Source organism: Cricetulus griseus, chromosome 2 (assembly GCF_003668045.3).
Source record: "Cricetulus griseus strain 17A/GY chromosome 2, alternate assembly CriGri-PICRH-1.0, whole genome shotgun sequence".
Lineage (NCBI taxonomy): Eukaryota > Metazoa > Chordata > Mammalia > Rodentia > Cricetidae > Cricetulus > Cricetulus griseus.
The window spans coordinates 299,348,313-299,636,670 of record NC_048595.1 but is presented as its reverse complement, the minus strand read 5'-3'; the positions used below and the strand labels follow the sequence as shown (position 1 = coordinate 299,636,670).

Here is a 288,358-nt window from a genome sequence, read left to right as displayed (position 1 = left end):
AAGACAGACTTCCTGACTTACAATACCAACACTCACCAGTATTTTTCCTAGCTTTATGATATTTGTGCCTCAGTATACTCATCTGTCAATAGAAATATTAGTGATACCCGTCTACTAGTGCTATTGTGAGAATTAAGAGTTATAAGTACAGTGAAGCCTTAATATTTAAATTTATTAAAATGTTGTTTAGTATTACTGTTACCTAAAACCCAGTACAAAAGTGTGTTGGCTGGTTGCCTGTGTTACTTAGAAAAGTAATGAAGTCATCTTCTGTGTATTATAGGCTCTCAAAGTGTTGAACTGAATATATTAATAGAGATATTTGCATTGTAATTATTGGTTTTGCAGAGGAAATTAGCCTCCTATTTGAGCAATTTTTTTCCTTTGTTAGATAACGTTTCCCCAAGGAAGTTAGCTATGCAGTCCTGGTTAAGAAATATGCAAGAGGAAAAATTATTCTTACTTTATAAAGGGCAATCCTCCTACTCTTCTTGGTGCCCTGTAAATAAAAGCAGCTAAATAAAAGCAGCTGCTGGACATATGAGTAACCAAATTGATATGTCTCAGGTCTGGAATACAATTGCTAATCATTTATTACTAGTTAAGCCTCACAAAAGATATATTCTCTCTGTGTGTCTCTCTGTGTGTCTCTCTGTCTCTGTCTCTGTCTCTGTCTCTGTGTCTCTGTCTCTGTCTCTCTCTCTGTCTCTCTCTCTCTCTCTCTGTGTGTGTGTGTGTGTGTGTGTGTGTGTGTGTGTGTGTGTGTGTGTGTGTGTGTATTTGTGTTATAGTCTGAAAGAACAGTGACATGTTGCTCGTGTTGTTAGAGATTTGGCCACTATACCTAAAGTTAACATGCTTGAGATTAAAAATGTTAGTAGTGATGACAAAAAAAAAATGAGTCCACAGATTTACATTTTAATTGTAACTCAAAAGGGGAAAATCTCAACAGATCTTGCAAGAATGGCAATTGAAGATTCTACTCTTCCAGATATTTGTTAGTATAGGGTGAAAAATATGATGGAAGAATCCCACATACTGAGTAGTCAATGATTAACAAAAGTTCAGGAGGCTTAGTCCATGCAAAATGGGGAGGTTTGTACTGTCCGAGAGTGGCTCTATATGCTGAATTCTTTATTCATTACTGACTAACACATTTTCAATATTAATCTGTTTGGGTTTTTGAACAAAGTCATCTATGAATCAATCAACAGTACCAAGGGCAGAAGACAAAAACAAAAGTGTTCATTTACTACTGCAAGAGCTTTCAAAAGTACCAATTAATCAATAATGATCATTGTTCTAGTGAACTTCCATGACTTCAGGGATTTGCTTTACCACACTTCTCTGGAACCATTTTTGTGATGCAGCATCTCTTTGGATTGTCAGTCACCTCATTAATTGCTGCCCTGTGCTCCCTGTCAACTTTTAGTTCCTTTTAGTAATAGAAAATACTTCATAAAGGGAAGATTTAATTAACTGAATTTCCAAAAAGCTATTTACAGTGAACTGGGAACATTAGCTTTGATTTTTTATTGTCCAAGAATGAGGATACTCTTTTCATGACAGAGTCAATGCAACAAAACAACATTTTAGCAACACTGAAGTATGAGGAGCCACAGGAAGAAGTGAGTTCTGCTGCCAAGAGGACAGAGCCTATGGTAGTGGAATGAGAGGATGCTTATTGCCTTAATCCCCTTGTCCTTTCTCTGATTTTCATTGAGTCACCCTACACAGGTTTTAAAACCTGGTGACAGAGAGGTGGACCACTACTAGGAACAAAGCATTAGAACACCGTAAAATGGAGTCTTTTATTTTTTTCTCTATCCCTCCAAAGCAGAATTTTAAAGAAGTTTTTTTTTAACACTGCTAAAATTTTTTTCTAGGTGTATCATTGGACAGTGTTAATGAGAGGAGAAATAAAAATTAATGTGGCCTTGACGGAAGAGAAAGGGCTGGAGGTAAGTGATATGTCAATGTGGGGGAGGAGGACCTCATACCCTGTAAGAGAGATTCGTTATTTTACACACAATATGATTGGTTATTATGTACCTGGCAATCCAATAGGGCAACCTGTGCTCCACCACAATTGTGCATTTACAAAAAGGTCTTTGGAGTCCATGTATTCTCATTGAAACTGTGTCTTGAACCCTTTATGGAAATTAGCTGCTATTGCAGACTAGCAATTTTTCAAAGTGAATATATTCCACAATTGTACCTTTCCTCTCACTTAGTAAATTAAATTAGAGCATATTATAGACTAATACCTTATGAATTGCATTTATTAGATCACAGCCCATCTGAATTATGCACCCAGAAGCACCGACTGCCCTGCGCAAAGGAGAGCAGGGCTTAAAGGTTTACAACACTGAGTAGTTTCCCATCCATAAAAGACCTGGGTTCCATTTTTGTTTTTTTTTTTTTTTTTCAGACCTTGGAAAACTGACATTCATGGCTATCCCATGACTCAGATCCTCATTGTGGTCTGCTAGAGATGAAAAAGCTGAACAAAGAAAGGCAGTCATGTTTAGCAAATTTCTATAAAAGTAGGATTCATGATCTGTTTCTAGCTCCATTACATGCAGATTAGCGGGAGAAAGCTAATTTTTTAAGACTTCACATTTATTTTTTGATAAAAGCAAAATTATTTTTATCTGTATAATGCCAAAAAACATGCCAATAGATTGACAATGTAAATTCACACGAACCGAGTTTCCAGAACAAACCAAATCACTAATCTGTTGGGGGGGAGTATCTTAGAAGGGATAGCTTTTATTGCCATCTGCACTCTGAAGCAACTCATTTGCGAGTTGACTTGTGAAGAAGTGAAATGCATCACCAAATAATTCATTCCTGATGCTTATTCTGCCTTTGCCATGAATCAAAGTTTGAGAGTGCTTCATTTGGTGCATTTGTATGGTTTAAATACATCTGGAAACACTAACCCTGTCACATTCAGAGGTCGAGTGTGGGAATGAATCTCTAGACACAGAGGGTAAAATACTTCAAGTGGTATCCCCAAGAGATTTTAACTGGACAATCAGAATTTACTTTCCAAGAGCAGGGTGTCCCTGTGCATGTGAGCCCTTGGTGTGTTTGAAAGTCTCCTTAACCTGTCTCTGCACATTGCATAAATCACAGCAATAAAGTCGTCCTATTCAGCATGTCGGGGCTTGGGGCAGCTGACCAGCTGCTGACCTTTGATTCTGGGCCCCTGCTGACCCTAACTTCGAAGTTCAGGCGGTCAATTGCAGGTCACTGAGGGCGGTCTCCCAGTTTTTTCAATTCCCCTTGGACTACAAGGTTAAATGAATGCATAACAGGTATTTTCTTAAGTTTCCTGAATGTGTAGTTCATAGAATCCATACCTATGTGACCACAAAAGACAAGATCACAAAGAAGGAATGAAAGAAGGGGTGAGGAAACATTAACAATTAATTTTACATGGTACCCTCCTAACCAGGTCTGCTTTGGCATCCACCAGGTTGGTCGTTTATCAGTATAATGGATCTACAGTCAGCCTCAAACAATTGTCAAACATTCTTTTAAAAGCCATTAGTTTTTCAACTAATATATATCTGGTTTGTGCATTTGTTGAACCCTTCACTTGTCACTGAGAACTGGCCTGTTAAACTAAGCAGAGGCCTGATCAGTTTTCAGTGAGCGTTGAGCCTCAGGGTTCACCTGGGTCATCGAAAGATTTATGAGGCCTGGTGCCAGTATCTGATTGGGACTGCTAGTGCTAAGGAAAGCTGACACTTCCTCCCTTTCCCTCCTCAAGCCTGACATACAAAGTCCACTGACTTAACTTGTACATTCCCACTAGCTGCCTAAGAGGCAGCAAAATTGATGACCTGTACAGACACCAAAGTGGACATCAATAAAAAAAAGATGGATGTGAACAAGTGGAGTGGCATGCCTCACTGCTGAGGGGATTGAGAGAGAGAGACAGAGAGAGAGAGAGAGAGAGAGAGAGAGAGAGAGAGAGAGAGAGTAGAGAAAAGGTTAAAAAAACACTGGAAAGTTATTTATATAAGCTTCAAGGACAAGGATTTTGTCACCACTTGCCTAAGGATTTGCACTTATGCCATTCTTTCTTGTGTTTTCTATCCTTCTCTGGTTGACAAAAAAATCTGGGAAATGTTTGTCAATTTCCATTATTTTTACTTGTTAGTTTAATGTAGAAATTAAATTTTTGTTAATCTTTTGTCACAAGCAAACGATACCCTGAGATGAACTGAAAACTGTTATAGATTTATAATCTATAAATATAGATTATATTTATTATATTTATAATCTATAAATATAGATTCAAGAAAGGGACAGGACTCTGTAAATAGGACCCAGACATCCTTAGTAACTAATACAGATGGATAAATCTTGAACAGTTGATGTTTTACACAGTGGGCACAAATGCTCTGGAATATGCTGATCATAGGGTACTTCCCATGGAACTGCATTTGTATACTAGGAATTATTATTCTCATGAGGGTTGGCTGGTACATGGAGTAGTCACCTGGTGACATTAAAGTCACTCTCCATTTTATACCAAATGTGGACCCATTCCAAAGAGCTTGTGAGAAAAGCTACTTGATAGTTTAGCTAGCAGAACAAATTATATGGCAAAAACACAGAATGAAAAATGGAAGTTTTTTTTTCTATTTCATTCTTAATGTGTTTATTCACCTTCTGAGAAGATTTTTCTGTGCTTATACATTATATAAATAAAACCAAAAATAAAAATGTGATCAGGGCGGTTGGAGGTGATTTATACATGGTGATGTCAGAAGAAATGGCAGAATCCCCAGATGTTAGTGTTTTCAAGTATTCTTTCACACTTCACTCTGCCTTGATTTTTATGTTACATTTAGAAAATATTAAATTGTTATCTATTTTCAGATGGCACAAAACACTTTGAAAGATAAGAAAGTTGTTTTCAATAATTTCATGTGCCTCAGGTAATAAGCATCTACTACATAGATACAACTCCTTTTTAGGATTAAAATCAAAGAAACAACAATGCTGTCACAGTGTTCTAATTGTGTATAGAGACTGAACTTGGTATCTTCTTGAGCTGAAGATTTAAGGTCTGTACTTTGTCAACAATATTAAAATGAAAGCAGTCTAAGTTCTAGTCTATAGTCTGTCATTGTTCTAACCACAACAACTAGTTGTCAGTAGACTAGACTTTGTCCTTGTGCTACCACAGAACCTGCAACAAGTAGAAGCAATGTTCTTAGCTCTGTCACTTCTTACTGGCTTGTGATAAGAAGGCTACCAAAAGGCCCAGTGATGTATTTACAAAGTCCATGTTTTTTATCTTAGAATGTGAAAAGGTGTGATGTTTCATGCTGTCAAGGAGATTCTTCCAGCCCTGATAATTTGTCTAGCACAATTCAGAAAGACTAAACCAAATTTTCCCATTTTCACACATGAGACTTCAAATCTTTGATTTGAGGATTCTCTAAAGGTCTAACATTCTACTGGCACTTCTTCAGGAGCAGGAAGTTACCCCACCTTACTACCAAGTGAGCCAGGTCTTCAGAAAAGATGATCTTTTTTATGGTATCAGCAAGAATGACTTACATATGGAAATTCAACCTTAGAGCAAGACCAAAGTAACTGCCAACAGGAAGGTAATAGAAATGTATAGAACTTAATCTAACAGTATGTTGAAGAGGGTTTTATAGCTACAGGTGTAATTTGTCTTTTAACACGATACATGAATTTTTCACTAGAATAACTATTAAACTACACTTTCTTTCCACCTTAGTTGTTTTTATTTTTCTTCATTTTGTGGAGTTGTGAGGGTTACCTAGCATAGTGTTCGGCATCACATGGGTATTTAATTCATTTAGATGTACTTAACACAGCTCTATTGTACCTCTTTTGTAACAGGGCATCATGACTCTGGAACATGGACTTAAAAGGAACTTTAGCTAAAGTACACATGACTTAGTATTTTTATTGCAATTTAGGAAGTTAATAAAGAATACTCAAGTAATAGCCATCATTTTCTCCAGAATATATGAGTACCTCTGAAGTATTCCTTTGTGACCTTAATTCTGTTCATTTTCATTTAAATGTTAATATATTATTGAGGAGTTTGTAAAAACATCATTCAAAAATTGTGTTTCCATTTTTTCCTTCTATTGAAAAAAAGCCTTTGTTTCTCACATAATATATCTTGATTATAGTTTCCTTGTTGTTGGTCAGTTTTACTCTTTACTTTTTGGGAGGCCTGCCACCCAGCTCCCAAATAAATCACAGGGAGTCTCATCCTTTCGTATGAATATCCAGTCTTTGCTTGGCTTGTTTATAGCCAGCTTTTCTTAACTTGAATTATTCCATCTATATTTTGCCTCTGGGCTTTTATCTTTCTCTGTTCTATATCCATTTCTTTACTTCTTGCTCTGTGGCAGGGTGTGTACCTGGATGGCTGGCCCCTGGAGTCCTCTCTCCTCTTTTTTGCTCCTTGATCTCTCTTTTACTCCTCCTATTTATTCTCTGTCTGACAGTGCTGCCTATCCTTTCTTCTGCCTTGCTATTGGCCATTCAGCACTTTATTAGACCAATCAGTGTTTTAGATAGGCAAAGTAACACATCTTCACAGAATTAAACAAATAGGACATAAAAGAATGCAACACATCTTTGCATTTTTGAACAAATGTTCTATAACATTTTCCCTTCCTCTATTCCTTGCAGTTTCTCCCCACACTCCATACCATCCTTATCCACGCCCTTTCTGTCTCTCATTATAAAACAAATAGGTTTTCAAGGAATAATAATATATAATATAATGTGATAAGATAAAATAATCGCTGTTTGCATTCTTTAAGCATTTCACTATCCATGAGACTGTTTGAGATCTGCCAATGACACTTCCAGCAAATGGTTCTCTGACTTTCAAGAGATAGTTAGAGGTCCTTCCTGCTTCAACACTTCTGGTGGTTTTCTTTGTTTGTTTATTGTGGCAAACTGACAACCTGGACAACAATTTAGCCTAAGGCAGCCCACATTCGTCAAGCTTCCACAACCTGTTCAACCTCAAGGCCTGAGTGTTCTTTTCTAGATGCTGGACACATTTCATCTCTCCTGAGCTAATTGGGAGCATGGCGGGGGGGGGGAGCTAGAAGAAAGAGAGGGGGAAGAGAAGAAGAGATCAGGGCATGAGAGAGCAAGAAGATTTAGTAAGGGGAAGAACTGAGGAGAGCAAGAAATGAGATACCTCAATAGAGGGAGCCATTATAGGTTTAAAAAGAATTCTGGCACTAGGGAAATGTCCAGAGATCTACAAGTTTGACCCCAACTAAAAATCTGAGCTGTGACTGAGAGGCTACCTTAAATACCCTTCTCCAAAAATGAGATTGATGACTACCTTATACGCCATCCTAGAGCCTTCATCCAGTAGCTTATGGAAGCAGAGACAGACACCCACAGCTAAACACTGAGCTTAACTCTAGAATGCAGTTGCAGAGAGGGAGGAGTGACAAACAAAGGGATCAGAACCAAACAGGAGAAACCCACAGGGACAGCTGACCTGAACAAGGGGTTGCTCATGGACCCCAGACTGATAGCTGGGAAACCAGCATAGGACTGACCTAGACCACCTGAAGGGGGATTTCAGTTTAGGGGCCTAGGCAAACTATGGGGCCTCTGGAAGTGGATCAGTATTTCTCCCTAATATACGAATGGACTTTGGGAGCCCACTCCACATAGAGGGATACTCTCTCAGACTAGACACACAGGGGAGGGTGTAGGCCCTGCTCCAAATGATATGACAGTCTTGGAAGATACCCCATGGAAGGCCTCGCCCTCCCTGGGTAGCAGAAAGGAGTTGGAATCGGGGCTGGGGAGGAAGGGAGGATGGGAGAGAGGGGTAACTGGAATTGAAATGTAAAAGAAGCTTGTTTCATATATTATTCTTAAAAATAATGGAATTTTCCAAAGAAGGAATGTCCTTAGAAAACATAAATAATTTGGAACAATGTACAGGTAAACACAGAAAGGTTGTCCACTATCAGATTGTTCTCACTGGTAGTTTTATCAGGAAGAAAATAGTAAATAAATTGAATTACATTTCTTTCTCTCTTGTTTATATTTAATGCTATTTTAGTTAAAAATAAAATATAATAATAAAGTATATCAAATAAATGTCTAAAAATTTAGCAAAAAGTAGAGACCAACTGATAATTTTAGCTCAGTGCAATCATGTCAAGTGAGCTATCTTGACCTTGATGTTAGTGGATACATTTCAGTTGAAAGGTTAAGTTAAAATATTTATAGCTTAATGCAGGACTCTATAGTACAGGAAAATATGACCACATACTAATAGTTTCCTTTCCAATGCAAATTGACCAACATCAATAGCAACATAGTGCCAGATTTCTATCTACCCATCTCATCACAGGAACAAGGGGTTTCAGAAGTCTTCACCATTTAACACATGGAATATGTCATATAAGTTGCCTCTGAATTAAAATATCATAAGCCATGCATTCAAACATTTATTTTAGAAAATAGGTATATATTTTTCATGTTACTGACAAAAAGATAATTAATGGATTAGAAAAATATTATTTTAGTATTTGTTACTCCTTTCTGAAGTACATGTCTGCTTGGTTTCTACTAATGGACATTCCTAGCATGTAAGAGCTTGCCACAGGGATTGTAGTCAGTTGTTAGCAACCACAAACTATTTATTGTGCTTTCACAGCAAAACACTCTTTGGCTAAAATGATCAAAATCTTTATTTCTACTGAAAGCATGTCTTGATAAAACAAATATTTGCTTTCCAAATTCCTTCTTAAGTTATTTGAAATCTACCAAGTAAAATATTTATGATGGTAATGACTATTTTATGTGTAAAATATGATTCAAAGTAGATGCAGCTAAAGATACAGTGCTTATTTTTCAGTGGAATTATTCCAGATACCTAAAATTATTTATTATCACTTCATTGTTGTTATCATTATTACAATCATAGAAATGAGAAAGGAAAAAAGGAGGAAGGAAGAGCGAGGGACTATTGTGTTGTCTTTATTGTCACTATCTCTTCAGGGTACTACAAAAACTCATTAGACTGGGCCTTGGGGAACATATGCAATCAGTTCTGGAGGTGGAAGCTCAAGTATAGGCAGACATCTTGACCAAGTTCTGGTAAAGCTCTGGTGTGGATTCCTTGCTGGATATAGGTTGTCAAGTCTGTTTTGAAGACTTACATGATAGGAAGGGCCAGATAACACCAGCCACACCCTCATCACCCCAAAGAGATCTTTCATGAAAACTACCACACTCTGGACTAGATTCCCCATGTGGACTTAAGTATATAGACTGTTTGATCTTTAAAGGGAAAAACAGGAACGATTGCCTGTTTGCTAGAAAGTCATTGCAATTTGTATTTGGACTCTCTCTAATTCTCTAGCTAGTCCATTTTAAATTATTCATCAATAATTCTGGACAAACAGAACAAAATGAAATATGAAAGGGGTTATCATAATTAACATACTAGTTCAATCCAGAAAAGTGATGTAAACAAATTTACTGGAATAATAGAGTGTCCCACTGTGTTCACATAATTTATGCAGCTGTCTTCCTGACTCCTGTAGATCATAGCTCCTAAAGTTGATGCCCAGCCACTTATGCTCATCAAGAACTCTGATGGTTACAGTATTCTTCTTTACCATGCTGGTATCCAGTTTCTGTTTTCCCTCCAGACATAGTAGACATTCAAGAGCACAGGAATCTCTCTTTTTTTAAAATATTACTTTCTACTACTTATTCTATTCTGCTGCAATAAAAAATCTATATTGCAAACTGTGGATAATGCTTTGCTTCCTCAATTCCCATGACAACTTTTAAAATTATGCTGTGGTTCCCGGTTGTGTTGATGCTCATTTAACAAATAAAACTTACACCTCAATAAACAGCAAGTCTGCATTTTAGATGAGAAAAAGATATGCAGTAAAAAAACACAGTTTATACCAAATGAAAAAGAGGGAAAAATCTGCCTGCAGTACAAATTGGGAAATGGGATTTTGCCCCATTCTAAAGGGTTACTTCTGTCACTAAGTTGTTTCTGGTATCCATGAATTGTTTTTTCAATTAAGATCTGCTGGGAAAATAAAAGCATAGTACAGATTAAAGCTTGCTGAAGATCATAGATGGCTCATCTTTAATAACATAAAAGAAAAGAGATAGCTCAGGCTTTAATTTCTGTAACACAAGAGGAAATTCTAAGCAATGTTCTGTTTAACCTAATCTGAACATTTTGGTATTTTTAACATTTTATTATGATGGTTACTGCTGACACAATTTTAAGGGATATTCCTTGAAAAAAAATAAGTTCAAAGTTAAGTTATTTTCTCCACTTCAAACCATTTTTAAAGATGAATGTCCTCAAACCAAGTCTTCTTATCATTAAAAGGGAAAATTAACTAAACAGATCAAGTTAAAAACAATAAATAAGGGAGTCACTTCAGTCCATAGAAATTCCCAGTAAAAGTAAATTATCTAAGTCAATTAATTTATGGCACATTTCTTATGAAAATTAACCAGGAATAAGTAATTTTGTGCAGTACTATATGAATATCAGTTTTCATATTTTGTCATCCAAAAATCACTTGAAAAAAACTATATTAATTGGTAATTAATAAGCTGGTGGACATTCATATACATAGAAGTATTTATACAAATGAATGTGAATGAAGTATAATATATGAAGTGTTATACAAGTGTCATGACCACCCTTGACCAGCAAGAACGACTCAACATCGAGGAATCTTCTTCTCACAGTTTATTCAGGAACCTTGATTTACAGGGAGTGGCCCCGGGTCCAGGAAGACGGGGCCTGATATAGCCTACAACTACCAATCACCTAACCCCACGTGGCGCACCAGGAGAGGTTGTCTCCAAGCAGAATTAAGAGGATACGTGGCCTTTACCAAATTAGGAGTTGTTTACCACAGAGAGCACTCGCCATCGGGCTGGCGGAAGGCGGAAACTGGCGCCATCTTTTAGGCACGGTACTCTGCAGCTCCCAACAGCTCCCCCTTTTTGTTTTAATATTATAGGAGTAGCAGTATCTGTCTGTTGTCAGATTTCAGTCATCTCTGTCTTAGGTTCAACCCCAGTGTCCCTATCTTACCTGTCAAAGAGTCACTGTGTCGCCCTCACAGGCTCATGTCTTAGGTCGAAGGGAACACAGGTATGCTTATTTACTCAGCAAAAGGGTAGGTGCCCGTCATTGAGCATGACTGATTCAGATACGCATCACTCACTCAGCAAGGGCGAGACAGACACCTATTTGTCTGTCAGCATGGATAACCATGCTTGAGGGGATTGTCCTGCTTTCACAGCAGCAAAGGCCTGTACTAATATGGCAGTTTGGGATTTTTTGCAACTTCCTGATCCTGCATAGACACCACAGGCAAACAAAAATGGCTAACAACATCATGGAAAGCATAACCCCCACCCCAGCCCATTCCTTAACCAAACTAAAGGCTTGCTTAAGAGTAGTTAAGAGGGTATTAACAGTGGGCAGGTAGAGGTGTCCAGTATTCACGGCAACAATCTGTTGTGTTAAGGTGTCTGTCAGGTTCTCAAACTGTTGACTCCAATTTCCCTGAAGGTAGGCACTCAGCTGCCACCTCAGGTTGCTGTTCTCCGTGAAATTGTTGGCTATCCTGGAGGTGATACATAAAGAAGAAAAGGAATGAATGCATCCTATGGAAGTTAGGGTTACCAAATCATCTACTTGCTCCTGTAATAGATCCACTCTTTGGTTCACAGTTAGAATGCCAGCTTTTAAGTGGCCATCAATAGATCTTAAGGTAGTTAATGTTGTGGCCGTTTTTTCTACAATGTCATTGACGGTCTCAGCTGTTTGGACCTGAGCAGCCATGGCAATGGCAGCAGTCGTAGCCGCTGCTGCAGAAAGGGTTATGGCAGTAACCAATGCTGCAGTTATGCCAAAATCCCATTTGGTTCTGATGATTTCCGTAATGGGAAATGTTCCTGTAGCCACTTTAACCAGAATAGGAACATACATAGGAATCCTCATCACTACTGCCGTATTAGCAGAACCATTCCAACATTGACTAGCAATACAGGAGACGTTAGTGGAATTACTCGAGAGCACTTCTTTGGTAGCATTAGTAGCATTAGAGAGCAGAAAGAAAAAGGGAGCTTTTAAACATACTGGGCTAGCTGGAACAGTGAAATTATCCAAAGTTTTATGTACTGATAGATTCTTAAGAGAAGGTCCCTTCTCATCCCTAGTACCGGAAACATTAAGAAGTCTTATTGTGAGATTCTGGAGAACCGCAAAAGGTTCAAGGGAAGTAAATGCTCCATGGAGAGAAATATTAGTGGCTGAATACTGGGCAGTGTCATGATCCAAATTCACACAGGGCAGACCCAAATCACAACGAATAGAGAAGAAGGCAGGTAAGACTTTAGACGTATAATGAACAGGTAAAGGAATTGGCCATGCTTTAGCTATGGCCCACAGGGTTTGTGGCCTGGCTTGGATCAGCAGCAGAGACATCAGACTCATCAGCAGGATCAATATTGGAGGCTTCATCTTGTTTGTTGCACCGTCTCCTCAGTCTTTCTGGAATCCACACCGGGTCTTGCTGATCCTGGGGAAAAAACACAAACAGAACCTCTTGCCCATGCTAAAACTGGGTCCGGTCCATGCCATAGACCCATAATTACATGTTTCCATTTGATGTATCCCTTCCAGGCGGGGCCTGATTCTGATGCCTGTCTGCAGCAGACAGATCCTGAGAATCCAAATTTTAAAAATTTAAGGTGAAGAGAGCTAAGGATAATAGTTCCCTTGGTGTTCTACCATAGCATATTCCCCCTTTTTGTTTTAATAAACACTCTTTCAATGTGCGATGAGCTCTTTCAACTATTCCTTGTCCTTGGGGATTATAAGGTAGGCCATGGTTTAATTGGACCTCCATCTGCTTACAGAAGGAGGTAAAAGATTGAGCTGTATAAGCAGGGCGATTGTCAGTCTTTAATTGCTGAGGTTTTCCCCAGGCAGCCCACGCCTCAAGGCAATGTCCAATGACATTGCGAGCCTTTTCCCTACTCATAGGGGTGGCATGGATGATGCCTGATCAGGTATCCACAGACATGTGGATATATTTGAGAGTTCCAAATCCTGAAAAATGGGTTACGTCCATGCCAAATTTTCAAGAGCAGTAGCCCTCTGGGGTTGACCCCCATGCTAGGGGGGTGCAAAAAGGTTATACACTGTTGACAATTCAATACTATCTGTCTAGCCTCCGCTTGGGATAGCTGAAACTTTTGCTGCAAAGTTTTTGCAGATACGTGGAATTGTTTGTGAAATTGCTGTGCCTGCGCCACAGGGGAAGCAAAAAATACATATTCCCCTCTAGTATAGTGATCTACGATCTCATTGCCTTTTGATAGAGGTCCAGGCAAGTTGGTATGAGCCCTAATATGTTGTATAAAAAATTTCTGATCTCGATGCCAGATCAACTTTTGCAACTCCTGTGAGCGTATGCAAACTGTACTATTAGGTTTGATAGGTCCTGCAACCTCCAGGGCCCTGACAGCATTCACAACATATGCCGAATCAGAAATTAGATTAAAGGGGAATGGGCAATTTCTAAACATTTCAAGGACAATTTTACATTCAATAATCTGGGGGAAGCCAGGCTGATATTGAAAGCACATTGGGTCCTGATGCTCTATCATATAGGCTCCACAGCCCGTCTTGGATCCATCAGTGAAAATGTTTGGGGCTCCAGCAATAGGAGCAGCTGCAGTCATTTTAGGAAAAATGACCGCATGTTCTTTTTAAAAAATGACATTAGAGTGTGTTTTGGATAATGATTATCTATTTCTCCTGAAAACCCTCAGCTCAGAATGGCCCAATCATCCACAGTTCCACAAAGGATCTTAACTTGTTACAGAAGCGATTGAGTGCTTCTACCTGGGCAACTGTAAAAGCTGCCATCACCCCATAGGTGCGTACTGACTCTGCCAGAGCCTTGACAATTTTAAAGTCAAGTGGCTCATGATATCTCTGTTGTTTACCATCCGTGAAAACTGGATAAACCAGTAGTCGGGCAATCCGAAACTCAGTGCGAACAGTATGCCACACTTCCGGACAGAAGGTGGAGCAACCAGGAACTCTTACTTCCTCTTGTGAGCAGTAGGGAGGAGGAGCAGTACGGCGGTGCCCTTGCTTTACAGCCGCCATTTTAGGGTGCTGTTTTTCTGGTACTTTTAAGGAATGTTTTTCCATGAGCTCAATAATCTCCCCCTCCTCATCCTCCGCGAGGTCCTCATCCTCATATATATCCTCCTCTGATTCTGAATCCTCTCCTGGTTCTTTTAACTCCTTCCTCAACTCTCTCAGAGAAGGATAGACTCGCTTCATATTCCCTTTCCGTTTTTCCTTTCCAGCCTCACTTTCTGACTGTTCTGATCTTTCTTCTTGAAGCATTTCAAGGGCAGCTTGTCCATTCGCTATAGCTTTCTTATTTCCCTCTTGGTCCTCTAGACAGCTGTGTATTAGTCGCCATACCGGCCGAACACACAGCTTCAATGTTCCTTGTTCCCAGGCAAAATCCAGGTCTTTCTCTAACTTACCCAACTAGCCACCGGAGGATTGCCTGTAATCGAGAACCAGGGTACAATGGCATCGCATTCATTCAGGAACCTCTGCAACGTGGCTTTAGTTAACTTTAATTTTCTAGAATGAAGCAGCTCTTGAAGAGCCAGAAAAATTGGATGTGACTGTGATGATCCCATTGTGCTTTTGTTAATTCTACTCTTTTAGTTTGTGTGCTCCAGAGGTGTGCAAGTTGGATAACACCACCAAAAAACAAAAGCCCACACTGCAATGTTAAAGAGCAGCCAAATCACCACTATAATAGCAGGGTCCATTCACTTTACTCTCACTCTGCAAGTTAAAGCAGGAACGAGGCCTTTTACTTTCAGTTCACTTCGGCTGCGAACATTCTTGCTCCTATCCGGAGACCTTATTGCCTCTTTACCGAGGTCCTTATTGCTCCTTACCAGAGACCTTACTGCCGCATTCACCGCAGACCTACTTGTCCCACTTGGGAACTTACCGGTGCTGCCCCGACTGTGAGAAGTTCTGATTCCCCGTACTGGCCACCACTTGTTGCAACCACCCTTGACCAGCAAGAACGACGCAACACCGAGGAATCTTCTTCTCACAGTTTATTCAGGAACCTTGATTTACAGGGAGTGGCCCCGGGTCCAGAAAGACGGGGCCTGATATAGCCTACAACTACCAATCACCTAACCCCACGTGGCGCGCCAGGATAGGTTGCCTCCAAGCAGAATTAAGAGGATATGTGGCCTTTACCAAATTAGGAGTTGTTTACCAGAGAGAACACTCGCCGTCGGGCTGGCAGAAGGCGGAAACCAGTGCCATCTTTTAGGCGCAGTACTCTGCAGCTCCCAACATACAAGTTCAATAATATGTCAAGTTCTATGCAGATGACTGAAATCTGCCCCATTATACAGAAGCTCAGAGGGTGTATTTTATACATAGTAATTTCATACATCATCTCATAGGTGAAATGTTTTAATTGTTTCTAGTTTAACACTATCGATGATGCTGCAAAGAATAGTTTTGTCTTTCCTGTTTTGATCCCATTTTGAGACATTTTGATTATATATATCCAAGCATTTTGTGCCAAGCTACCAGTCTCAGATGCCAGAGGCCAAATTCTTTTTATATATTTTCTATATTTCATAATTTCTCACTTACTTAAAAACATGACAGACTAAGCCATTCACCAGGGAAGCATAATCTGCACTTCCATTTGTATAAAATTGATACTTGTGGAACATATCAAAACTTATTTGTTTTTAGGTGTTTTACATATTGTGGTATCCATTAATTCCTATATAACTTGAAAATGTCACATATAGTAATATAAATGCCCGATTTATTTGTTTGTCACATATAAAATGATTTTTTTTGCATATTACAGGTTTCAAAATTAGTTACAATGAATTTACATTAGGTCATTTTATGTTAAGCAGTCAGATTTTCCTTTGCAGAATCTTTTTTTTTTCTTTTCAATATTTTTATTGTAATTAAAATATTATAGTTTTCTGCTCTCCCCTTTCCTTCCTCCAACTCCACTTGTGTCCTCTACCTCCCTCCAACACCACACAGACCCTTCTTCTTACTCCCCAAATTCCTGACTTCTTTTTATTTTATTTTTATTGTTACACACATACATATCTATGCATTAATATAGATATATAAATAAACCTGCTGAGTACATTTAAAGTTGTTTATTGGTATATGATTTTAAGACTGATCACTTGGCACCGGTAATTGATCAGGGGATTCATCCCTGGGGAGACTAACTCTCCCTCTGTTAGGAGACATCAGTTGCCTGTGGTCCTTTGTCTAGGATGGGTGTTATTGTTTTGTTTAAAAAGAAGAAAAGAGAAATTACTGAAACATATATATTGACTATAAGTTTATTATAAGGACCGACAGAATGGGGAGACTAAGAGGAGGAACAGGGTAATGGCTGACCGCCATGGCCGGTCGCCATAGAGAGACAGAGTGGGAGACGGGAGAGCACACACAGAGAGAGAGAGACAGGGGGAGAGGGAGATGGAGAGGAGAGAGAGAGAGAGAGAGAGAGAGAGAGAGAGAGAGAGAGAGAGAGAGAGGGAGAGAGAGCGTAAAGGTGCAGGGGCCTATCTTTTAAAGGGGTCCTCTGCACTTGCGTGCAGACTTCTTTCCCATGGAACCTTGGGCTGACCAGGGTATTGCCTGAGTGGATTCCACCAGGTAACAAGGGCAGGCCAGCATAATGCCTGAACCTTTCAATGGGGCCCCTTGACAGTTCCCCTTTTCATGTCAGCGTGTCAACTGGTGTTCAGGCCATGTTTAAGACATACTATAGAAAGATCATTGATATAGCATACCTGCCATTTTTAGGAGACTTTTTGTAGAATCTTAAACAAATGACATATAACAAATGTTCCCATATGCATTCTTCTAAACTTTTATACCTTTTTGTTTGACATTAGAATCCTTATGCTGTTTCCAGGAGGCTTCCTTCTCATGGAAAATGCATCTAATATACATTTTATCAGCTTGGAAAGTAGATAGTAAATTCCAAAATAAGATAGGATTTAAAATTATTGTTTCCCAATTGAATGTATTTTTTAAAGACTTCTAATCAAAATGTTATAACAAAATGTATTTTTACCCTGATTTTTAAAATCCCTGGGATTTTGATATTAGGCTTTTAAACGCATCAGACAACTCAAATAACAAAGTAGTCAAATTTTGCTTAAAATACAGAAGAAATTACAGATAGTATTTCCAGGTATGCTTCTATATATTGGTCATTTTTCTGAGTAATCAAAGAAATTAACTATTTTTGTCATGTATACATATATGTATATGTGTGTATGTATGTATCATTTTTATACTAATACATTTTAAGAACATATGATAATAAAATGATTTAAAATGCATATCTTATTTGTACAAATGTTAAAGAACTTGCAAATAAGTAAAAATGTCACATAGCATTGTATAGACCCCTAATCTATTCAATGTGATGACCTGCACAGTTTGAATAGGCAATCTGAACAGAAACTTCCAACTAAATTTTACAGTTTCAGGACTGAATTTATTTCATGTTAAGTATCATCAAATGCAAAATACCTGTGGCAGAATTAGAATTAGAAAAAGAGATAACTTTATTAAAGCCTCTTTTATACTTTGTGCCTATTGTCGACATGTCCTTTCTCATCTCCTATATTCAGCTTTGGTTGCTCTCTTTTCTTCGTTATACTGTACCTTCATGTACACTTGTTTACATTATTATCTGGATTACACAGGTGTGAGAAAACATGGTTTATTTCTTCCTGTCATTCTGTGACATCAATATTATACATTTTAGTATATCCATTTTCCTAAAAATTTTCAAACTTCATTTTAAGAGCTAAATAGTATTCCATTTCATTATACAAATAATATTCATTATTCACTTATATATTGATGAACAGATAGGTTGATTCCAACTCTTTGCTGTAGTTAACATGACAGAAATAAATATAAAGGTGCAAATATCTCTGTGGTTGGCATGAAGTTCTCAGGGTGTATTCCCAAGAGTATTTATAGGATTCACAAAAAAATCAAAAGATTGTGGAGTCAGGCAAACCATTTCATGAAGTTTCCATATCATATTTTTCACATATATATTTTTAGGGTCACTTCTTTTACTTGTATGTGTATGATCATTTTATCTGCATTTATGTAAGTCCACCACATGTATGCAATGCCCAAGGAGCCAAAATAAAATAGAATAAAAGTAAAAGAAATAGAGTAATAAAAAGCCATGTAAAAATGAAAAAATACACAGATTCTGGATACTGTATGCTATTGTGTTGTTTTTGAATTGTTTGATTGCTGATGAAGGACTAATGGCTGCTAAAACTCTTTTGATTATAAATGCTGCAGCTATATATTTTAAAAATGATTTGACTTCAAAATTTAAAAATAAGGACATTACTCTGGAAAAGCGGTTCTGGTTTTATTTCCACAGACAATGAAAAGCTGTGGATTCCTCCCAGACAAATATGGTTTCATCAAACAAGACCCCCTGAAGCAATGGCCCATGTGATCCAACATCCAAAAAAGAGCTAAACCAATGCATTCTTAGACCATTACAGCCAGGATTTGGCCAGGTTTCTGGGTATTCTCCAGTTTCCCTTGAGATGGACATAACCCCCAAACATCGGGAAGCAGTTTGAAGAGAGCTACACACACATTCACAAATATTGTTTTAAATGTTTGTTTTCATTTAAATGGGGTTGGTTATAAATGGTTAATGACCACAGTCAATATCTTTCAAAGACCTTCAAAATACAGCATGTAAAATGTTTTTTGGGGTTATTCATAACACAAGAGACACAACTGCTCATGACAACACCAACTACTTCAGAGAAGAAGATGGGAATTCAAATAACTCATTATGCAGTTTGCCTGCGACATGGCAAGACTACCCATTTGGGCAAGAAACTGCTCTTGCCTGGACTGTTTGACTGTATGCTGTATAAACAGGACATGCAGGACCTATAGGAAAGTGACTGCTGAACTTGCAAAACAAGGTGTACAGTCTTTCAGGGTTTATGCTTCATGGAAGAGTATGCCAGACATTCTGCAGGATCCAGAGAAAACTGACTGACAAACTGCCAATGCAGATAGACAGTTTCAAATTTCCTGCTTCGATGAGAAGTCTGCCAGACATTCTAGGCCAATGGGCTGAAAATGGATGCCCCACCATTACAGACGAAATTTGGATGACTGTCCAGGCAGCAAGATGTCTCTGTCAATTCAAGAGTTTATATATTATCCATTCTGAGGTCTTTGATGGAGTTATGTTCATGGTTTTTCTTAGTTATGATAAAAGATAAGTTACATATAAAACTTTAGACTCACAAAGATAGGATAGATGATAGAATATTTTCTTTTAACTTTTCCAAATGTTAGTGGCCTAAATATTGTTAACTATAGTTCTTGTTTGACAACTATTTTGTTATATATAATTTTGCTATGCTAAAGTTAAAACCTTTCCTTTTATTTAGACAAAAGACAGGAGATGATTGTTGATGTCCTTCTACATACTGTGAATATATCTTTCTCTTATTGGTTGGTGAATGAATGCTGATTGGCCAGTAGCCTGGCAGGAAGTATAAGCAGGGATACCAGACTAGGAGAATTTAGGGAAAAGGAAGGGCAGTCCCTAGAGAGAGACACCATGTAGCTGCTAAGAAGCAAGTGGGCATGGCATCAACAGTAGCCAAGACAAAGTGGAGATACACAGATCAATAGAAATGGGTTAATAATTCAGACAGAGCTAGCCAATAAGAAAAACATATATTTGTAACATACAGCATTGCCTATCCCTGGGTATAGAGTTACAACAGGTTGTGAGCAACTATGTAAGTGCTGGAAATGGAACTGAGGTCCTCTGCATGAGCAGCAAGTGATATTAACAATTGTGGGCAACCTCTCTAGCTCCTCCATATCATATTTTAACATTAAAGATTAAATAGCTCCAAATTCATTTTCTTATCCTATCAGACTGCTAAGCTTATACATCACTTGAAACATTCCATGTCATATTTTTTAATTTTTCTAACTTTGTGTTGTCTGTTTTATGAGACAAAGACCAGGGACTTTCTTTTCCTGTGCCTTTAATATAGTACATAACTTCTATTTAGGGGTCTAGTGACAACTGTAATGGACAATTTACAACCTACAAGCTTCTGGATTGAATAACAGGACTCTGTAAACCAACAGGCTTCTTCCTGACTTTGGTGAAAGCACAAGTGATTTGTTTATTGCCCTTTACCAGTCCCGCAATTACAATTGATCTCTACTTAGAGTGCTGCTAATTGTTGGGGAAGAAAGAAATAACTTAATCCTCATAGTGTCTCTTAACCTGTGATTTCTTCTTATAATTTAAAGCCATAATCTCACCTAGGCACAGATAAATAGAATCCACACAGCTAATCATAACAAGTACTTTTAGATTTAATTTACAAACAATCAAAGTTGAATAAGCTGTATGGGGAACAGCAAAACATAATGACTGATTGTATCTGATATTGAACCAATGACAGACAAACATGAGCATTTGATTAGAGCACTTGTCATGCTGGATCACTACTCCACTTTTAAGAGTTTATCAGCACTTAATCTCCTTATCATGTTCTGGGTGTTGATCAACTTAAAGTACTTAACATGATACAGAATCCCTACTGGCATTTCCACTTAAAGCCGTAGGCATAGTAGTCCATTCTCTTCTTATCATATTTTTACCCTTAAAAGTGTGAAAAGAAACAGCTGTCATCATCAACTAAACAGTTCCTAATTTAGTCTTTTAAACTTTTGAATTGTCTGTTTTAGAAAAGTTTGAGTTGCTTAAGTTATACTTTCAACTTCTTGACCATTTTTAAAAATACACTTATATTCATATTTATAGTGTTCTGTAACTTACCATTAAACTTTAGAATTATTATTTTAGAAAGGTAATATTTAGTGTAAGCCTTTAGTCTTGATTCAACAGGTCAGAAAATGCAACTATACATACACATGTAAAAGTGCTTGTTCAGCACATAGTTTAAATTCTGGCTTCCAGTTTTAATACAGTCAATAGAGTACCCCATCAGATAAGAGCTTAACACAAGGAACAAGATCCTTCGAAGCTTTGTTATGTCACAGATAAACACAACTTCAACCATATCTTGACTTAGGGGGCATTCCACATTTTATGTTAAAGTTTTCTCCTTAGTTGCTACAGCAGCCTAATGTAGGAGAGCAAACACAATTCCTACACAATGTTGTGAGTTAAAGCTACCTATACACTATGCCTTACTAAACTACAGTCATCTTTTTTTTTTCTAGTCCCCTGTTCACATTTCTAGAACAGACTGAGGTTATTTGTTGTTTTAAAGAAATAAAATTGATGACTATGATGACAAAAGTCATGTAAAATAGACATTTTGAATACAGAAAGAACAATCATTTCTTTTATATTTTGAGTTTAACCTATTAGTACTTTTAATTGTATTTCAGTTCTTTCCAATCTTTGGACAGTTTGGAAGCAGCATGAACCCAAAACACAATGCATCATTTTTCTATTACAAGGTATGTAGAAGACACCACTCAGGTGAGAAAAGATAGTTTACTATCTCTGCAAATGCCTCTAAACATTATAGTGCTTCATGTGTTTCAGACAGACATGTTGTTAGCTGTTTCTTTAGTGTCAAATTCATTAAACCTGAGAAAATGAAGTATATTGTAAATAAAAGTTGCCCTTCTGAAATTACTAGACATATTATAAAAGGTATTTTAGGAGTCTGTTTTAATGATGTAAGCAGATACATGAGGAAACACTTGATTTATTTGGGTGATATTCTACCAATCTTGGAATTACTGATAGGATTCATTACTTTGAAATGGAACAACCATGCATCTCAAACAGTCAGTGATATTGAGCTAAGTAACACTGTTGGCTAAATCGCACTGAGGCATACATAGGAGAAAATAAGATAAAAGTCTATTATTTCTTGACTATGAATGCTTCCTAAAGTAATTCTGATGCTTCCATTTTAGTTGAATATTGTTTTTTGTTTCCTCTATTAAGTAGTGTTTAAAAATCACAACTTCAGTCAATCGGTAAACAAGATCATTATTTCTTAAGTGTTTCAGATTTTAAATCAAGGGTTTCATTTAATTTTCCTAGCAGAATAATGCATATAAATGAGGATGTCAAATTGCAAATAACCTGTATTAGAATAGCGTTTACAGTGCTTATGGTAAGTAATCAACATTATTGACTTAGCTCAGGGATTTAAAATGCTGAAAAACACTAACAGAATAAATTGATTGGAAGAATAGAGAAGTATATCACTGTGTTAAAGATTTGAAATGAAAGTGAAATGCATTATATGATTTTATAGTCTAAAAGGACATGTACATACAGAGCATGTATATAGATAGATATGCACATAGATGGATAATGTGGACATTATTGATTTAAATTCCCTATTGGGATTAAAGAGAGAATGCCTGGTTTCACTTCAATGGTAATGTTGGGATTCATTATCAATATGATGAAATACAAATTGATGCTCAGTAATACAGATTTAATGCCCCATGCTGAACTTTTTTCCATTAGTAACTAATGGCAACTTCTGTTTACCTTCTATGACTACAAATGATGATGCCATCTTTTCTCTGGGATCATCACAGTTACATAGGAAATGGTTTTCTGAAAATGAAAATAGTCTACCTACTTTAGAAAATGATAGAGCTTGCATCTATAAACATGATTTTAATCTATGTCTTCTATGATGTGTCAGCATTCTCAAAGAGAATTTTATCCTAAGTTTATAAATAGAAGTGAAAATTTCCATAAATTTGGATAGTAAGAAAAAAAGCTTGTTACATTGACTTAAGTGAATCATCTTATCTCTCAACATAGCTGATAGTTTTATCATACATAAATAAGGTAAATATTTCATTCCATTATTAAAAAACATTTAATTATGATAAACCCTTGAATTGTCTTTCCTTTTTATGTAGCAGTGCCTTATTTTTAGAATAGCTTTCAACTACTAAGTTGGATTTATCTTAAAGAAAGAGGAATACAAAATCTCTTATTAATTTATTTTAATTAAACCCATTGCAATAATCCCTGGGGAGAAAACAATTAAACACTGAATAAGAGACAATAAAAAATCAACTTCATTTCCTCTCTGCCTTTGAGTTCCCTTAGTCATCTCTTTTTCTCAATCTAAGCCTTTAAGTTTTGTAGATTTTTAAGTGGAATAGCACAATTTCAAATGAGGTTATAATACTAATACTCTATATCATCACATATCCGATTCATATCATATGCTATTCTAGGCAGTTAATGTGCTTGCTTAATTCTCCAAAAGAAGCTTATGAGGTACAAGTTCATTGTTATTCTCATTTTTGTACTAAGTAAGCTCCAAAGAATTAAATGAAAGACAAGCCATTCAATATAACATATTTGCAGATCACACATAAATAAAAATTAAAAACTATAGTGAATTATAACTTCACAATTACAATTATGGCTAAAATAAATGAATAAATAAAATAAATGAATACAACCAAAACCAAGTTGTAAGAAAAACCAGAATGTGATACTTAGCAAGCAAAAAAATAAATAAATAAAAACTAAACACTGAACTGAACTCCTGGAATCCAGTTGAAGAGTTGGTGGAGTGATAAACAGAGGGGTGAACACCGGCTGGAGAAACCAAAAGTAACAACTGAACTGGAGGAGGTGGAGCTCATGGACCCCAGAATGATAGCTGGGAAACAAGCATAGAACTGATCCAGACCCCTGGAATGTGGCTGTCAGTGAGGAGGTCTTGGCAATCTATGGGGACTCTGGTAATAGATCAGTATTTATCCCTAGCACATGAATGGACTTTGGGAGCCCATTCCACATAGAGGGATACTCTCTCAGCCTAGACACATAGGGGAGGGCCTAGGCCCTGCTCCAAATGATATGACAGGCTTTGAAGATCCTCCTTGTAAGGCCTCACCCTCCCTGTTGGGGAGAAAGGAGATGGGATAAGGGGTTAGTAGGGAGCGGGTAGGAGGGGAGGGAGAGGAAACTGGGATTTATATGTAAAGCAAGTTTGTTTCTAATTTAAATTAAAAAATAGAAAAAAGAAGCTACATGCTGAAAAAGAAGGGTTATAAAAAGTATGGAGAAGCCGGGCTTTGGTGGCACACGCCTTTAATCCCAGCACTCGGGAGGCAGAAGCAGGTGGATCTCTGTGAGTTCAAGGCCAGCCTGTTCTCCAGAGCGAGTGCCAGGATAGGCTCCAAAGCTACACAGAGAGACCCTGTCTCAAAAAAAACAAAATAAATAAATAAACAATAAATAAATAAATATGGAGAACATGAGGGAGCAGGAAGGTTGTGTCAGGGGAAAAAGAGAGAAAGCAAGAAAAGAGATACCATAATAGAGGGAGCCATTATAGGTTTACAGAGAAATCAGGCACAAGGGAAATGTCTGGAGATCTACAAGGATGACACCAACTAACAATTTAAGCAACAGAGGAGAGGCTACCTTAAATGCCCTCCCCTAATAATGAGATTGATGACTACCTTATATGCCAACATAGAGCCTTTATCCAGCAGCTGATGGAAGTAGAAGCAGACACCCACAGCTAAACACTGAACTGAACTGGAATCCAGTTGCAGAGAAGGAGGAGTGATGAACAAAGGAGTCAAGACCAGGCTTGTGAAACCCACAGAAACAGCTGACCTGAACAAGGGGGAGCTCTTGGTCCCAGACTGATAGCCGAGAAACCAGAATGGGACTGATCCAGATTCCATGAATGTGGGTGTCAGTGAGGAGGCCTCCGAAATCTATGGGGCCTCTTGTAGTACATCAGTACTTATCCCTAGCATAGTTATGGACTTTGGAAGCCCATTCCATAGAGGTATACTCCCTGAGCCTAGACCCATGGGGAAGTGCCTAGGCCCTATCCCAAAGGATGTGACAGACTCTGAGACCACCCCCCCAGGGAAGGCCTCAGCCCCCTAGGAAGTAGAAAGGGTATGGGATAGTTAGAGTGTTAATGGGGGGCAGGGGAGGAGGAAAGGGAGAGGGAACTGGGATCGATGTGTAAAACAATCTTGTTTCTATTTTAAGTAAGAAAAAATGGAGAAAAAAGTATGAAGAAAAATATCACTGTGTGTAGAGCAAACCCTATTGACAGAGGTATGGGTTAGCCAGCCTCCATGCTGTAAGCATGGGAGAGCTGTCCCCATTACTCATCTGTTGTGTAGCCTCATGGGCAGGGGAGAAGTGCCCTACACACCCTCCAAAACACACACACACACACACACACACACACACATCAGTGACCAAGGCAGGTGGGAAAACTGGTCCTGAGGTCACAAGAGTGGGAAAGCTGTCCCTACCCCCAACCACCTGAAACATTTGACAAACATTAGGCCCTGCACTTCATCTGGGCAGCAAATAGAGCCACCCTGGTGATAAGGACAGGGGAAAACTGGCATGCTGACCAACCCTACAGCTGCCCACACCAAGACCAGATTGTGATTTTGGAGCAGCTAAACCGACCTGACCTGCAGACCCAAAGCTTCAGGATATTCAAAACACAAGGCAACAACAGGCTATCTAAGATGAGTTCAAGTTAGGGCTCAGCTTAGATAGTGTAGTAGAAACAAGAGGCCTTGAACTCAGACCAATGACTTTTTGCAATGAATACTTTCAAGTGAAGATATATGGAAAAGGGGAATTGCTCATGACTCACTGTGTCATGTTGAAGCTTCCATGATGAGATTTTTTTAACTTTTCCTCTTTTACTTGTTTGTTTTTCTTTTTTCTCCTTAAATTTGTTTTGTTTGTGGGGGTGCAGGGACAGAGAGACAAAGGGATGAGGAAATGAATGGGATCAAGATACATGATGTAAAAGACACACAGAATAAATAAAAGGAAAGTAAAAAAGAAAAAGAAAGTACCCTGTGAGTGGATAAAGCCTTTCCTAGGAGCCATAAGTTGTTAAAAATGGAAATACTAGTGTCAGGGTTGTTACCCTGTAAGTTGCTAGCCAGGGAAACCCTAAGTTATCTTCTCAAAAAAAAAAATCAGGCAAATGTCACAGCTTTTGGTTGACCACAAGAACTAGTTGATATCCCTGAAGATGTCACAAGTATCTAGATGTAGAGAAATAAGGCTGGAAACTTCCTCCCTACTGGCTAGCTCTGGCAGTTCTAGAATAGTATTTCTCAACCTATGGGTCCAACCCCTTTGGGGGTCAAAGTATACATTCACCGGGGTAACCTAAGACCAATGGAAATTTCAGAAATTTACATTACAATTCACAAAAGTAGCAAAACTAAAGATAGGAAGTAGCAATAAAAATAATTTTATGGTTGGGGGTCACCATAACAAGAACTGTATTAAAAGGTCACAGCATTAAGAAGCTTTAGAACCACTGTCTAGAGGATTGTTCAGGCTTCTGGAGAATTTTCATAAACACTCTTACACAACTGTACATTCTGTGTGCAACTGCATCAAGCCCCCCCACAAGATCAACGTACTGGTGTAATATGGTCAAAAATATTGGGGTTAAACAACTGTTTCCTTATTGGGTTTGATTTCCATTTCACAGGGAGAAAATTCAGATGTGGTATTATAAACCTGATCAAAACCATATGGCTGTGTAGATCATAGACCTTAGTGGGGACAGTGTTGTTGCTGCTTATTTTAGACATGATGTGCCTGCAAGAGTACCTTCTCATAGTTATTTGCACACATAGAATATGGCTACTCTCAAATTGGGTAAAGAGATTTCATTGATGACTGCATCAATGCATAAATGGCTCAAGGAAGAAATGACTGTTGAATGCTCACTCATAAATGGAGCATCAATAACAACTCCTCCAACATGCAGCAAAAATCACACAGGAAGAGCAAGAGAACACAGAACAGGTGCCATGTTGATATATGAATAGGATGTAGCTACTGTATTCATGATGCCACAACAGCTGAGATTACCTCCTATACAAGGTCTCCAAAGGAATGTGCTTCCTGTAATCCCACCCATCCCTGAGTATTTTACACATAGATAATGGTTGATGAGGGAGGGAGAGTTATTTTCTTCATTGATAACCAATTTCATTACTTAGACATGTGTTTTAGAAACCATCTTCCAATCTAGCGCCAAATGAAAATCCTCAAAGTGGATATAAATGAGAAATTCAGCATAGGTAGGGAAGGGGGTCGTGCAATACATACCCTCACTAGAGAAGCCACAGTTAAGTGGTGTTAGTAGAAGGAGAGTTGGTTTTCTGCAGGGATGTAGGACTATATTCCAGTAGATGTTCCATGCACATACAGGCAGCATATATAGACTTCACAGGGCTTTGGAGAGTGAGAGAGACTAGGAAGAGAGAGAAAGGAAGGGAGAGTGGGAGGGATACAAAGAAGGAGAGAGGGCACATAGGAAGTTGGGAAGGACAAGTGGTGTGGGAGATAAGAGAGAAAGTAGAAGGGAAGGAATAAATTAGGTTTTATAAAAACACATATTTATAAAATTTTCAAACAATAAATACTTTAGAAAAATACAAAAACAAATGAAAGTTTAAAAAATTGAAAGCTGCATGTAACAATGATGAATTAAGCTGTCTCAAGACACTAGCATCATTAATTTTGACCATTTTGTTCTGCTATACTTACAGCAGTGCCTTGCTCAGCCATTATAAGAGAAACTTCCTCCTATAGTCTATGGGAACAAATACAGACTCACAGCCAGACAATTTTCAGAGAAGAAGAGATCTTGGAGCACCCAGTCCTACATGGGATATCTCCATAAAATCCCTCCCACTAGGACTCCGGCAACTCTGTAGAAGAGGAGAAATATTGTAAGATCAAGTGATGAGGGAAGACCCCAAGGAAAAAAGACCTTCTAGACACAAGAGGACTGAGACCCACATGAAATCACAGACTGTGGAAGCACGCCCAGTGTCTGCATCGGTGTAAGTCAAACAGGGTCCCATCAGTGAGAATGGGCAAGCATAAGCCCCCACCCCTAACCCAGAAGCTATTTCTAATTGATAAGTGCTTGCAAAAAAAACTTAGTTTTCTTCAATGGAGTCTTAACTGGGTATACAGCAAGCTCCATGCCCAGTAGTACATGGCCAACACAAAACAAAAGTAAAATAAAATAAAAAATATAAAGAAAAAAATTTCAATAAATCAAGAAATTTGTAAAGCACAGGACACATTCACTTGGTCCTATAAAATAGATCCATCTCTATCAATACCTAGAATTTACATTTTTGTTGCCATCACTTTCTACACCATTGAGAATGCTGAAATGGGAGACACTAAATCTTTATGTCTCTGTAAATGTGTGCAACTCTTCTGAATGAGACCTTACTAGTTCCCCAGCTCTCCTCTGCCTTGAATGACATGATTCTTCCCAACATGGCACTTTGTCAAACACCCAACCCCTCCTCTGGACACTCTTCCCCCAAATCAGAGATTCTGGAGTCAATTATGAATTCTACCTTATAATTGGTTTTGCTCTGCCTCAATTTCAAAGGTAATTAGCTAAAGTCAACATTAACCATGCTATAGCATATATACTAATTATATGTGACTGATCATATATTTTATTGACTTGGAGTTGTTCTTACAGACTTGAAGTTGTTCTCTAAGGTTTACTTTTTAACTCTTTTAAGATGATTATATACTTCCTTTAAGGCAACCTCTAAACTTCATTGATTTGTCATTTAAGCTTTACTACAAAACTTATATATGTATCCTGAAAATGCATTCAGGACCCAAGGCACATGAACAGGAACAAACCTATTTTACCTTTTGTCTGTTTTTGTATCTGCCATGTGCTGATACCTCTAAAGCTGTCTCTCCTGGTCTCTTCTAGTTCCTAATTTGTCACCAGGTTGCTGATCCTCTGCTTGCAGTGCTTGATAACAGCAATTTTTGATAAAAAGTCCTATTGAACTAAATTGAGATGTCCCTATGTTATAAATAATTTATTTTAATAAATTAATGGCAGTTATATTATTATTCTTTTCCATTGAGAAATGCAATGCATCTGTTTGCAAATTAATAATGATGGTAAAGATTTTACACACTTACTAACCATTATCCATAAATCTTGGGTTCAGGACAATGATTCTTTTCTTTAAATGTTAAGGTATCTGGATTGTAACAGCATTTACTTTATGAGAAATTGAATGTTTGAGGAGGGTGCTTTCATGACAAAGCATGCATTTGTTCATGTGGAGATCACAAAACAGCCTCACTTGTCAGTCCTCACCCTCCATCCTGTTTAAGACAGGCTTTCTTGCTCACTACTGTGTATACCAGGCTTGCCGGCTAAAGTTTCCAGGGATTCTCTAGGTTTGCAATAAGATGTATATGTGCTACAGGGTCCTGCTTTTCCTGAGATCTGGAGATTGACACTAAGGTTCTCCTGTTTGCACCACAAGTATTTTACCCACTGAGCAATCTCTCCAGCCTCAGACAGTTACATGCATTATTATTTTTTTAAAGTTTTATTTATTAGTTGGGAATTCGTTACAGTATATTTTATTATATTTTGAGTAAAATTCAGAAATCTAATACACCTATTCTGTATATCTCTAAGGGAAATAGAGCCTTTTCCCTACTTGATCCTTCTTCTCTTTATCTCTAAGAACATTAGGATTTCCATTTATTTCTTTAGAGATGGAAAGAATTCTCCTGTAGCAGACTGGACAGGGATGGAATGAGATCTGTGAGGCAACAACTCTGTCTAAATCTCTTCACATTCATTGTTGCTATTACAGAAATTCAGATGAACCGTATGTTGGGTATCTTTTGCTTGTAATTATAGGGATTATTACCCAAGGCTAAAGAGATTCACTTTCTGCATATCATGTTGAGTTCTCTGGTATACAAATTCACGTGACTACTGGACTAGGCTTCCTTCTAATCATGACAGCTTCATCCACTGTGCCAAGGGGTGGGACTCGCCACATAAGTCCTGCTCAGACATGCCACATGCTAGTTTAGTTTTCTATTCATTTTAATGTTTTGCTTAACATCTTTAAATATCATAATTCTAATCTTACAAGCTTGTCTATTACATAGAATTATATTTGATTAAGCACATACCCACACACAACACACACACACACACACACACACACACACACACACACACACACACATTTCTTAAGATACATCTGTTACAGCAATTATATGTATAACAAGAAAGATTATACGTTACTTTCTCAAAAGTAAGTTAAGGGGGAAAAGAGGTTTTATATAGATCTTTTTGCCTCCAGGACGTTTTTAATTGCTTTACTGAAGTAGAAAGTAAAAACATATAAAAATGCATTATAGTTTCATCCCTTGAATCTTTGCACCAGACTATATTAGACATGAATTTTATCAGTTCTCTACAAGATCACATTACTCGGTCCACAATTCTAACAACCAAAGAGATTTGAAAACTAAAAATTTTCAAAAAGTCAACATCAAATTCACTAAATGGCAAAAACTGACTCAAATTAATATGACATCACTTACTTACCTAGTGTCACTGTTCACATATTTTATTTCATAAATAATTTATGAGATTTCAGGCCCTGTGGCTACTGGTGAGATATAATACATGTCATAAGTACACTACAGTATATTCCATGTTGCTAAAAAGTCTAAATTTTGAAAATGCATCTGGCCAAATAATCATCAATAGAGATACTTGCTTCTGAATGTTAATGCTAACTCAGGAGCTATTCACAAAATACAATAATCAATCCCACACAATTCAGATAAGACAAAATTCAAAAGAAAAACTAAGAAAGCATTAAATGTCAGGCTGTATTCATTACTGTAGTGTTTAGAATAAAACTGAAAGCATCATGAATAAGCAAACTGTGACACTGGATATGTTTAGGTACTCCTATGAAAGAGAAGTAGATAATCACTCAAATGCTACTACTATAAATCAGTGACAGAAAAGTATTTACAGTTCATTGATCACAGAAATGAAGGTCATTAACTTGAATATGATGAAATTTACATAAACTTAAATGTAAATAAGTTAATATGTACAAATATACAATAAATGAATGGCTATTTCCTTGTAATGATCTTCTCCATGGCCTTTTAGCACTTTGATTTTCCTTTAGGTCTTTAATTTTTTGTATGTGCATGCACATATTTGTGTTTGTTTCCAGGAAAATGTATCTGTTTGCATTTGTAGACCAGAGGTCACAATCAGGTGTCACTCCTAAGTTGCCACTTAGCTCTCATTTTGGAAACAGTCTCTCACTAGCCTGGAGCTCAGTAGCCTGGGCTGGCTGGCTAGTGAAACTCAAAGATCCACCTGTCTCTGCCTTCCTAGAAGTAGGACTAAAAACAGACACTGTCATGCCTTGGTTTCTTTAAGTAAGTGTTAAGGATCAAGCACAGGTTCTTATGCTTAGAAGCCAAGTGAGTTATGAACTGAGCTGTTTCCTTTGTTCCACTTCTGTGTGTTTTAGGCACTTGTTTTATTTGCTACAAAAGCCTACAGAAACATTAAAAAACAACTGAGGAGATCCTTAGAAGCAAAATGAACAGTAACTGATCTTCCAATGCTGGCTTAGCAATGCTCTTCGGCTGTGAAAAACAAGATGCTGTGCAGCATTCGCTCCAAAGAGCAGAGCTCATTTTATGAAAAGAGAATTGCATGGACAAATTTTAGCATTTATGAGCTATACTTTGTATACAAATTAGATGTTATGGACTTTGAAATTGAAGGAATTTCAGTATTTCTTCATGGCTACAATTACCAAATCAGGGAAGTGAAAGAGCAACTATGGTTTCCATCCACATGACAGTTTAAAACAAATTGCTGTGGCTTGTGTGTTAGGTTGGTTCCTATTGAATGCAATGAACTAATAATTAACAGTCCTAAATCCATATAAGTTCCAAATATGTGCTCTTTAAATAAGCAGATTTTAAACAAAGGAGGCACATATCTTCCTATACACACTATATATGACACCATTTTGCCACTATTTATTTTAATAAATATAGTTATATTTGATTGAAGTTTTACATAAAAATTATATTTGCACAATGAGGATAAACATCTACCTTGGAGTTCTAGATATTCATGTAATCAAAATATGCATGCAATATGAATATTAATCTAAATGGCCATAACAATCCCCAGGTTTCAAAGTCGGTTGATTAAATATAATTCCTTTTAAACTTAAGCTCCATGGTAAATGGTGGTAAGTATTATGCTAATTTATTACCAAATATGTATTAAATACATAGTTTCTCTTACTTTTTTACCAAGTACTTACAAAACTTTCAATCTACCTGAAAAAAAATAGATGGGAGTTGAATAATACACAAAATTTCAAAATAAAGAATATAAAGAGATGTGATTATATGGCACACAATTAAATGCCAACTATCTTCAAATATTTTAAATGAGAGTACTGTGTTTTCTGGGGTCTAGATATGCACTTCATAGGTTTGTGAGACAACAAGGCTGAGTAGTAGCCAGTGTTTCACACATGTCTGAAAGCAGAATGGTATGAGGCATAATTAATACAAAACAAGAATAAGAGAATTATAAGCAGCACTAAGATTGCTTTTTGAGGATCAACATGTGTCACATACTCTATGCCACAAAACCCTTATATAATAGTTATAAATATAAACTTGTTTATGACTACCCTGGTTTATGTCATTTTACAGTTCCTATTCTCTGTGTTTCTGTCACACTGGTCTGATTATTTGTTTCATTACCCCAAATTATATTTTTATTAATGTACTTAATTCATTACTATAAGCCCTAAGAAAGTCAGTACAAATTCATGTATAATGTTCATGGTATCTGTACATGTTTGTAAATAATAACTCACAGTTGTACTATTGAATGACTGAGTGTGGTGACTAACTAAGACTACCAAACTAAGATGCCACATAATATGGACTTCAGGACTCTCTTTATTCCAGGATAACATGTTACACTGCTGGGAGCAAAGCACAAAGGTCCTCGTGCCCACAACTCTCCAGAGAAACCAGGAATGTTAGGCATACATGATTGTCCTAATGGAAAATATGAAAAACCTGTTCTTCCATCCAGAAAGCTGAAAATTGGAAGGGATTAACAGCCTGTTGATCTGTGTTATCTGTCTGACCAGGCCATATGAAGCTCCTACAACCAGGACTGGAGGTTACTAGTAATCTAAATGACCCTTGCAGCCTGTGGCTCCCCCAACCAGGACCAGAGGTGGCTAACAGTTACTAGTAATCTAAATGACCCTTGCAGCCTGTGGCTCCCTGAACCAGGACCAGAGGTGGCTAATAGTGTTAGTATTTAAGCATTTTTACTGATCTGGAGTTTGGAGTTCTGATAGGATACTCCCTCAACTGCAGCCACTAAGAGCACCACCCGTGCCTATTCACTATGTTCCCTTTTAAAGGGGCCCTGTCCACCTCCCCCCACTCTGTCTGTATGTCTATTTCTGTCTCTCTTTCTTCTTTTCTCCCTCTCTCTATCTGTTTCTCCCTCTTTCTGCCTTTCCTCTCTCTCTCACTGCTCCTGTCCCCAGAGGCCAATCTCCAACCTCTCCTTTCTCTTTTTTATGATCCCTTTCCCCTAATAAAATACCCCTCCTTTTGAACTTTGTCACATGGCATCTTTCTCTATCAAAAAGCTATTTAAGATTGCAACAAATAATCTTATGATGACTTCTATGTTATCTGCATGACTGAGACAGCAGACCCTTAGGCCCTTAAGCTAGTACAGGTAGAAACTATGTTCTTGGAAGAAATGACATGTATCTGAATTGAGTTACAATGTGATTATGCTTCCAGAGATTGTAATACAATGTTACTGGAATTGTATTACACAAGGAAACTTTTTGTCAATGTTTTTTTCCAAATTAGACTGGACTTAAATATATTGGGAATAAATTGCCTGTTATTACACTCCCTGAAGTCTGGCCACGTTGACAAAGTCAGTCTGTGCAGGTTTTCATTCTTACCTCTTACCAGTTCCAGTATGAAACCTTCAGGGACCCCCTATTTCACTCCCCACAAACTCAATAGAAAACAATTATCTACCATCCAAAGAGCATATGCATCTGACTAGAGTTTTGCTTTACTTATTTTTTAGTGCATAATAATAATAGGAGATAAGATTACCATGAAATGTTAATATCAAACTACAAAGCCACTACTTTTCAGATGAATATTTCATAATTTTATTGTGATAAGATATACTAACATGTAAATAGGATTCCAAAAACTAACATGATCTATTACCATGCTGTAGAGTTTGAAACAAGAGAGTCTATGCTTAAAACAGATTCTTAGACAAAGAGATACCTGAAAAAGAACAACTGTAAACTTATATATTAATCGGATGATTTAAAAGGGAGTCAAATTTCAATGCACAGATGGAAGTATAAAGTAGTATAGTGAAAGGCCTGATGATTAAGACTGAAGATATAGCACTTGCCCTTCCCATCCCACAAAGGCTCAAGGGACAAAGAAGAGACAAGGATAAAAAGAATGTAAACCCCAGAGGATGGTGGTAGTTGTTATAAAAAATGGTGTCTTCTTCATATGACATGGCAGTCACACATATGGAATAACAGAAGCTGTGGTCACCTGAACAAGACCTAAAAAAGAAGCAGTCGTTAAAAGTCCAGCATGAGTACAGGAGGGCTTACCGTAGACCCACCCTAGCTAAGGAGCTAGTGGCAGTTGATGGCTGTTGGGGGAGGAGGACTCACTTTTCTTTATGGATGTGGTTATCACTAACTAGACTCAGGGGTTTACATACACACTAGAGAGACAGAGAGAGACTTGTGGAGTATTAGTTGAAGATATGTTACATTTGTTTATGCTGTGGAATATTTGTTTTATGATGCAAAGATATGTTGCATTGTTTTATGTTGCAACTCTGTGAAGCTGTGCTACTTTGCCTGACTAAAACATCTGATTGGTCTAATAAAGAGTTGAATGGCTAATAGCTAGGCAGGAGAGGGATAGGCAGGGTTGGCAGTCAGGCAGAATAAATAGGAGGAGAAGAACAGAGAAAAGGGAGGAGCAGGAGGAGAGGAGGTTGTTAGTGGACAGCCACATAGCCAGGAATGGAGCAGAAGTAAAGAAAGACATATAGAATGAAAAACTTTAAAAGCCCAAAGACAAAAAGTGAATGCAATAATTTAAGTTAAGAAAAACTGTCTAGAAACAATGTCTAAGGCCAGGCATTCAAAAGTAATAATAAGTCTCTCTGTATTTATTTGGGAGGTGGGACCTGAAAGATTAAAAAGTAAAATCAAACAAACAAAAAACAAATACATAGACAGGCAAATGGACATGATATTCATAGATGTTTTACAAGTCTGGAAAGAGTCAGTCAGGAGTGGAGGTTGGATATGACCAAGATACACTGCATATAAATATGAAATTTGAAATAATAAATTTAAGATTATAAGTAAGTGGAAGAAAGATACACACACACCTGCCCCAGGCCACTTGTCCCAGGTGACTGTAAGGAGAAAACACTAGCCCACCCACCAGTTTTTGGTGCTGGGCAGTCAGGCACTGTTATGATGAGCAAATCCATGTGGGGCATGGTAGAGAGGATGGTTCGTGTCCTGCAGAGAGAGGGCAGGGGCCAGATCTGAAGAGGTGAGGATTGGGCTGAGGTGGATGGCTTGCTTGTTACCTAAAGCCACGGTGAGGTTTGGGCCTGGGCTGCTGCCAAGGCCTTTGCCTATATCAGGGCCCTGCTTCACCTTGGTCTGCGTTGGTCCTTGATCTGACTTGGTTCATGCCTCCCATCAGAGAACAGGGCTGCACAGAGTTGGCCTGGCCCTTCACTGACTGCAACACTAGGGAGAACTGGTCTAGCCCCTCACAGGGTGAGAGGATCCTACTACACCTTGCCTGGGCAGCAAAGTAGAGCTGACCCATTTGACAGGAGCTTGGGTGAGCTGGCCCTGAGAATATGAGCGATGACACTCTGGGCTCCTTACTACCAGGGGCAGGTGGAAGAGTGAGCCCTGCGGTCATGAGAATAGGAGAGATCTGCCACTCACCAGCTGAAGCACTTGGGAGAGTGGCCCCTACACCTTGCCTGGCAACAAAGTAGTGTGTGTCCTGGTGGTGTAGGTGTGGGTGAGCCAGCCCTGATGGCATGAAAGCAAGAGAATTTGTCCACCTGTTTCTCCTTGCTTCACAGCTGGGTCAATGCTGGAGAAATCCTCCTGGTGAGGACAAGGGAGAACTGGCAGGCTGACCAACCCTGCAGCTATCCAGGTCCATAACAAAGGCTGTAAGTTGGTCCACCCCAATATCCCCCATCTATGTTCTGATGGAGCATATGAAGGGACTGGTCCTGCAAATCCAAAGCTGCAGGATCTCCATGACACAGAGCAACAACAAGATATCTGAAAGGGGTTCCAGTGAGGGCTCAGTATTGATAGTGTGGCAGAAACCAGAGGCCAAACACCAGAGCAATTCGTTACTTTGCTACGAATACTTGCAAGTAAATATGTATGGACTAAAGGGTGTACTGTGTGATTCACTTGTAACACAAATTCTAATCGGAATTAATACAAAAAAATACCAGAGTCAGATATTTGGATTGGGGAAGCTGAAAGATCAAAGAAGCAAAGCAACCAGCCACTAGTCCTTACCTCCCCTGAATCCTCAGACCAAAGGGGTAATTCTGTCTCTAGGAATCCTCAGACTGAATGCATCCTCAGAATGACTGCTTAGACTGCATTGATCTCTCAGAATCCTTAGACAAGGCTGTGAGGTCCTGTCTCCTCCCACCTTACATTCCTCTCTCTGCCCAGTCATTTCCCTTTCTGTCTCCACCTCCTTAGTGCTGCGATTAAAGGTCTGTCACTCCAAGTGCTGGAATCACCTTTGTGTGAGCTCTGTTCCTCTTTTAGACTGGATCAATTTTTTGTATCCCAGGGTGTCCTTGAACTAACAGAGAGTTCTGGAATTAAACTTGTGTGTCACCTCTGCCTGACCTCTGTGGCTAACTAGTGTGGCTGGCTTTGCAAGCTGATCTTGGGGGCAAGCTTTGTTTGCTAGATCATAAACAAAATATCACCACACTCACTATGTAAACAGCTTCTAAAGAGATTTTTCTCTTCTTTTGTTTTTCACTTTTTTCCCTTTTCTCTTAAATCTTATTTTACTTTGGAGGGGAGTTACAAGGACAGAGGATGGATACAAAGAGACAAGGTGACGAATGGCATAGAGATGCATGATGTGTAATACACAAACAATAAATAAAAAGTTAATTAATAAAAATTAAAATATTATGTAAAAACCATTGAAGATATAGGATTCAAGAATTATGTACATAGAAAGGAAAGTTAAAGATATGAGAGTAGCTATAACACCTAAACTCATAACATCTATAACAAGAAACCACAGAACAAACAGTTCAGTCCTGGAATAGGTGCACAGAGTAATAATGTACACGAAGATGTAAAACAGCATTGCTATTAGGACATCACCTGTTTACAGAGTTTGTAGAGAATAAACTGATTAAATAAAAATTGTGCATGCTCCAGTAATTTCTCTTTATTGTCATTAACCATACACATTAATTTTAAGTTATTTCAATAAATGTTAGAGTCAACAGACTACAATTCCCCAGAAAGGCATAATATAGGTATTAAAACTATTTCTAAACTGTCATCTCAGATGATGTATAAAGCATTTCACGAAATAGCAGATTAAGTGTCATAAAGTATTCGTCAAGTACTAAAATAATCACTAATATTCCACTTTAACAAAAGGCAATTTCACAGCCTCATTTACCAACTAGAATACCCCAAGCCTACTTAATAATTATTCTTTTTATTCATCTCTATAAATACCATTTATTGCTTTTTTATAATTTCTTAACATTAGTACCCTGGATATTATAAACTGAATTAACAGAATTATATATAATATATTACTTGTGTGTATTTAACTGTAGGTGATTTCACCTGTATTGTGGCAACCAATTTTTAATATCCTATTATTTTTAGAATTTATATTATTGCAGCTAATTTTAACCTCAATATTTTGGACATCTCTTTATGATGTTAGTTTTATAAATACAAAAATACGGAGAGTGGAGATATGTGGTCAGTTCTAGCTCTCCTCACACTGTTTTGGCCAGAGGCAGGCCTGAGGAAAAAAATCACTTCATGTGAGTTAGAACCCAGATAAAGAACTATAAAAGTCTTGTTACGGTATCTCCTTATTAAAATATATATTTACAACTCTTTGCAATGTGATACAATGTCAAAATAAATCCATTAGGCATATCTTGGAGAAAGTACATTTGGATGAAAAGTATAATAATCTTTCTATATGAAACATTTTAAATTTAAGGATAACCCATCTACTTACTGAGCCTAAAATTTTGTCTAAATTAACAGCTGTGTGGTTGAACTTTTGGAATTACAATATTGGAAAATCTTAAAGAGTCACACAGTCCTTTTTCCTTCCCTTATACAATTACATTGAACTAAAATGAAATGGAAGGATGAAGGGGGATACAGATTTATTTCATACAAACATGGGTACAAAGTTAGATAAGTCAAGGCCCCTATTTCAAAGAATTCATGAACTTACTTGGATTGTAGGCATATAAACAAATAAATGAAATAGCAAATATGGTTTTTTACACAGTTGTTAGAACAAAAGTAATTGGAAAATAATTCCTGTTTTAGGTCTTACTAAAATGTTCACCATGTGCAAGAAGTCATGAAGCTAATTCACAGTAGTCAAAAGAAAACAGGCTTATATTTTCATCTACCAGATTTTAAATCTGTATCTACTCTTTCCTTAAAATCATTATTGCCATATGCTTTCTAATATTTTGGCTACATTTGAAGCAATGTATGAAAGGCAAGCTTTATTTAGGTATTATTTCTCAATTTTGATTCCTTCCACACGTGGGCTATATGTCTTGGAAGACTTGGTGAATGCATCCTGAGCTGGTTAATAAGTAGATTACAGAAAAACACAACCCAGGTTTCTTCCAAGGAAAACTTTCTCACCTCCTAGTAATTTCTCACCTGTGTTGTTTGGTATATTTTCTAGAGGTAAACATTTAGCATATAAAAATCCTTAAATGATTTTGGTTGATATAACCTGAATGGCATAATGAAAGTTACAGGGGTACAGAGAATATAAAATGTAAACAAACCTGCTCCATTGCAAAGTCTTTTGTCTCACAAACAGAGAAGTTGTTTAAATGTCTTTATATTTTATGACTACTATTATAGTTTAAATGAAATGATTATAACTCTTTCTGTATCTATCCCTTTCAGTAGTAATGCTCACTTCTCCCTATGAATAATAAAGAATTTAATCTAATTATACTCACTCGTCTGCCTTGTCTGCATCTTAATTTGTATGTGTAGACATGTATCTAAGTCTTCTAATCTGTTCCATTGATCTCTGTGTCCTGGATATTATTGTGCTCATTTTCTTACTATTGTTTTGCAGTCTAACTTGGAATCCAGTGTTGTGATCACTCCAGGAAACTGGTATGTAAAGAAGCAATTAAAATTAAGTGATGCCCTTTTTGAGCTGGTGCACAACAGAGGGACTACTGTCATAAGAAAATCAAGAGACACTGAACAGCGTATAATACAAAAGAGTGTTTGAGGACATGGTGAGACAATCAGCATTTATAAGCCAAGGAGAGAGAACCCCAAGAGAGGTCCATCCTCTGGACACCTCTACTTCAACACCTAACTCCCAAGACTAGAAGGAAATAGATTTATGTTGCTAAACTACAAAATCTGAAGTTGTTATATTAGCATTAGAAAATATGTATGTTTATCTAAGATTTGGCTTAGTTGCCTTTTAATTGGGTACTTGTATAGGGCTAGTTACTAATATTACATATACCACATGCACACACACACAAACACAAGCACACACTCATACACACATTCCAAATTTTCCTTCAGTTTCCAAGTTTGGGAATGACTTTAGTAAGATTGAATTACCTGATCTCTGTAATCTGAGATCTCTCTTGGGAGTGTTGTTTTGTAATAACTTCTTGATAACCTTATTTCTGCTTAGAAAATCATATCTTATTTGTATGACAGTTTCCTTTGCTCTTAAGTTTGTCTTCATGAAGTTGTACAAAGTTTTATCTGATGATTTAAAAACCACTCTGCTTGTATGGTTATTTCCTCTGCTTCCTCATCTTGACTTAAGATTTTCTATGGTTGATGAATCTATTTCCGTTAGTGTATCTTCAATGTCTGAGATTCTCTCTTCCATCTCTTGTATTCTGTTGCTTATGCTTGCATCTGTAGATCCTGATCATTTGCCCATCTTTTCTAATTCCACCATTCCCTCAGACTGTTTTGTTTTTTCTCTATCTCAGCTTTCAAACATTGCACTGTTTGAATTGATTCTTGCAATTTTTGCTTTGTGTTTTCTTTCATTTCTTTGAAGGATTTTCTCATTTCCTCTCTTAAGTTCTCTATCACCTGCATGAAGTTGTTTTTAAGGTTGTTCTCTTCTGCTTCAACTGTGTTGGGATATCTGGTCTTGCTGACGTAGATTCCCTAGACTCTGGTGGCTTCATATTGGTTTTTCTGTTGTTGAGTGTGTTCTTATATTGTCATCTGCCCATCTCTTCTTCCAGGGGGTTCAGGTGGTGTCTCTTCCTTTCCTGGTGTGTTTCGGTCCAAGTTTCTCTTCCAGTGGGTGCAAGAGAGTCCCATACTCTGATGGGTCTCAAGGTGGGTATAGGTGAGTCTAAGGTACTCCCTCTCAAGGTAGGTGGGAGAAGGACCAGCACAGCGATATCATCAGACTTGAGGTTATTTGGTCCTCAGGGCCTGAGTCCATCTTCCTGGAGACCCCAGAACAGGGTTCCCAGAGTGGGCAGGCAGATGTTGGGCCTAAGGCAGGGGCCAAAGCAGCTCACCTCTGCCCTGAGTGGGGGTGGGCATAGCCCAGTGATCAGTGATCTCAGCAGATTCAGGGTTGTTTGGTCCTCAGGAGCAGAGGAGTTCCCAGAGTGGGCACTTCTTTTCTTCACAGGATTTCATAGACTGGTTTTATAGATAGAATGAGAACTAACTTATTCTATACTGTTTTTTTCTTTTACAAAGAACCTACTTTATTAGGCTTATTTTTATATCATTGTAATACTTAGTTTAATTTTAAAATTATTTTTCTATTTGTGTTTGTCATTTTTAATTATTTTCCTACTTTCTAATTAGCAATTTTACTTCTTGTATCATTCTCATTGATACAAGCAGTGAAGCAGGGTGACTTCTGTGCACAAATTTCACTGTGTCTTGCAGACAGTTCTCAGAAGCAGTTCTCAGTTCATTTTCTTTATAAATTTTTATCAGAAAATAAGAAACATTCTAATTTTATATATCAATCCCAGTTCCTTCTCCCTCCCATGCTCCCATGCTCCCTACCGATCGCCCCACCCTCCAGTCACTCCCCAGGCAGGGTGAAGCCTTCCATGGGGAAATCATCAAAGTCTGTCACAAAATATGGGGCAGAGCCTAGATCCTCCCCCATGTATTTAGGCTGAGACAGTATCCCTCCATAGGGAATGGACTCCCAAAGTCCATTTCTACTCTAGGGATAAATACAGGTTCCACTGCCAGAGGCCCCATAGACTACCCAGGCCTCCTAACTGACACCCATGTTCAGGGAGCCTTGTTGGGTCCTATGCTGGATCCAAAGCTGTCAGACTGGAGTCAGTGAGCTCCCACTTTCTCAGGTCAGATGTTTCTGTGGATTTCCCCAGCATGGTCTTGACCCCTTTGCTCATCACTCATCCCTCTCTAAAAGTGGATTCTCAGTGCTTAGCTGTGGATCTCTGATTCTTCTTCCATAAGCTACTGACTGAAGGCTCTAGGATGGCATTTAAGGTAGTCATCAATCTCATTATAGGGGAAGGGCATTTCAGTTACCCTCTCCACTATTGCTTAGATTCTTAGTTGGAGTCATCCCTGTGGATCGCTGGACATTTTTCTAGTGCTAGATATCTCTTTAAACCTACAATGACTCCCTTTATTAAGGCATCTCTTTGCTTGTTCTCCTCTATTCTTCCCTTGACTCAATCTTCCTGACCTCTCATGTTCTCCTCCCCCTCCTCTTTTTCCCAACTTCATATTCCTACCTCCCTCCACCTCCCCCCATGTTCCCAATTTGTTCAGGAGCTCTTGCCACTTTCATCTTCTCCAGGGAACCATGTATGTCGCTCTTAGGGTCATCTTTGTTTCCTAGCTTCTCTGGAAGTGTGGATTGTAGGATGATAATCTTTTCTCTATGTCTAATATCCATATGCGAGTAAATACATACCATGTTTGTCTTTCTGTGTCTGTATTACCTCACTCAGGTTGGGTTCTTCTAGTTCCATCCATTTGCCTGTGAATTTCAAGATTTCACTTTTTTCTGCTGCATAGTACTCCATTGTGTAAATATACCACATTTTCTTTATACATTCTTCAGGTGAGGGGCATCCAGATTGCTTCCAGTTTCTGGCTGTTACAATAAATGCTGCTATAAACATAGTTGAACAGATCCTTACATGAATGTGCATTCTTTGGGTATGTGCCTAAGAGTGGAATTGCTGGTTCTTGAGATAGACTGATTCCCAACTTCCTGAGGAATCTCTATACTATTTCCAAAGTGGCTATACAAGTTTACATTCCTACCAGCAGTGGAGGAGTGTTCCCCTTTCTCCACATTCTCTCCAGCATAAACTGTCATTGGTGCTTTCTATTTCAGCCATCATGACAGGTACAAGATGGTAGCTCAGAGTTGTTTTGATTGGCATTTCTCTGATGGCTAAGGATGTTTAGCACTTTCTTAGGGTGTTTCAACCAGCTTAGATTCCCCTTTTGAGAATTCTAGATTTAGTCCTGTAACCCCACTTTTTAATTGGATTATTTGGTGTTTTGGTTACTATCTTCTTCAGTTCTTTGTATATTTCAGAGATCAGCCCTCTGTCAGATGTTGGGGTGGTGAAGATCTTTTCCCATTCTGTGGGCTGTCATTTTGTTTTGCTGGCTGTGTCCTTTGCCTTACAGAAGCTTCTCAGTTTCAGGAGGTCCCATTTATTAATTTTCAATCTCAGTGTCTGTGCTACTAATGTCATGTTAAAGAAGAGGTCTCCTGTACCAATTCATTCATAGGTACTACTCACTTTATTTTCTAAGAGGTGCAGTGTGGCTGGATTTATGTTGAAGTCTTTGATCCATCTGGACTTAAGTTTTTTGTATGGGGATAGATATGGATCTATCTGCAATCTTCCACATGTCAGCATCTAGTAATTTCAGCACCATTTGCTGAAGATGTTTCCTATTTTCAATTGTATAATTTTAGCTTCTTTGTCAAAAATCAGGTGTTTATAAGTTTATGGATTGATATCAGTGTTTTCAATTTAATGACATTGGTCCACCTGTCTATTTTTGTGCCAATACCAAGCTGTTTTCATTACTACAAATATACAGTAGAGTTTGAAGTCAGGGATGGTGATGCCTCCGGAAGTTCTTTATTCTACAGGGTTGGTTTTTTGTTTTTGTTTTTGTTTTGTTTTTTTTTGATATCCTGGGTCTTTTGTTTTTCCATATAAAGTTGAGAATTGTTCTTTCAAGGTCTGTGAAGAATTGTGCTGGGATTTGATGAGGATTTCATTGAATATGTAGATTGCTTTTGGTAAGATTGCTATTTTTACTATATTGGTCCTATCTATCCAATAGCATGGGAGATCTTTCCATTTTCTGGTATCATACAAGTGTTTCACTTGTTTGGTTGCTGTTACCCCAAGACATTTTATATTGTTTGTGGCTATTATAAAGGGTGATGTTTCTATGATTTCTTCTCAGCCCATTTATCATCTATATATAGGAGGGCTACTGATTTTTTTTTTGAGTTAATCTGGTGTCCTGCCACTTTGCTGAAGGTGTTTATTAGCTATAGGATGTCCCTGGTAGAATTTTTCTGGTCACTTATGTAAACTATCATATCATCTGCAAATAGTTTGATCTCTTCCTCTCCAATTTGTATCTCCTTGATCTCCTTTTGTTGACCTATTGCTCTAGCTAGAAATTCAAGTACACTCTTGAAGAGATATGGAGAGAGTGGACAGCCATGCCTTGTTCCTGATTTTGGAGGAATCACATTGAGTTTCTTTCCATTTAGTTTGATGTTGGCTGTTGGCTGTTGGCTTGCTGTATATTGCCTTTATCATGTTTAGGTATGTTCCTATCATCCCTGATCTCTCCAAGACCTTTATCATGAAGTGGTGTTAGAGTTTGTCAAAGGCTTTTTCAGCATCAAGTGAGATTATCACCTGGTTTTGCTTTTTCAGTTTGTTTATATGGTGGATTACATTGATGGATTTTCATATTTTGAACCATCCCTGCATCTCTGGGATAAAGCCTACTTGATCATGTTGGGTGATTTTTCTGATGTTTTCTGGATTCAATTTGCCAATATTTTATTTAGTATTTTTGCATCTATGTTCATTAGGAAGATTGGTTTGTAGTTCTATTTCTTAGTTGTGTCTGTGTGATTTTTGTACCAAGGTAATTGCATCCTCTTAAAAAGAGTTTTGCATTTACCCTTCTGCTTCTATTGTGTGGAACAATTTGAGGATTATTGGTATTTACTCTTCTTTGAATTTCTGGTAGAATTCTGCACTGAAACCATCTGGCCCAGGGCTTTTTGTTTTGGTTGGGAGACTTGATGACTGCTTCTGTTTCATTAGGGGTTACAGGTTTTTTTAATTGCTTATATTTTCTTGACTTAATTTGATAGGTGATATCTATCCAGAAAATTGTCCATTTCCTTTAAATTTTGCATTTTGTGTAGTACAAGTTTTCAAAGTATGACCTGATGATTCTCTGGATTTCCTCAGTGTCTGTTGTTATGTTCCCCTTTTCTGATTTTGTTAATTTGCATGCTCTCTCTTTGCCTTTTGGTTAGATTGGATAAATGTTTGTCTATGTTGCTGATTTTCTCGAAGAACCAACTCATGGTTACCTTGATACTTTGTATTGTTTTCCTAGTTTCTACTTTATTGATTTCAGCCCTCATTTTGATTATTTCCCTGTGTCTTAATCCTCCTTGTTGAGTTTGCTTGTTTTGATCTAGAGCTTTCAAGCAGCTGTGTTGTTAATTCTCTAGTATGGGTATTCTCCAGTTTCTTCATGTGGGCACTTAGTGCTATGAACCATCCTCTTAGAAGTGCTTTCAAAGTATCCCATAAGTTTGTGTATGCTGTGCCTTCATTTACATTGGATTCTAGGAAGACTTAATTTCTTCCTTTGTTTCTTCCTTGATCCAGGAGTGACACAACTAACCATTTTTCAATTTCCATGATTTTGTAGAGTTTCTGCAATTTGTGTTGTTGTTGAATTCTAACTTTAAACCATGGTAGATCAGATAAGATACGGGGGTTATTCAAAGTTTTTGTTTGTTTGTTTGTTTGTTTTTGTTTTTATCTGTTGAGGTTTGCATTGTTGCCAAGTATGTGGTTGATATTAGAGAAGGTTCCATGTGATGCTGAGAAGAAGGTATAGTCTTTTGTGTTTGTATGGAATGTTCTGTAGATGTCTGTTAAACCCAATTGGGTCCTAACTTTTGTTAGTTCTTTTGTTTCTTTTTTAGTTTCTGTCTGGTGGTCCTATCTAGTGGTGAGAGTGGGTTGTTGAAGTCTTCCACTAGAAGTGTGTGAGGTTTTATGTGTGATCTGAGTTTTAGTAATGTTTCTTTTACGAATGTAGGTACCTTTGTATTTGGGGCATAGATGTTCAGAATTGAGACTTGATGGATTTTTCCTGTAATGGATATGAAATGACCTTCTTCATATCTTTTGATTAATTTTAGTTTGAATTCTAACTTGTTAGATATTGGGATGGCTACACCAGCTTGTTTTTTAGGTCCATTTGATTGGAAAATATTTTCCCAACCTTTACTCTGGGGTAAAGTCTGTCTTTGAAGTTGAGGTGTATTTCTTGTATGCAGTATAAGGATGTATTTTTACATTCTTATCCAGTCTTATACCCACTGTCTTTTTATAGAGGAGTTAAGACCATTGATATTGAGGAATATTAATGACCATTGATTATTAATTCTTCTTGTTTGGATTTGTTTCTGGTGGTTGTATTATCTGTGGTTTCCTTTTTTTTTTTCTTTTGGTAATGTGGGATTATCTATTGCCTATGTTTTTGTGACTGGAGTTAGCTTTTTGAGTAGGAGTTTTCCTTCTAGTACTTTCTATAGGGCTGGATTTGTGAATATGTATTGTTTAAATCTCATCTTATCATGGAATATCTTGGTTTCTCCATCTATAGTGATTGAAAGCTTTGTTTGGTATAGTAGTCTGGACTGGCATCTGTGGTCTCTTATTGTGTGTAAAACCAGAGTTCTCCAGTACCAGATTTTCCATTGAGAAGTCAGATATAATTCTGCCTTTTTCCTTCACTGCTCTTAATATTCTTTCTTTATTCTGTAGGTTTGCTATTTTGATTATTATATGGCAAGGGGACATTTTTCTTGGTCCAGTCTATTTGGTGTTCTGTAAGCTTCATGTACTTTCATAGGCATATCCTTCTTTAGTTTAGGAAAGATTTTTTGACCGATTTTTTTGTTTTGCTTTTTATTAAATCAGTCAAAGTGACATATTTTTATGCAGTATGAACAAATATTTTGTGACAATTCCCCCCTTTTGTCTAAATAAAAAAGAAAGATTTGAACTCTAACATATTAAACCTATACACAATAAGAACAATTATCAGATAAGAATTACATTCATAATGTCCAGTCCAGTTGTATTTGGCAAATTTAAAGAAAATACTCTATTATTTATCTTATCTTGGTCAGTACAAAGTTTTGTATCTATTTTTTTTATGCATCAATAGCAGCAACAGCTTTTCCAGGTTCTGCAGTCATTTGAACAAAATTGTAGAGGCATCCAGCACACTCCATTTAAAAACAAAAAACAAAAAACAAAAAACAAAAACAAAAACAGACAACAACAACCACAATAAAAAAGTAAAAAACAAAACCCCAGAAAACATCACAGTTCTGTTACTCTTGTGGTACTTGGCACCATTTTTTTTAAGTTAGCTTCTCAATCATCATCTGGGAGGAAACCATTCTGAGCAACATCATTAAAAACAGCTCTGATAAAGCATGGTCACTACTATGTATCATAAAGCAGGTCTACATATGAGTGAGTACATATCACATTTGTCTTTTTGTGATTGGGTTACCTTGTTCAGAATGGTTTCTTCCAGTTCCATCAATTTTCCTGCAAATTTCAAGATTCCATTGTTTTTTTCTGCTGAGTAGTACTCCATTGTGTAAATGTACCACAATTTCTCTATCCATTCTTCGGTTGAGGGGCATCTAGGCTGCTTCCAGTTTCTGGCTATTACAAACAATGCTGCTGTGAACATTATTGAACATATGTCCTTGTTATATGAATGTGCTTCTTTTGGGTATATGCCTAGGAGTGGAATTGCTGGATCTTGTGGTAGACTCATTCCCATTTTCTTGAGGAGTCGCCATACTGATCTGATTTCCACAGTGTCTGTACAAGTTGGCCCTCCCACCAGCATTGGAGGAGTGTTCCTCTTTCTCCGCATCCTCTCCAGCATTAACTGTCATTGGTATTTTTGATTTTAGCCATTCTGACAGGAGTAAGATGGTATTTCAGAGTTGTTTTGATTTGCATTTCCCTGATGACTAAGGATGTTGAACACTTTCTCATATGTCTTTCAGCCATTTTAGATTCCTCTATTGAGAATTGTCTATTTAGTTCTGTACCCCATTTTTAATTGGATTGTTTGGTGTTTTCGAGAATAGCTTCTTGAGTTCTTTGTATATTTTGGAGATCAGCCCTCTGTCAGATGTGGGGTTGGTGAATATCTTTTCTCTGTCTGTGGGCTGATGTTTTGTCTTGCTGACTATGTCCTTTGCCTTACAGAAGCTTCTCAGTTTCAGGAGGTCCCATTTATTAATTGTTGATCTCAGTATCTGTGCTACTGGTGTTATGTTCAGGAATTGGTCTCCTGTACAGATTAATTCAAGGGTATTTCCCACTTTATCTTCTAGTAGGTTCAGTGTAGCTGGGTTTATATTGAGGTCTTTGATCCATTTTGACTTAAGTTTTGTGCAGGACAAAGGCTTGGGTCTATCTGTAGTTTTCTACATGTTTGCAGCCCGTTATGCCAGCACTATTTGTTGAAGATGTTCTCTTTGTTCCAGCGTATAAATTTGGATTGTTTGTCAAAAATCAGGTGTTCAGAGGTGTGTGGGTTAATATCAGGGTTTTCAATTCTATTCCATTGGTCTACCTGTCTATTTTTGTGGCAATACCAAGCTGTTTTCAGGACTATAGCTCTGTAATAGAGCTTAAAGTTAGGGATGGTGATGCCTCCAGAAGTTACTCTATTGTACAGGGTTGTTTTTGCTATCCTGGGTCTTTTGTTTCTCCATATAAAGTTGAGAATTGTTCTTTCAAGGTCAGTGAAGAATAGTGTTGGGATTTGGATGGGAATTGCATTGAATCTGTAGATTGCTTTTGGTAAGATTGCCATTTTTACCATGTTGATCCTGCCTATCCAAGATCATGGAAGATCTTTCCATTTTCGGGTATCTTCTTTAATTTCTTTCTTTAGAGACTCAAAATTCTTACGGTATAGGTCTTTCACTTTTTTGGTTACTGTTACTCCAAGGTATTTTATGTTGTTTGTGGCAATTGTAAAGGGTGATGCTTCTCTGATTTCTTTCTCCACCCAAGTGTCATCTGTATACAGTAGGGCTACAGATTTTTTTAAGTTAATCTTGTATCCTGCCACTTTGCTGAAGGTGTTTATCAGCTGTAGGAGTTCCCTGGTTGAGTTTATCAGGTGACTTATGTAGACTATCATATCATCTGCAAATAATGAGAGTTTGACTTCTTCCTTTCAGATTTGTATTCCCTTAATCTCTTTTTGTTGTCTTATTGTTCTAGCTAGAACTTCAACGACAATATTGAAGAGGTATTAAGAGAGTGGACAGCCTTGCCTTGTTCCGGATTTTAGAGGAATTGCATTGAGTTTCTCACCATTTAATTTGATGTTGGCTGTTGGAGATGGGCTTCTTCGTCTTCTTCTATACCTATTGTTCTTAGGTTTATTTTTTTTTACATTAATGCATCCAATGCCATCGTAACATGACCGTCCATAAGTAACAAATAAACCAGTAAATTGCTTGTCTATAACCCATAAAATTCTTATGAAAAAACAAACACGGAACACATGCAGTTCCTCCCAGGTCTTCACAGTGAACTACTTTGCCTCTGTAGTCTTCTATACCAAAGTGACCACTGAACATGCCAAGAGTTAAGCAGAGAAATGAGTTTCAGGAATACTAATAGCTCAGCATTTATTATCATTGTTGGCTTAGTTCAATTATGATAGGAGTTTGCCTGCGCCACCAGAATTTGCTTTCCCTTATTGTCTTGATTATGAGGTTATAACTTGATTAACTCAGTAGTTGTAATAATAATATACAATGTTTATATATTTTCAAAGCAGGAATTTTAAGCTTAGTTTCATACTTAAAGAAATGAGTACTCAGAAATAAAATGCTGAGATATTAATAATTCTAAAATGTATTGCCTTGGCCATTAAAATCAAAGTAATTTTTCAGTATATTAAAATGTAGTGAAATTTAATCCAATGTTAGATAAAATATAGATCTTGAACTTTCAACAGAAAGTGGAAAAAATGCAGGAGAAAATAGCAGATATTCCACTTTGGGTGGAATTCAGTAGTTCAAAGATTGGTTTTGCTTTCATAGATGTTCACTTCATATACTGTCACGATATTCAAGTGGGGGTGGGAATGCAACATCAGGATATAGAACACTGACTCAAGGAATGTTGTTCACAGTAGGATTAGAGGTCATTGTGTGAGAATGATGATGCAAACTATAAGAACCAACTAAATTATTACTTTGAAAGGAAATCAGTGGTAGGGTATATGGGAAGGCAAAAGAACCTGAAGAAATCTTCATAATAGGAAAATGAAGAGAAATTTTCATTAAAACAGCAGAAACTGCTACAGTGCCAGAAAAGATAAGAGTGCTCTTGGAAAGCAAATGAACACATAAATTGTAGAAGGACCTAACTGTAAAATACTTTTGATTTTAACATAAAGATAGTGGTGTTATTTTAACAACTATGAAAGAAAATATATATCTACATCAATTTGTTTAAAGGCCAGGTACTTACTGTCATAGAGCCTGACAGGGCAACTCCACAAAACATCAAAAAATGTATTAACTTGCAATTGTCAACACTGAGAAAAAAATGAAAACATGTTTTTATTCACAAAAATGTTGTTGAAATTCATAAGAATACTAATTTCCTTTACTCTAAAACATATCTAATAATTTAAAGAGATAAATCAATATTTCCTTTAAAATATTGAAACAAGGGCCTCTATCTGTAGCTCCAAGATAGCTTCCAACTTCCAATCCTCCTGTCCCACCTTTCTGAGTGCTGGAATTACAGGCAATGTTCCTATGCTCAGCTAACGTATCATTGTGTGGCATGTGACACAGATACTTGTCTATGAAATTGAAGCTTTTATACACCTGTAACTATATGTATTTTCTAGGTTTCTATGTGTGAATGATTTTTCTATGGTGAATTTTAGGTAGAGGAACTTCACCCCATGCCTATCAAAGATCTTTTCAGTAAATGAATACTGAAAACTTCTTCCTTAAAAAATAGTCCAATTCACACAAACCTATACATCTCATCACCTCAGTCACTGAACTTACCCAAGTCTTAGAAAATCTAACACACACAACAATAAATCAGATGGTAAAAATAATACTTCCCAAGTGTGAAAGAATGTACCAAAGAAAAAATTGAAATATTAATTATACATTAAAAGTAAAATATTTTGTTGAGTATTTTAGCATCGATGTTCATGAGGGATATCGGTCTGTAGTTCTCTTTCTTAGTCATATCTTTGTGAGGCTTGGGTATCAAAGTGATTGTAGCCTCATAGAAAGAGTTTGGCAATATCCCATCTGCTTCTATTGTGTGGAACAGTTTGAGGAGTACTGGAATTAGCTCTTGTTTGAATTTCTGGTAGAATTCTGCAGTGAAGCCATCTGGCCCTGGGCTTTTTTTGGTTGGGAGGCTTTTGATTACTGCTTCTATCTCATTAGGGGTTATAGTTCGATTTAAACTGTCTATCTGATCTTGATTTAATTTTGGTAAGTGATATTTATCCAGAAAGTTGTCCATTTCCTTTAGGTTTTCCAATTTTGTGGAATACAGGTTTTCAAAGTATGACCTAAAGATTCTCTGGATTTCCTCAGTGTCCGTTGTTATGTCTCCCTTTTCATTTCTGATTTTGTTAATTAGCATGCTCTCTCTCTGCCTTTTGGTTAGTTTGGCTAGAGGCTTGTCTATCTTGTTGATCTTCTCAAAGAACCAACTCTTTGTTTCATTGATTCTTTGTACTGTTTTCCTAGTTTCTACTTTGTTGATTTCGGCTCTCAGGTTGATTATTTCCTGGCGTCTACTCCTCCTTGGTGAGTTTGCTTCCTCTTGCTCTAAAGCTTTCAGTTGTTCTGTCAATTCTCTAATGTGACTTTCCTCCAGTTTCTTCATGTGAGCACTTAGTGCTATGAACTTCCCTCTTAGCACTGCTTTCAGGGTGTCCCATAAGTTCGGGTATGTTGTGTCTACATTCTCATTAAATTCTAGAAAGTCTTTGATTTCTTTTTTTATTTCTTCCTCAACCAAGGAATGGTGCAATTGGGAGTTATTCATTTTCCACGTAAATGTAGGTTTTCTGCAATTCGTATTGCTGTTGAATTCTAGCTTTAATGCATGGTGGTCTGATAAGATACAGGGGGTTATTTCAATACTTTTGTACCTGTGGAGGTTTACTTTGCTGCCAACTATGTGGTCAATTTTTGAGAAGGTTCCATGTGGCGCTGAGAAGAAGGTATATTCTTTTGTGTTTGGATGGAATGTTCTATAGATATCTGTTAAACCCAGTTGTGTCATAACTTCTTTCAGATCCTTTGTTTCTTTGTTAAGTTTCTGTCTAGTAGTTCTGTCCAGTGGTATAAGGGGGGTGTTGAAGTCTCCTACTATAAGTGTGTGCAAAAAGACAAGCAAGAGCCCTCACCCAGTGGCTGATGGAAACAGAGACAGACATCCACAGATATACAATGAGCCGAAATCGGGAATTTAGTTGAAGAGAGGGAGGAATGAAGAACGAAGGGGTCTGTACTAGGATGGAGAAACCCACAGGAACTGTTGGCCTGAACAAGGGAGAGCACATCGACCCCAGATGCTGTCCAGGAGGCCTGTACAAGACTGATCCAGACCCCAGAACATAGATGTCAATAAGGAGGCCTCTGCACTCCAGGGAGCCTCTGGTAGTGGATTAGTATTTTTCCCTGGTGCAAAAAGGGACTTTGAGAGCCCATCCCATATGAAGGGTTACACTCTGGCCCTGGACACATGGGGAAGGGCCCAGGATCAGCATAGGAAGACTTGGTGGACTTTGCTGAGCTCCCGTTGAGGGCCCTACCCTGCCTGGGGAGTAGTGGGTGGATGGGGTTGGGGGGATGGGCTGGGGGTGGGGGAGAAAGTTTGGGGGTGAGGGGAGGGAGAGGGAGAAGGGACTTGAAATAAGCTTGTTCCCTATCTAGAACTAATAAAATAAAATAAAATTAAAAAAAAAAAAGTAAAATATACTTGATACTTTGATTAAGATTTTGCTCTTTGTGAAAACAGAAATTGTTCTCATAAAAGAGGCCCAGTGTTATTTCTCCTGGTTAACATCCCTAACCTCTCATCTTTTTCTGTCTCTATTTTTCTGCATTGGCTACTTTGAATTTATACATCAGTTGTTTTCTGCTGCTAAAAATAGCAGTACACCTCCAGGAGAGTTTCTTCTTAACCTGCTTCACCCAAGGCAGTCTTAGGTAAAGCGCAGATTAGAATTCTGTGCCAATCTATGTGAATTCTTTCTCATCTCACCCTTAGGCCTCCGTGGCATGGAATTCATGTATTGTTCTAATATTCAGCGATAAAGCACTAGAGATTAGATGAATTCTGAACTGTATTTGTGTTCTCTTTTTTTGTTGCCTAGGAGAATGAAGAAATATTTAGAAAAATAAAAGAAAAATAACTTGTGAATTGATATGTAGTGCATTTTTCCTTTTTTTTTTCTTATAAAGGTGACAGTGTTGTACGATGTAGAGATGAGATGAGTTTTCTCAGGCAAGTACCTTTGTTGACAGCAGATAATTTCCTTTGGCAAACTTGAAAATAACTTGTTGTTGTATAAGTTACTGCTCTTCTGGGGTGTAGTAATTTATTTCTGCCTTTTTTTCTGAGCCCATTTATTTCATTCCATACATTTCAGAATCACTTTTTCCTCTTTCTCATCATTCTTCTTTGGAGTTGTGCATCTTCTAACATACAATGAAGAAGGTGCTTTAACATACGCAGGAGGATAGAGGCATGGTATACTCCTGGAAACAAATGGCCTTTGCAAAAGAAATTATATTCTATGATATTTCTTTTTTAACATGCTAAAACATAATTTACTTTCTACTACTCTTGTCCTAGTACAATTATTTTTGTGGAACAATAACCTGAATAAAAAGTTCTCATCTAACACAGTATTTTATTTCTGTCCTCCATTGTGTAGACAGATATCATAGAACAGCTGTAGGTTGAAGTAAAACAGGAAGGATTCAGGTTAGAGAAATTTCCTCAACCTTTAAAATCATTCCAGGTTATAGATCTTGTTGAATGTCTGTAAGATGAATACTAGCTGGGAGTTTTACTTCATTCTCCATTTTGTTGATAAAAAGGGAAAAGATCAGAAAAAATTTGTTTCCCATGAAATCCAGGACAGTACCATGTGAACTTCAGACAAGAAGCTTAACTGTGAATCTTGGTTTCTCCTACTGAGGCATTGCTCACCACCTCACAGTGAGCTTGCTAGTGATAGGAAACAAATAGGAAGAAAATTTGATTTTCTAATATTTTCTCTTGTCTAGCTAAGTCGACAAGAATCTATCCCCTTTACTTATTTTGAAAGTCCAATACATGATTTAAAAGAAATGCATAATTTATTTTTCTCTGTTTTTTTCTAGAGAAGGAAAAATTTTAGCTTACATAGTACAAATGCCAAAAACTGAGTTTGTGTCTATATTATTGATTCAATATGCTTCTAAAAAGACACACACACACACACACACACACACACACACACACACACACACACACCTATACTTTATTTTCATAAAACACTAAGTATGCGTTTTGCTCATAGCTTGAGGATTATTAATAAAACAAAACTACATCAGCAGGGATAAAAACATTTGGCTTTCTTAAAAAACAAAAGAAAACATTGCTTTGGAAAAGTTACTTCCTTGTCTTTTCCCAAAGAAAGTTTTTGTTCAAGAGGAAAAACAGGATGTCAAAGTACAATCTTTCTGTTGAGAAAGAAAACTTTACAAACAAGAAAAGTCCAAAGCTCATGTTATTTAACAGCTCTGGGCTGTTATCTTGGAGGATTTATCAGGACAAGTAGCTTGAATTTGGCTATGCTAGTTTATGTTTTTAAATTAAAATAGAAGTATACCACTTGCCTTTTCTACTCACCTCTCCCAGTTACCCAACTTAAGTCCCTCCCAACCCCCACAAGTTGATCACCTCTTCACTGTTGATTGTATTTGTTACATATATATGTATGTGTTGGTACAAATATAGACAGATAGAACCTTCTGAATCTGTTTTTTATTGGTAGTGTGTATATGGCTTCAAGGATGACCATTCTGAGGCCATCACAGAAAGCCACAACTGTACACAATACAAACATCAACAGATGGTGTCCCAATGCCAGTGGAAACATCATGGCTCTTGAATCTCTATCTCAGAGAACATATTGCAAAAGAGGAGGCTGAAAGGTTGTAGTGGTTACAACACCATGAAGTCTACTGTGAAATTCTTTCACCCATGTTAATTTATAAAGTCAACTCAGCATGTATTCAAACCAGTAATCTCATTGTCACATGAGTCTAGGTGCTAAATTATTAACATTTGAACACAAGGGTAGAAAAAATTTCCAAGTGTTTTGTTTTCTGGTTGCTTCTATTAAATAATTAAGTAGAAATTATGTTTTGTTTGCAATAAACTTGTTTCCATGCCTAAGATATACCCAAATCTATATTGGATGTGTACTGAATCAAGAATGCAGAGTATTTTTAACACTATAGAAGTAGGGAATCTGCAAACTTCCTCACCTTTACAAAGTCATTTAATGCTTATATGTATAATAAACAGGTGCTCTGCCTGCTTATGCCATAACATCAAACCTCTAATAATAAAAAGCAGAGAATACTTTTATACATAGCTATATTTGTGATTTGTTTGTTTAATAAACTAATGTTGACTCAGACCATTTGACTTATGTAACTTTGTCGTCCCAATTTCAATGAGTGTAAATAATTTAAATTTTAATATAAACATACTTTTTTATTATTCTAGTGACATTAAAAAGTAATGAAATTAGTGACAATCATTTGATTTGATTCTGATGGTATGATGTCAAACATGTTGTGGATTAAAAGCTCCACATAAGCCTCCTGTTACTGAAAGTGGCTAAAAGACATAACACAGAAACTGCAGGGAACTAACATTTCAGAGGTTTACATTGTGGATTCATGACCAAATTAAGTTAACAATAGCAAATTTAATCAGGCACAGGCAAAAATAGAACTTCTTCATAGTGAATTAAGAGAAAAGCTGATGGGTAAAAAGATAAAAAGCCACAGGTGCTGGCGACTTTATAAGGAAGACATTGCCATATCTAGTTTACTTAAAAAATGATAATATGAATATCATCAAGTCACCTCTGTAAGAATGTTTCCTTTAACTTAGGGATCTTCTATGATATCATTACTATGAGCAGTTTGTCGAGTGAAGACTGATTTCTCTAGTGTCTGTTGAATCATTTTGAATTCAAACCAATTATCCAGGCTACAGCAATCATTAACGAGTGGAATGTGATACACAGGCACACACAATTGGTTGCTATTCAGTCATAAAGAAGAATGAAATTATGACTTTTGCAGGAAAATCAATAAAAATATAGATTGTCATGTTAAATAGCCATACCCAAACAACTATCTCAAGTTTTATATGCAGAATCCATATTTATTTATCTGTATATGTGTGCCTATGCCTATATGTGTAATTACATAGTATTGAATATATATCACACAGTATGTATAATGTATACCACTTGTAATGGCATGTTATATAAGACATATAATAAGTGTGTGTGTGTGTGTGTGTGTACATAACAGCAAGAATACAGGGAGAGTCAGAGGAGAGAGAGATTAGAAGAGCAGCTATTTAGAAAAAGGAAAGGGACCAGAAGTATGTGGGGGGAGAGGGTTGATAAATAATGACTAGATATTATCTAAGTGCCATATGAGAATGCTGTAATGAAGCCCACCACTTTGTAAAATGAATGTATGCTACTAAAAATTTAAGAGACAAATGCAGACTGCTGTGGAAGAAAATCTCTAGAGCCTTATCCAGTGCTATACCAGTTTAGCACATTGCTATATTGACCGGCTAGCAAGATGTGTCCACTGGAGCAACAGTGGCATGGTGGTTATGGAGGTGACAAATAACACTCTAATTGGGTATGGGGCCTGCTCCACAAGAAGCTTTTCATGACTGGTACTGTAAACATGGCCCAAACCCCATGACTGGCGAGATTATAGGCACTAATGGGAACCAACATTGTTCCTTTGATAAATGTTCATGCAGTTCAAACTGTATCCTAAATAATATTCCTGCCCATAGATTTTGCTGCTGTCAAATTTGATTAGAGAAGCTTCCTTTTGTGGTGGGTGGTGATTAACACAGAGACTCACAACTGAAAAACGTGCCTAGTGTAAGTGATTCTGAGTCCTCACTGTGGATTGTCATCTATAATAACCTCCCATCATCCAAGGCTCAAAGAATCTCCCAGAAAAGGAGACAGAAAGAATGGAAGAGCTGGCAGGTTTGGAGGATAGCTGGGAAATGCTGAGTTCTAGTCACGGAATGGCTGTTGCATGCTTTAGCTCACAAAAGCTCTAGTCACCTATACAAGATCAAACCAGTCAAAGTTCCAGAATTGATGAGGGAGGGGCCCTTGAGGTCCCAATATCTTGGAAGAGCTATTGACAGTTGATAGCTATGGAGAGAAAAGAATGGCTCTTCCATTCTTTTCTCTGGTGACATTCTTTTCTCTGGTGACATGGCTACAGGTAGGTTGCTCATGCCCCAGAGAAAGGCCAAACACCTATGAATGTTTGGGAAGCCCTAACTGGTCGAAGTGGGCTATTAATAACAATTAAGATGAAAAGAAGACGTGAAGATGAGAAGAGATGGCATGGAAAGAGAGGAAGTGGGAGGGAGATAGTAGTAGATGAGTATGATCAATATACATTGTACAAATGTATAAAGCTTCCAAAAAATGAAAAATGTCATTTTTATAAAGGTAAATACTCGAATAATACAATGTTCAATGAGATACTTTGTTACACAATTTTATACTTAGCATATCAACCTTCTTATGGGAATATCTATCCACAAAGTTTAAAGTGATATAAACTGGATAGATGTCAGTTAAACTCCATGCACGTATCAACTTTAAAGATGCTTCTATGTGGCATAATGGTGGAATTTCTAATATTGGTTGCATAACTCTGACATTACATACTACTGGCAACACCATGATTTGTTGAATCGCTTGGAACTGGGACAAAAAAAAACCTCATGATTTGATTACATTTCTTCAGTCAAAATATAAGGTGCAGCAGCAGTGGAGGAGGGGTTGGCCTGGGCCAGGAATCTTCTGAATGAGAGTTGGGGTAGGAAACACTGCCTACAACCACTGATGTTTGTGCTGTTTCCTTCCCATTGTCTTTTGATGCTGCTGCTGGTGGGAACAGGAATTAGCATCAGGAAAAGAAATGCCTTCTACTTAGTAATGAAAGGAATTACGGGACTGTCTTTATTGGAATCCCAGGGCCATTCTTCACCAGCTGCTGGCTGACTTTGGGCAATTTATGGAAAATCTAGGCTTTATTGCCTCCTTCATGGGAAAAAATGAAAAAGGAGGTTTTAGAAAAAATGTTTTCCACTTCTACAAAGACAGATAACCTCTGTCTTTGAAGAAAAATGAAGTATTACACATAAAGCTCTTCAGTAGAGTTTTAGCACACATAAAAAAGTCTAGAACAACAGAGCAAAGTAAGCAATGTTGACAACAGTAATCTCCCATTTTCAGAGAATATGTAACATTTTAGTGGAAAGCAAGTTGTTATGTTTCAATTCATTTTTAGGTTAGCATAGTATATGATGTGTTTCACATGGCATCTGCTTATGTATATATGTGTCATTATATGTTCTTATGGGAAGGACATTGATGAAGAAATGGATAAGAAGGAATGTATGAAGGCTCCATCTTTGAAGAAGGTGATGTTGTGTGGTATAAACTGCCTTTATAAACTGGATTTCCACCAATCCTGGTCCTTCCTTGCTGTATGGCCTCCAGAAAGTTTACTTTGCACCTCCTTGCTTTCATTTAGAATCTAAGGAATTTTCATTTTATTTCAGGCACTCTTAAAACTCTGAGTGCTTATTTGACTCTGGTCTGGAGGACAGAACACCTTAAAAATGTTTGTAGACTTAAAAAAAAGTTTTAAAGTGTTTTAAAGGACACTTTAAAAGCTGTAGAAAGAGATGACCCTGTGCTGTTCCTTTCTGTTGTTTTTATTTTTTTTAAAGAATTCAGACAAGCAACCAGAAGCTTGTGAAAGATGCTACTTTCAAATAAAATAGAATTATTACATCAAATGAAAATTCATTTGATACCCATATTCTTCAATCTGCATGTGTGTTCACATGTTCACTGTACTTCAAATTCCACATACAAAAGAGGAACTTTCCATGCCCTGGTAGAATAAATTCCTACCATTCCTACCACAGAGTAGATTTTTAAATTGAGACATTTCCCTTTCATTATAATGTGTAAATTGTTACTTTATACTCCACTGCCCAGAGGTAAATTGAAGATGTGTATACAAAGTGAAACTATTCCCCTAATAAAACCACTGACATGTTAAGAGGCTCCCATTTCAGTTATTTATGCTGTTTTCTTTCATTTTAAAGATGACAATACCCTTTATTACATATTCCAAATGTGTACATTATATTTATACAACATATTTTCCTACCATGACCCATTAAAGTAGCATAATGCTTTCTGTAGTCATGCATCTTGTAGCAACCAACCTATGCCTTTAAATATTTTTTACATTCTTTCTCAGCAGGGGAAAAATGGCTTTGTAGTGAAGAAAAATCTTAGCCAATTATGACATTTTTATCCCATTTTCAGTTTCAACCTAGCATTATCTTAGGCTTAGTAGCAACAAATGATAAAATGACAAAATCTGGCATTCCTTTCCTAATCTGCATTCTTGGCCATCTTCATTTTACCAGTCTCTTAAGAAACTTAAAAAAAAAAAGATAGAAAAGAAAACCTCAAATATGACTGCCAATCTAACCCATTCCATTCTGTGTGTCATGCTGCCGAAGCAGCACTTGGAACCTAAGTCCCAAGTGCCACAACTGTGACTCATGGCACCAGATGACAAGAAAGCCTCTGTCCTTCGTCAGCACCAAAAACAGTGGAGGATCCGTGTGGGCGTTTATGGCTTATGAATAGATCTGGGGAGGCAGGAGTCCAAGCCTCAGCTTCCTGTATATACGACCATCCTGACAGATGGCATATTCTTGGCCAGAGTCCAAGGACCTTGGTCACCCAGTGAACTTTCCCTGACTCCATGCTGTCGATATCCCAGATGTCCAGGGACACAAGACTTACTGATGAATCATTTGGAAGCTGTTTCTGTGTATGTTCTGAATGAATGTTCATAAAGGTATTGTTCTTAAACCAAGTTATAATGTTTAGCACTTTGCCACACAATTACCATTTCTATCAACACAGAACGTATGTTTTATAATTTAATTCTAATTAATTTTTGACTCATAAATCAATAAACCTTTTTAGAGACTGAATAATAATATTTGCTTCTGAAAACATGTTTGATATCCACAAGGTCACAGTTTACTGTCGTTTTTAATAAGGAGGAAAATAACATACTCAAGGGGTATTTAACATATTTTGACAAGGTGACCCGCAATTATCCATTAACATTGTATTTATCTAAGCTTTGCTACATTGATATGCAGAGACTATGTAATAGTTCATTGATGTCCCTCTTGGGCGTGGAGAATAAGGCAAGTGGGACCTTTCCAAGGACTTTCATGGCCAGAATGCATCTTGCTATTGCTGTATTGATTAAACATTTGGATAGTTAATCAACACAGCTCAGCCCTTTTAACCTGCCAAATGCAAGATACAAAAGAAGGAAAGAAATGCCTGATACAGAAGCCATGAAGATATATTTTCTTATATTGAAATTTGATATAAAGTATATCATCCCAGAAAATTGTGACTATCATAAGATACTGCAAAATCTTCAATGTGGCATTAAATAAATGACATGTAAGCTTTTCTGGAATGTTTTTATGTAACTTCATTTATCAACATAAGTGGATTATAATATCATACTCTTTGGAAGATTCAAGCTGTATATTTTTCCACCCATATAAACCAGGTCCATGTTGGTTTTCCTCTTCACATGTCCTATTCCTCAAATTCAAAATGGAAGCTTCCCATTTTGGGCTCACTGGTTTATATCTACCTCCATATTTTCACTGTGTAACACAGGACTCTTGAATAATAATTCTTACCTCATGTTTAATTTCAAATAGGTTTCATTTCCCCATATGTAAATAAAGATGTCAGAAACTATTCTCAACTTTGCATATCCTCTAATAAAATCTTGTCCTCAAATGTTTTTCAAGGTTAAGTGAACAGTTGCAATCCACTGTTGGTGATTTCTCCCATCACTGCCCTTCTACTATTCAGCATTTGCCAACTTGTAGAAAGAGCAGCTAGCACCTAACTGCTCCCACTCTGTAAATCTGATCTGCACTCTCATAGTCCCAATTCTGTGTATAACCACAACTGTACATCAAGATTCATCAAGACACTTAAATCACCCTTTTTAAATGTTTAATCACGGAATTCACCAACTCTCATCAAATATACTTAGTCAAAGTATCCAAGGATAAGACCAAATCATGCAGTTTAATACACACCTGAAGGAATTCTTAGCATCAAGAAAGTCAAGGGTTCTATGACTTAGTTAATTCTTTATTCATTTATTCTCTGAGGCTATGTGTACAAGAACTAATTCTTCAAAATGCTTTTGCAATGAGATTTTGACTTGATGGAATATGGTTGTTGAACGTGGCCCATATGTCTAATTTAAACATATAATTTTATTTGCATTCCTGGTAAGTTCATCCCTTCTTTTTCTTAAGTTGAGATATGTGTGTTCATATATTTGTGATTGTATTATACAGATGTAATATCTGTTTTAAGGAATGATTCTTTTTCCTTTTCTAGTTTTAATAAAGAAAAGTCCATGTTGTTAGTTATACTGTGAGGAGGACATTATTAACATTAGGATGCTTTGCTTATAATTCTCTCAGTTTCATCAAAGATCTCCAGGTATATTTCAAATTGAGATGACAAATAGATACATATTTTTGGGGGGGTATCGAGACAGGGTTTCTCTGCATTGCTTTGGAGCCTGTCCTGGAACTCACTCTGTACACCAGGCTGGCCTCAAACTCACAGAGATCTGCCTGCCTCTGCCTCAGGAGTGCTGGGATAAAAGGTGTGTGCCACCAACTCCTGGCTAGATACACATTTTTAAAAAAACACTGGGAGCAGGAAATCTTCAGGTAGCAACCCAAGCATAAAATAAAATCACTGACACACAAGGAAACAAAGTTTCATCATTCCTATGGTACCTTTATCAGCCACATCTGAGGTGGAGGGCACTGGAATGGAAGAGAAGACATGAAAATCAAGCAACGCAGCAAAACATAGGACCACAATGGACAGGTTACTCAGTTTGCTGAAAATAGAAATCTCGTTGTGTAGTAATTATTTCCCTAAAGGCATGTAACAGGATGAGAATCTTGCTCAAAAATAGGTCACTATTAACTGGAAAATATGATTCTAGTCTTAAAAATAAGACTAGAAAATTAGTGGTGGGCATTAATTCCTTATTTATGAAAGCACTTTCAGAACAGACTCCCTTGAGTCTTTTTCCCTTTTAGGGAAGCAGACACCATTATTCAATTTTGTACTATCTTTTTATTAATAGGCGTAAAACATCTCCAGGGAGTACCAAAGCCTCAGCAGGAGCCAGGAGTAATGGAATAGATCTAAACCTAGGAGTTGGCTTACCTAGGAGCACCAACCCCACTACCCCTGTCTCCTGAAGAAGGATTCCAAGCAAAACTTCAGGGCTGACTCTGACTTCTGAAAGAATACTATCTTGGACAAATAGACATTTCACATTACCTCATTTTCTTCTTTGCGATGTTTTTTCTTATACTGAGTTAAGAATATCTGTTCAAGATACTTCTTTTAATGAAGTATTAAATAGAATTTTTATATTTAAATAAATTTTAAACACTTAACTTGAAAGCTGAAAGTAGTAGCAAAAAGGTAGTGGTTCACTGGGTGACAGAAAGTTAAAATAATAAAAGGTGAGGAAAGATACAAAAATTATAAGGAAAAGAAATCTGTCTACCTTCACTCTAGTTAAAGAGAAAATTGAAGATCTTATTCACATTCATGAGTAAGATTCTGTGGAGATCAATCTTTTGAAGGAACTGGATTCTTTAAGTTTGTTTTATAAACAGTTTCATGGCGATTTAAGGTCTATTGTCAGCATATATTTTTGAGGATGTCTCATATATTACCTTAAGTTGTTTAATCAAAATATTTTAACTGAAACAAATTATTCCAACATAGCTGTGATATTAGTTGAAAGTATCTTGGAATTTGTGTCAGATAAACTGATCTAATCAATTACATATTGTATTCTTCTTCCTGTAATGATGAATTCAAGCAAGATGCAGGCAGGCACTAATCTAGGTTACTGAGCATGAGCAAATCATTTTACTAAATCACCAAAGTCCATTCGAGATGATAACAAGCTAGACTTTGTCACTAGAGAATACTATAAAATTTGTAGACATCAGTCATCCCTCTTCTTTTAAAAGCAAAGGAAACTAATATAAATGGAAGGATGACAGTAACAAGGAAGGAGAGGGTGGAAAGAAAGTAATCTAGAAGAAACAAGTTTTCCAAAGATAAAAATTTAATGAACAGTTATTGTATAAATTGTACTGAATAAAGCATTGCTCATTTTTCAGAGAATTAATACCTAGCTTTATATTTGAATCAAAGAAGTTGTAGTCACCTTGTAATGGTTAAATGGCAAAAAGTAACATTGGGCTGGAGCCAAGGGCCACCACAAAGTCACAGAGATCACATGGGAAGTTTATTGGGGGAAGAGGATATAGAGAAAATGGGGCAAAAGGGGTTGCTTTTTATAAGGGCATATAGTGCATAAGCATAAGGAGAGTGGCTCTTCTCAGTTGTGGCAGTAGTCACATCTTGGCTGCCACTGCTGAAGTGTCCTGCTAGGTCCTCAAGGGTAGGCCAGTGTAAATGCCTGAATGCTAACACTACTAATGTGTCATGAACCTCATAGCAACTTTCTATTGAAAAAAACACAGTGGTAGTTGGGACACATGGTACAATCAGAAGGAAGAGGCTTTTTATAAATCCCACAACAATTATTTATCCAGTGATTTCAGTTTAAGTGATTTTTAAAGGAGAGCTGTTAAAAAATGTCTCGTGAAATCCAGTAAAATGAACTGTACAGACTTGGCTTTAGGATTTATTTAATATACCTGTGAGCACTGAAAAAGCAAACACACAAGATAGAGTACTGGTTTTGATAATGAGGAGGTAAAAACCATGGTCTATATTATATTAACTGTTATATTCCATTGTGGTTCTACACAGAGAATCTTCCTAAGCCATAACCTATCCCTATTGATGGTTAAAATATGACCACATGGTAACTAAGGGTGCTTGATTCCTCATCTCAACTGGTTCTGTGCTGTCCTCTCATTTCACAGAAAAACCAAGGTAGAATACAACCCATGGAGAACAATGCAAAAATATCTGAGAGCTGAGTAAAAGTAGGAAAGGTTATCTCTGTCAGAGACAGCAAAGTGTAGTATCACACCCAGTTGACAGTGGGCATCAAATGTGGAAAGTAAAGTGATAAAAGGTGAAAGATTTATATGCTTTAAAGACAAATCTGACAGTTGTGTAGCTTGGTCTTTTTGTGGAATTCCTAATTGTGGGAGCAGAGTTTTTCTAACTCTTTTGCAGGCTTTTAGGACACTATTCCTCATGTTGCCTTGCCTTGCCCAGTCTTAATACAAAGTAAAATGCCTAGTCTTACTTCAACTTGATAAGCCCTATTTTGTTGATATCCATGCAAGCCCTGCCCTTTTATGAATAGAAATGGAAGAAGAGTGGATGGGGGAGGAGCAGAGGAGGAGAAGAGGGAGGGGAAACTGCATTGGAGATGTAAAGTAAGTAAGTAAGTAAGTAAGTAAGTAAATAGTGACTGAAAGAAGTTAAGTGGAAGACAGAGACATAGTAAGAAAACAGGATCACTATGAGCAAACAGAAATGTGAGTTATGAGGAACTAATAATTCCAGCCCTACTTTTCAATCCTTATTCCCTGGTACACTCCAGACCCTGTAATTTGGGACCTTAGGGTCTCTTGAAATTGAAGCATAGGCAGCAGGATTTTTAAAAGCTGATGAGATGATTCTAACATACAGTCAACTACTGGGAGCATGGCACATCGATGTTGATTTTTTTATTGGGAATAAAAAGCAACAATGAAAATCTAATATCTTTCTGTTACTATTTGAATTCACACTTCAGGAGTTCTCAGTATCTAGAGTCTTTGGTTCTTCTGCCATTGTGTTTAGTCACTACCGGAAAGTGAGAATGTTTATCCCTTAAAATGCATGCAGCTCTGTTTCCTGTTATCTGTGTTCAAATTCTCACTCTTTCATTCTTACACATTTTCTGTATGTAAGTAAACATTTTCTGTAAGTAAACAAAGTATGTGGAACTGGAAGTACAAGGCAATGATTTAGAAGAGGAAGAGGACAGTGGAAGGAGAGGAGACAAAGGGACAAGAGGGTGATATGGGATGAATACAAAATACATGATACATTTGAAGGATGATGCCAGGAAACCCAACACATTTTAAAACTATATGAGCTAATAAGTTAAAAAAAATAATAGTATGTGGCAACCAGTGTTCTGATCAAAAGGAATTACCCAGTTGAATGTTACCAAGGAAATATTTCATACAGCTCTGGCATGGCTACAATGTTACTTTTCATCAGTGATTATTCAGACCCTGGCAGCAGCCAATCAGAATAGGGTTAAGTCCTTCAAATGACTATACATGAATTCAACAACAAAACTAAGATCAGTGAGTTGTAAGTGGCATGAACTATATTCGTAACTTGTAAATAAAAGGAAAATAGAAGAATAATCAAAAGAAAAACAATCAGGGGATCAGAAACTAAAGAAAATTTTGTATCTATCTTTAATGAAAGATACAAGCAATTAATTGCATATCGGTTGCCATTTGGTCTCAATTTCTCATGAAGCATTGGCATTCCACTTTTCTTTTCATAGCTCTTTAGTTTTTGCCTTTATTTGTTGTATTTATTTTAAATTAAGCAAAGCACTGAACACTTCATAAGCCTCTATATAATATGAAATTCCAGGTTCATATGCATTTCTTCCCAGAATAACTGGTATTTATAAAGTCAATTGTGTTTACTACATTTCATCTTTGTATACTCAAATCTGTTGTATCATTAATTAGTCATTTAAACCTTGCTTTTTAGGCTACAAAGTGGCCATAATCCTGTTCTTTAATGATTCTGTCTCTGACTTTTCAAGGTCATCTTAAATTATAAGTAGATTCTCTAGGATTCTTGTTATCTCTCTCAACTTAAGAGGTCTTCCATGAAACTTTATGAGCATGTTCTATATTTTATCATCCAAGTCACTGATAAAATGTTAAATATCACCACCCTAGATAGACCCCTGTAGAACCACATTTGACGTGTCCTTTAGGTTGCCTGTGAAGCATTAATAACTTCTCACTGAATATGATCCTTGAACCAGTCTGCACCAAAGTAAGAGCCAGAACTAAATTTCCCTAGATTGATAGTGCTATTTTAAATCTATGTGCTACAGCTCAGAGTGAGAAATTCTGTATTCTTTTAGCCTCTCAACAAAGATAGATTTTAATTTTATCAGCTCAAAGCTGACTGGTCAACATATGCCAAACAATAACCCAGGATAATTTAACACTGCCCATAAATGTGATATTTTCAAAAAAAACCATAAAAAAGAACTCACCATTAATAACTCTGACTGTAAAGGTTCATCACAGAGTACCATTCTCACCTCTTTGAACTTAATGACAACTTAAGTCAGTGCTCCCCTTTTTTCCTTTGTTGCAGCTGCTACAAGGGTGGGAAAGATTGTTGTTGGAAAAAACTGTTGTCCAGGCTCCAAGAAGTCCAGACAAGGTCTCCAGAGACACTCTATTTTTCCTCCAGATCCTTTTACTGACATTAATGATGAAGCAGCTTTGTCTGTGTCTCTGCCTGGGTTAGCAATGCCTCAGTGACAGGGCAGCTCCAGATGCATTGGATCAGCAGCTGATGCCATCATGTGAATGTCTAACACTTACTTTAGGTAGGTGACACTTCTTAATATTCAGTTCTGTCTTCACAATGTCGACTTGCCCCACCATGCAGTATGCTTTTTTGTCACTATTATTGGGATTGTTAATATTTTCCTTGTGATTTCTCTAAAGGATACTTTAAAAATAACTATTTGTAACCTTTAATGCCAGGAGGGCAGTATAGTATGCCTGAAGAATAAGCATCACACAGTCCTTGTTTAGAAATGGTAATTAATTTTACAGTCAACAGTAGTGTGACACACTGTGTCTGAGTAGACGTCCACTGTGGCTTCCTGCCAGTCGTTTGGAAGAATATTAATTGACGTCCAGCACTCAGCAGCCTTTTTCCTGGGATTTTGAATGAAACAACAAGCTTCACATTAAACAAATACATTCTACACTTGCATATTCAACATCAGGTCCTGAGTCTTGACAGCACCAAATTCCAGCTAGCTCCTATCTTTATTTTCCTCCTTTCTGTTTCCTTTTTGTTCTTTCATGGTCCTGAGACTTACAAAGCTCTTATTATTTCCCTTAATTTTTTTTTTTACCTCACTGCTTCTCGTACAACATTTTGCAAATCTGCTTGTAGAATATTTGCAGCCACAAACACCAGTCCTGAAAAATCCATACCTAGGTTATTTCTGTTTCCAAGGTGTGCTAGAGTAACAATATTTAACAATGTTTATACTAATATGGATGATGTACTCCCTTACTCTCCAAGAATGCCAGATTAAGTAGGATGGACAGTCATTTGTTTAAAGATTAAAATTCAAACTGACCTTGGAAGGCCAGAAAATTGAACACATAAATGGAATTTAAGTTAACAGAAGAAAGTAGCATATCATTTACACTGAGAGGAGAAAAAACAACATAAATGGAAGATAACAAGTAATGGTTAGCTCCCAAGGGTGTCCAGCAGGGAGAAAGCCTCTATACAGCCATTGTTGGGGAAGTCAATTGGTTATGAAGAAGTCAGAATTCCAGTGTTTAGAAATTAAAACATCACATGCTATGTATAGGTTGTTGGTTTAAAAGAATAGAAAGTCAAAGCTTGCATAAGGGAGTGGAAAATTCAGAGAAAATATATTTCAAATAAAGATTTACTACACAGGCATACTGCCCTTGTTCCACAAAACTTCAGATTGGGAAGATGTTTTTGTCCTATTCCTGTTTTAAAGCAAAGATAAGAGTCATCTGAAAGGACATACAATATCATTAAGAGAGAATTCATATGGATCAAACTATTATTATAACACCCAACAACAGTATTTACACAATAAATGTAATTAGAAGATAGAAAGTATCTGTGTTTATATCTTTCTTTAAAGTTCATACTATCCCTGTATTCAAAGGACAGATTCTGGTATTGGTCTGGCACCCATTAATTACAGACCGTCTTCCCTCATGAGAGGGAACTTGAGGCCAAGAATAAAGACAAACTTCCCAAGTGTCAGAAATTGCTACTGTCTGTGAGGAGTCTACAACTGAGATCCCTGGCCCAGTTACACTCCTTATACTGTACTTCAGAAAAAGAAGGCCTATGATGGTGCATTCTTGTTTGCTGCAGATTTGTTTTACTCCCATTTTTCCCTTTATAGTCTTTTAACTTTCTTTTCTTGTGTTCTCTCACTTATTTCCCAAAAGCCGTTTGTTATGTAACAGATGCATATGTGTTCCTGTTTATAAATATTCTAAAGTAACTGAATAAAATATGTGGAAATGTGGTGAGGGAGTGTTTCTAAAGACCCTAAAACCATACATTTGGAAATCGTGGGAGTCTGCTCATGTCTCCTGAGCAAAGGACTCCAAGGAAAAGACAGGGATACAGAATCTGGTCTTGGATGGTTGGATCCCATCCCATCTGTTCTACTCTCCATTTTTACTCTTTCCAAAATTGGAATGTTTGGTGTGATTGAGAATTACCTGGGGAAAATCAGTAGGGCACTGTGTGTAACTTTGTGATGCTATTACAGTAAACAAGAAGCTTAAAATCAAATTCATTACCAGGGAATTGAGTCCAGGGAACAAGGATTCATTAAAAAGTATGACTTTATAAATAACTGCACATAAACAGACTGTTTTGCCTTAGAGACTAATATATTTCAAAATTATTATCTACTTAAAATATTTTACCTAAAAGAATTCATAATTAGCTTTCAATATTTAAACAGTACATTAGAAATGAATGTGTATAAATATCAGGAATAAAAGCCACTTCATTACAGGATGAGCATTTGCTAACAAACCACATACTGGCTTTTGAATTTAATACTAATATGATTCACTATATCTGTTTTTTATAAAACTGAAATAAGGGTTTAGATAATAGCTACTATAAATATATGAAATGTCAAATTTATAAAGTAGTCTTTAAACATTTGTCTTTGGAGGAGTCTTGTTAAACTTAACTTTTATTAACTCAGGGAATCAACAAGAAATACAGTGATGCTGGTGAACCTTTGAGAATCCTTTATTTTATCACTTTTAATGCGTGTTTAATATTTAACATTCATCTTATTACAGACAGGAATTGTGAAATGCTTGTGCTGTTTCTAAACAGTTTTAAAGTTCAATGCACAGTCACAATTCAGAGGGGAGATTTCACACATTTATGGAAAATAAGTCATTTTTGCAGTAAAGTTGCAAAGTGTGAAAGAATTCTTGTTTTATCTGCCTTACTTATCATGTTTATGAGTTATTTTGCCTGGAAGTAAATTGACAAGTTGTCAATGAACAATAGACAGTGCCCTAGCTAGGCTTTTCACAGGTTCAGATGCCTTTGGGCAAAAGGGCTAAATCCGTAGTTGCAACCTAACATATGGAGCACAGAAAAAAGTGGCAACAGGGTGAGAGACATTCCCTGCAAAATGCATGTGGTTGCTGCTATCTAACCAATCTGCTTGGACCACTGTATATTATAAATTCATGTACCATTGCCTTGACATCCAGGAAAAGGTCTACTTGCCCTACCTAATAAGTTCATTCTCTTTCATCTCAGTGTACTTTGACCAATTTTGACAATTTAATATTTTTATTCCTATAAAGAACTACTATCAAATACTTCCCTTTGGTAATTAACATAAAAATAACACTTCATTCAAGGTGATTCTTTGTTTGAAGCTACTGAAGGACTTCCAAAGAAAGGAAAACAATCTTAATAAGATTGTCTGTGATTCAAGGGGGTTGGCCTAGGCCCTATCCCAAAGAATATGACAGACTTTGAAGACCCCCCAGGGAAGGCCTCACCCTCCCTAGGGTATGGGATAGGTAGGGTGTTAGTTGGGGAAAAAGGGGAGGAGGGGAGGGAGAGGGAACTGGGATTGATATGTAAAATAATTTTCTTTCTAATTAAAATAAAAGAATAAAAAAAGGAAAAAAAAGATTGTCTGTGATCAGCATTCATCCTTGGTTTCCACCTTTGCTCACCATATGTTAGAATTTGCTCACTATGATATCTCATGTCTTTTTCTCCCGAACCTATTTCATGACGATTCTATATTAAAATCAAATAATGAGGAGCAAGGTGACTTTTCAGTAGATGGCACTCTTTATTCTCAATCAGTGCTCTGAAGTTTTGCCCCTTCATTCACAGACAGGTGTTCTTTGAGGCTCCATCTCTTCCTCTGTCTCATTCATCAAAACAGTTAGAGGGGGTGTTTGGGGTAGAATCTATAGAATTCTAACTCAGAAAAATAAGAGGTCATTACACCTATGGCAAGCCTCTATTTTCAAAAATATTTACATTATGATTCATAACAGTAGCAAAATTGCAGTTACAAAATGGCAATGAAGATAATTTTATGGTTGCGGATCACCACACCACAAGGAACTGTAGTGAAGGATCACACCATTCGGAAGGCTGTGAATGCCTATTCTAGATCTGTCCCAGGTCCTGATCTCTATTCCACAATGACTCTAGTTTCCTCACAGACTCAGAGAAACTTTCTCTACTCTGTCCTCAGTATTATCATTTACCACTCATGCTATTGTTTGTCTCAAACTGCATTCTTAAAACAAGAAAATTATCCAATACTTCAATCCCTGTATATTTAGTTCCCAAATCCATTTTGCCTGTCTGAGTCTCGATGCTAACAATTTTAATGACAGTGCCATAATTTACTTCCTCTCATAATGTACTCCTTTGCTTATGATGAGGTTATAGACGGATAAATCCATTATAAATTGAAAATGGTGTTTGAAAACACATTTATTGCACCTAGTTTCTAAACATTGTAGCCTCCCAACTATAAGACATTGTAGAATATTAGTTGTTGACACCCATGGTTACGTGTCTGATTGTAAGTTGTGATTCACTGCCACTTCGAAGTACCTCCAGAAGATATTGTACCAAATTCTTATTGACCCAGAGAAAAAGATCAAAGGTCAAATCATAGGTAGTTATGGAGAGACAATGGTGTGAGGGGGAGACTGGAACAGAATGATTAAACTGAAGAAAGGCATAAATGGGGAGTAAAGGAGAGAAAATGGTGAGAGTCAACTAAAAATAAGGACAATCTTAGGAGTCATATAGAAACCTACTAGAATAGAAGCTTCTAATTGAGTTAAAAGAAATCAAAATGGAATCACCAAATAATGGGGAGACAAAGCCCAATTAAAAATCTCCTACCACCAATTGAAAATTGAAGTGCTAGAAATGGGTTACATTTAATTGAGTTGTTAGCCAAAAAAGCCCCATAGAAACCCTTAAATAACCCAGGTCATGTCAAGGCTATTGATTCCACTCCACAAAGGGATGGTAAGGCTCTATTACTGAAGGCAAAACTTACATATCTCATTGAACATATGGAAGTCAAGCTGGTGCCTATCTAGAGCCTTCACCATATTAAATAGTGTTCATGTGTTCATGGTACTAGAAGGTACACAGCACACTAGCAGAGGAGAAACATAAGCATTAATCCAGCTCCCAATTCTGCCATCTAAAACAATTACCTGACTGCATAATATGTTCATGTGATGGAGGCACAATTGTTATGGTAGTAACCAACCACTATTTGATTAGATTTTAAGCCCACTGGAACCCATGACTGACACTGCTCAGTTTGCCAAGAATCTGAAACTGTTTAAGCCTTGAACATTAGCAGACAACTAAAAGTGATTATTCTCCCAAAGGAGAATACAGCAATAAAATGATATACCCAAAGATTAGTGTCTTGTGCAATCACCATCAGAAAAGTTACCTCTTAATATGGAAACTAACACAGAAAACCCTAGCTGGACAATCTGTGGCAACTGAGAAACTTTGACTAATACTCAGTCATAAATGGGATTTATTCATTAAACCTCTCCCCAGAATGCAAAGAACTTTGCAGAAGAGGTATAGGAAAGATTATAAAAAGCTAGCAGAAACAGAAGACACCAAGGAATCAGTGCCTTCCAGAAACAATGGGATTGACACACATAAGAACTTATAGATAGTAGAAGCATGTACGATGTCTTCAGAGGTCAAAGCTAGATAGGGTCCCAGCACTGAGTGGAGGAAGTGGACATGAGCTTCTTAACCAAGAAACTATTTTAAATAGATAACCACTCTCAAAGGAAAAATTAGTTTTCTCCAATGGAGTCTCACTGTGTATCCAAACTACACTCAAGGACAGGCCAACTTAAAATTAATTCAGTGGTATTTGGGGGTAGGGGTTCAAATTTCATAATGCAACAGGCCACTCCTGACAGAAAACCAAGTAGGCTGCCTCCTCCTCTCTCTGTTCCTCCAATCACTAAAGAAACACCAGCTGCAACCTTCCATCACCCTTGCCCATATCCCCTGTAGATCCTACAGGACAACCCCTCCTAATCTCCCTGCCCCCACTTGTTGCCTTGTCCCAGACTCCTAATTCCAGCAGACTCTGCTAACCCAAGGTCTGAATTTCCCAGGGTAATGCACAGGCTGAAGACAGACCCATAGCTCTCCTAATGCACTTGAGATCCAACCACCTTATCTCATTCTCAGTTCTGAAGCTGGAAAACTACTGAGGTCTCTGTTTCCTCTCTGACAAAATCCTTCTCAAATTCTCCTTCTCTGACTCATCACAGTCACCCAGCTGACAACATCAGAAGGCATTCCCTGTAAACACACAGCTCAAGAGGCCAGTAAAACAGGCAATGCAAAGCTATCATAATATCCAAGAGACACACAAAGACTCCCAGGGAAAATGCTGCTGCATAGGATGAATCTGCAGAGCTTGCAGTGTCTTTGAAACAACTAAATAAAGGCAAGTCTTATAGGGTAAAAGCTCTTTAAAATGGTCTCATGATATTGGGAAAAGGATTGCAGAGCAGAGTTGTTCAAGCTACTTCATGGTGGGAATGGGCATATCAATGCTGAGTAGGGCCTGTCCTTGGTCTGCCCCATACTTGGCCTAGCTGGCCAAGTGGAAGCATTGAGCTGTTCTATTAGGAGAGAGGAGAGCTCAGGCCCAATGCAGAGAATGTATCTGGTGATCAGATCATTATAGAGCTGTGCCATGGCCAGAAGCTCTCTGCTGACCCTGACCCCAGGCACCCTGCCTATCTGTAAAAACACCCTGACTCTGGGAAGCAATAGGATATCTCAGAGAAATCTTAGCGATAGCTCAGTATTTATAGTGCTTCAGAAGCCAGAAACCTTAAACAAGATCAATGATTCCTTGCAATAAGTATTTGGGATATCTATCTATGTATCTATGTATCTATGTATCTATGTATCTATGTATCTATCTCTATAGTGTGTGTGTGTGTGTGTGTGTGTGTGTGTGTGTACCTATACATACATATATAGGTACACACACACACACACTGTGTGACACAAAACAGTTGGAAAGACTGCTTTGGTGAATAAATGTGGAATGAAGAGGTGGGAAAGATTACAGAACTAGAGACTCAGAGGCTAGAGCTACAGGCATGGGAAAGCAACTGGTGTTGGGGCAGGGTGTCACTGCCAGAAGGGTGGTGTATGGTAGCCTGGAGTTCTCCCAGGCTCTGCCCCTGAATTCACTACCCACCTATATGATTATCCTGGCTCAGAACAACAGCAGGATATCAGAGCAGGAGAAAGATTCATTTTCTGGTTTGGTCCTCTTCAAAAGGAGATAACGTGGGTGCCCATAGCTCATGCTGCTACCAGGGGTCAAGTTGGTGTTCATGGTTCCTGTTGTCTCCAGAGGAGACTATTTTGATATCTGTTATCCCGACTGTGGCAGGGCCCTTGTTGATGTCCTTGGTTCTTGCTACTCCAAGAAACCACCTGGAAGTTGATGAACTATGCTGTCATTGGCTGTTATGAGAAAAGAAATTTCTTTTTCTTTGGTATCTATAACTGGAACCTCATATTTAAGAATGAGAGACATTAAAGGCTTCTATGACAACATCATGCCTCCAGCCTCCCCTCCCCCAAATGCTCCCTATGGGCCAAACATTCAAACTAATGAGTCCACAATGGTTATACCTATTCAAAGTACCACAAAATTTTTGAAGAAATAAGATATCAGAGTATGGAAAGATCTTCCATGCTCATGGATTGGTAGAATTAATATAGTGAAAATGGCCATCCTGCAAACAAGTTAAAGAGAAATACAAAAGCATCCATAAATCCTATGGCCTACAGTCTGCCCTGCCTGAAAAATATATTAGGGCAATGCTGGCACAGAATTTGTGGGAGAAGCTAACCAATGTCTGATTTGACCTAAGGTGCACTCTAAGAGAAGGAACTCATACCCAACAGGGCTTGTGTTTCCAAGAAGCATATAAACATGTCTGAGAGAGAGAGAGTGTGTGTGTGTGAGTGTGTGTGTGTGTATGTGTGTGTGTGTGTGTGTGTAGTGGGTAAAAACAAACATCACTGGTCAAAATGTCAATGAAATGATTCCTAAGTGTATTCTGCTATACTTGTGCAACAGTCATCCAATCATCTAGCACTTATCCATTCATCATCAGAGAGGCTTCTACTGGCAGCAGATGGGAACAGAGCCCCACAGCCAGACATTAAATTGCAGGTCTCCATCAAATCCCTCCCATCACAGATTAGGGAATTGCATAGAAAATGAGGTGAAAAGATTGTAGGAGTCTGAGGGAATGGAGGACACCATGAGAACAAGAACCTCTAGATCAACAAAGCAAGGTGCATATGAGCTCACAGATACTAAAGCATCATCACAGGGCCTTCACGTGGTCTAAACCAAGTCCTGTATGTATGTATTTTACTATAGTATACCCTGATACTGAAACTCTTTAATGCAGTTCCTTAAGTTGTGGTGACCCCACAACCATAAAATTATTTAATTGCTACTTCATGACTGTAAATTTACTACTGTTATGAATCATAATGTAAATGTATGATATTTACCCAAAGGGGTTGCGACTCACAGGTTAAAAAACAGTCTATTATAGCTATAATGCTTTCTCTGGGCATTGTTTTATGTTAGTTATTTTTCTTATACATTATGGTTTCCAATAGTATGTTTTTATAGGTTTTCTATGTGTGCATGTGTCTTTGCCTATGTATGTGCTTCTTGTACTTTTCCTTGGTCTTTTTTTATTTGTTTGTTTTGTTCTATTCTTGTTTGCTTTTTCTGCTTCTTTTCAAAAGAAAGAGAGAAAAAGATCATGAAGTTGAATGTGTTGGAAGGTAGGAAGAATTTGGGAAGACATGAGAGAAGGAAACCATAATCAGAATATACTATAGAAAAAATCTATTTTCAATAAAAATAAAATAAATATTACAAAATTTAAAGGACAATTTCTACTGAATGCCTCATGGTTACATATCATGGCAAAGGAAAAAGACATAAATCAAATCACCATGAACTAAAGACCCTGGATATATAGAAAAACATTGTTCCTTGGAACCTGAGAAGAGCTTAAATTACTGGCCTTAGCTATTTTGGAAAGACTCTTGTGCCAAGCTTTGTTCATCTCTAAATTAAGTTCCATATCTAACACAAACTATGTTTATTAAGAATTTGCTATGTTATAACGGGATGGTGAAGAAAAATTCTCTCTAGATTAGTTTCTTCTGCCTCTTTATTAGTCTTCTGTTATAATGGTTTGAATAATGTCTGACCAAGTGTCAGTCCTTCCATCTATTTGCATCTGTCCCTGTTCCTAAGCTACTGTAGGAATTCAGGAAAATTCTCATTCTTGTGCTGTTAATCTTACAAGTTTAGAAACTCCTACTGTACCTATACCAAACAATCCCTTTACCTTACCTTGACTTCTTTTGATAATCTTCACAGCCACTTTTCAACCCACTCCCATTCCTTCAAGCCTCCTTCTGCTGAGTTCCAATGACATCATGGTTATTTTCCCTTTGTTTCCAAAGAATATAGAATCTGTGGAGTCAATGTCTCAATGCCTTACCCTGAGAGTCTCAATTTTTCTTTTTCAAACAATGGTGTCCTACTCATTTCCAAGGCTAACTTCTTCACCTTCTGTACTTTATGCCATTCTTAATCTACCCAGAATTGCTATGAAGAGCTCATAAATATTTGAAGATATCCTCATTGCTATGTGGATCCAATTTTAATGCACAAAGTAAGGAAAAGCCTTATCGTCTCGAGTTTGCAACTTAAACTTTACTTGGCCTTTCCTTTCAACCTCTACCCTTTGCCAGATTTTGCAACAGTTTATAGAAATGAAGTGATTTATATTTTATTTCTTATCCTTATCTTCTCACTGGAGGTCAGTGCTAATAAGTGAGGAAATGACAAGGAGGAAGGAAGATGCCAAGCAAGGGAGAAAAGAGTTTGTCAGGAAAAACCTATAAAATGAAATATGTTAGCTAGATAAGCAATTGCTGAATGATAATCTCTTTGCAAACAGATATACTCTAAGATAGTGTCAAAATTAATTAAGACATAGAAAGCAAGTAGGATTACAAAAATGTGCTTATTGTTCAAATCCTCATTCCCTACTAAAATGAATTATCCAAGGTACATAGTTTAATAAAGTTATACAAAGGTTAAGTCATAAAAAATAAACACCATATTTTTATTTGAGGTTTGAAAGCCATCACAAGCCCCATGTAAAGGCCCAAAATTCACAATGAAGGAATAACATTGCCAAAGAGATAAGAGTTGTATAGTTAAGCATAAATACCTTTCTGGAAATATAAGTGGAGGAAAGGTATTTACTCAAATGTGTTATTATAATTATATTATAGTATAATACTTCCTAGGTAATTTTATATTTGTCTTCTCTTTTCTCTCTATCTGTTCTCCTTCTTTCCCTTAGTCTATTTTTGCTATTATCATTTTGTCTGACTTTACTTTTCCCACCCTTTCATTCCTTCTTATTTCAACACCACTTACCCATTTGTTTCTAGAGATCACAAGAAATAGAGTAAATTAGCATATGCCTGCTGTTCTCATTTTACAAATGAGGAAACTGAGAACTTAAGGGTCACACTCCACATTTCATGGTAGCTGGAAACAGATCCTTAAACCTAAGTTTCAAGCCTCCTAAAATTATTCCAGTATTATTTCCATTATACCTATAACTAGTTCCATATCAGTCCTTCAAGGTCCAACTTGCCAGCAGGGAAGCATTTCAAGGATCATGAGAATAAGTCAATCAATGCACTCCAATAGTCAAAGGATGTATTCAGTACGTTCTATGACTCTGCCTTATGCCTAATCTTTCCCATCATGAAAGGATATTAGCCCTTAACCCAAGTACAGTTTCTCAGGTTCCCTTTCTATCACTACACCACAATCCTCATTACTCTACCCTGTCATCCCTTCTGAACATCCTCATCATTAGCACAAACTACCATGCCCATCCATAGGCTATGGATTCTACTTTTACTCTCCATAACATGTACTCCCTTACAGTAGTCCATATAAGATATATTTATTATATTACTGTTTGTACTATTTATTGTATTATTCTTCCTGTAAGACTAACATCTCCCTGAGAATAAGGAATTTTTTTCTTTATTTCATCTGTGTATTCTAGGCAGCTAAAAAACAAAGTATGGGTACATTGTAGATAGTCCATATTTGAAATGGTAGTTAACTGAGTGAATAAGACAAACTGACTGTCACACATAATGCTTTTCCCTTATGATTCCTAAAGACCCATGGGTATGATCACACTCAACATAAACTTAATATGAAAAAGAGTTCAGTTGCCCAAATTATTTGCTTTGCTTCTGTGGTGAGGATGACAGGGAGAAATGACAAGGGAGTGGAGATATTAGTAGAGGGATTAAGGTATGAGAAAGAAGAGGTGAAAAGAGGATATGTAGAGAAAGAGAGAGACAGAGAGAGACAGAGAGAGAGAGAGAGAGAGAGAGAGAGAGAGAGAGAGAGAGAAAGAGAGAGGTGAGAGCTAGTGTCAACAAAATACTTAACATGTATATTTTCCAGTTTTAAATCATGAAAGTGAATTTTTAGGTGCAACAATTTTTAGACCTCCTTCTTAGGGTTTCTGATACCAATCACAGATCCCTCTCCAAAAGCAAATGAGTTTTCATAAGTAGAAATTGAAAGATCATACTTGCTTTGTTTTTACTGTTGGGAAAATGTGTTGGAAATCAGTCAAAAACTAAACCAGAAACAAGGTTACTATTCCTTTCCCCATGTCAACATTTCCTACCTAGTCATGGGATGAGCAGCTGGGCAAGGACTGACCTATTGTTCAGTATGGTTCCCACTGGGCTTGCTCTGCAATGCAGCAGAGCTCTGCCAGCTACTAGAAGGAAAGGCCTGAGGAGGACTGCAGAGCCAGGAGGTACAGGGGCTCATGCTTAGTCATCTGTTCCTCCAGCTCTGTGGGAGAGGGCTGCTAGAAACTTCCTGCCAAAAACTTCCAAGAGGGCAAAAGTTCCTATTTAATGGGCCATAAATTCCTGAGGTTTCTTATGACATTTCACCGGGTCACAGCTTCTTTAAAAAATAAATAAATAAATAATAGTCTACAGTCATGAGGTGCCAAGATTGCTTCAACAGTTGACCTTAGGCCTTGTCTATGCTGACCTCTTGAACCTATCATCCCCTTCAATGCTGGAAACAGGAGCCAGGAAGCATCCCTTTACAGAAAAATAAAACTAACCCACTCAGGAAAGGGCCAGTCAATCAGTCATGCACTGAGAAGGAAAGTTAATATTCCCTTTCATAAATTACAGAAAATAGAGGTAAAAATACACTCATGACATTGCACCTAAGAGACAAACAACTTTGACTAACAGCAGGTGCAGAATCTGTGTGTTAAAACAAAACTGAAACATGAAACCAGAATCTTTTATAAAAGAAAAATAGACAATATCATCCATCCAACTGTCTTTATTCCCTCCAATAATATCTCCTTAAAATGCTACCACATTTCTTGAACTCAGCTTTAGGGTAACCTTGTAAGAGAAATTGTAATGTTAGTTTCGAGGGCAAGGACTCTGGCCTACATAGGCCTCCAGATGCCCTTGAAGACTGGATTCAGTTCCAGGACCCAGGGCTTCCAGGAAATTACTCTGTAGTATGAAGTCACAGGAACATCAATATTCCTTGATATTCAGAGATTCTAAACAGGATCAGTGTTTGCAAGGGGAAATAGGATAAAAGAAAAAATGATGACTTGCTAACATTTTAAACAGTCAATGGCTTTTTAATGTTAAAAAAGTAATTTGAACGATAACAATAAAAGATGCTCATACCCCATCTCTGGAAGCTGTGAACATGTCTCACAACATGTGAAAGGAATCTTTAATTGAGATTAAGCTTAATCTATCTTGAAATGGAGAAATTGTCCTCCATTATTTAGTTTAATTCACATAGTCACAAGTGTTCTTCCCATAGGAAGGTGAGAGGACAGAGTAGGAAAAAAAATGAAATGACTGGAGAATCAGAGATCAAAGTGATGATGCTGTAAGACAAGGTATGCCAACCGCGAGACTCTAGAGGTGAGCAGAAACAGAAATGAATTCTCTTCTGGAACTATGATCTAGCTATTACTTCTAAATTTAAATATTTTTTTCTGTAATGATAAGGGAATTTGCTAAGACCCAGGAAGCTCATGGGTCCCTCCTCAAATTTCATAAGCATTGTACAAATGCTGGAGGAGACTGGGGCACAATTGCTCACAAATTGTTCAGGGGAATTCAGTGATGTCACTTTTGTGAGTTATCACTCACATCGAGGTGGTTTTCTGGTGGTGCAGTTGCTTCTGGACAGCGTGTGTTCCTCTGCAAAACCTCATAGAACTCATTGGCTCTCATGGTGGAATCATTTCATTAGTATAGGGTTGGTTGGCTCTTTGGGGTAAGACTTCTTCCTGTGTTTCAGAAAAATTCACAAAAAAGTCTCCAGAGGAGTTGTCCCTGTGGCTATCTCTCTATATACTTCCCACATCAGCTACAGGTGGATAAATATGTGGGTTTTAAAATATTTATATTTCCTATTTACTGGCGGTATATTTCTTATTTATTGGTGGTATGCATGTGCCGGGCATGTGAGTGGGGGTCAGAGTCTAATTTGTAGGAGCCAGTTTTCTTCCAGGATATGGGTCCTGAGTATTAAACTCAGGTCCTTAGGTTTGGAAGCAAGTATCTTTATATTGAATATCTCAAGCTCCTTATGTGAGGTTTTTTTTTTTTTTATGGTTTTAAAGACAGGGTTTCTCAGTGTAGAAAAGTCCGACTGTCCTAACTCACCAGGCTGGCCTCAAACTCACTGAGATTCAACTGCTTCTGCCTAGCAAATGCTGGTATTAAAGGCATGTGCCATGTGCCATCACCAAACTGCTTTTTTAAGTCACTGAGTTTGAGGAATTTTATTACAACAGGAAAATAAACCTTGATATCAAGATTGTATCAGAGGAAATTATTTCATAATTCATTTGGTGTCAAGGAACACATGAATTTAGGTATTAAATAAAGCCCTGAAGTTCATTATTTATTTAACAAATAAACACTGTGTACTTTTGAAATAAATAACAACAAATGAAGATATTCTTAGAACTTTATAACTTCACTTTACTGATTGTATCACTAACAACCTGTGTCTGTCTGTTGCCTTAAAGCCAGTTTTGTAGGACATACTCTGAAACATCTACTCTATAGAATATCCCACTAATTAAACAGATATCTAGAGATTTATACTTAAGCTGAATTTAAGGATTCATCATTTGTTGAGTTTCCTTATTGGGTTATACAACACCAGCTTTTCAGCCCTGAACTCATGTACATACCAGCAACACTAAATGGCTTCAGAAAGTTGTATTTATATACCTGCTTCTGCCTCCCACATGCTGCAATTAAAGGCATGTATTTTATAACACACATTATATATGTGTGTTAACAATAATAATAAAAAAAGGATTGATAAGGATTATGGAAGAAATGTAATAATTATATTTTAATTGAATGTTTTGAAAATGAGGAGAAAATAAAGAGAACCTTCCAATGTGATGGCCACTAACATTGAGCCACACCTTAGTCCTGGCTGTCTTCAGATTTCCTGAAGATGCTCAGTTTAGTTTGCACCTATGTCCATAGTTGCTACTCTTAAAATACAAAGTATTAACATCTAAGTCACCTTAATAACCAATATCTAAATTAAAATATCACCACATGTCCCCTTATTAAACCAAATTACATGGGTTTTATTTCTTAGACTTCCAACATTTCTGTATGTTGGTTTGTTTTTTATGTTATGTCTTTATATCTCTTCTGCCTCAACAGTGAAATTTTCTTTCCTTTCTAGATTCCTCTAATAGTCAATTCACAGACAAGCCCACTTATCTTTTTCTCTAAGGCTCTTGCATGTATGTTTTCTCTCACTTTCTCAATAGCCACAAATAGCTGCCAGGACCACCATTCTGTTTTATCAAAAATACGTGTACCACCTCTTCAACATCCTTCTTTCTGCCTTGCCAACTTAGGATTATTTCTCTACATTCAGTTAGAAAATGTTTGCAAAATGAAAACTTGACCATACCGATGTTACCTTGCATAAAACCCTCCTAACTCCCATAGCCCTCATCTCTCTCAGGGTAAAATTGAAAACTGTTTTATATAGCATTAAAACACCTCTTGATCTCATTTCTTCTCATTTATAGCTTCACACCTCAAATTCCAGTCTACCACAGTTTGTTTGTTTGTTTGTTTTTAAAGTTTTACCAGAGGTTGTAGAACATGCCTTTAATTGCAGCATTTGGGAGGCAGAAGCAGGTAGATTGTTATAAGTTCCTGACCAACCAGTGCTACATAGTGAGACCCTATCTTAAAAAACAAAGGCTTTTCAAAACACTGTGTCTTTTACCTAACTTTATTTATTTATTTTATCTATAAACATTTTCTTCACTGGCAAGTTTTATTCCTGCCTAACTCATACTCATCTATCAAGACAAAGCTTGTATGTCTATTTCCTCTGTAAACTGCTGTGTGATCTGGTCCACACTGTAACTTTATAGCAACTGGAAGGTCATTGCCTCTTTATAGCCTCATTTCTGATGTTCGCCAATTCTTTAAATCAAATAAACACTTCTATTTTAATACTAGGTGGGCTGCTGTCTGTTAGATTCATCTAGTGATTTCTAACTACTTTCCCAACTGTAGAAGTAGACTTTTACTTTTACAATTCTGAGCACTCATGTCCAATTAGGACATACTCAACATATCCTTTCTGCACCTTGGCCTATGCTTGCAGACCCTGTAATCCCCAGTGCATAACTCAGATTCTCTCACTTCCAGGCCTTCTGTTATGCGTTATGTGTCTGCAATGTATTCCCTACATTCTTGCCCATAAACACTCCCTTTTTTCTAGTACTTCATGAGTTTTCTTTTTCCACTGAGCCATCCTATGAAAACACAATCACTTTAGCTCTGATAACAATGCAACAAAATGATTGAGTGGGTGGAAATCTCTTCTTTTCCCCTTTAGTTTGTAGTTTTCCTCCTTCATAACTCTAAAAAAATGGTATCTTGCCTATTCTATATTTTATGCTGTAAAATTCATATGCTAAAATATCTGAGTGGTATTGATAATATTTAATGTTCTACCTCGGTTGTTGTGGTTGAAACTCTGCTATAAAAAAGTAATATGATATATATCGGTACAGCTGAGGATATTATCATCTTAATATTATTTGCTGTTTTGTTATCTGCAATCTTAAGACCATGTGTCTTAAGAAATATTCGTGCAAACATGAATTTGGGAAATATTATAATCATTGGCCATAAAGTTGATAACAAAGAACAAATGATATGTGGAAAAATGCAAATTAGACTTGTCAGTTATATGTAGAAGACAATTGTAATGTTTCTTGATGTCAGTGTCTTCTATTTGACAAGGGTAAAATAGCTAAACTGGTTGATATTATCCTAGTAAAAGTGAATGGGGGTGGTACAGGGAAAGAGAATCAGCAAGCAAGAGGAATTATGTAATGCTATTAATAGATTTATAGAAAATAATGAACACAGTATATTTTAATGTCTTATAAACTGCCAAGTTATTAATGATCTGGAGAGAATATTTTCAATTTCTCAATTATAATTTCTTCCAACTTTAATTAAATATCCTCATGCAACAATGAAACACTTTTTCTACTGCTCTTGGTGAATATAGATTAGTGAAGGAAGGACCCAGAGACAGTGAAATCCCCTTTCACAGGAGTACCTAACATGAATCAAATGTGAACTAAGCATGGCAGCTGGCTCAGGCTCCAGCAGGGTTAGGAATGCTAGAAAGAAGAAAGAAGCTCTGGCAACGCCTCCCTGGCTAGTGGTTATCTAAATTTGCTCAGAGAAGTACCTCACAATAAAAGCCAATAAAGTTTAGAATGTCTTATTTTCTTGCAATTACCATTGGCCATGTGTAAGTACTTAGAGTTGGTAGCAATATTGACCCAGATTTTTTTATGTTTTGTGTTATTTTCCAAAAACCTATATTAGTCATTACAGAAAATGTAAAACTCAGAGTGCTGGCAGATTTTTAGACAATGCTTTAAAAATATATTTCCTTTATGATTCTTCCAGAAAGTAGTAAGTACTCTTGGATATCACTCTTCTAAGAAGTATAATAGTATTAAAACTTACTTCCTGAGAGTGTAAATTATAGATATTTTTAAAGGAAGACACTTAGTAATTTGATTAAGCTACATTTCTAAAATTAATTTAAATCTAGCAAAAAATGAAACATTTTGCCATAGCAATTATGTGGAATTGTATGCATGCCTTGACAAGTTTTTAAATTGAACAGAAATATCTGCCTTGTTAGAGGTTTTTAAATGTCCTGGCTAAGTTTTCCTTAATTATTTCTCTCCTTCTGTCAGCTGTGTTATTGCCCTACTGGCTTAAAGGTTAAACAAAGTACTAGATCTGTCAAAGTGAAAGAAACCAACTGGTGAAGAACTATCAGAAGGTAATCAGTGCTAATAGGTACATAATGGCTAACAGGGTTCTGTTTGCACTCAGATACATCACCACAGGCAGAACATACTTTTCACTGATGTCCTAGTTAAAGAAAACAGAGACCAAGCCAGGAGTTCTGAGGCTAAAAGTAAGTATGTAGATAGTTCTCATACCCAACACCCACTGTAGGATAGAAAGCTGATAAAACTCAAATTCTTGAAAATGACAGAGAGAATGAACTTGGTATTTGTGTGATAAAACCATTATTTTAGACTATAAATTACCAATATTTCCCTTACCTGTGTTCATTTTTAAATTAACAGGATCCCCATAAGAGACAAAGTTTTCTTTCATGAACATGAAAGATCGAGTGTCTCTCATAGGCACTATTCAAGCAGCAGTCACTTCAGAACATGACTTAAGCAAGATAAATCACTTAAAGTAAGACAGACATGAAACTAATCACAAAGATAAGCAGCGCTCATAGGGTACTTGGGCTCTAAAATAATTCTTCCAGGGATTTTCTTTCTTTTAGTGTTTATGAGACATCTCCCTAACTGATTGCTTTCCCTAACCTATTAACAAACTGAACATGAGCTCCAAGTCTTGCTCTCTGTCCTGAGCACATCCACACTGTAACTGTTGGTGGTGTGGAGGTTTATTGCAACATCATTTTGACAATTTTCTGTTGTGGCTTCAGTGCTTACAAAGCTTAGTGTAAAAAATAACGCAAAATAGCAAAGCATCCATTTACTGAGTGGTGAAACTATTTCTTCTTAGAAGCTCTTGTAATAGCTGACAGGAAATAAAATCTAAGATCCATGCAAAAAAATAAAAATAAAAAAACATTGGGCTACTAAACAATAATAGTTACATCTTCTGGAGTCCAGTGAAAAACCACAAAATAAAGGTTGAATTTTCTATTATATGTATCCATAGGGCTTGGAGTATAACATCACCTCTGTGAACCACAACAACACAATACGTGTCTTTGATTTCAATCAAGTAATATTCATACAGACTATAATTGGAATGTTCTTTGGGCAGCCAATCAGCTCCCAAATAAAGACATGGAAACTTATTATTATCTATGAATGTTTGGCCTTAACTTAGGCTTGTCCCACTAGCTTTTTTAACTTAATTTTGACCAGTTTCTATTCATCTATGTTTTGCCTCGGGACTTTTTACCTTTCTATCATCTATATGTCTTACATTCCTGCTTCTTTGGTGTCTGTCTGGCTGGCCCCTGGTATCTTCCTGTCATCTCCTTTTCTTTCTTCTCAAAGCCTAACTTCATCCTCCTACTTTCCCTGCCCACAAGTTCTGCCTATAACACTTCCCTTGCTATTGGCCACTCAGCTTTTTATTAAATCAATCAAGTGCCTTAGACAGGAAAGGTAAAAGAGCAACACATCTTTACAGAGATAAACTAATATTCCTGGACATATAGACTGTTTTAAAACTGTGTTCAGTGTAGGAAGAATTTGAGGTTGCAGACACTACATGATGCTGCTCAGCATATACAGTCCTGTGATATAGTCTTTTATTTTTTAGTTTTTAATTGTTCTATTAGGCATAAATACTGTGGAACTGTATTCAAAGCAAGTGATCTCTCTAAACTAGAAACAAAAATATCATAAAAGAAGAAATATATAATAGTACAAGCCTTTTCCTGTTCAATCCTTCCACATGTGGAGAATACAAAACACAAAAACAAAAATATGTTCATTACGCTCCAATAGAACAGGTGCTTAACTTTAGATCACTCTCCAAGTGGATGGTTATTTGGGAGTAATACTTTCATGGACATTGAGCTAACATTTTATAATATTAAACAGAAAGTGCATCAAAAAACAGCCACTGTATCATGAAAGAGGCTACTTACATGCATGAACTATGACATATGCATTATAAGGCTATGGTATTCATTTTTGAGAGCTAAGAATAACATGTAAGTATTCATTCCCCCATAGAATTAATCATCATTTTCACCTATGCATAGAAGAGATTTTGTTCTACATTTCTGGAAAATAAATTGATACGTATTGTTTGTTCTCTCTTTTGCTCTTAACATCTATCAATCTAAGTACAAGCAAAGATTAATGAGACAATAACCCTATGAACATTTTTATTTTCATGATAAATTCATTTTCATGACTGCTATTTCCAAATATGTTTCTTATTATTCCAGTGAATATATATATATATATATATATATATATATGAAAATAGTAATTACATTATATGGGACAATCTATTTCTCTCCTTTAAAGCAAGTGAGTTTATCAATGGACACTTAATTTTTTATTAAAAATGAAAAATTTACATTGGAAACAAAACAAATTCAACAAATGCTGTAGGCCAAACTAGATGGTTCACTTAGAAGATTCCAGGTAGATCCATACTTATCACCCTGAACAATCAATTCCAAATGCATCAAGGACCTCAATATAAGACCAAATACCCTGAATCTGATAGAAGGCAAAGTTGGGAATAATATTGAAGTCATTCACACAGTAGTAGACTTCCTGAACAGAATACCAATAACACAGACACTAAGAAAAATTAACAAGTGGGACCTCATGAAATTGAAAAGCTTCTGTAAGACAAAGGACACTGACATTTGAACAAAGCAGCAACCTACAGGATAGGAAAGATTTTTTACCAACTAAACATTTGATAGAGGGTTAATATCTAAAATATATAACCAGAAAGAACTAAATATCCAGAAAACAAATAACCCAATTAAAAATTATGTGCGTCACTGCCAGAGAAGCTAGTAAACAAGAAGGACCCTAAGAGAGACATACATGGTCCCCTGGAGATGGGGAAAGGGTCAAGATCCCCTGAGAAAATTGAGAACACAGGAAGAGGGTTGGGGGGGAGGGGACTACAAGAATGAGAAGGGAAGAGGTCATCAGGGAGCAGAAAGGTTGAGTCAGGGGAAGAATAGCAAAAAGGATATGTGATAGGTAGGGTTTTAGTAGGGGGATAGGAGGAGGGGATGGGAGGGAGAAGGGAATTGGGATTGTCATGTAAAACAATCTTGCTTCTAATTCACATTAAAAAATGATTTAAAAATTAGGTGGCCCACACTCATAAAGACAAACATAGTATGTATTCATTCATAAGTGGATATTAGGTGTAAAGTAAATGATAACCAGACTACAATCCACAGCTTCAAAGAAGCTAGGTAACAAAGAGGACCCTAAAAGGGACACATGGGTTGCCATGAGAATGGAAATTAGATGAGATCTACAGGGTAAACTGAGGTGGGTAGTAAGAGAGAGGGAGATGAATACAGGAGGGAATGAGGTGGCTGAGGTGGACAGAGATGCAATGGAAGAGCAACAAACAGAGAATTCTAAACAGGAAATACAAATGGTTGAAAAACACTTAAGGAAATGGTCATTGTCCTTCCTCTTCATGGAAATATATATCAAAACTATTTTGATATTTCATCTTAACTCCTGTAAGAATGGCTAAGATCAATAAAACAAATAACAGCTCATACTAGCAAGTATAAAGGAAAGGGGGAACACTTATTCATTGCTAGTGGGAATGCAACCCAGTGCAACTACTATGGAAATCAATGTGGTAGTTCCTTGGGAATCTTGGAATACAACTCCCTCAAGATCTAGCTATACCACTCTTGGGCATATACTCAAAGGACTCTACATCCAACTACGCAGACACTTGGTCAGCCATGTTCATTGCTACTTTATTCATAATATCCAATTATGGATATTATGAATAAATGTCCATCAACTGATGAATAACTAATAAAATATAATACATTTACACAATAGAATATTATTCAGCTGTTTAAAAAATAAAATTTGGGCCAGGCATTGGTGGAGCATGCCTTTAATCCCAGCACTCGGGAGGCAAAGGCAAGTGGATCTCTGTGAGTTCGAGGCCAGCCTGGTCTCCAGAGCGAGTGCCAGGATAGGCTCCAAAGCTACACAGAGAAACCCTGTCTTGAAAAACCAAAATGAAATAAAATAAAATTTGCATGTAAATGGATGTATATATGGAGAAAAAGAAATCATCCTGAGTGAATTAATCTAGACCCCAAAAGACAAATATTCTGTTTTCACTTTTATGTGAATATTAGCATGTAAGCCTCCAATAGACGTCCTATGATCTGTATAACCATAGAGGTTAGATATCAAGTAAGTGACTGGGAATTAAGGAATAGTATCCTTTGAAATAGAGTATATAGTTATGGAGAAAGAGAAGGAGACTAGAGTGGGAGGATTAAATGGGGATACGGATAGAAGAAAGGAGTAAGGTAGGGAATATGGGAAAGAAAAGAACCCTAAAGGTCATTTGAGGGGTTATACCAAAACCAAAAATAATGGGGGAGAGAATGCCCCAAGAGACATCTTTTACCACCATTTGACACATCTAGTAACAAGAATTGGTTGAGTTGTTGGCCAAAGAGGCCCTTAGAAATCCCAAACATCTCAGGTTTTTGGTTGCACTCCACAAACTGATGGTAAGTTTCTATTGTTGGAGGCAACACTTACACGTCTCATTAAACATGGAGACATTTAGCTACTGTTTAGCTGGAGCCTTTACCTCTACTGACCAGTGTTCACAGTACTGGAACATTCTCTGCATGCTACCAGGGGAGAAAGGCAAGTATCAACACATTTACAAATCCTGCCATCTACAAAATGACTTCCTGCATGATATACTGATGCAAAGTAGCACATATGTTATGGAAGTAACCAGCCACTCTCTGGCTGGATTAAAATCCACTCCACAAGATGAAACTCATGCCAGATACTGCTCAGTTGGCCCAAAACCTGAGATTGGATAGGCCATGGGCCTAGAAGAAAACCAGATACCATTGTTCTGCAAAGGAACTTAACAATAAAATGAATCCTAAGAATATATGCTATACCCATAGATACTGTTCTACTCAGCCATTAAAAGAAGTTTCCTTTGTAGCAAGTGGGAATTACTACTGAGAACCACAAGTGGACAAAATGTGCAGACTGAGAAATTTTAGAACACTCCGTCTTCAATGTGATGTCTCCTTGAAACCCATCCACTCATGGCTTAGGGATCTGTGGGAAAGAAAAGCCAGAAAGATTTTTAGAGACAGAGAACATAAATTACTACAGGAAAAAGTGTCTTTCAGACACATGAAACTGATGTACCTGTGAACTCACAGTCTTTGCTAGCATGCACCCTGCCTGCACAGGTTAAATCCAGATGGGTTCCCAGTGCAAAGAGAGGGGAGTGGACCTGGGCTCCATCTCTTAACCAAAGAGCCATCTACAATAGTACCTACTTTTAAAGCAAAAATTTCTCCCCCCAGTAGAGTTTCTCTGAGTATATTAACTACACTAACGATAGGCCTGAGGACCAGTAGCAGATGACCAACACAAAGAGAACTCAATGGTATTTTTGTGTATGTTTTGTCTCATATTCCCTTGTTTGTTTAGGCTTTTTGTTATTACTGGTCTGATTTTGTGATTTTATTTGTGTGTGTGTGTGTCTGTCTGTTTCTTGTGTTTTGTTATTATTGTTGTTGGCTTTAAAGTTTTATGTTTGCCTTTGATTTTTATTTTGTTTTGTTTGGAATGGAACAAATTCTTTATTGGTAGTTCACATCCTAGAAAACATCAGTGAATTCATAGAGGAGGAAAAACCATACAAATGTAATGAATGTGACAAACCCTCCACCAAGAAATGCAATCCTAAAACTCATCAGAGAGTTCATAAAGGAAAGAAAACCTACGAATGTAATGGATGTGACATATCCCCTACCTATAAAGTCAATCCTGGAACTTATCAGAGAATTCATACTGGAGACAATACCCAAATATGCCTTTGTTTTCTAAAGAGAGAGAGAAAGGAAGCGCATAGAGTTGGAAGGATAGACCTGTGGGAAGAATATGAAAGGAGTTCATAGTAGGGAACTGTCATAGGAATATATTGTATGAAAAATTTCATTAAAAAGAAGGAAAATTAATATGAGTTTATTTCTTGCTCTTCCATAGAGAGAAATAAGTTGCAAAGTCAAAGTTACCAACTCTTATTGACATAGGTAAGTATTTTATAAAAGAAATTAAGTCAGTGATATGAAGAGGCTTAATAAGTAAAATTCAGGAAAGGACTATGTGATGGTAATATTTTTCTTAAAACACATGTAATTCATATATTTACTTAGAAATAGTACATGGTCTATTAGAAAAAGACAGATATTGGATCATGCTGTGGGTTTATTAAGATGCTAAAGCTAATCATGACAGATCAACTTTCATAACTATTTACCTTAAAATATGTAATGACACTTTGAAGCTATAATCTTCTCAGTCTTTCACTATCTCTTTAAAAGATTTTGGCTTGAAAAAATCATCTTCTACAATTAAGGATGAGTACTGGAGAGATGGTTCACTGGTGAAAGCCACAAACTACTTTTACAAAGACCTGAGTACAGCCCCTGCATCAGGTGACTCATACCCTCCTGAACTTTAGTTCCAAGAGATCTGACCCCTCTTCTGTTCTCCACTGGCATCTGTGCACATATGCACACTTAAAATTAATTGAAATCTCAAGGATAATGAGGAATATGGTACACATGTCTAAGAAAAGATATCAAGTAGTGTCAACTGTGTAATAGAACTTTCCTTTGGGTTGCCAGCCCCAAATAATGACACAGAGACTTAGTATTAATTATGAAAGTTTGGGATTAGCTTAGGCATGTTCCAATAGCTCCTTTAGCTTAAATTAACCCATTGTTTATCAATCTATGCTCTACAATGTAACTTTTACCTCTCTCCCATTTTGTGTGTCTGACTTCTTTTGCTTCTCATTGGTGTCTCCCACTTCCCCTCTCTCTCTGCCCATAAGTCCTGCCTAGCTATTGGTCATTTAGCTTTTTATTAAAGCAATCATAGCAATATATCTTCACACAGTGTTCAAATATCCAACAACACAACTGCAAAGGGTCTGAGTATTAAACTTGATATCATGATTTAACCCCATCTACTTCCTTTATTCCATACTGTTCTGCAAAAGTAGAAACCCCATCAAACCTACTGGCAATATAATGCTTGTTTGTTTGATGGTTTGTTTTTCCACCAAACTAAGACCAGTTGACATCATTAAGAGGTTAACTCTTCTTTTGATCTTAAGATTTGAAAGGAATACACCTCTTCACTTTGGGAGTTAGAAGTATAATTGTCCTGGAGGCAACCACACTAATAGATGGCCTTACTGAAATCTGACACACATGGTTTGTTACATAGCATATAACAGAAAAGCGACTGTATGGATGGCTCCCTATGACATATTAACGCATGGAGAACAACTGCATCCTGACTTCCTATAATAAACAAAATGGCAATGTTAGAGAAATTACTTGGGAGGTGAAGGCTTGGTAAAGAATGTTATTTTTCATTAATAGCCTTTGATTAAGTTTGCATTATCTTTTCACATACCTGTATTCTCCCCCTTTACTAACCAATACTAGTAGAGCACCTTTGGTAGAGTGCCTTTGGGAGTTTCTTTTTAAAATATTTTTGAGATTATACTATAATTGCATCATTTCCTTCTTCTCTTTCCTCCTTTCAAATCCCCTCCTTTATGCTCCTCCTTGCTCTTTTTCAAATTCATTGATTTCTTAGTCATTAATTATTACACTCATATATGCATATGCATACATACATGCAATATACTTATATATACCTATCTACATATATACACATAAATACAACATGCTCAGCCTGAATAATGTGAACTTTATGAATGTTCCCATGTTACCTTTTGGTACTGGGTAACAAATTTGCATACTCTTCCCTGTGGGACCATTTTCCCCATTTTCAGCATTCCTTATTTGCCTACAGTTTGTTGACTTATGTTGAGGCCTCTTGGGCTTTCTTTTGCCTCTTCATACTACCATATCTATTGTTGCTGCCCTAGTTCCAGCTTATGTTTAGGCAGTCAGGCTTGTGAGATTGTATGGGTTATTTGCTATGCTGGTTATTGTTAAGTTACATAAGTATCACTTCTGGGAAGAAATGTTTTTTGCTCCCCATCTGTGTAAGCTTGTGTGGGTTCTTTGGTACCATTAAAGCTTCTGGTGTTTATAGAGACACAACCTCATAGCAAACTCTCTAATCATCTGACTCTTATAATCGTCCTGATCCACTTCCTTAATTGATCTTTGAGCCTTTGATGCAGGAATTGTTTTGAAGATATATCCATTAAGACTGGACTCCATTACTCTGCATTTTGACTGGTCATTGTTTTTCTGTAATAGTTTTCATTCATTTGTAAAGATAAATTTCCTTGATGATAGTATCAAGATGACAATATTTCTGTTGAGTATAAGGATAAATATGTAGAATATATTTAGGGATTATATTGGTTTAACAAAGTGGAAGTTGTGGGTTCTCCTTCAAGGTACAAGATTTCACCAGTCCAGGGTAGTAAGGTACTAGCCATGATTTTCCACTTGTTGAGATGGTCTTAAATTCAATTAGAGGTCTGTTGGTTACTACCACCATATGTTTGCCGTTAGTGCACTCTTGGGGTTGTTGTGCTATGCTCGTTATTGTTGAGGTACATAGGTGTTACAGCTGAGAAGGATGGACGGTTTCTTTCCTCTTTTGGAAGCTTGTATAACTCCCTTTGGTACCATGAAAGGTAATGCTCAGAAGGGATGATTACAGGTCAGTTCTGCTTCAGTGAACCCTGGGCCTTGCATCTGAATGAATTACATGGTGCCTTCAGCAGTAGGGACTTATCTTCCTCCCCTAGGAAGCAACCAAAAGCAACAGCAATAGCATATAATGTTTCAGAAATCTCTTGGACATCTCTGACCAAAAACTTAAAAGAAGTCTTCTCCTGCCTGGTGTTAAAAATGTTGAGAGGTGACCTTCGCCTCATTGAGAAAGCACTATCAGCAACATGAAAGAATACCATTCACAATAGAAATGTATCTATATACATAGACTTCTATGTGCTATAGGGTTTTTTTAAAGTTAGATAGTTAATTCCTTCCTTGTGACTTTTTTAGACATCCTTACTATTATTTTATCCTTGTTTCTTTCTTCTGTATTTTTCACCTTCCTCACCACTACATGATTTTAACAGCTATTGGAAGCCACATCATATCTTGTAAAATCCATTGAGAGTAACTAGAATTCATATTTGCTTTCCATTGAGCCAAAGTTCTAGGAAGGAAGAAGAAGTAAATAGGTGTTTCAACTATAAGATCAGCCCAGTATACTACACAGAAAATTAGCTCCAGCTAAAGAACAGTACATGATCTAAGCCTGAGTACAGAAACCCTAGTACAAAACAGCTTAAATAATAAATGAAACTACTCCAATATTTCAAGTATAATTGGGGAAAGCCTTTCATGAACAAAGAAAAATGTAGAGTTTTATTTACTTGTTTCAAATGGCCTCTTTCCTATGATGTTCTCAGTGGCATTGCCCATTGATAGACTTGAGAAAATGCTATCATTGCAGGGGGAAAATGAAAAGAATTGCCACCTGTAAGTCATTAGGCCTGGGATGAAAGTCAAGTTAAAAAGCTGCCTGTGGCTCTTCATTTAATTTTTAAAAAGCAGAAAAAATTGGACACAGAGAGTAACTCTATGTGTGCAAGACCCAAAAGAAAACATTCTTGACTACAAGCATTTAATCAGGAACCCCAGTTGCTTGAACCTGTAACTGCAGAATGGTTCACTTTGTCATTCACTCTCTTAGGGAATAAATGAGCCTTTTGGAAGTAAAGCTTCAGAGATTAGAAGTAGAGTGCCATAGTAAAACTAATATTTCATTCACAAAAGTATAACTGTATCATCCCTTTTCAGAATAAAAATAATCTTATATTTAGTAAAACCATTTGCCAACTCTAATCGCTCTAATAAAACTTTGGGAGTCAGAAGGTTCCACTTTTACTAAGCTGAATAATATGGCAGGGGGAGATATTGTCTAATGGATTTTGATAGCTTTTCAAATACTCAGTTTCTATGTGTGATAACTGCCCTCTTACCAAATATAATTGCTCATGAAAAACAATAAAAAAGATTATTGTATAAAACATCTATATGAAGATTAAGACTAGTCACAGAAATTTTGTAACTTCTCTCATATCAACCACTTCTAAAGTTTTATTTGCACATTAGCTCTACCTCTATTCCACTTGGAAATTATGAAATCTGTTTTCAGCCATTCGCATTGCCTAACATGGGGTCTCATAGGTGTCTCAACAAAATGACTAGAGAGCCTGCTGAGCACATTGATGGAAATTGATTTGAATTAAATGCTCCTACTCTACCATGACCAATGTTTTTGTTGTATGTCTCTTAAATGTGTGAATGAAGATTTTAGGAATACTCATAAATATCCCACTACTATATTTTTCCATTTATTTGTTTATCTAGGGGAGCAAATGCACCGCATGGTGTGTGCAAAAGTGAGCAGATGGTTCCTTAATTCCTGGGAGTCAGTTTTCATATGGGTTCAGATTTTCAGTCTTGGTGGCAATTGTCTTTACCCACTGAGACATCTTGTTCATCCCTACCTCTGTTCTTTTTGCTTCATGTACAGACAAATATTTGTAATATTTGTCTCATGTTGACAACACAAAATGCACTTAGAATCACTAATGCTGTCTTTTAAAGTAAAATATCCAACACATAGTAAAAGTGGAGTTTCTTACAAGAGCTGGTAACTAAAATCAGTATGATTCTTACCCTTATTTCAAAATCCTTTTTCAAATAAACTCTGTGGTCTTTATTTCTCTTATTGTCCCCTATGAAACCATAATTATTATATATACATTTACCATCTATATACATTTATCTTCTATTCCACTAGCTCTTTATCTGTAAATTGTAGTGTTTTCTCTCTTTAAAAGGAAAGAACTACCCCCATGGAATGCTTTACCCTCCCTGGGGAGCAGAAAGGGGATGGGAAAGGGGGTTAGTAGGGCCAGGGGGGAGGGCAGGGAGTGGGAAATGGGATTGACTTGTAACACAAGCTTGTTTATAATTTAAATAAAAAATAGAAAAAAATAAAAGGAAAGAACTAAAGGTGAGTATTCAAAGAAACACTTGTGCACAATATTGCTTTTGTAGCTATATGATTCTCAATAACCAAAATATGAATGCAAATTAAAGGTCCATCAACTGGTGAATGACAAATAAATTGTGGTAAAAATGCATAATGCAACATGTATCCATCCTAATGATAAAATAATGATATATGCTAAGCATAGGTAATCATGAAAATATAAGTGAAGGAAAAGTAGTTAGACCCCATTTTGGTACTCAGAGTAGATAAAGAAAGCAAATCTGAGGGTTCCATTGCTTGGGAAAGTAAGGAGTAGGAAAACAGAGAGCAGACACTGGTGGAGTTAACAATTACATTATATTTACTTATACCTAAAGACATTTAGTTTACTGTCTCGTAAGTCCTTCTGAGAAGAAAACATTTTGCTTTTGTTCCTCTTTTTGAGATTAAATAAAATCACATCATTTTTCCTTCTTTTTCCTCCCCCAAAATCCCTCTTAATATCCTGCCTTGCTCTTCTTCAAACCCATAACCTCTTTTTTCATTAATTGCTGTTACATGCATATATTCCTAAATACAGCCCTGTAAATCTATATAACATTACTCATATGTGTGCCATCAGGACTGACCATTTAGTATTGGATGACCAATCCATGTTCTCTTCCCTGGGGAAGACTATTTCTCCCCTTCTCAGCTTTTCTTAGTTACCTATAGGCTTTTGTTTTTGTTTGTTCATTTGTTGTTGTTGGTGGTGGTGTATCTCCCTCTTTCCCCCACCCTCTGCCTCGCTTCTGTGTGTGTGTATAATTGAGTCCTCATAATCTTTCCCTTGTCCAAGTTGCTGTTGTCCTTGATCAGCTCAGGTTTGGGAAGTCATTTGGTGAGACTTTGTGGGTATGGCTTTTGACTTTTCTAGGGAACACAATCTGACAGCAAATTCCTTAACCTGTGGCTCTTACAATCTTTCCATACCCTTTTCCATAATGTTCACTGCGCTTTAGGAGCAGGATTGTGTGCAGATGTATCCATTAGACATGGACTCCACAACCTCGAATTTCAATTGATTGTGGTTTTTCTGTACATCTGTGGTAGTTTAAATGTAATTGGTCCCCATAATTTCATAGAGAGTGGCACTATTAGGAGTAGTGGCCTTGTTGGAAGAAGTGTGTCATTGCTAGGGCAGGCTTTGAGGTTTCCTGTGGTCGGTATACTGCCCAGTGTGTCTCAGTTGACCTGTTACCTGCAAGATGTAGGACTGACAACCATGTCTGCCTGTACACCACTATGCTCCCCATCATGATGATAATAGGCTGAACCTTTGAAACCATAAGAAAGCCACCCCAATTAAATTTTCTTTATAAGAATTGCCTTTGTTATGGTGTCCCTTCATAGCAATAGAAACCATAAGACAATATCCTGATATTCCATTTTCTGCTTTATTCATTCTAGTTGGGTTATTTAGTTTGAATCTTAACCTTCAATTCAGTTTTAATTCCCTTCTATGTTTCTTTCTCCTTATCAAATTTCACTCTCAAGTACTGAATCCTCTTGCTCATTTCCATCTGCCTTATATTTGTGTTTTCTTGGGCACCATTCAGGCATTTATGCTTCTTAAGCTCTTTCTCCTTAATTTCATTGAGCTGTTTCCTTGTGTCTTCCTTAAATTCCTTCTGTTTTTTTTTTAATTAGAAGGGTTTGGATGCAGCACAGAGAGACCTATGGGTGCTTGCAGAAGGACAAGAACATTCTTGTTCAATCATTCATTATCTAAGATCTAAAACAGTTTCTAGGGAAAAGGTTCTTAATTACTGGTAATTTAAGTAGCAGTAATTATTGAAGCTCAGAAGAACTTTTTTTCTAGCTTTTGTTCCCTGTAGATTTTGTCATTAATAAGCATCCTTCTTCCTTTTGATTACTAATGCTAGAGTATACCTGGCCAAAATTATTTTTCCCAATACTTAGTTATCCTTCTGGTTCTCTGTCCAAGTTTATTGTACCTTAAGCTTTATTCCCCTGATGTTCCACCCTCTCTGTGTGCTTCACTTGCTTTGCTTCATTGTGCCACACAGCATTACTTCTCCATTTCCTCACTTTATCTAGTTTTGATCGGATGTATTGACATTTGATGTCCTGTTTGTTTTTTCACTTTAAGGAATGTTACTTATCTTTTAATTCTCATCATAATTACAGTTTCCTCAGGAAAGTCAGCTCTGAGGTTTATCTTATCAGCCTTAAAAGATGAGCTATTAATTTTCCTCACTTTATATCACTACCATATACTGACTCTTTTCAGAGTTTTACAGAATCAAATGGTGTTTTATACTTGCCATTCTCTCCTCACAAGGAATATCATTTCTTTATTGTTCTATCTGCAATGCTAAAACACATGAAAAGACCATTTAAAAACTTAACTTTAGCTCCAAGCTTTCTATTAGGCATTTATCTAGTCGTTAAATCTCTCATTTGATCTCCTCTGGACTATTTGCAGATACTATAATATGAATTTATTATCTCCATGAACACACATGTCAAACACTCTGATTTCTCACCACAATCATGTAAACATCCACCATGTTAACTAATTAGACATTTAAGATATATACAGAGAGTGTCTTCTTGTAGTCGAATACACAAAATCAGCGTCTTATAGCTTGATCTTTCTATTAAGCCATCCTTTATTTCAAACTGTTTTACATCCAGTTAGTTCTGATTCTCATCTATCATTTTCCCTTGTAATAGAAAAAGGTCTTAAAGATTTTCACCCTCTTATATTTAACCTTTGAAACTTCTTCACTGCTACTAGACTTTTAAAAAGCAGATCACATGATATATCTAAAAGTTTTCCTTGTCTACCCATCACCTACAGAATGAAGCATGGGCATTCTCATATAAATAGAACATTCTCAAAACATTAGCTCTCATGCCTTGCTAGCTGCACCTAGTGTTCTTTCCAATCAAATCATCTGACCCTCAAGCCCATACTTAATTAGTATTTGTTTTTAAAATGTTCTCACAAAATCTCACTTGTTTTCAAGTCTCTACACTTTTCTGAGGATTTCTGCAATGTTTCCAGAAAGAGTATCTCCTTTCATGTTCAACACTTCCAGAACTCCATCACAAAGCAAAACATTCTAATTATCACTTTGAACTGATCACTTTAAAATTATTTGTTCCTCAAGCTTTCTCCCCACCCTCTTTGAAAGCCAGCTTATTTTGTTTAAATCTTCCTGGCTTCCTTGCAATTCTGGATATAAGCAAGACACTCAATGAATGTTTGATGAATGAAGGGATGCATGTGTGTATACATACATGTATTTATTTACATATATACATATATATAATACATTGAATATGAAAGTAAATTTGATTATATTTGACTTAATGTATATTTGTAATTTAATACATCTGTGAATTTCCAAGTAAATGTTACACATTTTATGTAGTTATTAAAGAATTCACACTATGGACAGATGGTAAAGAATAACTGAGAATCCTGAAGGATACATATGCGCTCACACATTCTCCTCTGTGCCTCACTTATGCCTTCCTGGCCCCACCAAGCCTGTCATTTTTCATCTTCCCACCCTGCCAATTCCCATGATCAGAGAATGCAAACTGAAAAGGGTGCCATTGGAGAGGGTAATGGGTGCAGAAGGGCATATAGTTGTAAAAGCTTTGAAATGATTCCACTCTGTGTAATTTTCTAAAAGCAAGTACTACAAAAACATCCTTGTTACTCAATTATTATGGATAATAAGTTTCCCAGTGCTCAATCATGGTATCAGATCATAGATGGGGATCAGACACAAACTGAATGTTTTCCACAGGTTTCAAATCTAGTATATGTCTCCCTTGATGTGGAAATATTTGTTTAGATTTCAAAGTACTGGTTTGTGAAAGAGTGATTGGTTTTGTTTGTTTTCTTACCTGCAACATTTTGTTACTCTCAAAACAACTGGAGCCCTGGTTGGGGGCCCTACCCTACCTGGGGAGTGGCGGGTGGATGGGGTGGGGGGTAGGTTGGAGGTGGGGGAGAAGGAATGGGGGTGGGGGAGGGAGAGGGAGAGGGAAAGTACATGTGAAAATATTAATAATTTAATAAAAAAAATATCCAGGAAAAAAAAAACAAAAAAAACAAAATGAAAACAAAAAAAAATGTAAAAAAAAAAAAAAAAAGGTTAAGGCTTTGATAATGCTGCACCCTAAATCTGTAATTGAAAGGACTCCTCTTTTCCATCAAATAATAACTGTAATGATGGTCATTATAGATGCAAAAAACAAATTAATACTCTAAGAAAAAGGCTTAGAACAACATCGAACACACAACAAAACAAAACTCCCACTTAGAGAATTGTGATCGATAGATTTAAATCTATAACTGAAAAATCAAAAAAATAAAAAATGTCTAGACTTTAAAACTGAACCTTTTGGAAGATGAAAAACTAATATAAACACTCAAATTGTTAGATGTTTACTAAATATTTGTTTGCCAAATCAATGCATTTGTGAGTAGAATATTTCTAGAGAAAGTGGTACAAATTTGATTATATTAATCAGAGAAAAGCTGATATTTAGAATAAAACATGAATATGCAAGTTAACATCTATGGAAGTAATTTGGAAAGGTAATCCACAGTTACTTCAATTGTTAAGTTTTCAATTTATCATTAATTAATCAATAGAAACTAATAACCATCTTCTTGTTTGTCTTCATATTTGAATGCAGTGACATCAAGATTCAGAGCAGCAGCAAACTCACACAGAATCACTGCACCTTGCCCCACATCTTCCCTTGCTCTGGCATAGCAGAGTGATACCTGTAGGACACCTGTGCACAACACTGTAGATCAAAATGACATGACTGCTAAATAAGTTCCACAAATGAGGCTATAGAAACAATAATAAAAGAAATATAACTAGATTTATTTCTTCATGTAGATAATGTAAAACAGAAAAGAGATCTTAACTGAATTTCAGATAAACTCTGATCTTCTTTACACCCTTATGTCCTAAACTTCTATTAATGTGAACACACTCATTCTTTAAATTGCAGTCACACCATTCCTTCAAGATTAACATATAAGAGAGTAAAGATTACTGCTAGGCTAGGATTCTGTGTGCTAAGTTTCAGCCAGGAGCACATTTTTATAAGCAGAGTTATAAACCTAACCTTGAAAATAGATGTTTACAATGGAAATGTTGAGACCCCTAACTGTTGTGGCACAAATATTACTGTCATCATTTATCTAGAAAAGGTACATAACCAGCAAGAATATTGAAGTTATTGAAGCTTACACTCTGAATATTAAGCCTGGAAGTACCCAAGTCATATTTTAACACAAGTCTATCTTCCTTTGGAAAAAGAAATATAAGAGTGAAGGAAGTAGACACTGGAGGGAGAGTTTGTCAAGCCATTTGCATTTTGTTCTTTACATGATATGTATGGTAAATTTTTATGACACCTAAACAAACCAACTGAAACTAACGGCAGCAAATAATGACTGTATTCAGTCCATTGTAAAGATTTTTATGTTGTGCCTCACAATACTCTTCAGTAAAGACTTTAAATAAGGTATTATGCCCTCATATATAGTACAGTTTGATCCAGAACACATTGTGTCCATTTACACATAGATAAAAAAACTAGAGAAAAAAATCCTTCCATATTTATAATTACCTAAATGAAATAAGGAAACACTTGGAATCCTGGGAGGTGGTCTTTCTATCTCTGCTTTTCTTTTGGAAATAAATTTTCAAGCCCCAAGAACTAGGAGCATCTCAGTGAACTCTTTCTGGTACGAATGCTGTCTTACGATATTAAGGCTATGTTTTTATATAATCTGAAGCCTCTAGATAACAGATGCTCCTTGATATCAACTTACTTCTTCTCTGCAGTTTCCAAAGATCCTGAGAAAGCACAGCTCTCCACTGGCATAATTCTGGGAAGATAATATACTCCAAATGTGATAAATCTATCAAGAATAGCAAAGAAAAATGGCTCTCGGTGTAAGAGTAGCATTTGATAAAATAATCAGCAATTAAAAGTAATAAAAACTCAATGAATAAATCATGCCTTTTTACAGCAGTATGAAAAATCGCAGGAGGTTAATAGGGAAGGGTGAAGGAGGCTAAGGAGGAAAATCCACCTATAGTTATAAACAGATTGTTTTTAGTAAATTAAATATACAAAAAGGTAAGGTATACCAACATTACCGTTCAAATGGCTTAGCTGAAGAGAAGTGCTTAGGGTATAGTAGATGTTACTGATACATAATAACAAGATAATGAACTCAGAAAGTGACAAAATATATGAATCCCCTGATTCAGTTCAAAAATTCCTTTGTGAACTCCCATAAAATAATGTAATAGACATTCCAACTATATGATTTCTGGAAACTATCAAGACCAAGATTTTATGCCATACTTTCTCAAATTACAGGGGTAGTAAACAATATGTTTTTAAGATATTGGTACTAATCTTTTTAGACTGTATTCAATACAGGCAAAACCCATGACTTTTGTTTGAAAACAAAACCAATTATGCATATGTAGACATCATATATATTGAAAATACATTGATTTTTTTTCTAATACTAGATTTCCAAGGAACCAAAAAAGTAAATTTAAAGCTTCCATTTCCTGGCATCATAAATAAAATATTTGGATAAGGTTTGGCTTTGGTTCTCATGTCTTTTTATTTTTATGCCTTTCATAGTCATTATACAAAGTGGAACTATAAAATTCAATATAATTAAATGATTGTTTATTGCATGTATTTACATGTTAATATATATTTCCAGTGAAGAATTCTCTGTGATGCAGATACCTAAACTTCCTAGAGAGAGAAAAAGAAAGGAAGAGAGAGAGAGAGAATGTATGCTCACTGTTCTCTTCCCAGGATTACCACATTTCAATACTATCTTTATTGTCAAATGGAGATGCTGAACTCAAACTTGGAAGGTTAAAAAACATCACCAAGCTGTTCTCCTCTAAAATAGACTTTCTTTGCCATTTCTGAGATTCCATATTTATCTTCTCCAGGTGTTTCAAATTGTTAAAGACAAACAAGCAAAGAATTTTAAAGAACTGTCTAAATTTCTCAAAAAAAAAATCAAAGAGTGAATTTTTTAAATAATAAAAAAACATGGCTAAAAGATGTTTGGGGATCAGAAAATGATTCAACAAATATATTTCTAGCTCTAAATATTAAATAATGTTATTGCAGAAATTCACTCGTAATTAGAAAATGTGCCATTTGTCCTAGAGCACAGCTATGGGTCTGAGGTTGGTGCCAGGAGCATTCTGTAGGTCATGTGTGAAGGCCACATTGTGAGTAGTTGTTATAAATAAGGGCTCTGGGGTCAGATCAGTCTGTTCTTTGAAGAGGTTTGGAGGTTTCACCCTGAAAGCAACACCAGCCCTCAGTCTGGAAACTAGGTCCCCAAGGAGACACTGGGCAAGCACTTTCAAATAGCAAAAAGTGAGAGAGTAGGCACAGCAAATGTCAACTTACATAAACTCATATGAGAAGAGATGAGAAAATAGTGTCCTTTTTGCAAGGGCAGAAGTATAACTTACTTGGGAAAAAATGCAAAAATGGGAGCATCTGAGAAAATGTAAAGAAATCAGAAAAGCTAGTAAATAATTCCAGGCATTGACCTGAATTACAGTTGAACAATGAATTTAGATTAAATAACCTACAAGAAATAAGGAGGACACTGGACAGGCTTTTCCTATTAGTCAAGGTTGGAGGGAGGAGTAAAGGCTTTGAACTTCTTATACGATAAGGTCAAGAAGAATAATCATTCTTATTAAATAAGGTATACTGAATAAGCAGATTTGCTATAAAGACTTCCTCCAATGTCACTGATATTTTAAAAATATGCACCATAGAAGATGCATAATTCCATAGCCCACAGGATTATGAAATGTAAATTTCCTCAAAGGTTAACCTTTTGATGACCACCCAACAAATCCTTTCTTGAATTCTGGCGACCAGAATGTTATTTCTAGGACCCTTTTCTAGAACCTGTCCATCATTCCCTATTCATTGATATCATAACATCATTGTCTCTTTTACAAATTCCCTTACATGTCAAAGTCATGACTTATTCATATTGCACATTTTAACTTTCTGTCCCTTTTCCCAGAATCTTGAACCCAAAGCTCAGTAAGAGAAGGGTACAGCCAAGGCCTGAACACAATCTCTTAGCTTGTCCCCATCTTGCCTTTTGCTATCATAATTAAACAATACATATAAGAAAATACATCTAAATGGTTTATCTACCCCCAAAGATTGATTTTGTTTTACTATTCAAAATATATTTTATAAATGTTATTATGTGTGTATACACTCAATAAAACATTGCTTTCTGTTTTAAAATTGAATTAATCAGAATGTCATCTACTTATAGCTTAAATATAACATATGATTCATTGAAATGTTAAGAAAGTTTTAAAATACATGTATTTAAACAAGTTGGAAAAACTCTGCTCAGTAACATCATTTCTTAGAAATGTGAGCTGCCAGGTAGAACTGCCTTAGCTTGGTCAATATACAGAAACTATCTGCATTGGGTCAGACTATAGTCAGAACTCTGGTGCATGTGATTATCCCTAGTAGAAATGCCTATCATAGAGACTGTAGCAAGTTATTATTAGTATGTTCTGCCATTTCAGTAGTCCCTATTTTTCCCACTGGGTGTTATATTATTAGATGGATCCTTCTTCACAGATGTCAAAAGTTACCTGATGTAAGTTTTAACTCCTCCTGACTCCTTTATGAAAGAATATCAAAGAGTCAGCAGTAAGTAGATGTTTCCTGTCCCTACCATCCTGTCCCAAATAACCACTCTGAGGCTTAATATTACTTATAACTTCTCAGCCAAATGCTCAGGCTTATTACTAACTTGCTCTTACATTTTTAAGTTAACTTATACTCCTTATTTATGTTCTGCTACATGGTGGCACCTCTATTAGCACAGAACATTTATCTCTTACTCCCTCTGCATATTGCTGGTGACTCCTCACTCAGCCCTTCTCCTTCCCATCATCCTCAGTTTTAATTGCCTGCCTATACTTCCCACCTGGCTACTGGCAAACCAATCTTTTATTAAACCAATTTGAGTGACAAATCATGACAGTGTGCAAGAGGATTATTCAAAAGAAGTCAGTTTTTAGGTGAAAGTTAGTGATGCTGAGAGAATCATACATCATACCAGACACAGGAAATATCTCCTCCCTCAGTAGCTCCCAGATTGCTATGTGAGCCATTCTTGTCTAGCGAGCTTCGACAAATAATCCTTTAATAGGAGACAGAATTTAATATAAAGAGTAAAAGTAGACCTAAAGAAATAGTTCAGGGATCCATAACTTGAACTTAAACTCACTTTAGGGAATACTTCCTCATGCTAAATGAAGTAATGCTAAGAAAGGAGTTCCCTCACTCCAGGAGTTCCACACTTCCTTTCAGGTTAGGACAAGAGGCAGATACACTACAGATAGGTCACAAGCTTATGGTTTGACAGCTTTTGTTCCAACATTGCAATCCCCTGAGGGTTCTTAGAAGCAAGATTATCATTAAGTCCTCCAAGAATGGTCCTGGATTGCATCTCTCACTCCCTTTCATGTTAGCTTGGAGGATAAACCATTTATTTATTGGAATGATAAAATATTGCTAAGCATTAAACTCTATAGAATAACACACTATTTACAACTTAATCCATATTTTCTTGACTATTAGGAGTTTCCTGAGAATCTCTCAAAAATGCATATTTCACCCAAATCCCATAGTGAAATAGAAGTTTCACTCCCACTCCAGGGCCAATTATTAATGTTAACCAACCTACCACCAACTAAATATTTACTACTAGTTATCCCACTGCCTGTTTAGAAAAACAAAGCCAAAACAAATTACGCCTTTGTTTGGGGTATATGTATGAAAACCAAGGGAAATTTCTATGAAAAAAAAAGACAATACAACTGCCGGAAACATCATTTTCTAAATTTCAAAATATTTAATGAAATTTGACTTCAGGTTCAAATTGTCCTGATCTTTAGGCTTGTATTCAAATTTAGAAATTAAAGATTCATTTTATTATAAAGAAGTTTATTTTTATTGATGCAAACCCTATTAAAATTCTTATTAGTCCCATGTGCCCAAAGATATCTATGACTAACTCTTTGGTGTGTCAACTACCTTTTAATACAAAGCTTCATACTTAGTATTTTACCATGACCATGTTTCCACTTCAGTAGATACACATTGACACATTGAATATAAAAGCTATATAATACTATGCTCTGTATACCAAATTTGAGCTATCTGGTAAATATTTTTGTTTATAATCCAATAGTTTTCAACTTTGTGTTATTAAAAATAGCACTCATATGAATATTGTTGAAATATTTAATCATTTAAATTGTACTCAAAAATAAACTTTTTAAAGAATTAATCCTTTAAAATAAATAGTATATGTATTGTTTTCAGCAAGTGACATAAATCTGCACTTTAGTAAATAAAGGTTGTGCCATGTTTGTAACATAAGTCAAATCATATTTTGAATATATTGGAGTACTCATTTGCTGCCACTGTTGATAGCATATTTTTAAGACATGTATGCATACATATTAATAAGCACTATGTATTACAGTTTCCTTTCCATCTTCTGGGGTTTGAATTATTTCCTATACTTCTATGGTTGTGAGGTCCTTGCTGAAATAACCAAGTCATTAAGGGAAAATTTCTGAACTTTCATGTGGGATTTGTTTAAGTAGCTTCGGATTAAATTTGACCTTTTAAGATGAAGCTTGAACCACAAACCTAAGCAAATCCTAAATTTTGTTACTTATTAAAAGTTTTCATACTAGATTTTTTAACATAGTTAGTCTTAGGTCACATTCCTTTTTCTATTCTAAGGTCAGACACCAGACTAGATCAAATTTTATTAAATCTTTAGAAACAATAGTTCGACCAATGGTGACAGGCAAATAAAAGTGTGGATACTTAGCCAAAACTACAAAACAGCAGCAACCCATAAATTCTTTTTATAAGCCAACTTAAAAAACACATAACTATGTTTAAGTTAATAAAATATGTTTATCTTTTATATTCACAGTTAAGTTTCCCTTAAAGTCCAACTCACCTCATCTATTAAATAGCACATTATTTTATTGTTATTTTGCCTATTTAAGCCATGAAAATTTGACATAGTACTTCAAAAGAAAAAAAAACTGTTGACTTTCTTTCAACATGAATATTCAAAGATTTCTGACATATTTGGTAGTTTTTCAAGGACGTAAGCCCTGTGAGTGAAAAGATTTAACTGGAAGATGTCTAGAGATTAAAGAGCTATTGTGTATTCTTACTAGATATTATTTCTGTAGGCTTTGAAGAATTAAAATACTTCTCATGTCACATAATACAAGATATTCTATAATCCTGCCTCTAAGGGAGCATATACTTTGTATAGGAAAAAAAACCCAAAATGTTAAGAAACAAGGCTCAAATTTGAGTTTATATTTTAATTGTGCATGTGTCAAGTACTTCTTCACCCTTCTTGTTTGGAGACAGAATTTCTAGGCCACTTGTGTGGACTAGAATGTTATTAGTATTATATGAAAATGTTATTCTTACTTAATTTAAGGATATTTAGGAGTTAACTCTTGCAGTGTATGAAATTATTCATGCTGCAGAAATATTCCTTTATGTTACTTGTTGTACATAAACCTAGTGGGAATCTTCAAATGAAGAAGAAAAAAAAAACTGGCTAATGATCCTAACTCTTTTTCTTTGAAGGAAAAGTCAATGTTTTGTTTATATAAAGGAACATTGCAGAGTTTGATAAGATAGGTCTATTCTTTTAAAACCAAGTAATATATATAGTAGGCCAAATTAGCAAATCTCTGTATGACCCACCCCCCATCTGGCTTCCCAAAAGGAAAATGAATGTTATTCTCTCCTTGGATCCTCCCTGTATCAACTTGCTTTCTGTTGTTGTGATGCATGACAAAAGCCACTTGTGTATGGAAGGAATGATTTGGCTAGCACCTCCACATCACAGTCCATCATTGAGAAAAGTCAGTGCAAGACCCAAGCAGAAACTTTAACTAAGCAGAAATTGGAGCAGAAAACCTGGAGGAATGTTGCTTACTGGCTTGTTCCCCATGATTTTCTTAGCTTGCTTTTCTTTGTTAAACCCTGGACCATGCTCAAGGATGGCACCTCTCACAAAGGGCTGGGTCCTCTCACATCAATCATTGGGTAACTTACCTACAGGCAAGTAAGATGAAGACAACTCCTCATTTGAGGTTCTCTCTTCCCAGATGACTCTAGTTTGTTTCATGTTGACAAAGACTAACCAACCTACTCACATTAAATAGGAAATTGCATCAATGCATATCAAAATGAATAGACTGCTCAGGCTTCAGGTCTCATTTATGTTAGATTTATTAAGAATGGGTTATATATTCCTTTTTCTACTTTTCATGGGTACTATATTAACTACTTTCTTACTTTTGGTATATCAAAGAAATTTAGATAAGAAGTAAAAATATTATAGTATATTAGGCAAGCTTTAAACACAAAAGTAAAACAATTCATGACAGATAACTCTATTCATAAATAGCTAGTAAAATGTCTTTGAATGCCTCAAGTCCTTAAGCAAATATCACTCATCCAAACCAGCTTATCTAAATGTGTCTCTACTCTCTTAAAAGCTTGTGTTAACATAGAAAAAAAAGACTTCCAATTTACCGGGAATATTAAAATTACAAAATGCTTTCTATACTAGAATAAATTCTCTGAAAAGTTTCCCCCAAATACTGGGAATAAAATTAAATTAAAAAAATCAATGGCTTTACACATGCTGGGTGGGCACATAGCTACAGGTACAGATCCTGATTCCAATACTCCCAAAATTGTTCAGTAATGTATTATTTCTTTCTATTCCTATGTTATCTTCATAAAATGAGTCAATTAACACATCCACAGGGATATTCGGTACCCTAATGCCATTAAAAGGTTTGCTTCATATCAAAGGAGAGCAAATGTGGAATGCCGGGGTCCAGCCAAGGTCCAAATATATTCTGTTTCATTGGTCAGGGTGAGAAAGCTACAGTACAGCCCAAAGTGTCATAAAATGATCTGAATACAGGGGCAAACTAGCCAAAGGATAGACACCAACAGCAGCAACTAGTCCAGAAGCATTGGTTTTATATTACTGTGAGTTTGTGCACCTCATATAATACTAATGAACCTATGCTTTCCTGAGTATGAAATGTGACCAATAATTCTACCATTTCTTGGATTTGCTTTGAAAATTGAGTGAGATACCCATTGACAAGCTATGAGATACTAAGAAGAAATATTTGCATCTCTTCATCTCTTTCTCCAAAACAAACTTTAACTATGTTTGGGGACTGAGTCAGAATATTTGCCATCTCCTTCTTTATCATGGAGGATCCAAGCATGATCACAGCAATATTCTTCACAATTTCACAAAATACACATGACTGAGAGAAAAATGCAAAAGAATTTGATTGCTAAACGTCTTTTCCTGCCTTACATATCAAATGTTGAACTCATATTTCGAAAATGCAATTTAGATTGAAGACATTTGTTTTCAGTCCACCTAGTCAGCTTCCTACAAATTCTGATGGATAAACAGAGAGAAATTTTCTGGAGCTTTGTGCTAAGTGATTGATGTTTCAGCATTCAGTTAAATAATTTACTAATAAAGTCAGCATTGGGAATTATTATCACATAAAACCTCTATGGCTTTCATAGGGTGGTTTAATTTTGTTATTGTTCTCTCAGTTGTATTAATAATGAGTACTTAATGTGATGGTTTATATTCATCAGTAAACTCAGAATTCAGAATCTTTAGGAAAGGAGGCACTGACTAGAAAGTGAAGACATGAGAAGCAGACTACAAGTGGCATGGTCTATGAACAGGCTGGCCTGTTGTAGCACAGTTATCTTCCATCATTAACAAAGCTCACACCCAGATCACATGAGTGGCATGAAAGAGTTAATGAACTTCTGCCAAAGTGAGTGTTGTGGTCTTTTCTCACTGATAAGATCAAGACTAATACATTCTCTAAGTACTACTGAGTAGCAGTGAACTTCATCATCCTTATGAACTGGGCTTGACAGATGTCAGACTTTCACTCCTCAGGTATCATTGTCATTCACTCTGCATTAACCCTGCTAGGAGCAGCTGCTGGATTTAGCCTTCAAAGTCTCCTCATTATTTGGCAAGTTAGAAAAGATAGTGGAACTACTAGTAATTGGGGAACTACAACTCCATCCCAGCAAGTGACCTTGTCCCCAAACTAAGCTCTGACTGGCCCCAGGTAGAAAACCTTAATTGGCAGAGAAGTTATTATTTCAGCTCTTCACCAGGTGAATTCCAGGGAAGGAGTGGGCAAGAAGAGTTTCAGCATCCGACAGTAAAGAAGAAATGCTGATAACTCCATCTGAGGCTGGCGCATCATGTACAAGTGTCACCAGCCCTAGCTTTGTCTCTGTCACTTATTTTCCATCTCTAAGAAGAATTTGATTTAGAGCTTCAAAAATATCAGTGCAGATAAGTGAGAAATGAACTATACAAACAAAATTTAAGGTCAGAATTCCTTCTACACTTCTGTTTTAAAACTCATATTCCCCAGCAAGGAGTCAAAATGACATTAAGTGGATATTCAAATAACCTTGGGATAAACTTTTAATTAGTTTTTACATTGTTTTAGACCTCTATGCTCCCAAGTACCATCTAAAATCCATACACAACAGCTAATGCAGAGGCTATTTCTGGATTCCTAATAGTTTGTTTTCATGATCAAGTGGATTAAACATTTTAGATCTCAGTAGAAAGCTATGAAAACCAAAAGGTTTGAATACTAATGAGGCAATTTTCAAAAATACCTTACCCTTGAGATGCTTGAGACAGTTAGAACTAAACCAACAAGCAGAAGTTATCTGAGCTCTTGAATGGAACACCTCTTCAGCAACTTATGTATGATATATTCAAATTCTGTGGGAAAATTTGAAATATGGCTGCAAATTTGTTAGATTTCCTAAAACTGGTGCTTGCTTACATTACTTCTTTTTCAATCACTTTTTAAAGATTATATTATAATTGCATCATTTTGTCCTTCCCTTTTCTGCCTCCAATCCTTCCAGGTACCCATCTTGCTCTTAAATTTGTCACCCCTTATTCATATATATATCGACATCTAATAAAATGATGGAATGAAAGGTGAAGGTGGATTTATCTTTAAGCAAAAAGATAAGATTATTAAATAAAGATATAAATAGAAATTATCCAAATCAAGTTAACAATTTTGGCTTCTTTGTTTTTCCATTACTAAACAAAACCTGAAGATTTTATTAAGAATAAATATTCATGAATACTGAAGTTCTCTGACCATGCTACATCTTCTTACAGATGTTACATATTTAAGATATAGCATGTGTGTGTTACACTATGTAACATCTATGATTGTTTTTTGTGTATGAGAAGTGCCACTAAATTTATGTTTGTTTTCTTACTTACTTTATAATATTACTGTAAATCCTGGGCTCTCTGTGACACACAAGGTAAAAGTAGCTTTTTTATTTTTTTTAAACACACCTATAAACGCTTCAACTTCTGAGATAGTAGCTTTAATATTTAAAAACTACAATTAGCATAAACAATCAGGATTGACCAGCAACTCCAATTTTCTCAATAGTAAGATTCTGAGGGAAAATATTTGTGAGTGATTAGTGTAAAGCCAGGAACATCCGGAGGAAACCTTGGCCATCTTAAGAAAGAGAAGACCTTGGGCAACTTCTAGAGATGTGTCCATGAGTCTGTCCTCAGCAAACATGTGAACTGCTCCAAATGGTTTCTCTGCTGTTTAGGAAAGTGAAGGAAATAATGAGGAAATGTTTCATAGCTTTGGTTTTAAGAATACAAAAACAAATAATCTGAGAAATATTATGTTCTGGTGAGTGGCCCTTTGTAAGTGTTTTTAAAACATCTTGACATCCTGGACATAAATGTTGCAAAGCCTTTACTAAAAATACAAGCATGCTGCTGAGATTCTTACTGGAGCTGTAGTTTACTAGATGTGGTAGAAAATTCAATATAGTTGTACTAGCTCCGTACTCAATGGTTAGTTATATAGTTTGTCTCTAAACTCTTAAAATTCCAGAGTATTGTTTGTTTGTTTGTTTGTTTGTTTGTTTGTTTTTCTCTTCTAGCTGTAAGCTGGGGATTTCACTGGAAAAATTTCACATGATGGTGTGGCCTGGACTCTTAGAATAATGTTGCAGTACCAAGTAATAGTTAAAAGACTAGTAAGAGTTTGGGCAGAGCATGAAACAGTATCTTCTTGGTAGTCTTTTTGAAGTACTCGAGATCCTCTGCTATCACCCCTGCTAAATGAAACATTTCAACCATCTTACTAGCGCCAGAGCACACAGGTAGAAGTAAGAAGTAGTAATGAGTTTTGGGCCATTGAACACTGAATTTTCCCAGTGTACTGCAATTATAGAAACATCTGTGCTAAATAGGTTCCTCCTGAAAGCTAAGAGAGCTTAACAATCCTCACAGTTTCTCATTATCAGCCCTAATAGAAGAGAGAGTAAACTTTGCAAAAGTTTACCATTTTCAAAGAAAATCTCTGGGAATGTGATCATTTCCACTACTACACATTTCCCTGGATGATAAAAACACGAGAGATGATGTCCTTAGAAAAGAACATTAAACAGAAGCTTTAATAACATAGACCAGCACAGGGCAAATTATGCCACCTTCAACAACCCAAATGTTCATGCTGGAGTATCCCCTGTGCTGCAGTCTGTCAGCCAGGAGATTGATGGCATTCCTCAGCGTTCTCCACTGCCTCTGACAGAACAGTGGGAGCCTAAAATTACAGTTTCCTCAGACCTGTCCTAACCACTAAAGCCCAACTGAAATTGCTTCACACCAGCTGATGGCTTCCCACTGGGCTCATTCCAAAACAAATTTAGATTCCATGGCCAGAATCTGAATAATATTAATAACCACTAAAGGTCAGTACTTGTCACTGAGGGGAAGATCACTGCTCCAGAGAAATATGATTGAGTTAACTGTGAGTATCAATGGCTGCATAGGTGCTTCCTCAATTAGTTTGGGAGCAATGTAGCAAGTATTGGTTTGGAAGGAGGGAATGTATGAGAGACCATGAATGTCCATAGCTTGAACCCATTTGTGAAGAAACACAGATAAACCAAGGCCACCACAGGGCATTACTGCTCCATTATTTGCAAAGAGGAAATGTGATCTCCATCCACTCCTGTAAAAATAATAGCCAGCTTGAGTTCTGTGCCTGAAATGATTGCCTTGCTGATAGTAGACATAATATTACACCATCTTTAAAACACTGTCAAGATACTGAGAAAATGTGATAGTGAATTTTATGGCTCAACTTGGCTGAGCTGAGATACCAAGCCAGATACATGGCCTTGCACTTGGTTTGGAATTTTTTGTGAGGCATTATTTTTATCACCATCATCATAATAATTATTAATATTTTCTTGCTATTTTAAATAGTGAGACTCTGAGTAAAACAGAATAACTTTCAATATGTAGTTGAACCTCATCCAATAAGCTGGAAGACTATATAGAACAGAGGCCCACAGATGTACTATCCCAGTCTGCTGTCTTGCTAGTTCTCTAAGCACATAAATCATTTCTTTAAAATAGGACTGCATCTATTGTTCCCATTTCTGTGGAGTACCCTAATAATGAAATAAAATCAATATTCTATTTTTACCTAACCCTTGTATTTTCCTAATAATTAATACTAACAAATATCTATAGTGTGTCAGACACTATATTATGATCTTCATTTGGTGAGAGAGAGAAGACTACAAATGTTGGCTAAATTGGTTATATCTACCCATAGGACTGATGCATGATGCAGACTCAGATTTGGACTTTCCAGAGCTGGGTTTTTCACTTCTGGGTTGAGCTACCATCCAATAAAGAACAGCATTGAGAGATAGTCACCATTCAAAATGTGTCTGAAGCACACCTGTCAGGAGGGGGTAGATTTTGTCTTTCTCCATTTTTATTGCTTACTTTTCAAAGAGAGGCTGCAAGACTGGTATTCTACATCCTTTGGAAACTCAATGAAGCCTGTTCAACTGGATGCATTTATGTTTCTTCAGCTATTTGTGTTTTGAGGTGATTATCTCATGAACCTGTCAAAGGTAGATGATCATAAACAAATCCCTAACTCTCTGGGAGTCAAACATTTATAAATTTTAAAACAGGATATTTGCAGTAAAAGACCAATAAGTTTCCTTATAACACAATGGTAATGGACCCTCAGTTTGAATGTTAAATGCTCTTGAGAACTAAATAATAACAGACTTGATAGCACTGAGGAAAATGAAAAGACACATAACTGATCTAAAAGATGCTTATGAGAAAACACTGATTTGCTCATCGTGGGAATGCAATAATTGGGAAAGGTTGTGACTCTGGTGATGGTGATTCATGTAGCATTTTGGTTCAAAAAGGCTGTGTTTTTTGCTGCTTAGTGCACATACTACATTTATGAACTCTTGGTATGAAATGTTTCCATAAATTCCTACTCTTGAGTGATTCGCAATGACTGATCATCCATTTCCCCTCAGTTTCTACTCTTCTAAATTGCTCAACCATTCTGAGAATGCATTGACACCACATTTGCCCACATTGTGATTTCCATGCTGACTCATAAGCCCCATCCTCTTCTAGTGATAAGCATCATGCAGGCAGAAGCAATAGCTTTATTCTTCACTATCTAACACCTCACAGGGCTCCTGGTGGTCAGTTAGACCCAAGTTTTTACTTCTTAAGTGAATAAATGAATTATTTGAAGACTCAGATAGCTGTCCAAAATCATTGATCTTATACTTTTAAAACTCACAAGAATTAATTTATTAGTGCTGATATTGTTCTAAGTGATTTACTTATAATTTTTTGTGAAAAGGTTGAATCTTGCTTATTATTGAAAGTACAAAGGCATCTTTACTTCTCTTAGTGTTCCAGACATACCAAAACATTTGGACAAGAGTCTCTAATTTTACCGTCTGAAATCCCCTAAAATCACTACAGTGAATATTTGCTTTCTAATTTTGCAGTATCCACCTACACTAATTTGAAAAATGAATCCCTAATCTGTTTTAAGAACTTAACTCTTCCCTATTATTCTTTAGTAGAAATATATATCAAATTGCTCCACTCTCCCACAGCCACAGGAAAAAGGTGTACCCAAAGGCAGCCAATGGGACTTTATAAAATTCATTTTCTAATGTATACAAAATACTGAGTTTCATTTGGCATTTTGATACATTATCTTTGTTGGTATTCCTATACACACCTTCCTCCTACACACCCTTCCCCCATCCCTCTCTTCTTCCTCCTGGCAGCAAGGTAGGGTGAAGCAAGAAAGATGACCAGAACTTATACCTCCTAGCAAGTAGATAAATATCTCAAAGTCAATAATTCTTTATACCAAATTCCCTTAACTCTTCCACACTTTTTCAGAATGTTTTTTGAAACTTCATTTCTCCATAAAAACCATCCAAAATTTTCCCCATACAGTTTCTTGAATATGTCAGTTCTGCTGCTTACTACTCTAGCTGACACACACCCCTGCTGGTTAAGAGCCGAATCCTTTCTTGCTAAACCTGCTACTCTTTTTGTGTCTCAGAAGAGAGGAACCTAAAGTTGCAATTCACATTCTAGGAAGTTTGATCCTGTCTTCAAAAGATTTGATTTCAATCATAGACTGTGACTTGGATGAAGGAAGCAGATACTGACAATACAAAACCTAACAAGACACACACCTTGAAAATCACACAAGTGCAGCATGAGCTCCTGTAAGTGCTTACTCCTGAACCCCGCACTATGCATGTGCTACACTAAGTCCATTTCTGCTTTCAAGCTACCTTATTCTTCATTATCAGCCACCTAACAAGGCACTTATAATCAGTAAGACCATAGTGTTAATATTTTAAGCAAATAAATAAATTATTGAGGACTCACATTCCTGTTCAAAATTATTAATGGTATACTTTAAATGAGAACATTCTTGACTAAAAACTTTTGTGTTGCATCAGTCCTCTTCTAGGTGTCTAGGTACTTTAAGTTCAGGGCTGCAAAATCAGTTAGCTCTGAGGATCCAGAAGCATAGAAGGCTTTAAGGGACACTTAAGAATGTTTAGCTGTCACCTAATCAACTTCTCAGACTCTATTGCTATCTCCTACTGTCATTATGTAAGACCTGAATCATACAAGTTCCAGATTACAGCCTGGCAGGAAAGTATATGTGCACCTGGAGTGCTAATGGTAAATGGAGCAAGAATGGTTTCAACAGGACATGAAGACTAGCTGCTTCATTGGGACAGCTGCATTGAGCAAGAGTTTCTTAAAGAGAGGTTGGGAGCCCTTGAACTCTTAATGGCTTTTCCGAAAACATATAAAAACAAGTTTCATAATAGTAACTGATTGGCCTTACTACATGATCTTTGAGGCCATACCTTGAAATCATCTTTGGAGTGTTAACCCCTGTACCTGGTGAGAATTCAGAAATACTAACATTAAAAGAAATAACAGCATCAAAGTTCTGTGTATATTTGTGTGCACACTTTTTGCAATGTTGAATGAATTGTTTTCCTCATATTTTTTAAATATCAAGTTGGTGATAATAGATTTTTCATACACTATTGGCTTTTATCTCTGCAAAAAGAGATCCTACAGCTCATGTTTTCCAGAGGATCAACAGAGTACATAGGGAAATGAAATATGTAGGTCTTACCTCAATAATAAAATAGTTTTTGAAAGAAAGAGGTCATTTCTTCACTTGGAAAAGGAATTTGGCATAAGTAAAGTGGAGCAAAATCAATTTATTTGAGTTAGAACTTTTCAAATACAATTGTATCACAATTACAGTTATTCTGTAGTAGGATAGTAAGCACTCCAATGTAAAATACACATAAAATTAAAAGTTATAGTAACTTTACCTAGAGTTCTTATTTCATGAAAAATAGACTGACTGAAATTCTTAAGACAAACACATCCTTTGACCTCTTTCTGCTACTGATCCTGTACCTCTTCAAGAGTTTCCTGTTGATCGAAGTCACCTTGGTTACTTTCTCAATCATTTTCCCCTTCTTTCTTGTCATTCACTCCACACTCGGACATTTACTAGTCCTGTTTAGAATTCCAATTTCTTTCCATTTCCCCTAATATAGACTATAATAAAGTATTTTACCTGCTTCTTGGTTAAATAGAATAGCTTCTCTTCCCTAGGCACCTTAATTTTCTGTATTAGAAGCTAGAGGGAAAGTCCTAAGCCATGTAATTTGCTATGATTTTATCACATGGCCATTCCTGAGCAACCTGTTACAGTCTGAAGAGAATCTGGGTGTCATAGCAGTCAAGACCAAATTACATGCTGTCCTTGGAGCTTAAGATCAAATTAGCACTTCTAAAACTATAGGAACCAGCTGTGGGAAGATAGATTCACAAGTGTAGAACAAATGGACAAGGAAGAGTTCACAAAACAGCTAAGGCCTGCTGTGAGTGAAAAGAACACAGGGCAATATTATTAATCAAGAACCTATAAGTAATGCTAGTTTTCTAGCTTTCAGAAAAGTATGTCTCATGCTCTCAGAGGGCTCTATGATTTTGATAACTAGCCCACCTTATCTTTATCCAGTCCCTCCAATGTATTGTTCCTAGGCCAAAGCTCCAAAATCTAGACCAAGATTCTATATAACCAGCCTCTGCTGACTTCTGCAGCTATTCACAACTGTGTTCATACACTCTCTGTGTTCTGTTTACCCAGGGTTTTGACTAACACCTGGCCCAGCCATGGTCTTCCTGCAATATGCCTCATCTACATGCGCTCCGTGTTATCTAGGCCCATTTTTCCTTTCACCACTGTCTGACAAGCCCCTCTCTACCTTCACATATATGTTCAAATATTCCCCTCACAAATTTTTGTAGTCCCATTCCTATTGTAACCAAGTTTCCTGTGATAACACTCTCATAATTCAGGCTCGATGGTATTGATCACAACTTCTATTTTATACTTACTTATATGATCATCTGGTTAACTAGTGGTTTTTGTTTTCTCATAAAGTTGTAAGTTCCATGAATAACACATCTGTTTTGTTTGCCACTGCAACTCGTAATGACCAACAACTACATTGAATATGAATATTTGGGTATAAATTAAGGAAAAATAAAGGCATTTTATTACTGTTGATCCCCTTTCATCACTCTTAATGTAAAGAATTGAAACAAGAGATGTGCAGCTCTAAAATACCTTGGTTATAGTTAAGCCTTATAAATGCTTTATGTTATTGTTGGAATAAATTTTTGCATAATATTTCTGCATAAATGTGATTATTTAGACAGAGGACATTGTAGACTAGTTAGAAAAATCCAAATTAGTGAAACATTGCCATCCAAACCATAACAACTATTTCTCCATTTTCCTGGCTATAGTACTAAAGAAATATTCTTTATCCTCATCAGAGATCACTGGCTACTTAAACTGTTTCAGTTTTGAGAATCAGCATCGTGAACTTCTTTGAGGAGACTAGGGCCAGGGTAAGTAACATTAGTGAGTAAACAATACATTTATTTTTGTCTTCTATTTTACACATTTAGAAGACACACACAACATTCTAGTTGCAAAAAGAAAAACTAAATCAGTGCTGTCTTTTTATTGACAGTCCCTAAATTAGAGCACCCATTCCCAACAAGACCTGAAAAATAGCTCCCCACACACAGAGAGAATCACCATCTCCTTCTTCATTTAATCTTACCTGCCCTTGCTTCTCTTTCTTCAGAGATCTGATCTTTACCGGATGTCAATGGTTGTAATGGGTTATTAACAAGAAAATTCATCCATTCTAATCTGTTATATAGTTAATTAATGTTGCCTCCCTCGAGATAATAGGGCATATGTCCTCTTAAAAGCTTTTAAGAAATGACAGTAATGGTGGACATTTCAGGCACCACTGCAGATGGATGAGGGAGATGGATTTTTAAACATAGGGGCCTCTCTCTGAGTTTCAAATTATTCCATGCAGGCAGCTGCCGACTCTGCCCATGAGTGAGCCAGTGTCTCTCTGGAGAACTTTATAAACAGTCTGAATTTCACTGTTTGACATGAGTAAAGCATAGTTCTCTCTGCCAGTAGCCTCTTTTAAGGTGTCATCTGTTTATGCAGCTGTGGTTTAGATGTTCTCAATACCAGGACAACATCCCTCACTCTGGAACCGAACAGGTCAGCTTGCCCTGAAAGGCAGATGTATTAGAAGGCATTCTTAAGCATCAGCCAATTTATTTATCCTTTTCAGTTTGGATTCCAATTCAGATTACACACACTGCTAGAAAGGAAAGACAAAACTGAAACTCCATTTGCACCCTGCTCTCCCAGAACATATTTTTTCCTCCATCTGTGAAGTTCCTGTTGATATCAGGGGGGTCACTGCATGCAGAGAGGGGAGACACATGCCAGGAGAGGGAAGCCATTATGTGGTTGAGAGCTAATTTTGCTTAATCTTCTTGATCTCCATAAAGAGCATTCTGAGACCCCACAGGATTTAAACAAAAAAGATAAAGACGAAGAGGGACCGCTCAAGCAGAGCCAGTGTAATACTTATTTATTAATGTCGTTCATCACAGTGTGTTTACACGCCTCACCAAAATTTAAAACAGTCTGATTGAGAGCAGAGGAGGAAAGGTGGCTGCTGGATGAAGCAAATGCTTGTTCCGTTTTTACATGCTTAGAAAGTGAGCTGAATAAAACCACCACTTAAAAGACTTTGCTTCTGTTTAACATGAAAAGAACAATAAGTAAAATCACAAATCTGTGTGGTGTTTGGTTTTTATTGTTAACTTCACACAGCTGAAAGTCTCATTGGAAGAGGCAACCTGAACTGAGAGACTGCATAGATTACATTGCCCTGTGAGTATGCTTGTAGTGGGACTGTCTGGATTGTTAATTGGCATAGGAGTGCCCAGACCACTGTGGGTGGTACAGACCTAGGCAGGTGGTCCTGGGCTATACAAGAAAACTAGCTAAGCATGAACTTGGGAGCCAGCAAGCAGTACCCCTCCATGGTTTCTGCTTTGAGTTAATGTCCTGACTACTTCCCTCACTAATGGACTGTGACCTGAAAGTGTAAGTCAAATGAACTTTTCCTCCACAAGCTGCTTTTGGTCAGAGTATTTTATCATAGCAACAAAAGAAACTAGAATGATCTTTGACTCCTGGTTTATCCTTAATAGAAAATTTATTGTGATGAAGAAACTCTCCCTACTTAATGCAGGATTATTACAGGAACCAGATTCTTCACTTTAGTCCAAAGCCTTCTGGGAAGGAAGCTGGGAAAAGGAGTCTAAAAATGGAAAGGGTGGCTGTGGGGAGTCTTACAGCTTAATGGGAGCAACTTAATAAGCAAAATCATTGAATCTGAGGGTCATTGTTAAAAGTCAACTTATGACTGTCAACAATAGGGCTCAGGAGCCAAACATGCCTGCCTCAGAGCATGAAGATCTTCTTCAACCCCCAGGAAACGCCAGGTGGAAGGAGAGGACTGACTCCCAGTAGTTATCCTCTGATGTCCATCTCTATCTTGGCACATGGGTTCTCTACCTGACCTAAACAAAAAGAATGTAATAAGCATTTTAAATTATTGTCTTATGGATGCCAGTGGCAGTGGCTCATGCCTGACTGACATCCCAACACCCAGGAAGCTGAAATTGAGGCTGAGGCTTGGACTATACCTTGTCTCAAAAAGAAACTAAGTTATACATCTCTAAGTTCAAGCCAAAGGTAATGCATTGAACTTGAATTTCTCCAGAGATAGACAATTCATTACTCCTCAAGTGTAATTACTTGAGACAATTCATTACTCCACTCTGACTATGGGTATTTTTCCACATTAAGAATTTCTCTCTTGAAGTATTCTGAAATACTTACCCTATAGCTTCCCTTTTTGCTGCTTAGCCAACACCACAGAATTATTCAAATGTGTATTTTCCATATGTAGACCTTCAAATATCAGAAGATAATCTACTCAATGCTCTGGGGTTTCTTCTTAAGTGTCCTAGTCTTCAGCATGCTAGCTACATCATGTCTAAGATTCCTGAAACTCTTCTCCCTCCAGAGACATATAGAATGGATTCAGATATCTTTCCATTTCAACAGAAGTTTTGGAATATTTTATTTTATTTGCATAGTTTTCCTATGATATTAACTGCTTCAGCTAGAAACTTTTTTTATTTCAGTTGTCAGTTTTTCTTGATTTTTGTTTTATTTGAATTAGAAACAAGATTGTTTTACATATCAATCCCAGTTCCCACTCCCTCTCCTCCTCCCCTACCATGCCTCCCCCCAACTAAAACCCTCCCTATCACATATCCTTTTTGCTCCCCAGGGAGGGTAAGGCCTTCCGTAGGGGGTCATCAGAGTCTATCATATACTTTGGGATAGGGCCTAGGCACACCCCTGTGTATCTTGGCTTAGGGAGTATTCCTCTATGTGGAATGGGCTCCCAAAGTCCACATCTATGCCAGGGATAAATACTGAACTACTAAAGGAGGTCCCTATATTTCTCAGATCTCCTCACTGAAACCCACATTCCTGGGGTCTGGATAAGTCCTATGCTGGTATCCCAGCTATCAGTCTGGTGACCAAGATCAGTTAGCAACTTGTGATGTCACTAAATGAAAGTCATATTGAAGTTAGGGACAAGTAACAACCTTTTTCATCAATGAGCCTTTTGTCATACTTGGATCCAGTGTCCATACTACATGTGCTAAACAGCATCAAGTGAACAAGTATACAAATAAGGAATTCTTATATGCTAATATCTATATAGAACTTGACACCTTATAAAGGATGTACGAATAAATACATTATTTGGCTGTCACAATAAACTTAACAGGTCAATAAAGAAAGAATTTTTTCTGACCTATAAATTAGAAAATTAAAATTCAGAAATAAATGCACTTTGAAAATCCCTTATTGATACAAATACTTAAGATTTACTTGGCCTCATATTACTCATATTACTTTAATGTATATCTATGATCTCAAAAACTTAAAAGCTTTCCATAAAATATATTTGCGTTCTCAGATAAGTCATTAGATCATTCTTTTTACAGTGTGTTTTTATTTGATTAAAGTAAATAGCTTTCTTGGCCAATAGTCTTGATTTAGGACTATTTTTTAAAAATATTCTATGATACAATGTAAAATTGCTAATAACAAACTACTGTTGAGCAAAATAAATCTTCTAGGACTTTCTTCTAAATTTTGATTTTTATGATTAACACAATATTTATAATAGAATCCCTCATTTTAGATGATATACATGAAATAAGAAAAGTACAATCATATTATTCTGTTAAGTAAATATTTATTGACACTCTTGAGTGTCCCCAGAATAATTTAGAATAATGCAGAAGCCACAAACACAAAGATGGAAACCTAATACTGTAAGGGGGTTGGCCCGATAGATTTGCAGATGTGAAATAAACATATGGAGTACAACACATTTGTGTAAATTGTGACGACTAGAGACTTTCCAGAAATTGTCAAAGCAACTGTTTCAAAGGATGGAAGGAGTTGAATGTCCTCTCATAAACTACAGAGGAGTATCCAATATGTCTTCTGTTCCCTTCATCCCCCATCATTCATACTTTCCCTAAAACTCTGATCATGCCTAATGCCATGCTGTCTAAGATGCACACACAAAAGATTAAGCAAGAAGGAGAGCTCCTTCAATAGGAGCAGAGACTTTTGCTGTGACCCAAGATTTAGGAACTTCTTGAGGTATGTGACATAAATGTCCTTCTGAGTTAGCCATCAGATAACCCACTGGGAGCCTTTCTGGGTGCCCAATAGAAGATCTCACTGTGTGTCTGCCTGTATGCCCAACTTCCATGATCCTCCAATCCTGGTAAAATTCTGTTATGTTCTTCTCTCCTCCTCATGGCACATGCTAAGACATGGAGGAAGGGCTTCCTAATTTTGGTCACTTACAAAGAAACCCTCTCACAAGAAAGGAAGCATGTTGCTTGTTCAAACTAGGACTTGCCAAACTATATTTTATCCTTCATTTCTTGTCAACCTGATGATCCCAAATTTAGTTTGGATCTTATTGTAAAATTCTCAGATTCTATTTACAGTTTCCTCTGTAGCTCTGCAATATTTTTGTGAACTAACTTGAAATTCAAACATGAACCAGGTGTTCTCTTAAAACCTTTAAGAGTGCAGCATTTTTATGATGAATTATTTTGTCTTTTAAGTTTTTATTTACTTCTATTACTATTATTGTGTATACATTATTATTATTATTTGTGTGTGCACACACACATGTGTACCCACAAATGCACATGGACATGCACACCAGGCATTCATGTGGTGGTCCAAGAATAAATTTGGGGAGTCAGTTTTCTGTTTTCTTCTTTCTTCATGGGATCCAGACACTGCAGTCAGGTCATCATGCTTGTGAGACGAGAGCTTTTAGTCTCTGAGCCATCTCACCAGCCCATGAACTGTTTTTTTTGGTTTTTGGATTTTTTGATAATTCCTAAAAACAAAGGATCTACATAGCTTCTCCAATGCTCTACAAATATTTAATGAGCAGTGAATGCCAACATGAGGCTCTTGTTGTAGAAAATAGTGGCTTGGCAAGCCTACCGTCAAAGCACTTGTAAACTGATGATACTGGTTAGGTACCCAGGGCATGTAGACTGATTACTGCAGCTGTAGCAGAGAGGGAACAGGAAATTTGCACTTTAATCACAGCTCCCATTTACACAGTCTATGCTGCTGGACAGGTTATCAAATGTCCTTGTGAAAAATAGGTAAAGCACAACCGTGGTCTTGTCATGTAGCCTACAAAAGACAATGCTAAAATGAACAAACAGCCCTAAAAGTCATACTCATGAAATGATGACTCTTTCAACAACTATCCCATGTTATAAAAATAACTTCAGATTACATGAATGTCACTTCAAATGTATAAAATTAAAAAATTGATTATTTATTTAACTAAAAATGCAGACCCCAATATAATATAGTTTTAGGATATGTTATGCAATGTGCAATTGCTTCTTGCTCCATGTTCTATTGCTGCCACAAAACACCCGAGGCTGTGTAATTTTTAAAATGTAGTTATTTAGTTCACAGTTTTGGAGGCTGGAAGTTTGGCAGGCCACATTTGTTCAGTTCTACTGAGGACCACATAATGCTTCCTGAATAACATAACAATAAGAGGAGAATGGATGGGCATGTGAAGAAAGAACAGGGAAGTTCAGCTCCAGCAGCTAAGCCTCTCCAGGAAGTGAAACAAACCATCCTTAGAGGTGATTTTTACATATAACCAATCCTTACTGACAAGTCCCATTATAACTTCTCAATATTGTTCTATTGGTGACCAACCACAACATAAATTTTGATGGGCATATACCATATTCACACAATACTGTGGTCTTCTCAAAGATTGCTTATGACTTCACATTCTATATTATTTGAGCTTGTTGTTCCTCATGCTCTACTTGATTTTGATCTATTTAAGGAGGAGGAGCCACAGACTGTATCATGGAACCTATGAACTTCTGAAACAGTTGAACTCCTTTTGCTGAGGTACTAGAGCAGCATATTACACATGGGTTATCTATCCAGAAAACATTGACCCTTCCTTTCATGATCTCCCCTCATCAGCATTCTCCAAGGGTTCACATCTTGGTTATTTTGTCTGCTCCTGACTATAGAGAGTCCTTTTGCATCCCAGAAACCTGTAGCACACTAGGATCTTTTCATTTACCTTTGCTTTCTCTTCTCTCTCTCTCTCTCTCTCTCTCTCTCTCTCTCTCTCTCTTTCTCTCTCTCTCTCTCTCTCTCTCTCTCTCTCTCTCTCTCTCTCTCTCTGTGTGTGTGTGTGCGTGTGTGTGTGTCTTCTCCTTTTTAGAAGTTTTTCTAATAATTGGGATTATAATATAATTGAAACATTTCTCCTTTGTCTTTCCTCCCTATGCCCTCCAAACCCTCCAATATGCCATTCCATGTTCTACTTCAAATTCATGGCCTCTTCATTCACTAGTTGTTGTTACATACATATATATTCATAAATATTACTGTGCAGTCTGTATAATATTACTATATGTATGTTTTCAGGATGACTGTTTGGCACTGCTGACAACCAAATGGTTGTGCTCTTCCTTGGGGAAGTTCACCTCTCCCACTTCCAGCTTTCCAGTTGCGTAGAGTTATTTGTAAGGTTAGAGCCCAATGTGCTTTCCCCATTTGCTTTAGCATGTCTATGGGTGTCATGCATTTTTAGCTCATATTTGAGCAGTTGTGTTGGTGAGACTGTATGGATACAGTTTCTGACTAGGAGACACAATCTCACAGCAAACTCCCTGATCCTCTGGCTCTTACAACCTTTTAACCTCCTCTTTGGCAATGTTCCCCGAGCCTTAGATGTGGAGTGTTTTGTAGATGTATCCATTGGGGATAAGATCCACAACTCTATTTTGATTGGTTGTAGTTTTCTGTAGGGGTTTCCATCTGTTGCAAAGAGAAGTTCCCTTACTACAAACTTCAGAAACAGGCCCAGAGACCGCTGAGCTGGAGCAAACCTGAAAGCTACCCCTCCAGCCCCAGTACTAGCATTCATGGAACCAGAAGGCATAATGCAAGCTTTCAAAAGAGGGAGGCCAACAGCCCCACCCAGCTATTTTTTTCAATAATCCTGTACATTACTAAGATTTTAAAGTCTTAAAATCTTTAAAGAACACTCATTTATTCTAGAGAAGGATCTTACTTTTTAAAGTTTAAATGTATTCATGTCTATCTCTACTAACCTCTGTAACAGTCTTTAAATTTATTAGTTTTTAGGATAAAAGAAGTAATAAAGAGTGAAATGGACTTACAATGCTAATAATTGTGAGAAAAGTTAATGGATATAAAAGTGGTGAACAAATGTGGTGAACAAAAAGAGGTCTATTAAGTAGTGTGTAAATATGGGGGAGAAGAATTACTACCTCTGTTTAATACAATGCTTCCAGTGTTATCTCACTAACTTGCTGAGGAGCAGGAATATCCATACAGCACTAATAAGGTAATTAGAAATCCATGATAATCACTTTTAAAAATTAACAATGTTTAAAAAAGAAAATATGCTGCCTTCTCCGCTTCTCTTATGTGTTAATTTTGCTAGATTCACGAAAGGCAGCTCATATAAAAGAGGTTTTCAATTCTGAATTACAGAGTGAAGATGAGCAGTCTGGATACCCTTGTGTGATTTATGAAGCCAGGGAGGTCCCCTTTACTTCACCCTATTAATGTTCCAAGAAAACCTGCTGATCATATCAGACCAATGTTTGTCCCTCATTAGGGAAAAGGTTATGTCACTATAGACATTCGCTCTCCCTTAGCCCAATACTGTCTATGCTCCATCCTCAATTATCACGAATTTTGAAGTAACATCACGCTAAGAATTCTGATCATAACTATGATGACAAGGCCATCAGCAAACACATAATGAGAACTACATGATCTACAGGAGGCAAACAAGAATATTACTATGATAAATCCAGACCCCTCAATCTGTAAGCATTGACTGATCACTTAGACAATCAGAATTGGCCCCCCAAGTGTTTAAACTTCTACTTCATTTCACAACAGCCATTATGTGCAAACATCTTTTCCAATAAAGGAAAATGGGCTGAAGTGTACTCCCCAGAAAATGAGTTCATCTCTCGTAAACTCTCTAAATTTTGGACCTTACAATTTAAAGTTCTAGACATCTTCTGGAAAAGTCTTTTTTTTTCCTCTAAGCATTTCATTGCTAATTGACTTTATGGAATGCCTTACTGTGTATTTTTTAGCTTGCAAATTCTAGAAGGAATTAGATTACCATTTTTTTATTCTTTTTTATGCTTACAAGCTGAGACTGTGCTCTGAGGTAGAGTAAAAGGTACCAGAAATATCCCTTTATACTTTATACTTTATACTTTATACTTTATACTTTAAAAGAGAAATTTTCAGAATTGTAAAATGACTTCAATGTTGTATCTAACCTTTGTGGCCACTGACAGAATTGAACCCCAATTGTCAGAAAATAAAAGCATATCTGTCCCAGGACAGTTTACAAAAATTCTTGCAACCCTAACTTAACTGAAAGTGTACTTTTTCTGTCATGTCTAGAAAATAAACTAGGGCAATGATGGAACAGAACTTATGGGAGTAGCCAACCAATATCTTATTTAACCTAAGGCCCACGAGAAGAAACCCATACCCAAAACAGCATTGGTAACCAAGAACCAGAAACTAGATAGCCCAGAGACCTATGGTAAAACCAAATACTACTGATATATATACTAATTCCTAGTGATATTCTACTATACTCATATATCATTGCCGTTGGTAGTCATTACCAGAGATGCTTCCTCTGGCAGCAGATAGAAATAGATGGAGATACACACAGCCAGACATTATGAGGACAGAAAGTCTAAACAGGAGGTTTCAATTAAATCCCTCCCACTCAGAGTTCAGGGACCCTGTGGAGAAAGAGGCAAAAAAACTGTAAAAGAAGACAATGATGGAGGACACCAGGACAAGGCCCTCTGATTCAACTAAATAAGGCACACATGAGTTCACAGATACTGAAGCAGCAAGCACAGGGCCTACATGTGTCTGCACCAGGTTCTCTGCATATATATATATATATATATATATATATAATATATATATATATATGATATTAGCATAATATAGAATTTTTATGGAACCCTTAACTATGAGAATGAGTGGTTTCCTGACCATTGTGCCTGTTCTTGGGAATCTTTTCCTCCTGTTGGGTTCCCATGTCCAAATTCAATATGGTAATTTTTCCTTCATCTTATTATTTATTATATTTACATTTATTATATTTTACTTTGTCACATTTGTGTGTTGCTTCTAATGAGAGACAGAAAGGGGGAGGGACAGAAAGGAGAGGAGGGATGAGGGAGGAACTGAAAGGAATAGAGGGAGGGAAAATTATATTCAGGATAGATTGTATGAGAAAAGAATGTATTTTCAATACAAGAGAAAATGTCTTTTTTTTTTTACCATCAGAAGCACTGTGCTTTGAACAATATATTAGCATAGCAATTTTATTTGTGACCAAATTGGAAGAAACAATCTTCAGCATCTTAAGTTGGTGCTCTGGGTCAAAATAAGGTTTCTACTTAACCTTGAAGAAAAATGCTTCAAGGCTCAGGGTCTGGTAACACTGGTGCTTCTTAAGGTTTTCAGCATCTAGATCTATACATTTATAATTAAATATGAAAACTACCCATATAACTAAGTGTGGACCAAGTTGTGTTTGATTTAATTAAAATCAACAGAGGGAAGAATTCACAGATTATATTATCTATTTACACTTATTTTATAGCCACCAGAGAAACTGTGTAAATGTCTCACATTCATGTATTTGTTCAACAGATATTTAATGAGTGTGATGGACTGTGCTAAATGCTAGGGAGCACAGGAAGGGACACATTGCACTGCCCACCTGGACTTCACAGACTACTAGATAAGAAAAATAGGGAAAACGTCCATAGAATGAGAGACTTCAGTATTGAGTCCAGTAAGGGGAGGTATGTGCCATTCTTATGGGGAAATGGGAAAAGTACTACAAGAAAACATCTTGGCTATAAAATTTTGAGATTTTTCCCAAATAGATGATTAAAATGTAATTTGACACCAGTTACCTCAAAATGTCAAATAGCTATAAGTAAAACATGTAGGGAAGACAATGGTGAAGATATAGTGTCCCATATGGTTACTGTGCACAGTTCTACAGACATGGTAAAGAGAAAGGTTAGAACCCTGAGATGTCTTCCTGAACTTTTAACGAACAAAGGATGGCCTTGCAGAGCAGTGGCATTAATGTTGTCAGCAGACATCTGAGCAAGACTGTCTCAGTTAGGCCATATGAGAAATTTTGGCATCTGAACACCACATCTAGCCACTTCCAGCTGCAGCAAAACAACATATTACAAGGGTCATAATGATTATGTCTCCCATTCCCTACAGAAACACATTGAATGATTGTAATATAGCATTAGTATTCTCTTGATTTTCACTGAGAGACAGAGTCAGCACAAGGGACAACAAAAAGAATAAATTTTCTGAATCTTCTCTAAGGGGTGTTATTAAAGATACATTCCATTATTATAGTAACCCATGGTTGGACTTTTGTTTGAGTTTATTTCCGGGAACATTTTCTTCTTACCAGTGGTTATATATTCTTTTATTAGGAAATGAATACTACATGACTCATAGAATTTCTTTTTTGGCCTTTGTGACCTGCACAGGAAATAAATTTAATGTGTAATTGTAGAAAATACCCCTGGCTTAGATTTCAAATCCAGTGATCTCTTCCACACTTTACATGGCTCTTAATATTTTAGCCTTATGCTAATACCTAATTTCATACATGAAACTCCTGAGTTCTTTCTAAACTAGGTAGCTTATTTCACATGTTGGCTGCATTCATATGTACAGTAAGTAAAGTAGGGAGTCTTTTGAAAACAGAACTTGCCTGAAAGTATCACGCAGCTGAAGCATTCTCTACTCCGTCCCACTGTGTATAGGCTCATATCAACTGTCGTTCTGAGTGCTGACCACAGATCCCTTTATTTTCTGATCTAAGTGTCTAACAATCATTGCTGAAAGGAAATTAATCATTACCTATGATCAGAACATTTCTTTTGATTATCTGGAGACTTCATTGCATTTACTATAACAGGAATTTGAACTAGAATGTAACTTAAAGAAAATTCTTCTGCCAGTCTAAAGAAAAACTCTCCAGTAGCAGCAGAGTTCCCAATATATCTGCATTTCCAGTAGTCTATTCATTTTCAGTTTCCAGGGCTGTGGTCCCCCTTTGGAACTATAGCAAATTAAGAGGTGTGCGATTATTGAAGCTTTGTCTCCTTTATGTTAATAAAGACTAATCATGTTTTAACATGTTAACACAGCAAGTCCAGGGACATTGAAAAGGATGCCAGCTCTAAAGTGAAATTAGTAGTGTGAATGAAGCTATGTGAAAAATCATGGAGAAAGAGTGATTGAAAATGAAAATGAGGTGTCTTTTGAGGAAGATGGCCAATGTCTGGCAGTGTGAAATGAAAAGGAAGGTTAAAGTATAATCAGAATAATATGTCCTCTATGAGATTAGAATAACTAGTTGACCATTCATTACAAAACAACTGCATTAAGAGAAAGAAAAATCATACCTATCATAATCATTTTGCAAAGAAGATAGCTATTTGGAAAGAGTTACAAGAAAACAAAAGAAAGGAGTAAAGTAAATAAGTAAGGTCTTTAAAACAATTCTCTCTCCCTCTCTGTCTTTCTCTCTCTCTCTCTCTCTCTCTCTCTCTCTCTCTCTCTCTCTCTCTCTCTCTGTCTCTGTGTGTGTGTGTGTGTGTGTGTGACACACAGAGAGAGATACACTTTCCATCTTTCAAACTTGAATTCTTATATGTAGAGAAATATCACCCCTTTTCAGAAGCTCAGCTTTCTCTCTTGTTATTATTTATGTAACAATTTTTCCATTTTTGGCTAGTTTTAAACACTGTCCCTAGTGATGTATCACAGATATCCTTCATGAGGACTATACAGGAGTAAAGGACTACATTGAGACACCAAACACTCTAAAGTCACCGTGAGAACAATCATGTGGCCATTGTTATATAGAGTGGAAATGGCATGTTCACCTTGAAGCTCCCTTCTGAGGAGGGCAAAGAAGGACTTGTCCAGGGTACATGTAACAAATCCATCTTTAATGATCCATACATCACTTTTTATGCATAGCAAGGGGTTCACAATTGGCACAGTGAACTCTTAGGGTAAATCTGTCTCATAAGCATTGAGTTAGAACCTCTAAAACCTATATTTTGCTGTAAGTCTATCATGTCAGGTAAGATATCTTTACTTAATTACTTGTTTTCTCAAGTTACATTCTACTACAGACTAAATACTTGGAGGCATTTTGTACTAGTACACATTTCTGTCCTTCCACATGTATTTCAGGTAGTAATTTAAGTAAAAAGAATGAAGAAAAAGAGGATGAAAATTAAAAGTGAACTTTTTTATGGTAGACTAATATATCTGTCCATATATATATAGTCCATAATGCACAGTCACTAGGATCATGTATGAGATAAACTGTGGGTATGTGTTACTATAAGAACACCCATTATGGAACTCCAAGTTACATGGCTTCTTCTAGCAATACATGAAGCTTATTTTATTAAAAATATCTAATCAGGGAAGACATTGATTAGTACAGGCAGGGATAGAGCTAGCTACATATTGTATGCATAAAGATGTCTGTAAAGGTGCCATATATTGTTGAAAGATTGTACTTCTTACTTAATAGCACCTTAATGCTTGGGAGATTTTTCACTTTGAGGGTCTGTTTTTGAAGTCATGCTCTATAGCTTTTTCGAACATGCTCAGCAATGGATTAGTGACACACAGAAGCTCTGCACATAGAGAAGGGGGAAGAAGTAACCTAATTCCTGCTCTTCCCTTCTACTCTTACCTACTTGTCAAACCAACTAATTTGTGGGCCAGTCCAACAGCAAGAGAGTAGAGGAGACTGAGGCAGACAGTTCTCTCAAACTAGCCTTCTGCCAGTCTTGATTCACTGGTTCTCTGACGCCATGCTAGGGTGCAGGTTTTTCTGTGGTGGTGCTCTGGCAGGGTATCACTTCACATGGAGCATCCATCTCAGAGGAAATCCAGCCTGTTAGTACCATATGCTTTTAATCTGTGGGCCTTACAACTGCAGAGTTGTGTTTGTCAAGGGGTCCACAGTTAAAGAAATAATGAATGTTGACTTTTTGTGGGGGCAAAAATCATTTAACTCTCTGAGACCTCACATTTCAGCTAAGAACAATGGCTAGCTGAATTCAGACAGGGAATGATAAGAATTATAAATTATCTTTGAAAGCTCAAACCTAATGAAGAATGCATGCTGGTAATGAACATTTACAAATGCCAAGAATAAAGCATTTAGTAAAAAGACTGATGCTAGATTATTCCTATTCGTCACAGGATTTCATTGAAAGGCTTTTAAGTAAATTCCTCAGTTCTAAAGGATAATTTGTAGGTTGACACAGGCAGTGATATGATGCAGGCACTGCATGTCCTTTAATGCTGATAGTGTGTATGAGCATGACCAGCACTATAACCCTCCCACAGCCAAACAACCTTGTTCAATGCTCTGGGAAATATCTCTGATTAGTTTTGCTGCTTTAGAGTCTTAGCTTTAGAGTAAGGAGACTATGACGATGAGGAGGTGGAGGAGGAAGAGAAAGAGGAGGAGAAGGATGACTGCTGTTTGTTTTTAATAACCTTGTACACGGCCATAATGCATTCTGATTGCACCCTTTCCCCACCCTCTCACCAACACCCTCACCTCCTCCCTGTAAGTCCCTTTCCAGGATCCATGACTTTTGTGTTGGTTTGTGACCAATACAGCTTAGTTGCAGCCACCTGTGTAACCACTGGTTCAGAATTACCCATGGGAGCCTGGCAGGGATCACCAGTTGGAAAACAACTGATTCCAACTCCACCTGAACTAATCAGTAGCAAATAATTCAGCAGTAAGGTGTAAGGCCCCCTGACTTCTTCCTTCATCAGTGCCTGGTTGACTTGCTTATTCTTATTCAAGTACAGGCATTCAATTCTTGTTGGCCAGAAGATAGCATTTCACAGTCCCTTTTCTTGTTCTTGAATCTTACATGCTTTCTACACTTCCTCCAAAATGCTCCCTTAGCCTTAAAGGAGATGATATGTTTCTTGTTTGACCTGAGCAAGTAATTTATTTTTGATCAAATGTAATTAGTCAAAGTACACCCAAGACACATGTAATGGTGACATCTACTGAGTAATAGTTTTGCAAAGTTAAAAAGGAATGCACAATATGGTTGAAAATTGAGTGCTGGGTAGTTTTATGCACACTTGACACAACCTAGAATCATCTGTAGAAGACAATGTCAATTTTGAAAAAAAAAACAAATGCTGCCAAAAGGCATTTTCTTACTAGTGATAGATGGGGAGGGCCTAATCCATTGTGGATAGCTCCATCACTGGGCTGGTGGTGGTCTTGGATCTGTAAGAAAGCAGACTGAGCAAGCTATGATGAATAAGCAAGTGGGCATCATGTCTCCATGGCCTCTGTATCAGCACTTGTCTCCTGGATTCTGTCTTGTTTGAGTCTTGTTTGATCATGGTGATTCATCATAGCAATAAAAACCCTAAATAGGGAAGCTTATATTTGAAAGTTTCTATACCCAGACAAGCCTCTCGGCTGATGCAACAATCCAAATCAGACCAAATCAAACCAATTCAGAAAAAACCCACGTTTAATGTATACAACACTCCTGAATGGCTTTCCAGTCCCTCAGAGAGGAGACAGGAAAGGGAGACCAGAAAAACCAGGAGTCTGTTTTCTGGGGGTTGGGGGAAGACTGTTTAAATACCCCATGGGAGTGGTCTTGAGCACCTCTGGGGAAGGGGTCATCCTTTGGCAGTCTTTCTGAGACACAGCAGGGTTTGGAGGGAGATGGGGAGGGGGCTTGGGTTGAATTTCTACCATAGTAGTATTGCCATGAATACAACCACGAATTTTTGCAAGCTTTATATAGATGTATTGCCAAATGAATGCTCATAATGAATTTGCCATAGGATATCTTTAAATTTTAGAAACAGAGGGTTTTTTATTTGTATTAAATGTCCCACAAACTTCCAGCCTGAAGTTTTTCAGTTTCAACAGTAGACTGTGCTGAATTGCTTTTGATTATAGCATGTCCTTCTAAAAAAGGTTTCAGCATTTTAAGAGATCAGTGTAGAATGTGGAAGAGGAACAACTAATGATATCTAATAGGATTCAAAATTTCAGTAGCTTGTAATATCCAGTAGGCTATTATATTCCATTTACATACAATCTAGATAATAATAAAATAGAGATTCAATTTATATGTATTTCTAAATGTTCACAAGTTTTTAAAAGATAAATATTTATTAAATTCTACAAACCTATCCACTTAATTGAACTGAGGTATATCTATTTTAGCCTAAAAATGCTATGATAAAAATTGCTAGGACACTAAAGGTATCATAGCAGTATTAACTGGCTGTCTCTCTTCTTCCTTTCTGTCATTATACCTGTCTTGCTCCTACCACAGCCCCCCAAGCATGCAAACACTCATGCATAAACCCATGAGCAAGTAAAAAGTATTTGTGTTACTTTTTCATTCAGTGGTTATTTATCAAGCACCAAAGGTGTTCTAGGCACTGAGTTGGATTCCAGCAGTAGTACGAATAGAACAAACAGTGTCTGCTTTCTGAAACTGAAGTCCCTGAGAGACAGGTTTGCTTTTTAATTTTTAAAATGTTCTAATTTTACATACCAATCCTAGTTTCCTCCCCATCCCATCTTCCCACTTCCCCTACCTTCTCCCCATCCCATCCCTATCCACTCCAAAGAGAGAGTGATACCTTGCGCGCGGGGGGTGGGGGGGCAATCAAGATATGTCACATCATTTGGGGCATGACATAGGCCCTCCCCCCCCCCGTATCTAGGCTGAGCAAGGTATCCTCCATATGAAGTGGGCTCCAAAAAGCCAGGCACTTAACAAGCAAGCAGAGCACAAAGTGCTCTAACAAACAGGAAATGTTTTCTTCCTACCTCTCTTTCTCAATTGCCATGCAACAAAGGTATATTTTCTTTCTTTCTCCCCGTGTCCAATAAAACCATGAAAGATTATTGAACTATGCATGCTTCCTTGCCTACTCTATTCCCCCAAGCAGAGCCCCTAGGAGCATTCTAACACTCTAAGTCAAGGTTCAGTTCGTCGCTTCCCACCTACAAAATCCCGAAGGCTAGTAGAAAGGTTTAAAAAAAGAAAAGCAAAACAAGAAGATAACATTGAAAACAAAACAAAACTGTGGGATATTGCCATTTGGCTGAAGTCAAGTTCTTTTGGTTATCATGCTTAGAACTTCCCCTACACAATGTAGGCTCTTCCCCTCTGCTCCCAAGGGTACCCCACAGTGTAACTAGATTACAACCATCCCTTGTCTCTAGAGCTATATGCAAGTACTATTACCTCCTCCCTAGGAAGTGACTTTGCCTAATACCAGAACACCCCTTGTGTATTCACATAACAAAACCTACTACCAGAATCAAATTCCATTCCTCTGCATGCATGTACTATTATTCGAGTGTGGTTTTTGTGACAGAAGGCAGAATCTGAATAAATTATTAGTGAAGAAGATGAATGGAGCTCTGCCTGTCATCAGAGATGTTTTCAGGCTTGGAAGGTTGTCTTGCTTCCTACACTTGCTCGACTTTAGTGATGACACTTCCAAAAACTAGTCATTGCAGTACTATTAGGAAAGGTAGTACAGTCTATGATATCACTCACAGTCTATCGAGGGTGTTTGTGAAACCCCTAAGGAGGAACTCCCAGGAAATAAAATAATCTCCTACACACATTTAGCAAATTAAGGCTTCAGAGTCTCCTCTGCACTTTGAGAAGTGGCATGCTGCTCTGTTAGCTCAAGGGACAGAGGTAGGTCTATTAGCTGTCTCTGTGCTCCTGCAAGGGTGGCTGTAATTATAAAGTGACTTGCAGCCTACTTCAGCTGCTAAACTTTCTGGGCAGGAACTGCATCTTATTTCCTCATTGACACATGGAGTGCCATAATCTTGGCAGTGCCTCCGCCATGGGTGTGCTCAAACACTGGGGAATCTTCTCCATGGGAATGCTCTCATTTTTCATCTGCATCAGACTGGTCCAGGAGGAAAAAAAGACTTTTTGAAATGAAAAAACAGACATTAATACTTAAAGGATTCTTGTTGGGAAAGGGGGCAATATTTTTAAAAGGCATTGTCATGTTGTTCAGTGCACGACTGAGCATGTAATTGGAGGCCTCCTTGCTAGTTCTCTTCTAGAACTTCTGAAGTCTAAAGCTGAGCAGGGCCGGAGACACAGCTAGTTCAGCCTTCTACCTTTAGGACACCATGACAGATGATCTCAAAGGCAGTAAATTTGATACTGCAAATATGTCTGTATTTTTATATTTAATGATTAAACTCTAACTCTCAATGAATCTTTCAATATTTTTGTTAGTTACTTTTTCCTATAAAAAAGAAAAATTATAAGAAAGGAAGAAATCCAGACAGAATTGTAGGAAAACTCTAGGCATTCTTCAATTATAGTTAACAACATTTTAATGTTTACTATATACCAAATAGTAGAGATAAATAGGTAGTCATGTCTCCTTATGATCAAACCAACTGGAAGAGCCATATGTTATAACAGAAAATAGAAACTAACATTCACTGTGCATTTTCTATATGACATACACACTAAAAGAGCACTACATTGCCTCAACCACTAAAACTCCCAGATGAATAATATCACTCTTATCAGTGATATCACCCTTCATTTCTATAAAAATGCATTATCTTGGACTTGCAAAATAGCACAGAGGTCAATGGTGCTTTGGGCCAAGGCTTACCTCTTGAGTACTATCCTCAGGACCACTAGGGTATGGAGAATCTGGAGAAGGGAGATTGGGAACTCAAGGCCATCCTGGATAACTGTGTGTTTCAGGCCACTGTACTATCAAGGCTGTCCCAAATTAGAAGAAAGGTAAAAGACAGCACCTTACCTCACCTCAGCTGTACGATGCAGGACTTTTACTTGAAACACTGAAAACAGGTATTTATCGATTTATACAGAGAAGCACTGCTTTATATTCTGATTTTAAGTATTCCTGCAATGCCGAGCTTTAAGGAAAGGTCAAGGTTTATACTTTTATTTTATAATTGAGAAAATGAAATTACTTACTCAGGGTTTGCAATGTCTGACCAGTGAAGGCTAAAAGTGGAATTTAAGCCTAGTGAATCTGAAGCTACATTTAACTATCAAAAGGAACTATAAAGCAGAAATGTGGTAGACAGGCAAGCACTGCTTTCTTCTGCCCTTCAGGAAACTGGATTAGGAGCTTAAAATTGTAATCTCTAATATAAAAAGAGTGAAACCTAGGGCAAGAAAATGGTGCAGGTTTATGAGCAGTTCCTACTTATGCAGAGGATCCCAGTTCACTTCCCAACACCCACATCAAGGAGCCCATAGCTACCTGTAACTCTGGCTCCAGTAGGATGTGACCAGTGGTGTCTTCAGTCACCTGAAGTCTCATGCATATACCCAAACACAAGCACACAGACACAGACACACAGGTCTCTCTCTCTCTCTCTCTCTCTCTCTCTCTCTCTCTCTCTTGAGATGGGTTTTTCTGTATTGCTCTGGCTGTCCTCGAACTAGCTCTATAGAGCAGGCTAACCTCAAACTCACAGAAATCCTCCCACCTCTGCCTCTCACTGGCTGGGATAAAAGGTTTGCTCCACCAACACTGGCTTCCCATATAATTTAAATCAAATTTTAAAAATCTTTTAAAAACTAGTGAGATACATTTGAAATGACTGGTAGGAGGACCACTTCCTAGTCTAGTCTGTAACCACACTGGACCTTAATTGAGATCTCAAGGACACTTTGTTTATAACCCTGGGACAAAACGTTTCACAGTTAACTTATGTGTAACACTTAAAATGCTGGTGGCACCAGGCGTTGGTGGCACACACCTTTAATCCCAGACTCAGGAGGCAGAGGCAGGTGGATCTCTGTGAGTTCAAGGCCAGCCTGGTCTCCAGAGCGAGTGCCAGGATAGGCTCCAAAGCTACATAGAGAAACCCTGTCTCGAAAAACCAAAAAAAGCCTTTCTGCCTACCCATCATAGACTAGGTGAGTGACCCCCTGCTTTTACCCAACTCCTGTCCAAACCGCTATTCACCCAGATCCCTCCCAGGCTTGTCCCTGCTTGAAATAGACACGCCCAGGCAGGGAGGAGCTCCCTGAATCTGGGTACAGGCCACTCTTCCTTCTGTTCCCGATGACCGATCCGCCAGGAGGTGAGTGATCCACCGCTCTTACCCAACTCCCTATCAAAGCTCCATCCACTCCGATCTCCCCAGGCCTGCTCCTGCTTGGGGTAGACCTGCCCAGGCAGTGAGGAACCCCCAAAGCCTGGAAACACCCCACTCTTACTTCCTGTCCCGCCCCCACACACCAGATCCCTATGGAGGCCTAACTCCTTCAGAGTGAGGAGACTACAAGGAGAGGCAAGACCATCCAGAGCTTCGGACATTGAATTCCTGGCCCACACACACTACTGTGTAACAAGAGGAGATAGAGAGACCCTACCTGCACTCACTGGAAAAAGATATGGGAAGAAGACAGAATAAGAACTCGCTCAACAACAGAAAGACTAATATGACACCACCAGAATCTAGGGACTTCACTTCAGCAAGACCTGAAAAGCCCAACATAGTGCATGAAGAAGAGATGGACCTCAAAAATTATCTCAGCAAGATGATAGTGACCTTCAAAGAGGAAATAAGAAAATCCCTTAAAGAAATAGAAGAAAAAGCAAGCAAAAAATTACACGAAATGGAGGAAAAGACAAACAAAAAATTCAAGAAATAAACAAATCTCTTAAAGAATCTAAAGAAACCCAAGATAAAACAACCAAACAAGTGAAGGAAGCTCTTGAAACAGGTCAAAGCATGAAAGCTAAATTAGACACAATAAAGAAAACACAGAATGAGGCGATGCTGGAAATGGAAAGACTGGATAAACGATCAGGAACTAAAGACGTGAGTATAACTAATAGAATCCAAGAGACAGAAGAGAGAATCTCAGCTATTGAAGACTCGCTAGAGGATATACATTCATCAACCAAAGAAAACCTCAAGTCCAACAAATCCCTAACACAAAATATCCAGGAAATATGGGACACTGTGAAAAGACCAAACCTAAGAATAATAGGTGTAGAAGAAGGTGAAGAAACACTGCTCAAAGGTACAGAAAACATATTCAACAAAATCATAGAAGAAAACTTCCCCAACCTCCAGAAAGATATGCCTATGAAAGTACAAGAAGCTTACAGGACGCCAAACAGACTGGACCACAAAAAGAAGTCCCCCCAACACATAATAATCAAAACTCCAAATCTACAGAATGAAGAGAAAATATTAAGAGCTGCAAAGGAAAAAGGCCAAGTAACATATAAAGGCAAACCAACTAGAATCACACCTGACTTCTCAATGGAAACTGAAAGCCAGAAGGTCTTGGATAGATACCCTACAAGCACTAAGGGAGCATGGATGTCAACCCAGACTACTGTACCCAGCAAAACTTTCAATCATTATAGATGGAGAAAACAAGATATTCCATGACAAAAACAGATTTAAACAATACATATCCACAAATCCAGCACTACAGAAGGTGCTGGAAAGAAAACTCGAACCCAAGGAACATAACTACATGCACAAAAACACAGGCAATAGATAATCTAATTTTGCCAAACACAAAAAGCAGGAGGGCAAAATCCACACACAATGACACCACCAACAATAAATCCAAAGCAAACAAGAACCAACGAACAATGGACGTTAATATGCCTAAATGTCAATGGTCTTAATATACCCATAAAAAGATATAGGCTAACAGAATTGATATGAAGACAGAATCCATCCTTCTGCTGTTTACAAGAAACACACCTCAACTTCAAAGACAGGCGATACCTCAGAGTAAAAGGATGGGAAAAGATTTTCCAATCAAATGGCCTCAAGAAACAAGCTGGTGTAACAATCCTAATATCTAACAAATTGGACTTTAAACTACAATCAATCAAAAGAGATGAAGAAGGGCATTTCATACTCATCACAGGAAAAGTCCAACAAGATGAAATCTCAATCCTGAACATCTATGCTCCAAATACAAAGACACCAACATTTGTGAAAGAAACATTACTAAAGCTCAAACCACACAAAAAACCACACACACTTAGAGTAGGAGACCTCAACACCCTCCTTATGCCACTAGACCGGACCACCAGACAGAAACTTAACAAAGAAACAAAGGATCTGAAAGAAGTTATGACCCAACTGGGGTTAACAGATATCTATAGAGCATTCCATCAAAACTCAAAAGAATATACCTTCTTCTCAGCACCACATGGCACCTTGTCTAAAATTGACCACATAGTAGGCAACAAAGCAAACCTCCATAGTTACAAAAGAATTGAAATAACCCCCTGTATCTTATCAGACCACCATGCATTAAAGCTAGAATTCAGCAACAATACAAATGGCAGAAAACCTGCAAACTTTTGGAAAATGAATAACACCCAATTGCACCATTCCTGGGTTGAAGAAGAAATAAAAACACACATTAAAGACTTCCTAGAATCTAATGAGAATGCAGACACAACATACCCAAACATATGGGACACTCTGAAAGCAGTGCTAAGAGTTCATAGCACTAAGTGCCCACATGAAGAAACTAGAGAAAAGTCACATTAGAGAACTGACAGCACAACTGAAAGCACTGGAGCAAAAAGAAGCAAACTCAGCAAGATGGAGTAGACACCACGAAATAATCAACATGAGGGCCGAAATCAATAAAGTAAAAACTAGGAAAACAGTACAAAGAATCAATGAAACAAAGAGTTGGTTCTTTGAGAAGATCAACAAGATAGACAAACCTCTAGCCAAACTAACCAAACGGCAGAGAGAGAGCATGCTAATTAACAAAATCAGAAACGAAAAGGGGGATATAAAAACAGACACTGAGGAAATCCAGAGAATCTTCACGTCATACTTTGAAAACCTGTACTCCACAAAATTCGAAAATCTAATGGAAATGGACAGTTTTCTGGATAAATATCACTTACCAAAATTAAACCAAGATCAGATAAACAGTTTAAATCGACCCATAACCCCTAATGAAATAGAAGCAGTCATCAAAAGCCTCCCAACCAAAAAAGCCCAGGGCCAGATGGCTTCACTGCAGAATTCTACCAGAAATTCAAACAAGAGCTGATACCAGTACTCCTCAAACTGTTCCGCACAATAGAAGCAGATGGGATATTGCCAAACTCTTTCTACGAGGCTACAATCACTTTGATACCCAAGCCACACAAAGATAAGACTAAGAAAGAGAACTACAGACCAATATCTCTCATGAACATTGATGCTAAAATACTCAATAAAATATTGGCAAATCGAATCCAAGAACATATCAGAAAAATCATCCACCACGATCAAGTAGGCTTCATCCCAGGGATGCAAGGATGGTTCAACATACGAAAAACCATCAATGTAATCCACCATATAAACAAACTGAAAAAGAAAAACCACATGATCATCTCACTAGATGCTGAAAAAGCCTTTGACAAAATCCACCAGCCCTTCATGATAAAATCTTGGAGAGAACAGGAATAACAGGACCATATCTAAAAATTATAAACGAAATATACACCAAACCAATAGCCAACATCAAACTACATGGAGAGAAACTCGAAGCGTTTCTTCTAAAATCAGGAACAAGTCAAGGCTGTCCACTCTCTCCATACCTCTTCAATATTGTACTTGAAGTTCTAGCTAGAGCAATAAGACAAGAAAGGGGGACCAAAGGGATACAAATTGGAAAGGATGAAGTCAAACTTTCACTATTTGCAGATGACATGATAGTCTACATAAGTGACCCAAAAAACTCTACCAGGAAACTCCTACATCTGATAAACACCTTCAGCAAGGTAGCAGGATACAAAATTAACTAAAAAAATCTGTAGCCCTACTGTATACAGATGATAAACTCAATGAGAAAGAAATCATGGAAACATCACCTTTCACAATATCCACAAGCAACATAAAATATCTGGGGTAACACTAACCAAAAAAGTGAAAGACCTGTACAATAAGAACTTTGAGACTTTAAAGAAAGAAATTAAAGAAGATACCAGAAAATGGAAAGATCTCCCATGCTCTTGGATAGGCAGAATTAACCTAGTAAAAATGGCAATCCTACCAAAAGCAATCTACAGATTCAATGCAATCCCCATCAAAATATCAACACAGTTTTTCACAGACATTGAAAGAACAATACTCAACTTTATATGGAAAAATAAAAAACCCAGGATAGCCAAAACATATGTTAACAATAAAAGATCTTCTGCAGGCATCACCATCCCTGACTTCAAGCTCTACTATAGAGCCATAGTTCTGAAACCAGCTTGGTATTGGCACAAGAATAGACAGATAGACCAAGGGAATTGAATTGAAGACCCAGATATTAACCCACGCACCTACGAACACCTTATTTTTGACAAAGGTGCTAAATCTATACAATGGAAAAAAGATAGCATCTTCAACAAATGGTGCTGGCACAATGGTTTCAGACATGTAGAAGATTGCAGATTGATCCATACCTGTCACCATGCACGAAACTTAAGTGCAAATGGATCATAGATCTCTCCATAAATCCAGCCACACTGAATCTTCTAGAAGAGAAAGTGGGAATAACTCTTGAACAAATTGGCACAGGAGAACGATTCCTGAACATCACAACAGAAGCACAGACACTGAGGTCTGCAATCAATAAATGGGACCTCCTGAAACTGAGAAGCTTCTGTAGGGCAAAGGACACAGTCAGTAAGACAAAACGATCTTCACCAGCCCCACATCTGACAGAGGACTGATTTCCAAAATATACAAGGAGCTCAAGAAGCTAGCCACCAAAACACCATGCAATGAAATTAAAAGTGGGGTGCAGAACTAAACAGAGATTTTTCAACAGAGTGAAAGACCCCTGCCCCTTAGCTCTAAAGTTTGCCTCCTCCTCCAGTCGGCAGCTGATGAGGTGGGCAGCGGATGCCTCGCTCCTGCGCCTCCCCGATCTCCACCCCCACCGGCCTCCACTTCCCCCGCCGCCGCACGTCCGGCCGCCGGTTCCCTCCAAAGCTGATCCACCCCGGTGGGGCCGCGCCCCGGCCTGTCCGCCTGGCACTGTGAGCCCGCGAGGCGGCCCGAGGGCAAGCACCAGGTGGGCTGGCCCGAGGGCAAACACCAGGTGGGCCGGCCCGAGGGCGAGGGCGAGCATCAGGTGGGCCGGCCCGGGGCCCCGCCCCCGTGCCCCTGCCCGATGGGGAACACTCCGTCCCAAGGCCCTCGCCCCCAAGGTCAGCCATCTGGACGTGGAGGGGGGAATTGAGTCTATTGTACCAGACACCAGACCTTGAGAATATGCTGGTCCGGAATGGCTCTGTGCCTCACTTGAACCGTCCAATAGAAATGACTCTGTACTTCGCCTCATTTGAATAACCCTGTGTAGCGCCTCATTTACATTGACCAATGGGAATAGCTCTGTACTGCGCCTCATTTGAATTATCCAATAGAATCCCTGCTTCTGGCTTGCGCTTTTTGCTATATAAGGACCCCTCTCCCTTGACTCGGCATGCTTGGCCTCACAGAAGCTAAGTTTCCCCGGGTACCCGTGTCTCCAATAAAGCCTCTTGCAGTTTGCATCCAAGTTCGTGGTCTCGCTGATTCCTGGGTACGGGTCTCCTTCTACGAAAGTACCTCCACGGGGGTCTTTCAAGAGGAATCTGAAATAGCTGAAAGACACTTGAGAAAGTGTTCAAAATCCTTGGCCATCAGAGAAATGCAACTCAAAACAACTCTGAGATACCACCTCACACCTGTCAGAATGGCTAATTCAAAAATACCAATGACAACCTATGCTGGAGAGGATGCAGAGAAGAAGGAACACTCCTCCATTGCTGGTGGGAGTGTGAACTTATAAGACCATTCTGGAAATCAGTATGGCAGTTGCTCAGAAAAATGGGAATCAATCTACCTCAAGGTCCAGCCATTCCTCTCTTGGGTATATATACCCAAATAGTGCATGTTCATAAAACAAGAACATATGTTCAACCATGTTCATAGCAGCATTGTTTGTAATAGCCAGAACCTGGAAGCAACCTAGATGTCCCTCAACTGAAGAATGGAAAAGAGAAAATATGGTACATTTATACAATGGAGTACTACTCAGAAGAAAAAAGCAATGGAATCTTGAAATTCGCAGGCAAATGGATAGAACTAGAAGAAACCATCCTGAGTGAGGTAACCTAATCACAAAAAGACAAACATGGTATGTACTCACTCATATATGATTTTTAGACATAGAGCAAAGGTTTACCAGCCCTTAAATCCTCTTCACCAAAGAAACTAGAAATCATGAAGGACTCTGGGGGATAAATAGACCCCAGGAATGGGAAGTGGCATGAACTCCCGAGCTAATTGAGAGCATGAGGGTAGAGGAGAGGGTGCTGCCACAATAAGAACACAAGAAGAAGAGTAGAGGAGAAGAAACAGAGGAGCAGAGATATTGAGTTGGGGGAAGAATAGAGGAGAGAGAGCAGGATGAGAGATACCATATCAGAGGAAGCCACTATAGGTCCGAGAAGAGATCTGGAACTAGGGAGATCTCCAGAGACCTACAAGGATGACACGATCTGACTGTCCGGGAGAGGATGAGGATGGCCTAGAAGCCCTTCCCCTAGAATGAGATTGATGACTACTCTTTATACTGTCCTAGAGTCCTCATCCAGTGGCTGATGGAAGCAGAGACAGACATCCACAGAAATACACTGAGCTGAAATCTGGAACCTAGTTGAACAGAGGTAGGAATGAAGAACAAAGGGGTCTGTACCAGGTTGGAGAAACCCACAGAAACAGTTGGCCTGAAAAAGGGAAAGCATATTGACCCCAGACGCTCTTTGGGAGGCCAGTATGGGACTGATCCAGCCCCCTGATCATGGATGCCAATGGGGAGGCCCCTGCACTCCGGGGAGTCTCCGGTGGTGGACTGGCGTTTTGCCCTGATGTGTGTGTGGATACTTTGAGAGCCCTTCCCACTTGAAGGGATGCGCTCTGTCTCTGGACACATGGGGAGGAGCCTAGGCCCAGCACAGGAAGACTTGGGGGACTTTGTGGAGCCCCTGTTGGGGGCCCTACCCTGCCTGGGGAGTGGTGGGTGGATGGGGTGGGGGGTAGGTTGGAGGTGGGGGAGGAGGGATGGGGTGAGGGGAGGGAGAGGGAGAGGGGACTTACATGTGAAACAAGCCTGTTCCCTAACTTGAATTAATAATAATAATAATAATAATAATAATAATAATAATAATATTTTAAAAATGCTGGTGGCACATGCCTTTAATCCCAGCACTCCAGGGAGAGGCAGGTGGATCTCTGTAAGTTCAAGGCCAGCCTGTTCTATAGAGCAAGTTCTAGGACAGCCAAGACTGTTACACAGAGAAAAATCTGTCTCTCTCTCTCTCTATCTATCTATCTATCTATCTATCTATCTATATATATATATATATATATATATATATATCCTAGTAAGGAAGGAAGGAAGGAGGAAAAGCCCCTTTCCCTGTTGATGGGAAAGCACCTTTTTGCCTTTTGTCTATACTTCCAGGGCAGCAGTTACCCTACATCAAATAAGTGACTTGGGAAGTGATCCTTGCCATCATGTACCAAGAAGAAGCATTTTTCTATGAGTTTTACCATTTCTAACTTGGGACATACAGTCACCAACTGTCTTGGTTGCTTATCTTGGGTACTTTCCCAGCACACAGCTTTGTAGTGGCAAAAGGATAAAAGTGTCAAACACTCGCCCTCTTTCTAGTGCTCATCATCAGCTGTGAGTCTTCAGGCAGTTTATAAGGCCCATGTTAGTAGACAAAGAAAAGTCTCCCTCATCTCTGGGACACCATTGGCTATCTTTACAAAGGGCAGTGCTGAGCCAAGCATTGTCGCTGTGGTCCCTCTCAGCACAGTGAGGGCTCTCCAACAGGTTCGGCCTACCTTCCCACTGACCATGCAGTCTCTTGGCTCTCTTTGTCTTTGTAGATGACCCAAGAGTTCTTGATATGGCTGTCGTGGGCTTGCTACAGGGATCTGTTGAAGGTTTTTCTGGCCATATTCAGTGACTTTGATAACAGCATCAGCTCTGTCTTCTAGATAATGGAGATCTGAGATCACATCTTGGATTTTTTGCCACACAAACAAGCTATGCAGCCGTCCTAGTCTGCATTAACCATTTGCTGTTGTTAGGACTGTCTGTAAGAATGTTTCCTCCTAAATTCCAAACTCTACATACGCATGGCCATGCCTCTGCTCAGTCTTGCCCTCCCATGCCTCTAAGCTTTTCTATGCCACCCATCCCTCATCCCTCTAGCTGTTTGACATAAGAGAGGTCCTATTCCTGACTTTAACTGATCCTCTTGACATCTCTCTCTCTCTCTCTCTCTCTCTCTCTCTCTCTCTCTCTCTCTCTCTCTCAGCTTCACACTTTTCTTGATAGAACCTCTTGTATGTACTCTCTACAGTAGGTATAGAGAGAAGTATATGAAATAAGAAACCCTAAACTTGAGAGTGTTGTCTCCTCTCAGCTATACAATGGCCACCCCTGCAAAGGGGATCTCCTTGGAACTACATGTTACTGGTTTGATGGATGAAGACATATTAGCAACTGACTAAATCCATCAGTGGGATGTCCATAATATTGTCATCATTATATACTTTAGTTGTCTTAGGTTGGTACTAACTTTCTTCCATGTTTCTGTTTTTTTTTTTTTTTTTTCTGCTATGATGGACTTACAGCAACTATGCCTTTGCCAGAATGTGACAAGAGAAACCTTGGAAATGAGAAAGATTGACACATGTGTTTATCTCCTGTTGCCCTTCCAGCAACAAACAATTTCATTAAAACAGCAAAACAAAGGTATATACACTGATACCATTCAAAAGGACAGCTAAATTTTGTTTGTCTGCTATGGTGATTCGAGTAAGAATAGCCTCCTTAGGCTCATATATTTGTATGTTTCTTCCACAGTTGGTGACTTGTTTGGGACGACTAGAAGGTGTGTCCAGTTGGAGGAAATGTGGGTGTGGGCTTTGAGGTCTTGAAAGACCATGACAGGTCCAAGGGCTTTTGCTTAGCCTGATGCCTACACATCCAGGTGTAGCTCTCAACTCCTTGCCTGCCTGCACACAGCCATGCTCCCTTCTATGATAATATTGGACTAACCCTCTGAAGTTATAAACAAGCCCCCAATTGAATGCTTTCTTTTATAAGTGTTGCCATGGTTATGGTGTCTCTTCACAGTAACTTCACAGTGGGGTTTGGTTTATTTTGTGTTATATAATATAGGTTGTTTTGATCACAGGGGAAAAATCCTAAATTCTGCTTACAAATATAAGAACCCTTGTTTATCTAATCTAATCTGATCATTTCTATTTCAGATACATTACTGCCCCTCACATAGATTTTCAGGAGCATATTTTATATATAACCATAGACTTTCAGAGCTGGGCCCTACCAACGTACATAGTTCAGTAATTGCTAGTTTAGAACTATTTTAGGGACCAGAGAGAGATCTCAATCAGTATAGTGCTTGTTACAGATGCACAAAGATCAGAGTTCAGATCCCTCACATAAGATGGGCATGCTGGCACACCCATAATCCCAATTCTGAGGAAGAAAATCCCTGAAGCTTACTGATAGACAACCTAGCCAATATTAATGAGCTCTGGGTTTAAATGGCAGTCTTTGTCTCAAATAAATGAGGTAGGTAGAGTGACTGAGAAAGATTCCTGGTATCACTCTTTAGTATCTACATGCATGCACACATAGAAAAACATACCCCACCCATGTGAACACATATTTGAACCACATATATGTATTTATGCCCCTGCCCAAAAACCTAATTAAGATAATTTTTAGAGTACCTTTAAAAATAGAACAAAATTGAATGGATATCCCATATGCCATCTGCCACCACAAATTCACTCATCTCCCTGTTATCACAGAGTTAGAATGATGCATTTATTAAAATTTAACAATCATATTGACACATCATTGTCATACAAATGTCCATAGTTCCCATGCAGATTCACAAATGTCCAATCTATTGCTTTGGACTTTGGATGAAAATATATTTCTACCCGTAAGTATCATACAGAGAATTCTCATAACCCACAGACTGACTCAGCCCTATATATACACCAGTTCCCCTTGAATAGAGCTGACTTCTTTTCTTCATAGTTTTAAAGCCTTATCTATAATGTCCCAGTTGGAATCATACAATTCATAACCTTTTATGTTAGCCCTTCAATTTGGTAATATACCTTTAAGGTTGGTACACTATTTCTATGTCTTGTTAGCTCATTTTTCTTAAAAACCCTGGATGGCACTCCATTGTCTTCATGTACCCACTTTTGTACACTTTAGCACAGCCAACTTGGGAAGATAAACTAAGCATATTCTTGCCATATGATATAGCAAATTAAATTCTTAAGCATTTACCAAAGGAGTTTAAGATTGATGACTACAAAAACCTGCATACATATTTCCAGCCAATTTATTCATAATTTCCAAAAATTGGAAACAACCAAGATGTCTTTCAGAAGGTGAAGGGATGAGCTACAAGCCTTCCAAACATCAGGATGTTATCTAGCATTTAAATGCTTTAAGACCAACATCATTGGGACAATAATTATTTTTCTCAAACATATTTAAAGCAAAGTGGTACTCTGTGCTTGAAAGGAGGGGAGCCCAGAAGTTGTGCCCTACTAGGTGGCATCTGTGACTGCCACCATTGAAGACCAACCAGCCAAGACTAAAAGAGTCACTGCCCAGAGTCACATTGCTGGTTGGAACTATCTAGGCTCTCCGCTAGATCAGAATTCAGCGTATTTGTATTATTTCTTTGTTTGTTGTTTACCATGCAGAGGGTCAAGCCCAAGGCCTTGTACATTCAGGGCAAATGTTTTTCCACTAAGCTACATTCACAATTCCAACAAATCTTATTTTAACAAAGGTTTGGCAGATTTCTTAAAGATTTTAATTTTCAGGTGAATGCTTGTAAAATACCTTTTAGTTACTTTGAGAAATATTTTAGTGGTGACACATTTTTTTAATTGTGTATCAGAAGAAAGTCATTTGATTTTCAAAAATTATATGTTCAAAAAGACGATGAAAGAAAAAGGAGCTAGAGACCATTTGGTCCTTATACCGGTCAGTACCTCACTAAACAGGATTTCATGTGTTGAGTGAAATCCTGATACAAGGCAAACAGAAAGCATCCTGAGACACATTTCAAGAGACGGTTTTGTTGAAGTCAGTACTTTCTCACTTCAGCAAAACATTATTTGACATAAAACAAGTAGAATTGGGGTTTAGAGATGTAAACAACCTCAGGGCAAGACAAAAATGTTTTAAATTCAGCAAAAAGGTGACAACCTTGGAGAAGTTTGATTTAGAGTACTTTAGTTTTCTTGTCTTCATTTTTTAGAGGAGGCAACACATTTACAAGTCCAATATTTGAGATCTGAATATACTGTAAGTCTTGCAAAACTTTAGAGGACTCTGTACAGATGTTTAAGAATTGGGAACTGTGTGCTCTTTAACTCCATGGAAGATTGATTTCATGTTTTTCTTTCAGAGCATTTTGATGTGGACTTGGCAATGAATAGGGTTCCTGTGCTAATTTCCTCTTGCTCTGTGTAATTAGTCAGCATTTTAAATGAGGTAACAGGATATAATTGTCTACTGCCCATTGCAGCCCATTTGTTTATGACACAATCCCAGGCCTCTCCATGCACAATATTATCACCCACCTCCTCTCTTGGGTAACTGTCTCTTCTTTTTCACTTTCTCCTGTTCTTCTCCTCTCCATTCCCACTTCCTTTGTGGGCAATACAAGAAGGTACTTTCCTTCCAGCTGGCAAGGCATTGAGGAGGTTGGAAGGGGGTGTACAAGAGTGACTTGCACATTCCCTGGAGGCCAATTACACATGGAATCCTCCTGATGTGCCCTGATCGGGGAGTGGGGCTTCCCCTCACTCCCTATTGTGCTAGCTCAGAGCCACCTGATCAGTCTGGTCTTACCCAGTATTTAAATTAGAGCATCACCAATGCTGGACCCAAGTCAGGGCCTCTAGGTAACACTGGGGAATAAATTAACATTCTACTTTTGTTCCAAAGCCACATGGACACCATTATTAGAAACCCATCAGTAATAAAGGGGGTTATTATGCAGGTCTCCAGAAGAAAGGAGATGGAATAGCATCATGCAATTGTGTGCTATTGCACTGAGCACCCGTACAAAAATTAACATGTTGCCTTTTGTTAGTTCAGTGGCAGAGCAATGACAGTTTAATGCAGCATCACATTGTATAACTATTAGAACAACTTTACTGAAAGCATTTCTTTCGTTATCATCTAACATAAGAAAATGAAGAAAAAGAAGAAAGAAAATATGGCAGCATTAATATATGCTATCCAGACTGTAATTTTGCCATCACTGAAAACTAGCGTGAATGATAAGCCAAGAAGTATGGAGTTCTTACTTAACAAACGGTGACAGAAGTGAAACAGGACGGACACAAGAAATGACTAATAGGCAAGTTTGCAAACATCAAACAATCTGGCTTTGAAGATGAATTATTTGAGAAAATAAATGTTTCAAAATCAATAGCAAAGCACTTTACAGAATTTTGGAAAGTAAAGAGAAGGACATTGAATTTATTGAGGACAAATGTTGGCAGGACATCATGATGAAATACTTTCATTTCATAGCCAAAAGAGAAAAAAAGAAAAGTCTTTGTGGATATTTCCTGCATTCTTTTTGTTTTTTCCCCAAGGCAATTTGTGATATTGCTACTGAAAATGTGCAGTGAATTTTCAAAGTGATCCTCGAAGCCCTTTACATAGAGTGTGCATCTATTATGCAATCACATCCATCTATCAGCCATTCACATTTCACTACATTTATAAACCACATTACAGTGTCCTGAAACACACAGCAGTGGGAAATGGAGGGAAACTGTCCCTTTAAACAACTCTAACCACTTTTAAACTTCAGCAATGAAAATTTACTTAGGCAAAGTATATTGTCATTCTCCCTCATAAACAACTATGAATATAACAGCAATGTGAAACAACACTCAGGTTGTGACTATTTTAGGAAAGTAGAGCTCAAAAACATTTTCCCTACCATAAATTGGCAATGTACAGTAACTATAGCTTCTATACTTTAAAAAACACTTTAAATTTTCTTTATTTTTCAAAGAGAAAAGAAAAAGGATTTTTAACCATAACCCAGATATTTTGTAGTACCTTTATTATTTTTAAAAGAGAATTTTAAAGTAACATAGTTACTCTTATTTCTGTTATAATTCAATGTAACACAGATTAAGTAAGGATGGTGCATAAAACAATTCCAATAAGAAAAATTGAGAAAATTGTTCAAAAGCATTAAATGTCTTGTTGGAATCACCAATGTAGAGAAATGTATGTCTGCATGAGTCATGTAAGCTTGAGTTTCTGCTCACAAGTATTTATATATGCTTTGTCATAGTTATATCTTTAAATTACATAGTAATTTAATATGTAGAGTTCAGATAACATGATTTTTAAAACTAGTATCTGAATAATGAATAAACATTTGAAAGTAAATTCATAACAAAAGTGAAAATGTCTTATCCTCACTAGTAATTTCATGAATACACAAATCATCACCAAGATCCATATAATTTGCTTAAATTGACAAATATTTAGAAAGAAATTGCTCATAAAGGTTGAGTGAGGGACGTTCGTCAACAATGCCACTGACACTTGTGACAGAGACACTACAGCCTGATGAGCAATTGGAATATCTGTCTCAAGTCTTACAGTTCTTTATGACCACAGCCAATTTTCTTTCTGGAATTGAGATCAAAGAACTAACACAAATCCAGAAAAAGTATATTAATTAGAATTTTATTCTGCCTATTAATGTAACAAAAAAATAAGATGAATTTTGTGACAATAGATAAATGGCTCAGTAAATCATGTTGTAAAATACATAGCCATTTTCAGGGACAAAAATTAAATAAAGTAGAAAATAAAATAAATTGTTGTAATACAGATAAACAAAATATATATTTCAACTTTTGAAAGACTGAAAATAATTGAATTCCAGTCATAGTTTTATTTACATGTATATAAAGTGTGTGCTCATATAGATCATTGTCATTAAAATAGATGTATAACATTATAGCATATATTACAACAATTCAGTACATAGATACAACCATAACAATCCAAAGTAATAGACAGTTCTTTTTCTTCAAGTGTCAGTCACTTCTATGTCCTATAAATCCCAGATTCCAACATTTCCAGTTATTTTAAATATATCATAGGATGCTAACACCAATAATTATCTACCTTGATATGGAAAACCAGAACTAGTTCCTACACCTTGATAATTTTTTCTGTCTTTTAGCCTCTGGTGAGCACTACTCCATACCTTTTGTTCTGTGAAATAAGCTTTTAGTTTTCTATAGATGAACACATAATATTGGTTTCTTTGAGTGTGTCTTATTTGCCTACATAATACATCTAGCTCCACTCATGCTGCTGAAACTGACATGATTTTATTCTTTTATATATGCACCATATTTCCCTTCTGTTCATTCAGTCAAAGGCACCTTCTTGATTCCACACCTTGGTTTTTGTGAAACTCATGGTCACTACAGTGACCATGCAGTACCGGTTTTTTTTTGGGATATATATATATATATATATATATATATATATATATATATATATATCACATCCAGATAAATATGGCAGAAAGAGCTTTGAATTAAATTTTCTACTTTGAGATTTAAATAGCTAAGTTATTAAGTTTAAAACATGAAAATGCTTCTCCTAAACTCTTGCTTTTTAGGCTGTCTTTCAATGAATCTAACCAAATTCAGACAATACCAACTGACATCATTGAAAATGGGTCTTGTGAGGCCTGAGATTTTTGGTGATAACATCTTCCCATAGCATGGAATAGATTGGGGCCAATGGATCAGACCTTTCATCAATCAGGTTAAGGACATTTCTACTTTTGTTCACCAGTTTCCTTTTAAATTCCCAAAATCTGAATTAATTGCAGGTGTCCGTTTCCACCAGGAATGAAGTCTGTAAATTATACATAGCAGTGCAGCACTCCCACCATGTCACATCCTGTTATGTTCCTTCTCCCTGTACGCTGGCATAACACAAAATGACACAGGAGAACACATGGACATGGTACAGATGTCAAAAAATAAACACAAAATTTTGCCAGATAAATATAGAACACATATTTTGAGTTTTGGAATTCTTTGAACAAGTTAGTAAATCTTATTAAAGCTGATAGCACAATTGCTTTTATTGCTGGTCCCAGGAGATGTCAACTTAAGGTTAGAGACTAAAAAAAAAAAAATGTTAAAAGAGAACATAATATCAGAAAATAACTTATTTATAGGACATTTGAAAACATCATCTATTTTATTGTGATAAACTGTCCCAGAAACCATGTAGATTACTGGCTAAAGACAGAAAAATGGTCATGGTTCTCAAGGACAGAAGCATTGAAAGAGAATGGATATTGCATAATTTACTGTATGGCTAAGAGTTAGGACTTGTAAGCCAAAATGCTGGTGAATGGACAAGTGTAGATGGAGGTTCTATCCTGCCTGGTCCCACAGCCATTTTGCCCCAAATAAACACACAGAGACTTACATTAAGTATAAACTATTTGATCCATAACTGAGGATTCTTACTGGATAGCTCTATCTTAATTATTAACCCATAACTATTAATCTATGAATTTCTTATTTTTTTAATTTATTTATTAGTTCTAGTTAGGGATCAAGCTTGTTTCACATGTAAGTCCCTTCTCCCTTTCCCTCCCCTCACCCCTATCCCTCCTCCCCCACCCCCAGCCTACCCCCACCCCATCCACCCACCACTCCCCAGGCAGGGTAGGGCCCTCAACGGGGGCTCTGCAAAGTCCACCAAATCTTCCTGTGCTGGGCCTGGGCCCTTCCCCATGTGTCCAGGGCCAGAGTGTAACCCTTCACATGGGATGGGCTCTCAAAGTCTCTTCTTCCACCAGGGAAAAATACTAATCCACCACCAGAGGCTCCCTGGAGTGCAGAGGCCTCCTTATTGACATCCATGTTCAGGGGTCTGGATCAGTCTTGCACTGGCCTCCCCGACAGCATCTGGGGTCGATGTGCTCTCTCTTGTTTAGGCCAACTGTTCCTGTGGGTTTCTCCAACCTGGTACAGACCACTTCGTTCTTCATTCCTCCCTCTCTTCAACTAAATTCCGATTTCAGCTCAGTGTATATCTATGGATGTCTGTCTCTGCTTCCATCAGCCACTGGATGAGGGCTCTAGGATGGCATAAAGAGAAGTCATCAATCTCATTTTAGGGGAAGGGCTTTTAGGTTATCCTCTCCACTATTTCCTGGATTGTCATCATTGTAGGTTTCTGGAGATCTCCCTGGTTCCAGATCACTTCTCGGACATATAGTGGCTCCCTCTGATATGGTATCTCTCATCCTACTCTCTCTCCTCTATTCTTCCCCCAACTCAATATTTCTGCCCCTCCATTTCCTCTCCTCTACTCCTCTTCCCTCCTCCTCCCACCCCCCCACCCCTGCCCTCATGATCCCAATTAGTTCAGGAGTTCATGCCACTTCCATTCCTGGGGACCATTTATCCTTTAGAGTCCTACATGTTTCCTAGTTTCTTTGGTGAAGAGGATTATAGGCTGGTAATCCTTTGCTCTATGTCTAAAATTCATATCTGAGTGAGTACATACCATGTCTGTCTTTTTGTGACTGGGTTACCTCACTCAGGATGGTTTCTTCTAGTTCCTTCCATTTGCCTACTAATTTCAAGATTCCATTGCTTTTTTTTTTTTTTTTGCTGAGTAGTACTCCATTGTATAAATGTACTGCATTTTCTCAATCCATTCTTCAGTTAAGGGACATCTAGTTTGCTTCCAGGTTCTGGCTATTACAAACAATGCTGCTATGAACATAGTTGAACATATGTCCTTGTTGTATGGACATGCAGTATTTGGGTATATACCCAAGAGAGGAATGGCTGGATCTTGAGGTAGGTTGATTCCCATTTTTCTGAGCAACTGCCATACTGCTTTCCAAAGTGGTCTATGTCTAAAAATCATATATGAGTGAGTACATACCATGTTTGTCTTTTTGTGATTGGGTTACCTCACTCAGGATGGTTTCTTCTAGTTCCATCCATTTGCCTGCGAATTTCAAGATTCCATTTTTTTTTTCTTCTGAGTAGTACTCCATTGTATAAATGTACCATATTTTCTCTTTTCCATTCTTCAGTTGAGGGACATCTAGGTTGCTTCCAGGTTCTGGCTATTACAAACAATGCTGCTATGAACATGGTTGAACATATGTCCTTGTTATATGAACATGCACTATTTGGGTATATACCCAAGAGAGGAAAGGCTGGATCTTGAGGTAGACTGATTCCCATTTTTCTGAGCAACCGCCATACTGATTTATAGAGTGGTCTTACAAGTCCACACTCCCACCAGCAATGGAGGAGTGTTCCTTTTTCTCCACATCCTCACCAGCATAGATTGTCATTGGTATTTTTTATTTTATCCATTCTGACAGGTGTGAGGTGGTATCTCAGAGTTGTTTTGAGTTGCATTTTTCTGATGGCCAATGATTTTGAGCACTTTCTTAAGTGTCTTTCAGCTATTTCAGATTCCTCTGTTGAGAATTCTCTATTTAGTTCTGCACCCCACTTTTAATTTCATTGTTTAGTGTTTTGGTGGCTAGCTTCTTGAGCTCCTTATATATTTTGGAAATCTGTCCTCTATCAGATGTGGGATCAGTGAAGATTTTTTCCCATTCTGTGGGTTGTCGTTTTGTCCTACTGACTGTTTCCTTTGCCTTGCAGAAGCTTCTCAGTTTCAGGGGGTCCCATTTATTAATTGCAGACCTCAAAGTCTGTGCTACTGGTGTAATGTTCAGGAAGCAGTCTCCTGTACCAATTTGTTCAAGGGTAATTCCCACTTTCTCTTCTAGAAGATTCAGTGTGGCTGGATTTATGCTGAGATCTTTGATCCATTTGCACTTAAGTTTTGTGCATGGTGACAGATATGGATCTATCTACAATTTTCTGCATGTCCAAATCCAATTGTACCAGCACCATTTGTTGAAGATGCTATCTTTTTCCATTGTATAGATTTAGCACCTTTGTCAAAAATAAGGTATTTGTAGGTGTGTGGGTCAATATCAGGATTTTCAATTCGATTCCATTGGTCTATCTGTCTATTCTTGTGCCAATACCAAGCTGGTTTCAGAACTATGGCTCTATAGTAGAGCTTGAAGTCGGGGATGATGATGCCTCCAGAAGATCCTTTATTGTAAAGATATGTTTTGGCTATCCTGGGTTTTTTTATTTTTCCATATAAAGTTGAGTATTGTTCTTTCAATGTCTGTGAAAAACTGTGTTGGGATTTTGATGGGGATTGCATTGAATCTGTAGATTGCTTTTGGCAGGATTGCCATTTTTACTATGTTAATTCTACCTATCCAAGAGCATGGGAGATCTTTCCATTTTCTGGTATCTTCTTTAATTTCTTTCTTTAAAGTCTCAAAGTTCTTATTGTACAGGTCTTTCACTTTTTTGGTTAGTGTTACCCCAAGATATTTTATGTTGCTTGTGGATATTGTGAAAGGTGATGTTTCCCTGATTTCTTTCTCATTGGATTTATCATCTGTATATAGTAGGGCTACTGATTTTTTTAGTTAATTTTATATCCTGCTACCTTGCTGGAGGTGTGTATCAGCTGTAGGAGTTCCCTAGTAGAGTTTTTCGGGTCACTAATGTAGACTATCATGTCATCTGCAAATAGTGAAAGTTTGACTTCATCCTTTCCAATTTGTATCCCTTTGATCCCCTTTTCTTGTCTTATTGCTGTAGCCAGAACTTCAAGTATAATATTGAAGAGATATGGAGAGAGTGGACAGCCTTGTCTTGGTCCTAATTTTAGAGGAAATGCTTTGAGTTTCTCGCCATTTAGTTTGATGTTGGCTATTGGTTTGGTGTATATTGCATTTATCATGTTTAGATATGTTCCTGTTATTCCTGCTCTCTCCAAGATCTTTATCATGAAGGGATGTTGGATTTTGTCAAAGGCTTTTTCAGCGTCTAGTGAGATGATCATGTGTTTTTTCTTTTTCAGTTTGTTTATATGGTGGATTACATTGATGGTTTTTTCGTATGTTGAACCATCCTTGCATCCCCTGGATGAAGCCTACTTGATCATGGTGGGCGATTTTTTTGATATGTTCTTGGATTCGGTTCACCAATAATTTATTGAGTATTTTAGAATCAATGTTCATGAGGGATATCAGTCTGTAGTTCTCCTTCTTAGTCATATCTTTGTGTGGCTTGGGTATCAAAATGATTGTAGCCTCATAGAAAGAGTTTGGCAATATCCCATCTGCTTCTATTGTGCGGAACAGTTTGAGGAGTACTGGAATTAGCTCTTGTTTGAATTTCTGGTAGAATTCTGCAATGAAGTCATCTGGCCCTGGGCTTTTTTTGGTTGGGAGGCTTTTGATGAATGCTTCTATTTCATTAGGGGTTATAGGTCAATTGAAACTGTTTATCTGATCTTGATTTAATTTTGGTAAGTGATATCTATCCAGAAAGCTGTCCATTTCCTTTAGATTTTCCAATTTTGTGGAGTACAGGTTTTCAAAGTATGACCTGCATATTCTCTGGATTTCCTCAGTGTCTGTTGTTATATCCCCCTTTTCATTTTTGATTTTGTTAATTAGCATGCTCTCTCTCTGCCTTTTAGTTAGTTTGGCTAGAGGTTTGTCTATCTTGTTTATCTTCTCAAAGAACCAACTCTTTGTTTCATTGATTCTTTGTACTGTTTTCCTAGTTTCTACTTTGTTGATTTTGGCTCTCAGGTTGATTATTTCCTGGTGTCTACTCCTCCTTGGTGTGTTTGCTTCTTTTTTGCTCTAAAGCTTTCAGTTGTTCTGTCAATTCTCTAATGTGACTTTCCTCTAGTTTCTTCATGTGGGCACTTAGTGCTATGAACTTCCCTCTTAGTACTGCTTTCAGTGTGTCCCATAAGTTTGGGTATGTTGTGTCTATATTCTCATTAAATTCTAGGAAGTCTTTAATTTCTTTTTTTTATTTCTTTCTCAACCCAGGAATGGTGCAATTGGGTGTTATTCATTTTCCATGGGAATGTAGGTATCTGCAATTCGTATTGCTGTTGAATTCTACCTTTAATGCATGGTAGTCTGATAAAATACAGGGGGTTATTTCAATTCTTTTGTAACTGTGGAGGTTTGCTTTGCTGCCAACTATGTGGTCAATTTTAGAGAAGGTTCCATGTGGCGCTGAGGAGAAGGTATATTCTTTTGTGTTTGGATGGAATGTTCTATCGATATCTGTTAAACCCAGTTGGGTCATAACTTCTGTCAGATCCTTTGTTTCTTTGTTAATTTTCTGTCTGGTGGTCTGTTTCAGCTTTCATGCTTTGAACTATTTCAAGAACTTCCTTCACTTTGTTTGGATGTTTTTTCTTGGGTTTCTTTAGATTCTTTAAGAGATTTGTTTATTTCTTGAATTTTTTGGTTTGTCTTTTCCTCCATTTCGTGTAATTTTTTGTTTGCTTTTTCTTCTATTTCTTTAAGGGATTTTCTTGCTTCCTCTTTAAAGGTCTCTATCATCTTGCTGAGATAATTTTTGAGGTCCATCTCATCTTCATGCTCTGTGTTCGTCTTTTCAGATCTTGCTGGTGTGGAGTCCCTAGATTCTGGTGGTGTCATATTGGTCTTTCTGTTGTTGAGTGAAATCTTATCCTGTCTTTTTTTAGTGGGTGCAGGTGGGGGTCTCTCTATCTCCTCTTGTGACCCAGTGGTGTGTGGGGGCCAGGAATTCAATGTCCAAAACTCTGGATGATCTTGCCTCTCCTGGTAGTCTCCTCACTCCTTGTGGATCAGTTGGCAGAAAGAGATGGAAGAGTGGGGTGTTTCCAGATTCAGGGAGCTCCTCCTTGTCTGTGCATGTCTACCCCAAGCAGGCAGCACAGGCCCAGGGTGGTCAGAGTGAGTGATGGTTTGGATGGGGGTTGGGTAAAGGCAGAGTCTCACTCACCTCGTTCCTGGGTTGGTCGGTGGAAAGGAAAGAAAGTGTGGGGTGCTATCAGATTCAGGGATCAGGGAGCTCCTCCCTGCCTGGGTGTATCTACCCCAAGCCAGCATGTGCAGGCGGGGAGGGGGGGTGGTAGAGGTGAGTGATGTTTTGGGTGGAGTTGGGTAAGGGCAGAGACTCACTCACCTAGTTCCTGGGTCAGTGGGAGGAAAGGGATGGAAGAGTGGGGTGCTACCAGATTCAGGGAGCAGGGAGCTCCTCCCTGCCTGGGTGTGTCTGCCCCAAGCTGGCAGGTGCAGGCGCGGGGGGGGGGGGGGTCCGGGTGAGTGATGTTTTATTTTGGGCAGGAGTTGGGTAAGGGCAGAGACTCACTCGCCTAGTTCCTAGGACAGTCGGCGGAAAGGGCCTAATCTATGTATTTCTACATGGTCTTATCTTACCAGAGAATGTCCAATGTCCTATCTTCCCAACAGCTACATGACATCTCCCTGCCTGCCTATCTCCAGCATTCTCCTTGTATGGTAACTCTGCTTATACTTCCTTCCTGGCCACTAGACAATCAGTTTTTTATTCATTAACCAATCAGAGAAACATATACAGAAGGACATTTCCCCATTAGACATGTGACCAGAGTAAATACAAAATGGTAAAAACCTGGTTTAAGGCAGTGTGCTAGTCATGTCTTGGGGTTCTCCTCCATCCAGCTACTATTATTTTGCTTCTTTTTGTTACACTTTGTTATGTCAGAGTATAAAGCATTTAAGTTAAGTCTAAAGTCCTATAAAATGCAATATTATTAAAACTTAAGATCATAATCAATAGCTAAGTAATAAACCATATATATCAATGTGAATCTGCACTTTTGAAGAAAGATTGGAATCCCTGAGATCAAATGAAAATTTTTAAGTTTCTCTTATGCTTCTTCACCTGAGAGATGACTTGCTGAAATGAATTTTTGTATACTTCTTGGGGGTGACAGGATACAGAGTATACTATGTCCATCTAGGCAGAGTTCCCAGAGGCGAGACTTCTAATGGAGAGTTCACAGGCTACAACCTCATCAGTCTTATCTATCTGAAGAACAGAAGTTAAAGATAAGAGGGGTGAAAAGCATGGAAAAGGAATGGGTACAAGGATGCTACAATGTATTCCAGTTGGGTGTGCTAAGAGAAACTAATTACTTCTACCTGTAGTATTTGTATAAAGATTTTTCAGAAATCAAGTGTGAGAGTACCCACCTTAATCCCAGCACTCAAGAAGAATCAAGTGGATAACTAGAACTTGAGGCCAGCCTGATCTACATAGCAAATTCAAGTTCAACCACAATTTCACCCTGCTACAAAACAATAATGATGATGATGATGATGACGATGATGATGATGATGATGATGACAGTAACAACAAAAACTTCCCAGAATCACCAAGACAGACAAAAGACAGAGAAACTTTTTGCCCAGCATCTACTTTCTATGGATTAAATCCCATCTGAAAAATCCCATACACCTTTCCTAGTTTCACATTTATAGACCCCCAAACCACAAAGTTGTTTAAGCAGTGTCCCTCATACATCAGTCAACACAGTCAACATGTGGGAAAGACAAGATAACGACTTAGGGGCAAGTGATGGCTGACAGGCTGTACGTGTATGAAGCCCATCTAAGCCAGTACTGCAACACAGGCTGGAACAAACCAGGAAAACCAGCGGGACATAAAACTTAATTTGCCAGACATCTGATTCCAAGTATAACTTCAGAAGTAGGCAAAACTCAACATATGGTCAAAATGATTCCTAAAAGTCCAACCAACCTTCATTAATTGCTTTCCTGAATCAGGATTTTCCCTGAAAATCTATATATAATTGAGACAAGACCTATAAACCCAGGTGTAATTATTAAGATTAACATATTTTCTACTCCTGTAGCAAGAAAAATAAAAACCCAGAGACAGATGTTGAGGTTCAAGCTGATGATCAGAAAGCAAAGCAGGCAGACACTAGCTCTTACCTCTACTTCAGGCATCTCCAAACTGCACTGCTCCTCGGACTGCCTAGACTGCAATGGTCTCCACCAAAAACCAGATTCCTAGGCTGTTCTCTGAGACTGCACTGAGCTCCTTATATAACTCTGTAGTGCTGGGATTAAGGGTGTGAGCTCTGTTTCTCTTTTAGACTGATTTACTCTTATGTAGCCCTGTGTGACCTTGGGCCCATCTGCCTCTGTCTCCTGAATTCTGGGATTAAAGATGAAAGGTATATGCCACTATTGTCCATCTTCTTTAGCAAACTAGTGTGGCTGGCTTTGCTTTCTGACCTCCAGTAGTTTCATTAGATCATAAACAATATATCCCCACATACTTCTGCAAAAGATAGTTTTCTTTGGGTCTTAATCACACTATGTTGGAATGAATCATGTAATGATTTAGCTGCCTACCCTACCCTGTCAAGATGGCTATACTTCCTGATGCTCTAGTTTCTCATCTTGTAGTCCATGACTCCTCCTTGTAGTTGTTTACTTGCCATCAAAGGAAAAATCCATCAAGAAGACATTTCAATTTTTAACACCTTTGCACCAAACAACAATGGTATGAAATTTCATTTGAAAACCAAACAAAAAAAGCTTAAACTGCACATTAACCCTAACACAATGATTGTAGGTGAATTTAATATCCACTGTCACTAATGGACTGGTCATCCAGACAAAAACTAAATAGAGAAATGATGGTGCTAACTAATACTATAAACCAAATGGACCTAACATAATTACAGAACATTTCACCCAAACACAAAATAATACACCTTCTACTCAGCACCCCCTGCCACATACTTGAACACAAAGCAAGTCTCCATAGATACAAGAAAATTGAAATAACACTCTCTATCCCATCTGACCACCACAGATTAAATCTGGATAGCAACAACAACAGAAAGCATCCCCACCACACCACACCACTCTCCCTCCAGTACCCACTCCACTACTCAACCCTTGCACCTGAACAGGACAGGCTTCCCAAGAAACCCCAGCAGACTACATAGACACAAGCACAACACACTCTAGTTGGAAGAACAGGTGAATAACTGGCCTCCCAGCTGAACTGCTCTGAAGTCCAGGCCCTAAACCCTAGAGCACATTCCATGTCCCTCCCCCTCATACCCAGCACCAGAAAAGCAGCTGAGTCCTGCCCCCAACCCTAGTGGAATTCCACTGCTCTGGTTCACTCCCCAGCAGCATGCAAGCATCACTCCTCAATGTCCCTACCCCCCACCCCAACCACCCACCAGATTCTGTCCCTCCAACCCAGTACCATGTTGTTTTCATTACTATAGCTCTATAGTAATGATTGAAGTTAGGCATGGTGATGCCTCCAGAAGTTCCTTCATTATACATGGTTGCTTTAGATAGTCTGGATTTATTGTTTTTCCATATGAAATTGAGTATTGTGCTCTTGAGGTCTTTGAAGAATTATGTTGGAATTTTGATGGAAATTATATTGAATCAGCAGATTGTTTTTGGTAAGATATTCCATTTTTGCTATGCTAATCCTACTGGTCCACAAGCATGGAATATCTTTCCATTTTCTGATATCTTCTCCAAAATTTTTCTTCAAAGATTTAAAGTTTTTCTCATACAGGTCTTTCACTAGTTTGTGTAGAGTTACCCCAAGGTATTTTATATTTGTGGCTATTGTAAAGGGTGTTGTTTCTCTGATTTCTGTCTCAGCCCATTTATCATTTGTATATAGGAGGGCTACTGATTGTTTTTTTCAGTTAATCTTGTATCCAGCCATATTACTGGAGGTGTTTATCAGCTGTAAGAAGTCCCTGGTAGAATTTTGGGGGTCACTTATGTACACTATCATCTCATCTGAAAACAGTGAAAGTTTGACTTATTACTTTCCAATTTGTATCCCCTGATCTCCTTTTGCTGCCTTATTACTCTAGCTAGAACTTCGAGTACTATATTGAATAGATAGACAGCCTAGTCATGTTCCTGATCTTAGTAGAATCACTTTGAGTTTCTCTCCATTTAATTTGATTTTGATGGTTGGCTTGCTTTATATTGCCTTTATTATGTTTAGGTATGTTCCTTGTATCCCTGTTCTCTCCAGAACCTTCATCATGAAGGGATGTTGGATTTTGTTGAAGGCTTTTTAGTGTCTAATAAGATGATCATGTATTTTTTTCTTTCAATTTGTTTATATGGTGGATTACATTGACAGAGTTTTTATGTTGAACCCACTCTACTACCCAACCCCATATACCTACATCCTCCCTGTGGCCAGCCCTCCCCTGCAACCCCAGAAGTTATATAACCCCCTGCCTCACATCTCTGCTTTTGACCTAACATCCACCCTTCAGTCAATTCTGTGACCCTTTTAATACATGAGGCAGATCACAGAAGCCATCTATACTTCCAGTAACTGGCTACCTCGGCCAGTAAAATTATCCTAGAGGACCATCCTCCTTCTTGATGTTACTTTATAGTGTTTCCCCATTGTCTCAATGCTAATCGCACTTACTGCTATGGCTTCCATGTGAGTATGCCAAGAATACTACTCTATCACCTACAGATTCTCTGTGCTGTTACCTCAGCTTCAGACACTCTTCCTAGTCACATGGCCTGTTCCTTATGTTCCAAGTCTCCACTCAAATATTACCAACCCCTTGTTGCCACCAGTACCAAGTCTCTTTTTGTGTTTCCATCTTAACAAAACACAATCTAAGCCTGAATTCTTTTCTTTTTTCTTCTTTCTTTCTTTGTTAGACTATCACTATAGAGAAACTCAATTATAACATTACTCTTTACCTTTCTGTGGTTTTTGTTCATAAAGAAAGTGTGATGACATGACTCTTGGTTCCCCCTCAACCCACTGCCCTCTGCTTGAGGTGAGTCTGGGCTTTCTTCCTGCCACAACTCCCCCCATCACCCCTTCCTCAGTTCTTCCTGGGCCTGCCCCTCAAGTAGAGTGGACCAGCCCAGACAGGAAGGCCCAACCTGAGTGCTAAAACACCTCACTCCTGGCCCCCCTCAGCCCTCTGCCTGTTGCCTGAGGTGAGTCTCCGAGTGCTCTGGAACAGCACTGGAGTGCTCTGGAACCAATTACCTCCATTACCCCTCCTCAAAATTTCCTGGGCCTGCTTCTCGAATTGAGTGGACCCACGAAGATAGGAAGGCCAACCCTGAGTCTGGCCACACCTCAACCTTGGCCCCACTCCACCCTCCACCATTTGCTTGAGGTGAGTATGGGTGCTGACCCAACCCAACTCTCCCCATCTCCCACTCCTCAGAACTTCCTGGGCCTGCCCCTTTGGTAGAGTGGACCCTCAAAGGCAGGGAGGGTCACCCTGAATCCTGAATCCAAACACACTCAACAGCTGGTTTGCCCTCCACAATCTGCCCTTTACTTGAGGAGACTAGAGAAGAGGGAGAGACCCCATCTGCACTCACTGGAAGAAGGAATGGGAAAATGACAGTATAAAAACACACTCAACAAGAGAAAGATCAATATGACACCACCAGAATATAGGGACTCCATGCCAGCAAGACCTGAAAAGCCCAAACACAGAGGAAGAAGAGATGGACGTTAAAAACTATCTTATGAAGATGATAGAGACCCTTAAAGAGGAAACAAGAAAATCCCTTAAAGAAATAGAAAAAAAATACATGAAACAGAGGAAACAACACACCAAGAAATTCAAGAAATAAACAAATCTCTTCCAGAATCTAAAAACAGGCAAGAAAAAAAAAAGTGAAGGAAACTATTCAAACAGTTAAAGGCTTGAAAGCTGAAATGGAAACAATAAAGACACACAGAATGAGGGGATGCTGTAAATAGAAAATCTGGGTAAATGATCAGGAACCACAGATGTACCTATAACCAACAGAATACAAGACATGGAAGACAGAATCTGAGGTGATGAAGATTCACTAGAGGATATATAGTCATCAACCAAAGAAAATCCCAAGTCCAAATCCCTAACACAATATATCCAGGAAATATGGGACACTGAAAAAAAACAAACCTAAGAATAATAGGTATAGAAGAAAGTGAAGAAATTCAGCTCAAAGGTACAGAAAACAAATTCAACAAAATCATAGAAGAAAACTTCCCCAACCTAAATAAGGATATGTTTATGAAAGTACAAGGAGCTTCCAGAACACCAAATAAAATGGACCACAAAAAGAAGTCCTCTCACCACATAATAATCAAAACAAAAAACTTAGAGAACAAAGAAAAAATATTAAGAGCAGCAAAAGAAAAAAGGCCAAGTAACAAATAAAGGCAGACCTATCATAATTCCACCAGACTTCTCAATGGAAACTTTGAAAGCCAGAAGGTCCTGGATAGATGTTCTGCAAATGATAAGGGAAGATGGATGCCAGCCAAGACTATTGTATCCAGCAAAGTTTTCAATCACTATAGATGGAAAAAACAAGATATTCCATGACAAAACAAGATTTAAGAAATACATATCCTCAAATCCAGCCCTACAGAAAGTATTGGGAAGAAACTTCCAACCCATCAACGATAAATACACTCAAAAAACCATAGGCAATACATAATCCAACTTTACCAAACACCAAAAGAAAAATTGGGGGAAATCCACACATAATAACACCAGCAAAAACAAATACAAAACAAACAAGAATCAACAATCAATGGTCATTAATATTCCCCAATGTCAATGGTTTTAACTTATCAATAAAAAGATTCAAGCTAACAGAATGGATATGAATACAGGATCCATCCTTCTGCTATATACAAGAAACACATTTCAACATCAAAAATGACTTTACCTCAGAATAAAGGGTCGGAAAAGATTTTCCAATGGACCTAAGAAACAAGCTCATGTAGCAATTCTAATACCTAACAAAATAGACTGCAAACTAAAATCAATCAAGAAAATGAAAAGGGGAATTTAATACACAGGAAAAACCCATCAAGATGAAGTCTCAATTCTGAACATCTATGCCCCAAATACAAAGGCAGCCACATTTGTAAAAGAAACATTACTAAAGCTCAAATCACAAATAAAACCTCTACTCATAGAGAAGGAGACTTCAATAGCCCTCTCTCAACACTAGACAGGACCACCAGAGAGAAACTTAACAAAGAAACAAAAGAACTAACAGAAGTTACAACCCCTTTGGGATTAAAAGACATCTATAGAACATTCTATCCAAACACAAAAGAATATACATTCTTCTCAGTGCCACATGGAACCTTCTCTAAAATCGACCACATACTGGGCAACATAGCAAACCTGCACAGATACAAAAAAATTGGAATAACCCCCTATATCTTATCAGACCACCATGCTTTAAAGTTAGAGTTCAACAACAACACAAATTGCAGAAACACTACAAAGGCGTGGAAATTGAATAATGTACAATTGCACCATTCCTGGGTCTGTGAATAAATAAAAAAGAAATTAAACACTTCCTAGAGTTTAATGAAAATGAAGACACAACATACCCAAACTTATGGGACACTTTGAAAGCAGTGCTAAGAGGAAAGTTCATAGCACTATGTGCCCATATGAAGAACCTGGAGAATAGTCACACTAGAGAATGAACAGTGCAACTGAAATCTCTAGGACAAATGAAAGCAAACTCACCCCATAGGAGTTTATTCCAGGAAATAATCAAACTGAGGGCTGGAATCAATAAATAGAAACTAGCAAAATATTACAAAGAGTTGGTTATTCTAGAAAATCAACAAGATAGACAAACCTCTATCCAAACTCACCAAAAGACATAGATACAGCATGCTAATTAATAAAATCAGAAATGAAAAGGGAGACATAACAACAGACATTGAGGAATCTTCAGGTCATGCTTTGAAAACCTGTACTCCACAAAATTTGAAAATTTAAAGGAAATGGACAATTTTCTTGATAGATATCACCTGCCAAAATTAAACCAAGAATAGATAATCAATTTAAACAGACCTGCAACCCCTAATGAATTAGAAGCAGTCATCAAAAGTCTCCCAACCAAAAAAAGCACAGGGCCAGATGGCTTCAGTGTAGAATTCTACAAGAAATTCAAAGAAGAGCTAATACCAATACTCCTCAAATTGTTCCACACAATAGAAGCAAAAGGTGCATTGCCAAACTCTTTTTACTAGGCTACATTTACCTTGGTACCCAAGCCACACAAAGACACAACTAAGAAAGAGAACTACAGAGCAATATCCCTCATGAACATTGATGCAAAAAATACTCAATAAAATACTGAAAAATTGAATCCAAGAACATATTAGAAAAATCCTCCAACATGATCAACTAGGCTTCATCACTGGGATGCAGGGTTGGTTCATCATACGAAAATCCATCAATGTAATCCACCATACAAACAAACTCCAAAATAAAACCACATGATCATCTCACTAGATGCTGAATAAACCATTGACAAAATCCAACAGCCCTTCATGATAAAGGTCCTGTAGGGATCAAGGATAAGAGGAACATGCCTCAACATAGTGAAAACAATATACAGTAAACCAACAGCCAACATCAAACTAAATGAAGAGAAATTCAAAGTGATTCATGTAAAATCAGAAACAAGACAAGACAAGGCTGCCCACTCTCTGCATATCTCTTCAATATTGTACTTGAGGTTCTAGCTAGAGCAATAAGACAACAAAAGGAGATCAAGGGGATACAAATTTGAAAGGAAGAAGTCAAACTTTCACTATTTGTAGATGATATGATAGTTTACATAAGTGACCTGGAAAAACTCTACTGGGAGCTCCTACATCTGATAAACACCTTCAGCAAAGTGTCAGGATACAAGATTAACTAAAAAAATCAGTAGCCCTACTACACAGATAATAAATGAGCTGAGAAAGAAGTCAGAGAAGCATCACACTTTACAATAACCACAAACAACATAAAATATCTTGGGATAAAAATAACCAAACATGTGAAAGACCTGTATAGTAAGAACTTTGAGTCTTTAGAGAAAGAAAATAAAGAATGTACCAGAAAATGGAAAGATTTCCCATGATCTTGGATATATAGGATCAATGTAGTAAAAATGGCAATCTTACCAAAAGCAATCTATGGATTCAATTTAATTCCCATCAAAATCCCAATGCCATTCTTCACAGACCTTGGAAGAACACTACTCAACTTCATATGGAAAAACGAAAAAGCCATGATAGCCAAAACAACCCTGTACAGTAAAGGAACTTCTGGGGGTATCACCATCGCTGACTTCAAGCTCTATTATAGATTTATAGTCCTGAAAACATTTGTATTGACCCTGATGTTAACCCCCACACTTACAAACACCTTATTTTTTACAAAGAAGTTAAAGTTATACAATGGAAAAAAGAAAGCATCTTCAGCAAATGGTGCTAGCATAATGGGATGCTGGCATGTATAAGACTGCAAATAGATCCATGTCTATCCCCATGCAAAAAAATTAAGTCCAAATGGATCAAAGACCTCAACATAAATCCAGCCACACTGGACCTCTTAGAAGAGAAATTGGGAAGTACCCTTGAACGAATTGGTACAGGAGATCAGTTCATGGGCATAGCACCAGTAGCACAGACATTGAGATCAACAATTAATAAATAGGACCTCCTGAAACTGAGAACTTTCTGTAATGCAAAGGACACAGTCAGAAAGATGAATCTGCAGCCCACAGAATGGGAAAAGACCTTCATCAACCCCATATCTGACAGAGGGATGATGTCCAAAATTTACTAATGAAGCTAGCCACCAAAACACAGAACAAAGCAAAAAAGAAATCAGAAAAACATCACCCTTTACAATTGCCGCAAACAGCATAAATTACCTTGGGGTAACACTAACCAAAAGAGTGAAAGACCTGTATCATAAGAATTTTGAGTCTTTAAAGAAAGAAATTAAAGAAGATACCAGAAAATGGAAGGACTTCCCATGTTCTAAGATAGGTAGGATCAACATAGTAAATCTGGCAATCTTGCCAAAAGCAATCTACAGATTCAATGCAATCCCCATCAAAATCCCAGCACAATTCTTCACAGAACTTGAAAAAAACATTCTAAACTTTTTTGGAAAAACAAAAGGCCCAGGATAGCCAGAAAAACCCTGTACAATACAAGAACTTCCGGAGGCATCACCATCCCAGATTTCAAGCTCTATTATAGAGCTATAGTCCTGAAAACAGCTTGGTATTGGCACAAAAACAGACAGGTAGACCAATGGAATTGAGTTGAAAACCCTGATATTAACCCACACACATATGAACGCCTGATTTTTTACAAAGAAGCCAGAGATATAAAATGGAATAAAGAAAGTATCTTCAACAAATGGTGCTGGCATAACTGGATGCTGGCATGTAGAAGACTGCAGATAGATCCATGTCTATCACTATGCATAAACTTAAGTCCATATGGATCAAAGATCTCAACATAAACCCAGCCACACTGAACTTAATAGAAGAGAAAACAGGAAATACCCTTGAATGAATTGGTACAGGAGACCGCTTCCTGAACATAACAGTAGCACGAACACTGAGATCCACAATTAATAAATGGGACCTCCTGAAATTGAGAAGCTTCTATAAGGCAAAGGACACAGTCAAGAAGACAAAACGGCAGCCCACGGATTGAGAAAATTTATTCACCAATTCCACATCTGACAGAAGGCTGATCTCCAAAATTTACAAAGAACTCAAGAAGCTAGTCTCCAAACACCAAATAATCCAACTGAAAAGTGGGGTACAGATCTAAATAGACAATTCTCAATAGAGGAATCTAAAATGTCTGAAAGACACATAAGAAAGTGTTGCACATCCTTAGCCATCAGGGAAATGCAAATCAAAACAACTCTGAGATACCATCTTAAACATGTCAGAATAGCTAAAATCAAAAACACCAATGACAGTTTATGCTGGAGAGGTTGTGGAGAAAGGGAAACACTACTCCACTGCTGGTGGGAGTGCTAAATCGTACAGCCACTTTAGAAATCTGTATGGCAATTCCTCAGGAAATGGGAATCAGTCTACCACAAGATCCAGCAATTCCACTTTTAGGCATATACCCAAAGGCAGCACATTCCTACAACAAGGACATCTGTTCAACTATGTTCATAGAAGCATTATTTGTAATAGCCAGAACCTGGAAACAACCTAAATGCCCCTCAACTGAAGAATGGATTTTAAAAAAATATGGTATGTTTACACAATGGAGTACTACTCAGTGGGAAAAAAAGGCAATCCTGAAATTCGCAGGCAAATGCATCATTTGTCCACTTTTCTGAGAGAGGTAACCCAGTCACAAAACGAAAGGCATTGTATTACTCACTCATATGTGGATTTTAGACATAAAGTAAAGGATTGCCAGCCTGCAGCCCAGGCTGCTGGAAAGGCTGGTAAACAAGTTGGATTGTAAAAGAGACATAAATTGTCCCCTGGAGAAGAGGAAAGGGACAAGATCTCCTGAGAAAATTGGGAGCATGGGAGGAGGTGCAAGGGAACTAGGAGAATGAGAATGGGAGAAGAGGAGGGGTGAGGAAGACATGATGGGACAGAGAGGTTGATTTGGCAGAAGAACAGAAAGAGCAATATAAGAGATAATATAATAGAGGGAGACATTATAAGTTTAAAGAGAAAGCAGGCACTAGGGGAATGTCTGGAGAGCTACAAAGATGACACCAACTAACATTCTAAGCAACAGAGGAAAGGCTACCTTAAATGCCCTCTCCTGATAATGAAATTGATGACTAATTCATATGCCATCATATAGCCCTCATCCAGCAGCTGTTGGAAGCAGAAGCAGACACCCGCAGCTAAACCTTGAACTGAACTGAAATCCAGATGCAGAGGAGGAGGGCTGATGAGCAAAGGGGTCCAAACCCCCGAATGTGGGTGTCAGTCAGGAGACCTTGGAAATCTATGGGGCCTCTTGTAGTGGATCAGTACTTATTGCTACCATAGAATGGACTTTAGGAACCCATCCCACATGGAGGGATACTCCCTGAGCCTAGACACAAGGGGGTTGGTCTAGGCCCTATCCCAAATAATATGACAGAGTTTTAAGATCCCCTATGGAAGGCCTCACCCTTCCTGGGGAGCAGAAAGAGTATGGGATAGGTAGGGCGTTAGTTGGGGGGGTGGGGAGGGAATTGGACCTCGGATCGACATGTAAAATGATTTTCTTGCTAATAAAAAAAAATTGGAGTGCAGAACTACATAGAGAATTCTCAACAGAGGGATCTAAAATGGTTGAAAGATACTTAAGAAAATGCTCAACACTCTTAGCCATGAGGGAAATGCAACTCATAACAACTCTGAGATACCATCTTACTCCTGTCAGAATGGCTAAATTCAAAAACACCAATGACAGTTTATGCTGGAGAAAATGTGGAAAAGGGGGAACACTCCTCCATGCTAGTGGGAGTGCCAACTTGTACAACCACTTTGGAAATCAGTATGGTGGTTTCTCAGGAAAATGGGAATCAGTCTTCTTCAAGATCCAGCAGTCCTTCTCTTGGGCATATACCCCAAAGAATTCACATTCATTCAATAAGAACATATGTTCAACTATGTTCATAGCATCATTGTTTGTAATAGCCAGAACCTGGAAACAATCTAGATGCCCTCAACTGAAGAATGGATAGATAAAATGTGGTACATTTATACAATGGAGTACTACTCTGCAGGAAAAAAAAAAGAATGGAATCTTGAAATTTGCAGGCAAATGGATGGAACTAAAAGAAGCCATCCTGAGTGAGGTAACCCAGTCATAAAAAGATCAACATGGTATGTACCCACACATACATGATTTTTAGACATACAGCAAAGGATTACCATCCTATAAGCTATACCACCAGAGCAGCTAGGAAAAGGACCCCAAGAGAAGATTGCATAGTCCCTTGAAGAAGGGGAGGGGGACAAAACCCCTGAGCAAATTGGGACCACAGTGGGGAAGAGGAAGGAGGTGGGAAGGGAAGAAGGGGATAAGGGGAGTGGGGAGGAGAACAAAAGGACCAAGACTGGGGAGAAATAGAGGAGTGCAAGAAAGGAGATGCCATGATAGAGGGATAAAGTACACATGTGGAGAGATGTCTGGTGCAGGGGAAATATTAGGGGAACCACAGTGATGACCCCAACTAAGAATCTAGGTAGTGGAGGAGAGGCTGCCTTTAACTCCCTTCCAGTATAATGAGATTGATGACTACCTTGGTTACCACTCCTAGAGACTTTGTCCAGTAGCTGATTGAAGCAGAAACAGGCACCCACAGCAAATCACTGAACCACATTCGTAGAATCCATTTGTGGAGAGGAAGGAGGGATGAGCAAAGAAGCCAAGACGGTGTTGGAGAAACCCACAGAAACAGTTGACCTGACCTAGTGAGAGCATGGAGACCCTAGTAGTAAAGCTGGGGAACCAGCATTGGACCAGAGGGTGCCAGCTAGGAGGCCAGGAAAGTCTATGGGACCTCTAACAGTGGAGCCAGTGTTTATCTCTAGAGCACAAATGGATTTTGGGAGCCCCTTTCCTATGTAGGTATACTATTGCAGCCAAGATACAGGAAGAATGGCCTGGACCCTCCCCCAAATGATGTGAGGGAACTTGAGCGTCTCCCCATGGAGGGCCTCACTATTCCTGGGGAGGAGGTGGGGTGTGGGTTGGCATGGGTTGGTGGGGAACATGGGAGGATGGGAGGGTGAAGGACATAAAAGTGTGATGACAGTAGCTTAGCTGCATGAATATGTTTAGTTATCTCTAAAATGGCTCTTTAAAGTAGGCCCTGGAAGTATTATTCCTACATTCCCAATAACTAGAATGTCCCAGCATGTGGTAGACACTCAGTTAACATTTGTTAAGTGAAAGAATGCTATCAGCAGTTAAGAACAAGGAAAATAAATGTTAGTCACATTTCTTTAAAAAAATAACCTTCACCCTAGTAAACTCTAACTGGTTCAAAAGAAAAGCAAATGTTTTAAAAAAATGAATTTTATTTATATATTTAGTAAGTAGATCTAATGAAAAAGGGAGATAGAGAGGCTGGCACAATCATGTGGCGAGTGTGTGTGTGCGTGTGTGTGTGTGTGTGTGTGTGTGTGTGTGTGTGTGTGTGTGTGTGTGTGTGTGTGTGTGTGTGTGTGTGTGTGTGTGTGTGTGGTGTGTGATTTGCTGTGAATCATTAGAACCCCAGTTTCTACTCAATAGATGTGCGGTTTCTCTCTTCACCTGGAAAAAAGGTCAGATGGGGAAAGAGTTGGCACGAAATGGGATTTAACACGTGGACAATGATGATGAGGAAGAAAATCAAGGAAATTAACACAATGGTTCTAACTTGCCATTAGAATTCAACCTAGAAAACACAAAGCCCCAGTTTTGACATAAAGCATAAATAAATTAAGAGTAAATTTTCGAAAGAATGCAAGACAGTATATTTAGTGGCATAAGTTCATGAAACAAACACATCTGCCTTTATTTTTAAATACATAAACTTTTTAAATGGTAAAAGAAAAATCAGCTTCAATAAACTAATAACTAACATAGAAATGACTAAACATAGCTCCATCACGTGGGAAACCTGAAGGAAGAACTGTAGTTCTCTTCCTGATGCCCTTTGTATATGGACAGGCTTAGAAGAAATTGTTCCTCAGGACTCTTAACAATGAGACATACCTTTGTACAGTGACATAGTGGTAGATAAAAAAAAAAAAAAAACCTGAGTCTCCTTCAGTGTCAGGGGTATGCTACAGGAACAAAGTCAGCCTTACTCACAGTACAAAGTTGACAAGGATCATCTGCCCAAAGACAGGCAACTAAAGTCATATTTTCATGAAATTCAAGTTTCCACCATCAGTCTTTAAGGCCAGTGACATACCCTCTACATTTCTTTTGGTGTTTTCCTTGTAAACAAAATGGAATCAACATCTTGATTCTTTCTTTCTCTTTTTTCTCATTTTCTTTTCTTTGTTCCTCTTCCTCCTCATTATCATTATCCATAACAGAGTAATGGGACTATATGGAGGCTTTCACAAATCATAGATACTTACTAAAACTTGCTTTGGGAATTATTAAAATTATTATTGTTTTTTTTCTTTTTTTGAGTGATGTCTGATCCCTATTTCAATTTCTATTATTACTTGTAAAATGGTTTTCTACTACAATGTCCCTACAAAGCCTTTCACAGAGAACTCAAGCTCTCTGAGTCTTAGGAGCATTTCTGCCCGTCCATCACTGACATCAGTACTGCACCTACACCTGGTCCTGGAGCAGTGCCTTCATGGGGAAGCAGCTTGCTGTCGTCCTCCACCTCCATTTCCATCTATAGGACTTTTGCATGTTTCCTAAGCTCAGCCTCTTTTTCGACATCCCAATTTCTGAGCATGTTTTTGGTCTGCTTTAGCAGGTCCACATCAGGCATCCTATTTTAAGCATTTACAAGCCTCAGGGCTTTCACCTGATCTGCTACTCCTATTGCCATCTGCCCACAGAACACCATCTTTGCGTATTTGGCACATCACAAATGAAATTCATGTGTCTTTCATATAGACCCTCCCTAGGCAATCTCCGGTTTTTTTTGCATTTTTTATTAAATTATTAATATTTTCACATGTACTTTCCCTCTCCCTCTCCCTCCCCCCACCCCCATTCCTTCTCCCCCACCTCCAACCTACCCCCCACCCCATCCACCCACCACTCCCCAGGCAGGGTAGGGCCCCCAACCAGGGCTCCACCAAGTCCACCAAATCTTCCTGTGCTGGGCCTAGGCCCCTCCCCATGTGTTCAGAGACAGAGCGAATCCCTTCAAGTGGGATGGGCTCTCGAAGTCCCTCCCACCCACCAGGGCAAAACGCCAGTCCACCTCCAGAGGCTCCCAGGAGTGCAGGGGCCTCCCCATTGGCATCCATGATCAGGGGGCTGGATTAGTCCTGTACTGTCCTCCCAAAGAGCATCTGGGGTCGATATGCTTTCCCTTTTTCAGGCCAACTGTTTCTGTGGGTTTCTCCAACCAGGTACAGACCCCTTCGTTCTTCATTCCTCCCTCTCTTCAACTGAGTTCCAGATTTCAGCTCAGTGTATTTCTGTGGATGTCTGTCTCTGCTCTCATCAGCCACTGGATGAGGACTCTAGGATAGCATAGAGAGTAGTCATCAATCTCATTCTAGGGGAAGGGTTTCTAGGCCATCCTCTCCTCCACTGCCCAGACTGTCAGATCGTGTCATCCTTATAGGTCTCTGGAGATCTTCCTAGTTCCAGATCTCTTCTCAGACCTATAGTGGCTCCCTCTGATATGGTATCTCTCATCCTGCTCTCTCTCCTCTATTCTTCCCCCAACTCAATATATCTGCTCCTCCATTTCTTCTCCTCTACTCTTCATCTTGTGCTCTTATTGTGGCAGCACCCACTCCCCTACCCTCATGCTCTCAATTAGCTCGGGAGTTCATGCCACTTCCCATTCCTGGGGTCCATTTATCCCTTAGAGTCATTCATGATTTCTAGTTTCCTTGGGGTAGAGGATTATAGGCTGGTAAACCTTTGCTCTATGTCTAAAAATCATATATGAGTGAGTACATACCATGTTTGTCTTTTTGTGATTGGGTTACCTCACTCAGGATGGTTTCTTCTAGTTCCATCCATTTGCCTGCGAATTTCAAGATTCCATTGCTTTTTTCTGCTGAGTAGTACTCCATTGTATAAATGTACCACATTTTCTCTTTCCATTCTTCAGTTGAGGGGCATCTAGGTTGTTTCCAGGTTCTGGCTATTACAAACAATGCTGCTATGAACATGGTTGAACATATGTCCTTGTTGTATGGACAAGCAGTATTTGGGTATATACCCAAGAGAGGAATGGCTGGATCTTGAGGTAGATTGATTCCCATTTTTCTGAGCAACCGCCATACTGATTTCCAAAGTGGTCTTACAAGTTCACACTCCCACCAGCAATGGAGGAGTGTTCCTTCTTCTCCACAACCTCTCCAGCATAGGTTGTCATTGGTATTTTTGATTTTAGCCATTCTGACAGGTGTGAGGTGGTATCTCAGAGTTGTTTTGAGTTGCATTTCTCTGATGGCCAAGGATTTTGAGCACTTTCTTAAGTGTCTTTCAGCCATTTCAGATTCCTCTGTTGAAAAATCTCTGTTTAGTTCTGCACCCCACTTTTTAATTTCATTGTATGGTGTTTTGGTGGCTAGCTTCTTGAGCTCCTTGTATATTTTGGAAATCAGTCCTCTGTCAGATGTGGGGCTGGTGAAGATTTTTTCCCATTCTGTGGGTGGTCGTTTTGTCTTACTGACTGTGTCCTTTGCCTTACAGAAGCTTCTCAGTTTCAGGAGGTCCCATTTATTGATTGCAGACCTCAGTGTCTGTGCTTCTGGCGTGATGTTCAGGAATCGTTCTCCTGTGCCAATTTGTTCAAGGGTTGTTCCCACTTTCTCTTCTAAAAGATTCAGTGTGGCTGGGTTTATGGAGAGATCTTTGATCCATTTGCACTTAAGTTTCGTGCATGGTGACAAGTATGGATCTATCTGCAATTTTCTGCATGTTCGAATCCAATTGTGCCAGCACCATTTGTTGAAGATGCTATCTTTTTTCCATTGTATGGATTTAGCACCTTTGTCAAAAATAAGGTGTTCGTAGGTGCGTGGGTTAATATCTGGGTCTTCAATTCGATTCCATTGGTCTATCTGTCTATTCTTGTGCCAATACCAAGCTGTTTTCAGAACTATGGCTCTATAGTAGACCTTGAAGTCAGGGATGGTGATGCCTCCAGAGGATCTTTTATTGTAAAGAGTTGTTTTGGCTATCCTAGGTTTTTTATTTTTCCATATAAAGTTGAGTATTGTTCTTTCAATGTCTGTGAAAAACTGTGTTGGGATTTTGATGGGGATTGCATTAAATCTGTAGATTGCTTTTGGTAGAATTGCCATTTTTACTATGTTAATTCTGCCTATCCAAGAGCACGGGAGATCTTTCCACTTTCTGGTATCTTCTTTAATTTCTTTCTTTAAAGTCTCAAAGTTCTTATTGTACAGGTCTTTCACTTTTTTGGTTAGTGTTACCCCCAGATATTTAATGTTGCTTGTGGATATTGTGAAAGGTGATGTTTCCATGATTTCTTTCTCATTGAGTTTATCATCTGTATACAGTAGGGCTACAGATTTATTTAAGTTAATTTTGTATCCTGCTACCTTGCTGAAGGTGTTTATCAGCTGTAGGAGTTTCCTGGTAGAGTTTTTCGGGTCACTTATGTAGACTATCATGTCATCTGCAAATAGTGAAAGTTTGACTTCGTCCTTTCCAATTTGTATCCCTTTGATATCCTGATCTTGTCTTATTGCTCTAGCTAGAACTTCAAGTACAATATTGAAGAGGTATGGAGAGAGTGGACATCCTTGTCTTGTTCCTGATTTTAGAGGAAATGCTTTGAGTTTCTCTCCATTTAGTTTGATGTTGGCTATTGGTTTGGTGTATATCGCGTTTATCATGTTTAGATATGTTCCTGTTATTCCTGTTCTCTCCAAGATCTTTATCATGAAGGGATGTTGGATTTTGTCAAAGGCCTTTTCAGCATCTAGTGAGATGATCATGTGGTTTTTCTTTTTCAGTTTGTTTATATGGTGGATTACATTGATGGTTTTTCGTATATTGAACCATCCTTGCATCCCTGGGATGAAGCCCACTTGATCGTGGTGGATGATTTTTCTGATATGTTCTTGGATTCGATTAGCCAATATTTTATTGAGTATTTTAGCATCAATGTTCATGAGAGATATTGGTCTGTAGTTCTCTTTCTTAGTCTTATCTTTGTGTGGCTTGGGTATCAAAGTGATTGTAGCCTCATAGAAAGAGTTTGGCAATATCCCATCTGCTTCTATTGTGCGGAACAGTTTGAGGAGTATTGGTATCAGCTCTTGTTTGAATTTCTGGTAGAATTCTGCAATGAAGCCATCTGGCCCTGGGCTTTTTTTGGTTGGGAGGCTTTTGATGAATGCTTCTATTTCATTAGGGGTAATAGGTCGATTTAAACTGCCAAATCCTATCTTCAATTCCAGGAACTACAAAAGTATTAAATAAGGACAAGGGGAAAGATATTAAAATTCTCCTCTACTTCCTAACTACATATCTATGTGAAGATGGATTCTCTTCAGGTGCTTCAACCATACCACAACAAAATGAATAAAGAAGAGATGAATGGCCGAAAGCCAAGCAATAGAGGTTAGGGGTAACCTGATGGGAGAGGTCCTTCTGTGTATATGATTGTCTTATTGGTTGATAAATAAAGTACTGCTGGCCAATAGGAAAACAAGATAGGTGGGACTAGGAGTCAAGGAGGATTCTGGGAAAGGCAGGAGAAGGCACAGAATCCCCATGTGAGCCTGGGAAGACAGGATGCTTCCACTGGAGTCCAATAAGATAAGTCTTATAAAATATATAGATTTATGATAATGAAGACTGAGCTAGCAGATGAGAAATCCTAGTCATAGGCCAAGCAACATTTGTACCTAATATAAGTCTCTCTGTGTTACTTAGGACCATAACGTGGCGGCAGACAGAACTTGGGTGTCCTCATGGAAGCAGGACTCAGGAGGCTTGGCGGAAATACTTATTGTTACAGTAACCTCCCAAGGAGAGAGAGGAACTCAGGGTTAGAATCTAGGTACTCAGGAGACAGTAGGTGCCAGACGCCAGCCAGACACTGAGGAAGTTGGAATCGGGGAGAAGTAAAAAGCCATGTGACATAACATAGATTACTAGAAGCAGTTTAATTCAATTTATAAGAGAGAGCTTGGAACAAGCCTAAGCTAAGGGCCAAGATTTCCTAATTAATAATAAGTTCTGTATCATTATTTGGGGGCTGTTGAGACTGTGAAAGATTGAGGAGTTTTGCAGTTAGTAAATGCATTTTGCAATATGATATGACTACAAGCCTACAGTGGGGAGACAGGCAATAGAAGGTGGTGATTTGAATGAAAATGATTCCCATAGGCTTATAGCTTGAATAATTGGCCCCTCTTGAATACTTGGTCCCAAGCTGTGGGAACTGTTTTGAAAGGTTTAGGAGGTATGGCCTTGTTAGAAGAAGCATATCATCAGGGAAGGCTATGAGGTTTCAAAAGCCCACATCATTCCAAATCATATTGTTCTACTTCATGCTTGTGAATCCAAGCTACTGCTCAGGTGCCAGGCCTGCCTTGCCATTGCTATTCTCCCCTCCATGATGGTCATGGACTCACCCTCTGAAACTATAAATCCTCAAAAAGCTATAAATCCCCTTGCTTGTTATATATCATCACAGCAACAGAAAAAGCAGGGAGGTGTATGTATGTATACACCAACAAAATATTAAAGTTTTGTACCTGAAGCTCAGGGAACATTGCAGAAGAGAGAGTGGACAAATGGCACAAGGCAAAGAATCAGTGAATTTGCCATTGGATTTTCCTTTAGAGTAACAAAAGAAACTATACCCATAAAGTATCACCAAGAAGACTGCCCAGTTGTGAAATGAACAAGAATGGCACGAATGGAATGAACATGTAAAATTGGATGGAGGAAAGCTCATGATGCTTCAACCCAACACAAAGACCTACAGGCAACTTGTCCAGTGACAAATAATAGTCAATGCTGAAAAAATACATATGAAAAACATATAGTGTTTTTCATATGTATTTGAGCAGGCTGTACTTAGGAATATATACCTATACACATTATTTGTAATTAGATCACAAATAAATGGGAAAAAAGAAAGAAAACTAAATAAGACAGATACAAAGTGAAATTTCAACATCTTGCTTTCATTACTAAACTGTAAAGTAGTAACTTTATATTGTTTCAAACCCCTGAGTTTATGATCATTTCTTATATTCATAAGAAAATAACTCATTGATCATATTACTATTATTCTAAAATCTATAAAATAGTACTCAAATTAATATGTTAAAGTAATAATGAAATACATTATTTGGAAACTAAAACTCAGTTTTTGTTATATGTATATTAAGTGTGAAAATGTTATTTTATAATGTTTATACATTTTATTTTCTTTCATTTATTGAAATTTTGCACCTCTTCATTATTTGAGATTAATCTGTATTCTCCATTATTTTAAATTTCATATATTTTCTTCATAAAATTTCTTAAAGTCTTTTCAGATCATTTTGTGGATCTGCCAGCACATGCTGCTCTTACAGAAGGCCCAAGTTCCATTCTAAATTTATCCTTTTAGTTTTTGCTCTGCCAAAGACCACCATTCTGTGTGACATGGCATTCTTGATAGCTGTGCTTCTGGTCATCTCTCTCTGTGTTCCCCAATCATAGATACTGAAACCTTTTCTAAATAGTTTTTAGAGATTATAAAATAATTATTCTGCCTTCCCTTACCTCCTTCTAAGCCCTCCCAAGTATCCCTTCCCTACTCTCTTTCAAATTAGTTGTCTTTCTTTAATTGTTGATATATATATATCAACATATATATACATATATATTCATGTATATCACACTGCATCATGGACATTAACTTTTATCAATGAAAAAGCATTGTGTTTCAGACTGCCTATATTATAATTCCATTTTATACTAAATTATATTATTTCTTCTATTTTCTATTCCCATGCCTGTATTATAGAATAAATATAATATATATTTATCTATATTTCTCTATTTAACACTGTATTTTATGTGGTTTTAGATGTGGTCCAAGAGAAATATGTTGTCAGCCAATGTTTTCCTTTCTTTCAGCTTCTCTAAGTGTGACTAAGCATAAGGTTCTTATATCTACAATTGTGTATTTGTATCACGATTTACTCTCTATAATTCTTACTTGGATTCTAACAAGTGAAGATTGTACCTTACTGGAAACACAAAGAAATAATTTTATCAATATTTTAATATTATTCTAAGCACAGTGTTGTTACAGAAATCTTGTTCCAAATCTGGTGATTCTACAGGCAGTTTCCAGCTTTTGATGCCATCGCTGCACATTGTATTAATTATCTCATATTATGAGTTACTCAGGACAAGCCTAGTTAAAAAAAGCCTCAGCCTTTTGATGTCATCATCACACCTCTTCCCACCAGTTGACCAGGTTGTCACAACTCTAAAAGATGAAAAGGAATATGCTAAGCAGGTGTGCAAGTAGTGGCCATGCCATATCAAGACAAGAAAATGTCCAAAAGGATGGTGGCAATTATTTCTCCAACATGTCAGACTGAGTACACACACACATTTTTCCCAATATGATGTCTTTAAAATTATTTAAAATTGATTAAAATCTCTGCTTTAAAAAACCACTATCAAATAACATCATGAGATAAGAAGAGTATCATTGGTCATGGTCTTTATCATAGCAACTAAAACCAAATAGGACACAGTTTTATCCTATTTGGTGCTGGGTATTGGACCCAGGGCCTTGTGAATGCTAGGTCAGCTCTCTACCAACTGAGTTACATCCTCAGACAACAGAAGAATGTCATTGGTAAACTGAAATCTCACAAGAGCTGCTAAAACAAAAATTATAACCAACCACATGTGATAGGAAAGTACAATCAGGGGTGCTGCAAGCTCCAGGTAAATAATTAGGAAATAATTTGATTGATGGCTCAGAAACTCCAGAAAATATAGTGAATAGAGAAGCTAGCTCTTGACTGGTAGCAATTTAGTTCAGATCACTAGCAAAGCCCAAAATGAATGAGATTCTTTTTAAGAATATGGAATCCACTAGCACTGATACAACTCCCACACCACCCCAGACAGGCAGATTTTGAACAGGAATTCAGAAGCACAAAGATGAGCAGAACAATTATCACCAGATATCTGTGATAAAGACAATTAAAATTATGAAAATTAGAATTTATAATTGAGAAAAAGTATTTAGAACAAATAAAAGAATTATTATTGAAATATGTATGTTTCATTTAATTAGATATATTCAAAAGGATCTTGTGTACAGAATTAGTAACAACTAAGACCTCAGAAATTGCAAATATTATTGTCAGAATTGTTTTAAACAAAAGTTTAAAAGCTAATAGAATAAGAGCATTACTAAGCAATGAATTAAAAGCAGGAAAAGCAACATAAGTGATTATTTCTAAAAGAGTCTACAAAAAGATAAAGTATCAATAACATCATATAAAATATCTGCATTCCAAAGAGAACAAAAATATAAATTCAAAATCCATTGCTCTGAATTTGTAGAGGAGGCAAATATAAGAAAGAAAATAATTGCAAAAATAATAAGGATATTTTTAATAGTTTAAAATAAAATGCATCATTGGATCCATCTATTGCTAAAGAGAATGAAAGAAAATAGTACTCTTCCAGACAAACTATTAAAAAGTATCAAAACCCCAAACAAATGGATAAACCCTGAAGTTTTCACAGAAAAACTAATTGATATCCCAACAATGAATGGAAGCTTACTACATATAAATGAGAGTTCTTAACAGCAATAATGTAGCAGACCAATAATTTTAAACAACCAGAAAGACATTTATTGAAACCTAGAATTATTGACTCAGTCATACTTTAAATTCATTGCAAAGGGAAAAGTAATGACACATTTGACAAAATTACTGTTGGCAACCTGTGTTGCAGTCTGACCTTGAAATGTTCCCCACAGACTCATGTGTTTAAGTAGTTGTTCACCAGCTGGAGGTGGTATTGGGGAAGGTTATGGAAAATTGAAGCAATGTGGAGTCTAATGGAAGGAAATGAGCCACTGAGGGCTGGCCTTGAGGTTTTTATAACTGATGCACTTCTCAGAACTCTGTGCTTCCAGAATGCAGATGCATTGTGACCTGCTAACTTCCTGATTCTGTCCCCATGCTTTCCCCATCGTGATGGAACACATTTCCTTGAACTGCATACTGAAATTTGTCCTTTTTCCTTAAGGTGCTTTTGCCAGGTATTTGCTACAGTAATTAGAAAATATTTCAAGTACCTGCAATGGGGTTATGCTATAATCCTGAGCATGTTGTCCGAAAGGTTTTGGAACAACAGTAAAAACAGGTTGAGTTTTGGCTGGAAAAGCCCCCAGAATGCCTTCAGCAGAACATAGTGGACAATTCCAATGGGAGTTTAGAAGACACAATGCCAGAAGAAACACAGAAGCCTGGCCCAAAGAATCTGTTGGGAATTGGACTAACTATTCACACTATACTCTGACAGAGAATCTAGCTGCATTATGCCCATGTCCTGAGAACTTTCAAGAGCCTACATTTAAAAAGCAATGAATGAATTTTTTTGTGAAATAAAGTGCAAGCAAGACATGTAACATTAAATCTGTGGCCTGACTACTACTCCTTACTTATTGAGATATAAAGTGAAAGAGAGCAGAGATAGAAAAAAAAAACATAAAGTTGGAAAGGGAATAGGTATAAGAAAGCACATGTAAGGTTTCAGAGTAGCAGGTATGCTGAAGATGAACCCCATTCACTGAAAGCCCTAATTTTTAAGAATGAACCTCAATTTGAAGGAGAGATTCCACTTAAGAATGAAAACAAAGGCATTCAATGCTTGAAAGCCAATGCCCAGGGAAGTATTTTCTAGTGGGCAGCACATAAAAATATATGCAACTATGGCTCAAGGGGGCGCAGACTGCACCTTGAGCTGTGAGTTGTCAGCATCATGAATATGGTATTAGTTTTGCAGACATAAAAGATGTAAGATTGAGAGATTATGGAATCCTGCTTCACATTTTCAGAAATGTGACCTGAAAATGTGTATCAAGAAGGTTCTGAGAGGCCTCTGCATGAAAGTGAGAAAGTGAAGCAGACAGGACATTGGAGATGCCAGAACCATGTAAACATCTTCCAAGGAAAGATTTTGGTATGGAATAGAGATAGCCCAAGATAGAAGCAAAGTGTGCAGTGAGCAGCAGAGTTAGATGAGTATGGCTACCCAAACCCTTTGGAACTCCTAAGATTCCATAGGAGTTGTGCATGGAGGTTTAGTTTCCATCTTTCTACTTTAGAATGGAAATGTTTGCTCTGTGTCATTGTATGATGGGAATACGTAGACAGCTTTTTGTTTGTTTGTTCTAATATTAAAGGGAATCACAGTTAAGAAAGTCCTTTGAGTCTCAGAAGAGACTTAGATTGTTTAATTGTTGAGACTGTTAAAGGCTATTTGCATTTTTTGAAATTGGATAATTGTATTTTGCATAATGAGATACCCATGAGCCTATGGGTTTGAGAGACAGAATGTGATGGTTTGGATGAGAAATATTCGGTATAGACTCCTATGTTCAGTCCTTTGATCTCCAGTTGTTGGTGCCATTTAGCAATATTGTGAAACCTTAAGGGGCTAAAATCTCACAGGAAGAAGTGGATCAAGAGAAATGGACTGGGAAGTTGTTTGGCTAATCCCACTCCCTATCTCTGCTTCCTGACTGTTGATTTAATGTAGCTAACTGGCCTCCTATTTCTATCTGCATGGCTTTCCCCACATGATGGACTGTGGTAGACTACATTCCCTCAAAAATGAAAGTCACAATAAACCCTGCCCCTTAAGATGCTTTTGTCAGATATTTTGTAACATTGCCATTCATCATTCTTCTTCCTAAACATATGATCTTCAAAATGGTTTCTTTCCTACTAAGGAATAGATCAGTGAAATGGAACATAACAAATGGAAAATTTGCTTCAAGTGGTTATGGAAAATTTGAACATAATAAGTTTGTGACACATGTCTAAAATGATACCATATCCATATGATTTTAAATAAAATACCATCAGATTTTTCCCAAATAGATAATGTTTATGAGCACAGGAAATGTATACATCTGTAATTATGATATCAAATATTACTAAAAAACAATACAATAAAATTGTAATCTAAAACACTATATAAATTCAAGAATTAATAAATGGGACTTAAAGTCTAGCCACAAAATGAAACATTGTTATCCAGTAGAATTTCATAAATAGGAAACTCTAATATAGTTTTCGGCAATTTATTAGAATTGCTTAGTAGAATAGATTAAAGGAAGAAAACTATGCAATAACTTCAATAGATTCCACGAACATTTAATAGTATTCCACCTCTATCAATGGTTTTAAATGGTCATTATATATTTCTGTCATTTTTAAATGCTCATTCATAGAGCATTTAAACTTAGAAATCTGCATAACTTTAGTAGAGTGTGTCATGTCATACACCTAAAAGAGAAACAGAGTTTTAGAAAATCTGATTTTCTAAAGACTATTGGCATTTCTTTACCAATGAATTTCTCAATCCCTCCTTGGCAAAACAATCTTGAGAAACATAAAGTATAAGTTGCAAGGTTTTACATAATTCCACCCGATAATACTATTCAGTTAATTATTTTTATGGCTTATACTATAAAATATAAAAAGCTTTTGATTTCTCAACTCTATTTTATATACGCTACCACAAAAAAAGAAAAAAAAGGAAAAGATCATAGTCAATCATCAAATCAAGCAGTGAGAATCGTTCCCTGCTATGTTGTACATTTGTAAGCTCATGTGTTTGAGGTTACCTGGCACTATCCCATGACTTGAAAACAACCACCTTCTAATTCATAAGCATGTACAGCCTCCACAGCCTTTGGAACAGTATCTTTTTTTTTTGAGACAGGATTTCTCTTTGTAGCTTTGGAGCCTATCCTGGCACTTGCTCTGGAGACCAGGCTGGCCTTGAACTCACAGAGATCTGCCCGCCTCTGCCTCCCGGGTATTGGGATTAAAGGCGTGCACCACCAACACCCAGCAGAACACTATATTATACATACCAGAATTTATAACTTTTGACATTTACTTCATAATAAAAAGTGAAAGCTTTATTATGCCTTAAATGCTAAAATTAAGCCTTTGCAATGATTTTAAGAAACACAAAATGAAGATAGTTTAATAAAATTTATGTATTTACCTTCATTTTATCCCATTCAATGAACAAGGAGACTTTGTTTATTTTCTCATTAAATGAGGGAACCCATCTTTTCTGCACATGTGACTTCCCATCCTCCAATAGATGACATTTTTTGTTGGTATGCTAGATGACACATATGACCATCAGGTTCAAATTTGGATGTTGTGTAGAACCCTGGAACATTGCAAAAGCTAACACTAGTTTCTGTGCCAGCACAACTGTGGGCTACAAGGCTGACATTGCACCAAAATATGACTTTTGTGTTCAGAAAGAGAACCAGGCTTCTCTGAAACCCTCTTGACCAAATTAATGCGTTTGTGGGTTGGTGGTAGCAATTCATGATCTTTCTAATCTTGTCTTAAATCCTCAATAAACTTCTATTAACACCTCAGATCACAATAAGAAGAGATGCAGACATAATGGGAAGCCAAGAAGCCCAGAAATATTTACCTTTCTATTTAAAACTTTTAATAGATTGTTTAGCCACTCATATCATTTGAAGCATACACTTCTTTATTCCTAAAAGTTTTAAGAACATCACATTTCCTAACATTTGGTCGAAAGGGTGGAAGAATAATAGGTATTGAAAAAAAGAATCCTTGTGCCCAGTAATGTAAGTTGCAAGTGATAAATGAGTCTCTATTTTAGTGAAGCCAAGTTACTTGTTAATGGCTGCCCACCTAGCTCTGTTCTATCAAATACTAATAGAAAGTTATAATGAGCATTTGAATGAGCTAGTGCTTGACAGATAAGAAATCACTGAGTATTTAGAGACATTTTATAAACTGCTTCTATCTTCAGAAAATTAGGCTTGCACACTTTCCTATCATTCCTTTTTATTTTTTTCTCAACTTAACTTGTGAAGTCACAGGGCAAAATCTGATTTATACTGTTAATGTCTCTTTGTTCTTGATTCCACTGCGTTCACAAAAATGCTGTAGGCAGTCCACTAGAATGACTAACTTACTGGAGAAGTTATCAGAGTCCATCCAGTTCCAACTATAAAATAATTCAACTAAGACAAGGTGCCTGCTAGCACTCCATAGAGTAAGTTTGTCCGGAAACTATTCATTCACCATGAAGTCAAAGGTTGTGTGTAAACTGACTTCATCAATTTGTCTATCTTGTTGTAAATTAAGAAATGAAAACAGAAAAAAAAATGTAAAAATAAAAGTAGCCAGTAAAGTTTTCACATGACTCAACTGAACTTTACATTACAAAATTTAAATATGTAAAATATTTCATCATATGTAGAAGCAAAAAATGCCTTTATCTGGGTTACTTTCAAAAGAAGTTCTTTGTTGTGTTGCTCTAGTGGATATGAAGTGTTCGATAAGCTATCTACATAAACTGGATTTGACATTTTTTAACCTTCCAAAAATATGTCATCCATAAAATGCATGCTAATAATTACCAATAATCTTGGTCTTAGCGTATAATTACAATAAAATTATATAAATTGCCATGTTTACTAGTACAATGCTGAGTTATTTTGAATTGTACTTCCAATGAGTTCCATTAAATAAACTATATTATTTAATCACTCACTACTAATTTGGATTCTCTTCTCATACTGAACTCTTAAATATATTTTCCATATTAAAATAAAAAGTTAAAAATTCAAATAGCTAGTGAATATTTATAATTATTGTTTCTCGACCTTATTCATGATAAAGAAATAGAGCTAGATTATTTAAATAACAGTGATTGTCCAAATGCTCAAAGATTTTTTATTTGTCATTCGTGTGTGTGTGTGTGTGTGTGTGTGTGTGTGTGTATGGGAATGCAAGTACCTAAGTACATGCATCAGAGGACAATTTCCAAGAGTCTGATTTCTCCTTTCACCATGGGATCCAGGGGCTGAACTCAGGTCACCACACTTACACAGGAACTGCTATTGCTCAATGGGCCATCTCAGCCAGACCTCAAATTTTATCATCCATCTTTCCAGAAAATTACTTCTTAAAATCAAATGAAGTGAGCAGGTAATAAAAGATGATCACATAAACTATAAACAGAAAGCTGTAATATAATAAAGTAACTAGAAATGCAGCAGGGAGCATGCTTCCAAGACTGAGAACTTCAATGTTGCTTATGCTTCCCTTGACCTTAATAAATTGGGGTCCTTACTTCTAGAACTGGGATGGAGCAGCAGAAGAGATCACAAACACAACTCAGAACATCACAGAGGACTCCCTAAAGACCCTCCTGTACTGGGTCCAGACCCCAAACACAGCCTCAGATTTTGCCTTAAATTCATACCTTCCTTACTGTTTGTAAAAATACTGAGCTGCTTTGAATTCCCTGATCATGATAGACTTGTACCCATGCCCTTGTCTTTAGGGAGATTTCCTTTTCCTTCATGCTGATAAATTCCTATTTGGCCAAATTTGAGCTAAAAAATAACTTCCTCTAAAAGTTCTTTTGCTACCCTACAAAGTGAAAATTCTCTATCCTTATGTTTCCACCATGTTTTTAGAAATGCAGTCATTTTACCATGACTGTGCTTAGATTTTCCTCCCCACCAAGGAATAGTTCCTAGCAAAATTTTTATTCGATTTACTTTCATGTTTCTACCACCTACTATAACACCTGGCATATATTATAGTTGAGTAATATTTAATTCAAATAAGTGAATTAAGACAAGGAATTTATTAATTCAGCCTAAAGTTTTAGGGGGAGGTATGCTTAACATGAGAAGCAGGGAAGTATTAATATATTATTTCTAGGTGGGGGATTTCAAAAGGCAACTCAAAAAATAAGACTAGATTCAACACAGGAAGACAATATGAAGACAGAAGGAAAAAAATAACTGAAAAATGACCTGTTGGTATTCAACTTTTCACAAAACTTAGTGGTGAGAAACAGATGAAAACACAGAGAATTAAGGAATGTGTTGGAAGATAAGTCAAGAACCGTTCAGGAACTAGGGAGGGAAAATCCCACCCCAGGAATTGCTCCTGAGGGCAGTGATATCAGCACATCTAAGACTGGACATTCCACATGTTCTCTGTAAGCTGGGCATACTCTTTTCAGTAGCAGGAGAAATCCCTCAGAGTGGCTTAGAAACCAAAGAGAAGGACGTGAAAGAATGCATTAGCATAGTTGAGATGAGAGGCAAGTGGGAAGAGACTAACTGGAAGGAACATGGAACCAGCAAAAATTGTTTTCAGTTCTTGAACTGAATGATCCAGTAGAAAGAGAAGCTGATGCCATGGAAGAGAAGAGAAAACTCAAGAAAAAGATGCTAAGTATTTGATAGGCTCTAGGGTGTAAACATAAGGCTTACCCATTTCTTATAGGTGGTTCCATTTGTTAAAAAGGGAAAGAAAAAGGAACAAGTGCTAAGGAGGGAAACAGATACGGCAGTGGGCCAGTGACAATTTCATCACAAATCCAGAGAGACCTAAGTGTCAGACCACCAAATTCATTGCCTCCAGCAGATGGATTATAATTTGAGTCCATGTCAATCAAGATAAGTTACTTTTTTTTTTTTTAAGTTTAACAAATGATCCAAAATACAGTGGTTACAAGAGAAACACATCCCATTCATTGTGCTGTGCTATTTGTCACAATCAGACACAACTTGGCTATTTGTCTAGAACTTCCTTGATTGTCATTCAAAGAGAAGGGGCAAGCTATGCCAGGCTCATGAGCCTCTGACCAGAAGTGCCATACCCTGTTTTCTGCTCATATCCCATTGAAGAAACCGTATCAAAATGACGTCTCAAAATTAAGATGATCAGAAATGTACATGTCCTTTCTGTGAACTCAGGCACTGCTACAACAAGCACAGATAGCAGGAGGCTATGAGTAAAGGAAGATACAATCCATGACAAGTCCTTACAGACAACTCATTTATGCCTTTGAGCTACACAATCTGAAGCAAAACTCATATCCCATCATGCTTTGTTGTTGCTACAAAACCATCTACTCTCCACATCTATGATTATTAAACAAAACTAACTGAAAAATGATTCATGTGCCCTTCTCTTCACTAAACAATTAATGTTACCTAAAGTACCATTCCAGCTCTCACCTTTCCATTGGTACATAGTGATGGGTGAACTCTGGTTGGTTCATTCAGCAGGTATTTACCTTATGAGAAACATACCAAAGTAATAAATTGTAATATTTTCCACATGATAAACGGATAATGTATATTCATTTTGGTAACATTTATTTGCCCAAATAACCCCTATACTTGTGAAATCTATTTTTAAAAGTTCAATGAAATCTAGACATAGTTTCCAAAAGCTGTCTGTGGTGACACACGCTGGTTGAACCCAGGAGTCAAAGGCAGGAAGATCATTACTTGAAGCCACACTGAGATATGAATATGTAGGGGAGGAGAGAGGTATGTAGGTGCATATGCATACATATGTAAGTGAATATATGCACAGTTAAATGAGGACGCACACACATGCTCACACACACACACACACATACACACACATTATATTTTCACTTTATTTAATGAGAATTAAAGGGATTTGTTTAAATTTCTTTACAAGTACTATAGATGATGGATTGAAAGGTTAAGGATCCAGTGGGTTTGTGCTGAGATCATAACATCTTCATATAAAACCACATGTCCATTACAAAAGCTAATCCCTTGGTTAGTTGCATTAATCTGTAGGTTGCTACTTTGGGGAAACACTTTTAGAATAAACCGTGTTCTGCTAGGGTTCAACATGCCCACAATAATTCTGAGTTGTACAATTTTCAGTGACAGGTGAGAGAAAGCAAGCAGGATTGAGCAAGTTCATCCATAAATGAGGAAATACCAGGTTTCCATGCCTCCCATAAATTAAAACATCCTTCCTGGTAAGTGACCAGCATAGCAATATGCACTTTTTTTTCCTAGCAAATAGTTTAGCATTTAAATAAAGTTCTTTGTATTGTTTTCTTATATTTAAAATGATTCCTGTCCAAGGCATCCTGCTACTTTGTATTCCGCTTGATATTTTCATTTAAAAGAGAGCGGCTGTGCAAAATAATGTCCTTGTCTGTCCCTTCCTCATACAAACCTCCAATCAAATTTAATAAAGCCAGTTTGATACAATGCCAGCCTACACTTGGTTTATCCTTGGTCGACTTTAATAGGGTCAAAAATATTTTCGCATTGGCAGTGTATGCATTAATCATTTTTCCAGAGGATTCAGAAAATTGGAAGAGACAAGGCCAAGCAAAATTTTAAATTAATTGGGCCTACCCCAGCCTTACAGGGTCACCTTGTGTCAGTTGTCCCACATTTTCCAGGTCACAGAGTTCCTGTGTTTCCTACAGCTGCCACAAGGAAAGATCCATGCTGTGGGCACACAAAGGTGAAAGAATTTCTCTCAGAAAGTGAGAATTTTCCTACAGCATCCACAACAATTGTGGTTTCCAGGTTGCAGCCAGATACCAACCACTTCCATAATGCATGCTCGGCTGCTTCCTCCCCTGGTGCATTTTCTAATCAAGTAGTCAGGAAAATTTGTAAACACTCTGTCATTTACCATAAGCCCACTGCCTACTTTCAACCACAGAGTAATTCATTTTAGTGTAGTTCAGAATTATTAATTTTAGTCAGAAGTGTTTGTTTCCAAATGGACACATCCTCTTCCCATCCCCAGTCTTTCTCTTCCAATGATACTATCCGAATGGTTGAAGCAGTTTTCCCATTAGGGGACCACAGTAATGTTGGTGAGAGCTCAATGGGCTACACATCATGGTCTGTATTGTGGCTTCATCTCAAGAAGATTGCATGCTCCAAGGGATGCAGCCCATGCTCCAGATGAAGTCAGCAACACAGAATAAAACCTGCCACAAAAGTAATCTAAGTCCTTAACAGCTTATGGGACTGTCCCCAGTACCAGGAGCAGCACTCAGGAAACAGGCCCTGCCCCTTGCCTAGGCAGCACAGCAGAGCTGCCTGTGGTGGGAGGTGAGGGTGACCCAGCCTGAATGTTATGAGCAAAGGAGAGCTGTCTCTATTACCCATGGTTTGTTTTTCTGAAAGAAGGGGGCAAAGGACCAGGCCTCCAGCCTTCAAAGAAAATTAGCAAGTATTATATTATGCTTATGAAAATAATTTAAGAATAAGACACAAAAGAGATAAAGAATATTTAGCAAAGATTTTGAAAATGGAATGGAATGCTCAATTATAAAAAAGACTTGTGGGAAAGCCAAGCCAACCACACGTTGACCTCTCATATACAAAGAATGACAAGTGAGAATCAAAGGCAGTGCACTCTATACTGGTACAGCTAAAGTTGGTGTGTTCTCATTTGTTACTGTTTCCTGCTGTACTGCATGCAATGGCACAAGAATGTCCACATTACAAGCATGAACAAGTATGAGAAGCTTGTACCACCTTGTGCCACTAACAACACCCAGGCCTCTGTGATCAGCTACAAGAGCACACAGAAAGAATGGACACCAGCACTTTAATTCCATGGAGTTAATGTTTCCTCTTTCCATGGCATGAGTGAGTAAGAATTGTTTCTTTAAAGAAGAAAAATTAAACTAACATCTAGAGCTGTTAACACGACTCACTGGGAAATCGGGCATGATTAAGCAGATTCCAGGATGTTTGCAGTTATTTGGGTCTGAACACTGCCAATATTTCTGATTACTTTTGTATTCAACTGCTTTTCTTTTTTTAAATCTGGTTCTTCTCAATACAAGTACATTTTTATAGTTTTTTCTTATTATTTTATTTTATGTGCACTGATGTTTTGCCTGCATTTATTCCTATGCACCACATGCATGCCTGGTACCCTCAGGGGCCAGAAAAGGACTTTGGGATTTAGTTAAAATAGATAGGATGTGACATCAATAGATTGTTGTGTCTTCTTATATTTCACCTTTATGATTGTTAATTTTGGATACTTTACACTGTTAAGTTTTAATCCTCTTTTAGACTAAAAGGGGAATTGTAGGGGATGCTGTAGCCACACCTGCTTAGGGGCTGGCTACAGGTGTGCCTGACCACGCCTTCGATGGCGTGCCTGGATGACATAGAGTGACAGGCGGTCAGGTGGCTGGTTTCAGTTTCGGTTTCCACTTCACTTTCTGCTTGCTGTACAGATTGCTGCCCACTGGCTGGCTAGATTGCTCTATAAGTAAGACTTTTTCCCTATTAAAATCCCTTGTATTTCTACCTGGCTCTGTATTGGTATTTTCCCACATTACATCCCTCCAGTTCCAACAAAGCATATTTTTATTAAAACTTTGAACCTTTTGATTATGAAAAGTCTGGTTGCTGCATAGCATGGAAGAGATAGGTCTGTGTTAATGGAACTACCTAGTAAAGTAAAATGTTACCATCAAGTCTATAGTCTCAAGAAAATGAAAAACCTAAGGTGGAAGTCATTAAACTGCTAATGTTTTTTTTTTCCTTAGGCATAAATGCAGGTGGTTCATTCTGAGATGATCAAACTACAGTTACATTACAATTTGAAAGTTACTCAACAGAGATCAAGTCATCAGAACATACATAAAGATCAAAATCTGTCAAAATATAAATCAATAGAGAGTTTTTTCTTCCTTTGTATTTATTCTATGCATCTTTTACATTATTTATCTTGATCCCATTCATTTCCTTGTCTCTTTGCAGCTGCCTTTCACCCCTGCACTCCCAAAAATGTTAAGAGAAAAAAGGGGGGAATGGGGCAAAATTAAAACTCTTGACATGGAAGCAGCAGTGTGACACAGTGAGTCACACAAGTAAACCCCTTGTCCATATATCTTTACTTGCAAGTGTTCATTGTAAAGAGTCATTTGTCTGGTTTGAGGCCTTTGGTTCCTGCCACACTATCAATGCTGGGCCCTCACAGGGACTCTTATTGCCTTGTGTCATGGAGATCCTGCAGCTTTATAGGTCTGCAGGGCAGGTCCCTTCACGTTCTCCAGCAGACCACAGATGGGTTGGATGTTGGGGCAGACCAAGTCATAACCCTGGTTTTAGGCTTGGTCAGCCTGCCAGTTTTCCCCTGTCCTCACCATTAGTGTGAGCTCTCTAGCACTGCCCTGTCTAACTCACCTCTTGCAGCAATGAGCCAGGGGCAGGGCGATTTTTCAGCCCTCAGGGTTGGCTCTCTGGAAGCTACACTGTTAGGGCCAGCTCTACTGTGTTGTCCAGGTGAGGTACAGGGTCCACTCTTCTGGGTGCTGCAGCTGGTGATGGGCAGGGACAGCCCTCCTGCTCTTATGACCCCAGGGCCAGCTCCTCCACCTGTCCCAGGTGTTGATGGGCAGGAGGTAGCTGGGAGGTGGCAGGGAGGACATTTCTCCTCTGCCCATGCTGCCACATGTCAGCTGAGTAATGCAGACAGCTCTCCTTTGCTCACACATCTGGGCTGGATCACCCTTACCTCCCACCACAGGCAGCTCTGCTGTGTTGCCTAGGCAAGGGGCAGGACCTATTTTTGGAGTGCCGCAGCTTAGGTAAGGGGGAGAGCCAGCTCTGGTGGTAAGGGGTAAGAGGTGAGGGGCGTATCTAGAAGAGAGAATTTTTAATTAAAATAATCTTTTAGAACTTTCAAAATTATAAGAGAATCTCAAAGTGGGAAACTCTCAGGGAAAGCTGAGAAATAAGATTTGACTGAGACTTTAAACATCAGTGTCTGTCAGGGCCACATCCACACAACCATGGTATCTGCTAGAACTGCAGATGAACAGGCCCCATCCCAGACCTGCTGAATCTGAACCTGTATGTTGAGAAGGACCAAGTGCCTCAAGTGTGCATGGAAGTTGGAGAAGCACAGCTCTGGAGGGGTGAAGGTAAAACATGATCACAAGCTTGATTTTTTTTTTCCGAGACAGAGTTTCTCTGTATTGCTTTGGAGCCTGTCCTGGTACTTGCCCAGTAGAGCACGCTGACCTGGAACTCACAGAGATCCACCTGCCTCTGCCTCCCAAGTGCTGGGATTAAAGGTGTGCACCAACAGCCAGCTCTTTTGTTTGTTGTTTGTTTGTTTGTTTGTTTGCCTGATCACAAGCTTATCTGCATTGCTGCTGAGAATCAACTCTCCCTTCAAGTCAACAAAAAGCTTCCCAGGGCTCCACTCACTCCTCCCCCTGAGGTTTCACACACATTCATGTGTTCCAGAAATGGATACAGCAAACATATCATAAGAAATTTGTTTTTATTTGAAGTCAAGAAGGGGTCTCCTTAAATAAAGAAAAGCATTATATACTTGAAAGTCAAGCAGAGGCTGGCAAAATGGCCAAGCTGTTGAAGATGCCTGCTACCAAGCCTGAAAACAAGAATTCAATCCCTAGGACTCACATTGTGGAAGGAAAGACTTGACTCCCACCGGTTATTCTCTGATCTGCACATGGATGCCATGGCCATGGTTCATGTGTGTGTGCAAGTGCACACACACACACACACACACAAACACACTCACACACACACACACAACACAGACACACACACAGCACACACACACACACACACACACACACACACACACACCACATATATGAACAAAATAAACAAATAATGTATAAATGTTTCAAGTCTGGGGATATACTCAATTATACAGCACTTGCGCACAGTGCAAGCCCAGGCTTCAACCTCAGCACAAAGCAAAACAAGCAGAAAGCCAAGAAAAGGCCAGTTGTCTCTATGGCACTGTTCAACGCTTCCACATTTGTATTCTTTGGGTTAGCCAGTCTTTCCTGGTTTGCCCTCTCATTTAGACAGGAGAATTTGACAAACATGCCTTCAAATGCATAATCCTACCTTTTTTTTCTATATGCCATAATAAAGACATTACTCCCAAAATGTTTACACGAGATTTGTATTTTTGGTTTTCTTCCTAAATTCTAAAATTGTCCTGGCTATGATAAAGTAAAAGAAGTAAGAAAAATATTTAATCACTGTGATAAGTAATTCACACATTGCATAACTAATCCAAAAGAGAAAATACTTTAAGTCCACTTATTAGTCATTACAAGCTACTAAATTGTACAATAATATCAGTGCTGGTTCTAGCATGGAGTTGTAGGAAGTTATATTCAAATTGGAATTAGAACCCAGTACTTCTCAAAAACACATGAATTGTTTCTGTAAACATTTGTTGCTAAACTGAACCACTATAAAACATTATAGTGTCTAATATTACTTTGGTCAATTAATCACAAACCTTAAACCTTTAGCTGAAGATATTTCTTCAAGCTGCACTGTGGTGATCCTCACAGTATTTTGACAGCAAACTGAATTCCTGTTCACAAGTATAAGATTTGTTTAGCTCCAGGCATCTGTGTTTGGATTACAAGAATGCTGATTGGTTCACTGCCAGGGTCAGCCAAAGGTCAAGCTGTCCTTTGCAAAAAAAAAAAAAAAAAAAAAAAAGCCCCCCTTCCTTTCTTCTTCCCTCTCTCCCTCCCTCTCTCCCTTCCTCTCTCCCTTTCTCTCATTCCTTTCCCCTCCCTCCCTGTTTCCCCAACCTCCTTTGTCTCCTTAATAAGAATTAAAAAAAAAAAAAAAAAAAACAGAAAGGGAAATAACTTCAAATCGTTTACGCTTTTAGGCAGATTTTGAAAGAGCAGCACCCCAGTGTTGGTGTGAGGTCCTGTTGATGTGAGCACAGATCACACTAGCCTACTTCTGACAGGTGACCTGAAACCTTTCAAAGTGACATCTGTCAGAGACAGACACAAGTTTTTTTTTTTTTTTTTTTTTTTTTTTTTTTTTTTTTTTTTAACGCAAGAGCTTGTTTTCCTGACATTTCATTTTTCATCAGATTTTGAGAGAAAGGAAAAAAGATGAACTTGAAAAAGTCTTGCCAGGGGCAGAAAATAAGACCTGGCTTTCTGCAGCTGCTGGACTCACTGTTAAAGGTCAGAGGTCTAGCAAAAGTGAACAAAAAGACCTCAGTTTGATGTTAATGGATAAAAGGACATGTTACCTTAAGAAAGGTTCTGAGACTTGCATAACCATTAGGCAGCATTACAAGAGACACGGAATCCCAGTGTGACTGCATATCCATTTGAAATCCCAATTTTAAAGTTTAGTCATGGAGCAAATCAAATCCAATCTCACCAATTAATCCTGCACAAAAGACGGAATCCACAGGTGTGTGAATTTTCCCCTGAACTGAACAATTGCTTGCTTCTATAGTGTTGAAATGGCCAGTGAAAATCAGTCAAGCTATTAAATTCGTCACTATGAACTAAAAAGATGTTTTTTGCATTAAAATAATTATTTGATTCTCCTAGGGGGAAACACATTAGGAAAAAACAATATCCCTTTGTATAACAAAAAGAAAACAGGTGTAAAAGTCAAACCACACCAAGGTTATATATAGTCTTGGCCCTACTAAAAATGAAAATGTGGGCAAGTAACATTTCTGATTCTGTTCAACAATCATCAGTAAAATGGGGGCGTAGGTAATGACTTTCTTGTGGAGTCCCAGCAAAGATGACATAGAATAATGTAATCACATGCTGCCAAATATGAGAGTATAGCCATGATTGCAAGCCATATCAGTCTCATCTTTTCTTTTCCCCAAGTGCCTAATACAGCACTGGATACAAAGCTTTGGAAACATGACTCCTCAGCCCCAGAATAGCATGTTTAAAGACAACAAAACATCTCCTTTGAAACAATTTCTCTACAGGAAGCCAATTCAGATTCTAATGTTGGTCCCACATGAATAGTTTTATCTGTACAACCTGAGACAAAGACTATAGAACCATATAAATAATAAGTCTATACTAAAATTTCCTCAAATAAAATTCCTTGTAGTTGTGAGATTTCTCCAGCTTCACTGAAATATATAATTTGCTGTTCTTAAATTGTTCGATGTGCTTCCTGGATCATAATCTGTATTTGTCTCACCACACCCTTTTTGCAATTATCAACATGATTTGTTGCACTGGATTTAAATTTAAAAAAAAAAACAAATTTATTTTTATTCTTTTTGAATCTGAGTGCAACCCAATGTATATAATTTATACATTGCTGTTATTTTAGCATTTGTTTATTCACAATTACTAAAATTTAGTCACTGGACTTTACAAGGGCTACTTGTTACCCAAGAACAGGCAGAGTTCATTTATGAGACTTTTAAAGCAGCTCTTCAAAACAAAACTTTGCATTGTTTGAAGGTCATGAGAACTAAACTGTCAAGAGTTCAACTTCAGTTCAGAGTACAGCCCTGAAGATATGAGTGGGTTTCTAATCTGGAGAACGACTTCAGACTGACTTTCTAAACTGTAGACTGTAAAGTAACACTGCAAAGCAGATGACAGATCAGCGCTTCATAAACCAGGTAGATCTGGTGACTGGCTTACTCCTCCACACCCATTTGCCTTCCAGGTTAAGGAAGGGACTCAACTTCAGCAGGTTTATAAATGTGATCAGGAAGACAGACCATGACCCAGACATTGGAATCTGCCTGCTCGTCCTCTCAATCTGTGCTGTCATATGGAAGCAAACTTTAACAGTTGCTTAACTATAAAACTCTTATTTCACCTCTTCATTTAAAGTGTTGACCTAACCCTGTCTCTAGTCCCTCCCAGGGCCTTTCCTTTGACTTAAAAACCACTGATGTTTTCTTTGTTGTCAGTGGCGGTGTTTTTGTGTTTGTTTTCTTAGGTTACATCAACAGTATGCACATGTTCACTTAGAAAATACTATCCAAGAATACCATGTCATGACAGATGAGGTTATACCCCAGTAAACCTGCCACATATTGAAAATAACAAATAAAAGCCGCATCTATTGTGTGTAATCTGCTAAGCATCATAGCTTACATAGCTTACCTAAGCATACACCAAGCATGCTCAGAACACTTACATCAGTCCACAGCTAGGTAAATTATAACCTGCTTCAACATGAGGTGTTAGCTGCTTCTTGTAACCCTTTGAATGTGGTACTATAAGGGAACAAAGTTATACAGATGCTCTTCTCTGAAAGGTTCAGGCATTATGCTGGCCTGCCCCTGTTACCTGGTGGAACAGGCAGTACCCTGGTCAGCCCATGGGACCTAAGGTTCCATGGGAACTAAGTCTGCATGCAGGTGCAGAGGACCCCTTTAAAAGACAGGTCCCTGCCCATTTATGCTCTCTGTTTCTGCTCTGCTTCCTCTCCCTGCTTTCTCTCAACTCTCTCCCACCTATGCTCTCTCTCGGTCTCTCTATGGCGACCAGCAATGGCGGTCAGCCATTATCCTGTTCCTCTTCTCTTAGTCTCCCTACTCTGCCGGGCCTTATAATAAACTTATAGTCAACATGTCTCATGTCTCAGCATTTCTCTTTTCTTCTTTTTAAACAAAACAATAACATTGTCTACCATGGCAAATGAAGAAACCATCATACACTTACCTATTTTGCTTTCAGTTCCTTTTTCCAAAGGTCTATTCTGTTCATCCAAAGACATTCAAAACAATAATTTTGTATTTGTGGTTTTTGTGATGTAAGCCTCTCTTCAGCACTGTCAAAATATTTTTAGGACAATCTTTCAGGATTAAAGAAATATCCCCTTGACACAATTGATGGTATGCTTTATGTCTTTTATGGTTTTATGCATGCCTTGAGTTTTTACTCATTGGTTATTCTATGTATTATTACAGATTAAAATTAAATGCTTTTCCTTTGTAAAAATATTTTGGATGTTACTATCTGTCTTATTTTAGGCCATTTAAAGTTTACAAGTTTTTCATATATTGAAATATATGTTGATATTTGACATTTTAAGAAATTGCTATTGCTCACACTTATTTTAGTTTTTGAATTTCATTATTGGAAGATTACCCTCCAACAGGTTAAGTCACATTAAACTTGTACTAAATTACATGTTTTCTGAGTTTGGATGGAGACGATGCTGATTTGAAGTATGAATGGATAATGATGGCCTGTGTCCATTGTTCCTAAGGCTTGATATTCACAAGAATCACTAAGGATACTTTTCATCAAACATGAATTGGACAGGATGGTTTGAGACCTAAGAATACTCATTTTTAACAAGCACTAGGAATGATTATGCTGAAACAGTCTATGGACTACACTGGAATTGTATGCTCCATTTTTTAAAATTAGATGAACGATTTTAACACATGGTGCTAGAACACTTGGGTATCCATATGCAAAAAATAAAATAAATTTCAATCCATATCTTGTATAATACATAAAAATTAACTCATGTAAAAATTAAAAATAAATGGATCATAGAATTAAATATGAATACTAAAACTGTAAAACTTCTAGAAGAAAACATAGGAGAAAATATTTGTGCCTTTCGGCTATGCAAAGATTTCTTAAAGTATATTGAAGTGCAGCCCATAAAATTCTTTAAAGATAAATTGAATTTTATTGAAATAAACAAATCTGCTTTTTGAAGGGCAATGTCATGGGAAGAAAGTGAACAGACAAGTTGCAGAGTAAATGGAGATGATTTCAAAGCACACATTCAATGAGGTCCTTATCCATAAAATCTGTTGTTTTTAAAGTATTCTTAAGGCAAAGGACACAGTCAACAAAACAAAATGGCAGCCCACAGATTGGGAAAAGATATTCACCAACCCCATGTCCCACAGAGGGCTGATCTCCAAAATTTACAAAGAACCCAAGAAGCTAGTTTCCAAAACACCTAATAATCCAATTAAAAAGTAGGGTACAGAACTAAATAGAGAATTCTCAACAGAGGAATCTAAAATGGCTGAAAGACACTTAGAAAATGTTCAACATCCTTAGCCATCAGGGCAATGCAAATCAAAACAACTCTGAGATATCATCTTATTCCAGTCAGAATGGCTAAAATAAAAAAAAAAAACACTAATGATAACTTATGCTGGAGAGGATGCTAAGAAAGGGCAAACTCCTCCACTGCTGGTGGGAGTGCAAACTCATACAGCCACTTTGAAAATCAGTACGGTGATTCCTCAGGAAAATGGGAATCAGCCTACCACAAGATCCAGCAATTCCACTCTTAGGCATATACCCAAAAGAAGCCCATTCATACAACAAGGACATCTGTTCAACTATGTTCATAGCAGCATTATTTGTAATAGCCAGAACATGGAAGCAACCTAGATGCCCCTCAACTGAAGAATGGATGGAGAAAATGTGGTACATTTACACAATGGAGTACTACTCAGAAAAAAACAATGAAATATTGAAATGTGCAGGCAAATGGATGGAACTAGAAGGAACCATTCTGAGAGAGGTAACCCAGTCACAAAAAGACAAACATGGTATGCACTCACTCATATATGGATTTTACACATAGAGCAAAGGATGACCAGCCTATATTCCACACCACCAGAGAAGCTAGGTAACAAAGAGGACTCTAAAAGAGACATACATGGTCCCCCAGAGAAGGGGAAAGGAACAAGATCTCCTGAGCAAATTGGGAGCAAGGGGGAAGGAGGGAGGGAACTAAGAGAATGAAAAGGGGAGAAGAGGAGGAGTGAGGAGGACATAAGGGAACAGGAAGATTGTGTAGGGGAAGAATAGAGGAGAGCAAAATAAGAGATACCATCAAAGAGGGAGCCAGTATAGGTTTAAAGCAAAAATCAGGCACTAGGGAAATGTCCAGAGATCTACAAGAATGATATCAACTAACCATCTAAACAGTGGAGAGGCTACCTTAAGTGCCCTCCCCTGATAACGAGATTGATAACTAACTTACATACTATCCGAAAGCCTTCATCCAGCAGCTGATGGAAGTAGAAGATACCCACAGCTAAAAGCTGAACTGAATTAGGATACAGTTGCAGAGAAGGAGGAGTGATGAGCAAAGGGGTCAAGACCATGCTAGTGAAACCCACAGAAACAGCTGACCTGAACTCTGGGGAGCTCTTGGCCCCCAGACTGATAGTTGGGAAATCAGCATGGAACTGATCCAGACCCCATAAATGTGGGTGTTAGTGAGGAGGCCTCAGAAATATATGGGGCCTCTTGTAGTAGATCGATACTTATCCCTAAAGTAGGAATGGACTTTGGGAGCCCATTTCACATAGAGTGATACACCCTCAACCTAGACACACAGGGGAGGGCCTAGGCACTATCCCAAAAGATATGACATCTCTGAAGTCCACCCTCCCATGGAAGGCCTCATTCTCCCTGGGGAGCAGAAATGGTATTGGTGTAGTCCTTGCGAACCTGAAATAGGAGCAGAGATAGTGGGTCCTAGGAACCTCCCTGGCCTACTTGGCAAAGTTCCTTGCTAATGAAAGAGCCTGTCTCAAAACAAAAGGTGGAATGTGACTGGGTAATCACACCAAAGGTTATACTCTGACATACACATGTGAACATGTATATGTGCACACACATATAGACATATTAAAGGTATGGAGAAACTACTGTTGGTAAGAATATACAATCATGGAACCACTTAAAAATAGCTTGACATCTTCATAAAATGTTGGAAATCAATTTCTGGAAAATAATCGTCTTATTCCCAGGTATCTATCCAAGAGAAAGGAAGGAATATGTCTGTAGACTTGTTCTTAAACACTGATAGTAGTCTGATAATAGTGAAAAACTGGAAACAACACTAGCTTGCATCAATGAATGCATACATAAAATGTATAAACACACAATGGAAAAATACTTATCATTAAAAGGAATGAACTACTGCCATATGCAACATAGATGAATCTCAGAATATGCTGAGTAAAATATGAAAATCTCTTAATTCCATTTATATAAAAATGCAAGAAATCTATAAGACAAAAAAATTGTTCTATGGCTACATAAGAAAGGAAGGAGCCAAAGGGAAAGTCTACAGTGGGGTCTAATTAATTTACACTATGGGTTCATGGGTAAACAAACAAGTTAAATTTTTAAAATAAAGCATAAATTTGATTAGTAAATCTGGAAGATAATGGTCTACCCTGATCTCCTGCCCTTCTACCTCTTGTTAGATTAACTCAACCATTGGTTACCTGCTGAATACTGGAATAAAATCAACAGGTGAACTCCCAGACATTTGCAAAAGTAAGACACAGTAAAATTACTCTATTTACTTATTTTGTTGTTTTTTTTTTACTTTTAATTAAAATATAATTATATCACCCCTCCCCTTCTCTCTCCTCCCTCCAAACCCTCCACTGTTCCTCCTGCCACTCCCTCTCAAATTTGATGTTCTTTTTTCATATATGTGTGTGTATGTATTCATATGAATATATATATATGTACATATATACAAATACATACATTCACACACAGTTAAACACATTTATTATTGCTCATATGGATATATCTTTTAGAGCCATTTGGTATTGCAGAACCAATTAGTTTGCTCATTGGGGAAGACTAATTCTCCCTTGTTTTCAGTCATTAATCACCTATAGTTCTTCAACTAGGGATGGAGCCCATTAAATATTTTCCATCCATATTGACATGTCAGCTGGGGTTGTTACTGTTCAGGTCTTGTTTAAGTAGCCATATTATTGGGATTTCAGGGCTGTAGATTTCCCATCATAGCTAGAAGATGCAATATTACAGCAGACTCCCTGGTCCTCTGGCTCTTGACAATCTTTCCACCCTCTTTTCAGCAATGTTCCCTGAGAATTAATTAGGTGTAGAATTTGTGTTGTAGATGCTGGTCCCAAGGAAACCCTGTCTGCCTGAAAAGAGATGTTTTTCCATGTTTGGAGTATGCCAGCAAGATGAACCTAAGAAGCAGTATCCTAGACATGAATTTTCTTAGAGTGTCCATAGGATCAATACAAGTAGAAGAGAGGACATGGTATTTAGCACAGGGAGAAGTCAAACTGGGATTCAGGCCTGTAAGTTTCAATTACTTCCTGGGAGTCTGGCACTAAAAATGCTGTGGCATTTAGAGTTAAGCCAAAATAGATGATAATTGAGATGGTATAAAAATAAAATCATATTGTTATATGACATTATGCATATATATATGACATTGGCATCATTACAACATGCATAGATAGGTTTGCACAAAGCTATATCATGAGCACTGTATAGCATGAGATTAAGAGAAGTTTGATCCAATATTGAAAGCATGCTGCCAAAGGCCTACTTTCTTCACATCTTTCATTTTTTCAAACGATGTATAGTATTTCATTTATTTGTATATGTGGTGAGTACATGCACATGTATGTGCCCAAAGAGGTCAGACAATAGTCAGATGCCCCTGAAACTGGGGTCATGGACATTGTAAGCTGTGGAGTAGGTACTAGGAAGTGAACGGCAGTCCTCTGGATAAGTAGCAAGAGCATTTGACTGCTGAGCATGTCTCCAGCCTCTTTATGACATCACTCTACCCTACTTCTCACAAGGCCGTGTCCTCTCTCAAGTGCCATTCAGTTGTCTCAAATCTACACTGATAGGTTTGTTCTCTCATACCTCCCATTCTCCTACTCCAACTCCAGTAGAAAATGAGATCAAATGTTTGGTAGCTGCCTATGAAAGGACAAATGGATTCTTTTTTTGAAATACATATACTTTCACATCTTTCAAGTGCCTGTCTTTATACTGTGTGCTCATATGTGATCCAACTTCTCCAGACAGGGTGCCAAACTAGACAGTCCTATGACTCTGGGGGCATCAACACCTCCAAAGCACAGGTCGGGTAATTTTCATAGGGAATTGTGTCTTAAGAAATAGGTGTCATAGATGTTATGCCACACACAAGGCATTGCACTCTGACTGGGTGAGTTAAAGCAAAGACACAAGAAAGATAAGCATATGAGGGGACACAGCAGTATCAAGGACACCTCTTAGAACATAAAGGCCCTTTGATGGCCACTAGCTTTGAACACAGATGGGCAGCTGACCCTGCTCACTCACAAAGTCCATTTTTATTCACCAATGAGTAAACATATCTTTATCTTTTCAAATTAAAAACTAAAAGAAATGTCAAAAATGAAAAAAATAACATTTTAAAATTAAACTCTATTAAAGAAATGCTAGTTCAAAAAAGACATAATTGGGCTTTCTAAAACCTGGCAGCTCCCAAACGCCAACAAGTTTTTCTCTTCGCAAGTCTGTTCTCAGCCATTCCAAGAAAGGAACAGAGAAGAACAGAGCTGTATCATTTTGATGACAACCCACTTCTAATCCACAGGATCAGATGCCTTTGCACCCTGTTCAAAGGAAACTTGGCCTAGAAAAGAATTAGTTTCATAACAAACCAGCCATTCTGAGAATAGAGGTGAGAAGAGATCGGGCGGAAGAAGCCGAGGCAGTGGAGAGGAGCTGCTGAGTTTTAATTGCCAGTTCATCTTCAGTTTCACGGTTGTTCATGGTGACCAAAGGAACTTGGCTCCTAGCTCCTCAAATTCTCAACTCCTTGGTGGAAAATGACAAATCTGTAAGATGTTGGTGTTCCTAGATGAACACACACACACACACACACACACACACACACACACACACACACATATATGCAGGCACACCGGCACACAGACACACACGGAAATGCTTGAGTCACAGAGACAGGGCAAATGCAATCATTTCAAGGAAAATAGATTACTAAGAAAGGTCAGCATCTGCAATATTATCTTCATTTTCCTCATCCAGCACTGATTAAGTGTGTGGTTTACAGGACATGCCAAAGTCTCTCTTAAGTACCCAATTATATTAGCTAAATGATGTTTAGAGAGCTATAACTCAAGGAAGTCATTATGAAGCAAAACAACACAAAATACATTTTCATCTGAAAATTTGTATAAAATTTGTATTTCTGATTAAGGTACAATCAAAATAGTTTGAGTGGGGCAGCTGACGATGAGGAAATTTAAAGATTATTATTTAAGAAAATATAGAATTTAAACCAAACATACACAGAAAACAAACAAACAAAACAACAAAACACACACTTAATAAGAAGCAATACTTTAAAAGGGTAGAGAGCTCGTTCTTGCTGTGGAATCGAATCCCTTTCCCATGAGTGTGTTTGCATGGCCTATTCCTTAAGCCTCCTTTATGTCTCCTTCTCTCTCCACTCTGACTACTTACCATTTCAAGCAAGCTTTACATTCAAGACATTCCTGCTGCTAATGAAGTAAATGGTAGTCATGAAACTCAAGCTGGGAGAAAAGAAGGAAGGAAAGCGCTTTTGCTGTCTAGGTTCTAATGAAGCTTCTTGTGGATTAAAGCCCTGTAGGTAAAAGGTACAGAATGCTTACTTTTTCTCAGTGCTGTGGTCATATAAGCAAAGAGGCATGACAAATTCATTCCATCCCTATCCTTTCCCCTCATCACCCTGTCACCCAACAGGCCACTAAATACACCAGAGAACGATTTGAGGAAGCAGAAGACATGCTCCTTTGCTTCCCTTGATTTTCTCTCATTTCTGTGAATTTAATTTTCAGTGTGAGCATGTGTCTGAGCTGGGGCAGACAGATTGGTGCAGGGTTTCTTAAAAACAATTTTTTGCTCCATCAGACACAATATATTCTACTGAAAGGGAAGAAAGCACTATACCCCAGGGGGAGAAAGTTTCCCCAAAACTTTGTTCCCTCAGAACTTTACAAGGGAAAGCTATGTCCCTCTTGGGTGATTTAATTTAATTGTTATGTTTTTTAGCTTTGTTCTAGGAGAAATTAAGCAACCATCAGCGGCACTTCATAGACAAACACCACTTTTGGTAGATAGAATACAAAACTAGGAATTGGAAAACCCAAAAAAGAATCCTGGCACAGTGCTGGGTGATTTCATCTCCACATGCCTAAATTTCCTGTTTGCAAAGTGAGCCGGAGCTCCCACTCGCCGCTTCTTTCTTGGAGATGCTGTCAGGGCTGATAGTCTCTGGGTTATTTTTTTTTCCCCTCTGAATTTTTTTTCTTCCAAAAAGAAGCAGAGATTTTAATGGTGCAAAAGGCACATATTGGTAAGTTTGGATACAGTGCTCCATTTGATGGTGTCAAAGGTAAGGCATCCTCTGTACTCTTAAGAAACTGGGAATTCAAAGTATCCAGTGCTAAAACCGATCACTGAACATGTTAAATGTCAAGATGTGCATGAGAATGAAGCAAACTAATTTAGGTCTTAAAGGTGGGAGGCCCTGGAGACAAATGCACAAATTCCAGACCTCCAGCCTGGAACCAGACTTCTAGCTGAGTGACTTTGAACAAATTGCTCAACTTCTCAGTGCCCCAGTTTCCTTATCTGTGAGGAGAAAAAAATAGTACCTTCTTCATAGGGAAAACCTATATCCATATAAAGTGCTCAGAGCAGCTAGTGCCTGGCATGTAGTAAGTAGGATTGTTGTTATTATTAGAATGTGTAAGATTGTTCAGGCAAGGAAAAGAAGGAGCAGCTCTCCAGACAGTGAACAGCATGAAGTAGAGGACAGAAATAACACAATGGGTGACCTGGGACCAGAGGAATGCTCTACTCCTAGAGCATAAAGGACCAGGTAGATGAGGCCAACGTGGGAGCCTCACAGAGGTCTTTGCTCTGCACATGGACTTTATTTTATACACAATGAAGACTAAATAAAAATTTTAGATTAAGAAACAATATGTCCAGATTTGTGACATTAAATAATTAAAAGAAAGTGTTAACAGAGTGTGATAGACTCTTTGCCACATGGATACAATGACTGTGCTTCCAGTGGCCCTACTTCCTAATGTCTTTGGAGGTTGCCCCATAAAGAGGTAGAATTATTCTCTACTTATTTAAAACGGACCAACTCTAGACCTGCTTTGACTTCTAAAGTGCAGCAAAACTTCACCCTGGCAGCGCTAATCCTAGATGTCATTTTTTCTGTTACACAGAATCCTGCTCCTGTCCTCCTCCGCCTCACCATGTGAAGAAGACCAAGTTACCCTAAGGAAGATGAGAGTGCACACAAAGCAAAGCCAACACATCCACCTGAAACCAACTTAAGCCAGCAGCTCCGGATGACCCGATAGCTGGCCGCAGAGTCAGCTGAGACCATAGGCTTCAGCTGAGCTCAGCCTAAATTTCTAATCTGATGAATCATAAACTAAATAAATGGCTGTTGTGCTTTAAGCTACTAAAATTTAAAGATGTTTAAACAGGAATATGCATATCATCTGACAAGAGTTTTAGTGTCAAAATTCAAATAATATTTCTGAATTAGTTAACATAGGCTGTTGTTATAATGACATTTTATTTTTAGGGAATTCTATACTCTATAGGAAGTGAATAGTATTTCTTATATTTAAGCAACCACTGACATATTCTGCAATGGGTATCGGTATTCCATTCTGTTGAGAGGTTAGTGACATCATAATTACACCCACAATTGGAAAGTGGGATAGGGGTGTGGGATTTCTGGTACCCAGTACAATTTTTTTAACTATATCACTGTTTTTCCTGGGAAAATAAACAAAGCCATTGTTTATTTTCTTCATTTACTTATTCAACAAATATTTGAGCTTTCTACATCCTAAGGACAGTGCCAAATACTGGAAAACTGGTATTTTGTGGAGTGCTACTGAGGGAGTGTGTGCGTGGGGTGGGGTGGGGGGCTCCAGACTAGTACCAAACAGTGTGCTGAGTGTCATCAAGGTGGACATAAGTACACAGTGCTCTTGGTCAAGCAGAGAAAAGTTTCCAGTAGTAGCAGCATCTGCACTGAGTGACTAAGAACTAGCAAGGTGGTTAAAAAAGAATAAAAAAGAACAAAGGATGGCCCAGCAGTAGTAACAAATGTACATGTGCTCTGGAACATTCTTAAAACTGCAAGTAATCGCTCAAGTTTATAAGCTGTTCACACATAAGAGGAAGGGGGGGAGGGAAGCTATAGACATTAGCAGAAATTTGACCTTATAGGATTGCTTTAATCCATTTTCTGTCACTGCTAACACAATTCCACACACTGGGTAAATTATAAAGGAAAGAGGTTTATTTTGGCTCAGTTCTGGTGTGAGGTTAAGAGGTCACATCTGGTGATAGCCATCTTACTGGCAAAATGCCAGTGTAGTACAGGGCATCCCATGGCAACAGTTAGGGAGCACAGGAGGCCTAACCAAACTATTTGGCTTTGTTTTTTTTTTTAGAAGATCCACTCCCAAGATAGCCCATTAATCTATAAAATCACATGAGTGCACTAACACATTCATTGGGGTATAGTGCTAATTACACCTTAACATTTCCTGGTCCCTCTTCTTAACATTTCATAGTAAGGAGTAATTTCAATGCAAGTGCATAAGCCATACAAACCATAGTCAGGCCCTAGCAAGAATTGATGGGATTTGGCCAGTACCTTGAAATTAAAGTCATGATATATTTGGATTTACATTTCAGAAAATTAACCTTGTCCTAGAATGAAGACACATAACTGAAAGAATCAGTGAGTAGAGACTGATAGATCATTAAAAAAGCTATGAAATTTTCTCGAAGAACCAACTCTTTGTTACATTAATTCTTTGAATTGTTTTCTTTGTTTTGACTATATTGATTTCTGCCCTCAGTTTGATTATTTCCTGGCATCTACCCCTCCAGGGTGAATTTTCTTCCATTTGTTCTAGAACTTTCAGCTGTGGTGTCAACTCTCTGGTATGACTATCCTCTAGTTTCTTCATGTGAGCACTTAGAGCTATGAACTTTGCTCTTAGTACTGCTTTCAAAGTGTTCCATAAGTTAGAGCATGTTGTGTCTTCATTTCCATTGAATTCTAGGAAGTCTTTAATTTTGTTATTTCTTCCTTGACCCAGGAATGCTGCAATTGCCTGTTGTTCAATTTCCATTACTTGGCAGGTTTTCTGCAATTTGTGTTGTTTTTTGAATTCTAACTTTAAGCATGGTTGTCTGATAAGACACAGGGGGTTATTACAATTTTGTTGTACCTTCTGAGGTTTGCTATGTTGCTAAGTACATGGTTAATTTTAGAGAAGGTTCCATGTGATGCTGAAAAGAAGGTATATTCTTTTGTGTTTGGATGGAATGTTATATAGATTTCTGTTAATCCCAATTGGGTCATAATTTCTGTTAGCTCCTTTGTCTCTTTGTTAAGTTTCTGTCTGGTGATCCTGTCCAACGGTGAGAGTGGGGTGTTGAAGCCTCCCACTATAACTGTGTGAGGTCTCATTTGTGATTTGAGTTTTAATAATGTTTCTGTTATGAATGTTGGTGCCTTTGTATTTGGGACATAGATGTTTATAATTGAAACTTCTTCCTGATGGATTTTTCCTGTGATGAGTATGAAAAGACCTTCTTCATCTCTTTTGATTGATTTTAGTTTGAAGTCTAATTTTATAGATACTAGGATAGCTAACCCAGCTTGTTTCTTGGGTCCATTTGATTGGAATATCTTATCTCAACTCTTTACTCTGAGGTAATGTCTATCTTTGAATTTGAGGTGTGTTTCTTGTATGCAGCAGAAGGATGGATTCTGTCTTCTGTTCTGATGTCCGCTCTGTTAGCCTGTGTCTTTTTATAGACAAGTTAAGACCATTAATATTGAGGGAGATTAAGGATCATTGAGTGCTTATTCTTGTGTGTTTTTGATTTGCTGTTGGTAGTGGTATTGTATATGGATTTGCCCTGCTTTTTCTTTGTGGTTTTGGTAAAGTGGAATTATCTATTCTCAATGTTTTTGTGAGTGTAGTTAATTTTCTTAGGTTGGAGTTTTCCTTCCAGTACTTTCTGTAGGGCTGGATTAGTGGTTACATGTTGTTTAAATCTGGTTTTGTCATGGAATATCTTGTTTTCTCCATGTATAGTGATTGAATGCTTTGATGGGTATAGTAATCTGGGCTGGCATCTGTGTTCTCTTAGAGTTGGAAGAATATCTATCCAGGTCCTTCTGGCTTTCAGAGTTTCCATGGAGAAGTCTGGTGTAATTTTGATAGGTTTGCCTTTGTATGTTACTTGACCTTTTTCCTTTGCTGCTCTTAATATTCTTTCTTTATTCTGTATGTTTGGTGTTTTAATTATTATATGACAGGGGGACTTTCTTTTGTGGTCCACTCTATTTGGTGTTCTGTAGGCTTCTTGTACTTTTATTGGCATGTCTTTCTTTAGGTTGGGAAAGTTTTCTTCCATGATTTTTTGAATATGTTTTCTGCACTTTTGAGTTGGGTTTCTTCACCTTCTTCTATACCTATTATCCTTAGGTTTGGTCTTTTCACAGTGTCCCATATTTCCTGGATATTTTGTGTTAAGGATTTGTTGGACTTAAGATTTTCTTTGCTTGATGAATCTATTTCCTCTAGTTTATCCTCAGCGTCTGAGATTCTGTCGTCCATGTCTTGTATTCTATTGGTTATACTTGCATCTGTGGTTCCTGATTGTTTCCTAAGCTTTTCTATTTCCAGAATTCCTTCAGTTTGTGTTGTCTTTATTGTCTCTATTTCAGTTTTTCAGGTCTTGAACTGTTTCCTTCAGCAGTTTAATTGTATTTCCTTGGCTTTCCTTGATTTCTTGCATCATTTGGTTTGTCTTTTCTTCCATTTCTCTGAAGGATTTTTTTCATTCCCTCTTTTAGGGTCTCTATCATCTGCATGAAGTTGGTTTTAAGGTTGCTTCATCTGTGTTGGGATTTTCAGGTCTTCCTGGTGTAGAGTCCCTAGACTCTGGTGGTGTCATATTGGTTTTCCTGTTGTTGGATGTGTTCTTATATTGTCATCTGCCCTTGTCTTCTTCCAGTGATGTCTCTGTGATGCAGGTGATGTCTCTTCCTTTCCTGGTGTGTATGGGTCCAAGGTTCTCTTCTGGTGGGTGCAATTGGCTCCAATACTCTGCTGGGTCTCAAGGTGGGTGCAGGCAGGTTCTAGGCACTCGCTCTCCAGGTAGAAAGCACAGAAATGTCAGCAGACTCAGAGTTGCCTGAGTCTCAGGGGCCAAGTCCATCTGCCTGCACCCCCCCAGGAGGGGTGTTCCCAGAGTGGGCAAGCAGAAGTTGGGCTCAAGGCAGGGGCTGAAGCAGCTCACCTCTGCCCTGTGTAGCCCAGGGATCTCAGCAGACTTTAAGGAGAAATCAGGCACAGGGGAATTGTCTGGAGAGCTACAAAGATGACACCAACTAACAATCTATGCAACAGAGGAGAGGCTACATTAAATGACCTCCTCTAATAATGAGATTTATGACTAACTTCTATGCCATCCTATAGCCTTCATCCAGCAGCTGGTAGAAGTAGAAGGAGACACCCACAGCTAAACCTTGAACTGGACTGAAATCCATTTGCAGAGAAGGAACACTGATGAGCAAAGGGATCCATACCAGCCTGGTGAAAGCCACAGAAACAGCTGACCTAAACAAGGGGGAGCTCTTGGTTCCCAGACTGATAGCTGGGAACCTAGCATGGGACTGATCCAGACCCCCTGTATGTGGGTGTCAGTGAGGAGACCTCGGAAATCTATGTGGCCCCATGTAGTGGATCATTAATTATCCCTAGCATAGGAATGGACTTTGGGAGCTCATTCCACATGGAGGGATACTCTCTGAGCCAAGACACATGGGGCTTGGCCTAGGTCCTATCCCAAAGGATATGACAGACTTTGAAGACCTATGGAAGGCCTACCCTCCCTGGGGAGCAGAAAGGGTATGGGATAGGTAGGGTGTTAGTTTGGGGCAGGGGAGGAGGGGAGGAAGAGGGACTTGGGATTGACATGGAAAATAATCTTCTTTCTAATTAAAATAAAAAATCAAAAAAATATAAATATAAAAATAAAATTCTAACATAATAAAAAAGCTATGACAGAATTGAAGAATAGGACAGTGTGGCCATGAAGTAGGATAGGCAGCTATAAAGATGTGGAGAAAATGAATAGAAATAAAACATCTAGGAGACACCCCCAAGGAGCTTGGTGTCTCGATGGTGACAGAAGTAAAACCACCAAATGCTGCCTTGGGGAATTGAATGGATGCAATGCCAATCACTGAGACTGGGGACACAGGAAAAGATAGTTTAGACATAGGGAATGTTAAGTCTATTTTGGATCTATGATGCTCTGCTCAGGTAGGATAATCCAAAGCAGATGTGCAGTAGCCTACCAAGGAATACATGGGTGTGAATCATTTCTTCTCTGTGGTCTCTTAAAATATTATGGATACGGTGAACAATAAGTAGATGCATGTTGGAAGTGCCATTTAGAGTTAGGAGGCAGCTGGTACCATTTCTCTTCATCCATTGGTCTCTATGGTAAGCAATGTAGTCAGCAGTCTTCATAGAATTTACATCCACATGATGGTCAGGGACAGGTCTCTCCAGGCATCAAGAGCAAGCTGAGTGTTCTAAGGCAGTTTGCAAAGATGTAAGTGTAGATGGTGCTCTGAGAGTAGAAGTATCACTTGCTGATATCAAAGTGATGGTGACAGTTTTATTAGATTCCCCTTTCTTCTTCCACCACATACACTTGCTCAACTAGAATTTACACTAACTTTTTTCCTGATGAAAACTTATAAAATGGTCTTCATAATAGATATGACTATACTGTACCTTAAAAAACTTAACCTTACAGTAACTGTCAGATCCTGTATCAGCAGCAGAGCTACAGTATTAGACTTCCAGGTCTCTTTTCCTAAATCTATCCCTCCTTTCATCAAATTGAAGAGCTGTGGATTTGGCATTTGTGTTAAGAAAAAAACAATAGTATATAGCATATTTACTACAATGAAATTAGAACAAAAATGTAAGATACTATTATTATTATTGGTCTGGGAAATTTAAATATTGGTTTTATCACAAGTCTAAACTTTCAGAAAGAGATTTACAGAGAATAGCACTTCAATTTTAGAATGAAAAATTTCAGCAAAAAGTGAAAGCACATTTCTAGTATGCTCTTGTGACCCTGTAACTATAAATTAAGGCCCATCCAATGGATATAGTCACGGGAACTAGAAATGTTTGGAAACTGACTCTTCAGCTACTTTTACATATATATTCTTCCTGGTTTGGGCAATTAAGAAACCGGACTAGTTCACTGTTGTGTCCAGGTTAATAATAACAAGAAAACGAAGTCTTGACTTAGCTGTCACTCCTAACTGACATAAAATTCTTCTAATTGTATTCCAGATTATTTGTGGTGGGTAGAGCAGTATTTCTACTCCCTTAGCTAGTGTGTCCTAACTGATAAATGTGCTTGGATGAAAGAAGCAAAAAATTGTTATTTATTAGAAAACCCTGTAACTAGAGGGTCTTAGGCTATATTTTTCTTACTACCTTTCTAAAATTTTCTTTGAAGGTCAGGGAGATGGCCAAGTGCAAAGAGGCTCAGGGTAGTTGAAGTTATTTATGCAACTTCTTACAGACATGCGATTTAAGCTTGACCACTCTCCTCACACTAGAATGAACCCAGGCCAAGAGGTAGGGATTAATCTGCCAAGAGACAATCTCCAATAAATTATTTGGTTGGGTTTTTCCCTCTTTTCCTGCTTTAAACCATTTTCTTCCAATAAATAATCGAGTTGTACACTGAAAAACAAAAATGACTGACCTCCTCAGAAAGTAAAAGAAAGCATGAAAATGGAAACTGGAGAATTTTTCCTTGTAGTGTCCATACAGTGAGAAAGTGTACTTATTTATTTGAAATATCAGAAAATGGGCTCCCATGTAATGAAATATTTATTGAAATTGCTTCTTTGGCTCTCTACAGTTGCTGATAGGGTTTAACGAGAGTCAGGTATGGAAGCTGGAGTGAAGGTATGTCTAGTTATTTATTTATGGTTCAAGCCGCTTCGACCATAAGGCTTACTTTGGGAAATTGTAGAGGTGAGGCCATACATGACTGACAATACAGTTATTCACTGTTTTCATTGAATCATTTGCCACAGCTCAGAAAAGTAAATCTTGAAAGATTTCTATATTTACTTGCTTCCATTTTAAAACTTTTAGTATGTTGTTAAATTTTATTTGTGGATGTTTTAATGAAAATTTACAATATTGTGTACATATTCAGTATTTTCAAAATTCCATCAATATCTCCATTTCTCTTTGTTGTTATTGTTTAATTCTTACTTGTAACTTTGTTTGCTTTCTTATTTATTTGCTTAGGCTTCACAATATACAAACCAGTTTTAGTTCCCCAATAAATGATAGGGGTGTCATCTTTCATTCCATTTTCCTTTTATCAAGATATATCTACTCTAATTAAGACCCTGTCATCTCAAATTGTACCAACGACCCCTTAAGAGCAATTATTTCAAACAATTCCAAAAATAAATCATATGCATTATCTCTGCTCAGAAATAATAAGAAGTGCCAAGTATTCTAAAGTTTCCTGTGTACCAAACAAAGACACGAGGGAGAAAAAGGACATCCTTGTTGATATACATGTGTCCCATCATGATATTTTGACAGAGCTTGAGAAAGCCACTAAAATTTACTAAACAAACAAGCAAGCAAATAAATAATCAGTCTGTGGTATTACTTATAGAGCATTCTGACATGTTTACTTCTGTTATTGCTAGCTTCTGGAAAGCTAATACACAAAAGTATATAGAACCTCAGAGCTGAAAGGAGCCACACAAGCGATCTAATCAAAGATTCTTAGACTAAGAGAAGGGGCCTGGAATCTAAAAGCATTAAGTAAATTGAGCAAAGGCATCTAACACACAGCAGAGCAATAAATAGAACCCAGGTTGTTTAACTCCTACTTCCGTGCCATACAAAATATTGACGATGATGTGACGTGATCATTGGATGTGATGTGACATGATACAAGAAAGAAAGAGATAGAGAATACTGTGAGAGTGTAACAAGTACTTCCAGAGATTGGATGTGATTTGAATAGGCTGAAGAACTCATATGTGTTTCTAGCAGTGTCCTGATGCCAGGGCATGCACTCAGATGCACACTCTAGAGCCAGGCCTTCATTCCAGCATTCACTACCCCTGACAGCATGTCCCTTTGGTGTGCCTGAAAAGAATCTGAAATCAATGACCTAGGCCAATCAGGAGATGCTAGGGCAATACCCTGGCTCACCAAGCACAGTTCGGAGCCCTCCCTGTTGAAGAGCTCTTTGGGTCCAGGTTAAGCTCTGGTTGCCACTAATGACAGTTTCACTTCTACCCAGTCCTCTGCTTGCACTTCCCCTACAAGTGTAGATCTTGAAAGTTCTTTCCACACAGATGCAAACCTTCATCTTAGTCTGCCTCTGATCAGAGATGTAAACAATGTCAGGCTTAAGTGGGTAGACTCAAAGATCAGATTGCCTGATTGTGAATCCTAGCTCTGCTATTTACACTGTGTTCCTTTCAGAAAGTTATTCCTTTTAAATCAAATTTTGATCAATATTTTAAAACAATGTTAGTAAATACAACATAACTAAATCTATATTATGTGAAATAAGATATTAAAAGCTATAGTACAATACATAACACAGACTGTTTGGCATAATCATGCAAAATACTAGAGAAATTAGTTGACACATTCACACTGAAAGACTGTTCACAGAGGTATGTGCAAAACAAAAGCAACCAGTAAAAATGATGATACAAACAGAGACCAGCAGTAGAGGAAAGTAGATGGGCTCCAGGCCTGACAAAGCAAGCAGGTAAAACAATGGCACAGAGCCTATAAAGACCTAGAGCTGGGAAAGGGCTACTCCTAGCTGGTATAAGGCCAAGAACTCCAGTCTGTGAGAGCCTGGCAGTGAGGCAGAGAACTCTAAATACAATGATCTCTGTCTTCCCTTGTTATAAGAATCTATATAGGGACCGGTATTTCCACTGTCATACACACACACACACACACACACACACACACACACACACACACACACACACACACACCAAACAGAAGAGGGAAGAGTTAAATCTAGATGGCAGCCTGATAATAAGAAGTGTGGATGTCCTCAAAGGTTAGTGGTTAGTCAATTGTAGAAGTTTCTGTCATTCTTATTACCCCTGTTTGTAGTTTTTTTGCTCATAAAAATGTGACATTTGATTTGGAATTTTCTTTTTCTTTATGTAATAGTTTTATGCATTCTTTGAGGATTTCACTTCATGGTTTTTTTTAAATAATATTATCCTTCAGTGTTCCTCTTCACTCCCATGTCCCTTTCACACCAACAACTTGTTTTAAATAACCCACCAAGTTCAACTTGTGCTGCCCATTTGATCATCTTGTGGGCCTATCCACAGGAGAGTGGTAGACCTACCAGGTTCCACATCCATAAAGAAAACTGACATCCCTTCACCTACAAGTCACTGTCAGTATTTCCTCTGTTAGGGATGGGGCTTTTAAACCCCTTCCAACCCCATGCTAGAGCATTGGCTGGCTTAATCTTATGCTGGTCTTGTGCAGGCAACTATAGCTATTATGAGTTTATGAGTGAAACTTCTCCGTCGTGTCTACTGTTTTTTCTCAAGTCATCTTTTATCTCTGGCTCTTATAACCTTTTTCTGCAAAAGCAATTAAACCCTGGCATGAGAGGTGATATGCAGATGTTCCATTGGCAACTGTGCACTTGACTGATACTCATTCTCTGTATTTTGGCCAGTTATGAGTTCCTGCATTAACTTCCATGCACTTCTGTAAGAAATTTTTCTTATGAGGTTAGAGAGCTATATACTAATCTATAGGTTTAGAGATAGGAATTGAGAAAACAGTTTAGTACTATGCCCTTTTATCTTATCCTGCTACACATATGTATGCCTCTGGGCACACATATAACTTCCTGCCTTCCATAAAAGTGTCTTTCTGTTATCAAAGAACTAAGGATGTTACAATTCAAAAGCAACATACAACACGTCCATAGAAACAGTAAATGCATTCAGAGAGAGACTAGGAAAATGGCTTAGTGATTCGGGGCTTGTCACACAACTGTGAAAACTGGTGTTTAGATGCCCAGAACCCTTATAAAAGCCACACAAGTCATTTCCAGGGCTAGTTGCCTAGATAGATTGGCAGAATTGATTAGCTCTGGAGTCAGTGAAAGACCATCCTCAACAAATAAAGTGGAGAGCAGTTGTAAGTTATATAAACATCAGAACTACACACTCACACAAATGTACACATTGCATATACATGTGTGCATGCACAGCACACACATATGTGTATCTAAACTCTTGAAAACACACACACACACACACACACACACACACACACACACACACACACAATCCTCTAGATGTCCCAAAAAGTTCTAATTCTAATATTCTGATTCCAAACTCTCAAGCTATCCAAAATGGGTAACTTAGATTTTCTCAGAGTTGTCTAACTAATAGTATTGAACCTGGAAATCTTAGAATTTTTTACATATTCCTGAACAAAAAAAAATGGTGAGAGCAAGTTCTCTTGTCTGGAAGACATGGACCACAGAATAATGAGACCCTCTAAGCAAGTGATAAAAAGCATCATGCCATAGAATTCTACCTAGCAAACATCTGTAAAATGCTCTAGCTGCCAGTCCCTACCTACCTGGTCTTGAAGGGAGCTAGAGACCCCAGTTAATCAGTGTTCCATACTTGCTTCACATGGAAGAGGCATAGTTTCTAATCTACAATAGAGTGACTTTTCTTCCTGAAGTTTTGATATCAATTTACATAATTCAGTGTTTAGCATATATAGGCAATTCTCCCAAGCTGATTTCTTGTTGTTATTTTAGATTTTGCTGAGGCAAATCTTTTGATTGCCTCAAGGTTTACAACAAACTTTATAAGCAGTAGAAATGTTAACACATAAATTAATATTTATGAAAACCTCAATTCTTTTATTCAAATATACTATGTTGAGGTTTTTTTAAACTGAATCTGGAGAGTTAGAGAGATGGCCCAGTGGTTAATAGCACTTGTTGCTCCTACAAAGCTTGGTTTTCAGAACCTATCTGGTGGCTGGCAGTTCCAGGGGATCTGATATCCTCTTCTAAACACCACAAGCAACAGACATGTCCATGTTTCATGCACATATATGCAGACAAAACACTCATATGCATATAGAAATCTATTTTTTAAAACTGTAGCTCTTTCATTATTAAAGTTATTTTAAGATATATAAGCTAATCTGCTTTTTAAGACTAGGTAGTACAGTTAGCTAAGTAAAAATCACCTAAACATTTCTATGACTTTGAAAACATTTCAAATTAGAATTGAAATGAATGCTTTTGGATATATCTCGATGGAGAGAGAGAGAGAGAAAGAGAGAGAGAATTTTATGTCAACCTGACACAACCTAAAGTCATATTTGGAAAGAGGAACTCTCAGTTGAGAAATTGCAACTATGAGATTTACCTGTAGCAAGTCTGTAGAGCATGTCTGTGTTTAAGGACCAGTGCGAGAGGATGAACCTCACTGGGGATGGTGCCACCCCACCAGACAGGTGGTACTAGATAGTGTGAAAATGTAAGCTAATCAAATTACTATGGGGAGTGATCCAGCAAACAGTGTTCCCCTAATGGCCTCTGCTTCAGTTCCTGCCTTTAGTCCCTACCCTAATTTCCCTCACTGATAGAGTGTGAACTGAGAACTGTAAAATGAAATAATCCTGTTCCCTCCCAAGTACATTTTGGTCATGCTCTTTATCATACCAGTAGAAACCCCTAGGCAGAAATTGGAACCAGAAAGTAGTCTATTACTGTGACAAATCTGGTCATGATGCTTTTGGTAGAAATATGAAAGGAGTTTGGAACTTTGGTCTAGAGAAGTCATTGAGTTCTCAGAGCTGAGTTGGCTTCCTTTGCAATGTTGTAAAAAAAGAATGCTGAGAACAATGCAGATAATGGAAGATTGGCTTGTGAAATTTCAGAGGATCTACCCAGGTCTTTTGTGTGATATTTTGTGTTAAGAATATGCAATTCTGGTCAGCTATGACTGAAGAGTTAGCTGTAATTATCAGTAGAACAGAAGCACTGAAGTGTATCCTTTGCTTTTCAAGAATTAACTGATACTGGTCAGCAGGAGATAAAGAATCAGATGTCCTGAAGAAAAGACCAGCATCATGGGGGAAATCTTTCAGGAGGTGTTTCTCAGGGTTGGCATAAAGAAATTGTGGTCCAAAGGTGGGCAAAGCTATTATCTTGAGCTGGTGACTGAACCTGGGAATATATAAGTGTTTCCAAGGTGGGACTGGTTTTGAAGGTATATAAGGGTCATGGAGAGAAGTTGAGGCATTGCAAAATGTGGCATGGTCAGAGTCCAAGAAAGAGAAGCCAGGAGAATCTATGGTGATTGTCCAAGCCTCAGGTGCAGTAGAAACCCTAGCAGTATGGGGATGCCAATACCCTGTGGTGACCATGCAGGTTAGCAATAGATGTGGAGTATAGACACTGTCTATCTGCATGCATCTCTGTGTGCTGTTGGTGGCAGGAGGGGGAAGTGGAGCTGCCCTACCTTTGGAAACCAAAAGGACTGTGAGGACCAGAGTCTGACACTGACCTTTATGCTGCAGGACTTCAGTGTGCCTTGTTTGACTATGGCTGTGCCCTGCTTCTTCCCTTTTGGGGGAAAAAAGGATTTACATTGTATTTAGTTTGTTTTTATAGCAGCCCACAGTTACAAGACTTTAGAATATTAAAGAAACTATAAACTATGAAGGAGACACTGGACTTTCAAAATATTTGAATATTTGAAGACAGTGAGACTTTTGGAAATCGGAATGCATTTTATATTGAGATAGTGATATTCTTATGAGATATTGGGGAAAAATAAAGGAAAGTTTGTGGTTTAATAGTGGTCTGATTGTGTGTCAAGTTGACAAGGAGTCAATTATTTGGCTAGTTTTATTTCAGTGGGGCAGAAGCTAAAGTCATTTGGGAAGAGGAATTCTCAGTGAACAAAATGCCATGATAAGATTCGCTTGTATAGGGGGAGCTCATGGACCCCAGACTGATAGCTGGGAAACCAGCATAGGACAGACCCAGAGCCCGTGAATGTGGGTGTCAGTTGGGAGGCCTGGGCAGTCTCTGGTAGTGGATCAGTATTTATCCCTAGTACACGAATGGACTTCGGGAGCCCATTCCACACAGAAGGATACTCCCTCAGGCTAGACACAGGGAGGAAGGTCTAGGCCCTGCTCCAAATGGTAAGACAGACTTTAATGATCCCTCATGGAAGGCCTCATCCTCCCTGGGGAAGCAGAAAGGGCATGGTTTAGGTAGGGTGTTGGGGTTGCAGGGGAGGAGAGGAGAGAGGGGGAACTGGGATTGACATGCAAAACAAGCTTGTAAAAACAGCTACTGGATGAAGACTCTAAGATGGAACATAAGGTAGTCATCAATATCATTTTCATAGAAGAGCATTTAAAGTAGCTTCTGGATGTATGGAGGCCCTAGTTACTAGAGGAAGTGCCACCACTGAACTGGTGACCTCTCATGGTATGAGAACATATACTAAACAAACTACAAGGAAACATCAGTAAGCAGAATTTCTTGTAGCTTATACTTCACTTCCTGACTTGAGGTTCTTGCCTTGAATTCTTGCTCTGACTTCTCTCACTGGTATTCCTAAGAATAGGATGAAGAATGCTTTCCTCCCCAAGAAACTTTTGATCATGGTCTTTATCACAGCAATAGAAATTCTAACTAAGACACACCATTAGTAAAGAGAAAGATTTCTTCCCTTTTTAACTTTCCTAAGACACTTATAATAGTATAATTTGTGGGTCAGGTATGCTTTCAAGGACTTTACAGATCATTTAATTTTCACAATAATCCCCTGAGATATAGATTATTCTATCCATTTTAGAGATGGAAACTAAGTAAGGCACAGAGGATTGTTAGGCAGACTTAACATAGTACACAATTAAGATCCAAACTCAGACATGAATAATAAGAGTCACCACATGAAGTTAGAAGCAGCTAATATTTATTGAGAGCTTGCTGTGTGTCACATTTGTACTAAGTGGTTCCCCTTCCTTGTTATTTTATTTAATGTAAATTATATCAATACCATGAACTAATTTTAGCCACTTTACAAGTGAACAAACATGACATAAGATGTAAACTAATTTGCCCAAAAGCACATAGTAAATTGTAAAATCAAGACTCCATTTCTAGTTGCTGGTTTCAGTACCTATATTCCTAGTTAAATAGTGTACAGAAATACATAACACTGCAAAATGACCAGACATCAAGGAAATAGTGCCAAGTTTTCAACCAGAAAATAAACATACTCTCTGTGTAAATCTCCCCGCCATTTTCCCAAACATTAGTGAAAATGCTGATGATGTTTAGTTCTCTGACTTGCACCCTGGCTCCAGGCTCCTCTCTCCAATGACATGTTTTCCCAAGCATGCCATCTTCAAGCTGCTTCTCTCCAGGGGAGTTAAGAAAGAAGTATTTGGATTAACCCAGTGGGACGTGTGCAGTTTTGCTACCTATGGGCTGTTGGAAGCAGACGCAACAAGAACTCACAGCCACATCCGGCCAGCTCCCTCCTGCAGCCAGGCCTCTCTGCCCTGTCTACTGAGTTCAAGGAAGACTGTTCTCTGGAGATTGTGGTTAATCTGTTATCCTAGCCCTGGGGGATAAGAATCTGGGCCAACACATGGAACAACAAAATAACAGAAGTCAGCAATACGAACAATAAAAGCACACTGCAAAGAGGTGTCCCTTTACAAAACTGGTTTACATGTGCATTGTCTCATTTGGTGACTACCCATGGGCATTCTGAGAAACTAAACTGGTTCAAAGTAGTCTGTGGGACTTTCTTGAGTTTTTATGTTTACCTTCAGTCTCCTCATTCTTAGGCATTACATTCCTCTAATGACCTGAAATTGGTATTTGAACTTTTACTGTTTGCTTCAAAAGAAATGGATACTTTATCCAAAGATAATAATTCTTCCTGAGCTTTTAAAAGGCAGAATTTTCATCATCTTAGAAATATATTAGCACTTTGCCTTAAATTGGGACAAAATGCACAAGCCTCTGCATACACACAGAGACACATATGCATATGTATCTCTTTCTTTGAGCACACATATTCACGTAAGGGTGTTTGTCCATATGTGTGTATATGTCTGTGTTTGTATGCACATATAGATAGATGATAGATAGATAGATAGATAGATAGATAGATAGATAGATAGATAGATAGATACACAGACAGATATATACTGGCTATTGGCATCTTCTAAAATTTATATATTGAAAACCCTTTGGAGATAATGGGGTTTGGATGAGCTCACTAATGTGGAGATCTTGTCGTGAGATAGGTAGTTACTCATTAAGAAGAGACATCAAACAACTTACACACATCCCATAAAATCACAAAAAAGTTTTTTCACACAATGACATGGCAGCCATTGTTAAGCTGAGGAAAATGCTCTTACCATACGCAAATGATGCTAGCATACTGGGTTTCCAGACTCTGGAACTATGAGAAAGTTTCGAAGTCACACACTCTGTGGTATTTGATTGTGGCAACTCAAGTGGGGTAAAAAAAGGCTAATGTATGTAGATAGACATATAATAAAGAGCAGACAGAAATAGGTATTGGAGCTGAAGAGATACTTCAGTGGTCAAGAGTTACTGCTGCTCTCTCAGAGGACTAGGGTTTGGTTGTTAGCCCATAAGGTAGGCTGCTCAAAAACTGCTTGTAATGAATCCAGGGGGAGCTGATGTTCTTCTCTGATCTTAGTGGGTATCTACACAGAGATAGTGCGTGCACACACACACACACACACACACACACACACACACACACACACACACACAAGCATATAAACAAACAAATATATATATACATATTTATTTATTGATTGATTGATATTGACATAGTTATGTCTAGATATAAACATATGTACTCTAAAGTGAAAAGAAAACTTGGCATTGCATAAATAATAAAATAATTAAGAGGCTCAAATCAAACAAGATCTAATACCTGAAGACATTTTTTATAAACAAAACAAAAAGGTTCTACGTAAAAAATTTTTTCCAGGGGTAGGTCTGATTCTGTGGAAACCTCAGATGTAAGCTAAACAGAGGCCAAAGAGAAAGAAATTACCCAAGCAGCCATCAATAATGGCTATAAAATTATGTCACAGCTGAATGAAAGAGCAAATAATTTTTTCTGGGAACTTCCATATGAAACTGTGTGCGGTAGCATGTAAGCAACAGGAGGCAGGGGGGAGGGTGTAAGGATGGGGGAGGGGGAGGACAGCCTCTGTGTGCTTGTGGTAAAATAGAAAAGAGATCCAAGCTTGCTTTTGACAACGGGGCCTTTTGTGCCCCTGATCATGGTAGCTCTGACAGTGGAGTGCATAGCTGGTATGGGAGAGCAAAACCCAAATGCTTCAGATTTAGAGAGCTTTGTCTCAATCAATTAAGCCCCCTGGTGAGATAAATGACTCAGATGAGAGGCATCAGTGCCTTCTGGAACAATTAGTGTCAGTAAAGATGGGGAACAAGTCTCCATGCGCAGCACCAGGAAAAATATTTCTACAAAGCCTTAGAAAATAATGAAAAGAAAATTTGCGAAGAACAAAACATGGATTTCATTCAAAGAATTTTGATTTTGTCATTCTAGTGCTGAAGCGGCGAGTTCAGATAAATGCTGTTAGCTCTTCCAAAGCTTTTTAAAAAATTAGTCAGCAAGAAAAGTGATTGCCCAAGCCAAGAAAGGTTAGAAAACTTTAACAGAGGCAGTTTGAATTTTTAAATTTATGAACGATTCCCTCATGTTATAGTTGAGGGGTATTTTTTTACATTTTATTTTAAATATTAATAACAAAATATCAATTCTGTTTCTAGATTTTCAAGACAAATGTAGCTTATTGAATCTGAGTACACTGAGAGTTGTGGATCTTTAAGATGGCTAAAGAAGACTAGTTTGCCTGAGAAAATCTCCAATTTCCTGCAGAATCATCATTGCTATTGAGGGGGGAAAATGCACGATGGGATGATAGTTCACACTAGTGTTACCCAATGGCTGACTGGTGTATTTAATGCCAGTCTGTGTACTAAATGTCTCTGTCTGATAAACAGGCCCAGATTTCACCTACCTAGCAAGCAATTGTTCCAGATCTCTATTGCTATTGCTATTTTCTATTGAATCAAAATAATAAGTAGTAAAGACAGGCAGCTTTTCTGAACTTTTCCAATTTAAGGTTGGTTTGTACTATTATTTCGAGGCATTTAACCTTGGAATCCCTGGGGAACTTCCTCCTGAATGGACTTTTTATCAAGTTGGATGGAAAATGATGGATCAGTGCTAAGCTGGAAGATGTTTTCAGTGACATGTATGTAGTACTAACTATGTAGCAGCCATTGCTCCAAATGTTCTGCATTCTAGGTTCCCAGTACATTGCTGAGATTATAAAACCAAACAACTTTTGAAAATCAATGTTTTTGTAACTAAATGGACAAAAAAAATTAACCAAGTTCATTTGACAGCAAAATCTGAAATATTTTTTAGTTGTAAAAAAGGAAGTGCTGTTTGATTAATTCCCTAGATCCCACTGGAGTTTTGTGTAATCGATCGTACATTACATAAATACAAATTGCTGCATATGGTATGCCATATGGTAATTTATATAACAAATATAGGTTGTCTGCCTCCTATGAGGGCCCTGTACATACAAGGCAAGCATTCTACTGAGCTACATTCCCTAATCCCATGACTTTTCTAATATCAAAATTCCCTATTCAAAATGGAGCTGGTTCAATATATTTTAAGTAAAGGAGTCGTTTTCTTTAAATCTCATAAAAATCATTGAAATAAATGTGTTCAGTATTTTTAGGACAAGAAATTGAGATACTAAATCAAATAAATCTTCTCTTTATTATATAGAAATGAGGAAGAAAGAAAGTTAGGAAACACACACACATACACACACCTCCTGATAGGAAAATAACATCTAGTCCAAGTGATTTATTCAAACAAAATCATACCCAATATGGACAACTTGTTGCAAAGTATAAAACGAATTGGAAAGCCCAATAGGGACCAAAGGGACCAATAAGGCAACTCAGAAATGAGCAAGTCAGAAAGTGACCAGCACCCCAAGGGCTGCAATGAGAAAATTTTCTTCTCAAAGGCTGAAAAGCAAGTTGTTGACCCTGTGGGCTGGGGTGTTGTTCTATAAAGGCAGACTCTCTGCCCTGCATATCAGTGTTCTAGGCAAGTTAAATGAGAAGAAATATCCTAGATTATCCACTTCCCAGTTTCTCCAACTCAGCTTTAGTACCGACATTTGGCAGACCTGACTATAGGTTACTTGCCAATGAGGTCCTCAAAGTCTATCTTTGTGTTTCTATGACACAGAGCACAGAGAAGGAACAAAATTACTGATACTGAAGGTCAAATTCTCAAATGAAAATCAACTAAGGCTGACAAGAAAATATGTGCGATAACAGGTTAAGAATCATAATGAAATGATTTGACAGGTAGTGACAAGGCAAACCCTAACAAAATAACTCTTCCTCGTCTAGTTATTAAACAGTTGTTTGTGGATTCTAGATGCTGTGCATAACCAGAGAAGAGCGAAACACCTCAGAAAAAATAAAACTGCTTTAGTTAGGAAAAGAAACAGGCAAAAAGAACTAAGTCTTTTGTAAGAAAACCCAAATCCAAGCAACATAAGTGAAGTGTATTGAGCCAAACATGAAGAATCAAACATTCAATTAACAGAAAGAAAACTTCCTTCCTGTGGGCAGGAAAAGGACTCAAGGAAATTTGATTGAACTTTGTGAGGAGCTTATGGGAGAAAAGTATTAAAACTTGGTGACTGGGGATGGAGAGATGGTGAGTGGGGTGGAGAGATGGCACGGCAGTTAAGAGCATATACTGCTTTCACAGGGGACCCAAGCTTGAGTCCTAGAACCCATGTCCTGCAGCTCACAACTATCTCTGACTCCAGCTCTGGATAGTTCAACACTCCCTTCTGGCCTCCACAGGTATCTTTACTCATTTGCACATACACAAACACGTGCATATATATATTTAATTTTAACTAAAAAATTGATATTCTAAAATTCACTGGACAAATCAACTGTATTTTAAGTATATCCTTCTCTTTATAAAAGATATAAACCAACTCAATATGTACAGAAAAGTGATGGATCTGCAAAGATACTCAAAACCATGTCCTGTGAGCAACAATCAAAATTTCCGAAATTCAACTAAGAAGTAGAAGGCTGGAGGACATGGAAACACACTTCTCAAATAATTAGAGAATCCTGTAAGTAGTATCAGCTATTGCTCAGCCATCTGCCCCTTCCTCAGCCCTGCATCTCAAGAACCCTTAGAATAGCCATGCTTCATCTCACAAAATGTTACAAATGTGGTGTTAGCACCAGTAGGAATCCAAGTCCTAACCCCGCCCCCACTAATGCCAGCACCTGGTAGAAAAGTGTGTCAGATCCACTGAATGACCTAGGTTACATTTGGTTAGGAAAAAAAAAAAAACAGTAATAGAAACAAAGGTAAAAAGGAAGCCATCTCAAAATACTGAGATAGCAAGGTTGTTGATACACAGAGAATATTCAACAGCAGAAAAAAGAAACAGCCCACTTCAGAAGACAGCTGAGGTCCTGCAAGAGAAAGGGAGGAAGAGAGAACTGAGGAGACAGGAGGGAAAATAAGAGAGGGAGAGTGAGAAGGAGGGCTTGGGAGGGGAAGAGACAGAGTTCCAAGCCTTGGTGTGGTGCCAATGCCCCATCATCCCTGCCACTACATCCCCTGGTTGTGGGTGGGAAAGTCCAGATCTTTGGGGTCTTGTGACAGATTTCATAATCAAAGTGAAGTATAGACTTCTAAACAACAATTTTGTGTTTGGGTTTGCATTTGGTTGTTGTCCAGTTCTTTGCCATCTTGGATTTCTTTTTCTTCAAATAGGAAAAGACAAACCCAACTGTGGTTTCTCAGTCCAGAAAATAATGTTATAAGTGTTTGAGGTTTGGAGAAAAGAAGCAGGTCACTGTGGCACCAATTCTTTTCAATTAATTTTTAAATTCATGTTTATTTTTCAGCAAGTTCAGCTCATGTGATTTTGATTTATTTACACTTAACTCCCAAACATGTGCAGTTAGCAATTTGATGACTCTGCACCTTCTAATTAGTCTGTCTCAGTACCAGAAATTCATGTGTTGCCAACACCACCAAACTCTAATCCAGCTGACTCAAATTTGGATACAAATTGAAGAAGCCATAAAATTCAAAACCATTCTAAACTTGGCGATAAAAGTGCTCTTGTTCTCAAACAGTTACAGACAAAGCCAGCTCCAACTTTTAAGTTTTTGAAACTTTTTATGCGAACATGTGTTGCACAGATAAAAAGCAGTGCGTGGGACAGCCAGCTCTCTTGTTGGTCTGCTACCATGAGTTCCAGAACTTGTGATTGCAGAAAGTTCTGCTCCACATCCAAGTTTATGTCTGCATCCCCAAAGAAACCCAGAGACCCGGTAAAGAGAGCCAGTCAGCCCAATCGTTAGGCGGCATGTAAACCAAACTGAACCACTCATAGTAGCTCGGATGCTTGTCAGCTACAGAATTTGATAGTGTTGAGTGTGGTGGGAACTTTGGAAATCATCTTGGCCAATCCTTCACTCTACTAATGTGTTTTAAATGGTGTTTTGACAATCTATGTACATAACCTTTAAAATTCAGATGACATGGGTCCAGGCATGAGTTTAATTATAAAACCCTAGGCACATATGGAGCAGAGAGGAAAATTTTCTAGGGAAACCTAGAGAATTATGTTTTATGGATGGTTTTTCTCTACTTATTCTTAAGCCCCATGTCGTAAAAATGGATTTCCCTCTTCAAATATGCTAGAGTGATACCACTACTGAGGTATATAAAATGTACATTCATTTTTCATTACTGTATAAAATGTATATTTCATATATAATTTACATTGATAAAAATTCTAAACTTTTTTCAATATATTTATTCACATGCCAATGTTATGCAAGCCAGCATTTCATAAATCATATATTCAAAACAAATACCAAAAATATATGACTTACATAATTAAATACTTATGTATTAAATTTATGTATGGGCATAATCTTTCTAGTTCAAAAATACATATTTGTGCTAGAGCTCATGAATTCAATGGCGATTAGAGAGACCATAAGTATTAAACACAAGTCCTGTTCCTACTGAAATCACTTGGTAAAAGTCTGGTCTGGTTACTCTGAGTACCTTGCTAAAACTCAGACCAACATGGATCACCCCATTATCTTTATTTCTCTCAGAAGTCTCTCATTAGTCTACCGTGAATTTTAGCCTCATTACAGCTCTACTAGTTAATGAGATAGAAGACAGACAGAAATTCAACTTGGACAGCTGTTTTCTACGCCACCAACTCTGCTGCATTATTTATAGTATTAATCATCTCTCTGAGATGCCCAGTTTGTCCTTGATGCATTAGGGAGAGGAAGTATATATCTCAAAGATGCAGTAGTTCTGTAACTTTGATTGTATTTTCTAGGTAAAAATTCCCTTCTTTAGAAAATCCCCTTTGTCTCCTAAAATCACTTGTGTTTTCCCTTCACCCTCAGAGCTGACTCGGGTCTCATTTGCATCAGAGACCTTCTCCTAAGTCCTCTGTTTATTTTCCTGACCTTGAAGCTCTGAAGTGCATGCTCTCAACTACACTTTTTAGCTCCCTCATTGTGCATAACACAATATTATTTAAATGGCTTCATATATGCTCTTTCTTTCTAAGCACATTAAGATTTCTAAGAATACCTATGCTTTATGTTATTTTCTATTCTATCAGTGAAGAATAGTGTACAGAACCTGACCTATGTGTCAAGACACACACAAGCCACGAGATGGATAAATATTATACATCATTCTACTTTACAAATAGCAGTATTTCTACTAATTAAAGCAAATATATTTTTCTTTAAAATATTATTTTAATTTATAATTTATAAAAACATTTGCCTATAGTAAAAACTTGTCTATAACATTCCTTCTAATGATAGTTTAGTGAATAAACATTAATGGTGACTATCTCTTTTTCCAGGGGGCTCATATTTTCATGAGAGAAAAGTATGTCTGTCAATGAATATGTCATCAAAAAGAGAGAGAAACTCCACCATACCAATGACCCAGAAGGAAGAATAACTGCAAAAGGTCATCGAATCAAATACCACAATCCACTGTTGTTTAAAATTAGAACCTACTTTTCATTTGTCCTTACTATATAAAGGCAAGATGCTTTTAAAATAAGATTCATATGTATACTGGAGCTCACTGAAAATAGTAGAAAAAAAGAAAAGGGGAAAAGCAGAATGAGTATTACATTTGGAGCACGTGAATTTGAAAAATTATGCCATGTGGAATTACTATACACAAGTATAGTTAGTTATTTGTTCAAAATCAATGCCATTCTCACCTGAAGCATCTGTTTGTTTTCATATTATTTAGTATAGCTTTTTTTTTTTCATGCCTGTGTAATTCTTTGTGCATATGCCTAGGGACTGGCATAGGATCAGCTGGGTTTTATTCAGACACATCATGTGGTAAAACTTAGTGTAAGATAAAAATACTGTCTTGACTTATTTTACAATCACAATGTTGCATGACAGTGTGTCAAGCTCTCATTGTAGATAAGCATACATCAAATGTGTGTCTTAAAACTCTTTGAACTTATTGTGAATGCCCTTTCTCAAATCTTCCTTTTACATGTGTTATCTTGTTGATTGAAATAGATATGATAATTAGAATTCATTTTATTCCAGAAACAAGTGGAGCAGAGCTATGATATGACTAGATTTGTAATAAGCTCATCTTACTAGGAGTGGCTAATATCAAAGGAGAAACACTAGACTAGAATACCTGAAAAGCAATCTTCAGTAAACAGTGGCCCAGAAGAAAACATATACATCTTCTCTTGTTGAATTTTCAAAACTAAGGTCTACAATTGAAGTAAAAATTACAGACATGAAGACATAGTAAAGCAAAACATAAAATAGTTTTCAATTCTAAGGTGTCAATAATTATGTCAAATGAGATTGTCTTGCAGTGCTAAGGATAGAACTCCACAAGCACTGCCATGGAGCACATCCCTACCTTAGTATTATTCACATGGGCCAGATAAAAGACAGATGTTAGGAGAATGGATTTTAAAACATGATCAAACTACTTGCTGCCTAAAAGAAGCTTACTGAAATTAGAACACTATGTGAGTGAAATGTAAAGGGTGAAAAGGGAAATAAACTAACAAAGAAGATCAGAGGTAGCTGCATTATCACAGATAAACTAGACTTCAGGATGAAAATGATTAGTCAGTTCAAAGACATGGCAATTCTAACTGTGAGTATGCAATCAACAAAGCTGCAAAATGTGAAACAAAAAACTAGGGAACTGAAGGGGAGTTAGGCAAAAGTAGAAATACCGTGTGACACATCAGCATACTTCACAGACAATTGATAGAGCAAAGCAGAGAGTTAGAAAGGATGTACCACACTTGATCTTAGCCAATACTCAACACCATCAATTTAGAGACTCTAAGTGACACCTGAGCACTCTATTCAATGCCATGTATTTTTCTTAAGTGCTAATGGAATTTAGACATTCCTTGACTTATGATGGGTTGCATTCCAGTAAAATCATTGTAAATTGTGTCTGTTTAACATACCTAATCTAGATGATGTCATAAATTAGCAGCATCATAGACCATAGAGTATTATTGACTGATTGCTTTTATGATTATGTGGCTGATTCTGATCTGTGACTCACTGCTGCTACTCATATTCTAAAAAATATATTATATCATGCAGTGATAGCCTAGAAAAAGACATAAAAAATTCAAAGTATGTATTCACTTTTGAAGCATTGAAAAATCAAGTTATATAATATGTATGTATGTATGTATGTATGTATGTATGTATGTATGTATGTATGTATCCATTGTCAGTATGTATGGCTGGCTCTCTTTGTGTTTGGATTTTACATTCCTAGATTCAAACTCTCAGACTGAGATATTTAGGAAAAATGTTTATTGGTGTCATCCTTTTTCAGGTCGTGTTTTGGCAGCCATATTGATGAGCCTTTATGAAGGTAGTTTTTCTGACATTTCTAGGAGAAACTATCTCGCAGCAAACTTTTTTTTCCTCTGACTTTTACAATCTTTCTGCACCCTTCTGCAATGATACCTAAGCCTTCGGTGCAGTAGTTGTGTTGTAAATTATTGTTGGAACTAGGCTCTACACCTCTGCCTTTTGGTCAGTTGTGGTTTTCTGCAATGGTCTCCATCTGTTGCAAAGAGCATTTTCCTTGATGAGGGTGAGGACTCCACTTAGCTCTGGGTATAAGGAAAATATTTAGAGTGTAGTTAGGGATTGTGCTGGTATAGTAAAGTGGCAGTTTTAAGTTCTCCTCCAAGATCATTACATCTCTAAAAGCAAGTAGTTGGCTAGGTTTCCAGTACCAGGCATAATTTCCCTCTTGTTGACCAGGCTTTAAGTCCAATGAGAGAGCTGCTGGCTACCACCAAGGTATGTGTGCCACTTTTTAATCCGTAAGGTTATTGTGTCATGTTGGTCATTGTTGTGGTTCATAAGCACCATAGCTGGGAAAGATTGTTGGTTGTTTCCCTCATTTAGAAATTTGCATGGTACCTTCTGGTACCAAGAAAGCTATTCCTCAGGGAGGAGGCTTTCAGGCCAGAATCAACTGTTTCAACCCTCAATAAAAAATTGTCTTCAGCCACAATAAACTGCCCCAAGCAAATTTACAACATTTCCCGGGAGCCATCTATAGTCTCAAGTTAGTTTATTCATGTGGAGACCAAAGATTTTTGTCTCAATTAAAACAAATTCAGAAGTGCAATCACACCACTTCTACTACTGAGCTACTACTGAGCTAAACCAGGAGTTGACTTATAGCTATGTGACTCTTCACATGCCTGCCTATCCAGTGCTGCCCAACTTTCTTCTTGAGTGCTTCTCTCTAACCATTGCTCAATAAATGTGGTCATGTACACTATTCATTCCAAGTCTAATTCAGGGCACATAAACTGTGCTGTTGAAAGATCAGTGTGGAATTTAGCTGAAAACTACACATGCATTGAATTTTAGCTAAAATAAATTCATGGTTCACAACACTAGCAACACTACCTCATCTTAACTTCTCCAAAGATCCTCAAATCAGTAGGAAATTTTATCTCCATTTCTCACAAGTAAAAAAAAATCAGATCAGAGAGGTGAATTACAAGATCACCTTTTTGGAGACATTAGATCTCAGATTCAAAACTTAACAACCTCAATTGCACCCTGAGTCAGCTAGTTTGAAATTTAGTTTTAATGAAATAATAAAAGTAAAAAATATGGACATCCAATGAGGAGGCCTTGGCACTCCATGGAGACCCTGGTAGTTGATCAGTATTTATCCCTGGCATAAGAAGGGACTTTGGGAGCCCATCCCACATGGAGGGATGCTCTCTCAGCCTGAACACATGGGAAAGGGCCTAGGCCGTGCCCAGGATGAGATGACAGAACTTTGGGGGACCCCCATGGAGGGCCTTACCCTCCCTGAGGAGCAGAGGAATATAAGGTGGGGGTGGCTGGTGGGCGGTTTTGGGGAGGGGAGGGAGAGGGAGAAGGGATTGACATGTGAAGCAAGCTTATTTCTAATTTGAACTAATAAAAAATAATCTCTTGGGAAATATAATATGGACATCAAATAGACAACCCTTCCTTTTCTGTGAGAGTGGCTTTTGATCATGTGACTTTGAACAATTATTTAACATCTAAGAATATCAACTTCCATGACAGCCTGTGTCTATAAACTGGACATGAACACACCTCATGGTAGCATATTTTAAAGGTTAATTGAAATGTGAAGGCAGTATTTCTCAGACTCATGGAAAATTGATAGTGTACAAGATTAAGAGGTTAGTAATGTTTCAATGGTAGAGATTTTGGGCTGTTTTCCTGATTATCCCATCAGAAGTGTCCTTTCCTTTGATATTCCAATTCTCTCCAATTATTAGCTTGTTGTTTATATTGCTCTTAAAATGTATTGTTTCAAAACATTTTTTGGCAGTTGCTTTCAGATGGCCTTAATTTGACAATCAGATTGCAATGGCTTTGAAGGCCACACTAGTGCTAGTCAAGTTTATACTTCTTTCAGAGCCTAAACTAGTAGGTGCTACAGAGATAACGCTTCCCAGTGAATAATGTAACTGACTGTTAACCTGTGATGAACTAACAGGTGATATACCTGCCTTCATAAATGGTTCTGTGAAGGACAAACTGCAATTATCACGAGAACAAGTTGCTCTTAAGCACATGGAGGAAGCTGAAGTGCAGAAACAGTGCTAGATTATGGAAATATGGATGTCAGATTTACTGATACCAAGTGGGCAGAGTACAGAGTCGGGGAGAGAGAGCAGAGTGCTCTAACGCTGTTCATTCCTGGGAAACGTGGGAATGAGAAGTCCAGAAAGAGGACTTTCAACAGTGCTGTTTTAAAGCATCCTTCTCTAGTCAAATACAAAGTAAAGGCTTTGCTGAAATGGAGGATGGGGAGGAAAAGCTGCAGTAGGAAATGCGATAGAGAGTCAGCAAAAGAATTGTGAGCAGCAGTAAAATTAGAAAGCATGACTCTGTACAGATCAAGTCAGAATAGTTTTGTGATTTTCAATAGCAATATTCAACAGCCCAGCTGTGTGATGAGAGAAAACGCTAAAAGGATGACCCTGGGTGGGGAAATTTGTTCAGTTGGCTGATTCTTTGTGCATGTTGATGGATTTAAATACATATGACAAAGTGGGAACCAATGAGAAATATTAGCATATTGGATCCTAGGTCTTGCCTTTGAATAGAGAGGTGGAGTAGTAACACTAGTAAGAGCAAAATGTCTAGACACTAAAAGCCCTAGGTTTTAATCCAGCCCTTACTCCAATTAGCAGTATCTTTGGAAACATTGCATAACTCTATAATATAATGTGTATACACAGATACATAATATTAACCCTTAAATTGAGACCAAGTTCATAAAGTGTCTTCTCATAGTGTTCCAAAGTACTGAATAAATATTAAATGTACAATATACATTACAGAACATGGGAAGTAGATCAGAAGTTATGAAACTAGCACTTGCCATGGTCTACAATTCAGCTCAATTTGCCTGTTAAGTTTGTATATTACAAAAAGGCAGAAGCCTTCTCCATATTGGCCAATAATTGCCCCCAAAGTATACCTAGCATATAGTAGGCATACATTTATCCATTTACTAAATAGCTATGATTTTGAGGTATGCTTGTGACCACAAAAATACTTCATTTAAAATTTAACTTCATGTCTCTAGATTACTCTGCAATTTCTCACATTAGTTTAAAAAATGGACAAAATAAAAATAGACCTGGATTTGTGAAGTTAGACGCCTCCTTCCCCCTAGAACAAGATTAACTGCAGCCTTCTTAGCATGGCTAGCCTTCCATCTGTTCAATGGTTTTTCTCTGTTGGTCCTGAAGAAATTTCATCTTCCACTTTCAGATATGACAATGACAGGTTTCGTGTATGTGTGCATGTGTGTGTGTGTGTGTGTGTGTGTGTGTGTGTGTGTGTGTGTGTGAATGCAGATGTTCATATGCCAAGAAATGCATTTGGAGGTGAGATGACAACTTATGAGGCTTCAATCCTTCTACTATAGCTTCTGGGATCAAATTTATGTCATCAGGATTTCATTGCAAGCCCTTGTATGCCAAGCCATCTCTCTGGTCTTATCTACTTTTCAAGTGTGAAAGGTAACATTTTGCACAATTTTTTAAGTATGGATGATGTAAACAAATACAGCCTCATGAGTAAGTTACTTGAGCCATTGACTCGTATAAAAATAAGTATGTTGTTGAATAATCTTATGCACACTTTGAAAAAGTATCACTTAGATTGGTTAATAAAAAGTTAAATGGAGAATAGCTAGGCAGGATTTCCAGACACAGAGGATGGTGGGGAAAAGGGCAGAAACATGAGGCGACATGGAAGAGGCAGGAAACAGGATGGACAGTACATAGATGAGGCAAATGAACGTTAGGTAGAAAACAGATTAATAGAAATGGGTTAATTTAAGTTAGAGGAGCTACTTAGAAACAACCTAAGCTATGAGCCCAGCTTTCATAATTAATAATAAGTCTCTGTGTCATGATTTGGGAACTGGCTGGTGGGACAGAGAAAGACTCACTACCTATATAAATGTATAAATAAACCACCACAGCTTAGGCTCACAGCTCTGCAAATAAAGGTGTTCTCAGGTTAGGATGCCCTTACAGTGTTAAATAAATCAGTCTAGTCTTCTCTGGTGATAGACCAGTCAATGGGGAGTCAATTTGTAAACAGAGAGTAAATACACACTCCTTAAATAATCGACTATACATGCATCAAAATGCTTAACACCAAATGCCAAAGATAAACAACAACAATGCATTGTACAGTAGAGAACCTTGAGAAAAAGTCAAGTCCTTACTGTCTGTAAAACAAAAGATGCCTATTCACAACAGTGCTGTGACGATGTCATCAGGCATTTTTAACTGAAGCTATTTTCTCATCAGGCCTTGTCTTTGTAGTGTTTGTTACTGGTCATACACTAAATCGTATTCTACAGAGCTTCTGAGGACAATTAACTCAGTTATAGCAATAATTACCACAGGAGGATGAGGGCAGTTTCAGCAAAGTAAAGGACTTTCCATATGCTATGTGCAGTTTGAGGGAGAAATAATAAACATCCCCAAATCAGCAGAATAATCATTCAAGCAATCTACTGTGTGCCCTACTTCCTTTGAGGAACTTCAGGAGATGACCAAGAACACGAAATTTTTTAAGAAGAAGGTAAAGGAACAGGAGTAACCTTAGAACACAGAGCAGAATATAATATGGGGACTTCGCAAAATGTACCAGACAACAAAACAAAGAAAGGTGCCTACAATTCCAAATTCACTTGAGTTAGGAGTGGTCTCCTATTTACTAATGCCAGTGGTACCCAAGCATGTTTCCTCCATTATAGTGAAAATAAATGCCATCCAGAGTATATTATGGGCATGAGTAAATGATTAAATGCAAGAAATGTGTGAGGTAAGCAACTTCTTCCAGTAGAGCCTGAATTCCCCCTGGTGGACCTGAAGCTCAACCAGACAATCAGTGTTGATGTTACTAGGCCAACAGGGCTTGAAGTATCTTTTAGCAGATTGACATGAACATCCTGAGTAACCCATAATTGCCATGACGCCTCGTATAAAACTCACCTACGTATCCTAAATTCCCAACATCTTAATCTCTGAACCCACCTGTAGCAGCCATACTCGAGCCACACACATGTTTTTTGTATAGCTGAGACCTCCACTTGCCTAGATTGTGAATATTAACATATTTTAAAAGGATATTTTGAATAATGTGGAATTTGCTTTTGTGGATGAAGCAATGAAGTAATGTAAAAACTAGTTTTAGCTTTGTACCTCATGGATGTCTAATTGCTCTGTTATGTCCTCCTTGTTTTTCCCCAGAAATTGTCACAATAAGTTCCCAGGAGACTCACTTCTGGAAAATTTTTGAAAATGGGATTGATATTGAAAACAAATAAATTTGAATTAATGACTTATTGTACTAATAAAAATCCCAAACTAAATTTATACGCTCTTCTAATCTGTTCCTGGATGCTTAGTTTGCATTTCTAACAATAACCTTATAATTGCTTTTCTGTCAATACTTAGTATCTACCTCTAGAATGCCAAAATAGCTTGCCTGGCTACCTTTTTGCTAACAGGAAGAAATGATTCACTCATGGGCAGGCTTTGATGAAACAGGGCATGTAGTGCGCCTCTTTCAGCCAACACAGCAGCAATGTGTTTTCTGTTTCAATAGAATTTCCACAAATTTGAAACTTATTTGAATGAATAGGTGGTACATAGAGAGAAAGAGAGAGAGAGAGAGAAAGAAAGAAAGGAAGGAAGGAAGGAAGGAAGGAAGGAAGAAGGAAAAGAAAGAAAGAGAGAGAGAGAAAGAGAGAGAGAGAGAAAGAAAGAAAGAAAGAAAGGAAGGGAAGGAAGGAAGGAAGGGAGGGAGGGAGGAGGGAGGAAGGAAGGAAGAAAGAAAGAAAGAAAGAAAGGAGGAAAGAAAGAAAAAAGAAAAGGGGTGGGTTTAGTGAAGCATCTGGAAGTCTTCTTGCCAAATGGTAACTTTCTGGAAGTTTCCTCATTTAGAAGTAATTTCTGGAAAATTTCTTGATTAATACAAATCCGTGAACAAACTTAAAAATGATGGCTTTGTTATTGCTTTGGCACAATATGTTAACAACACTGTGAGTCCTGCCAAAAGTCTGAGAGTTCTTTCATGCGGATTATGGTCTTGTTTACATCTCCAGCTGTACTGAGGCCTTGTCCATGGTGGTAACCTAACAATGTTCCCAGTGGGGGTGCCCATTAGGGGAGGGGAGACTAGCTGGGGTTTAGTTTGTTTAAATTGAGCACGAATGCACAGCGGTGCTCAGATCATAGGGGAATGTGTTGGAAGCATACCCCTTCTAAGATCTGTTTTCATTTATTTAACAGGGATGTTTGCATTGCTCAAAAATTGCAAGGCACAAACTTGCCACACAAAATGCCTTCCAAATGTTTACTGTGGTCTACACAGAAGTGAGTTGAAAACACAAATACGACTAGACTAGAGTAAAATTCCCAGTGAAAAAGTAATAGTTGCCTCAATCATATTTGTTAATTAAAACCCCAAACCATTTTCTGCTGTGCATAATCATGAAATAGGCACAAACTATACATTCCCACATGGGAACACTTATATCTGATAAGAAATACAAAACTCACTGCAGAATATGAATTTAGAATTGTGAGCAATTGGTTTACATTAATAGGACATTCATACAAATAATTTCATGTTGTTAGTTTGCACATATTTATATACAAGGATCTTGTTGAGATTTCATTTTATAAGTTCTAATGGGAAAACAAACTCCAAAACAAAAACATGAAAAACAACACAATTAGTTTCCATTTTTGCTAAATATCTTAACATTTCGTTGTGTATGTTACCATCCAGGAAACCTTTCAAGGGATATGAATGCATCTACACTAACCTTCTGACATTTCTAAATTCTATAAATGAAAATAGCACACTCCAAATAAATTTCTACTCTTTCTGCTTTAATCTTTTCTGGTAAGAGAACATCAGAGGTAGAGTAAGTAAACCTCAGGCTATGGCTGTGCCTGCAGCCTAACTGTGTTAAATAAGCCACCTTGTAGAGTGTTTCCTTTCAGATTCCAACTGAAAGACCAACATGACCCTGCTATGCTAAAAATGCATCAAACTTTAAGTTGATCCATTGGGCATCATCTGAGTGAAAATAAAACACTTCTGGGAAAACTCACTAATAATACTTGTTTGAATTATGTGCTAACCCAATTTTATGAAAGTAATTTTCATCAGAGAAATTTATTTTTAGTTTAATCAAAATGTGGAACTCCAGGTAGTCTCAATAGATCATACCTGTAATCCCAGCACTCAGAGGAGGGGACAGGGAGACCAGGAGTTCAAGGCTAGCCTGGGTCACATGAGACCTCTTGACAACAAATAAACAAGCAAAATGTCAAATTCCAGTGAGGGTTGGTCCAGTGAGAGCCGCACCTGAGGCGTCTTACCCTCCCGTCGCCTCAGATGCAAGACCATTCTCAAAGAGTGTGCATCCAAGAGCTGAAAGTCTGTTACCCAAGATGATGAATGCTGACATGGATGCAGTTGATTCTAAATATCAGGTGGAACTTGAAGAAAAGACTTGACTTATTAATCAGGTGTTGGAACTCCAACACACACTTGAAGATCTTTCTGCAAGAGTAGATGCAGTTAAGGAAGAAAATCTGAAGCCAAAATCAGAAAATCAAGTTCTTGGACAACATATAGAAAACCATGAGGTCTGCTTCTAGTGTTTTTCAAACAACTGATACAAAAAGCAAAAGGAAGTAAAGGGTTCACCTCCCTTTCTTCTGTGGAGTTGCTGCTTTTGTTTTTTCCTCTCAAAGCTTGGATATGATTCAAAGCTTGGATATGATCCTTTGCTTCCTTGAGTATTTATAAAGAGAATGTCAGATCTAGGTAATATTAACGGCTTAACAGGAAACATCCCGGAGTTAATGTTATATGTATTACATTAGTTTCTGCAAATGTAGGGACTTTGCAATTAGAATGACAGATATTTATGAAACTTGAAGATGAATGTTTTGCCAATTTGTTTATATGTCTATAGGTTTAGCACTGTCTTTTATTATATGTCTAACTAGTAAACTATACAAGAGAATAACCATGTTGTGAAAAGTGACCAAAACCATGTACTGAGTGCACAACTTCTGTACCTTGCCCACATCGTGTGCTCTCCTCCACCTGCCTCTTCTTCCCCGTCTCCCTGACAGTAACTTCAGTAGTGGTCACCTACCAGAATAACCTGAACTGTAATTGTTGAAACTTCACCAAAATAAGATACTTTCTTAGCTAAGGCTTGCCATTTGTAATATTTAGTAATAAGATAGGAACGATGGTTTCTCTTTAACCAATTGAAGCTAGATTGAAGCTTTAAAAAATGAAGTGTTTTCTTTGAACTGTAAATTGTCACATTGAGAAGCTAAAAACTCCCTTTTACACAAAACAACCCATTTGGTGTTGAAAAAATAAGAGTGCTGGTCACATGTATGTGAGAAATAGAAAATCTTGAGGAAAGACAGAAATAGGGAGGAAAACTGGATAACAAGTAACCAACTCCAAATATTTTCCCTCCAGATGTGTGTTACCTCTGGCCTGCAGCTGCACTTTGGGAACAGTATGAAACCGAACTAAGTCTGATGTAAGCAGGTTAACTAAGTCACATGTCAGAGGGACCAGTTAAGAGTTTAGTCTCAAGGTTTGTACCCAGGAGATAAACTTTTGCAAAATTAATTGAGAGCATATTAGTATATGAATCATGAATATAAGGGAGTTTTGTATATGTGATAATTATTAACCTTAGTATTTTATCTCAGTTGCTTTTCCCAGAATTTCTTTGTTTGCAAAATTTTAGTCATTTCTTTTAACAATTTTAAGATTCTTTGGTTTGTAGCTTCCATTTGATAAAGGAATTGATATCAAAAATAATATTAAAATGTTACAGTAGGAAAGATCCATTAATGCAGCTGATGGCTCTTAGGTTGGGCTGTGTTGACTTGTGTGATTTGTTGACTTGTGTGACATTAGCTACATGGACATGTAATCCTCACATTGCAGATATTTTACAACCCTTTTGTGACTGCATTACAAATATTTAAAATTGTGTTCTGCTTTGCTGTTTAATAAAAAGCTGTTTCAGAAAAAAATCCAGTGAGGAAGAGAGGAGCCATGGTTTTTATTTCTAAAAGTAAAAATGTTGTTTTAATTTTGTAAGTAATCTTTTGTTTAATATCAGTGGGTCAGTATTTTAATTAATTGCCTTATATTCTCTTGCTTATATCAATACAAAACTATGAAATTGTCCATTTCATGTGGAACTGTTAAGGCACTTTATTTATGTCTTCTGATTTAGGCCTTCATGCAGCCGACATATTTGTCATTCTCTGCGCAAAAGCACAGTGCTGTCGTCACTTTGTAACAAGCTCAGGATGACCCGACCATTGTTTGTTTAAAGACAGAGATTTCTTCCGACCTAGCACTAAATTTTATGTTCTCACATTCTTAAAAGTGGTTCTCACACCTTAAGATAACTTTGAATCAACATTAAGTAAGGAAGGCAATATAACAAAATATAAGCGCACAAACATAGTATCGGGAATACCTTCATTTTGATACTAACTTGTCTACTTATAAATAATATGCTTTTGAATGAGGTATACATCTCGCTTCTGCTTAAGTTTCTTTATCTGTAAAAATGAATCTAATAATAGCAGCTTGTCCAGTGAATACTTTTAAAGGTTAAGTGAAATAAATGCAAGTGTGGTATAAGAGAAGTGGCATAGAGAAGGATGGTTCTGAGTGAACAGCATATTAAATTTGTTAACTTCGTAATCCATATCCAGCAGTTTATGTGCTTAACAGAACCCACCAAAGCCATATTTTTAAAATATCAGAGTGCTTGTTAATATGGTGGTGTTGAAAATATTCCAGAATTGTTCTGTTAATGCCAGACAGTCTAACTTGGAATATTTAAATTTTCCTCAATTAATGTATGACAAGCCTGACTGAAACATCAAGAGTAAGTTTTTTTTAAATCATTTTTTATTTGAATTACAAACAAGATTGAATTACATGACAATCCCAGTCCCCTTCTTCCTCCCTTAAGAGTAAGCTTTTTGATAACTACTTTAAAAATTCTCTGAAGGAAAATATTGTGAGGTCGAAAGAAAAAAGGAAGAGTTTATGGTGTGATGTGGTCTTGTAGTCATATAAATAGTATTAATAAGGTTAAGTCAGATATCAAGATTTTTTCAGAATACTATATCTGGTATATGGTTATTCTTCGCTGTATTTTCTTGTGTTTGAAGTCCACTAGAGCTTTATTTACCCCAAGGTTGGATATCATGAGCAGCTGGGACCTTACTCTGCATTTTCATTTCTGCTTGGTAAGAGGAAACCAGATCCCTCAATGGGCTGGAATGAGGATATGAAATGAGGCTGAGTTAAGGACAAACTATCTCCCAATCCTATTTGTTATTCTGATTTGCTTCCCCTGGAGACATATGCTATTTGGTATTATGAATATCACACTCTTTTTAAAAGTATGTTGACATCTATATTCTAATGATGTCTAATAATTGAAAAATAAGACATATGTTTCAGTTTTGTAGAACTGAATTACAGAATTTCTTTATTAACTAGATTATACCAGTTAATGAGCCACAAAAGATATTTTTAAGTACCTATTAAATTACAGTCATACAGCTTTCAAATAACTCACCCTACTTTTGTCCGAACTTGTACCCATATTCAGTGAACATATCAGAAAAATTCACTATGTCTTCTGAAGGACAGCTGTTGATTTGGTGAAAAGTTATAGTGTTATGATTCCAAATGACTGTAGACACACACTTCTGAAATTAAAAATTTACCTCTAACACTGCCAAGCCTATCTATACCATTATTTAGAGATGCCTTGCAAATCAATTCCCAGAATAATTGTCTGTCTATGCTATTTGCACTTTTAGTTTCTGAGTATGGAAAGGTAGTCATTGAGTCTTTCAGATTCATAAAAGGAAGTATTCTTCAGCCAAATACTGAATCTTTCCTAGCTGAAGGAGGCCTTTGTTCTCAGTCACCGGTTAGGTCCACTTTCATAGCCCACTGCCTTCTACCAGAGCCTCCCGATGCATTCGCGTAAATGATGGGAGATGCATGAGATGTGAAGATGACACTCGCGGTTTCCAAGAGGAGGCTGCTGCCCTGGGTCCTCGCTAAGGAGCCATCCTGGTGTTAGCTCTATATGCAGCCATCCCTGCTGCCCTCCCAGCTGGAAGGAAGGTGTTAAGCAGCAGCTGTCAGCGGAAGCAGTAGCAAAGGGGTGATGTCTCTCCAGCTCCTAGCCAGAAAACCTCATAATGAAAACCCCCAGTAATGGACTCTGCTAGCTGCATTCTTTCCTAAGACTTCTGACTTAACTTCCTTGAAACTTCTTTTGCCTTCTGGCTTATCAGTTGCAGGGCAACATGCTCCTCAGCCACCCTCTGTGAAGTGAACCAGAACTGTGAGAGGTTAATTCATCTCTCTTGGCAATCATAAAGTTTGTTCACTCACAGATTCAACAATGAAATTGTTACTGATTAGTCCAAGTTGAAAATCTCCACTTTCATCATTCCAAACCAATTTAATTACCATGTTCTAATGCAGTATATATGCCCCATTTGCCAAGACAAAGGTGCTATTATTCAATGGGGGGAAATATTGCTGTAGCAAGCACAGTAAGTTTTAATGTTTTCACTGCTGAACTGTCAAAATGTGAACATTCCCACCCCCTGAAAAAAAAATGAAAGTACCGAACAATAGTATAACCTTCACTTTTACAGTAAGAGGTTTCTAGAATATGACAAGGAAAACATAGCAATTTCAGCCAGGTCATAATTTAGTATAAAATAAAACAAGACATTTAAACCCGAGGAGGGAAAAAAATCTGAGCATGGTAGAACTATCAAACTATGTGTGCAATTTCCTTGCGCTCAAATTGCATTTTCTCCCTTCAGTGTTATACCGGCAGGGTCGTGCCCTCTAGATTAGAGACGTTTGCATTAGAGGAAACTAGGTTATGTCTTCCACTGTCACAGGCAGAAATTATGAGCTGGAGTGCATTTTAGCCAGTCACTCTGAAAAATGTTCGCCCAAGGGGGTAATAATTAGAACTGTTTTTGTCAGGTGACTGCATTTTAAGCAGCGATGTGTCTGAGAATCTAGCTGAGGGGTTTAATATAAATATAAATATTTTTTTTAGTCAGCATTGTGGCTTCATGTTATTTATTTATTTATTTACTTTTGGCTTTGCTTTTCATTTCAAAAGTAAGCACTTTTCAGAAATTACCAGCTAAAACGTCCTACAGTTTAGCATCATGGTGACCCAATAATATAACAGCTGGCAGAAAGTGATGGTCAAGCACTCTGAAAACTTAATGCTTAAAACTAAAGTAACTCATTACAATATCATCACATGTTCAAGAACACAAAGAACCATGTGTATAGATTTCATATAAGAATTTAAGCCTAGATATATAGCGATTTTACTTCTGAATTATTATTTTACTTAAGTAAGTATTTAATGCAATTTTATATCATAGTCCAAGTAACTATGACTAAAATATCCCACAAATTTATAGGCATTAGAGTTGCTTCATGGTTTACATGGTCCAACAGTGGGTGGGTGACCTAAAGGTTCTGTTATGACAACTCTTCTTGACAAAAATGGATCATTTTAATATTGGTACCCATTACAAAAGCATTATGGAAAGATAGGGATGAATTGAAACAATCTCATCTCCTTTGGCTTATAAACTCTAATAAAGACAATTCTTTTGTTACCACAATAACCCTATCTCTACAAATACATGGATCACTTTTAGGTATATGCCTCTTAAACACAGGCAGAAGATAATGCTTTCTATAAATTAATAGGAAGGGCACATCTCTCTCTATCAGTATATGTGATGGAAAGGTCATGATGAAAAATTCGTAAACTTTCTATTTTACATCCCACTAAGCAGTAAGTGTTGATTCAAAGTAACTGGTTTCCTAGACTACCCTGCTTTATCATGTATGGTTTGGAAATTCCAAATATTTTTCTGAAGCATGTACTGTATGGACAAACTTCACCTTACCATGTGTTCCCTCCCATCTTGCTACATTCCAGCTGGAATTTTAAATTGCTACAATCATTTTATTTAAACTATCAAGGCTTTCTCTCCCTTTCTTACTTTCCAGATGTTGTCTGTGTGCTGGAAGATGACCATGTGTTCTATGTGGTAAGTAAAAGGCTTCTGGCCTCAGCTATTCTGTTCCTCACTGACAAGTTACTGAGTATCTTTTGTCACTGCCTAATATGTTATATTACCTAGAACTTTGAGGTAGAAGCACAGAATAGCCATGCTGACCACTATTCCCAAAGTGTTTAGACCCTGCTCCAGTCTCCTGTTATCCCAGTATTGGTACATCCCATTGATCTCTTAATAGTAGATAGTAGTTGTCTCAGGGTTTTATTATTGTGAGTAGACACCACGACCACAGCAACTCTTACAAGGGAAAGCATTTAACTGAGGCTGCCTTACAATTCACAGGCTTAGTCCATTGTTTACATGTGCAAAACATGGTGGCACACAGGCAGACCTGATGCTGGAGAGGAGTTGGGAGCTCTACATCTGAATCTACAGACAGCAGGAAAATAGAGAGACACTAGGTTTGGCTTGAGATTTTGTAACCTCAAAGCCCACTTCCTTGACACACTTACTTCAACAAAGCCAGACTCTTGCTAGAGCAAGGCCACACCTCCAATAATGCCACTCCCTATTAGTATATGGGGACCATTTTCATTCAAACCACTGTAGTGGGAAACTCAAGACTTTACAGAATATATAGATACTGCCACAGCCTTGGAAAGCCAGAGACATTGCTAACCCTGTCTTGGAAACTAGATGTTTCCTCTAATCATTTCTAATTGTGGTACCAAGTTGTTGCCATATCATGATAAACAGGGGGATTCTTTAAGGAATTTGAAATTTCCATAGCCTTAGGCAGGTCCTGATCCTCCATCCATGAATGGCACAAACATATTTTCTGCATTCATTTTAATCCCACTGAAAGGGACTAAATTCCATGAAGTACAAATTCAAAACCACAGCTGATCTTGTCATTTACATCCCTTGTGCCAGCCCTCATCTAAGCTCAGCTGGTTTTCTTTCTCTCGGATATGAGTTGATCCATTTTACACCTTCCCTTTCCATATTTCAGTACATTCTCCCTTCCCTGAATCAATGGATATCATTGATTTTTTGAATGGATATCAAAAACTAATCCAATTTGCAAGGTGAGAAAAGACAGTGAGATATCTGCTCTCTCAGTTTCTCCCTTGTACTTACATATTTTTTCTGCTTTTTTTTTTTTTTTTGGCTGTTTGTTTGGTACTTCCAGGACAGTGACATGTAACCCTGTTTCCCAGACTCCTATGGCTTTCTCAGTTGATGACACTAACAGGAAACTGATTAAATAAATGCCTCATTTTCCAGATTCTAATCTTAGTGTCAACAACAGCAATGATGCCAGTGAGTGTGGCTATGAGGTCTAGTGAGGTAGCTAACCTGGAATCATGCCTCCAGCCCCTGCAGTACTTGAAACTGACTCACTGTATTAAATTAACTGCTTGAAATTCCTCGAGTTCTGTTGTCTGATTAAACACTGACTGATACAGGAAAATATGCCAATCATATGATCTCTAATATACTTAAACAAGGTATAGCTATAGAAATATTATTAGTTGATTCTTTTTTTAACTATCAGAGAAAAGATTTTGAACTAGCTTTATAGAGTAGCATTTGCTAACCATCATAACTGCCTAACAAAATTATTTCTCCATGAGCTAAATCGTAGAGCAAAAATTCAGAAACATTATTTATTATGATTCAATATTTGCCAGATATATCAGCTAAACCATAATTGACTCCACTCTTCATACATTTGTCTTTGGATTTAGGAACAGTAAGTATGCTGCTAGAATCTTGCTTTCTCACCTTTCTGAAACACTTTTACCATTCTGAAACACATATGGAAATGAAAATTTAAACTTTTGTCTTTCTTTCCCTTCTCCATCTAGTACCACATGTGCTTAAATTCATTTCCAAATTCCTCTTGGTTTGAAAAATGCACAGTCTAGAATCCGGATGCCATTAATCACCAGTGGGGAAAGAGAAATGCAGTGGCCATAGACTAAACTCACACATCTATACATATACCACATACATACACAGTACATATGTTACACACACACACACACACACACACACACACACACACACACTTTTAAAAAGGAAATTAAATATCTTGCTCAAGCACACCCAGCTATAATTAGCCAAGCAAGGCAGAGAACACATCTGGTTTCCTATTTTCTCAATTCAAGACCAGAGTTCATTTCATAAATGCATTTATGAAGAAACATTTTTAGTGTTTTCACATAAAACAAGGTTCATTCCTTCATCTTCAGAGCAATGGAGAGATGTGGGGGAAATAAGAAGTGTTCTATTTGTCAGACAGAGAAATAAAAGATCTCATCAGTCCCTAGTACTAGGCACCAGATTGCAAGCAATATCAACGTCCCCAAAGGAATCAGAAAAAAGAAAGACCAACAGTGCATTGTAGGGAAGCAGTGCTGAGTGCTGACACAGCATAAACTCTGTTCCCACTGTGGTTACCGTTGAGGCCATTTATGAACAAATAAATGTGCCTTTATAAATGGTCAGATACTCCAATTTTCACCAATTTCAATATTTGTCCACATTATCACTATTTTTTCCCAAAAAAGTACACCTTATTTGTAAGTAATGTTAGAAAAAGAATAAAAGATCTGGAAATATTTAAATGCTCTTTTGGATCAGAATGTTATGGAATCATCACTAATTTTGATGTATAAGATTTAGGAAACATATTCATTCACTGCTCTCTCAACTCTGTTTTTTTTAATTCTACTGCAAATTACAAACCATCATCTAAGATACAAATAAAAATTGTATATACATATTTATATACTAGTAGAAAATTAACACATAATAATCTTTAGAGGGAAAGCCTGATATGCCACCATTTGGTTATATATTTCAGTTTCTCCCATATGTGATAAAGTAGAAATATGACATTTGATATTATCACTGATGGTTAATTCTGTGAGCATTTTAATATTTTTAGACATCCCAAGATTTATAGTTTTCCCTTTCCAAGTGAAAGTGAAAATTTAAATACCAAGACATTCCTTTTTTTTGAAAAAAAATAAATTGTATAATACACCTCCCAAGGTTAATCCATGTCCTTGCACCTCCAATGAATCCATGGCAAGAATGTTTTTTATTGCTCTGCCATACCTAAAATTGCTTAGTCCATACTCTTTAGACACATCATTTTTCAAACTCAAACTTTCAAGTTTCATCAGAAAAGAGCACATTACACTAGATGCAAAGTGAATGACTACTAACCCATGTTATAGGGATGTGTGCCATTCTTCACCAAGCAAGCAGCCCATATGTTTTAGGATGAAGAAATGATTTTACAGAAAGCAAGCATTGTTAGGATATCATAGCTTTTTGAATGCTTCTTTCACAAAATGTAAACTAGTTTGTTCTTGAAATTGCATCATCTATGGAGTCCTAGCTCTCACCATTCCTACCCCTAATGGATGTAGTTTCAGATGAATAGCCTACAATCACAGCTTTGTATTTCATATCTCCTGTTCACTCTTAACCTACAGGATAATTCTTTTGCCTTTTCCCAAACCATGCTCAGAGTCAAATAACCTGTCTTTGGGTTGAATTTTTCACTCTAAGTGTATACGCTGGAGCTCCAAACTGTGAGACCTATAAGTGTTAAGATGGGTTCTATTCCATAGGACTAGTATTTCTAAATAAAAAGACCTTGAGTAAGAAGACATTAAGGAATACACAAGCAAGTGATGCCACAGATTGACAAAGATTCCCAGTAATTCAGCAGACTCTGGAGTCTCATGAAAGGTTCTCTATCTCAGTTCTAAACTGGAACCAAGCTTATGACACTTTGACTATAGGCCCTAGCCTTTGGGTCTATGAGCCAGTAGGACTCAGTATTGAAGCCACATGGTATTTTGTTACACTGGCCTTATCTGAATTTAGAAGAGAACAAGCTTGGCCTCTGAAGCCCATCTTGATAAATTCTCCTCCATTGGATGCCTCAGTTGTCCCACAGTTCTACAGCTGTCTTGAGACCAACTGTTCATGAACCTCCATGTCTAGCTATAGACTGTCTTCTTTGACTCAAGTACATATTTCTAACTGATCAGTCAGTGTCACCTAACTTTATCCTCAAGTATCACAATCAGATACACCCATAACACTGCTGCTGCTGCTTCTGAGCAAATACTATCTTGCCAGTTACTAGCATCACCATCTGCCCAAACAAGCAAGCTATAGAATTGAGTCATAGTTACTTTTTCCCTGTCCTTCAGCTTTGATAAAGTAGTTCCACATACATCTCCATGTGACAAATCTGGACACTGTCTCAGCCCTTCTAGTCACACAGTCACAGTGTTGGTTCACACCCTACTCACTTGCCCTGCTTCCCCAGCAGTCTTCTGAAGGCTCTGCTACCCACACACTCTGTCATCTGTGTGTTGTTTTAGTCAGATAGTTTTCTACATATGGCCTATCATATTTTAGCCTTTTAAAAAATCTTTGTTTTTCTACTACATGTAAAACAAAGGTAAAACTTCTTGTAAAGACATATAAAGCATCTGCAAATCTGATAGCAGCCTAATCTGGCAGCCTCACCTCCTACCATATCAAACCTGTGTCTAACCCTTGCTGGAGTCTTCTGAACATACAAGAATACTCAGGGCTAAGCAACTAATTTGTGTCAGTCAGCTACAACTTGTCACATAGATCATTTCCTTGTCAGAACACTGAACTGTCATAATGAACACTCTAGCACTCTGGACTTGACACAACAAGCAGATGTTAATACAGTGGGGGGTGAAAATGGCCCCTAAAGGGAGTGGCACTATTAGGAGTTGTGGCTTTGTTGGAGTAGCTATGACTTTGTTGGAGGAAGTGTGACGCTGTGGAAGTGGGCTCTGAAGTATCATATATGCTCAAGATACAGCCCAGTATCTCAAACCACTTCCTGTTACCTACATGATGTAGGACTCTCAGCTATTTCTCCAGTATCACATCTACCTTTATACCACTATGTCTTACCATGACGATAATAGACTTGAACCTGTGAAATTAATGTTTTTCTTTATAAGAGTTTCCATGGTCATGGTATCTCTTCCCAGAAATAAAAACCTTAGCAAGGACAGGGGTGTACTACATGGAGAACACTTTAAAGAGAAAGCCACTTGCAACCAATTTTGTATACATGAGAACTATCTGTAATAATTTTAATATCAGGCAGCCTACACCAAGTGGTATATGATGCATATTCATTGAGATTTGTACTCCCAAGCCTTTGTTTGATTCACATAATAAGGTATGTTGCTGTGAAATCAAATTGGCAAAGTTTGTGTTGGTATTTTCAGTTCAGTGACAAAAAAAAATACCTGAACATATTTAAGATAAGAAAACAATCAAAGAATATTATGCAAATATAAGGCTTTGTTTCATTTTTACTCCTCCTAGAAGAGCCTTTCTGCACTCACTTCTCCACCTCTCTTGTTCTCTCTGCCTTCTCAGGCATTTCCATCTTTGCTGTCTCTCTTATGTTCATCTGGTTTTCCTACTCATCACACATTCAGACTGAACTTTAAGCTCACTCAGGTCAGGATGTATACCTGATTTGTTTTTAATCTTCTTTAGCACCACTCTCCAAGAGCAAGGCATTGTCTATGCTCACTGAATGTGGACTGAGTGAGCTCAGTGGCAGAAAGTAATAAATGAATTCTTTTAATAAATGCAGCATGTCTCTGGAAATCCATAGTGCTCACATTTTGCCTGATGGGCTCATTTTGGAGTGATTGGATGCCTTTTATTGGCTAACGTCTGCCATGTGGTAATGTCTTCATTTGCTGAGTTGATGTTCCAAATCTTACAATTCTTAGTCATAATTATTAGTTTTTCCCCTGAATTTTGTGCTTCATTGAGGTTTTAAAGGGTAAAATTAACCTCCCAGCTTTTCCTCCATAAATTTATAATTTCATTGCTATATTGGCTTCTGTTTCAGAGGATTGTCCAAAGTTTAGATGATTATGTGTCTGTTGTTTTGCCTTCTCACAAATGCAGATATTTCCTCACACTCTAACTTGTTCAACTGCATAGCAATAAACAGTACAAACATGATGATAAATAATAAATTTTACTTACTTAGAAAGGATAAATGTTAAGGGCAATAGAACTTGACTTTTTGTCTATATTAAAATTATACTATAAGTTATGAAAATACTGATTCCCATAATATTCTTCCACACTTTGGCATCTGTTTGCCTGAATCAATGTTTTCCCCAGAGTATAATACTATAAAATTCTTTAGAAAGTATTTAAGGGATACCTTGAGCATAAATGTCAACACTATGGAAATTTGGTGATTTAAATCTGACCTAGGCAGCCTACTGAAGGGAAACTATCTTCAACAACCACACATCTGACAGAGGTCTGACCTCCAAAATATATAAAGTACTCAAGAAACTAAACATAAAAAAACAAATAATCTAATTTAAAATTAGGGCACAGATCTAAACCAAGAATTCTCAGCAGAGGAATCTCAAATGGCAGAGTATCATTTAAAGAAATGTTTAACATTCTTAGACATCAAGAAAATGCAAATCAAAACAACACTGAGATTCCATCTTATACCTGTCAGAATGACTAAGATCAAAAACACAAGTGACAAGCCGGACGGTGGTGGCACACACCATTAATTCCAACACTCCGGAGGCAGAGGCAAGTGAATCTCTGTGAGTTTGAGACCAGACTAGTCTACAAGAGCTAGTTCCAGGACAGACTGTAAAGCCACAGAGAAACCCTGTCTGGAAAACAAAAAACAAAACAAACAAATAACAACAACAAAAAAAAAACCCCACAATGCTGAAGAGGATGTGGAGCAAGGGGGACACTCCTCCATTGCTGGTGGGAGTGTAAACTTGTACAGCCAGTTTGGAAATCAATATGGCAGTTTCTCCGAAAATTAGAAATCAGTCTACCTCAAGACACAGCTATACTCTTGGACATATACCCAAAAGATGCTCACTCATACCATAAGTTCTCTTGTTCAACTATGTTCATAGCAGCTTAATTCATAATGGCCAGAACCTGGATATTATGGCTATAAACCTGGCTAAAATCAACATAGATGTCTGTCAACTAAAAAATGGATAAAGAAAATGTGGTACATATATACAATGGAGTATTATTCAACTGTTAAAAATAATAGCATAATGAAATTCAAAAGCAAATGGATGGAACTAAAAAAAATCATCTTTAGTGAGGTAATCTAGACCCATAAAGACAAACATGGTATATACTCACTTATAAGTGGATATTATAGTCTAAGTAAAGCCACAGACCCAGAGAGGCTAGGTAACAGGTAGGGCCCAAGGTGGGGTAGGTGTATGAATATCCCTGGAAAGGGATAATAGAAGATACTTTGTAGGTAGACTGGTGGCCGCTAGGGATGGGAGCATGAGAGGTCAGGTAGGAGTGGATGCAAGAGAAGAGTACTGAAAGATACTGCTGGAAAGGGAGTCATTTCAGGGTCAATTAGAAACCTGAAGGAAAGGAAACTCACAGGTATCTACAAAGATGATCCCAGCAAAGATGCCTAGCAATAAGGGGTATGTAGCCTATGTAAACAGAGTTCTTAATTGGTCTAACTAATAAAAACCCAGAGTCAGATATAGAGGAAAATGCTGAGAGATCAGAGAGAAGGAGCAAGCCACTGCCACACCTTATCTCCTTAGCATCTCAGCAGATAAAAGATCGAGTTCCTGTTTCTCCCTGCTTGTATACTGTTTCTGCTCAGCTATCTCCCTTTCTGTCTGTCTCTACAGGCCTCCACATCTCGACAGTAAGCTAGTGGCAAGCTTCATTCTTTGACTTTCAGATAGACTTTATTTGCACAAGCACAATATCACCACAAGCCTGAACTGGCCATATCCTGAAACCAGGCAAGACTTCCAGTGGAGGGATTGGGACAGCAACCCAGCCACACAATCTTCAACCTACAAACTGTCCTGCCCATGGGATGTGTTAAGGTAAAGGTGGCACAGAGACTGTGGCAGTGCCCAACCAATGATTGTTCCAGGCTGAGACCCATGCCACTAAAGTGATTCTACCTCTGGCACTGTCCGGAATACCAGGATACTGAGGCTAGAGGGCTCAGAGACCTAGGACAGAGAAAAAAAGATTGGGAAAAAAATGCCAATGTAATGATGTCTAAAATTATTCTGCTGTACTCATAGATTGCTAACTACCCCAACTGTCAAAAGAGAGCCTTCATTCAGTAACTGACAGAAACAAATGCAGAGATCCACAAGCAAATATTAGGCTGAGTTTGGGGAATCCTGCTGAAGAGAGAAAGAAAGGATTGTAGGAGCCAGAGGGGTCAAGGATATCACAAGAAAACCCACAGAATCAACTAGGCTGGGCTCCATGGGGCTCCCACAGACTGAACTAACAACTGGGGAACCTGCATGGGACTGACCTAGGCCCTCAGCATATATGTTACAGTTGTGTAGCTTGGTCTTCTTGTGAGACCACTAACAGTGGGAACAAGGGCTATCTCTGACTCTTTTGCTAGCTTTTGGCACCCTTTTCCTCTTACTGGGTTGCTTAGTCTTACAGCAACTTGTTATGCCATGTTTTGTTAATATCCATGGGAAACCAACCCTTTCTTGAACAGAAATGGAAGAAGATAGGATGGGGGGCAAAATGAGGCTGTGTGTGGGGATGACTTGGAGGAGAAGAGGGAGAGGTAACTAACTATAGCTAGGATGTAAAATAAATAATTTTTAAAATATGACCTAGGAATTTATAGCTCAGAATTTGCACACTGATTATGTCCATGGGGAATTTATCATTTTTAGTGTTGGATAAAGCTATCATATTCATTAGATTCATGCACTATGCTGCATGACCATTTGTAAGTACACACCCATTGGCATAGTGTAGGCCAAGAAAAATGCTCACATACATGGCCAAAACAAAAAAGAAATTATGACTAGAAGACTGAAACTGGCTAAATTATAAAACTCTTGAAATCCTCCAGCAAAAAGTTGTTATATTAATTTTATTTTTTACTGCATTTACCTCAGTTTTTCCTTATTTTCTTCCCAGATATTTTTGAATGCTTATAATCCTATCATTACTCCCAGATATTGTTCTAATGTATCCCTTCTTCAAATCATGGTTCTAGTCAAGTTCCTATGATGAGGTAAATACCCTAGGCCAGTAACTCAGCATCAAGAAAGTCTTGCTTTATGTCTCCAAGTATTCAGACTTCTTTTTTATTTTATAATAAAATTCATGATTCATGCAAGGTCTTAGTAATATGCAGGATAATTTGGCACAATCCTGCATGCAAGACTGTCAATCAATGTTTTCTCAATAGATAAGGAAACAAACCAATGCCACTTTCACATTCTTAAGACCCAACCAATAGATAGACAGACAGATAGATTTTTATCTATATAAAGAAATCCACCTGATTTCCCCAAGGTCAATCTAGTAATCCCCTTGCTGTGACTTCTCAGTATATTACATTTATAGAAGTTACCACATATTACTTGGTTGCACATCTTACTATTTGAACAAACTTAACTAATAGAAATAGATAAAAGTTAACATAAGAGAAAAAAAACTCCAAATTTTACCTCATTAAATGTTTACTGTTTGCCAGTAGAGATAATTTAAAAGTTAATCTCAGTATTCAGTGCATTTATATGTGTATGTATATGCATGCATTATTACATAAGAGCTAGCTTTATCCAACTAAGCTGTTGACTCTTTTTCTAAGCATGCAATTTAACAGCCCTTTTGGCATTGATATCTATGAATATCTGTTAGGATATATAAATGACTATTAAAATCAAGGTTTAATGCCCAAAGTGAAAATATGTTGATAGGTTTAATTCAAAAATAAGAAAAAGTCAAACATACAATAGAAATGAAACAGCTCTCGGTCATTGCATGTTTCTCAAGCTAACTTTTCTATGTTTATTTCCAATGAATGGCTATAAAGAGAACTAAAACAATAAAAGCCTACTTCTTCACCCTTATTCTTATTGTCATCTCCATTCGAGAAGGGGCAGAAACAGCACTACAGAAAATAAGACCTATTATCTGGTATGAGGAGAAAAATGATGTAGCTTTATTCTCCTTTTCACTTCACGTGGACCTGGATGTGTTTCCATCTTATAATAGCAATACATATTACTTTTAATATGAAAGCATTTTTCTACCATTATCTCATTACTTTTGCTGCTAACACTTTGAAAATGTGGCCACATAATTTGTATGCACTGAGTGGAATTTAATTACTGATATCCAGATAATTACACAGAACACTCTGAAAGGTTACATTTTAAACTTATCAAACTTGGAACAAACACATATCAAATGATACAGAGCTAGTTTCATTGAAGGATGTTATTGTGGGTCCCCTTGGTTGTAACTGAAGGATCTCATAACTCAGAATTAAAGTAAATCTTTAAGTTTGTAAGGCAAAGTAAGTTGAGACAAATGCACCTAGCTGCTTCAGCCATTTGGTAGGGAAACTTTCAGCACCCCAGCCAGACCATGGCAATGAGCTTCCGTTCCTTCTGTGGAAGAAGAGGTGTGATGAGATCAAGTCAAGCTCAAGGATGCTCCAGACTGAGATGACCACTTTTGTAGGTACAGAGAGGCTGCACTTACAATATTCTGGCTGAAGGGAAATCAAGGTTTCTTCCTGACCCTTCGTTCTCTGACCACAATACTGAAGGAAAAATCTTAGTTTCTGCTTCATTTGGTTATTTATAAGTAGGCCTTGGAGAATTAACACCTGAAAATAAGTAGAGAAAAGAAAGCAAATGAGTAAGCAAAGTGCAGGGTGGAACATACAGGTTTTGGGACGTTTCAAGGCTTTGTACTCACTATCCATGTGTTGTTGAGACCTTAGCAACCCCAAACATTGGTTCCCAGCAGGAATCCTGCAGAGAGGTGCTGGCATCAGAGGAACCACAGATGTCCCTTCTAGCTTTAAACATTCACAACAGACCAGTCATCTGGTCTATTTCTACTTTCTATTTTATGCTGTTATAACAATACCTGAGACTCAGTATCTCATGAAGGACAAAAATGTATGTCTCATAGTTCTAGAAAGTCCAAGATCAAAACACTACCATCTGACAAAAATCTTGCAACATAAACCCATGGCAAAAGGCAAGGATGACAGAATGTGAAACTGTCCCTTCACTAATGATACCAACCCCATCTTTGAGGTCAGAGCTCTAACAGAATAACCCTATTGTAAAAAACCTACATCTAAATTTCATTTCAATACCAATTGAATTTCCGCAGGAGTTTTGAGACATAGTTGATGCTATGTGCCTTGTATTAGCTGTCCACACCACACTGTAGAGACAGTTGCTTGTGTTCATTTATCTATGAAGACTAGGTCTTGTGTCTATTTTGTTCACTACTGTCCTCCGGGTTCTGTGGTCTGTGCTCACATTCCAATGACTTACCTCCAGAGCCACTGTTCACTACTGCACTATGAACTGTTGTTTTATGTTTTGTGGGATCTCAGCTGTATGGGAGGCTCTAAAATCTGTCCCTATTATTTCTCATTTCGACTTGTTGGTGGACTCACAAGTTATTTAAATGATGATGCTTCTACCTCCTTCTCTATAAAATGAGCATAACCTCAGCTCCCTCCACTACCAGGTAGTTAGTGCCTTGTACAGCATAAGGAACCACCAAAAATCACCATTTAAATAACAAGCCTTTGCTTTTTGCTTACAAGTCTGAAATTTGGACAGAGCTTACCAAGAGAAGCTCATTTCTGATCCATAATGCTCTGGGAGGGCAAGACCAACAGGCATGGGGGAACCAGCATACCAGACAGCTTAATCTCAAGGCAGCAATTCAATACAGGTCAGGAGGACCCTGGTTTCTTCTCCAATTGTCTGGGCCTCTTCTTAGCACTCCAGCAGAGTTCTGACAGGAAACATCCTCCAAAAGGAAGCTACATAGAAACTGTCTCAGCTTTACAAACCTTGGAACAGTGGTTCTCAACTTGTGGGTTGTAACCCCTTTGGGGGTCAAATGACCCTTTCACAGGGGTTGCCTAAGACCACCAGAAACACTGATATTTACATTCCCAATCATAACATCAATAAAACTATTGTTATGAAGTAGCAATAAAAATAATTTTAAGACTGAGGGTCACTATAACATGAGGAACTGTGCTAAGCATTAAGAAGGTTGAGGAAATCACCTTGTCAGACAAGGTCAAGACAGTCACTGAGCTCCTCAAACTTCATGGGGAAGAAACAGACTCTAACCCATGTGCAAGGGCATGCTGAAATGAACTGTTACTGTGTCTTTTCGGATCGGCTACAATGTGTGCCTGAGTCTAGCTTTCCTCAGAGAAAATCCATATTTAGCTAAGGAGTGGCTGGAATATACAGATACTCTGTGATTAGGTAAAAACATTCTATGTAATGTCATGGGCCAGAAGGGTACTGTTCACTCACTGATGGCAATAGTGTGTGAAGATTGAGAACGGGCCTTCCCATGACCCTTGGTAATAGACAGGGAATTTTTGAGCCATGGAATCCAGAAAAAAAAAATTATCCCTCCTGTCCAACTGTGTAGCAATAGATACATAATCAGAACTTTCACATTGAGCAGCAATAGAGAGAGAAAGTGAATACTTATTGGGCCCTTGTTGCAATAGGTTCTTCGCTTAGGTTATAAAAATACCCTTCTACAGTCTGTCCAGCTTGCTGTTTCACTGGCCTGCAGCCCATATGTTTAAATCGTCATAAAGCTTCAGATTTTCCCATTGCGCCATCCCTTGTTTAATCAGCACAGCAGTCCTGTCAGTATCATTATTCTAACAGTGCCCAAGACTCTGCTAAATTGGCTTCCATTTCCTCTGTAAATGACATACAAACTTCTAAGAGAAAGCATTTGCAGCCTGCTACTCAAGGCACTCTGGATGGGCTGGCCTCCAGTGATGGTGTAAGAGGAGTACACCACACTGAGGAACTTAAGAATGTGGCAGCAGACGGTTTTAACATTTCTATTACTTAAGCCGCTTCTCCGGGTAGTTTATAGGGATTAAATAAAATCAACTCTATTACATGTATATTTACTTTCTTTCCACTCCAAGAAAGTCATTTGTTTCTAATATATTTCTTCTCTGAATCATTTGTCTTCACCAAAGTATCTTTTCTCATTTACTTCTGTGAAATTCTGAAGCATCAGAAAGATGTTTTTATAAAACGGTTCCATTTATAAGTAATTCTATAGCAAAGCCCCAAGGACCTTGATGCAGTGAAGTTTCTGGATAATATTCTCTTCGATGCAATAATACAGCCATTGTAGACCACATCATGGAATCCTGGATTTAATGAGAGTTTTCCTTCAAGGCATCTAATATCCACTCTGTTCACTTAGGAAAGTCAGGTAAAACAGGTGTTTCCTCAATTAACAATTTAGACTTCTGTTACATGAAAATAAGTAAATCAAAATAGAAGATAATATTCCTAGCAAAACACAGTAATTCTCTATATTTCCTATTTTCCCAAAGACCTCTAGTGTATAATTTAATGTATACCGTGCAAAGAAAATACAAAAGATTGTTCTTCATATCTGTCTCACTTTAGCCAGCATGTGCATGTATTTAATAATAAAAATATGTCAAGAAATGCATAAATTTTAACTTCTAGATTAACATAAGTAATATGATTAACTAAGGCCTACAATGCTATGCAAAATCTTGCTTAGATATTTTAAGATAAGTATTGTCCATGTTTACAGAGCATGCTCATGTTACAATCTTCTTTAGTTAGTTCCCTTGCTGCTTCTTCTGACTTTGACAGAAAAAGAAATCCCCACAGTGCACTCTGTTGGCCACCCTCACTTTCAGTTCATTGTAGATGGCTCTCCAAAGACTCAAACTTATCCTCATAGACTAACCAAGGTAATTCTTACTAAGAAGTGAAGTGAAATTAGAAGCCTTTGCCAGCTCCCTCACTTAAACAAGTCATGTGGAAACCAGTTCCCAGGGGATTTTTTCCCTCCAAAATGTTACAAGTCTAAAGAAACTTGAAATTGTCTCTGTAATCCCAAATAACCTGTCTGAAACATCTCAAAATGTCTTCTAAGATCTAGTAATGAATTATAAAAGGAATGAAGACTGTAGAAAGTCGTAGAAAAGATCTAGGGTCTGAGCATGTCTTCATTAGAACATGGTCTGCTCTTGTTTCCATGTTCCTGCCCACTTACTCCACCACTCCACTAGACCTGCAGTGCATGTGAAAACATGTCTGCTTTCTCTTTTTATTCTATTTATGCACTTCAAAATGAGATTTGTTCATGGTTAAAATGACCCATTTACCTCCCAAAGCATAATACTTCTGAGGACAAAATGGATATTCTTAAACATTATGCCTGCTCCATTTATATCAACTGGTATTGTCATGAACACACCAGGACCAAGGTCAGCTCTACATCTAGGCAATGACAATTCAGTCTAAGAAAATGTGAGTTCAGATGGGCATTTATTCTCTAAGAATATCATAAAAATCTATATTGACTTTCATTTTCCTTTTATCTGGAAATCCAACCATCACACTGGTATGAGACCTCAGTCCTGGCACTTGGTTTTCAGAGAGTCATCTCAAGTCTTTATCATCTTACTAGACCAATGGGTATGTAGTTGACAGATTCAATCAGTGCCCAAAACTTCTAAGCAGTGTAGTGAAGCCATTTCTGAATATATTGTAATTTCACAGCCTAAAACTTAGAAATTTCAATGAATGAACCTGCTAGTGCAGGATCTGGGAATTGAACTGCCGTTTCCCTGGGCTAAAATCTTTCACTCAGAACTTCTCAGTTTCCCCTTTCTGCCTGAGCCCCAAGAGGCCCAGAGTTCCCTCATCTTCTAAGCTTATATAGTTGGCTCTAGACTTACACCCGAATTCTCTGATGACCAGGTTGTTGTTGTTAAATTACATGAACCACTCCAAAGGAATCATATCATGGGATAGCTCCAAAGGTAGGTTATTTTCTTTCATTCCCAACTGAGTGAGAAAAATTTATTCATTTACTAGTCAGAAAATAAACTTGATGCATGTTCCTCGGGAGATCCATGTGCTGTACCTTTTTATGGCAAAATGCCACATGTACATCAGAAGGAATATGTTGCCACGTGGCCACAGCCACAGCTGTTTCAGCCACAATTCACTCAGAGCTTGTAAGTTAAGCAAGGCAGAGACCAGAAGCTATTGCAGGAAACAGACCCAGAGGGAAATTGCCCTGCCATGCCTTCTGGCTTTACTGACACTCCGAGGTGAACCCGGCTGCTGAGACTCAACTCTCTACAGCAGAAATGAAACCTAGAAGGACAGACATTTTTATGACATTTACCCTTCCTTTGAGCTTGCAGACCACGATGCCTGGGTTCTCAGTCACTCTTATGTGGCTTACCTTCTTTATTTTTTTCAGTACTTTTAACTATAGAACACCATACTGCACCACACACACACACACACACACACACACACACACACACACACACACACACACACTGTACCCAAGTTGAGATACTAGCTATTCTTTGCTCAACTATGACCATTTTCACTGAAGAAACGATCAAATTTCTTCAGTGTGTGGCAAGCTTTCCATTGTCCAAAAGCAAGCACCATACCAGCTGCTTTAAACAAAACTAATGTTTCCCTTTGCACTAAATAATTATCCGAATACAGCATAACCTAAAATATTTTTTAAGTGAGGTAGTTCTGAACATCCAATGTCCCTAGTAATGGATACACTTTGATTCACTGATAGTCCAGGAATTAGTTGACACTAAAGAAAAATATCTGCAGTTAATGTACTAGGGGAATTAAGACTACAATCCCCTTACTGGGGAAAAAAGTCATGTTTATTTAAAGCTTACCAAAAAAATCTATTATGAGTGTATTTTAGCCTACCATGCTGTAATCAAGCATTTTTGAGTCCCATTTATGCCAATAAGATAGTGAAAAGGGACATCTCAAGTTTAAATGAAAAATCTGTCTTAAAGTCCTAAAGAACCAATGACAGGACAAGAAAGGAAGTAGCTTCTCATTATACTTGTTTGACTCAATTCATTCTAATGACAAATTGTGTTTCCTTTTTCTTGGGTCAATGTGGAGACACTCTGACCAGCCTAAAAAAAATGTCTATGTCTCATTGTATGCAAGTCTATTAACACATCAACAGTCCACTTTGCTCTCAGGAGTATGTCTGCCAAACTAGTAACTTCACTTCAGAAAGGTGTGCTTTTATGAACACCTTCCTCTCCATTGTGAATAAAAGTGGTCACAATATTTCTATGAAGGGAAAACTAGCATAAGCAATCTGCCTGTTTGACCATGATGTGTATGGCTGAATTATCCAAAAGTTGTTCTAGAAGGTTCTTTAATACGTAAATAAAGCTGTTTAAGAAAGGGGGAGATCCTGGTAGGAGCCAAAGGCATGAGGGAAGTTACTATTTCATGTTGAAGCTAATAAAGTATACCTGAGAGGAGTGGTATTCACGTAGAAAGGCAGCCCTCTAATAGGCGAATGTTGTCAGCATTCTCATTGAAACCAACTGGCTAAGAGAAGGTGTCAAATAGGTGTGAAATGAGCTAAAATTATGAGTGATACACTTTCTTTTAAGGTACTGTGCTTTGTGCCTTGCAGTGCCTTGCAGCAAAAAAAGTTAATTTAAATACTGAAAATGGAATGCAGCTATATTGATTTAAATTCACTAAGCAAGTCTTGGAGCCCATTTCCTATTTCCTGCATAAGTGCAGAATGTGTGTGAGCCTGCGTATGTGCTGGCGTGTGAGTGCCGTCAGCTTTCTACTATTTATGAGTGAGTCGTAGTTTATTAGAGCCTACCACAATGTATATTAGCATAAAACACATAACTTGAATTGTCAGTTTATAAAATTTTCAGAATGTATGAGTATACTTCTGTTCTTACTGTAAATTTTTTCATAATGCTGATGATTTATTCTACCCAGGGAAATATTGGGCTCATATCAAGCCTTGGCTGGTGTTTCAGGGATGGGGGGTGGGAGAATGTGTGTGTGTGTGTGTGTGTGTGTGTGTGTGTGTGTGTGTGTGTGTGTGTGTGTGTGTGTGTGTTTGTATGGCTAGATATTTTTTGTTCTTGGTGATGGTGTTGACGTTTTATTACACAAATTGTATTCCTGGACCCTTTGCCAAAGACAGAGTTACAGACAAAAGAACGGGTGGATGGATGTGCAGAAAGCCATGTGGCTCCTTTCAGTCGCTGGTGACTCATAGATAACTCACCGTTAGCTAGGACTAAAAATATTTGAAATGTTTACAGACTGCATAATATATATGTTTGACATATTAAAGGAGACTTCTATCAGCTGCTCAGTAACCATTCCAGGAAAACGCCTCAAAAGAACTCAAGCAAAATCACAGCCCCTCATCTGCAGTGCTGTTTCTAATTTGAAGGCAAATTCATCTCTGACACACAGCAGATTCCGTGCAGGTGGAAGCGAGCCCCTCTCTGCTCCTCTCTCTGCCAGTCAAATTATGTCATCAGTGAAGGATCACTGGTTTTTAATGATACGGTGGCCTCCATACTGAGAAGCAGTCCTAGCAGAGCAGTGTGCATAGCCAATAAAATGGCTGTCACCAAATTACAATTGACACTTAACATCACTAAATCTGCAGTGTAATTCCTTGTGACAGTTGTGTAGGTATATTAGAAGAAAATAATTTACTTCAAACCCAGCATGTTAGACACATTTTCCTGAGTGTAATTCATGTCACATTTACAGTAGCCAAAGCAAGCAGTCTCGAGGCAACCTTAATCGAGGAAGAGATCATAGATACTAACATGTTCATTGAAGTATGATTATTTATGCATGCAATAAACAAAGCTAGAGCAGTTGTTCATTGTAAGTTTTAATTGTTATTGGGCGTTTTAATTGTTATTGGGTTTTAAATGAATATTAGCCTCTCTTCCTGTAGGGAATAAGAAAAACTATTTTTTTAAAAGCCAAATTTTATGCAGAAAACAGATATTAACTAAAAATGCCCATCACCTGGATTAAATAGGCATACATGTAGCCCTAACTCCTGCCCTGGTTCAATATTATTTGTGTTTGAACTTAGAATCCCATGCCCATTGAGTACAACATGACAGGTATATGCTCCCTCAACTTCCAAAAACACAAGTAAACTTAAAAAGCAATGTGGCATTCCCATCCTCACTGAGTGATAGCAGTGGGAAACAAAGGTTTGAGAGGCAGCCCATTTGTCATGGAATACTATTTTGAAACACTCACAGAGCAGATCTACAGGAAGACCCTTGCCTGGCATTATAAGCATATATAAATATGTGACAGAGTTAAAGGTCTCCACTCTGCAGAATGAAGTGGTCTGAATGTCTGGTGAAATGGGACTGCAAAAAATTCATTCCAACTTTGTCTCTAGGCAATTCACCTTTGGCCCGGCGATGATCTGAGTCTCTCTGCTGATGGGGAGATATAATAAGTCAGTGCAGACAGTCTTGAGAAGGCAGGGGCCTATTTGTTAGCAGAATGAGGCAGGTGTACTCTTCTATGGGAGATTAGCTCATCCCAGAATGATAATTACCTCACAGGAAGCCCTCAAGGTTCCACATCAACTATGGAAGCTTCAGGTCCAGTCCTGGAAATGGGCATGCCTGTATTGTTAAGTAGGCTTAATTAGAAACTCCAAATTTAAAAACACAAATCAGTGAGTGGTGGTTTCCCCATCCTTTCATTTAAGAAGTTAAAATATCTGCTGTGCAAGCTCAATAGAGAACCATAGGCATTATTGCAGCTCGGTGGCCACACAAGAGAAGCAACCTGTCTGTGTTTCTTAGTTGTTTTTCTTATCAAAGTGGGAAAGTGCAAACAAGAAGCCACATTTGATGGTTATGTTCCTTTAAGCAGTGTGTGACATTTGTTCAATACTACCTTCAGGAAAATAATTCTTAAAATTGACTTGTGTATTTCCACAATATAGTCCCAGTGTTTTAGCTGTGTTGCTAAAAGGCACAGGGGGTGGGGAATAACAGCTGTGTGTTATTTGGGTCATTTATATAAAAGTTGAAGAACACACAATATGCAGACTAACACAGTCTTGATGCACCAAGTCTCAGGCTGCTGGGACACATAGCTTAGCTAAACAGAGCTGTGTCATGGCCTGAAGCCACAGGCAAAAGCTAGAACCTCTTTGGTTTTCTAGGTCAGTGGTGATGACCTGCAGAATTCTTCATCATCACTGGCCCCTGGAGCAAACTCCTGACAGCACAGGCTGGTAAGGCAGCAGCCATCTGACTGTGTGACTACAGCTGCCAGGGTTAATCATGTTAGCACAAGGTTGTGGGGTACACCCAGAGAAAAGGCTAAATGGGAGCAAGGCAGTGGAGCAGGGTTGATCATGACAGCAGAAGGTTGTGGGGTACACTCATAGAAAAGGCTAAGTGGGAGCAAGGCAGTGGACCGGGGTAATATGATTAAAAATCATGAAATTTCACTATGGCCTTCACAAAGATATATCAACAAGATTTCTGAGAATTTCTTAGCCAGGAGCAGAATTATTAAAAATGGTCACTGACTTATTAAAGATACTTTATAACAAAGATTCCCATGCTCAAAATCTAGAGCTTTTAGTAAACAATATCAGAAGAACAATTCTAAGAAAGTTCAAGGTGATCATTATTGAGTCTTTCTTATTCATAAACAGCTTCACTTTTGTGTGTGGTGACTTTTCATAGGAAACATCAATTTTGTACTTTGAAATTACATATAGTTGATTATTTACTGAGTCCCCTCACCACCAAAAGGCCTTGGTTCTTCTCATATGGCTTACGTTCTATTCAGTGTGAAGAACAAACAGGATGGCAGCCTCTAGGATGGGTATCTGTCCTATGAAGTTAATCTGGATCATCTCCATGAGAAAGAAAGAAAGAAAGAAAGAAAGAAAGAAAGAAAGAAAGAAAGAAAGAAAGAAAGAAACAAAGAAAGAAACAAAGAAAGAAACAAAGAAACAAAGAAAGAAACAAAGAAACAAAGAAAGAAAGAAAGACTTCCCTAAGACACAAGTCACTGGAACACTCTGTCATGACTCTTATGATTTCCTAGTGTCTCATCCCAGTGGTCCCTAATCTTTGTCATCAGAACCCTACCCAAGACAAACCAGCATGCCTACAGCAGAAGCTATCTACAGAAACTGAACAAAAACTATCCTCTCCCTGTCAGAAAGCAGCACAAAATCCTGGACACACTTATTACAAGGCAACTTAATGTCTATTTTGAAATCACACAGTTGTTATTCTTATATGGGCTTATCATAGAAAACTATCTCCACCCAGAAGGGGTAGGTTAACTAAGGGCAGGTGGCATCTAATCTCCTGGTGCTCAGACACTTTCAAACCAGGTCACATAATTTGCATTGCCAAAACAAGTCTGATTTGTCACAGAACATATGGGCCAATGCCTCTTTATTAAAAACAGTCTATTGGGGGAAAAATCATCTTCCAATAGAGCAAAGTTAGAAGAATACTGTTATAAGAGTCTAAAGATTTTCTTTAACAAAAGATTCACCTTTAAACAATATTTCATATCCACTTTATAGAAGAGAATTGGATGTACACATGTGCACAGAAAGCCTCTATAGTCATACACACACACACACACACACACACACACACACACACACACACACAGGTCTTAGCTGTTTTACTGTCTATTCCTTTTTATCCTCACCCCACCACCAACCCTTAAAAAATACAGTTCTATTCCCAAGCCTTGTTAAAAAGCTTCTATCTCTCTATCACTTGGTTTCAATTTTTAAAATGAACATGACTTTCTGAAATTGCATGTTGAATAGGAAACAAAGACCATTTTAATGTTTGCAAGGCCAGACCAATATCACGGCTCAGTCTAAAAAGGATCCAAATCAAATCATAAGCTGTGTAAGGTTTTGATAACCAAATAATTCCAGTGATGAAGACAAAATAAGGAGAGCCAGGTTTTTGGGGGGGGCAATCTTTCCATTGATACAGGATAACAGAAAAAGAAGAGAGAAAATGTGTATTATATAACAGTTTGTTTTCATTAGCTCTCATGTGCTTAAGAATACTTTTTCAAATGAATGTAGAAAACTTACAATTTGTATGACAAAGCTACTCTGTATTTTATGAAATCACAATTCTATAATGAACAAAATTTTAATTTACAATTAATGTTTCTATTCTAAGTTAAAAATCTAGGGAAAATTAGTCTCTCCACATGCCTGGATATTTTACTTTATAAAATGATCATACAAAATGGAAAAATTATCCTCTATGATTCCAGAGCATTATCAGTGGGATGCAACATTTTGGTATTATCCAAATGAATCCTGTGTTATATATTGTACAATGTTTATTCCAACAATTTATAGAATTTAAGCACCTGTGCTTATGTGTTACTGCATTTAATCTTATTGAAAATATAATGGTATATTATCTAAAATGTATTTAGCATATTCTCTATAAGGCATCTATGTATATCTTGTCATTGAAAAAGTAAATACTTGATATAACCAAAGAAATGCAATTTCTTGGAAAGCTTAAAATAGTCAAGTAGTATGTCAAATTTGTGTTACTAAGTTAGAGGATTGCACATTTTATGAGAAATTAATGCTGTGATTTTAAATAAGTTTGAAGACAGATGTTTACCTGATCTTCAAATGAGCCTTTAACACTTTATTTCACTCACTGCCATATAGCAAAGTATCGCTGAACTATAGCTATCATTTGATTATTTTTTCATGATTTTGTGAGCTCGGAATTAAAGAATGATTCACAGTGGGCAATTCTGTGCCTCAAGTTGGCGGGAGTCATATAGACTAGAAGCTGAACTTGTCTGGATTCTTCACACAGAGACATAGAGAATGGAGACACAATGGGCAGGGACCAGCACTGGTTTCCTTCTTTTCTGCCTCCCTACTTTAGCCTAGTCTTCCTTGCAGCAGAGCAGCCTCGGTGTATCCCAGTTCCTTAGTTACTAGAACAGACCTCAAGACTTGTGCATCCCAAAGGTAGGTTTTCCAGTGTTGAAGACCTACATGCAAAGAGTAATGCTCTATCACTTCTGGCATGTTTTGTTAGTCAAAACAGTCAGAGAACTAAGCCACAACGTTGCTGGTAGAAACAGACCTACCACTTAATTGGAAGACGTTCAAAGATTATCTTTGCTGCCTTTAATATACTGTAACAAAATGTTTAATTTTGTGACTGTATTGTAAGTAAATTTTTATATGTAAACCATTTCTTTCACATCCTTTTAAAAGTTGGAACTACCTATTTTTGGACCAATTTCTGTTCTTCCAATAGAATGGAGAATAACAGTAGAAGACATAGAAAAACCTAAATGCAGGAACAAACTATATCACATAGAGCATACAGCCTGCTACCAACCTAAGAGTAAATTGAAAAACACAACAGTAAAACAAAATTCAGGTACTGCTCCTATTTTGTTTGGCTAAGATGAATCAGAAATCAGTGGTTTCAACCCATGGAAGAGTTCACCAGCTCTTTAAAGAAAAGACTATAGCTAAATACTGTAACTTTAGCCTGGGAGTGTTCATTTGCCCTACCAAAACCTCAGTTTAAGCTTGGAAATGGCTTTACAGTATAATATATATGTATATATATGCTCAGAACTAGAAGACTGATTATATAAGCCATACCCAGCAATCAAGGTAATTACTCCATAATCATTTAGTTCCTTAAATTAATCAAAATCAGGTATACTTAAACAAAAAGACTCGAGTAAAAATTGTGTAGTCTTTTCTCCCATGACAAAATAGTTATGAACTTGTCAAGTTAGTCATTGGGAAGATATTTATAAATTAAGTTCCACTTTGCTATAGATTCTCAAAATAGACTAGAAAAGAAGAATCGTGTAAGCATAACAGACATTCCATGCTTCTGTACTCTTTCATATGTTACTCTCCTATTTGGGGTGCCTCTCCAATTCCTTCCTCTGTCCCTACTTATGGATCTCAGTCTTCAAAACCCAATCCACAGTATAGGTTGGGACATAAAAGCATCAAGAAAAGTGACTATTGCTCCTATCTAATAAGAGGCAGCTTAGTAATTTACCTCTCACTAAAAAGCTGACGTGGAAAACAAAATGCATACAAACAGTGATTTACAAACAGTGACAGGTTGCTATAAATAGGACACCTTGGCAGACCATGAGGAAAAGAGGTGGCAACTATAAAAGTGAGTAAAAAGAGAACAGCATTTTAATGAAGTATGGAGGCATGGTTTTGGCTGATGCAAAGGTTGAAGAGTCTGCACTCACTTGAAACTCCTTCCCATGCCAAGTGTTCATAGAGAGATTGAGGACAAAAGAACAGAATGACACCAATCTTGGTGTTGCCGCATTGTAAAACCCACCACTACCATGATCACCAATCCTCTCTCCTGTGAGAAGTCAAAGTGTCAAGTATCTAGGAAAGAGACATAAAACTCTCCCTTCTCTTGGTCGCCAGAGGAATCCTCCTCATCTGCTAGCAGAACAGGCCCCCAAAATGCTCATCTTTCCACTCTGGTTTGTTTTGTTTGTTTGTTTGTTTTGTTTTGTTGCTAATGGAGGGAAAGAATCAAAGGTGTTTGTCTCTAAGGAAGCAGGAAATTTCTTCCACTAAATGCCATCCTCACAAGTCGTCAGGGGCTACTAGTGGACAGCAGCCTTCCTGTCTTGGCTCTGAATAAAAGCACACACTGCTGCTGCAGGAGAATGTTTAAGAGAAGCCATGCCTCATGGACAAGAGGGATAATAAGATGCATATGACTAAATACATTATGTAGTTGTGTGGAGATGCCATAATGAAGCCCAATATTGTATATAATTAACAGAAACTAAAAAAAAAAAATCTTACATTTAAAAATCCACTGTCAAGAAATAAAAAATCAGAAGCAAACTTAGAGTTGACTCAAACATGGAAACCACTATACAAAAATTTTAAAATGATGCTTATCATATTAGAAGAGTTACTGGAAAAGCTAGACCATTTTTATGGATTCATAAAATTTTCAGAAGAAATATTAATTATTTTTCAAGAATCAATTAAAATACTTGGAAATGCACATAAGAAATACTTTCAGTGTTTGTATCAGGAAAATGTTCCCAGCAGAGAAAACAGCAGTAAACTTAAAGATGGAAAAATATAAATGTAAGGAGGGGAGTAATTGACAGCAAAGAGCCAAGAGCTATGGGGTGCAACCAAAGATCCTACCACAGTGTAACTGGAAGTCCAAAGGGAAAGACAGCACTAAGACAGAGAAGTCTATGTATAGATAACAGCTAAGAATACTCCCAATAATAAGTGATAACCAACCACAGGTTCAAAATAGTAAAGATGCTCAAACACAGTGGAGAAGATAGAAATACAACAATTATAAGTTAAAGTATCAAAATCACAGATAAAATCTTGATAGCATCTGGAAAGATGGTGAATGTAACAGTTAGGAACAAAGTCAATGATATATTTAGGAATAATATAAATATTCTTCCACTCAGACATTAGCAAATCTAGGGGACATGTGAGACAGCTCCAAAGTATCAACAAAGATTTTTAAATCAACCAACACTTTTTTTTCAACCAACACTTTTATAGCCCAGGGGAAAATGTTTTTCAAAAGTGGAAGAAAAATAAACCCTTTTAAATCTAAATACATAGTCATACATGCACACACACACACACACACACACACACACACACACACACACACACACACACACACACACACACAGGTTTAGATAAACATCAGGACCAGAATTCCTAGCCCCAGAACCCATGCCAAAATCAGGGTGTAAGTATGGCCCAACTGAAATTTCAGCAGATAGGCCATGATTTGAGCAAGATAACTAGCAACTGATTCACTAGTTGAATCAGTGAGCACTTCAGCGAGGGACATAGCCTCAATATATAAAGTGCTGAGTCATTGAGGAACACAAGATACTAACCTTTGGCCTCTACAAGTGCATAAACAACCACCACAAATGTATGCTCAGAAACATGAAAATATACACACACACTATGTATCATATACAAATATGCAAATATATGTATAAGTATACATGTAGCATTTAACATTTTCTAAAGATAACATCAAAATAATGTTATTGTGGGTTTTAAATAGATGTAATAGAAGAAAATACACCAATAATTATACAGAGGGGTGGAAGCAACTGTATGAGTTCTTGCGCTATTATGAAAATATCCAAAATTATTTGAAGGAAACTTATGCTAATTGATAACTTTTCTTTTGTGATATTACTTCCATTTGCCTCACAGCTTCATTTATGCAATTATACTAATTCTTGATTTTGGTGATTTTTTGAAATCAAAAGTTCTTTAATTTCTTATCCACTATTAAATATTGAGAGGAAAATTTTGTGCTGAATGGATACCTTATGCCTAGACTTAAGTCAAATTTAAATAAAAAGACTGGCTAGAAATAAAGTCTACCAAACAGAAAAGATCATCCATGCTTTAACAACTGAGAACAGAAGAAAGTCAAGATAGGTGGAAAGTTCCAGAAACCTCCCAGTGTCCAATCAGATTCCAGATGCACTGTGCTGTGGCTATGCATTGCTTGGTAGAGATGCCACAGCAAAGCACCCCAGGCTAGTTAGCATAACTAACAGAAAGTGCTGTTCTCAAACCCTTAAAAGGTGAAGTCTGAGATGAAGATGTCATGAGTTTGGCTTTATTATTAATCCTCTCTACTTGGCATGCCTGTCATCTTCTTGAGTCTTTATTGGGTTTTTATTAGTGTATCTCTATTCTAATTTATTTAGGACACCTGTTGGATAGAGCTAGGACTATCCATGTGACCCCTTTAAATCCTGATGACCTGTTCATATTACTATCTCCAAATGAAGTCACTTTGTGACTTTTGGGGAATTAAACTTCAATGAATAAATTCCATGGGAACTCAGTTCATCCCCCTAGCAGGGAGCTTGTAAGGAGTTACCAGTCTAAAAGCCAGCCAGCGGCAGGAATCCAACCATGAGAGCATCAGAATGCTGGGTAAGGCTGATATAAGCACAAGACTGGGAGCCCAGCAAATATCTCTGGCACAAAAGGGAAGCAACCAAACTTCCTGGGCAGAGATAAGCATTCAGATTGACAGAATGGGTACTGGAGGTACCCATTCAAGGGCTTGTGAGAGGCCTTATATTTGGAACTGAATTTATCAGTAGGCCTTCAATGTGGCTTTGTGATGGATCATAATCAGTGCAAAGTAAGAAATTCGACATGTCTTACAGAGCTGAGTTCGTGCAATGATCATCACATCTTCTACTATGTTTGTCATAACACCCATCTTACTTTCTGAGTTAAAACCAGCTATATCCTATTTAGTTAATGAACAGAAAGGCCTGTCCATGTGCAGAACAGGAGGTGCCAGCCTACTCCTTCGGGAAGGGGGTGACATGGGGGCCTTGCTGAAAATCTTCCAAAACCTCGTGCATTTTGAAAATATGAACTAGCAATCTTGTAGTCTACATTTGCAAACACTAACAAGGTGAGTATCTGGTCTTAAAATCTTCCTGACAATTGTGATTATTTCTAATTATAAAATTCTTTGTATAAAAAAATGACTCACTGAGCCCAGTTCCATCATGGATATATAAATGTGACAGAGAACAATAGGAAGCCAGAAGACCCTTCATCTACACTACGCAGCTGAGGAAGGAACATACTAAGCTGTGAAAAGATCCTAAGTGCTTAGAACTTCTCGGAACATAGGTATAATAAACTGTGATGCCCTTCATATTGAGAAACTGAACACAAAGAAACATCCAAACTTTAAAAAGAGATCCAATCTACATTGAGGAATGGTAGCAAAGGACCTTCCAAACATGGCAAAGCTGTAGAAATGCCAGCTTTCAAGCTTATTTGCAGTATAATAGTGACTAACAGAGAGACCCAAAGCTAGTCAAAGTGCAGCAAAAGACAGAAGACTTCTCAGCCCTGAGTGAGATATCTGTATACCTTGCCCTCTTCCTGAAGCTTGACGATCACCACAGAATGAGTGAGGTATCTATATGGCCTGCCCTCCTCCTGAAGCTCAGCGATCACTTCAGAAGAATGCTGAAAGAGTACAAGCATCTGAAGACGCAGAGTCTTCTGGATGCAACAGGGAAGCTGCACATACAAATTCACAGAAGCTGTATCAGCATTCACAGAACCAGCTCCATAAGTTTGCTTAAGAGAACAAGACCAAGGGAGCCAACTACCTGCCTGAGCTTACATCCTTCACCAAATGGCCTAGTATGTGCTCTTTAACACACTAATTTCCTTAGAATAATGATGATGATAGTGTGGGTGATGATGATATCGAATATTCCTTCTGTATGCTGTGAATATATGTTTTTCTTATTGGTTGATTAATAAAGCTGTTTCTGCCAGTAGACAGGCAGGATTTAGCCAGGTGGGAAATCTGAACAGGGATAGAGAAAGATAGTGGGAGGCTTTATGTCAGGGAGGCACAATGTAGCTGCTGAGAAAGCAAGAGACCCAGGCATCACCAGTAGGCCAATGCCACATGAACATACACAGATTAAAAGTAATAGGTTAATAATTAAGAGAGAGCTAACCAATAAGAAGCCTGAGCTATAGGCAAAACAGTTCATAGTTAACATAAGCTTCTGTGTGCTTATTTGGGACAAAACGACTGCAGGACTAAGAGGGACAGGAATTTCCCTCTATAATTCACTGCCTAATTTATAAGGGGAAGAGACAGTGAAACAAATTAGTAAGCATTGTAACAATGTGTGCCTTTAGTGAATAAGATACACAAATAACTGATAACTGAATAACTAAATAAAAATAATCAAAAGAAGAAATGTATTTATTCATGAGAAACTACCCTGGAGAGAGTTAAATTAGGGAATCTTGAACTCTTTACTTCTTCAAAACTCATAGATCTATCTTATAGGAAAAGGAGGTGAGTTATGTGGCAAATGTTATATTTATACCACAGTCTAATATCTTAGGCAAAAAAGCATTCTCTTTAAATAATTCAGTGAGGCTGAGATTTCTCTAAGGCAGCTCAGGTGGTGGGAGTTTGCTCATTTGTTTCTACTTTGGGTCTATGTGAAGTCTGAGATTAAACTAAGTTTAACATGTCCTCTTAAAACATTCTAGGCCAAATTTTCACAATGGAAAGTGTATTCCATATTTATTTAGTGGCAGCAAAGTTTCAAATGAGAGCACTGGAGTATTCTTGGGGAGCTCTGGGGGTTTGGAATGGAAGGATATAAAACCACTACTCATTCTCCAGAAGTTAAATTCAGAATTGATATGTTGTTGAAACTACTTAGAAACCAATCTTACAGACTGCAGCATAGGACTATTTTTATCCTACCAAAGTGTCACAGTAATCATAAATTACCAAGAGAAACTAAGGTTTGGGGCATCCTCTTGTCAAATAAAAGATGAATCTATATGGACAAAAACAGAGAGATCTCATGGAGAGAAGAGTGAAAATGATTAAGACCTGAAGTGAAAAGCAAAAGAAAGGGTCACAGTCCAAAGCTGAGAATGATAGCCAGCAAGATTGCAAAGCCAGACAGGCCTAGACAACAAAAACAATCAGGTGATGGAAAAGATAGTTCTAGTGGTGAAATGGAGGCGCAAACTCCAAGTCTGTGTGTGCTGGTCAGAAATTCAAGGATCTTATAGGTATGAGCAGGGTACTAGAGCTTACAAAGGTTTGGTTAGCAGCAAAATCAGAAAGAGGGAGGTGGATAGAACTGCAGCAGAGCTACTGGGTTCTCTCAGGTAGTTGCCTGAGCATATAGGGGTCTGTAATACAGAGAAAGAGCACAATTGGTCTCCAGTGAAAACCTAGAGAACAAGATTCTGAAGCACAAAGGGAAACCTTTGGACTTCTAATCTAGAGAATTTGGACAGGAGAATTGAGGCAGGGAGACACAGGTGCATCCAGGTCTGAGAAAGAACTGGGCAAAGTCTTTGAGATTCAAAACAATAAAACAGCACCAGTGGGAAACCAGGTGATTTCATTCAAAGTTTGAGCCCCTTATGTGTAAAGAAACACAATCACCAAAGACTCAGAGACAGTTGCACAACGGAATTAATGAACTTTGGCAAATGTTCAGTCATGAGAATGTAAGCAGAGAAGACAGGGATGTGAAGAGAAATGCAGAAAGTGAGTTATTAATCTAGAAACAAGATGTTCTGTCCTGCCTGTGTCACCAAGAGGCATATTTCACTTTGTTTGTCTTTTCCTCTTTTTGTATGTTGATTAAATTTGTTCTTTGACAATCTCATGCATGTATATCATTGACCTCACTCTCAGGCCCTGCCCACTCTCATCCCCTTCCCCCACCCATTTCTGGGTTAATACAAAACAGACATCTTGGCACCTGACTTCTGAGGTGCAGGCAAGATTTGAGGGATTTGAGGGACGCTCTCATCGTCTGTATACTCTTTCCACTCTGGGAAGGAGCCACCACTATTTCCTTATTGAAACCCCTTAAAAAGGAACATGAGAGAATTAAAATGTGCTAAGTAATTTTAAACGCCAAAAATGGCATTCTAGCATTGGCTGTATAAGGATTCAATTCTTCTGCCAGCTCAAATACGGGCACTTTTATATGTAGTTTCTAAACTAAATATAATTTTTAAAAACTTGCACACGTAAAATCAGAAAACAAAATGCTCTCTTAAGTAGAATAATATGTCATGCTTTAAACTGGACGAAATACATTAGAAATCTGAGTGAAACATCAAAATATCTGACCCAGCTTCTTGGGAGTTGGAATCCCTTAAACACACCTGGAGATGTTCACAAGGTCACTGTTGGATGTCTGCTGGGCTACATAATCATCCGTGGAAGAATCTTATCAATAGTTCTCAAATATCACCTTGTCAATGTGCAAAGTGTGCAGATTTATCAAAGACAATCCTTCCATGTCTAGTTGTAAAATTAAGCTTACATAGAACAAAAATCTTGGGAAGCTGTGGGTTATTGGGAAATTGGCTAGGGTGTGTGCAAATGGGTCCACAACAGAGTCATCAGGGGTCAGAGCAAGAGAACTTCGAGAACTACATTTCTCCCCATAACACCTGCTATTGTTTTATGATGATGCTGGGGTGGAGGCCATTTAAATTCAGCATGTGAACTGTGCCCTGACCTTGTTAAGTGAAAAGTTAGCATTACCCCATGACTATCTATAAAATCTGTAGAACATATGTAAAACTCTGTGGCCCCTACAGAATATTAAGGACTCAAGAATTTCAAAGGTGGAAGTACCAAATGCCACTTCCCATAATATACAACTTAGGCAACTTATCATTGCTTTAAGTTGGAGTCTCTCTCTCTCTCTCTCTCTCTCTCTCTCTCTCTCTCTCTCTCTCTCTCTCTTGCTCTCTCTCTCCCTCTCTCCCCCTCTCTTTTTCTCTCTCCCTCTCTCCCCCTCTCTCCCTCTCCTTCTTCTTCCCCCTCTCTCTCACATAACAAAAAAACATAAAGTGTTTTAAAAAAAGAAGAAACTAAATAAGGCTATAACTGAGGAATAGCTTAATTGTCAAATTCTGTATTCAAAGGCCAGATCCACCAGTTCCAGATTTCCAAGACCAGCCTTATAAAATATGAATGTAGCATAAAGGAAATGAGATTTTTAAGTATAAATGCTTTTCTTAAGAAGAATTTGCTGTGGAATTTAAGAAATTCTGTGATTACTTTTTTATCCTTGAAAAGATTATTTTATTTCACTTGGGCTTTAAACTTCAAATTAAACTTCCAGGCCTTTTATTGTCATTCTGCTTAGCTCTATGATTTGATATTGTCCCCTGTTCCTCCCTTCAGCCTGCAGAGCCCTTCATTTCCATGGTGGATACAGAACGCCTGCAATCTGTGGTCTTTGACTTCCCCTTCAATGGGGTTTAGTGCAGAAAAGCCCCTGATCATTGTCTTTGCTTTCTGTAGCCTCCTAGTGTCACCTTGAAGTGTAAAGGTTCACAGCCAGTGCCTGCCTCTTATTACAGGTTTTAAGATGAGTCTATACAGTGAAAAGAACTCTGTTTGCATTTCTTTGGAATCATTGGCTTTCAAGCCTTTGAATTCCCTACAGATAATTACTGTTTTGGCCCATGATTTCTCTGATATTTGATGCCTCTGAGTGGAATAAATTACCTATCTAAGAAGCACAGCTAATTGGTAGCTGTGAGCCAATGTACATTCTCCTCGAATTATTGTCTGACCATCTGAAACATCTTCAAGTTAGTTTGTGACCTGGATGGTTGACTATCAAAAATTGTTAAAGCGAGCAAGAATTCTGCAGTCTGATGAGATTCTATTTAGGGGATATTTGTACCCTCTGCAGATAACCCCATTTTTAATACATCTAATATCATAAATGGGAATCCTGTAAGCCAGAGATCCACTCACATAACACTACAATTCAAACTTGAATCTGACTTTAACGCTCCCCAATTCTGTTTCAGGAATGCCCCTCTGGGAGATGATACTTTATGTGTGTGTTCAGATTTGTCTTTATTAAGTCCATGAGACTCAAAAATGCCTAACTAAGTAAAACATTAGCACCAATTTCCACAGGAAAGTATTTTGCATAAATGAAAGCTTGAAAGTCTAACTCTCAGAAAAATTACCCCAAAGTAGTTTAGTAAAAGCATGAAATGTAACATCTGTGTATCAAAAATGTGTTCTTTATGAAGCAAGAAAATCGCAGTACAGAGCCAGTTTTCTAATATTTACATATTTATAGCAAGTGCCTGTCATGGCAGGAATCTCACCTGCAATACTTCCATGTTGTATAAAGTGAAGAATGTCTCATGCTTGGGTGTTCTAATAACCATGATATCATTTGAACAATTACACTATTTAATACCTTGGATTAGTTTCTCTGATAATGCTATTAGCTGTCACTATACTCCATAATAGGTGACTTCATCTTTGTTATGACATGATCTTTCCTACTGTTTGTTGACCTTTCAATACAAGGGGGAGGGGACGCTCCCAGCCCCCAAACCTTTAAGCAGCTACTGTAAAGCTGTGGTTTAATTCTCAGCTGGAATGTTTAGAAACCCTCGGTGCTAAATACCTCAGTGGACTGCTTAAACACCAACAACAGCCTTATGGGGCCTTACCCGACCTTAAACACATCTTTTTTTGTTGAGAATATTGCATTCTGCCACAATTCTGTGGGCTAACCCTGGGCTCACATTAAATATACCAGCCTCATTGAAGCTTACTGAATTGAGTTGAGTTGTTCTTTGTTTTATTCTCTCCCTGTTTCACCCCCAGCTGGGACTGGGCAGCCTTTCTTCCAGTGGAGCGTGCTTTAAAGTAACCCAGAGAAGAGAAGGGGGTGGGGAGAGCAACCAAAGGTGCAGCTAAGGCCCATAATTAGTCTTGATCCTCCAAGTCTAAAATATTTTAACGCCAGGTTTCTGATTGCAGTTCGGGCAAAGTGGATTTGGGAATGCAGAAAAGTAATTAGGTCTGTGCATTGAAGTGTGGCGAGCATTTAAAAGTGAATGGGTGGTTACTACATTCTTGGCAGGCTGTTTTTTATCTTTTCATGCTCTGCTGTTGTTAGAGTGATGGTTTTATTGCAGTTTTTACACTATGGAGGTGCCTGTGCTTTTCTTAACCTACTCTTCACTCTTCATCTCAGAAATGAATCCTCACGGTGGTGTGCAGAAGGACGAGACATCTTTTTCTTTTTTTCTCAAAAAATAAAAACAAAGCCCATTAGGGAAACATTATGCAGTGAAGCAGAATAAGTTGAGAATAAACCTCAATGCCGCAACAGGTCACTTATAAAGATTCTGGGTTTAATTAATGACTCACTGAGCACAGGACTAACTGGAGACAATGGTCACCCCAAGGAGAAGAAAAACAAAACATGCTTTTCTTTAGCCATGTTCACAGGGCCATCTGAAAGCTAGCATCATTATACTACCAGATCTTGGTATAGAAGATACAAACTGTAAATCTGTGAGTTGTCAAAAAAAAGCATGTTTTTGATTAGTTCAGTCTATAGTTTTTAGCCATTTGCTAAAATCCACATGTTCCTTTAGCCCAGACTTCCTTGCCTGCCAGTCAAATTATTATCACTGCTGGTTTAAAACATCAGAAGAAAATGTAGAGTTTAAACAACAAAAAGCTAATAAGAAGTAGCTGTGCTTTCTGAAGTCCACAAAACTTGTGCATTTTGTTTGTTAATTCAGACAAGATAAAAAGATTAGATTTATGTCCTTAGCATTACAAAACCACACAAGAAAAATTACATGAGACAATGCCACCTTCCTACAAACCTTCAGTGAACTCCACAGGCTTTGGAAAAGTAGAGTCAGATATGGCTAATGTAAAAGATAGAATAAAAGCTATGGCTGTGGATGAAGGGCCCATTGCTGTGGTTGGGAGAATTGGAGTCTTGCACTTTGTTTTTTTTTTTTCAAGCATCAGCCATGGATAGGCTACTTCAAAGACTACAGATAATCTCACTCATGTCCTGGACGACTACTTCAGCATACAGATGAGTTTCTCAACTTTTAACACCTTTTAAGTGTTGTGTTCTTCAGTGACTTAATTACAGGCTATTTTACTATTGTAGAGTCTATGTGAGTGCATGTGTCTTCAGCCATATAAAACCATAGCACTCTTTGAGAGCTGTTCTTCCCTTCATTTGCAATGAACCAGCTCTTTACTGATTCATGTATTACCACATTAGCCTTGGCTGGACTCTCGAAGTACCCTTACCAAGTCTTCCCATTCAAAGATTTAAAAACCAGTAATATGGTAAATACCCTATGTTTTAGGTCTTCCAGATGATCCAGATAAAATATATATGATGTGATGCTATTATACATAAGATTTACATCATCATCATAGCCTTTTTATAACAGAGAAAATTGGAAACAACATAAATGTCTAGCAATGAGGGATTGGTTAAATAAATGATACATTCTCACAATGAGATGCCATGCAGCCATCAGAAGTAATGTGAGGAAAATAATGACTAGAGAAGATGTTCAAAACATATTAATTTAAAAAATGGATTATAAGGCAATAAGCCTAATATATATAAAGTAGTGCCTGTGTGTATAAAATATATACTAATAAATTACATTAACATATTTAGATGCATGACCTATCTCTTTTAAAATATTGAGAGAACCAATTTTTAAATGAGGAAAATACACAATGACTTTAATAAATATTGTGCTTAAGTGGTGAAATTCCAGATTATTTCACTTTCTTTGCTTTGTGTATTCTCTAAAACTTAATACACATAATAAGACTACATTTTTTAATTTTTAACTTTTAACAAAAATCATTTTTAAAAAATAGTTCAAAGGCATTTAGTCACACACACACACAAAGGTATTAATTTTCCACGTACAATTTATGAGCTGTGCCCTTGAGTACATTGGAAGGAGGAAAGATCCCACATGTATTGCTGTACCTCAACACATCTCCATTATCCAGAGTATCTCTTGAGGATCCCTAAGTTACCCAAAAGGATGCCAGCATTTCATGGCCAAACTGTATTTAGAAAGGGCCCAGCAAAAGAAATACCTGCACTTGTCTTTCTTCCATGAGGCCTTGTCAGCTCCCTGGCTCACCTCCTTCTCTAAGAACTTTCACTTCCATGCCAGTGCAAGGACAGAGTCACACTTTTCTCTGACCCTTCCTAGGTCTATAAGGCTGGGGCCACACTAAGACTCAGCCTTTTGTGGTTAGGTACTCTTTCTTCTGGATGCCTGATTTGCTCATTACGCAAATGGGAAAGGAGTTCTAGAATATCCAGGTCAGATGTATAATGTGTATGAATAATTGCTAGGGGTATACTTGGCTGAATGAACTAACCTAAACCCCGAACTTAAGAAGTTTTGTGTCCAGCACAGATGCTAGCTTGCTGGGACCCCCGTAGACAAGTCACTTAAAGTCTCCGTGTTTCATCTTAAAATAGAGATGACTAGAATGTTGACCTAGACCCCAGGCAATAGCAAGAGACCGCTAAGTACTTCAAAAATGCATGTATCAAAGTAATAGACTCTATTTAGAGAAAGGTCACAAAATAATCAAAACCATTTGAAACCTCAAAAATAATACTGATTTTGCAAACTGTGATCTGAAAGGGCTAGCTAAAGTCACAGAAGCCCAAATTTACAGACATCCCTAAAGTATTTGTCACAGTTTCAGCCCTCTATGATTCTTTTTTGCACAAGACCCAATATCCTCTTTAAGCAGAACAGACCAGTCAGATGATCTTCAAAATTTTTCTATCTTCACATGGTTTATCCCAAAACCCTGCCCCCATATGAGTTGCCGAGAAAGTTCTTGAAAACATCACTTATTGCAAATCAAATTGTGTTCAGCAGGTAGACATTAGCATGTGGTCTAGATGCAGGCTAGGCTCACAAAACACACATGGAACCTGCAGGACACTGCCCTATAATTATGTGGATTTTCCTGATAGTCACTATAAGCTTTTGTGGCTTTCATTAACACTACAGTGAGAATAATTGGTAGTGGGGCTATGTCTGGATTTAGTCTCATTCCTTAGCCCATTCCCACTGGGCACACATTCTCCTACAATCAGAGGCCAGACAACTCCACAGTTGCCATTTGTTGTGACATGGTACTGCCAGTTGACGATGTTTTCTACATCGTCAAAGAAACAGGAAGTCAATGACTTGATAACTTTCAAGGTGAAAGCTACAGCCTTCAGTCACCACATTCTGGTGTGATATGTATTCACATATAAAGTGGGGGAACTTCTGAAGAAGTCGAAGGAGGGTATCTGATTAGAAATTCTGATTCCTAGAATTTCTAACCTTGTATTTGGTGCTGTGTTGTATCATGTAATAGACATGGCTGCCTAGGATAGTGAATCAAAGAATGAGCTTTGAAATCAGAAAGAAAATATTAAAAAATAAAAATAAAACACCTCCATTATGCTGCTTAGCCAGTTGCCTTAAAACAATCTCCTTACCTATATATGAAGATAATACAAGTGCCCAGAGCTGTAAAGGACAAGAGATGAGGCATATAAATTCTGGGTAGCATAGTTGCTAATGACAACTATTATTCTAGTCACTGCTATATCGAGCACTACTTTCTTCATCTGATAACACTCAAGAAGATTAAATGATTGAAAAGGTCGGTTTCAAATCCAGGAACCCTGTCTCCAAAGCATAGCTTGTGCTCTGCTTACGATCTTTCCTCTTTGAGAAACAAGTCAGTTCAAAAGAACAGTCTCAAAAATCTGCCCCAGTCGTTGTCTGTCTCCTGCCCCCCACACACACGTGCAGAAGGCTCCACAATGGAGTCGGGCATATGTAAATAAGTCCTGTCTTTGTCTAAAGCATCGCTGTTGTAGTTCTTATGGCGAATTCTGTCTGTCCCAGTCTCACAGTCCTAACACTTGCCAGGGGACTGGAGAATGAATTCCTCAGCACTGAGCAAGCGAGCGAGCACATGAGAGAGACAGCAAAAGTAATCATTCCCTCCTCCCCCTTTGTTTCTTTCTTTCAGTGGAAAATCCATGACCTCTGTGACCCTCAACCCAAAACTATAGCCCAAGGCTCGGTATAGTTAGGGGTGGGGGATGTAAAGAGGGCTGATAATGTTAGAGAAAGATGAACTAGGAGCAGAAACAAAGGCTAGTAAACAGTGAAAGAAGCTGGGGCAGGGACAGGAGGGGGGTGCTGGAAAGAGAACAAGGCACAGAAAAAGGGGCTTGGAGAGAGACTGAATAAATTGTTTGCTGGTGCTGTTTAGCAAAATCAGCTAAACTTGGCTTTCAAAAAGTTTCACACAAAATCATTTTCACTGATTATTTTTTGGCACAAGAAATTTTGTAAATTTTGGAAAAAATCACAATGTGACACAATTTGCTAAAAATGCCATTCAACACAATTTGTAAACTACAGAAATTTTATTATAATTCATTAGAAAAACTTAAAAATGTGGTAGTGTCCTGAAAACTTGGATCAGCGCCACAAAAATCACTGGCAGGCAAAATCATGCATAAGAACCAAGCACTCAGTCATATCTGAGGCAAATGTCATGTGTCCTTTATGTGTTAAGCTTCACTTTAATATCCCAGGGCAATTTTAAGCCCATTTTAGTCTTATAATGTGTTTTCGTTTTTTGTTTTCTCAAGAGTCAAAACCTGTAGCCTATGCACATGTAGACAGTCCTATACAAAATGTGTGTAATCCATTCACCAGCAAAAAAGCCATGCTTACTGCTGTGGACACACAGGATCTGGGTTGAGATTCTTCTGCCTCCATGGGTAAAATTGGCCTGTGACACAGCTTTTTGTATGGATAGAGGTAAAGGGAGCTGGCATCTTCATAGAGTCCAGTGCTCATATTATGATTCTGAGAGAACTGTGCCACACAGTGAAAACATTACTGAATGAACATCAGAAAAACCACAAGGCCTTCAGGAAAAGGGTTCAGTCTCAACTATCCAAGAATGAGTCTGGTAGATTGAGGATACTCAGTAAGTTAAAGGAAAGAAAGAACAATGGAGAAAGGGAAGGAGGAAGCAAAATTAGAAGAGAAAAAGAAAGACATATCGTGGCTTCTAAAATGATAATTTAACTTGAACCAATGAGAGACTCTTCAAACCTGTCTCTTTGTAAATGAGAGTATTAGACCTTATGACTAGCGTTATTTACAGTTGGAGCTTTATTATTAAAGATTATTACATGCAATGTGCATAATTAGAAAATTAATAAACACTTCATTCATATAACACATTTACATTCTTCATTTGCCTATAGAAATAAGTCACCCTCAAAATAGATGTGAGGTTTTTTGCATGGTTTTATGCATACTACAAAAAAGGCATTAAAATATTCTGTATTCATACACAATCTATCATATATATCTATCATCTATCTGTCTATCCTATGTTTTGATATTTATCCATAGCTGATGGTTTAGGCAAAATACCATGCTAATGCATTCATTCATAGAATTAACCATAAGAATTCTTATTAGAGCTAAAGCAAACTGTTGGAAATAGTAAAGCAATCTAAGACTTGAGCTCTCTGATACGTATTTAAAAAGAATTCAAGCAGAAAAATCCCTATTAGAAAGCAAATATAATAGTTTATAGCAAAGGGAGTAAAATTAACTCATAAATACATGAAAAGATGTTCAAATCATTTCTACATGGAAATGCAAATTAAAATTACATCAAGATACTATATTTTACTATCAGATTGGTAAAAATCCAGAAATTTGACAACCGTTAAGGTTGGCAAGATACAGAAAAATGAGAAGAGTGATTCATCATGGTGGGAGTGTAAATAGGTATAATCATGCTGGAAGGCAAGTTGGCAATATTTATTGAAACTACAGATACATATACTCTTTGACTCAGCAGTTCCAATTCTAGGAGTATATTTACAGATATATTCACACATGGGAAAATCATGAATGTGCATGGTTATTTACTGCAGCACATTTTATAACAGCAAGGAACTAGACAGTCTAAAAGTTCATCAATAGAGGACTGTTTAAATAAACTATGGTGCTGCCAAGTAACAGGATAAAATAAACAATAAAAAGAAGAGATTGATAAAGCATAAAGATAAGGAAGATTCAAAAAGCCTTTATTATGTGTTGAATTGATCTTAAAAGTAGGGAAAAGAATATATGTGGTGTTTAATTATATAAAGATTTTTTAGATCTCTAGAAATCTGCCCAAGAAACTAATAGCATAGGTTAACTGTTTTAGTGTTGACATGGAAACCAGCAGATGGGAGAATGATGAAGGAAGAACTTTGTATTTATTTTTACTCTTGTTAATTTTTTGAACCATATGAATCTATTATTCACTTGGAAATTAAACAAATGTTAAGAAACAGCTACTAATGTCTTTTAAAAAGACATCCATCGTATTCATCTACATTATTCAATCCATAGCATCTGAAAGCATGACTCAGTTCCCTCACTATTGTTTGGTTGGTCAAAAGAGTCTTGGAAGTCTTAAAATGACATGATTGCTTTCTGGGCACTGTTTCTTAAAATTTGTTGAAAACAAAGTAATAATAAGCTATAATGGAATAAAAATCATGAAGTATTTTCTTATCTAGAAACACTCCTTTGTTTTTGTTTACTTGATTTAATAAAATATTTCAAGATAAAAAACTCAGAGTAAATTTTATGTAAAAGGTAGTTGAATACTTGGCTTCTAGTATTAATTTAATTTGATAGTCTCAGGATCATTTTGTAACATGTTTGACTTGCAAGCACAGGTACCTGAGTTTGAGTCCCAGAGTGTATGTATAAAGCAGGAACAGGAGTGAACACTTATAATCTCCTTACTGGGAGAGTGGAGACAGCAGATTCCTGGGACCCACTGGGCAGCCATCCTCACCTACTGAGCTGGGCCAGTAACAGGCTCTGTCTCAAAAAAAAATAGATAAATAAATAAATAAATAAATAAATAAATAAATAGTAGACAGTACTTGAGGAATGATTCTGACGTTCCTGTGGCTTCCACAAGCTCACACACACACACGTGTGTGTGTGTGTGCATACCCCTAACACATATACTCATTCACCCATGTATTTCCAGAACTGCCTCTTGCTGGAATAATTGATATCAGCTGAAGTATATGTATTTTCAGGTGACAGAAAGAGAAGAAAGGAAGGAAGTCCAAGCCTATCAGAAGGACAGCAGGAAAGCAGGGGTGGGTAGACAATGCAGTAGCCAGGAGAGTCTAGAGCTTGGAGAGAGAAAGGTGTGAAGGGTGAAAGACTGAAATGGTGGCTAGACATGTGCTTGTTTCCTGTAGGATTTGGCACATTACAGGTAGAGAATCTTTGCCATTGAAACCTTGGACACACAGATTCTGATTTTTCAAATGCCAAAGATTTTCGAACTGTGTTTGCTTTATTGATCCGACAGAGTTACTTCCTGCTTATTTTTAACAGGATGGTGGCACATACTGTTCTGCATTTTATAGTAAGATCCAATGTTTAAGAGTTTTTTTGTGATTTACTCTGTTCTGTTTGTTTTGACAACAGTGAAATGGATAACTATTTGAAGAATAGACAATTAGGTGGGATCTTACATTGTGCAAAACATGTATTTCCCACTAGGTTTGTTGTCACATAGAATGCATGTGTACATAAATATCATCTCTCAACCAGCTGGTTCACTAGAAAGCCCAGTTTCAGACTTTTCAATACTCCCATTAATAGCAATTGCCTACACTGTGACATCTGCTAAATAAAACCCGATAGTAAATAAAATTAGGGAAAATCAACAGTACTACTGTTATAAGTACCATTCACCGTGTCTGAAATTTTCACTGTGCCTATATCATCCAAACCAACAGTTGTAAAGAATCAACCCATTACTCAAACACTTTAAATTACCAGCTGTGTGAAATAACACAATTCTTTTCTAGTCCCCGGCAGGTAGGCATTTAGCATGCATAGGAGAGAATACATGGCTCTGGCAGAATCCAGACTCCACTTGCAGTGGTCGCCAAAGTTTTTCCTGTCTGTTTTAGCACAGATTTTATGATAACATTAAAGTGTTTAATATTATAGAAAGTCTGCAGTGTATGTGCTGTGCATATAGAAATATTTTTCTACTTGTTAAGAGGATACGATATAGTCATGTTGGAAATCTATTTACATTTTTCGTGCCAGGTTCCCATAATATTGTTGTTACACAAATGTATCTGGTCCCAACTATAGGGTGGCTGGTTGGCTGCCAGGATGAGAAGCATGGTACGGAAAGCCTTGACTTGCATGCTAGAGACAAGGGAACATGAAGAATATAAGGGCCAAAATAAGTGTCTAAGTGGATGAGAAATATAAATTAATAATTATATTTACGAATGTGATTTGTAAACACTAACTTTAATTAAATCAGCCCCAATAAACAGGCCTGTTTGAAATAATGAATAAATGAATAAAGTTTGTGCCTATAGAAATAGAAAAAAAGGCCAGAAATGGTATCTCTTGGATCAAAATGAGGGTTTTAATAACAGAAGATATCCACCAATTTATATGTTTTGAATAAGCAGACCTCACTTATTTTCACAAACAGAAACAACTATAGGACAATCAATTGCACTGTTCACTGATGGTATGCAATGAAGCAAAGCAGCCTTTAGCTGAGGCCACTGGGATGTATTGGCGTTGATCATTTTCAAGAGTCCAACAATGATGTTTGAATCACACTCTTCCATCTGCAGCCAGGACAAAATCTCCTTACCACATTCCACATAAGACATTTGTGAAAAACAGTTGCTTCCATTCCCAAGTACTGAATAGATGGATAGGAATGTGTTCCCAATTTATGTTTGTGAAGCAAAAATATTTCGTCATTACAAATATTTCAAAAGTCCACTGAAAGAAAAATCTTTAACATCTGTTACCAAAACTTGTGGTGCACATTGAAAGTGCAGCGTTGGAGGAGTTTTAATAGACCTGAAAGCATCTTGCAGCACTCCAGATCTGAATGCAGAAAGGATGGCCATCTGTCTCAACACTTCATCAGAAATCCCTCTCGTAGCTGTCCATGACCACATGGTGATGTCATGTCTACCTATTTTCTTTTCAGTCATTAGCTTGTATCTTGGTGTGCTGTGAGCAAAAGGGCATTGTATGTTCTGGGCTAGAATCCATCCCGACCCAACTGCATCACATTGTGTAGCCACATCTCTGAACTTGAAATGTCTAAACTATAAAATGAAGAGGTAAGTTAAATAATCCCTAATGTCATCTCTAGTTTAAAGACTCTGTAGCAGTTTGAAGCTACTTCTACAAAAGTCCAACAAAATTATTACGTGATCACCATCTTTATTATTTTAGGATGAAATCTGAGACATGGGGATCATATTTGAATCTGGCATATTCTGCTAGCCTTTAGCAGTTTATCTGGATGGGTACCATGTAGTATTTGAGAGGTCAAAAGAAGTACACAAAGTATCCTGTGGTTGACTTCGATAAGACAATTCTATCTGCAGGGTGTGTTTCAGGGGAGCACACCAGGACACTCAGCCAAACTCATCTCAACTATCCAAAGCCCTTGATTCTGCAAACTGGGTTGCAGATCTTGAGAGAACAGGCTTTCTCACAAGATTGCTGGCACTTTCTCTTCCAATCTCAGCCAGAAAAACAGTTAGAACAGCCTTTCTCATATCATTTTGGCATTTCTGGTCTTGGTCCAGGCTGGAAAATTAAAGTGCAAAATCACTTAACTGAACATTTCACAAGGTAAAGAAATGTTCAGTTCAAGCTTAGCTCTTTACTGGACAAGAGTATCTTCTTTGTTCACCTCATCACAGCCTCAGGAGACAAAGAAGCTCCATGATGTAGCTTCTGCTATCAATTTTACCTACTCTAAGCTCCATGCCAGAAACCAATTAACCCTTCCATATGCCTCTACCAAGGACTACATCAGAATATTGCTGACATGTTACAGAGTTATGGATACCATCAGACTCCGGTGTGCCTACTTCAAACCCAGAGTAAAGTAATCACTGAAGTCATTTTAATTAGAAAGACAAAATGACTTATTCACATTACTAATTGAACTTAAACATATATATATATATATATATATATATATATATATATATATATATATATCTGCAACTTGTAAATGATGTATTCCCTCATCTAACTATTCCTTGTCAATTTCCTATCAGCAGAATCTTAACTTAGATTGGTATCCTGTTTGCTTCATTTTATTTTGGTTTCTTCTATCCTCATTTTGGTTTCAGCCATGTACCTGTGCAAACCTCACAAATTCAGTTATAGCAACTGCCAATGATGTCTCATGTCAGCTTAAGAATCTCTTCCTTTTGAAGAGATGATATGATAATTTTGGATTTTACTGTTTTATTCCCACTGGAATTATTCTAGCTTCAACTTATGGTCATTAGATAGATCTTGTTGCAGTGTGGATTAGCATATAAGATTGTATGGCCTGATTTTCCTGCAGTATGAACTAGTATGTTGGATTTTATTACCCTGCTTGGGTAAATGCCTACTCAAAACATTTAAAATAGAACTTCCATGGTTTTAGAAAATTCAGTGGGCACAAAGGTCAATAACCAGAAAGGAAAAATAAAATACTAAATTAGAGTTTTCAAAACTTAGAATATATCATTTATAAAATGGAAAGGTGCTGGCTGTACATAAATTACAAAGTGCTGCATTCAAAACATACAAATATTTCTCACAAGTCAAAGCAACTCAATGAAAAAATAGACAAAAATGTGGGCAGACATTTTATAAATAATACTTACAAATATAAGAAGCATGTGAAAATGTATTCATCATCATTGATCATCAATGCAAATTAACGCCATGATAAAAAAACTATCTCTACCAGAATGGCTAAATTAGAAAGGCCTGGCATACAAAATGCCAGAATGATGTGAAGAAATTAGAACTCCTCTGTGTTGCTGATGAGAATTCAAGGTCACTCCCTTTGAGAAAGTTTGTCAGTTTTTCATGAAATTCAACATATGTGTACAACTCAGCAATCCTACTCTTTGGTAGTTTCCAAAGAGTGATGAATTCATATCTTAATGCTTTATTCATACTAGATTATCTCTTTTGGAGGGCAGCTGCCGGCAGGGGTGTGTGAGAAAACAGGGTTTCTTTGTGTAGCCTTAGCTGTCCTGGAACTCACAGCTTTGTGTTGGTGCTTGCTCAACATGTGACGAAGCCCACCCTCATACAGGTCCATGTGTGGAACATAGCATTGTAAAAGATGTACCAACTCATGCAAGAGCACTAACTCA

General features: G+C 37.7%; 1 long non-coding RNA gene and 1 pseudogene across 1 annotated transcript; both read left to right on the top strand.

Annotated features, from left to right (window-relative positions):
- The first annotated feature begins 83,978 nt into the window (after positions 1-83,978).
- Positions 83,979-207,670, top strand: LOC118238382. The gene is made up of 5 exons (XR_004768502.1): positions 83,979-84,548; positions 90,418-90,464; positions 190,103-190,200; positions 202,239-202,311; positions 207,063-207,670. It is a non-coding gene; the product is annotated as an uncharacterized LOC118238382 (long non-coding RNA).
- A 31,138-nt stretch (positions 207,671-238,808) lies between these two features.
- Positions 238,809-239,058, top strand: LOC100754623 (annotated as a pseudogene).
- Positions 239,059-288,358: the final 49,300 nt, after the last annotated feature.